General features: G+C 39.4%; 3 protein-coding genes across 3 annotated transcripts; 2 read left to right on the plus strand and 1 right to left on the minus strand.

Annotated features, from left to right (window-relative positions):
- Positions 1–41928: 41928 nt before the first annotated feature.
- LOC128737317 (gamma-aminobutyric acid receptor subunit beta) lies at positions 41929–208783 on the plus strand. The gene is made up of 10 exons (XM_053831934.1): positions 41929–42053; positions 103096–103193; positions 123250–123317; positions 136130–136356; positions 144128–144210; positions 168891–169028; positions 197298–197582; positions 206274–206489; positions 206550–206746; positions 208619–208783. Exons 1-10 carry the CDS (start codon positions 41929–41931, stop codon positions 208781–208783), a joined length of 1602 nt encoding a protein of 533 aa, XP_053687909.1.
- A 16147-nt stretch (positions 208784–224930) lies between these two features.
- LOC128733375 (uncharacterized) lies at positions 224931–226412 on the plus strand. Its single transcript, XM_053826926.1, has 3 exons — positions 224931–225264; positions 225330–225615; positions 225689–226412. Exons 1-3 carry the CDS (start codon positions 225065–225067, stop codon positions 225908–225910), a joined length of 708 nt encoding a protein of 235 aa, XP_053682901.1. The 5' UTR covers positions 224931–225064; the 3' UTR covers positions 225911–226412.
- A 100-nt stretch (positions 226413–226512) lies between these two features.
- Positions 226513–227861, minus strand: LOC128733376 (60S ribosomal protein L28). The gene is made up of 4 exons (XM_053826927.1): positions 227831–227861; positions 227437–227545; positions 227051–227173; positions 226513–226873 (listed from the first exon to the last, which is right to left on the minus strand). Exons 2-4 carry the CDS (start codon positions 227530–227532, stop codon positions 226637–226639), a joined length of 456 nt encoding a protein of 151 aa, XP_053682902.1. The 5' UTR covers positions 227533–227545; positions 227831–227861; the 3' UTR covers positions 226513–226636.
- Positions 227862–237513: the final 9652 nt, after the last annotated feature.

Raw genomic sequence — 237513 nt, forward strand, 5'->3', positions numbered from 1 at the left:
TTTCATGAAATTTAATAACTTTTCAGAAGCAAAGTGCTTTGAAATAAGTGTTTTCTAGGCATTTCCAGAATAAACGTGATAACTTTTATCTACCAATTTAAAGCTCTGGTACTGTTCTACAATTCGTTCTTTATTGTGAAACGGCAATGTTTAATAACTCTGTAACGTTTCAGATTTGACCATATACGTATAAGGAATAGGGATTTTTTCGTCTTCAGTGGTCCTCTATCATCCCCTGAATTATTTGCATTAAGCTATCTAACACCCTGTATTTATTACAAATATACGTATCTCAGGAACTAAGCATCGCAGAGTAAATAATCTTGCATGGAAATGTATGTATATTCTCTTAGCTATCCAAAAAAATATTTCCTTGAAAAATCTTTTTACAATATTTCACGCTGACGGAAAAATTACAAAATTGCTGAGAAAATTTTCTTCTATCTTCGTAAAAAAAAGTTTTGTTCTGCGACACTTGGTTCAAGAGTTATGAACGCTTGAAATAAGCAATGTCCGAAAAAAAGGAAACTTCCACTGGACTTTCGTGGGAAAATAGAAAAGCTCGATTTTTTTTAAATTTTGTTGTCATTAATAAGTTCATAAACTATGCTTATATGCAAAATTTCGTTAAATTATGAGACCCTTCCATTACGCCTAACCATTCCGAATACTTTGAAAAATCTCTAGAATTAAAAATTTCATTTGACGAAGAATATTTTGCCAAAACATATTTTTCTACAACATTATTTGAACGGGGGCCGCTTATTTAGCATCAAATCAATTGGCGCAATGCTGTTCGGCATAGATGCATTAGGACCATTTGGCGTGGCATAACGACCATTTGGCATAATTATTCAGAAATCATTTCGTAATCAAGTTGTTGGACTTTTGACGGAATCTTTTGACAAAGTGGTGCTATATAATAATGGTGAACGATAACTGAGATAATTACGCTTAAGTACTTTTTTTACACGGTTTGTTTTTTCGATTATTAAGAACGGGGCAATTTAGGGACCATAAATGCTTCTTATAGGATTAAGGATGAGACGGTCTTTTTCCTGACTAAAGGCTGGGTAGGCTGAGAGCGCACTGTAAAGGCAAATTGCACATTTTATTCCAGTTTGTTTGATACATGTATAAAATTTCGGTTTTCAATTATGGTTGGCCTTCTGCAATTGCATTGGCGAGTAGAATGTGTATGTCTGATTTATTATCTTAAAATTAGTATATGAATGACATTTTTGGAATGGTATATGGGAAGTTACTTGCTAGACAAGGCATCTTACACCGTTTTGCACTCCAAAATATTAACTTCAGGGTCAGTGGAATACATTTTCTCTATACCAGTTTTTAGCTAACCCAATTCAAAATTTTCGTAATTTGGGAGTCAAATTAATGTTAAGCAACTTCATCTCCGCCTCCCGCATACCTCCAAAACGTGTTAAACGAACAGCAATGAAACGAAAGAATACGCCTAGCGAAAGAAGCACAACTTGTGTTGTAAAAATTCTAAAAATAGCTCATCTCGCCATTGTTGGTGGAGCTTGCAATACGTCACGCGCTTATAAGGGCGTGGGGGAGACGTTAGGTTTAATCACATTACAGTTGGCTCCCATCATAGCTTGGGTCAATCCGCTGATCCCCCAATTTGGGTTAAGAGGAACGATCTACGAACCTGGTAGGCGTTGCTTCAATGACCGTCGCTTATCTCATTTTCAACTTTTTTCTTCCTTCCCATCTTGTCCCACTTTGGGTACTATCAGCACCTTGAAGTTATTACTTACTTTTACCGTTCCCTCTGTCTATTGGAAAGAATACCGGTATAAAAAAAACTAATTAATGCCTGATCTCATTATAAAGATCAAAACAAAACTTGAGGTTGGTTCATCACTTGAAATACTGAAGTCAAAAAGCAGGTAAAATCTATTAAAAACGTTACACATCGACCGGACGAGTTGGTTCGACTTGATGGTGCGTTCAGCTGCGCTGAAATTCATAAAGTCTCATAATCTCAAGCTTCTGATGACGACATTGATATTGATTTGTGCAAGATGATGACTAGCGTCATTTTTGCCAGTTCAAAATTTTTATTGAAAACGACATTTAGACATATTACGTCTTTGTCTAATTGTTTTCATGGTTAAATAGTCGACAACACTCCACGTACGGGGGTAATAGTATAGGCACAGACATAACGCTCATTGTCACATCCTGTTGCCCAGTGTCGCAGTCAGTCATTTCTAATTTAACGTTGGTTGGAAATGTGTCCGTATTCGTCAAAGTGGAGCTTTTTAAAGAAAGGAAGGAAAGGCCACTCCGAGGGATTCTCCTCTTGTAAGTTAATATTTGGGGAATGTCGATCATAAATAGTGCTAGTGTTCAGACAAAATATGTGTGACGATATTTTTTGTGGAATATTCTACAATGAGTTTTGGCTATTTGTCTGTGGTAAAGAGCCACGCTAAGGTAGAGATCTAAGAGTTCTACGTAAAAATCGTATCCTAGCACATGCCCTCTAACAATATGTAGCAGTGAATTTTGTACCAATTTCGCTGATAAAACCCAAATTTCTATTTCCCTGTGTCCCAATAATCGATGAGCAGCGGTTCTTTGAAGAACGCTGAACATCAGCTAATTATAGGAGGATTCCTGGTGGGATGAAAATACAGGCATCGTTGAAAAACATAGAAAATAGCAGTGGTCCAAGAATACTTTCTTGAGTTTCGGGTGAGCCGACGAAGTTAAACGATTCATTCTTTCGGATCGTCACAGTGAGAGAACGGTTAGTCAGGTATAGTTTAGGCCACTCAACTAACTTAAAGGAAGCGTTCAGTCGAGCAATCATCACCACCAGAATGGAATGATCGGCTCGGTCAAATGTAGCCTTAATATTTTTATAGGTGGTATAACTCCAGAATACCTGGACGGACAACTGATGAACACATCGAATTTGGCATACATGTTCGATACATGAGAGGTTGACAAAAGGAAGCTGGTCCCTAAACAGATGTACAAGTGGCTTGGTGACAAAGGGGCGTGGCTAACAAGGGGGACGGACGTCCAAATGAGGAAAAACGTTTTTATTTCTTGCATTATGGAAATATCCATAACGATAACATATAGCTTAAATGCTTTAATATCTGAACGGGAAAAAGCGGATCTATCCATGCCGAAAAACTAAAAATTTTGAGTACTTATTTATCGGACTTTAAAAAAAAGTAGTGAAAAAATTATTCCCATTTGATTTTGATGAAATCACGAACTTTTCTTCGAACACCACTTATCATATTTTGGACACACTGTAGGCCACTTTTTTCACCATCTCTTTATCTCTGGCGTATCCCGAGTCACCTCTTTTCTCCTTTTCAACTTTTGTTTGAAAAGTTACCCAATATTCCTCAATGAATGGTGGAAGTGAGGCTAGCTGGGCAAATTGATGTTCTTTTCGACGAAATCTTAATTTTTGCCCCTTTTACCAGTGCCAATTGTTTTACGGGAACATAAACGACTCAAAATTTTGAAGAAATCACAATTTTTTATTACAGATTTCAATTCTACAGATTTTTCTGCTTATTTTAATACTAATTTTGTAATAATCCAACAACGAAAAGTGGATCAAAAACGTCCTCCTTGTGATCAGCAACATAGAGCCGGGGTAGATTGTACTGTTTCAAGCAGCCGCACAGTGCGTTGAGCCATAGACAAAAATCGTTTTTCACTTTTTTTTAATCGAGTATACTAAGCATTTAGAATTGTTTATAGATGCCTTCTGCTATATAAACAAGTATTAGTTTGCTTGAGAAAGCGCCACAACTACTATTACAAGCGTTCAAACTGTCAAGTTGGAGAGTGGATTTTACTTACAAATTTTGCTTTCATTTTTGAAGGTTATTCATCACGCTCGTAAAAGTTTCATAGTTTGTGTAATCAAAATCTTTAAAATGGAGAAAAACAATCAAGGTTAGTAGAATAAATTTTGGTTATAGAAGGAATTCATTTTGACCTCACTCCTAAAAAATCGCCCCATAGAAACGACATAGATATTGTCCTTCAAAAAAACAGAACTCCAACTTTGATTACTGATTTAAAAAATGTTCCACCGACTTCCAACCTAAAATATTCACAGAATAATTGCTCAAAGTGTCCTCTACAAGATCGAACAGGTTTTAGCTGCAACTATCTGCAACTCTGCAAGATATTTCAATATTTGTAGATCAACGTCAAGCACTGATAAACCGTCAGATTTCCGTTGATTCTACTATATTATGTTATCTCTGTTAAAAAAAACCACTGTTTATGAAGCTTAGTGCTATTACTGTTCAAAATTAAACTCAAAGCGATTTTATTTCATATAGCCAGTAAATATTTCTTTAAAAAATTAATAAACTTAATACCGGCTGCAGTTTTTTCCGTTTCTCGGGTTGATAATAATGTCGAACAATCAATGATAACGGTTTTCTTGCTGATAATTCGTTTCGTGGATCTAATTAAAAGGTTTTAAAAATTGCCCAATAAAAACAGAACGTCGAGCTGCAGATTTTGTCTCAAATTATGCCACGGAAAATTATTATTTACTTTTCCGTTACGGCTTAGAATGGTAAAAAAGGCTTAAGTATTACTTAAACACTAGCTCTGTTCACAGATATAGATTTGTTAGTGCGAAAGTATATTTTGCTTAGAAATGCTTAAACGTCTTCCAATAAACATAGCTTTCATGCACTGAAGAAAAACTTTTCAATTACCGAAATTGCAGCCAAGGTTGATCTTCGAGTGCTGCTTAATCTAACACTAGATGGCATTGTTGAATTTACCATAGTATTTCTAGTACAAATACCACAAACACAAACAACTTTGGTAGTTATATAGCTGAAGGCAACCCATACAATGATGGAAAACGTTTGCGATGCTTGCGTAAAAATTTGGCGTTTGAGACATTTTTGCCTTAATGTAAATATTTAAGCAAATACAAGCTTTGATTACCACAAACTACTTTTTTCATTACACTAGCTTGATAAAATGTCTAAAACTAGCAGTTTTGATTTTTGTCCCGCAGTCCCATACGTTCAACGCACTGTGAGTCGTCTCCATTCAACTCGGACTTTGGCGCCAATTTCCCAGTAGTCTCAGAAGTCACAAATCACGTTCAACCTGGTCGGCCATCTTGTACGTTAGACCGTTCTATTCCTGGTGCAGGCGACGTTATCAAAGAAAACCGACTGCGTTGCACTGTCATCCGGCATCCTTACGACATGTCCGGCCCACCATAGCCTACCGACTTTCGCCAGATGTACGATGGAAATCCATCCAAGCAGTGCATGTAGCTCACGATTCATACGGCTCCGCCTCTCTCCGCTTTCAGTTTGTACTCCGCCAAATACCGTCCGCAGCACCTTCCGCTCGAACACGGCAAGGGCGTGTATGCCCTCCGTGAGCAGCGTCACAGCTTCAGGTGCATAAAGAACTAGCGCTCTGATAAGGGTTTGTACATTGTCAGCTTCATATGAGCCGTTCTGAATTATAGTGGTCTATTGTAGTACCACTTAGTTAATTTTACAGGAGACGCAATTGTCTAAAAAACTCTATAATAAATTCTATACAATTATTTTCACCAAACCAAGTGTTCTAAAGTGTAGTGTATAAAGTGATACAACATGAGAATACATAAAAATCCCAACTTTTGTCAAAATATGCGATTTATTCACACCAATGTACATAGACCACTATGATTTCATATATAACTTACCTGAAATTCCCAAAATTTTTCGCAACAATGTGGTCTATATCCATCGGATTTGTAAATGTCAATAAATGATACAAAATCTCCCATAAAATCGGTATTGATGAAAGAGTATGACGACTGGGTATGGAATATTGTGTTCTGGCGCCAGTTTGGAAAAGATGGCAACTTCCGGTTATCTGAAAATGACCGTATATGCGGTTTCGAACTAGAACGTTTCCAATAAGGATGCTCTCGAGTGATTCCATTAAGGCGGCCGAACGTCCTTATTGGAATCTATGTAGCATATGGGAATTAACTTAATTAGTTCCAACATGGAATAAGTCGTGATCCTGACCGTACTTCAAGGTGGTATGGAAAATAGCGTAGAATTGTCTTACTACGTGGCGCTAGTGTATATGTAATATTTTTATACAGGCTGTATCGTGCGCTACTGGCTGTCTAAAAAGTTGCGGTCTTCGAAAAGGTTATTCAAATGACTGCCAGATTTAAGGTGGTATGAAAAATAGCGCAGAATTGTCTCACTATTACAAGAATATGAGAAATAGTTAACTTTAACGCTCAATTTTTTTCTCTAGCAACCTTCACTGCCTATAAAAAGTCCATCTACCATCTATTAATACTACTTCTTAAAAGGCCAGAAAAATCTCATCAACTCACTTAATCTATTGGTCTCAGTCACGTGAGTACCAGTGCTTTCTATTTCTTTTGTCAATCAATACAATTTGATCTCAAAAATTGCAACTCCATCGTATTTCCTAGATTTTTTTTATATAAAAACTTTAACATAAAAAAATTAACAGTGTTGCTAAATTTCAAAACTAAAACTGAAAAGCTGGCAACACTGTTAAGGAAAATTTTACTATATACTGTATACATGCTTTCACAACAGGGCAAAATATTTTACATTGCATCGAGACTCACTGCTTCATGGAAAAATAATTTTGCTCTCGGTGTTACATGAGAAATTGGAGGCTTATTGTTCCAAAACCTTGTCTCTGGATCGGCAAGTAATACGCCGTGACGATAAAAGTTTCTTATGTAAAAAAATCTGTGGAATACAATGGAGTCGCAATTTTTGAGACCAAATTGTGTTCATTGAAAGAAAAATAGAACTTAAGTTTTCAAATCGAATTAAAAAATATTCGACAGCAATTTTCTTTGAAAATGTTTTTCACATTCACATTCACATCCTTCTAGATACTAAATCCTTCTACCCTTCTCCCATAGAGCGAGGAGGAGTCCAATTGGCACCAAACTTGGGATTTTTGCTTTTTGACCCAGAACGAACATTCTGACCGAATTTGGTAAAAATCCGAGAAGATCGATTACACGGGTCTCGGACACTTGGCGTAGAATGACTCAAATATATTATAAAAATTATGCTTGACCTCGTTAAAGGTCAAAGCAAAACACAAGATTGGTCATGTAAGTTGGTCATTGTCCGGCAATCACTTTAAGAATTATGAATCGAAAATGAAATTGGGGATGTTTTGAGATTTTTACGTTCAATAAAAACTATGCTGGCAAAAAATTAAATAAAATTATTTGAGCATGAAAAAGCTTTATTTTTTGAACATATTAGGAAAATGGACAAGCATCACTGCGAGGGGGACTGATTACTTTGGATACAACTTTGGAAAATTGAATGGGAGGACGAAAGGAGTAATTATATTAAATTTAATTGAAATCGGAGATGGTGTGATTACTGGAGATTTATTAGACTTTGGCTTCTCAATCCCTTACACACACTACGAATACTGTCGATTTTTACATCGTTGTTGGCTACTTTTGGTAAGTTTCAGTATTTTGGAATTGAATATGGCTTTAAAAAACAATAGTCGACTTACGCTTATTAACTACTTTCACCTAATGCCCAAATTATGGGAGTTTTATATCAATCTCTGTCACAAGCAAATCCCATGCATATAAACCACTGTGGAATATGCGGAACAGAATGGTCATTCTGCTACGGACCAAAATTTCAACAGGAAAAATGCAGGTTGGAAACCTACTATTTTGAATTTTTAGTGTTTATATAGTACAGCTATGCAAAAAGATCCGATTTATGCAAAAATCTCATTTTTGACAAAAATGGTCAATGACCACTTGACCGCAGCGTTTTGCGAAGGCTTCAGTAAGCCCGATTTATTGCTTCAATGCGCCGCTGGATCTCTTTACTAATGTTGTTGTCTGCGGTCACTAGTAATCCCAAATACACGAAGCCTTGAACCTCTTTTTTCATGTATTTGGTATACGACGCATTTATTTTTAGCCCAATCTTCCTAGACTGCACTTTCAGTATGGCATAGATTGCCTTCGTCGTTGGAAAGTTCGTGATTATGATAGCAAAGTCATCTGCAAAGCCTAGAAATTGGTTATGCTTGGTGAAAATCATGCCTCTCGTTTCAATGCCGTTGATCGAATCACTCCCTCAATAGCGGAGATGAATAGCATACAATATAAGCCGTCACCATGTCTTAACCCTCGCCGCGTCTCGAAGATACTCAAGAGTGTCCCCAAAATGCGCACGAAATACATCACTCGAATGTAGCACTGATTAGTCGTGTCAGTTTATCCGGAAAACCGTGTTGGTGCATCATCTGCCATAGCTGGTCTTGATCGACTGTATCGCTTGCTGCTTTGAAATCAATAAACATGTGATGCGTGGGCACGTTGTACGCCCGACATTTTTGCAAGATCTGTCGAATGGTGAAAATTTAGTCCGTAGTGGCGCGAAGCCCGACTGATAATTCTCTACGAAACATTGTGCTATCGGTGATAGCCGTCGTAACAGGATCTGGGAGAGACCTTGGAGCGCCGTTTACCAGCGTTATGCCGCGATAGTTCCAGCAGTCAAGCTGATCACACTTCTTATAGACCACTCCTGCAGGGATTTCCTTTTTCACCTTTCTATTTTCACCACACCATCTTGAGAAGCTCTCCACTTATTGTTGCAGGAACAGGCGTGTTCTAATTTTTTGACCTCGTGATAGCTCTTAAGATCAAGAGCAAAGCTAAGCCTGGGTTCTCGCAGCGAAAAGTATACACCGTTGAAATGTAGCACGAAGATGAGTGGACCCAAATGGCTGCCCTGTGGAATACCGGACATAGCAATAAACTCACTGGATATTCATTCTCCGATTTTAACAGCTGGATACCGATCAGCCAAGTAGCACTTCAGCCAGAGCAATAGGGTGCTGCCATGTTCCATCCAGTCGAGTTTGACATTCGTAATTTCATGATTTAAATTATCTAAAGCAGCAGAGAGGTCGGTGTAGATTGCATCTATTTAGAAATGCCTCGACAATGTATCCGAAGCATAGCTAGTAAATGGAATTCCCAGATTTGTCGGTACAATTAAGTGTTACCCACTTCCCGGAGTCAGATTGTCGTAAAATTAGTATCAAAATTAGCGGAAAAGTCTTTAGAATCGAAATCTGAAATTAAAAAAAACTGTGATTTGATTTTATTTAACAGTGACATAACAATTTTACCGACTGATTGTGATTATAAAAGTATTTTATTTTAACAATTTCCAAAGCATTAACCAACCTTCGAGCTAACTTGTTCTTGATTACGCTCCAGAGAAACCCCTAGAATCGTGTACTTACATACCATGCAGTGTTGAGAGTAACAAGCACGGATCCTAACCGAAAATAGATCGTTCCCTGTAAGTACGAGGCTCAAATCACTACCCTGGCGAAGTGCATTAATGTTGAACATGACGAGCGTTACATTTTGGTTCATGTTGTAATGATGCGTCTATTCCTTGGTACCGCAATGGCTTGAAAGCAGCCGACCTGTAAGCTGAGCTTACGTTTCGACGCGTACAGCATTCCTTAAACAGCAGCTTACTAACTACGCGACGGTGTGACAGAGTAAACTTTCACCAACATCCTTCGACCGACCAGACCAAAGAGAGTAGCAGAGTAGATACAGCTAGCAAACGATGTGAAGTATGCTTGTGGCACTGTTACGGTGGTCCTGTTCTCTGGATCACACTTTCGACTTCGAAAGTAACAGCAAAAGCGTGTGTTTGTAGAAGCCAGGTAAAGGCACCGAAATTGAATCAATGAAGGTGCTATGCTTTGTTCTACATGTAAATAACTGCTGTTTTCATTAGCATAGAGATTAGCGTCGTTGTTTGGCGTTATCGCTGCCAGTTTTCCGCTTCTCGATGCTACTACCTACTGCTACTGACTGGTGCGGTGGCGGCGTTGCTCTGCGACTGACAATTGCCGCTAGAAGTTGAAATGTAAATTTTTCGTCGCTTCGTTATAGGTGCAAATTGAAATTCATTTCCTTACTGGCGAGTGCCTATTGCTTGCGTTGGCTGGCTGGCTAGGGAAGGATGCTTGAAAATTGTGCAGGTCGATCGAAGTGACTCGCCGCCGCACAAGTCCCACGGTAAGTGTGTGTTACGCTCGAGGGTGAATAATCGTTCAGGTTGGCATGCGAGAGAGCTGTTGAGTGCTTTGCTCTATGGGGAATTCAAGTGACAAATCGTTTTGATTATCCTTATTACAGTCTTTTGAAATTTTTTCGTGGAGGCTTTTATTTGGAATCTTGAATCTTAACAGATAATATTCATGCAAATTGGTTTGTTGTTAAATGGTAATTACGTTACATATTTGGTAAAATTTACCAAATTTTTTCGAATTAATTTAACTAGTTATTTGGGCAAAAGCGTTTCTAATCAAATCTTTTTTCTGTGACCTTTTTTCTCCAAAAACAATTGACCGATCATCATTTACGCTACAGTATAAATTAAATAAAACTAGTGGAAGCTCACAATTACCACAGTCCTGGTTGAACTCAACAAAAGCTCCACCATCGTAAGGTAAACAGCCACACCGTTAAAACATTCAATTGAAAATCGATCCCCGTGATGGGCTCGTTCGAATCAGAACGGACCGCAGCACAGTATTAGTTCCACGCGGGGAACCCGTTTTTCTTTTTTTGTTTTCACTGACTACGATCGACCAAGGACTCACGAACTTCCGTAGGGTCCTATAAATCGCACCGGGAATGCTGAGTAGGGCGAAAGATAGTTTGAAATTGGAAATAAATAACTGAAAAGGAAACATAGAGATTATATCGTATCATAGACGGAAACGTGACATGAAACGCAATCTGGAAGCACCGACCGACCGACCGTAATGCATAACGTGGTTTACCTTGCCAGCAGGAACGGCAGCGCCAGTGCCCGGCCGAGATCCTGCGGTGAGCGCTGCCTCGTATCGGTGTGACTTGTTGTAAGACAGCAGAGAAGTTCATCGAGGCGAGGATATGGCACATCAAAAAGCCAGCGACATTCAAAGGCCACCTAAAGACGGTGAAACGTGTTGTTGCGGTGAAATGACACGAAATGAAGAAAATTGTGTCGGGCAAACTAGCTACCTTTTCTTAGTGTTTGCTGGTTGCCTCCTAGCAAATCCGCAATTTGATGCACACGAGGGCGTAGTGGGGTCGACATTATATGAGCACCTTTTTACGGTGCAATCGGCAGCGCAGTGTCGAACTAACGTGGCCAGGATGCTTTCAAATTGAAGAATAAGTAGCAATGAATGTTAAACGAGCCATATTGTGCTCTTTCTTGACCGTTTCAGCATTGTTGGGTTGAATAGACTTAATGAATTAGGAACATATTTGCTGTCGAAATTGGGTCCATTCCCTTCTTTATTGCCAATTTTGTCTGAAGCTTATTAATAATAATTTAATTAGAATTAGCATTGTCTTATTGGCCAAATTTATCAATTACAATTACAATAACAATCTAGTTGTGCGATCATCACACTTACAAACTGGAATACAGGGTGGTTGGAGGGAAAAAATCATTCCAGATAGGATGCACTAGAGTTACGATTTCACTTCCTATTAGAAAATTTTCATTTACTTTACATATTTCGCACTCACTGAATGAGCTTCCCAACTATTTTTTTTCCTAACATAAGATAACCACCACCAACACCGAGAGGAAGTATGTAAAACGTAAAACCATCTGGATATAAAACAACCCCTTGTTTTACATCACGCTGTTCGCAGGGATGATACGAAAGGACCGAATGGGTTAGACGGAAATGTTTTGCTTATACCTACTGCATACGCGGGCGAGCGACAGCCAGCAGCCACCTTTTCGGTACCGAAACTGTGTAGCTGTGGCTGAGTGGCCTAGACCACACAGCGAACATGAATTATGAATCATGAGCTGATATATGAATGGAAAAATTATGCCGGTAGATAAGAACATGACAGCAAAGTTTTATTATCTTATCGCTGCTGGAAAGGTGCTACGGCAAAAGAAAATGGGAAGGAATAAAACTCTTACCCGGTAGCAAAGCAGATTAGAATCAAACCGTCATTTGTTGGTTGGCTATCATCTACGATGGAACGTGACAGTTTTTTAAGTAAGTGTGATAAATCAGGACTGTGATGAGTGCAGCAAAGGGATGGGGGAAATGGGGGGAGATGGGTTAGTTCTGTTCCGCAGTCAGTAAAAATATTCGATGATGGCCATTGGTTCAAAAATTCAAGAAGTCAGGAGAAAGCAAATATTTTTCGATTTTGTGAGATGAAACGAAGTTAGATATAAGTCACGGAAATTGGAAACCAGCAAGTGTGCACATTTACAGGTTCAAAACATGGGGAAGCATTTGTTTCTCGAAACCTAATTGGAATTCAGCATTCAGTTTATTACATATTTACTTCTGACGACCATCTTGAGCGCATTGAAGTAGAAATTTTCCTTCATCTGGAAAAACACAATGCCATACACTTTTCATTATATGTGGCGCACATCATGTCTCAGATCATATTTTAAAAAAACTAGCTATCACCCCTCTTTCGCCAACCGAAGTCATAGTCAGATTTTGCAGAAATTCTTCGAATTCGTTCATTCTAACATAACTAATGGCTCATCTCGGTCTCGCAACTCAATTAATGGCTCTATTTTTAAACTTTCTATTTTCTTAATTCTATTTTCTATTCTTCAAAATACAAATAGTGAAAAATTCTGATGTTTTCCATACCTATAACTCTTTAAAAATGATAAAAATTTAGTTTTCCACAATCGGCGGAGGGGACGGTAGAAGAAAGTAATGAAACAAAGATGTTGATAGTATCCAAACAGAGCGAGACCCGATATTACTGGAGACGAACGGCTAATTGTCGTCCCGTCAGTAAAACTAGTTAGATTAAACTTCCCATTTGGTAGTTTGACTACAAGAGACGGAGGAAGAGGCACAATTTGAGTTGAAAAATAATTCATTCCGCCAGTGTCCGTGGAGTTGGAAATAAGTCGCTTACTTAATAAGGAGCTTGTGGAGTTTCTTTTTTACTCAGTTCGCTATGGTTCAAAGGTTCACCAACATCTGCGATTCACAAGGCCTGCGAGGAAAAGTGGGTTCGAAGTCGGTTATTAATGGCTTCGAGTATAGCTTGTTTAGATCCGCGGTGCCTTAGCCCTAGCCCTAGCCCTAGCCCTAGCCCTAGCCCTAGCCCTAGCCCTAGCCGTAGCCCTAGCCCTAGCCCTAGCCCTAGCCCTAGCCCTAGCCCTAGCCCTAGCCCTAGCCCTAGCCCTAGCCCTAGCCCTAGCCCTAGCCCTAGCCCTAGCCCTAGCCCTAGCCCTAGCCCTAGCCCTAGCCCTAGCCCTAGCCCTAGCCCTAGCCCTAGCCCTAGCCCTAGCCCTAGCCCTAGCCCTAGCCCTAGCCCTAGCCCTAGCCCTAGCCCTAGCCCTAGCCCTAGCCCTAGCCCTAGCCCTAGCCCTAGCCCTAGCCCTAGCCCTAGCCCTAGCCCTAGCCCTAGCCCTAGCCCTAGCCCTAGCCCTAGCCCTAGCCCTAGCCCTAGCCCTAGCCCTAGCCCTAGCCCTAGCCCTAGCCCTAGCCCTAGCCCTAGCCCTAGCCCTAGCCCTAGCCCTAGCCCTAGCCCTAGCCCTAGCCCTAGCCCTAGCCCTAGCCCTAGCCCTAGCCCTAGCCCTAGCCCTAGCCCTAGCCCTAGCCCTAGCCCTAGCCCTAGCCCTAGCCCTAGCCCTAGCCCTAGCCCTAGCCCTAGCCCTAGCCCTAGCCCTAGCCCTAGCCCTAGCCCTAGCCCTAGCCCTAGCCCTAGCCCTAGCCCTAGCCCTAGCCCTAGCCCTAGCCCTAGCCCTAGCCCTAGCCCTAGCCCTAGCCCTAGCCCTAGCCCTAGCCCTAGCCCTAGCCCTAGCCCTAGCCCTAGCCCTAGCCCTAGCCCTAGCCCTAGCCCTAGCCCTAGCCCTAGCCCTAGCCCTAGCCCTAGCCCTAGCCCTAGCCCTAGCCCTAGCCCTAGCCCTAGCCCTAGCCCTAGCCCTAGCCCTAGCCCTAGCCCTAGCCCTAGCCCTAGCCCTAGCCCTAGCCCTAGCCCTAGCCCTAGCCCTAGCCCTAGCCCTAGCCCTAGCCCTAGCCCTAGCCCTAGCCCTAGCCCTAGCCCTAGCCCTAGCCCTAGCCCTAGCCCTAGCCCTAGCCCTAGCCCTAGCCCTAGCCCTAGCCCTAGCCCTAGCCCTAGCCCTAGCCCTAGCCCTAGCCCTAGCCCTAGCCCTAGCCCTAGCCCTAGCCCTAGCCCTAGCCCTAGCCCTAGCCCTAGCCCTAGCCCTAGCCCTAGCCCTAGCCCTAGCCCTAGCCCTAGCCCTAGCCCTAGCCCTAGCCCTAGCCCTAGCCCTAGCCCTAGCCCTAGCCCTAGCCCTAGCCCTAGCCCTAGCCCTAGCCCTAGCCCTAGCCCTAGCCCTAGCCCTAGCCCTAGCCCTAGCCCTAGCCCTAGCCCTAGCCCTAGCCCTAGCCCTAGCCCTAGCCCTAGCCCTAGCCCTAGCCCTAGCCCTAGCCCTAGCCCTAGCCCTAGCCCTAGCCCTAGCCCTAGCCCTAGCCCTAGCCCTAGCCCTAGCCCTAGCCCTAGCCCTAGCCCTAGCCCTAGCCCTAGCCCTAGCCCTAGCCCTAGCCCTAGCCCTAGCCCTAGCCCTAGCCCTAGCCCTAGCCCTAGCCCTAGCCCTAGCCCTAGCCCTAGCCCTAGCCCTAGCCCTAGCCCTAGCCCTAGCCCTAGCCCTAGCCCTAGCCCTAGCCCTAGCCCTAGCCCTAGCCCTAGCCCTAGCCCTAGCCCTAGCCCTAGCCCTAGCCCTAGCCCTAGCCCTAGCCCTAGCCCTAGCCCTAGCCCTAGCCCTAGCCCTAGCCCTAGCCCTAGCCCTAGCCCTAGCCCTAGCCCTAGCCCTAGCCCTAGCCCTAGCCCTAGCCCTAGCCCTAGCCCTAGCCCTAGCCCTAGCCCTAGCCCTAGCCCTAGCCCTAGCCCTAGCCCTAGCCCTAGCCCTAGCCCTAGCCCTAGCCCTAGCCCTAGCCCTAGCCCTAGCCCTAGCCCTAGCCCTAGCCCTAGCCCTAGCCCTAGCCCTAGCCCTAGCCCTAGCCCTAGCCCTAGCCCTAGCCCTAGCCCTAGCCCTAGCCCTAGCCCTAGCCCTAGCCCTAGCCCTAGCCCTAGCCCTAGCCCTAGCCCTAGCCCTAGCCCTAGCCCTAGCCCTAGCCCTAGCCCTAGCCCTAGCCCTAGCCCTAGCCCTAGCCCTAGCCCTAGCCCTAGCCCTAGCCCTAGCCCTAGCCCTAGCCCTAGCCCTAGCCCTAGCCCTAGCCCTAGCCCTAGCCCTAGCCCTAGCCCTAGCCCTAGCCCTAGCCCTAGCCCTAGCCCTAGCCCTAGCCCTAGCCCTAGCCCTAGCCCTAGCCCTAGCCCTAGCCCTAGCCCTAGCCCTAGCCCTAGCCCTAGCCCTAGCCCTAGCCCTAGCCCTAGCCCTAGCCCTAGCCCTAGCCCTAGCCCTAGCCCTAGCCCTAGCCCTAGCCCTAGCCCTAGCCCTAGCCCTAGCCCTAGCCCTAGCCCTAGCCCTAGCCCTAGCCCTAGCCCTAGCCCTAGCCCTAGCCCTAGCCCTAGCCCTAGCCCTAGCCCTAGCCCTAGCCCTAGCCCTAGCCCTAGCCCTAGCCCTAGCCCTAGCCCTAGCCCTAGCCCTAGCCCTAGCCCTAGCCCTAGCCCTAGCCCTAGCCCTAGCCCTAGCCCTAGCCCTAGCCCTAGCCCTAGCCCTAGCCCTAGCCCTAGCCCTAGCCCTAGCCCTAGCCCTAGCCCTAGCCCTAGCCCTAGCCCTAGCCCTAGCCCTAGCCCTAGCCCTAGCCCTAGCCCTAGCCCTAGCCCTAGCCCTAGCCCTAGCCCTAGCCCTAGCCCTAGCCCTAGCCCTAGCCCTAGCCCTAGCCCTAGCCCTAGCCCTAGCCCTAGCCCTAGCCCTAGCCCTAGCCCTAGCCCTAGCCCTAGCCCTAGCCCTAGCCCTAGCCCTAGCTCTAGCCCTAGCTACAGGTGTGGTATTTTTGGCAAAATTGTATTAAATATTAATACAAATAATTTTGTTAAAGACACAATACTTGTATCTCTTCATGGAAATTATCTATTAAGCGTTATTCGAGAACAAACCCTTTAAAACAGTTTTTAAACCCTGACTTATTCTGGTCAATTTTTACGTGTTCATAGTGTGCTAGAAAGTTGTTTATCTTGCCAAAATCAACGTTTCTGTAGAACATTATTTTAAGTTATTTTCTAAAGTTTCGGAGTTTTTGAGCTTTTTTGTTGAAAAATAGTACTTTTTTCAGTTTAAATATTTCCCAAGGTGGCAAATGCTGGCAGATCAAACAACTGCTTAAAAGTACAACAAAAACCCTGTAAAAGCAAGTGTCAATTGACTGTATCTGTTTGTATCTTCAAAAGTTATAGTTGTTTTAAAAATCCATCTCAGTCATGTTTACTGAACAATTAAACTGTACTTCGGATGCAATAAACGCCATTTTGTTTACGTTGACAATCGTTTTCTAACAAAATTTCTAACAATCGGCGAAACAACAACAATTTTTCGCCTATTTCCGATTCGAAAATGAATGTAGGCTTAAAATTGACTCAAATAATAAGAGAAAAGCTTCCAAATAACTTACTTAAGTCTATTTTGATCAATTTTGCATTGCTGTCTCCTTCCGCATTTTTCCAAAACAACATTTGATGATTTGATAATGATCTCACCTACTCCTTTATTTAACATAATTAACAATATATGACGTACTGCTTACTTAGTCATTCCGAGAAAATTCGGTCTTTCATGACTCGGCCTTTTGTGACTCGGCCTTTTGTATTGTTGAAATTCGGCCATTTGAATTTCGGCCACTCGGTACCAGCCAGAGTGTGTTCTTTTGAAAAGACATCAATCAAAGGAATTCAACAAAATAGGCATAAGTAAGTTATTTGGAAGCTTTTCTCTTATTAATTGCGTAAAAATTTCAAGTCTGCATTCATTTTCAACTCGAAACTGGGACGAGTTTTTGCGAGTGTGCAGTCAGCTAACAACCACGGAAGTCGCTCTCGTTCGTCATTGCAGCCCATGCAGCTGGTATCGATCGTTCGCGCGAGCTTGCACTCTCACTCGCGTGTAGAATTGAGGGCGAAAGAAGAAAAAGAAAAGAAAAAGTAATGCAAAATGTATCCCAGTGTGCCACTAGCCCTCATGGGCAGCTAACTGCTCACAGGTTGTTTGCCTCGTGAGTGGGTCATGCAGAAAGACGCTCCGAGGCTGTGCGAACGCTAGTGTGTAGGTAACAGAATATCTGCCACACCGCACCAGCGTTTTTTTGTTGTACGCATGCGTCAGTAGCGTAAGCGTTGGATGCTATGCTTCTTAGACTCGCTCGCGAGAGAGTAGGCATCGTATGCCGTTCAACTGACTATTATTTTATGTTCCACTAAAAGTTGTACGTTTATGTTTTGAACAAGTTCCTTAAACCAACAAACGTATATCGTTTAGCAACTAATATGTAGTTCTTCAGTTGTCGAAAGTTACCTGGTGCTACAAATCACGAAAAAATCTTCAGAATGCGATATCGTCACCAATCACCAAAAGAAGTGGGTTTGTGATTTGATGGTTTAATTCTTTATGGAACTATAAATTTAGAGAAACTGATGAAAACAGACATTTGGAAAATATAACTTCGACCTCATATAACAAACATTATAAATTTACGTAACAAACGCAAACTTTTTCTACGCAAGACGCAAAAAGAGGAAACAAAGAAAAAATCATTGAGTTTATAAAAGTTTACAACACTTCCTTAAGTTTATGAAAAAAGGTGCCCCAGCAAATACCTTATATAGGGTTTATTTCTAATTCCCGTCGTAGTAAATAAAGCCATTCTAATTTTCATCATTTGTTGGATGGATTTAATGAATACTCCAAAAATTCTTTTGCTGATTTGACTAAAACACGCTTACCTTCCGATCCGTGAACTTTGAAATCACTGAAAAGCGATTATTAAAGCATGTTATTGAAATTACGCAACTGAATTTATTTCTTAAATTCGTCGTAACGTCTTAAAATCCGTCCGTCAAAATTTTTCATCGTCCGAACTAAAAATTACAACGTTTACGAACTTACGCGCATGTATTTGTGAAGGACGGCATGACAAATGTTATTCTGCAAAATTTCTGCAGGTCAGGCAAGTTTTCCTGGCTGTAGAATAACGACAATGACTTGTGTGAGTTATTTTCATTTATGAATGACGAAAATTAAAACGATTAGTCGACATTTTCTTCTTCGCCGCACGAAAAAACGTAGGAAATTTGGCTCAGCTCACTTTGATTGATCGCGTATGATAGACAACAAACTAAAATACTAGGGAATAACTAGTTTTACATTGTGTATCATAAAAATACTGATATTTTTAATAATTTGTATTGGATAGGACGGGTATAGGCAATTACGACGAAGCAGCAACATACCCTTCAAACAAAACATGTCTTGACGGCTAGACGCATCGCCAAACACAGTAGAATGATTGAAATCACACAATATTGGCTACACACGATCCGTGAAAATAGCAATTCATACCTCGCAAAGTTTCATAAATAGCTCTGGCGTACCACAAGGAAGTACTCTGGAACCATCACTATTTACGTTTTTTTTACATCCTGTTTTAAGGACCCAGCTTGATATGTTTAGCTAAGGAATGTAAGACGGGAGAGGTTTGAAGGAATGGGGGTAAACAAATACCCACCCATTCATTAATTTATACAGTGCCAAGACCTCCTCTATAGTATCTCTGCCGCTACTTCAACTGACCGTAAACTACCACGCAATTTTTGGAGTTATGTATGAAAAATTAACACTTAAATTTTTCGAACTTCTTCCTTACCAGTATCAACGCGCTTAAAATAGGTGTAAAGTCCACAGGCGTAGAATCTCTGAATTCCAAAATATGCCGAAGCATATGAAACTACAAGCTGATATTAGGAATTCTTGCAAGTAAAGCAGAAACTCTGCGTGGCGGATTTCCGAAATCCACGCATCTTGGCAATTTGGCAGTTCCAAAATAATACCAATAAATATTTTTTTAAATAATCATAGAAGCAATTCTAATGCAGTGAAATGACAGACTCCTTTCTAATCAAATCAAATGATAATAATCAATAAATTATGAGTTTTGGAATCTATTCAACAGAAGCATTAAATATATATCTTGCATTAATTTGTCCTTTTTCACAATTCCATTAGCACTTTATAACTTCAACAAATAGTTAAAGTCTGACCACACTTTCTATAGAATCATCATTTAAAAGTTACCTACATATGATGTATGTTTTTATTATCACAACATCGGACAAAAGAGCCGTCACGGCCATGTTCATAATAATAATGTCATAATCGATAATCGTAGCTAAACTTCCACACATACCGAAAAGTTTTATTGCGGAATTTTTAATATTCAAATTAATACCGTCAAGCCCGAAACTCCGGGAAAAGTTCGGCGCTTCTGCATATAATTAGAAAGTATATATTATAATGTAGCAACCCCCTCCCCAAGCCCCGATGCTCCGATGTCCCGATGGCCGACTCGAAACTTATAAATACTGGTTTAAAACTCATAACAGCGCAAAAAGCTTTCTACGGCATTCGGAAGAAAGCCAGGCGGACTCGCATTCAATTCGCACGCTCAAAGTTATCACCTCCCTAAAAACACAAACAAAGGGTGGCACCCGGTTTTATACAGGAGCCTGCTCGAAGCGGGTAATTTAATCTACCCAACGCCGAGATTTGGCTTTTCTCATTCCAGTCCAATCCAGTACACTACGTTTGCAAGGTGTAGAGTGCAAGACTCTGATTGATATAACTTTGTCAGTGAGTCTAAAATAGTTACATAAACGCTTTTTAGGTATCAAAATTTTGAACCAATTTAACTATCATCTCAGCGATTGTGTGGCTTTTCCGCGCGGAAAGCCAAAATAAAGGATCGTATTTTCCGACTTTAATGTACTTTGTATCGAATCCTAAACTTCGCCTAATGTAGGCATTTCTCGCTACTTGGAGTCGTAAAGTTTATCCGTTGTTCTCCCCCTGTTCTACACTGTGGGCGGTTCGATTTGCTCCATTTCGATCGTGTACAAAAATCCTCCGACAACGAAGACGATGGAAATGATGCCGTACGCCGTTGATGATGACGCTAACGATGATGAGTATCTTGTTCTATGCCGTGTCAGGACAAGTTTTTCAGTAGCAAACTCAAACTAGATAGCAGTCACGTACCGGGAGAAAAATCTGCGACAATGTTCGCTACCACTGACTGCTGTCCCACACAAAAGAAGTAAAAGTTTAACTTTTTCCTTACAAGAGGGATACAGAGATGAGGTGTACAACCGTATATATATATATATATGTTACGTGGTATTGCATTACAGCTTACTGTTGATCAGGAATGATCAGAGAAATAAATCCCCCACAAAAAAAAATTTATTATTAAACTTTATGTAGTCGGTTGAAATGATTACTCTATTCAGTACATTTAAATAGTACATTACGAGCGCTTCATTAATTATCATTAATCGTTGTTTATGGCAGGCAATTGACGTTGCGAAATCATGTTAAATGATTCACTTCATTTACGATGACGACTGACTGGTAAAAATAATACCATCCCGTTCCTCTTTAAATATTCGTACATCACTGGACCAGATTTGTCCCAGTCTGGCAGTTGACCAACATAACTTGCCAAACAGAGAGACTGACTGACACACATATTGCGAAAGGTAGAAACGGCTCTCACCACTCGACTCGTAAAGCGTACGACCTGAAAGGCACACAACACAGATGGTAACCACCCGCCATGAATAGGTCAACTTCTCAGCGTGTGTACGGTTCCCTAGAAGCCCAAAGCAGTTTGAAGTTAATGACGGTCGGCAAAAAGATTCCCTCTCGGGACCGGACAGGGCGCCTGCGCAGCCCTGGGAATCTTTCCCAAAAAGCTCTCGCTTCCACCATCACCACTTCATTTGTATCAGATGTGAATCTAACAGTAGAATTCGTTCACACACTGAGCTTTTCCATCGTCCATAGGACATAAATTTTCTCACTTTGAGAAAGAGAGAGATAAAGAGCCACCGTAAGCTTTCGCATATTGATTTGTTTCTCACGCGGACAATAGCAAACATGAAACAACTCCTTTCTTTCTTCGCCGTTCACCGTTAGCTACCTTTGATACTATGGTTTCGCTTTGATGTGCGTGAGCTTTTCATTTTGGTGCTGCGGACAGCCCAACCACCCAACATCCAACACTGCTGCAAACGTTAAGCTGCTGCTGCTGCTCCGCAATCACGGCTAATCTGTGTTCGAAATACGGTGTGCGGTGGGTACGACGCGTATAGATACGCGTTTTATTAAATCATCCCGCTTGAAGGCCTCGCTTCGGCCGAAGGCTCTGCCACCGTGGAGCCAGGCTGTTGTTCATATGCAGGCTTTATAAAAACGGTTGGTAGATTGAAAACTTTACTAGCTTTCTAGCTAAATTACCACTTTTAATACGTTTTGTTTGTGGAAAACAATGAAATCTTTCAAATTTATGGCAACTAAATCGAAACTTTGCAGTTTACAATATCAAAAGACTGGCACTAATAGGAGACCACATTTTTAACCTAATTTTTTCACCCGAATGATCTAAATAATTTATTCGTGTATTAGTAGCTTGAATGTAAGTATACAAGATTTTTTCCTATAGAATTCTGGTAATAAAATTTCTTCTTATGCCATACACTTATTTCAGCAGGTATTCTAAATGTAGCAATGGAAACGCATGGTGTTTTGTTTTTACCAGCAATGGATCATCTATGTCTGGTATAGTAATGAATATTGCTAGCTCCGCTTTGCCAAAAAAACAAACCCTTGGTACCATATTGCTCTTTCGGAACTTGTTTTTAATTGTCAGAATACAGGACTGGATTGTTAGACCAACATCGTACAACCTCGATGCCAACAGGGAGGCGCTACTCTTTGCCACAAATGTCCGTTTCTTTGTAAGTAAAAACAAAACACCACGCGTCTCCATTGCACTATCACAGCTTTACCTCTTTACCAGCTTTACCTTTACAGCTTTAAAAATGTATCTCAAAAAACAACACATTTCTTCACATTTCTGAATTCTTTGAAACAGGATGTGGAAAAATCTCAGCTTGCCCGAAAAAATTGTAAAACACTACTGCGGTATCTTCGCAAAAAATGAATAGTTTTAATGGCAATGCAATTCTAAAACCTTAAGCTCTAAGCTATTTTTTTCCTAAAAAATCTCATTAAAATACTCTACATTTAATTCCAAACTAATTGAAATGTATTCAGTGGTCCAAATGTTATTAATTTTAACAGACCATGATAATGCTACTTGGCTGCACCACCTCTTTTATATACTTTCTCTAAGTGCTTCTACTAGAAGGCGTAGCAATACAGTGACGTACCAATACAAAATTGATCTTATTGTGGTTGCTTGTCAAACCGCAATAGATCTAATAGTTTTATGGTGCTATTAAAACACCCTGATTGAGCAAATTTGGAGCTAAATTATAAAGAATACTAGAGTTCAATACCGAAAAAAAATTTATGCTTGACCAATTTTCTAGCATATTGCTTTTGACTGCAAATAAAAATTCATCAAAGCAAATCGTGAGTTGCAGAAAGAAAGTTATTATCAATCGGTTTGCATGTCACAGAATGCAACTGGAATGTTTTTGCTGGAAATTGAGATTGACTAAACGAATATATTTATTATGTTTAACAACAAGAGCGCAGATCATACCAATACGCACGATAAAATGTAATGCGCATATACTGCACAACTACAGAAACCGCTGAAAATTTATTGTTTATTATTTCGGATATTTTATAATGGTCACCATAAAAAAATCAATCAGGTTACTCTGCCAGTGAAGCTTTTCTTCTTAAGGTTCCGGGTATATATTTTCAGATTAGCAAAGCTGGTTGGCTGATTTAGCTTTTTATCAAAGCAAGCTTTATGCATTATAACTTTGTGAAACAGAGCAAAAAGTTTTATTAAATTATGGCGGCTGTTCTCAAATGGCTAAAAATATAATCGGTTTTATTGCTGCTTTCAGCAGAACGTATTGACACTACTTGAGCTTATAACCTTGCTTTAAAAAGGTTATTACTTACTTTACCAACCGAGAGCCGCTGCGGCTCCTGCCGTATCAAGAAATCCCCTCCATTGTACTCGATCCTGGACTACTCATCGCCAATTCGTTGCGCGCCTCGACGCATGCAAGTCGGCTTCAACCCTGGTCGAGCCATCTAGCATGTTCTATTTCTATTTCTGTTACTTTATTTCTGGTGCCGGTGGAGTTATTGAAGAGAACTGAAGATTTCGCTACACAGTTGTCCGGAATCCTTGCAATGTGGCCGGCCCACTGTAGTCTCCAAACTTTCGCCAGGTGTACGATGGGAATATCTCCGTTCAAAAGTAGCGTGTGGGACTCGTTTCATACACTTACGCCACTCTCCGGTTTCCGTTTGTACTCCGCCAAAAATAGTCCGCTACATCTTTCGTTAAAATACGGCAAGTGCACGGGTGACTGAAAAAAATGAAAGTTACTGTCTCAAGTCCGTAGAGGACAACCAGTCTAATTAGCGTTTTGTACATCGTCAGTTTTGTGCGGCGGCAAATGCTCCTTGATCGAAGCGTCTTGCGGAGGGAAAAGTAGGGTCGATTTCCAGCTTGAATGCATCGTTGAATTTCCTTACCCGTATTATTGTCGGCGGTGACCAGAGATCCCAAATACAAGAATTCATCAACCACTTCCAATTCATCGCCATCAATAGTCACTGTCCATGGGAGGCAAATGTTTCTTTGGAGCCTCTTTCTACCATATATTTGGTTTTCCACGCATTGATTTGTAACTCCATCCTCCTAGGCTCCGTTTGACGAAAGTCGTCCTTTGGATGTTCCACCGCTTTTCAAGGGTGTCCATTCCCAGCAGACGGTACAGTGCTTCGTAGGGCGGTAGCTCATCTGGGTTTCGCCATGGAGGGAATCTCAAGGCATGTTTTATGAACCGGAACTGGATCTTTTCGCTTTTAGTTGTCCAAACGCTACTAAACGGGCCCTATACAATAGCTGCTGTTTCCAAGACTGTTAGAACCAGGCTGAAGTACAAGGCATGCAAGCAGTATGGGTCACGGAACTTATTTGAGACGCGGAGAATAAAGCCAAGATTTCTTCGAGATTTAGCAATGATGTGACTGTAATGCTCCCGAAAGTCTGGCGTGGATTTCCTTCGCCGTCCCAAGGTTTCCACCCAAGTAACAATGCTGGTTTTATTACACAATTATAACGGTTGTGGTGACTAAAATTGGTCCTTAAAACCGGAATAAGAGTACAATAAAACTCAAATTTTGACTTGGGTAGTAATGATGTTCAGGTCGTCTGCGAAGACTAGGACTACTCTTGCTGAAGATTGTTCCTCTCGTTTCGATGCCCGCCCGCCGGACCTTTAATGGCGATATTGAATAACAAACAAGACAGTCCATTCCCTTGCCGCAACTCTCTGCGCGATTCGAAAGGACTAGATAGTATCCCCGAAACGCGCACGTAGCACATCACTCGCTCCTGAGTAGCTTTTATCAGCCGCGTCAGTTTGTCTGGAAAACCGTACTCGTGCGTTATCTATCATAGCTGTACGCGTTCAACTGTATCGTATGCTGCTCTGAAATCCACGAAAATATGATGCGTGGACACGTTGTACTCTCGACATTTCTGGAGGATTTGTCGGAAAGTAAAAATTTGATCCGTAGTAGCACGGTCCCCCATAAAGCTCGCCCGATACTGCCCTACGAATTCTCTTGCTATTGCTATTGGGGATAGACGACGCAACAAAATCTGAGAGAGCACTTTGCAGACGATGTTGATCAGCGTAATGCCGCGGAAGTTACAGCAATCTAACAAAACAAACTTATCTTGCGTGATGATTTGTGTGCTAGAAGGGCGCGTCAAAATCCTCTCCGACCTTATATGACTTGGGCTGGTTACCACATCCCTCTCCAGTCTTCGATTAATTCGATACCCTGATGCTCCCTCCCCTTTACTATAATGATGATAATATCATTGTAATAAAATATGTGTTATAAGAATATACATTATATGAAGATATATGGACAAAAATAGAACAATCTCACCAGCAGTCCTTCGAATGGAATAAAGTTGCATCATTTGAGTTTACATGAGTGCTTCCATTGTTAATTTAATATTTCATCTGGTATCCATGAGCATTATTTAAAATTTCTTCAGCCGGAGTTTTCACTGTACAGTAGGAGGTGCTTGCTTCATGAAACAAATAATTAAAATAACTTATGTTTAGCTTACCTACTAACAAGGTCGTGTGGCTCAGCCGTCATCCAAACCCGCAGTTTTGAGATCAGGCAGCCGGGAACCACCCATCATCGCACCTCCTAGCTTGGCTACTCAATAGAGCATTATCGGGTAGGCCACGTGGAGGCGCTAGGTAGGGACTTGGGATGGCTGGAGCAATGTTGGACGCTTCCTCATTTGCCTTTCCCATTTCATACCCAGCAAGTGAAAAAGTTTTATTGTGCTAAAACTGGTGCAATTTTTTTTTTTTGAAACGGTGGTTCTACAAGTTTGGTCTATGGTGCTAAACTATTAATAATTAGCAGGGCAGTCTTTCCAGAGAAATTTATTAAGACGGAGATTTGTGGTTTTCCTGTCGTTTCGACACTTTGTTGGTGTCTTTTTCAGGGGATAATATCATTTACGCCTTTTGCTAATGGAGCAGGTGAAATGTTGAGACTACCACTTCGTCGCACTAATTGCTCTATGAACGGCGCTCTCGGTGGCATGCAGCTGGTTTTTAATCAAGTGTCATCGTTGTTCGATTTCCATCTGTCACGCCGAATACTATGCAGAAGATTTTCAGGCTTTTCGTCGGAAGCAGTGAACCGCGAGTGATGTAGATTCATGTTTAAATTGTTTTTGTATTTTACTCACTTGACTGTAATTTTATGTAATTATTAGGGCTATATCGAGCCCGCTGATTTAATAACAATAAACAAATAAAACTGAAAACCGAAAACCAAAACCTGAAACCCGAAAACTGAAAACTGAAAATTGAAGTCTGAAAACTGAAAACTGTTTTTTGGGAAGGGATAAATATCTGATGCGAAGAATGTTTAAATAAGTGAACTGGAAAATTTCGATATAGACCAAAACTATATCGGGTTGTGTAATGCCGAGTGAGGCTAGCACTCACGATCTTTTGATTAATGCTCGACTGTTTTACTAACTAAACTAACGGCACCTGTTTTATCAGGTACTCTAATACCTAATTTTGTTATTATTTTCTCGACTATATTATCCCGCATACGCATCACATATTCCTGTGCGACGATATTATTTTTGTATGGCAGCTCTTTGTTTCTATCACTAAGAAGATAAACTACAATCTACTCTGTTAGTGCTATAGAAACTGTCAGTGACACATGCAAATTAAAATAAAGGAAAAGTGAACTGGAAAATTTCGATATAGACTACAAATATATTGGGTTGTGCAATGCCAGATGGGGTTCACACCCACGATCTTTCGATCAGTACTGGACAGTTTTGCAGTCTAACTTCTCGGCAGCAGAAACAAAGAGCAGTCATATAAAAATAATACCGTCGCAGAGGTATGTGTGATGCATATGTAGAATGATAAAAACGATAGAATAGCAACAAAACTAGGATTTCCTGATATAACGGATGCCGGTAGTTTAGTTATTAAAACTGTCGTGTGCCAATCGGAAAATTGATGGTGCGAACCCCATGTGGCATTGCTCAACCCGATATATTTTTGGTCTATATCTAAGTTTTCTAGTTCACTTATTTAATCATTCTTCCTTCCAAATATTCCTCCCTTTTCAAGTTTACGTTCATGATCGCGTATAGTGTCACATACAAGTAAATTAAAAATAAACTGAAAACTGCAATCTGCAAACAGTAAACTGAAAACAGAAAATGATCCAAAATTACAAAATCAAAATTCCAAATTTAAAATGCACAATTCACAGTTCAGAATCTAGAACTGAAAATAAAAAGTTAAAAATTGAATGAATTATTTCCAAAACTTTTGTCTAAAATTTTGTAGAGAGTACATTTTATATACCTAATGTTACTTTATATAGATTAAAAACAAATACCGTCAAATGGGGTAACTTGCAACAGTTCTCTGCTATGAGTGCAAGTAAAAACTTATCTGTAGTACAAATGAGGTCATTTAATTAATACAAAGTTATTAGGTCTAGGATAGAACCATTTCGCATATTGAGAAAAAATATGCGATCAGCATTGGCTGTTGTAGAATTTTTTAACTAATTTGTTACTAGTAACCCCTTAAACGGGGTAACTTGCAACAAGCAATATTTTTTGGAAATTGAACGAATTTAATGATTTGTATGAGTTTCTTTCGACTTGAATATGCAAATGATAATCCGTCTTGCGATTTTGTATGCTTTTGTTATGAATATACGCATAAATGCCCTATGTCAAGTTGGTGAAAATAATTTATGAACCCTGTAACGGAAATTACGAATGAAACGTTTTATATTATTCATCCAGTTGATATTCCTTGTCCGGATCCGATAGAGCTGCCTTCTTTAAGGACCATTCACATATTACGTAACGCACTTAGAGGAGCGGGAGTTATGTAACAACGCATTACACGTCGTATATCCACTATGCAAAACCGCATCACAAAGTGGGGCGGGGGAGTTAATAATCATCGATATCTTGGTTACGAATGAATGTTATATGAATATTCATTACGTTACGAGTGATCGTAATTAGACACTGTCATATTGCTGGTGAGGATGTTTTCTTTTTTGCCTCTTCTACGGCCATTTTCAGTATATCCGGAGAAAAACTGGCATATTTTCGACTTACCGAAAGTATCTTACACTCTTATTGCTTGTGCTGGTGTGCTTTAGTATTGATTGATGCAAAACTAAATGATAGCTTGGCTCGTGAAGTTAACGGAACATAGCTTTTTATATCTACCAGCTGTTGCAAGTTACCCCGTTTAAGTACTTGTTTTACGAATTATGTGGTAACAAGCAGGATAAACAAAACTAGTCATCGTAAATCAAATATTTTGTTTCCTTATTATTCATTTTACTATAAAAAATTCATGTTAGGCTTCTTTTATTTGAAATGCTTGTGGGCGACACAAACCTTTTACAGACAAAAATTGACGATGAATTTGACACCATCTTGTGGGATTTTTTAAAAATCACCAAGACAGCAGAAAATCAAATTAACAGTATCTAAGGCTTCTTTGAACTGTTAACAACAAGATTCAGTGACTGATATAGATTAAAAATTGAAGTAACAGATCAAAAAGTACAATTAATTCGATCGATATAGCGTTGTTGCATGTTATCCCGCTGTGAGATACATGTATGTGAGGTGCATGCAGGACTCTATATATAGTCACTCTACTTCCCCCTTAACGACGAAAGTGTTGGCAACGCTGTCATGTGAAGCTGTCACAGTGCGCGATTATTATTGGCAACATTGCTCGCGTATCGTCCTCCTTTTCCAGCAGACTCTTGGACAGGTAAGACGTACTTTGTTCACACAGCGCTTCTCCACGTCGAGTGATTTCTACAGTGCGATTTATAATGGCGTCTGGCATGAAACCTGTTATGCCATTGGGTATTCACACCCGCTGTTGCAAGTTACCCCATTGACGGTATACTTTTATGTTATTGACATTCATACCAGTACCAGTCTAAATAGCTGGTATATCGCATAATTGTTTTCTCGATTAAAAAATCTTTTTTTAACCCCTTTATAAAAAGTTTGTAATGACCTTAATACAGTGCATTTTACATAAATACAAACCGAAACAAAACCGAAAACCGAAACAAAATTGCAACAGAAAAAAAGCCGCGACCCCAGAATTGATCCTTGGCGGACACCAGATAAAATGGATATTTAACCAAAGACTTGGGCCACAACTCCTAACGCTTTCAATCTAGAAAATGAGATTTAAATCTCGAGAGAATAGAAAACGCTTAACCCTTTAACAGATAAGGTCGTCTGCTAAACCTCTGTAATTTGTTTTGAATTGACAATATGAAAAATATTTTCAGAACAGATTTCTTGACATTTTGATATTATTACCACAACATTTTGACCATGCATTCAAGAGTTTTTTTTTAATGGCCCACCACTACCCCCACACCAAAAAGCTCTAAGGACGAGCCCCCTGGTAATGGACTCATCTAATGAAAAAGAAAGCAAATAATGAACAAAAAAACCGAGCAGTGTAATTTATTGGTGTGTTTGGAAGTGATGTATACTGAACAAAACTAACATCAAAAAGGGATTCAGAGTGGAAGTTCATTCCTTTGAAGGGATCCCAAAAAACTAAATAAATAGATACACATATAATTAACAAGTTAACTAGACATTTATAGAGTGAATTTTACGAAAATTATCTAATTTTACGAGTTATCATCTATTAAAAAGAAAAAAATCAGAAAAATTCCGAAAAAAATTATTGCGCGAAGAGGGAATATCTTTACTTTTGAAGATAAAGGACATCTATACTAAATGATAGACCTCAAAATTTTTTTATAAGTAATTTGCATCTGGATTGAGCGTTAGACATGTGAAAAGAAAAAGAAAAATTGAATTTTTTTTTGACTGACGCTCCTCTAAATAATTATTTTTGCGTGAAAATCAAAACTAAAGCATTTTTTAAATATACTTTCATGAAAAAATAGTCAGTAGCTTAATCGCACCGTTTTTTCGATGTTGCTCGTTAGAGGGTTCATATATTGTTGATGGCTTTCTATAAATATTATGGGCATATTTCATAACTTTTGGCTTACAAACTGTTGCAACAACTTTGCTGTTACCAAATATTTTCATAAGATCTCAGTTTGTCATTCTTGTGGTAGGGCACAAAACATTTTTTTATTGTCTGCTCCTCTTTTAGGTCAAAAAGCAAACCCCGATAACATAACACAAGCATAACGAATTAACGGAAATCTGTCGTAATTAACTTTTCGAATTTCGAAAACAGTTTTTGGGCTATTTTGTATTCTATTCTTAGATATGTTTTCGTTGTTATGTGTCTAGAAACTAGAAGTTCGGCAAGGAAAATGCCAATCTGAATATAGAGAATATCTTCATGAACGCAGAATTACGGTACTGTTGTGAAACTATGGAATGGCCAAACTTAAACAAAATGTAGTTTCCTATCTGGGAACGATAGTAAAAGCCAGTAGAGGCTGATTTTACAGCTATATTTCAGACCTATTATGAACCTTATTTATTTTCCTGCTACTGATTACTAGTCTCGCAATCCTTTTCTCTGTGAGAACTTTGAAAAATTAATTAAAAAATAAATAAAAAAATCCAATTGAGCCGTTAACTATCGAAGAAGCACACAGAAAAAAAAGATATTATCGGTTCGACTCCCCAACAGCAGGACATTTTCATTCACCCCTTTCGCCAGCAAAGTGCAAACGGCAGCCTTTCGGACTTCCGAGCTGTCAAACTCGTTTCAGCAGCATAAATATTATCACATACAGAGCGGAGTTCGCCGCATTTGTCGCTGAATCGTAACCTATTCCGCTTGCCGCAGTATTTATAGTCCCGTTGAAGCGAATAAAAATAAAATATTCATTCATCAAGATTAATTTATGTAATATAATCATTTCAGCAGCAGATTGAGATATATGCGAACAGATTCCTTTCTGTACATTTCTCCTGTGTGTCTTCGGTTGGTAAGCGAGCGCGTTGGCGACGATAGCAGAATCCAAGGTAAGTTAGTTTCGAAAGCTTCACGGTTGCAAGAGTGAGCAACGGACAATACGACATTTCCTCGGTGTTCTCCTCTTCACACCTCTCTAAGATATTCTTGTAAAAATGTTAGTAGATGGCGCACTGACCGTGTTCCACGAAACTCGCGTAACTGTTCAGTGCTTCCGATGTGCCGTCTTTGTTAGTTTCCTGGTTCCAACGATAGCCATCCATGTTGTCGTGAATTAAAAAAAAGCTTCCGTTGGCACTTGGTAAAGTGTTCGATTCCGTGGGTGGAGGCGATTTCTGCACCTGCCAGCCGAAGGATCGGGCAAAGATTTGCAATTCTTGTTTGACGACGACAACGACGACGGCGACGTTTGTGTTGGTTAGGGTGAATAGTTAAGAGCTTTTTCTTTGTGCTCTTTCACAATGGATTACGATGAATGATCGCTTTTCAACACCGGTATTGTGTCAATTGACATCCATGCTTAATGATTTCAATGCTAAGCGGCTTACTGTAGCGTACCTTCGTTCGTGTGAGATTCAAGGGTGGTCCTGTCAGATCCGACATCCGAAGCTAATCAAATGATAATGAAGAGCTAGCGCTGGATGTTCGTTTAATTCCCTAGCCTCTTAAGCCGACCGATGTTGTATCAAAAAGAAAATTTCCTCCCAGCTCAGTGATAAGAAAGAGTGATACGTTTCGTAGTTATGTCGGTGCCGATATGGATTCAAACGAGTTCCATCCTACATGAAGTTTGCCTCCACCCTGCTTCCTATCTAGTACCATCCGCCTGGAAACTAGTCTCCCGGGAAGGAACTGAGAAAATGCCGGATTATTTTTCGCCTCTTCCTATCTGATGCATAGGTAGCGCATACCCGCAGCAGCGGTACGTAATGTGGTACGATCGCTTGATTAGCTACGGGACGTTGCAAAATAGAGACGTACGCTCTGGCCGTGATGAGCAGAAGAAAATTAATTTCACAAAAGTTTCTTCCGCCTTCGTCTGCGGTAGAGTGCTTCAAAGATAATGTGGGTGAAAAAGAACATTTTGGGTTTTCGGTTTCGGTTTCAAATGGAGAAAATTATTAGCTATCTATTCAATGAAATTGCTTATTCACAAAGCATTCTAATGTTCCAACCGTATGGCACTAGCCGATAATGTTATCTTATAGCATACACTTGCTTGCTTGCTTGTAGAGTTCGAAATATTGAAGATGCTATCGCTATATCTCTGGTAACTTCCACAGTTTAAATCTTGTTTCGAAAAGAAATATAAATAGGATTTATTTAATGATACATTATGACTGTATTTTATTTTCTCGTATCGATTAATCATACTTAATATCTTTTATAAAAGTGATAGCAGTGATATTGCTGAAGCATCTTAGAAAATTACTAATCATTTTTAAAATTTTATGTCCTGCATTCACCATCTGGTAATATTGAACGCTCCCAATTAGCACAGCCACTGCTAAGCTGTTCATAAACTGGATGAACCAGTCAAGCGGCAAACATAAGGTTTGGCACTTTTTTCCCAAGAACCCTGTTAATGCGCTATTAGTTGCCACACCAATGCAATGTTTCACAGTCCCCTCCCAAAGCACTGCCCAGTCACCCAGTTAGTGTATATATATTTTTTATTACTTTTCGAAAAAGCAGTCAGGACTCTGTTTTCACTATAACCCAAACAAAGACGTCCACCAGCAGCGACACGGGAGGCCCGGCTGTCCCGGTCACGGCACTTTTAATAACTTTCAAATTTTACCACCGAGTATAAATCATATTAATAATAATTTATTACTAATTATTACCCGCTCGTCGTCTTTCTTGGGAAGCACGCGAAGCTTCGTGTTTTACAACGCGTAGTTTTCAGCACGCTGGCTGCTGGGCTGTTGGTTGGCACGGGTTTCTATCATGCTGCCTGCTACCCTCTGCCGGTCGGTCGGTCGGTCGGTGTGGTGGCCTGGTGGTCACGGTGATGATTCTGTATCATCTTTTCTTTATTGCGATCCTAGAGTAGTCGGCCTGGACGCAGTAAAACCTTGTGCGACCCGACTGGGCGGTGTTAGAATACTCCGGTGAGGAACTGCCCTACCCGCGTTATCGGCATCCAGAGAGTCACGCGAACCGGGGACACTTTGCAGCTTTCCGGTGTGGTCTGGTGCATTGACCAACCGGCAGTGCGGATGATCAGCAGCAGTAGCAGTGCTTGTGGACAGTGCGGTGTGGCTTTGGCAACACAAAAGAGGATTTAGATGGTTTCCAGCTGCGAGATAATGCTGACGTTTTATTGTACAACGATTGCGGTTCGCAGTTCGGATAGGTAGGTACGAACAACTGCATCTTTCCTATCTGGGTACTGGGTAGTGTTTTCGTTGAGAAACTTTTTTTGTGTTCAAAGGAGGATCAGATTACGGCATTATGTTCAGCACATGATTGTTCTAGGTCCTGAAGCTCATTATTTAACATAAATTAATCTACTTATTGGATTAGATAGCCGCAGAATAGGCTTTATTTATTGACTATTTAGTTATCATTTAGAAGCAGGGATGGGCTGGCAAGTAGAGAATGCCCTGATTTAATCCCCCAATAGGGAAAGAAGTCTTTGTTATTCCACAGATAGTTCTACTGTTTGTTAGTAATCTTCTATGTGTTACTACATTTCAAACGAAAATAGTAGCGCAAGAATCGGTTCGGCCATCTTCCAGAAACAGACGACCAAAAACTGTGTTACATTTATCCATACACACGCGTCGCACCACGCACAGACCTTATTCAGTTTGTCAAACCTTATCGATTGGTATATCACACTTTTATATCTTTGGATCGATTTCCAAACCTTTGCTATAGATGATTTGATTTGACATGATTTGTTTGTACTGATCTAGCGTGTTTAATCGGTTTCACATTTCGTTTTCCTAATGATTAAGATAGAAATCCGATCGAAGAATGCAATATTCGCGCTTACAACTGCCAACCAAAACAAACCACCAAAACAATAACAAAGAGCAGGACGGCCAGTTCACACAGGTTTCACCATATTTCGGGTTACCAGTTGTGCAAATTAAAAAGTAACCCCGTTAGTTTGCATGAGGAATCGTTCAAATGAACGGGGGTCCACTGTACTTCATTGGACAATGATCGTATCGAATCATTTTACTTATCAATGGTCATTTACAATCATATACAGGAGTTAGACAAAATGTTTGAGATAGGCAAACTGTTGACGAAATTCAAATGGCCATTTTATCTTTAACAATTTAACACATTTAACAATATTTATATTTTACTAGCTGACAAACTTCGTATTGCCACAAATTAACCTGTGTTGTACATAAATCATGAATCTCGGATGATCTTTGTCACAATCTCGAGTTTTGCAAGTTTCTGAGGAGTTCAACCTTAGATGATTCATTTTGACAGTTACGTAACTATGAAAGCATCCCAGGTAACCAATAAGCATCACCAATGCTATTCAAATGTAGGCCAATAAGCATTTAAGTCGCCTTAAATGCTACTTAAATGCTATTTTGGCAAAATATACAGCTACTTTACTGATAACCTTCTTATAGTGCTGACAATGCTAATTTACAGCTAATTACCGACACGAAGAATTTGAATACAATTTTGGATGCCAATTTACAACACCTATGCAGTCAAAAAGCTAATATACAACAACGTGCAGTATAAAATGCCAGATACGCTGATTTGCTGCTTATGTTAATGCTTATTAGTTACCTGGAATGGGTAGTTTAATATACTAATTTGCAATTTTTCCTCACAGTAAAGTAGAAAACAACTCCCCTGTCCCCTCATTGCATAGCCAGAAAGCGGATAGTAATATTCGCCATGATTGTACAACATTTTGCCGAATATCATTTTGCGAAAAACCTTAAGCGGAATGTACCATTTCACGGAAAACTTTTTTGTGGAAAGTACCATTTCGAGATTCTCTCCTTACTCGCTATCGCTCGTTCCAGGAAACCCAGGTAGACCTAGGAAAACAAATAAACCTAGACAGTAGTGATTTCTGAGGGGAGTTGCCTCCTCACAGTGGACGGCGCTTCCGACGGTGGGTCACCGGCAACATTCGCGGCCGTCTCGTCCTGAATGATCTAGTGTTACTATAGATAGCTTTTGTGGTCTTGTTATTGACTAATGTTTTATGGAAGAGTCTCGAATTTCTCGAGTCCGATTAGTTTTTGAGTTTCGCAAAAATTTCTGTTTTATTTGTATGAGAGTTCATATCCCCCTACTACAGGGTTGAAAGGTCTCTAACTATCATAAAATAAATTCAAGACTCCAAAATCTCCCACATGCCAAATTTGGTTCCATTTGCTTGATTAGTTTTCAAGTTATAAGGAAATTCGTATTTCATTTGTATGGGAGCCCCCCCTCCCAAACAGGGGAGGGGTCTTAATTCATCATAGAAAAAATTTCTGCCCCCTAAAAGCCCCACGTGCCAAATTTGGTTCCATTTGCTTGATTAGTACTCAAATTATAAGGAAATTTGAATTTCATTTGTATGGGAGCCCCCCCCCCTCTTAAAAGGGAAAGGGGTCGTAATTCACCATAGAAAAAATTTCTGCCATCTAAAACTCCCACATGCCAAATTTGGTTCCATTTGCTTGATTAGTTCTCGAGATAAGAGGAAATTTGCATTTCGTTTGTATAGGAGCCCCCCTCCTAAAGTGGGGAAGGGTCCCAATTCATCATAGAAAAAAAATTTGTCTCCAAAAACACCCACGTGCCAAATTTGGTTTCATTTGCTTGATTAGTTCTCGAGTTATGAGGAAATTTGTATTTCATTTGTACAGGAGCCTCCCCTCTTAAAGTGGGGAGGGGTCTTAATTCACCATGGAAAATTTTCTTGCCCTCGAAAACCTTCACATGCCAAATTTTGTTCCATTTGCTTGATTAGTTCTCGAGTTATGAGGAAATTTGTATGGAAGCCCCCCCCCCCTCCCCTCTTAAAGGGGTGAGGAGTCATAATTCCCCTTCTAAAGAGGGGAGGGGTCTCAATTTACCATAGAATAAATTCTTGTCACCAAAAACACCCACATGCCAAATTTTGTTCTATTTGCTTGATTAGTTCTCGAGTTATGCAGAAATTTGTGTTTCATTTGTATGGGAGCCCCCCCTCTTAATGGTGGGAGGGGTCTCTAACCATCACTAAAACCTTTCCTGGTTCCAAAAACCTCTACATGCAAATTTTCACGCCGATCGGGTAGTTTTCGATTTTATAAGGAACATACGGACAGACAGACAGACAGAAATGCTTTTTTATAGGTATAGATTCCAAAACTAAACTACATTTTTAGTCGAATAGGGAAAAGAAAACTGAAATCTGTCGAGAAATAACCAAGTCACGGCCTTTTTCGTATATATTACGTATATTTTATATTTGTTTTATATTTTAACCTCCCAGTTGGCCTCGAGGTATGACGCTGGCCTAATAATCCAATCGTCGTATGTTCGAATCCCGACTGGGAGAGGCAATAGGATCGTAGCAACTGGCCCTACAATTGTCTTGCAATCTAACAGCTGGCTGCGAAGTCTGTCGTATAAAAACAGAAGGTCAAGTTTCGATGGCGGAATGTAGCACCTTGGCTTTGCTTTGCTTTTTTACGTATATTTTATATTTTAGTCTTAATTTGTAGATTTGTTTCAGTCACGTCAAATTTTAGCCTGTCACAAACTTTTTGTCTGTGACCTGTACTTTATGCAACAATAAACGTACCGAAACATTTCATTTGTCTATGGTCGAACCGAACCATTCAATGCTCTGTCATTCAGAACTATTTTATTTACCAATGGTACCTAAGTACCTAAGGTTAGCAGTACTGCTTTAAACGCTTCTTGTAAGCCTCTGTTGGTATGTCATTCAGGACTCGCAGCAATTCTGTTTCTGGTTGGTGAATGTCGTTGGTCAAAAACTTGGTCCAAACTGCCAGGTACAAGGTTGGATCAAAATTATGGAGTTAGTCATAGAACTTTTCGACTGAGATATTGCTGAAATATGACTTCAAAATGCACAGAAAATGAAATATGACTGCAAAATCAACAGTACGAGTCTTAGAAATAAAATTGCTAGCCACTGCAAACACTCTCTCGGAATCCGCCGATTGATGGCGAAAGGATGTCGAAAAACAGTCCTTCAATCTTTCAGTTGCGAAAAAACGAAATTTATTTCGCTGATTTTTATTTGGAATTTAGGCGCAGATAATCGAATTTGTTAAAACTGGAGCTACCTTGAGCTGCTGTATGCAATCCCTTCATCACTTTTTTCTCGTTATTTGAACGGTCATCAGAACCAGCCCTAGCTATATCACTTATGCAATATGGAATTCAAATTAACTAAATGAATAACAATGATATAAAATTTGCGTTATAAACCAAACTGCTGAATTGCGATGTTGTTGTATATTCGCTTAGAAAACTTCATTGAGGAGTACAAAACCATCAGCGATCAATATCAGTTTCATTTTTGCTGTATAAAGAATTAATTTCAGCATCAGCGTTTGGAATCGAAACTACCGGTATTCTCTCATACCAGTACCGGTATTTCAGTACTGGAAAATCGGCCAGTTGTACCGGTATTACCGGATCCGGTACTCCCGGTATCCTAACCCTAGTCTTGCCGAACCATTTTAATTGAATGCCATGCAGAATCATTTTATTCACCAGTGGTCGTGCCGACCCATTTCATGCAGCTATGGTCGTACCGAACCATATACTTCATTGATCAATTTTCGTACCGAATTATTTTACTTATCAATACTTGTATCGAACCGTTTAATTCATATATGGTTGTACCGAACCACTAATGCGCAACACCTTTCGTCCAAATACGACAAGTACACGTATGACTTCTACGAGCAAAAAGACTGCGTTAAGTTCGTAGAGGACTACCGGTCTGATTAGCGTTTTGTACATCGTAAGCTTTGTGTAGCGGCGTATGCTCCTTGATCAAAGCATCTTGGGAAGTAAAATGTAGGCTCGACTTCCAGCTTGAATGCGGCTTTGAATTTCCATACTCGAATTATTGTTGGCGGTGACCAGACCAGACCAGATCCCAAAAATACGAACTCATTACCCTCTTCCAATTCATCGCCGTCAATAGTCACTGTCGGTGGAAGGCAAATGCTATCTTCTCTAGTGCTTTTTCCTGCCATATATTTGGTTTTTGACGCATTGATTCGTAACCAATCCTCCTAGCCTCAATTTTTAGTCTGTTTAGTAGATTGCCTCCGCTTTCCCAAAGTTTCTAGTAATAATGTCAAGGTCATCTGCGAAGGCTAAGAGTAGGCAACTTTAGCTGAAGATCGTTCCTCTCGTTTCGATGCACGCCTGCCGGATTCCACTCCAAAAGGACTCGAGAATGCTGCAAGAACACGCACATGGCCGCGCCAGTTCAAGGGTTCAGAAAACTGTTCTGGTGCATCATTTGCTGCACTAAAATTTGCGAAAATATGATGCGTGAGCACGTTATATTCCGGATATTTCTGGAGAGTTTGTCGAAGAGTGAAAATTGGATTCGTACAAGCTTGGGACTCATAAAATCCACCTGATAGTGCCGTATGAAATTCCTTGTTATTAGGAATAAACGACGTAACAATATCTGGGAGGCGGGAGGCCGTTTAGGCGGTGTTGATCAACTCAACGCCGTGGTAATTACAGTAATCAAGCCGATCGCCCTTTTTGCAGATGGGACAAACCATACCTTCCATCCGCTCATCAAGTAGATCATTGAAATTATCCGGTGATGTAGACAGTCGTTAGAATACAGGACAATTACGGCGCTAGTGCAACGATCCTACTGACTCTATAGCAGCACCTCCCAGCTGGGATTCGAACATACCACGACTGGCTTATTAGGCCAGCATCGTACCCGGAAGCGAACTGGGTGGTGGCAGGGCTTACATCCTTTTATATCCTATAATAAAATGAGCGCATGTGAGCTTAGCTAACTCATTCGGGTCAGCTGACATTGGAAGAAGCAGTTCAGAATTAATTGACTCTTCAATTTGTGCTAAAATAGTGGTGAGTGCAAAACATGATGATTCAAGCTACAAACGCTTCTTCGTCACTTTCACGACAGCCTCCCAGAGACCACCAAAGTGTAGCATTTATGGCAAGTTTAGGTGCCCAGCAGTTCTCTCAGCTTCACAAATTGAAACTTTTTTTCTCGGTCTACTCACTTTTCTGCAGCAATAAAATCTATTCCATCCGTCGATGCTGAACTATGAATCGCAATCCTTTTTGATAGTTGAAACAACGATGGGTCCTTGAAAACTAAAGCTCAGCAGAAATCATTTAAACTGACGAAACAATTACGAAGAATAGCGATTCATCGAAACAATTCTGTACGTATTCGTACGAGCACTATTGTTTTTTTATTTGCATTAGCAGACAGGATTGTCAAAAAATAAACGAACAAGTGCCATTCCCCTTTTCAACGCAACCCTATTTATCATAGAAGATTCAACAATTACTACTAATAACGAAGCATACATGGGAAAAGTTATGCATTAAATTATCTAATTCGAACAACATAAGAATGAACATGTTCTTATATGCATCTTGTGAGACGGAATAAATATGTCAAATATAATATGTCTGTCTGAAACATATCCCTAAAAACCGACCTCCAAAACAACCAAGCTGTCTAATTTTGTTCGGAAAACTATATCAAAATTCCCAACCAAAACAAGTCTCAACTTTCGCCCACCTTCCATATCGCTCTGGTGCTCCTCCGCAGGAGACGGTGGATTGAACATCTTTCGCTACATCACATCACTTTCCCAGGAGATTGGCTAGCATTATTGCCAGCTTTTAGAATTGCGTTTCTGGCACTCGCCAAATACAAATAGGTACGCACACCAGCAAAGCACGAAGCACAATCGCAATCGCACCAAGAAGGGAAAGCGACGAACCACCGAGATTTTGACACGGCGCTTCATCCCGCACCATTAAGGTAGGCTCTGTCCATCCATCCATCTATCCGTCCGCCAGCAGTTGGCCGCTATCATGCGGCATGGCATTTCGCGTACAAAGGTAATCACATTCGTTCCACCTCGCCGCACCGCTTCTTCTTAGTTTCATACATCCCGAATGCTGGGTAGGTCATATGTACGTTTGGCAGTTAGTCTGAGGACTGTGGCTGTGGCTGTGGCTGTGGCTATAAGCTCAGCAAAAGTTCGCGCTCCCGTGCTGCTCTCGCAAGCACGAAGTATCGTAGGAAGCAATTGCTGCCTGGCAGGATCACCGGGCCCAGCCATGGGCTCAGTCGTACGAGAAAAGCTTCAGCGAATGGAACAAAACGCCAAATGCTGCTCCCACAGCGGACGAGGACGGTCCGGAACGTTGATCCTCGAAGGTGTCCTGAAGGCCCTGAACAAGCAGTAACAGCAGGATTCGAAGCTTTAAGCTAGCAGCAGTGAGTTTAGTTTTCTTTTGGCAAAGTGCAGTGAAATTCCACCAAAAGTTCGTTCTCGGTGGGCTTGGTCTCGAGCCAAGTGTTGACCAGTATTTAGGCGCAGCAAATCGATAGCTGAAAGTGCGTGTAGAAACCTGGACCCTGCAAAAAACGAAGTTTTTTTTTGCATTAGAGCAGTGTAGAACAACGGGTAGAGAGAATTGGACCGCTTTCGGATGGAGTGTTGCTAGCGCGCAGGTGCCATCGGAAGGAACAATTTTGCACACCGAACAAAAGCTTCCTCCCCGGCTGCCAGTGTCGAAGAGGACTGCTAATGGGAATAGCTTTTCTGCTGCTACTGCTGCTGGTACTACTGTTGACTAGGACAATTCTCTAGATATCGAAGGATTGCTTTCTGATTCTTACACTCTCATCCTTGCCGAACGAGCTTTTTACTGCGTGAGGACAGGAACTGTGAGAAAGAGCGAAAGAGAGTCAGTCGGAGGACTGGCCGAGCTTTCGGAGCAACTTTTCCAAATGTGTAGTTTTTTTGTGTGTCCCACCCAAAATATTCTAGTCTGAGATGGAAATTCAGCCTGATATGGCTGTTATTTGTGCTAGAAAAATGAAATTATATAAAATACTGAACACTCGAGCATGGCAGCAGCTGTAGCGATGGAGAAAGATTTGCTGCTGTTCTACTGTCGTTGTTTAGTGAGAAAATTTTGATTTCGCTGTTTTGAATATCTATGCGGTGAGGTAGTAAACGCGTGAAAAGTGACAGCATTCGAGTGTTCGAAAACTTTCATTTACTGCAAGGAATTGGACTGGTTTTCATAGCTAGCCAAAAATCAAAAATTGTTAAAGAGTACGGCAGGACCTAATTTGCCATGCGGTGCAGAGCTTTTAACTTGGTTTTTCTTCGTTAGTAGTTGGTTTTTATTTCATTTTCCTGTTCTTGTTTCTCCTAGGATAACACAAAATGAATTCGATACTCTGCTGTAGCGTAGGACGATTCGAAAGCATCAATTTATTAGCAATGAGAAAATTTGCTCGGTGAAATGAACAACTTACCGAAAAAATCGGGGTGACCAACAGAGTAAGCAACTTCAGTGTGTGTGTGTGGTGGAAGTGACGAAGAAGAAATAAAGTGCTTTAAATAAATGGTTGGAGATTAGCGAAACGGTTCTACTTTGCAAACGCGCGAGCAGCCACAAGCAGAAGAACCGGGGAAGGTTGCAAATTCCAGCAGATAAAAGAACAACTGCGACAAATCCCTGATCTTGTGGAAAAAATGAGACGCACCGAAAAGAGCACATAAATTAGCAACAGCAACATCCAGCTATTACCTCAATTTTCCAAAAAAAAAGAAGAATTACAAAAGCAACAACAACGCAAGCAACTGAAACAAAAGCGAGAATTGAGATCACTTTTTGCGAGAGCAAAAAGGAAACCTGCATACCATCGCGGAGCAGAGGGAACCATCCACAAGGGGAAAGAAAACGACCTCTACTCTCAGAATCCAACGCTTGAAGCGATCAACCAGGGTAAAAGAAAACCCTTCCGAAGCCAACACAGGAGCCGAACGGAACCAAACCAACGACACAGATCAAACCGGACGGGAGGAATCATGTCGCTGGATATCGAAGTGCCGCACGTCAGATGCCCCTCGTTAGGTGTCCTGATATTGACACTTAACCTGGCGCTGTTTCTGCCTCAGACTATAAATAGGACACCACCATACGTGCTCGCGGGGTAAGTCGAAAAAGCAATCGTTTGTTTTCCCCTCAAAAGGGTGTTGTTGATGTTTCCAGCTCGTATGTCAATTAGATTGTCCTCGCTAAGTTCTCATTTGATATTCAAACCCAAAAATGCCTATACAAATTCGAAGGATCCCACATGGGAGGGTGAAGTTTTGTCTTATATTAAAAATTCTGAATTAATCCTGAGGAATGAAAAGGAAAATAAGTTAATTTTATCCATCTTTTCTTTTATTCTGGCTAGAATAAAAATCTGCGAGTTTGTGAAAATGTCAATGTGTTCAAATGACTTGAACTTTAGTAAAATAATAGAACCAAAAACCAGTGACTATGGTAATTATTTCATTTCTGTTTAAACATGAACAGAATATTTTTTAATTACTATAGTTGAAATGAATGGAACATTTTCTTATTTCACTCGTAAAAATAAATCGTTAAAAAATAAAATTGATTTGTATTTCGCTAAAAGCAGACAAACGAGGCTTCACATGAAAACCTAAACATACAAAATGATAAAAATAATCAAACTTTCCACTTTCCATTGAACTTGGAAATATTACCAAAAACATTAGTTTATAGATTGTCACACATTCAAGAATTAACATGTTTATTAGGAATCTTTCCTTCTTCACAGACAGTATAAATTACAACAATTGACATGGTCGTTTGATATTATGTATACTCGATAATTAATCAATCCTATGTGAGCTGTTACGTAACACATGGGAAAAGGATTACATTCTTTAATGAAGCGAATTTATTAAATTCAACAAAAATAAAAAAAAAACTAATCCGCAACATTCGTTCCTACTATCTCAATTAAGGGAGCATTTCTAGTCAGCAATTAGGATAAATTCTTTCAAACAGTTAAATCACGCCTAGTACTAGACGAGTAACCAAGTAGAAATATACTTAGATATAATTTTAATTTATTCCAATCATTGTATCACCTGTTTAAAAACTATAACATGCGTAAAAACTATAAAATACATGATTTTAATTTATTTTTAAAGCGAACGAAACCTATTGAAACGAGATTAGGATAAAACGAGATACATATTGAACGCTGTTGTACTGTGAAACAAAACAAAATTAAGTAGAGATTCTAAAACCGCTTGGTTTTATTTGTATTTTATAAATATTTTATTTATTGCGATAATAATCTCTGTTTTTATTGTGGTATTATGCAATAGCAAGATGATATGAGTCAAAAAATACTTATAACTAGCTATAAATCCATAATAGAACAGTCAAATAAGCAAATTTGTAGAGGTTACTTATACTACCATAAAAAAACTAGTTCACTGCGCCACATCTCTTACAAAATTACTTTAAAGGGTTCTTCCCGACGGCGTAGCAGTACAATGGCGTACCAATACAAAATTGATCTTGTTAAACTTGCCAAACCGCAATAAATCTGTTAGTTTTATGTTGCTATCAAAATGGTAACATCCACATCAAACAGATTACCATTCTTCTATTATTAGTATATTATTTATTAGTATATTCTTTTATGCCAGACCATATCAGCTGCTGTAGCATTGTTATTTAGTCCGCAAAAAAAAATTCGTCAAAGCAAAATGTGAGTTGCAGAAAGTTATTTTCAATCGGTTTTCATGCCTCAGAATGCACATAGAATATGATTTGGCTAGGAACTAAAATTGGTTTTCAAAAAGTGCAAAATTGTAGCCTCCTATAATTCCAACACGCGCAATAAAATTTAATGGAAATATGCTGCAAAACAACAGAAACTGCTGAAAATTTATTATTTATTCTTTCGGATATTTATTATGCGACCAACTCGATCAGGATGATCGGACAGTAAAGCTTTAACTTTTCTACTCACGGCTATACATTTTCAACAAGTTAACAAAACTGGTTGGTTAAGTGATTTAGCTTTTCTGCGCAGCAAACTTTGTGCTGTATAACCTTGTAGAAAAAAAACGAAAAGCTTCAATGGCATTTGCTTTCAGGCAACGAAAAACATAGTCGTTTTTATTGCCACTTTCAAGAAAGCGTAATTAGAGCTTATAACCTTACTTTTAAAGAAATTATAAAAACCTTCTGATGAGTGGGACACTTGGCAGTATAATGGTTTTATAGCTGCTATCAGAAAGTTGTGGGGAAGTTTCATAAGCAGTTGGTGTTTTAAGCCATTTGAAGAGCATTATTAAGGTTAAATTGTTACTTGGTGATTGATTTCAAATTGCCAGAAACATTAACATTTACGGATCAACTGGTAAAAACTAAAACAAAACTAATACCAAATTTGCTTAGCTGGGTGTAGCATGATATTCTCATTGTGCAACTTCTACTGATTCAATACTATGAAAATTGACCAATAACGACACCGACCAAGAGACTGTACTACATGGGAAAAGCAAGAAATAATAATCCGATACTTGTTGTTGCTAGAAACCGTACCACTGCATCACCACAAGTATCACGGGTTAGGATTTGTGTTAGTAGGGGAAGATAAAGATCAGGGTTTATCTTGGTAGATGATATGATGCAACGAAACGTCAGCGAGTACATTTCATCCATTACAAAAACTTTCCGCGATCACCATTATAAACTGTCGTGTAGAATACGCGTGCGACGGATTTAGGCCTGAATTCGTTTCGATGAATATTCTGCTTTTGCTTTGGATAGTTTTTGCAACAAACGAGGCACGAAAGCAAGCGATGCTGGTGCCTTGCAATAAAATATTCAAAACCTTAACAGCTCAGCACCATTACCGAAAACTGAAAATAATAATTTGCATTAAGAGGTGTGCTTTTCGATCTCGGATATCTTACGAAAACTTTATCTGTCATTTTCGGCTGACGTTTCAAAGATCTATGTCTTCATCCTCACATCTTTTAAAAAAAATACAACGGTCTCTTGTAATTATCATAATAATTTAATATTATAAAATTAAAAACATTGACATTTACGAAAGAATTTTAAATTTTTGGCTATTTTTATGATAACGTATATAATTACACATTGACGTTGGCGAGGATGTTCTTCAGCGTTTCCAACGTGTACAGAATCTGCTTGGTATTGAAAACGGATTCGTAAATTAGAAAGTGGGAATGGAACGGGTACAGCTTCGAGGAACTTCTCCAACTCTTCCTTCGGCCAAAGCTGAACGGTTCCGTTTCTTTGCTTTTTCCGCTATCTTTACTGGTGTTGCTGCTTCGCTGCGATCCGCCTCCGAAGGCACTTCCACTGGTTGGTGTTTCCGAACTCCCAGCTGGTGCTGGTTCATCGGAACCAAGTCCAAAAATGATGCCTGCATCATTTCCAGTCACCGTCGCCGTTGACGAGCTCGAAATGAGCGAATAGTTGAGATTTCTATCCGACATTAAAGACACGAAACCTTCATCGTCCACCATTCCGCCACCTCCGGTGGAGATTAGGTAGGTTTTTCGATTCTTAAAGCGATCCCCGGATTTGCTAACGAAATCAACGATCGGTCCATCCTCGGTGTACCGCTTGATAGTTTCCGAATCGTAAAAACCTGTGGCAGTCGTGGAACGACTGTAGCTTCCTCCGCTCAGCCGACCTTTCTTTCGTTCGAAATCTCCGTCGCTGGCTTCGTCGATATCGGAAGTGGACCGGTGAAATTCTTTCTTATCGTATCCATTTGGTAGTGAACTTTCCAACACCGACGCACTCTGCTCACAATCGATCAACCCCGTCGAATTTGAACGATTTCTCATTGCACCCGGTGAGCTTTTCCCATTCAACTCCTTCTCCAGTGGGTTGATTATGACCGAAATCTTCGAATAATCTTCCCCATCTACTGCGGCTGCTCCAGCACCAGCGGCCACCTCCTTTGAGCTGTCGTTCGTGATATAGTTCGATACCTGCTGGCTGCTGGATTTGTTCGACCCGATCGAGACTCCAAAAATCTTTTTCTGAATCGTCCGGATGGGACTTCGCTTCTTACTCAGCACATTATCCATGTGATAGCGAATGCAGCCATCCTCGGAGCTCACGGCAAAGCATTCCTTATCCAGGAACGGATCTCCATCCGCCGTCAGATCTTTCTCCCACTCACTGCCCGTGTCCGGATCCTGCCTGTAGCGTTTGGTGTAAACGATGCTCATCCGTTTGGTGCTCTCATTCAGCAGGATTTTCATCAGAGGTTTCAAAATACGTCCCACATCGCCGCGGACCAGCGCTTCCTGCAGCCATTTGGAGACGAAAATCTGAATCGATAGGTTGTCCGGTAGCGTCACACAGTGGTCCGAAAGTCCAAAAAGCTGGCATAAATGTCAAAACAATCTCCTAGAGGGTAGGTGACTTCTGCAAAGTTGGTTGATATACTCAGGAGATCTATGTGATATCATTCAACTAGTGCTTAACCCTTAAATTATAGATTAACTCTTTAATACACGTTATGGTAATATAATATTATTTATTGGTTAAGCTTTTCAGTAATGGTTGAGTTGATTTGATAACTCTCAGTTATCAGCCTTGTAAGGCACTGGAAGGTTGGATACCATTACATTTTCATTTAATTGGATTGTTATCCAATAATTGCTTAAGTACTTTTTTTATTGAAAGATTTTTTCACATTTCTGCGCCTCATTCGATTTTTTCAGTACATTTGATTCAGCACTCTAATTGGTTTTATAGACAAGCTATTTATTATTAAATAAGTTTTCAAATAAAGAAATACAAATAAAGTTCAAATTCAAAACAGACACTGATGAAGGCGAAATACGTATAGGTCTGACTAATAAAACAACAGATAAAAATTAACCAGAAAAACTTTCTTGTAATTGCTTTGTTTGTGGCCTCTACTATGCCCTTGATTAATTAATATTAGACTTGTATTTTCTTCCACTCAAAAGTGTGAAATTATTTTTTTTCATATTTTATTTATTGTATTTGATATATTGATAATAGCAACGAATTTAGATACATTAATGTAATGTAACAAACAGCGAACGATGATTACAGATCCATGATTTGTTTCGATGTTGTGTCACATTTTGAATACTTTTGATTACTTTTAGAATTAAACATTAGTTTTAGACCTTGTATATCCTTATCGTAAAGAGGTCTTCAATCTAAAATGCAAGCCTAATAATAAGATGTAATGGGAGTGCTATGTCTCCTGTAAATCCTGTTGAAATGAGCCTTTGCATCAGATGTGCCTTAGAAGCGCGTCATTCTGTTTCGATATTCTCGAAACAAACTAAATTGTTGTTTTGCGCTACGAAGCTTTCTTTGAAGTATACTCCAAAATCCGTTTATTAAACTATATTAATGCTTGTCCCTTTCATTTCCACGTTATCCTGGAATAATCAATGCAGAATAATCAATGCCTACTATCATATATTGAAACCATTGCAAGGATTATTCGTTAAAATCAAATTTTCTTACATGAACTCGTACATCCTCTCTAAGGTTTGTCTTTCCTTTTTTAGTTGCAGAAAGTTGCAGCCAAATTTAGGTTTAATCGGTTCCTTACAAGTATACCTGCACACTGAAAGTAATATGGCCGCGGAACTCGACGGGTTTCATAAGTTACGACTGTCAATTCGAAAGAGTTTAGATATTCGTCCTTATTTTTGTCATAATCAAGCCAGACACGGTGAACCAATAATATTTTAAATTAATCTAACCTTCTCAATAATATTGAAATAGATGTCTTTCAACTAAATATGTCATTGTTTATGATATTTATGCAACGTTTGCTACATACCTATAAGAAACAACCATACGTGTTTTTCAAAAGATTTCACCGGCTTAAATGATATTCAACAAGTTCAGAAGGCTATAGCTTTTAGAAAACTAAGAAACGAACAACCAAAACGAGGATTTAAGCTCATATGGGTATGTAGAAGAACACCTTTGAGTTATTTGATCAATTAAAAATACTTGCAAAATGGGGTTTCTGCCAACTATTTCGATTTTCGGACCACTGTGCGTCAGCATGTCCAGCACCAGAAACAGCAGCTTTTCGAACTCTTTCCCGTGATGTGTGTCCCGACCGAGCTTCCAAAGCAGCTGAAACCGACGAAAGCCAGCCGGATCTATCTGCAGTTCTGTGCTGGAAAGTGCCGGAATGGACCAGTACATGTGCAGATTGCGACCGTCGTGCATGGTTTGATCCCGCTGTGGCACCAATATTCGGCTGATGATCACATTTTCCGTGAATCTTGTGTCCAAACAGCTGTGAACGCGGTAGAGTAGAACGCTTATGTTTCTAGCTTCGGAACGATTCGCATCCAGGTGGTTCCACAGCATGGTTGTCAGAACTTGAAACACTTTGGTTTTTCGTTCCAGAAAGACGACGTGCGATAGCTTAAGCAGGGGCATCATCATAACGAAAGTGGTTCCCGAACTGCTGGACTTTGGCTTCCGTCCATTCGTTCGCAGCAAACTGACCATGTCGATGAGTGTCTGCGCAGCAGACAGCTGCGTGTCCAAGTCCCCAATAAACGAAGCCAGGATAGTTAAAGCCTTCAACCAGCCAGGAACATCGTGACATCGTTCGGTCAGACCACAATCACTTCCGTAGCTGGGAAAGGAGGACATCTCCGTCACATTGATCTTGACAAACAGTGAATCTTTAGTATTAATTACAAAATTTTGATCTTTTAACAACACGTAGCAGTCGATTGCAATGTTAAATTCCACCTAACTGTCAGAAAAAAGGTTACTCGTGTTTTTTGTACTGATATCCACGTACTGTACACAACCGATCGTCTGTGTCTGTCATGAGGTTTGTCATAATCTGTACGAATCACGACAAAATATTTGTCGCTTACAAGTAGTGATGTCAATGAATCTGAATCTGATCGTTCTCATGTTCTTGATCGCTAAAAACGATTTTTTCCCTTCCTGCACATTACTCCTGCAATTGGCTCACAATTTCTGACAGCAAAAACCAGGAACAGTGAAACCAATGAGACATTTCTTGAAACATATAATCCCTAAGTTGATAAGCATTTCCTAAAACAAAACTAATACCAAATAAATACAAATATAAATATGTATTAATATTTCAAGTGGTAAAAACAAAGAGCAGTCATACAAATAATATCGTCGCATGGGGAATTGTGTAACGCGTATAAGGGAAGTAATAATAGCGGGAAAAACAAAATTAGGTATTAGACTACCTAATATTGCGGGCGGCGGTAGTTTAATTAGTAAAACAGACGGGTACCAACCGAAAGACCGTGGCACGCTATGTCCCAGGGCACCTATTATTTAAATTTCATGCACCTCAGATTTTTCTTCACAGATCGAAACGATTAACTTGAAAAAAGTCTTAAAATATTCTATCTTGGGTTTTTTGAAAAGTTCAATTTTTAAGTTAATATAGGGGTCATTTCTTTCCAAGTGATATCGTCCGCTGTAATCAACCACCTCCGATTTCAACCAAATTTGGTATTATTGCTCATTCCGACCTCACATTAAATTTTTCAAAGTTTTGTATGGATTGATCAATCCCCCCTGCAGTGCCACTTCTCTATTTTTCTCAGATTTTCGAAAAAACTCATTTTTCACTGCATGTCACTGCAAGGGAGATTGGTCAATCCGTACAAAACTTTGGGAAATTCAATGTGAGGTTGGAATGAGCAATTTTGCCAAATTTGGTTGAAATCGGAGGTGGTCGATTACAATTGAGAAGAAATGACCCCTATATAGATTTAAAAATTGAATTTTTCAAAAAACCCACAGAAAAACACAGAAAAAAAGCAAGAGCCCCGTAATTCTAGAGCAGATGCGCAGAATTTTCAAGTTCAGAGTTACAAAAGCGGCAGGTGTCGTCATCATCCAATGTGCTTTAAATAATTAAGAGCGGGACTGTGTCTCGTTAGAAGTCCCCAGGTTGTGCGTAGTTCACTGTTTAACTGTTTAGTCTACAAGTCGTATTTGATTCAAACCAGATGCTTTCTTAACAGCATAATCTAGGTTGGCAGCCCAGTTTAGTTTTTATTTTAAAGTATTCCGAGGAGTTTAGCTACATTACTGATAGTTAGACATCAGTATAGGGGGAGTCAATATATGTATTTTTCGCCTAGTGAAAGGTATAACGACTATTTTTGTGTGGTTTATATTAAGCCACCCTTGTAAACATCATAATATGGTGGTATTTATAGTCCTAGCTGCACTGCGACAAACTTTCCTTTGGTGGCGTTAGCAATAGTCTCAGAACCAGGTAGCGATAGCTTGTGAGCGAACGCGTCGGTCGCCGGTGACTAAAGCAAGGAACAGAGAACTACCATTTCATTTTGAAAGAGAGCCTCACATGATTACACTACACGCGTAGTAATCAAAGCGAAGAACGTGTTATCGAAAGCGCCTTCAATATCAAGGAAAGCACAAAATACCGTCTTTTTATATTTTTTAGCGTTTCTCGATTAACTTTACTACGCAGTGCAATGCGGTTTCTGGAGATTTACCGTGTTGGTATGCATGTTGATTTTCATGCAACGGAGTTTTTTAAAAACTCATTGCGGATATAGCTATACGTGATGTTCTGCATCAACTTGAGAAGCGTTGATGTCAGACTTATTGGTCTGAAAGACCTATTATCTGCCTTAGGTATGCATTTAGGTATCTGTCTACTTTCCGTCAATTCCCCGGGATATGTCCCAAAGTGAAACCGGGAGCTCAGAAATTATATCGCTGTCCATAGGCTGTAAGAAAGTGGGTAGAATACTATACGGATCCGATGATTTTATTAGTACAAAAGAGTGAAGTGCTCATTTATTCGAATACTCGAATCAGCGTGCAAGCAAAGTCGAGTCGTCTGGAAATAATGTAACGAGACTTACTGAAACAGCGAGGCCTGATTTCATCGATTTATTCTTAACACTTTACACTCTGATTTTAAATAAAAGAGGAAAAAAATAATGGTAATCATGCAAATAATTCTGAGTAGCCATTTGTGTTACACACAGCCAAGGATTGTCCACTACAATTTTTAACATTTTCTCCTGTCATCACCAACCACGAGGTCCTCCTGAAGCGCGAGGCTCTGTGCGACCGCACAGGTTTGCCGGGCTAAACGCCGGCTCTGGCAGAAAATATGGCACAAATGCAAAAATTTCTGTTTTATTTGTATGAGAGTCCTTATCCTCCTACCACAGGGGTTAGGGGTTCCAAACCATCATAAAATAAATTAATGAAACCAAAAATTCTCACATGCCAAATTTGGTCCCATTTGCTGGATTAGTACTCGAGTTATGAGGAAATTTGTATTTAATTTGAATAGGATCCCCCCTTTTTAAAGAAAGCAAAGGTCCTAATTCACCATAGAAAAATTTCCTGCCTCCAAAACCCACCACATGCCAAATTTGGTTCCATTTACTTAATTAGTTGTCGAGTTATGAGGAAATTTTTGTTTCATTTGTGTAGGAGCCCCCCTGTTAAATGACGGATGGGTCTCAGTACACCATAGAAAAAATTCTTGCCTTTTAAAAGCCCCACTTGCCAAATGATGAGGAAATTCGTATTTCATTTGTATGGGAGCGCCCCTCTTAGAAGGTAAAGGGGTCTCATTACACAATAAAAAATATAGTCTTTCCTCCAAAAACCTTCACGTGCCAAATTTGGTTCCATTTGCTTGATTAGTTCCAGAGCTATGAGGAAAGTTGTATTTCATTTGTATGGGAGACCCCCCTGTTAGAAGGGGAAGGGGTCTCAGTACACCGTAGAAAAAATTCTATCTTCTAAAACCCCAACATGCCAACTTTGGTTCCATTTGCTTGATAAGTTCTCAAATTTTGAGGAAATTTGTCATTCATTTGCATAGGAGCCCCCTCCTCTTACGCCTTTCATAAAATTGCTCTCTAATCCCCTTCATAAAATTTCTGGTCATTTTATCTATCCAACGACTTATAAATTGTTCAGTTTCATTCGGTAGTTTAGTAGTTATTGACATTTGAAATCTTTCATTCAAACGTTACTCTTCTATTTTCAACGGGCAGTCCCAGTATAGTAAACAAAGACGTAGTCCTACGTCAAAAGTATACCATATTGTGTTATTGTACTTCCCTGGGGGCGACCGGAGTCTTCCGAACATGTCCTGATATGAGCAAAGAGCAATGTTTCATGTTTCAAACTGGCCACTTGCCTGAGGGTTCCTAGGGCTCCTAGGAACATATTCAGATATGACCAACATGGCTCGAGCTGATTTAGCTTGCAGTGATCCAGTTAATGAATTCTTGTGTGATTTGCGGTTACACATGATGTGTTTCGGTTCAGGTCGAAAAAGTAGTCATACGATAACTCAATCCGGAGCATTCCCGGATAGTTCCAATACAGCTTAAAACTTCTAAGATGGTCGCCCAATGGACATATTTTGCAAAAAAAATACCAATACCGGTTGCGATTTATGTTCATTGTGGAAGTGTTATTCATGATTTTTATTTACTTTATATGAGCAATCTACCCTAACCCTTTATAAGGCAGTGGCAACTATATTGCCACCAACAAAAATTTTTTATTTTGCTTCTATAATTATATTGATGTCTTTATAGACGCAAAACAAATATTTTTCGTTGGTGGCAATTTAATTGTCACGGCCTTATAAAGGGTTAAACTAAACATTTTAAATTACGTAACTTAAAAATTTGTTCATCGAAGTTTATTTCAATTGACTCAGAGGTGTAGGATGACAATACTACTGTAGGTTTATTGTTTTTAATAACGGTTTGTAGAACACCGTGATGGCATTACAAGAAATTATGCATACTTCAATATTAGGAGACACCTATAAACTAGACCATTACTAGGCAATGTATTTGTTACTGTTTAATGTTTACTCCAATTACTTTCTTTAGCTTGTACTTACTAAAAACAGTTACAACTTACTTACACTTACTTGGTAATTTCATAAATAAAATAACTATCATAATTTAAAAGTACTCCGATTTTGTTAAAATTTTGTAAACTTTCACGTTTTCAAAACAATTTTAGACTTGTATTTATTCATTTAGCGTTAGGGTTGCCCTAACTTTAAATTACTACTTGGGATGCCTTCGAAGGACTGCATAACTTTTCCAACTTATCGAAGTAGGGTATGTTGCTGCTTCGTCGTAATTGCCTATTCCCGTCCTATCCAACACAAATTATTAAAAATATCAATATATGACATTACACACAATATATGAATATGACACACAATGTAAGACTAGTCCCTAATATTTTAGTTTGTTGTCTGTCTCATACGCGATCAATCAAAGTGAGCTGAGATCTATTTAAATGCTTTTTTCATTAAAGAAGTCCTACCAGCCAAATTTGCTACGTTTTTTAGTGCGACGAAGAAGAAAATGTCGACTAATCGTTTTAATTTCCGTCATTCATAAATGAAAATAACTCACGCAACGCATTGTCGCTATTCTACAGCCAGGAAAGCTTGCCTGACCTGCAGAAATTTTGCAGAATACCATTTGTCATGCCGTCCTAGACAAATACAAGCGCGTTAGCTTCGTAAACATTGTTGTGATTTTTAGTTCGGACAATGAAACATTTCGATGGACGGATTTTAAAACGGAACGACGAATTTAAGAAACAAAATCAGTAGCGTAATTTCAATAATAAGCTTTAATAATCGCTTTTTAGTGATTTCAAAATTCACGGATTGGAAGGTAAGTGTGTTTTAGTCAAATCAGCACAAGAATCCATCCATCCATCCATCCAACAAATGATGAAAATTAGAATGGCATTACTTACTACGACGGGAATTAGAAATAAACCCTACATGCTATTTCGCAATTTTTACCACAGCTTCCCACAGCCAGCCATTTTGTTTTATAATTCATCATCATCTGCAGCAGCATAGAGCTGGGGTGACTCGTGCTGTTTCGAGGAATCATCTCCATTCAACTCTATATTGGGCCACATGTCGCCAATTTCCCAGTCGTCTCAGAAGTAGTAAATTGTTCTCGACCTGGTCGAGCCATTTTGAATATTGAGCCTCTCTGTTCCTGGTGCCTGGAGTTGAAGAGAACTGTTATTAATTTACGCCTGATGAATTCAAACAGAATACTAAACAAAACATAATTTACACTGCCATTTTGATAAAAGCCCCAATGACAAATGCATCAATTGGATTTGCTTAAGCTGTTTGTCATAACCTAACATTTATAATTTACTAGCTGACCCGACACACCTCGTATTGCCACAAATTAAACTGTGTTGTACATAAATCGTGAATCTCGGATGACCTTTGTCACAATCTCGAGTTTTGCTAGTTTCTGAGGAGTTATACCTTAGATGATTCATTTTGGCAATTACGTAACTATGAAAGCATGATACTACCCATGTAAAAACATTTTAATTTTTCCTCACAGTAAAGTAGAAAACAACTCCCCCCATTGCTTAGCCAGATAATATAAAACGGATAACATTTCGCCGAATACCATTTTGCGGAACACCAATTCTCGGTTGAACATAACGCGGAATATAGAGTTTTGCGGAATACCATTTCGCAAAAAACCTTAGGTACACGGGATGTACATATTCACGGAAAACCGTTTCGTGAAAAGTCCCATTTCGCAGAGGTGATCCTCTCCTTACTCGTTGTCGCTCGTTCGGACCCAACTGAATGAAAGTAATAGAAGTCAGTAGACCTAGGAAAATAAATAAACCTAAACAGAGGAACTTCCGACGACGGGTCGCCATCAACACTCGCAACCTGCGGCCGTTTGCCTCTTAAAGTGGGAAGGGGTCATAATTCGCCATAAAAAAATTCTTGCCTCCTAAAACCCCATAATGCCCAATTTGGTTCCATTTGCTTGATTAGTTCTCGAGTTATGGGGAAATTTGTATTTTATTTGTGTGGGAGCCGTCCCCTCCCCATCTTAGGGGGGAAAGGTCTATAACCATCATAAGAACCTTTCTAGGCCCCAAAAACCCCTGCATATCACGCCGATCAGTTCAGTTGTTATCGATTCTTTAACATACAAAACAGACAGACTGACAGAAATCCATTTTTATATGTAAGTTTTTGTGACTATAGACGAGCTTCCAATAAGTTCCCCAAAACTAAACCGAAAAAAGTAACAACAAAATAATCAGGTATTCTTCAAAGATTGCACTGTAAATTTTTCGTATATTCTCCCAGGTACCCACGAATCAGAACAGTGTAGAAACGTAATACTTCCAGATGGCTCCAGTTGTTTTCCGCCGCTCGTACCCAACCACCCAAGCGTACCAATTGTGTCCAGGTTGTACCGAATCTCGAAGCACAATATTTCGAAGCTTCCACCACCTACCGAACCGAACCTGGATTCGCTGGAACAAGCTCAAACTTTTTTTTTTGTTTTACCGTATTTGGCACATCGCAAGTATGTATGTGTGCGTGTGCGACCACATACCAGCCGCAATGTAGCTACTACTCTAAGAATACTCTCAATATCTCCGCATACGTACTTCTCTTCGCCAGCTATCAGTTGGGTCTGTGATTTTACTCGCTCTCGCCAACATTTGGCATCCGTTTATCATCGGCGACGGTCGGCAGGATAGCAGCAGTAATGACCCCAGCAGAAGAGTGAACTCGAAACAACGAGGACTGCTTCAACTGCTGCTCCACTGACGATGATAACGTTGTTGGGCGAAGATGATGATGGTGATGATAATGATGATGACGGCGATGTGTCGGCAATACCGTACCGGGTGGCTCCATCATCGTCGTCAGCCCGTGTGCTGCGTGGCTTTCATTTTTTCTGATTCCATCCACGGACGGCAGCTGGCACGTAGCAGCAGCAAAATGCGTGTGGGTGGGTGCTTCGCAAGTGCTTGTTTGATTTTGGCCACAGCAGCAGCAGCCTATAAATTGAAAACGCAAAAAATAGTCGACAGGATGCTGAATGAAAATGGCGGCCTTCAGATGAACGTTCGACGAGCGACTGATTTTATGGGAGTTGATTTGTGATAAAAGTTGTTCGCTCAGAAATCGTAGAAAGTGGGGGCAGCACAAATATTGACATTTAATAGTTAATATCATTATCGAAAATATGCTGGCGAAACGTCCTTGAAATGTTATTGCTGTCAGTGATTTCGAACGACCATGCGAGATTATTATTTATGCATAACTACTGCTGGAAGCAGGTAAAACTCAAACTGTTCAAGGACCGTTTTAAACCATGCAAAACTGTCGAACCGTTTCGCGGCATCCGCTGCACCTGAACCAACGGATGCACCTGAAGCGCATCGTATAATTCATGTGCTAATCCATTTCACACAAACATCGATCGATTGGTTTTTGCCCATTCCGTAATAACCTGAACGTTTCGACATTCTTGTGGCATTTATGGGTGGCCCTTCACATAGAAGCACACACCAAACTCGCAACTTCAACTAATCCCGCCCGTAGGAAACCGTCTTGACAGGCAATACCAGACCGAAACGGCACCCACTGTCAAATCGATAGCTTTCACACGGTTGCCTCCGACAGAGGCGTTCGTAGGGTAACTCTAAAGTTTATTTAAAAAATATACGTAATCAAGCTAACTACTTCATTACACTACTGTCATACTGTCAGCTAACGGATACCATTTTAATAGTAATTCATTGAATCAACCGGAATAAAACCCTACCTACGCTACCGAATGCCTCTGCCACATAACGGTTTTGGCACTATGCTGCTACCCTTATGTTGTGTGCATTGTGTCCTCGTCGAGTGCCATGGTGGGGAAATGGATTTCCCATCAAGTACATCACCGACTGCGGAAGGACGGGGCGAGAGAGAGAGAGAGAGAGAGCGAATGGGAGATAGAGAGTGCGAGTCTCGGTACAAACTGAAGGCACCACAACGTAGCAAACTCGATTCACCATGGGCTCTCGGCTCTGATTGATCGAATGCCGTAACGGCACCCCACCTTCCAGTGCGAGGCACACATTGGGTGCGGCCAAGCCGAACCACCGTCTGTTTGCGGTGAAAAATGTATCAATTTTCGCCACAGGTAACCACGCGTTCCCATTATATTGAAGTTTTTGCAGCACATTTCGCTAGCTACATACCGTCGATTCGGGCGAAATTGATCAGTCGGGTGAAATTGATCAGCTTGGACTAACGAGTAAAAAACTCTTTATTCTACGTTTATACTGATTCATAAAGCTGAATATGCACCCATCCATATAAAGATTGAGTTACAGGTCAAAGTCACTTGGCTTTCAGCAAGATTGATCTTGTAAATGGCTTGATTTTTTAAAATTTACTATTTTGATCGAACCGCAATTTTCAACATGCCCGATAAAACTCCTTGCTGTTAACACAAATTTCGTTGCAGAAGGAAATTTTGATAGAACTAATTCGATTCTCTAATTATCTGGCTGTGCTTTGATAATTTCCATGAATAAAATTATGCGACAGAAATTGTTTGATTTGACCTTTTACGAAATAAAACGATTGATAACATCATGAACTGAGGCAACATAGATTTCTAGATCGCTATGGGTGCGAAATGGAGCTGCCACCTGCGAAAGTTTATTCTTTCTGTAAAGCAGAATGGAGATTTATAAAAGGGTGCAAAAGACAGACAATACTTCGCACAAATTTTACAAACGCTCCATATGGCAGTTGCATGAGAGTGCAAGAGATCGGTTTGTGCTTACATAGCGAAATGCAACTACACATTCAAAGAGACAGTCAAGCTCCCGTATATGAGGAGAATTAAATTATTTGTTTCACTAGATTGGTGAAGATTGTATACGAAAATCGTACATTTACACATATATACAGCAATGTTTAAACAAAAACAAACGATTACGATGCTAAAATTGGCTTAATATCTTTTCTATCGTTCATATTTATTTAGCAGATGCATCAACCATGCTAATGTAGAGCTGACTATTTGATTTTTGTGCTAGTTGCTGTACGCGACATTGTTGCCTACATACAGGCAATATCTCGATTACGCCAGATTTTATACAGCACGTTAGGTTATTGCTGTCAGAGCGTATGGTTTAATAGCAATATCGTCTTGATTTCTACGTGATCAATTTAACCCGTTATTTGTAAATTTTCAATTTCACGATTACATTAAGTTTTATCTAAAATAAAACTATTTATATAAGATATAGATGATACTGTCGTGTAGCCAGCACTACAGTACTTATTTTAAAATTGAATCATCTTCCTAAATATGTTTCTATTCAAAGATATTTAAAAAATACTCGAAAAAGTGATCAATTTCACCCGAATTCACGGTACACAAAACCGACGGCCACAAACTGGCCGTTCCCGTTAGAACCACCCGGTGAGAAGGTTCCCCCGACCACAGGCCAAGGTTGGCAACGACGACGACGGCGAGCTACTGCCCGCTGGCTGGTAATTGTTTTGCTGTAGAGACGACGAATGGCCAACGTGAACGAGCAGCCGTAACATTATTCTAGCATTGGTAAATTTAGTACGCTTTCCGAAATGAACAATAAAATTAATTCCTAATGAATTCATCTGCAGTTAGCGGCCCGGTATGGCGCAGAATAGATACGAATTCATGAGTGGTTCTTTTCGCGTAATTCCACTCGAACGAAGGTGAGCTGAAGTTATGTCCTCAAATTGAATAATGGACGGGTACATTCGTAACAATGAAATTTTCAAACAGGGAAAACTACGGCAACATAATTAGAATCGTGTGATAATTTTGAGAACATCTAGATTTCTTTTAAATGTGATCCTGAATTAGGTTCTGAATATGTTTCGAATGATGTTTTAGGCAAGAAAGGAATTTTTGATACAATAATCCAATAAGCACAAAAACAAATTAGTAAAACATTAAAAAATCGTGGTTTTTAGACATGTTGCTGTCTCGATCAACTAATTTGTTATAGTTGAGATGGAGATAAATTATTTAAATGTGTGTCTTGGAACCTAGTTTCGATACCCAGTTGAACAATTACGCCAAATCGCCAGTTTAGAAAAATGGGGATTAGGCTAACATTATTGTGAAAAAAAACTAATGAAATCGCCATATTTTTATCAAACCTAGCTATTAAATAGACTGCTTCCCTTGCAACTATTTTATGTTGAATGACCCGTTGGTTAAACCACTCTATAATAAACTTAACAATCAAATCATATTTTATGCGCTAAACTGGCATATCCGTACTATTTTGGATGCGATTTGCGTGATTAGAAATGATTTTAATCATTCCGACTATATAAGTATTTATATACGATAATATCCGATTAAGCGCGACTTGCTCCATGATGCTATACAATTCTGTACTCAAAATCATACGTATGTCAGTTATTATCATTATATAGAATTGAAAATCAGCTCGGGCTCACTTTACAAAGCTTTAGTTACGATTCCGAATTTGTTGGGAGATATTTACGATAATTTTCGTACATTATTAAACGACTTGGTGCTAGCTGGAGATACTTCAGAAATTAAGAAAGATCTTTAAGGTTTGATACTTGCTTCGTGGGTTATATCCAGTAAGATTCATTTGCAAAGTGGCAGAATTTTTCTCATTCTCACTTCATGGTAAAAATATAATGCCAAAAAATCAGAGAATGGTAGGAAACTCGCTTTTGGTTCCGGGAATTCTATTTTCTGCGACAACGCCTCGAATTTTATCGGCACTCATCGAATGTTGAGTGGTTGGAGCTGTGTTATTCACAATAGAATTGAAATCACAGAACACTTCAGTGCTCGAACCAGGCCACTCAGTTCGGTTGTATACCGACATGTTGGTGGACTGTGGGAAACCGTAGTACAGGCCCTGGAAACTCACCTCAACAGGACTCTAAAGATTGCATTCCGTACATATGCTGTGCCGATTCTTAGTCAAATGGAAGTTTGTTTAAATTCCTGGTCGTTTAAACAACATAGTAACGATCCCCATAACATGAATGTTCTGACACCTGACTTTTTTTAGTGTTGAGGGCTCTTCAACGGCTCTTCGTCCGTTTCTATATGAGAAAACACCTACCAAGTACTTATGTGCCCTGTTACGTAGACAGTGTGCTTGACAAGGCAGACCGATGGGTAAAACTGATCATTAGACAAAACAGAACGACGGACAAGATAGGCTAATGGACAATACAGATCGATGGACTGTCAGACCGGAGGGCAAGACAGACCGATGATCAAAACTGGTCAAACGTCAAAGGATAAGGCAGGCCGCGGAACAAAACAAACTTCAAAATTTAATGTAAAACAACATAATTTCTGAAACCCAGAAGTCCGCAATTTTTAATGTAATTTGCCACTATTTTTGCTGATCAGTAAATTGCGTAAAAATAGATCCAGTTTCAAGTCCAATTTCAAGTACAGTTATAAATTAAATTTCAAACCAGAGCCAAGGCCTAATTTCAGGTCCATATTCGACTCTAATTTCATGTTCAATTTCCACACTGATTCCACTGACCTAGTTTCAAGTCCAATTCCAAATACAATTTCAAGAGCAATTTCTATTCCTACTCTAAATTAAATTTAAAGTTCAAATTCAAGTGCAATTTTAACTTTGATTTTAACCTCATCTTCCGGCAAATTGCAAGTCCGATTTCGTGTCCAATCGTACATCCTCTCAAGTTCAAGTTCAAGTTCAACTTCAAGTTCGATTTGAAATCCAGTATAAATCCACTCTAATTTCAAGTCAATTTTGATGTTAGGTGATGGCGAAGAAAAGTCGGAAAATAATCTTCAGGTAGTTTACAAAGAATTTCTCTGGTTCCTGAACTATGGCCGAAAAACTCCAGATTTCCAGATGGGTCTAGAGTTAATCCGTCCCCTGCTGGTTCGAGAGAGAAAAAATGGAAAGGAGCACGGGAGAAAAAAGGTGTCAAAAATTGGACAAACAGGATATTAAAAAGGGAAAATGCGTTGGAGAAAAAGAAGAAAAACTAGCATAAAAAAACAAAAGGAAAATCATGAAAAAGTGCGAGGCAAAAACGGAAAAGATGAAAATAAATAAATAAATAAATATAAATAAAAGCAAATAAAAGAGATAACGGGGCAAGAAAGAGGAGTCTGAGCAGAACAATAGGAGGAACGGAAGAGAAAAGAAGATAAGATCATTAAGAAAACGAGGAAAGCAAGAAAGAAAATAACGGCATACGGGACAGAGAAGGAGAAAATACGGAACAAGAGAGCAGAAAAAACGAGAATGAGAAAGAGCAAATACGAGAGCAGGAAAAGTTAAAAAACGAGAACAAAAAAAGGAGGAAAATAGACATAAAATATGAACACGGAAAACAGACGGGCTAAAACGCAAATGAAAAATAGAATATGACAGAAAAGGAGGAAGAGCAGGACATAATAAGAGATAGAGCGGAACGAAAGAAAACGAAAAAGATAGAAAAGGAGAAACCGGAAACAAAAAACGACAAAGGAAACCAAACGGACCCAAAAATGATTTCATCATTCTACAGAAGAAAACTCACGAAAAGTAGAACAGAAGAAAGAATAATAAGAGGTCAATCAGGACTAAAAACTGTGAAAAACGAAACAGGAAAGAAAGAGAAGGAGGCAACACAAAATTTGGGAAAACGGGTAAGGAAAGACGGAAACGGAACAGAAAACAAGAGAAACCAAAAAGCAATGAAGACTAGCGAGAGAACGAAAAAAGAAAACTCATAGAGTAAAAGATGTCAAACAGGATATAAAAGGAGAAAAATGGAGCAAAACTGGTACAAAAAAGGAGAAAAAAAGAGAAAAGGAGGTAAAACGCGAGAGGAAAAACGAAAGATAGAAAACGAAAACCAGTGAGCAAAAGGAAAAACCAGACAAAAACAAAATAAACGTAACAGAAAAGAAAGAACGGGGCAACTAAAACAGAAAAAAATTAACAGGTTAAGATGGTTAAGACGACAAAGAAATAAGATGAAAAGGAAAAGGACGAAAACTGGAAACGACAGAAACAGAGAAAAGAAAGAGAGAAGATGAAAAACAAGAGGAAAAACAGGGCTGAAAATAAAAGAAAATGGGACAGAAAACAAAGAAAACCGGAACAATGAAACAGTAAACTCCGAATAGAAAGAAATCCGAGAGAGAAAGAAAAAAAACGGAAACGGAAGAAAAGTGAGAACAAACGCCATGAAAGAGATATGGAAAATAAGAAAAAACAGAACTGGAAAAGAGAAAAAGCGGAACAGTAAAGCGGTAAAACGTTTGAGAGAGTAAGACAAAAGAGATCAATTCTGATTTCAAGTAAAAATTTGTGCCCAATTTCGAGTCCAATGTCAAGTCCATGCGCATGTCCGATTGGACGTAAAGTCCAATTTCAAGTCTTATTTAATGTGAAATTTTTTGTTCAATTTTAAGTCAAATTTAAACTCTGATTTCAAATTCGTTTCTAATACAATTTGAATTTTTTAAGTCCAATTTAAAAAATATTAATTCTCCTTTAAGTCCAATAGATCCTTCCAGTCCTAATTACTCCAGAGTTAAGTCCGATTCAAGTCGAATTTCTTCTATAATTTCTAGTCCAGTTCAGACTTTTAAGATGCGACAATTGCACCTCAAGGTCCGGAGTTTTCAACCTAATCAGCAGGCATTTTTGTGCTAAGTAATAATAGATTCATCGTTCTATGCTATCTCGAATCTCCGAACCAACACAATCTTTTGAAAGTTGGGGTGCCCACCTTTTGTTTACGTCTGGCCACGCTAGTGAACAAGACAAACTGATTGGCTGGCAAATGAGTGAACATGTGCAAATATATCACCTCTGTTTTCTAACTCCTATCTCTACCTCCACGAGGTGCCGGCTGGGGTACGGTAGCCAAAGTTGCGCACCTGGTGGAACGCAACTTTGGTTGTCGTATGCAGACAGAGAAGGTGGAACACTCGCCGTGTGGTTTCCGGCTACCTAATCGTGCAGTTCGGCGCAGGATTTTCGGAGGGCGCGGCTGCGGGGTGTGAGCACACCGGGAGAGAGTTATTTTCTCAGCTGGCTTAGCACAGAGAGAGAGAGAAAGAGACTCTTAATCGGTCTGTTTTACACAATCTGCACTTACGCCCTTTGGCGGTTGGTGCCGAATTGTACGTTTGGGCAAAAATTGAGCCACGGGACCTGATCCTGCCGGGAGTCGGCAAATCAGGTGCCCCTAAGTCAAGGTCTATCTCCGTGCCGATGACTGAATGGCTGGAGGGGTGAAAACATGCCAGTCGCGAACGGAGTGCTTTGGGCATCTTGCCCCTACTGTGCCATGCGGGGCTCTGGTACGGTCGATCTTTGTTGTCCCTTGCGTTTCGTGGGAACAGCATAGTAGTCCTGCCCAATTTCCCTTATGGGTTTTACGCCAAGTGCGTTCTGGCCAACTTAATTGGCTTCGCTTACAATTTGCTGTCTGATCTGTGTTGGAGATTGTTTGTGCATATACTCCGCTAGTCAAATAGTTAGAGTCGCACAAATAAATCTTCAACACAAACGGGCAGCAAATTTGTATTTATGCGAAAAACTTTTTAATGGCTCTGTCACCATCGCATTGGTCCAGGAGCCATATTTTCGCAAGGGGTACTTTCATTCGACGGATATTGGAAACCAGAACTTTGCTGTTTTCAGCAAAACTGGTATGACAAATCCTCGTTTGATGCCCAGGGCATGCATATTGTTGCATAGGTCGATTAGTGCATGCCTTATCTCTGAGTTGACTACTCGAGATATTTGTGCAGTCACAGTAGAACTCGTCGTGGATGATGTCCATAGGCGCTATGTCTACTGTTCTGCATACTTACCACACGATGAACCGTCTCCCAGCGACGATTTCAGAAATGTGGTGAGATACTGTCAATCTAGTGGGCTTCCGCTCATTGTAGGCAGTGATGCCAATGCCCATCACATCATTTGGGGCAGCTCGGATATCAATCTGAGAGGCTCTGATTTGATGGAATATTTGAGTGGTACCAACCTTGGAATACTCAACATTGGCAATTGTCCAACTTTCATACGAGCTGGTAGAGAGGAAGTGTTAGATATAACACTCTGCTCTAACAGGATCAGTCATGAGTTGGCACAATGGCATGTTTCAAATGAGACACCAATATCTGATCATTGCTTTATATATTTTGATCATTTGGGTGTCTCCTTGAACGCTGCAACATTTCGCAATCCGAGATTTTCTGACTGGGAACTCTTTGAGGAGGAACTGGCGACGAAATTTCAAGGATTCGAACCAACGATTGAGTCATCGATCGACTTGGATGTGGCTGTAGATGTCACAACATCTTTTATTGCGGAAGCTTTTGAAGTAGCTTGCCCACTAAAAACTATTAAAACGACTAGAGGAACACCATGGTGGAACTCTCATCTCGCGGAACTAAAGAAACGATGCAGGAGAGCCTGGAATAGACGTCGGAGGGATGGCGTGGAGCCTTTCAAGCAGGCCCGGAAAGCCTATGCAAAGGCTTTACGATCTTCAGCACGCACGAGCTGGCACAGGTTCTGTAGCAACGTTTCCAGTTTCGGCGAGGCAAGTCGACTTAATAAAATACTGTCAAAATCGAAAGATTATCAGGTTAATAACATTCGAAGTTCGAACGGTGAATACTGTTCGAATGACAATGAAATCCTGGAATGTCTCTTTTATAGTCACTTTCCGGGCTGTGTGGAACCTGAAGTTCGAAACGATCCAGAAATCGTTTTAGGTGGCTTAGACTCATGGGCTTTTGCTCGGAGACTTGTCACAACTGAAGCGATTGAGTGGGCCGTGAACAGCTTCTCTCCATACAAATCTCCTGGAACAGATGGAATATACCCTATTCTACTGCAAAAAGGATTCAAGTACTTCAAACACATTCTGAGAAGGATGTTTGTGTGTAGTATTGCTATTGGGTACATCCCAACTCAATGGCGTGAAATAACCATTAAGTTTATTCCTAAAGGTGGACGCGCGACATACGAGCAAGCCAAAAGTTTTAGACCAATCAGTCTAACGTCTTTCTTGCTTAAATCACTTGAGCGGATTGTTGATCACCACATCCGCGAAACAAGCTTACTAGAAGTTCCTCTTCATTCAGCACAGCATGCTTATCAAAGTGGCAAGTCTACAACCACTTTATTACATGATGTGGTGGATAAAATTGAGGTTGCTTTTTCACAAAAGGAATCTTGCTTAGGAACTTTTTTGGATATTGAAGGCGCGTTTGATAACGTATCTTTCGCTTCCATTTTGGAGGCTGCTCGTTATCATAATGTGCCTTCAATAATCATAAAGTGGATAGAACAAATGCTTAGTAACCGATTGCTTTTTTCGTCCTTACGGCAAGCAAGCATTTGGAAGCAAAGTGTTTGTGGATGTCCACAAGGTGGCGTTCTCTCGCCTCTTTTATGGAACCTTGTGGCGGACGGCCTATTGAGGAAACTCAATGGTCTAGGCTATCCGTCATATGGTTTTGCGGATGACTATCTCATCCTAGTAGTTGGAAAGTGCATAAGCACATTATTTGACTTAATGCAGCAGGCACTACGTGTCGTAGAAACGTTTCATTGTAATTTATGTGAATCCGACTACGGTACACCATATCACGTAATTTGCAACTGTCCTGCAGTAGCACAATTGCGTCATAGGATCTTTGGATCCTACGTCTTAAATGAATCGGATTTTAGGAAACTAAAATTACGAGACATTTTGATGTTCCTTACCGAAAGCGGTATTGAGCTATAAGCTCTTATTTATCATGAGTATACCCCCCAGGGGGTGTACTTTTGATAAGTTAACTACCAAGGATTGCAGTATCCCCTCGGGGGTACAAAAATCTCTCGGTATATATATGTTTGTGTTTGTCCAAATTCCTCATCCACCCCTTCCTATTCCTCCTGTTTTCCTTCCCGTCCTCATCAGGTAAATGATGACACGGGCAAGATGGGCAAGGCACAAATCTTCCACATGATTGTGAGGAACGTGCTGCTCGAGCCAAAGATGCTGATACCTGATACCTGATACCTGATACCTGGGGTGCCCACCTTTTGTTTACGTCTGGCCACGCTAGTGAACAAGACAAACTGATGGACATGAAAGAACGAGGTACAAGGCAAACCAATGGTCGAGACAGACCAATAAACAAGGCAATCTGATTGACAAGTCAGACCGGCGAACAAGGCAAACAGATGGACAAGACAGACCGAGGAATATGAAAAACCGATGGACAAGGCAGACAGTTGGATAAGACTGATCGAAGGACTAGGCAAACCGATGAACAATATAATCTGATGGACGGGACAGACAGGTGGACGAGGCAGAGAGGTCAATAAGACAGATCTAGAGACAAGACGGACACATAAGGTAGACAGGTGGGTTAGACTGACCAAAGGACAAAAGAAACCGATGGACAAGACAATCTGAGGGGTAAGACAGATCGACGGACAAGGCAGACAGATGGATAAGACAGACCAACGGACAAGACAAACCGACGAACAAAACAGATAGAGGGACAAGACAAACCGATGGACAAGACAGATTGGTACGTAAGACAATCTGATACAAGTCAGACCGACGTACAAGGCAGACAGATGAATCATAAAACAGACCGAGGGGAAAGACAAACCAATGGACAACACTAACTGATGGACATGACAGACCAACAGACAAAACTAAGCGATAGGCATGACATGGACAAGACCGACCAGCGGACAAGACATACAGATGAATAAGACAGACCGATGGACAAGGCAGATCGTAAGACAAGAGAACCTGATGGACAAAACAATCTGATGGACAAGTGAGACCGAACGACAAGGCAGACAGACGGACAAGACAAACCGTCGGACAAGTCGGATCGATAAACAAGATGGATCGATGGAACAAAATGACATAAGGCAAGCTAATGCACAAGGCAATCCAATGGTCTAGAAAGACCAATGGACTACACAGGCATAGAGTGTGACAGACTGATAGATAAAACTTATCTACAGATAAGACAGACCGACGGACAGTATTGGTCGATAACCGAAGGACAAAACAGTCTGATGATGAATAAGGCATACCAATGGACACAATGGACACCAAAGTACCAGACAAACCGACAAACACGACACACAGACGGACAAAACTGTCTGATGGACATGAAAAAATTTTCACAGACCGATAGACAAAAGACAAAACCAACAGATGTACATGACCAGGCTTGGCACGCTTTTTTCGTTTTGATTTTGCTCTTTTAATTACTGCACCTAAGCCAAGACGGGGCATTTGTAGTGCTAATAATTATCTACAATATTACTGAAGAAAGCAAAGTTTTATCTTTTGAATTTACAGCGCAATAGGCCTGCAATGCCGTTGGTAGTAAAAAGAGCACTCTTTTTGCTACCAACTAGGTAGCAGCCTCATAGTGTCATAAGTACAAAAGATATAGTATTGCTTACTTCAACAATATTACAGATAGTAACTAATTCTACAAAGTCCCTATACACCACTTTCTCAAATTCTGCTTGGCTGAGGTACAGTAATCATAAGAAAGGAATCGTAGTGAAAAGAGCGTGCCAAGCCTGAAGATGCCTTTTAGTTTATTTTACTTGTTTGCTGTGCACGACTTTTGATTATTTGTCTCTTTCTTTCTGATTTTTGTTTTACTATTCTTGCGACAATTCTGTTGCTATCGACAAGCATTAACTTATTGTTGCAAAAAATAAACACTATCGCAAAGTTATATAAACGAAATTTTCAATTGCATAAAAGCTTCGGCAATTTACTTCAAGGATGACTATAAAAGAATAGTATTTTTGCAGTAGAATTGGCAACGTGACCCGCTTCCTAGTGTGAAAGAGTACACCCCCAGTGGGATCAAATTGCTATTTAATCGCAATCATCTCGTGCAGATTCGTTTTCCATGTTCCTTCCATCAAAGGCTTGCACCTAACTGTGTCGATATACACATATTCAACCACCGTTCCAACGAACAGCCAATTCTAGCACCAATTTGGCGACGTTCTCGTCGGTGATCCGAATCACCCCATTCACTGCTGCTCGGTTGCATGGCGTGTGTTTGATCAATTAGGCGATTTAACTGACTGAGAACTAACCAAAACGAGCCGTATCAGCAGCCAACAAGAAATGGATTGCACCCGCTGCCGGCTGCCGGTTCCCGGCTGCCACCAACTTCAGCCCTAATTGAGTTTCTCACCAGTAACTAAATATCAACCTACCTCTATACAGTCTACATCACTACCCAAGCAACGGTAGTGACATGGCGGCGACCGTCTGTCTTTCTGTGCACGGGGTTAGCAGAGGGAAAATATGTCATCCGGTCATCACCAGACCCCGAGAAGCCTCGAACGACCGTGCTCAGCAATGAATGAAGGAAAAAATCGTTAATACTAATTTTAATGTGCTCGCGGTTAAGCGGCGGTTGGCTGCATAAATATCGTGACATTCCACTTCACCTGCCATCGTAGGCGTTTGGAAGTCGACAAAATACGACAGCAATTCACCTGGCCACCACCCGCCCCGGGGTTGGTTGCCTGGCTGCTAGTGGTAAACCAGAATCCTTATGTGGTTTGCTCGCTTCCAATTCCATAATTAAAATCGCGTGGTTTAGCTTTCGTTATTTTCGTAAGCGGCTTAGTTTGGCGAGCAAAAAGCGAAAGTTAAAACACAATCGTCGTATGAAACTTAAGCATGTGAGTAGTGCTATTTCGAAAGCGTAATTATGTTCGCCAATAACTAACTTAAGGTTGCCAATTCAACGCCCAGGAACAATTTCAGATCACTCACACTTTTAAATGTATTTAGTACTCCGCATGAAAGCGGTAAACGAAAATTAAAATCAAGCTATCGTGCGATGAATTTCGATTCGTATCGTGAAACATTCAATTTGCATAGCTGACTGGCCGAGTGCGTGCAAAGTGTGACCCACTCTGGGCCACGGTATTGCTCAGGCCAATTACTGAAACATGCACGATAGCTGCGAGCTGGAAAATGTGTGTATGCATTCTAAATACACCGCACCAATCGTGTGGCCTTGCCTCATACAACGACCTCCATTTAGCATAGATGTAGTGTAGTGACTGGTACTGGTGCTTGCTACTGCTGCGGTGAGAACGTGACAAATTTCCACTCTTCCACAATGACCTATTTCCACCCGGGGTTTGGCCTTTTCCGTACTACCCACATCGGGTGGCCGCATGCCATGCATAGAGAGAAAAAAATCACCAAGCAAGGGGAGGCCGATATGGCGAAAAAAAAATCGCAACTTGGCAATGACGTCACCCGCTCAGACTCGTTTTTCGGTCGGTACACTCTCGTGTCGTGTAATTTGGCTTCAAGTGCTAGAATAAATTGGAAGGGGAATTCGGGACACTTGTTCTCAAAACCCGTGAGGTTCGGTCGGTGTCGTCCCTATCAGCATGCTCTAGATCTGCTAAGAAAAAGACGCGTTGCTTTGCTGTCCAATTGCGTGCGTGGCATCGGAATAGCAGCTTAATCAGCACCGACGACGATAGGTTTCGTTTCGTTGGGTAACTGCCTATAGGGATATTTACGATAACGTCCATCTCGAGAGTGAGCCCAATCTTGATTCACCGGAGCCAGGCTGCTATCCTGTGCTGGAAGTTTCCTGCTGAGTACGGAATTTTAGTCATTATTTGAACCGTTACAATTCAGTAGTGTTCACGGAAAAATGGCTAGTGCTAATTTTGTATCTAATTTATAATTCTAGTTTGCGTTTTACATATTACTATTAATAACATACATAATTTAGTTAAGCAAAATTAAGAACTTATTAACTTGAACTAAACACCCAAGACTCAAGCAGTATTTCTACAGCTTCCGTTGTATCGACAAGCGAAAGTTTGAAATATCTTTAACACCGTAATTTAATAGTATGAAATTTGATCAAATTTACAGTACTCAATTAAGAAAATCGAATCCGTTCTGTTTCGAGATATTCAACACATATTATAACATTATTCTCCGTTTGATTGCGCTATCCAAATAATCCAATAAAGCAATGTAGTAGTCGCTATTGATCGTCTGATCCTTCATAGGTAGATAGATGATGAGCAATATTCCATATGTGTTCCAAAATACAGAGGTAACGGCATGCTTGCCAATTGTTACCCGGAGCTGCCCGGAGCTGCCCCGGGCTGCTCATCAGCTTCAATACTGACTATTTTCCAATGATTTTGGATACTTTATGGGACTCTCTTTTCAAAAATTACTATGAAATTCACAGCCTTAACATGTTTCAGCAAGTATGCTTTCTTCGTTGCCCCAAAAGTCTCGAACAGGGTATTTAGGAACAATCGTCATCTTTGGTACGAACTCGATTTCATTTGATTGGTACCGGTTTTTTTGTGTATGCTAGGGTATTGGGTTAAAAGGCCACTGCGAGAGTCTTAATGATCGTCTTTTGTGGCAGGTCCCGATATACTAGGGTTTGTACGAGTGTGTCCTTTGCGTAATGCACTGAGGCCAAATCAATAATGGGACTTCGGATCACGAGCAACAGGTTCCGCTCCAAATATTTCCGAATGTAAACATCAGCTTCCATTGCGTTAGTACACGATTTGTACAAAGCTGAAACTAATACATGTGTACAAAACTCTTTTGCTGTGAGCTCTGAAAAAAGTTGGTGCTATAAACATAATAACATTCCTGACAAAACGATTTACAGATGTCAGTGCCCTGGTTAAAACCTTAGCGCGGAGTATGCGAGGACTCAAGGCAGTTATACCAGATTGTAGCAAAGACAAGCAGCACACGCGTAGTTGGATCTGGCAGTTGCAGATGTAGACTAGGCGCTTAGGTCTTACATTCCTGTTATCTTCGTTATAGTAAATCTAGTTTATCATTGCAAAAGGGTGTTTTTTCGTCAAAGTTATAGAAAATTTTGTTGAATACCATAGATTCACTCCCAATTAAAGGCGAGATGACGCACGCGGGTCTACTGCTAGTATTCAATATGGACCCTAAATATTTCAAATTATATATTCATGCGCACATCATTGAATCACGCCTTATTTAAAATAAATTGTACAAACCATCGATATTTTTCAACAGAAATAACACAGAAACATTACAAAGATGAGGAATGATACCAGAATGATACAAAAATGACACTAAAAATAACAAAAACAAAACAAAAATATGCAAAAGTTACACAGAAATGCTGCATAAAAAAAACTTTTCGTAACAAATACCATTTCGCAGGGGTGATCCTCTTCTTATTCGCTGTCGCTCGTTCGGACCCAACTGAAGGAAAGTAATAGAGGTCAGTAGACCTAGAAAAATAAATTAACCTAGATAGAGATGATCTCTACTGGAAGTCTTCCCCCCGCAGTGACCAGCGCTTCCGACGGCGGGTCGCCCGCAACACTCGCGGCCTGCATCCGTCTCGCCCTGAATCATCTAGTGTTACTATTGATAGTTTTTGGTGGTCTTGTTATTGACTAATGTTTAATGTTTGTCTTGCCTCCAAAAACTTTTACATGCCAAATTTCGTTCCATTTGCTTGATTAGTTCTCGAGTTACGAGGAAATTTGTATAGGAACCCCCCCTCTTAAAAGGGGGAGGGGCCATACCCAGCTAGCATTTTGATATGTATAAAAAAGATAAAAACCAGCATTAGGTACAAATATACATGCTAAATAAATCATATTTCATGCGCAAAATTGTTATATCTGTACTATTTTGGAGGCGATATACGTATAAGTATTTATATACGATAATATCCTATTAAGCGCGAGTCGCTCCGTACTCTACGATTTTGTGCTGAAAATCGTATGTATGTCAGGCATTATCATTATATACGACAGAAAATTAACTTGATGCTACTTTATCCAGCTTTAGTTACGATTTCAAGTTTGTTAGGAGATATTTACGATAGTTTTCATACATTGATATACGAGTTGGTGCAAGCTGGGAAATTCACCATAGAAAAAATTTCTGCCCTCTGCCAAATGCCAAATTGGGTTCCATTTTCCTGCTTAGTTCTCGAGATAAGAGAACATTTGTAATTCATTTGTATGGAAGCCCCCCCTCTCTTAAAGCGAAGGTCATAATTCCCTTTCTAAAGAGGGGAGGGGTCTCAATTCACCATAGAAAAATTCATGCCTCTAAAAACACCCACATGCCAAATTTGGTTCCAATCGCTTGATTAGTTCTCTAGTTATACAGAAATTTGTGTTTCATTTGTATGGGAGCCCCCCCCCCTCTTAGCAGGAGCTCTCTAACTATCATAAGAACCTTCCAAGGCCCCAAAAACCCCCACATGCAAATTTTCACGCCGATCGGTTTAGTAGTTTTCGATTCTATAAGGAATATACCGACCGACAGGCAAATAGAAATCCATTTTTATAGGTATAGACTAGCTGACCCGACAAACACCAGCAACACTCCCGGTCTGTGATCGTCTCGCGCTGAATTATCTTATGTTACTATTGATAGTTTTTGGTGTTCTTGTTATTGACTAATGTTTTATGAAAGAGTCATCAAATTTCTCAAGTTCGATTAGTTTTTGAGTTACGCAAAAATTTCTGTTTTATTTGTATGAGAGTCCTTATCCCACTACCACAGGGCTGAGGGGTCTCAAACCATCATTAAAAAAATTCCTGCCTCCAAAACCCCCCACATGCTAAATTTGGTTCCACTTGCTTGATTACTTCTCGAGTTATGAAGAAATTTGTATTTCATTTGTATGGGAGCCCCCCCTCCTAAAAAGGGAGAGGGGTCCTAATTCATCATAGAAAAAATTCATGCCTCCGAAAACACCCACATGTAAAATATGGTTCCATTTGAGTAATTAGTTCTCGTGTTATGAGGAAATTTGTATTTCATTTGTATGGAAGCCCCCCCTCTTAAAAGGGAGAGGGGTCCTTGTTCCCCTCCTAAAGAGGGGAGGGGTCTCAATTCACCATAGAAAAAAAATTGCCTACAAAAACACCCACATGCTAAATTTGGTTCCATTTGCTTGATTAGTTCTGGAGTTATGAAGAAATTTGTATTTCATTTGTATAGGAGCCCCCCTCCTAAAGTGGGGAGAGATTTCAATTCACCATAGAAAAAATTCTTGTCTCCAAAAACACCCACATGTCAAATTTTGTTCCATTTGCTTGATTAGTTCTCGAGTTATGAAGAAATTTGTATTTCATTTGTATGGAAGCCCCCCCCCCCCCTCTTAAAAGGGAGAGGGGTCATTATTCCCCTCCTAGAGAGAAAAAATGTCATGCCTCCAAAAACACATGCCAAATATGGTTCCATTTGATTAATTAATTTTCGAGTTATGAGGAAATTTGCATTTCATTTTTATGGGAGCCCCCCTCCTAAAAAGGTAAGGGTCTCAATTCATCTTAGAAAGATTCATGCCTCCAAAAACACCCACATGTAAAATTTTGTTCCGTTTGCTTGATTAGTTCTCGAGTTATGCAGAAATTTGTGTTTCTAACCATCATAAACCATTTGAGTTTCTAACTGGCCCCATATAGGGGTTATGCAAATTTTCACGCCGATCGATTCAGTAGTTTTCGATTCTATAAGGAAAATTCAGGCAGGCATACAGAGATCCATTTTTATAGGTATAGATTACACTAATGGTATACAAACGGGAAGCTACATATCTGTAACTATTATGACAACTAATTTCCATCTTTTATACTAAGCATTATCAAAAGCAACTACACAATGAATGAAAAACATAGTTTACACTACTTAAAAATTTCATGCAACGAAGAATATTTATTTCGCAGAAATTGTTTTTCTACAAAATAATTTGATCCGGTCCTTCGAGAAGTTTCACAAAATAAGCTATTATTGTTAGGAGATTTTCTCTTCTTTAACGCGTAAGCAGTTCTTTGGAGAACTTCAGCAAAAAATGTCTAGTTAGGTATCCCGGGGTAATATGTACCGTTTAAGGAAATCGTGGTTTTTTTCTTTTTATATATCAGGAAATTTTCCTTTCTTTTAAAGATCAGCAACTAAGCTCAGTGACGTAGATTAAATGTAATGACTCCAACAACCCAAGGTTCCTAGGGGTGTTCCCGATGGGGCATATGAAAGTTAGGTACAACAGACGGTAGGCATAATGGATGTTTGGCATTATGGACGGTAGGCATAATTGACAATAGGTATAATGTGCGAAAGGCATAATGTGTGGTAGGCATAATAGATGTTAGGCAATCTACCATCAGCTTGCAAGAGGTACAATGGACTCAGTTTAAAGAAGCATTGTCTTATAGGGTAGGGTAAGTCGAATACAAAGCCGAATCACGAATGGCCGAGACTCAAATGAACGAAATAACAAATGGCATAGTAGATCTAATGGCCTAATCTCAAATAGAACGAACGGAAACACGTATGTCCGAATCACGAATGGCCGAATGTCATCGAAAAAGGATAAAAATTAATGGTCGGTAAAGCAGAGTTCAGCACAGAGTGAGGGTGTGTATGTATGTGTTCCTTGCTACTTATGCATTACTAATCTCGTTCCTAGAACCAGGAAGCAGAACAAGCTATAATTTGCCCTTGAACAAGAGGTTTCATTCGCACCAAGTACCACTCTTATAACTTGCCCTGGCAAGAGGCTTTCATTGTTAGTAAATGCAGTGATGTGGAGGGGCCTTAGAGTAAACCCATGCTAAAGTCACTTAACATCGAATGGCCTGATTCTACTAAGATTCGAACTCACGACCACTCGCCTGTCAAGGCAGACTCGGTAACCTTGCGGCAACAGGGCTCCCCTATTTCTTGTGTTAATTGGCTTTGTATTAATTTATTTATTTATTTTCTCTGCATCATCTAACAACATGGTGTATGTGACATAAAATACTAAAACACTAACAAATTAAAATGATCTACGATTACGTAAACGACACTTGAACATTTCACAACTAATATTAAAATCAAACAAGTAAAACACAAAGCTACAAATTGCACTCATAGCGGTAACAGGTTCGTTTTGAGCACATGCTGTATGATGAACCGGAATTCTGCGAAAACCAGTTGAGCGAAGGACTCTCGAAGGGGCGTTCATATTAATCTTTGCTAGAATCCAAGAGGCATCAATTGATCCACATAATAACTTTACAACAAATACGGTACGCATCTCGTCCCTTCTCTGTTCCAATGTGTCCATGTTCAGCAGCTTACACCTGTGTTCGTATGGAGGAAGTTCGACTGGATCCGTCCAGAGCAAATCCCAAAGCATGTACCTGATGAAGATTTTTTGCATAGATTCTTTCCGTGCAGTCCAAAGGCCAGTGTAAGGGCTCCATACAACAGCTGCGCGTATATAGTGCTGAGCGTACAAGTGCGTAATACGAAGCTTTCATTATGAATCCCAGGTTCTTGCTTGCTTTTGAAATGATATTACTGTAGTGGTCCTGAAATGTAATTTCGGTATCAAATAGAACACCAAGATCCTTGACGGTCGTTACGTGTTCAATATTCTGGCTGTTTATGGAATAACTGTATAGGATTGGTGCCTTCTTTTGGCAGTAACTGATTACAGAGCACTTGGTAATGCTGGAAGTAACATGCAGATACCGTTATAATACAATTAAAATAGCAAGGGTCCGACGTTACTGCCCTGAGGCACACCTGAGGTACTCCAGAAGTCGCAAGACTCAGTGCTCCCTAGTTTTACAGAAAGACAACGGTTTTCAAGGAAGAATTTGAACCACCGGACAAAAGCAGCTGAAGCAAAGAGATGCTTTATTTTGACTAGGAGTATGATGTGGTCAACATGATCGAACGCAGCTTTGATATCGGTCAACTTGTACTCCACCTTCCATATATGAATAGATAAATGAAATGAACTCTACCAGATTTGTTCTAATCGAGCGACCAGAAAGTTTTGTTCTGTTGATCAATTGCACCCCAAAATAATGAACCCATACCCAGGTAACCAATAGGCATTACAAATATGATGCATCTGGCTGTATATGTGCATTGTCAGCAGCCTGAAAAGCTAATAAGCATTCATTTTAAATGCTATTTTAAAGCTGTACTGCACTACTAACCCTTTCAAAGCGTTGACAATGCTTATTTGCAAGTGATTACCGGCAAGAAGAACTCGAATGCCAATTGGCCAACTGCTACTCAGTCAAACAGCTAACGTTCTGCAAGCGTGCAGTTTGAACTACCAATAAGAGGTTGATTTACTATGAATATTAATGCTTATTTATTACCGAGGTAGTTTCTGATACCTGGTGCCTGCATTTATAGTCACTTCGAATAAATTTTATGACTCCATTTTCCACTCAGCTGACTTCCGTTCGCCATAGCCGGAGGCTCCTAATAACGTTAGATCGTTCCGACCGATTTCAACCGTTTCTGATATTCTTATGGAAAAATTTATTGGTTCTAATTTAAAGCAATTTAATCAAACAGAATCCGATTTAAGGCAAAGTAAGCTAATGTTTTCAAAAGTCACTATAGGAAAACATCACCAGCAGCAAGCAAAAATAATTTCTATCCTAGTGTCATTATAAATATGTATTTTATGGAAAACGATAATCCCTCGTGGTTTTTTGTTAGAAAAATTTCGGAATAGAAAAATAGGTAATTTTCATAACTATCCCATAAAACAAAAGTTGGACAATGCTTGTGTGGGAATTGGGGTAGAACTGTATTGTGCACTTCGGCTGCTGTTCTATCATTTTACGACACTCATCAATTGCCATTTCCACGAAAACGACAATACACCACCAGGGCAGGGCAGGACGACGTCTAGCCAGGAGACGTATCACTAGTTATGGGCACATTAAAACGCCAGCCCTTGTTGTTTCACCATTCGAAACTAGCCCACCACCAGCCAACCAACGAAGGAACGAGCGAACGAACAAGGGTGGTACAGTTGATTGGATCGACTGAACAAGTCATGGAACAGGCAAACCCTTCCATGTTACAAAATCTCTGTCCGTTTTTTTTTTCACCCCCTGTTTTATCATCAGTCTTGTGCTTGCCAGGCACAGCCAGCGCACCAGCCAGGAACAGTGGCAACAGGAAGTGATCCGCACTAAAAGCACCCTCCTGCCCGGAAGAATGGTTTTTTGAAGTATGGAAACACTAGGATTTTAATGACTGCGTAAAGAGCCTTGCTCGTCATATAATGGTTTTAATGGTGGCGTAAATATGTAGGTTTCGCATGAACGAGGCCAGAAGTAACATTATAGATTTTCGAATGAATGTTTCAACGAACAAACGTCAACTGGGTAGGTGGAAATTTTTGAGTGGAAATTACCAATAAGGCAACAGCAAGAACAACAACAAGCAAATGTTTTGGGTGAATTATCCCCTACGGTTCACTGACAGCTCGAAAAGTCCCTAGCATATACCTAGCTAAGTGCGAATGATAATATTGTAATTCGAACAACCATAAGCTCAACGCAGCACGGCAGAGTAAAGCAGATAGTGCACTTTTCCTGTGCTATTTTTGGTATGCATATGTCAGTAGTAGGGTGGTCCAAATTTTATTTCGTTTTCTCCTAATAACTTAAGATAAAAGAGTTTTGCCAAATCTGTTGCACAACAGGTGCATGATTTTAACCTGTGTGAAACGATAATCAATAAACGGAAGATAAGAGCGTTGAAAATTACAAAATTAAGCTCACACCCTCCAGCCAGCGCACCGTACAGCACATATGCTCTCGGTGAATGTTTTACGACTTCTCCATCACGTCGTCGTCGCACGGATGCAGCGTAGCTACGAATAAAACCCTCGGCTCCGGGGGTGGATTTCTGTGATCAGCAACAGCGTATGCCGGGGACTTAACCCAGCAACAGATATTTATGCATAGATAATCGAGTGTATTCTATCGGAAAATAATACCAGGCTATCAAGAGCTCATACTGGAAAGCAGCAAAAAAAAATAACACGGCGTGGAACGCGTGGAGTGAGGTCATGCCGCAGGCTTTTATCTTCACGTACCCATCCATGATGCACTTTTTTTTTGCACTCGACGTTAATGTTATGCTGGGAGGCTAACCGGACGACGACGACGACGACGACGGCGATAGGCAGAGAGTCAATAGGTTTGGCATCGCCGGTTCGAATAGGTGGAAGGTGGAAAAGGCTTTCATAAAACGTGTTTGTCAATATCTTGAAAGTTTTCGTTTGCATAAACAGACTCCCGCATCCACCCAGCAGCGAGCGGCTAGTGTTTGTGTCTCCTGCTACTGGCCCATTGTTCGGGCTTGCCGAGTGATGTCAGGAACCCCGATGAGAGGGTGTCCTTATTACGCGAGCTCTTTACTTTCAAGTGCAATACCGTCTGAGAGGTTTGTTGTGGATGGATGGAAAAATAATATTTATTTTGCTGTGATTTCGAAAGGGAACCGGCGAATCGACTATCGGGATAATCGATACGAAGTTGGAAAAATTCAATCTCAGATGGAATTATTCTCGAAATTGTGGAATTCCTGCAAATCAAAATGAAAAGGACATAAAGCAGCTTTAAAGCAAACAAAATTTCCTATTCCAATCTAGCAACGACAAAGAGCACACATACGTGTGTCTCATCTTATCGCCCGAGCATTTTTGTAAAATAAATACGTGCTCTCCCCGGGTAACTTTTCCTCTATCGATGTTTGTCCTGGGTTCGCATTTACCTTCTCCTAGAGAAAGCACTCCATTACAACGTCAGCCATGGGGAAATCAGCAAAGAAAATAATCCATAAGCGCTAGTGCGGCATGTTGACACTTTCGAGCGTGTTTTCGTTCCACTCATTGCATTTGGCACAGAAAATGACTGTTGCGGCATTGCGGCACTGTTACTCATAGTGGATTTGCAACTATTCTATTTGCTGCCGCCCGTTTTCGCTCCGGAATAATAATTTCCCACCGCATATTGAGTCCTACGTTATTTGAATATCAAACTTTCGAAGAAATTAAAAGACATAATCCAACGTTCCAGTTGCCGTCAGCTTCCGCCGTTCATGGGCCTGTCACTTATCCCAAGATCAACGAGAGCACGGAGAATTAGCAAGAAACAAAAACGATTCACTCGTTTGAAAGACAATTTCCCCTAACCTTGCCATTGCCGGCGCAAGCAGCAAAATTCACGACTGCTCATTTAAATCCAAATTGAAAAGGCATTTCGAAATTGCCTCCACTCATTGTGCCGAGACTTGCAGTTCTGCCGTGCAGGAGCCGTAAATTAAAACATCTCCCAACCGAGTCCCGAGGGAATATCTTTTCCCTGCTCACCGGAACGGGGAGGAATGAGAAGAAGAAAAAAACCATTCGAAGAATGCCTGCCGTCGCTTTTCCCCTCGACAGAATGATATTGCTCTAATTATCTGCTAGCTTCACTTCACTGCCGCCGGACCTCCGTTCTCGACTGTCGTAAGATTGACCCGGAAAACTTTTGCATCTCTGAAAGGCCGACCACCCTCTCAACTGCAGCTCAAGCTCGTAGTAGGACGGCATAAAAGTGCAAAGCGATTTCTCCGCCTGTGAACTGCCTGCCGTTGAAGTTTTGTTTCGGTCAGATGGGAAAATATATATTCAATGCAAAACCAGGCGGCCAGGCTGTGTGAGCTGGTGGCTTCAAGGTTGAACTGTTTGGGCACAAATAGGCACTTCTCAAGTGTCCTTCAGCATCTGACACCAACATATTGTGACATTGTAAATCATAATCGCAGAGAAAAAAAAGTCCGGTTTATTATAAAAGGGATTATGCTCGAATGAACGATTTTTACGTCGCGAACAGAGACCCACTAGGGAATCTGATGAGAAAGTAAATTTACTTCCTAATTGCAAACTAGTTTCGTACTGGACAATTTTAAAATGTTCGTTTTAGTGGTTTAATGCCTAGAGAATAATAGGCCACCAGGCCTATCTTGATCTCTCTCTGCTCAATATAAGTCATTCTTTACCATTTACTATTAAATAATAAAAAAGAAGTCCAATTCAAACGAACACTGGATACCAAATCCCTAGACAGATTACTTGACTTTCTAGCAACGTTGAACGTTGTACTAACAGAACAAATTACCAGGCGGTCCCACTGCAACAGTTCGCAATGGAGGCGCACGGTCAATCATCTTCGTAGCCCATAGCTTTGAAGTAATTATGGTGTGCAATTTTGTAAGGCAAGTAACCGCAAACCCGGCGGGGAATAGCAACGGGAACGGCAGGCGGTAGCCGCACTCAGCAGGACGGAAAGTGCATAATTTAATGAAAATTATTCGCTTCGATGAGTACAAAAATTATTCACACAACAGAGAACTCTCCTGCTATTCGTTCGTTCATTCGTTCATTGACTGTTGCCCGAAGGTGGCTCTAAGCATATTATCGCATTTACGCTCTCGCGCGCTTCCGTCTTGGCCAGCTGGAAAACGGGCAATTCAAACACGTCACCTTCTGCTTCTTCCAACCAGGTCTGGCCTGGCCGAGCAGCTGACGTCCGCCGCGAAAGAGATGGGCTTTATTCTGAACAAAGACCTTTTCCCTATCCTTTTCCCGGTACCCGTCGGGAGGATGTTACCAGTAGGAAAAATATATATAGAAAAAAAACCTTCCCCGTCGCTCATTCGCTTTGACCACAGCAGCAGTGCCTGGCACAGCACCACGCTGACTCTCCGGTTTGCCCCCTGCTATGCTACCCCACCCAAAGGCGAACGGTGCTATTTATAGAAACATCCTGACGTTCACGTTCATCCCACTCCAGTGTGCTTCCCACCACACCGCCCACCAATGTGCAACCGTTGATTGTTGCAGGTTAACCCGTATTTTCGCAGCAGCCCTTTCCAGGTCAATAAATTCGAAAACACTTATCGTAGGCGCCAACTTTACCGATAACGGGCTTATTCACAGTACACTGACTGCTCGATCAGCGCCGTCAGCGAGTGGCTAGTCGAAGTCGATGATTTAATGGCTGAACAATACCACAATCATCAAAACATAAATTACGATAATATTCGATTTTATATTGGAAAAGTTTCGTTGGAAGCCAATCGGGGGAATTTTTCAACCTTTTGATTGAAAAAGCTGAACAACCTACCGCCGCACCAGACTCGTTTTCCCCCCACCAAAAAGGTAACACACATATCAGATTATCTATTCCACTTTCTGACACCACAACAGCAGCCGGATTTTGTATTTGAACGATCCGATGTGATATAAATATTTTTATTTGCATTCACCTACGTTTCTTTTTCTTTTTTTTTTCTATTTTCATTTTCCATTCTTCAATGCTATGAACCGTCTCCTCCGTATGGAAGCAACGAATCGCAAAACCGCTCAACAGACAGCCGAAGCGTGTCATGTCACGCAACATTTACATTGCGCCATGCCCACACATTTCATTTAAAGTTTCTGTGTTTTTTTTTCACTTTCCATCCACACTCAAACCAGCCAGCCAGACCAGAACCCAGAGCCAGAAGAAGAGGGTGAAGCCATACTTTTTCGGATTAACAATAAAATATTGAATTTCCAATACCATTTCGAACCTCGTTTGCTCGATTGCCAATGAATCAATCCGTCCCTTCATCCGGAGGATATATTGAGTTGTGACCAATTTGTTGCAATGGTTGCTGCCCGAACGGAACGAGCTTGCTTACTGATGCTATTGGTATTGATTATGCTCGGACTTCGGTTCCCGGGGTGCGTTGCGTTGTAACATTGTGTAACATCCTACGTGACGGCTGCGCTGGCTGGCTGGCTGGCCGGCTGGCCGGCTGGTCGGTCACTACTTTACGAGGTGTTAAAAATTTTAGAATCGCAAGTATGCGCCATCAACACAAACACTTTTACGTTCTGTTCCGGCGGTGCATCGCGTAAAATTTTATCTTCTGCCGTAAAGCTCAAACTATTGCCGCCGCGCTGCTGTTCCGCCGGCGACCACTTACCGCCGCCGCTGGGGACCAATATCTTACGGAGTTTTGCAAGATAACGAAAGTCCACTGCTATGGCTGGCGCGCGCACACACACAGGATTAATGGAGCTAGTAGCTAGTTTGCAACTGTAATTAAAACTGTGAAATCGTGCTGTAAAACTTCCAAGTAAAGTAGTAAACACAGTTGCCGCCGCCGCTGCTGCTGCTGCGGGATAAATATTTTGACGAGAGAAAAGTGTATCTGTATCGTTTAGTGAAGTTTTTCCTTCGTCTGATAAACTTGGACTTGGAAAAACTTAATTTCAAATTCAAAGCGGACATCAAAATGCCTGGTTAGTGGAGGGTGTAAACTGTTTTATCGTTTTAATGTTAATTGGAATAAAGTCACAGAGCAGAAAGACGGTATTCAATCGTCATTTTATGATTTGCAGCTTGGAAGTAAAATTTCTGCTCGATTTAAAATAAGAATGATCATTTCCAAAAAAAGCAAAGAAAGCAACAAATTATGATATCTACACGCAACATTGTTTATGAAGGTTTATGGTAGAAAAATCTGCTTTCAAATAGCTAAATTTAAAACTTTCAACTAGGACCAATCAACACTCAACTAGAACAATAAACTTGGAACACAAAAATTATGAATACAAATTTGACACCAAAACTATCGCAAATAAAAGAAAGCAAAACTTCTGGTTTTTCTCTGCCAAAAAAATATCATTTTCAATAATATCAAAACACTACTCATCTCCATTGTGTTGTAGCAACTTTACTGTTTTTAAAAATTTTATCTCAATAACACAAGCCTGTACCATTTATAACTTTAAATATGTCACCTAAAACAATTTCAACTTTCTAGAAAAATTTGCATAAATTTTAATTTTGAGTGTATTTAGAGTAAAGTATATCCATAACATTGATTTTAAAGTAGTCCAATTCAAATCTTTTTCGCTTTAATTACCATGCGATATCCTGAAGCATTTCATCCCATTTTGCGAACGCTGCTTGCAAGTATCTACAGCCGTTTGGTGCGCCATGCATAGAAGTCGTGAAGATTCAAATCAGGCGAAGAAGTAGGCCATTCTTTCGAAGAAACAAAATCCGGAAAATTGTCCTCACACCAAGCTTGTGATAGCTTTCGCCTGGTGAGACGGTGCAGAATCTTGTTAGACACAGTATGTTGCATTTTTGTAGTGTTATTTAACGATTGGAAGTAAATAACTCTTCAAAACATTATCGTTGTAATATTTAGTGTTGATTTTAGCGCCAATGGTCAATGAACAGCAACGGAATCATCAAATTTGTCCGAATTTGATCCAAAAATCCCTGACAGTTATTACTACTCACTCTGTAATTGCCAACAATTGTTCCAGTTTCAAATTCAATTCCACTTGTAAATTAAATTTCAACCTTAGTTTCATTCCTAGTCTAAGCTCAGTTTCAAAATCAAATTCAATTCTAATTTCACACCAATTTCAAGTCCAATTTTGGGCCTAGTTTCTAATCGAATTTAAAACCAATTAATTTTCGTTTTAAGTTCAATTTTAAGCTTAGTGATGGATGGTGGAAAATTCCAAAGAAAAAGCGATAATTAGGTTTTGTCACTTGGATTTTTTATGCTTTTAATGTTAAAGCAATAAAATATTCTTCTAAACATTTTTGTTATTCCTGAGTTATGACTGAAAAACTCGATTTTCCTGAATTTTTGCCTAATTCAAAAATTCAATTCTTAACTACATAAGGTAGAGCAAACAATTTCTTATGGAAATATTGGTATTCTTAGGTCATTACAAATATTTTATAAAGTTTTTGTCCTTCCGGTGTTGAGCCATTGAAGGTGGGGAGGGCGAAAAAAAAACAAAGAGATTTTTATAATCGAGCAAAAAAATATTGATTTGAGGCATTTTTACTTAAAGTTTAAATGTGAAAACCAAATCTATTCTTGCTTTTAATATACACGTTATTATTTTCCATGCTAAAATTTACGGAAAAAGACAAAAACGAAAGAAAAAATTTTCGGCCGATTTTCGGAAATTCCGTTGTTCGAATTTTCATTTCTGTTTCGTGCTAGAGGCACTAACTCAACTCGTACACTCATTTTTCGAGTTTTTCAGGCTGTAGAACCCACAGACAATTGATTTTATGAAAAAAATTAACTTATGTCCTACAAATTATTTTTTTGCCCCCCGATTTTTCAAGCCAATTTCCAAGGAAGGGGTGACAAAAACTTTTGAAAGTTTTTGCAATGGCATAACTAGGTTTTGTCACATGAATTTTTTATGTTTTTAATGTTACAATGAATGAAATATTCTAGTTAACATTTTTTGTTACTCCTGAGTTATGACTGAAAAACTGCTGGCTGATTCAAAAATTCACATTTTATGAACTACACAAGGTAAAGCAAACAGTTTCTTAGCAATATTAAAAAATATTAGTATTTTTATTAGTAAAAATCTTTATTAATAAAATATTGGCAGATGCATAAACGATGGATCTCGAGGTACTCCGTCTCCTGCTGTTCTCTAGAGAGAAAAAAGTAAAAATGAAGCCGAAGGAGACACAAGGGAGAAACTTGAAAAGAGCACGAAGAAAAACGTAACAAAAAGTTGAGAAACTGGTTAGAAAAAGAGGGAAAACGCGAGAGAGAAAAGAATAAAAACAAGGTTAAAAAAGAAAAACAAAACGAGACATAAAAAGAAAAAAATGGCAATGAAAAAAACGGAAGTAAAAGCAGAGAAAACGAGGCAAAAAACAAGGAGACTGGACAGAAAAAGATGAAGAACAAAAGATAATAGAAGAAATATGTGAGAAAAGAAGGAAGAACATTCAGGAAAACGGAGAAAATGGCCAAAAAACTGATAAAAATAGAAAAATGGAGAAAACAAGGGATAAAAAAAGAAAAAAAGAAAAGGTGAGAGGTGAAAACTTGGGAGAAGGAGAAAGGAGAGGGAGAAACGAGAACAGAAAAACGGACCGAAAATAAAATAAAATGGGAAACAAACATGAAAAAGAAAGACTAGAAGGTTAAAATGGAAAGGAAAAACAGGCAGAAAAGAAGAAAAGGCAGGACATAACATAAGGAAGAACGGAACAGACGAACGAATCAAAAGCAAGAAGACAGAAACCGGGACCGAAAAAAAAGAAAATTCGAGACGAGGTAGATCACAAAATACGAAACAGGAAACGGGTCTGAAAACGGGAGAAAAAGGAGGAAAAAAGACGAAAAACGGAACAGCGAGAAGTCAGGACTCAGAAAGAGGATGAAAAATGTGACAAGAAAAGAGGAAACAGCAGGCAAACAATATGGAAGAACGAAAGAAAACGAGACAAGAAAATAAATACGGAACAGAAAATAAGAGAAACCAAAGGGGAAAAGACGAATAACGAGAGACAAAAAAGAATACCGATAATGGAATAAGAAAATGGGTCAAAAAATACAACGAAGAAAAACAGGAACTAAATGTAAAATGGAAGCGGAAAAAAACGAAAACGGGAGATAACAAATACCCGGAGAATCCGGAGGAAATCCGGAGTGTAAAAGGAGCTAAAAGAAACCGAATCAAAATAAAATGACCTAAATGACGGAAAAAATAGAGCATCAAAAAGAGAAAAACGGCATAGGTGAAGACCAAATTCAAGATACAAAGAAGACAAATAGGAAAAATACGAAAACTGGACACGGAAAAGAGAGAAAAAGAGAAGAGAAAAGACTGAAAACGAGAAAAACAATAGGAAAAACGAGTGAAAAACATGAGGAAAAATGGGACTGAATGTAAAAAAATATTAAACAGGAAACAAAGAAAAACAGAAACAATGTAACAGGAAACACGGAACAGAAAAACAATGAAAAGGAACAGAGGAAAAGGAAACAGCTGGCAGAAAAAAAGGAAAAAAGGAAAAAGGAGAGAAAATGAGACAAGGAAAGAGACAAGAGAAACCAAAAGGGAAAAAAGAATAATGAGAAAGAAAAATAAAATCGATGATAGAGGAAACGATTAAACCAGGAGAGAGAAGTAAAACGGGATATAAAAAATAAGCAAACGGGGACACATAAAAAGAGAAAAGAAAAAATAGACTGAAAGTAAAACGGAAGAGATGAAGGCGAAAAAATAAAAGGTCTTTCTGCCACAAAAGACGATAATTAACACTGGCGCAGTGGCCTTTTAACGTAATGCCCTTCTGGCGTACAAAAAAGGCGAAAAACGGAGTTGAAAAAAGCAAAATCGGAGAGGAAAAGGGATTAACCAAAAGAGAACCGAAAACAGGATAAAAAGACAGAAAAAACGGAAAAATGGGACATCCAAAAGAAAAAAACGGCACAAACAGAGACGAAGTATGAGAAGGAAAGGTGAGAAAAAGCGTTAGAAAAATACGAAAACTGGAAGCGAAGAAAAAGGAAAAAGGAAATGAGAAAGACTACAAATCGGGATAGAAAATAGCGAAAATCGAGTGAAAGTATGACTGAAAAATGTACGTGGAAACAAAGAAAAACGAACCTACAGAAAATACGGGACAGAAAAAACGGAAAACGAGTGAAAATGACGAAGAACGCAAGGAAAGTGAGAGCAAAAACCACGGTACAGAAAAAGAGAAAAAATGGTACATAAAATAGAAAAACGGGACGGAAAACAGAAAAAGTCGAACAGAAAGGAGGTAAAACGTGTTAGAGAATAAGGCGAAAAATATCAGTTTTAATATCAAGTTTCGATTAAACCAAATGTTTGATTTTAAATGTTCTGAGGCAGAACAAAGAAACGACAACAGGCAGAAAAAAGTAAAATGGAGAGGGAGACAGAGAGAGAGAAGAGGGAAACGAGAAGGAATACGGAAGAGTAGACAAGAGAAACTAACAGGAAAATGAAGAATAACAAGAGAGAGAAAAAAATTCGAAGAAGAAAACGAGAAAAACGGGAAAAAGAGGTCAAACGGAATATAAAAAGAGAAATATGAGAAAATGGGATAAAAGAAATTAAAGAAAAAAAGAAAGCCGAAATAAAAGACTATAGGTAAAATCGAAGCGAAAAAGAAGAAAAACGGGAGATAAAAAAGGAAAAACGCAAAATAAAAGGAGGTACAAGGAGCCAAAAACAGAATAAAAGACCGAAAAGACGTAAAAACGGGGCATCAAAAAGAGAAAACCGGCAAAAACGAAGACGAAAAACTAGAAGGAAAGGAGACAAAAAGAATTATACCAAAACCAATACCAAAACTGGGGAATAAATTAAGGAGAAAAGTAAAGGGAAAAGGTGAAGAGAAAAGACTGTAAATAAAAAAGAAAAGAACAAAAAACGAATAAACAGCATGAGGACAAACGAGACTAAAAATAAGTAAAAACTGGATCTTTAAACGAATAAAAACGAAGCAATGAAACAGGAAACATGGGACAGACCAAATGGACAATGAGTGGACATGGGGAAAAACGGATGGAGAGCAAAACCCAAGAAAAAGGTAAAGGAAAGGAGAAAAAACGAAACAAAAAGTGGAAAAACGGGACTAGAAAACAGAAAGAGTAGAGCAGAAGGAGGAAAAACGTGTTAAAAATGAGACAAAAAATGTCAACATCAATTTCAAATTTCAATTAGCCAAAATTGAAGTCTAATTTAATGTCCAATATCAAATTCTATTTATAATTGCATGTCCGGTTCAAAGCTCAACTTCAAGTGTAAATCAAATACTGCTTGCTCTTAATATATTACCTGTAAACCCCTGAATAGATTTCACTAATTTTAGTGCTAAACGATAGCGAATTTTAGGATTTTTTTCTGGTCAGTTTGGATTAAACTTTACACACGTGTTTGATAAAAGAAGCACCTTTCACAGATATTAGCATCATTTTCACACAAGACATAAGAGATGTTACCAGTAAGCGGGGAGTGTAGCCTACAACCATGCATCAAGCTAAAAAAAGAACCGAACCGTCGACTTATAATGAGTTAGTAACTCTCAATCGTGACGATAAACAAATCAAAACGGCTAAAACACTATCCCGGAAGCGGTACATGACGTTAAGGACTAAGTTCGACTGCGTGGTGATCGACGACAAAACGTACGTCCAAGCAAACTTTAAACACTTTCCTGGGCAGAAATATGCGAACTGTTGGCAGACATTTTCAACCATATGAAACTGTCGAACAACGTTCGGAATATTTGAATTGGCAAGCTGCTTCTACCTATGCCTTGAGAGGCAAATATGTCTATCAACCAAGAATTTTTGGAGAACGAGTGTCTGGAAAAACGTCTGTTACTTTTTTTGTAGCACACGATGCTGTTACTGCAAGGCTATTTCCAGCAAAGCAAAATTAAAATATCCATTTTTTTTCCATTAATATTAAATTACAATACTGTCTCAAAAGAGGTTTCCGTATGCCAAAACGCCACTTCAAACAAAAAGCTGTATGGTACAAATGCCTGAAGAGAAGAGTTCAGACATTGCTTTTTGTTCTTATAAATTTCAAATTTACAAAAGACAAGAAATAGTACGGAACGGACACACCCCGAATAAAAGCATCGTTCAAAACTGATAAAAAAAATACGCGATTACACAACTCCCAATCAACACATTTCGGATGCTGCACACCAATCCACGTGCTTTCATTATCCATTCGCCCGCACAGGCACGTCTTCTACAGTCGAGCTATTTGTGCCTGAAACAGCATGGTCACTAGCATTTTGTGGTTGTATTTTAAGCATTCAAATAAGTAATCATGTGTATTAGTTTACAACAAGTCCTGTGCAGTAATCTACCAAACTAACTCAAAATATCGTTTTCCGTGGTCTCCAGGACATAAAATGCGATCTTTAGATAGCCAACCGCACACTGCTATGAGCATTGATTCCCTGCTAGCCCATTAAATATGTACCACCTGCCGTCTGTTTTTTCGCAGTTCGGCTTTTTTCTTACATTGAACCTACCCGTATTATGCCTGGAGTGGAGTGGCAGGTTAGAGCTATCGGCTAGGCTGTGCTCGGTTTGGCCGAAACCGAAAAGAGGGTCGCCCGATAAAGAATCATCGTTTTGCATACGTCATTCATATTTCTAGGAAAAGTAAATGCGATTCTCTCACCAACACCTCGGCACATTATTTGTGTCTGTGAATCGGTAGTCGTGAAGTTGTTTCTCACATGTGTAGGCATTAAAACGGTTCCGCTCTAAAAGCTTTCCGCACGTTTCGCTCTCATCCTGGGCTCTGCGAACTCAAAGAGTACGAGGCTAGGATCTCTTACTCTCGGTCTCTTTTTTGCATCGAACAAAAATCAGCCGTTCGGAAAGCTTTTCAAACTGCCTCAACATCGAATCAAATGGTATTGGTAAGGATCAAGTTTTCACCCTCCGCTACTTCATCAAACCTATACAATCGAAACAAAAACGTTCTTGTTTTTCTACTACCACTATCGTAAAGTCAGAAATGGGTGCGGTGCAGCGAGCAGATTTTCTTCGGTGCGTTTTTCCTTCGCCACAGTTTCATGTTTTCGAACAAAGTACCAAAGTCTTCCAGCAATCGACCTGAGCCGCTGGAAACCCAACTCCTTAACATACGCTGCCACTAACCGACGGTTAGTGGTACTATTGCGGCCAGGCTACATGCGTATGATTAATGACGAGATGCAAATTAGCAGAAAGTTCATTACCATCGTCTGGAATAGTATTCCATTGACTATCACTTGGAAATTTCAATGTTTGTTTGGCTATCGGTTGTAATTTATCTTGGAAAACCTTTGTTCTCCATGCTCGAGCCGGATACACGATACAGCCAATTAATTTGATCAAACCGATGTCAGAAGACTTACCAACGTTCGAAATGATATGAACATTTACTGGATCGCTCGCAGCTCCGGACGCCATCAGGCAAACATTTGAATCCGCACATTTTGACAGCGTAAAACGGATGGTTCACCATTAATCAAAAGCAAAGCCGTACCAGGACCCATGTGATTGTTTTATTATCTCCAATATGTTTGTTTTTCCCGCACACACACACGTGTCGAAACCGTGAACGGTCTGGATATCTTCGACGCCGAAACGAAATATTCCAAGCTGCTAGCTTGTTTGAATAGTATTGGCCCGAAAACGCGCAGCGAGACGATTGTGCAGAGCGACAAAAAAAAACAACAGAATAAACGACGGATGCGTAAATCATACCCAATCTAATAAGCCGCTACCGAATTCCCGAACCTTCTGGGAATATATGACCCGAATAAAAAGCGAGCCCCCTCCCGTCGTCTTCCAATAATGTACGTTTCACTTGACCCATTTGGTGACATTTTAGTGACCCTGCAGCTTTATGACGCCCACATTTTTCCGGATGAATGAAATCTTTTGTATTACTCGATTCATAAAATGTACGTGCAATCAAATGTGGCAAATTGTCGGCAAACTAGCTATGCACTGTATCTATTGGCAATCATCCATCATCTACATCATCATCATCATTACGCAGGAATTTGCTTCGCTAAGGAGACGCGTGGTACTTTTACCCAGCCGGCCGTACAATGAACGAACGGCAGCGAAGCGAGCTGCCGCACAGTAAAACAACAATCAGCATTCCAGTTTGTTTCTAAGATAATAATTGGAGGAAGTAAAACGTGAAATCAACTGCTAATTACCGTAACTATTTCAATTATCACAAAAGGGATTTCTCTTTCCTATATTTACACAAGCACAAATGAGCTTTCCTTGTGCTGCACACGTAGGCCTCACTGCGAGTAAACTTTTCTCGTTGCAGTTTTTTTTATTTCATTGCTGTTAATAAAACCAAAAATTAACAACCCTTGTGTGTGAGCGATGCCATTTCGTCCATACTCTACTAATGACTGCATTGAAGCCCTTTCATCGTGACCAATTGAGCGCGGTTTTATTGCGGTCGTAAAAACTTAATATGCAAACTAGTTAAGAAACAGAAATTTTCCAATCAAATTATGACGAGCGTGTGCTATTATAATTCTAGGAGGTAAATTCTCACAGTAACTCTCATTGGCTCATAGCAAAAGCGGATAGTTTCTAATTAGTTGAAAGTAGCCGATCTAAAACGATCCCGTATCCTTCCACATTTTTAATGCAAAATTTAAAAAAAAAATCTTACAACACCGGCAAAGAATAGGTTTTGTGCTAAAAATGTATTCGTTTCATTTGTACTTGGTCGGCAGGTCGCACGAATTTAAACAAAACTAAATAAATTACACGAATTTTTTTATTTGTAACACTTAAACTTTGAGGCAGAAATAGGTCGATTAGATCTTTTTGCAATGTTTCTTTCTTTCTTTTAGTCAAGATTCAAGCATACAATGACTAACTTGTTAGACCAGTTCCGTATCTCGAGGGAAACCCGAAGGCTTGGACTTGACCGATATATGAACCCGAATCTCATGGATTTTAGGTCAACCACATTTCACACATGGAAAAATCATGAAACATAAAACATAAAACATAAAACATAAAACATAAAACATAAAACATAAAACATAAAACATAAAACATAAAACATAAAACATAAAACATAAAACATAAAACATAAAACATAAAACATAAAACATAAAACATAAAACATAAAACATAAAACATAAAACATAAAACATAAAACATAAAACATAAAACATAAAAGATAAAACATAAAACATAAAACATAAAACATAAAACATAAAACATAAAACATAAAACATAAAACATAAAACATAAAACATAAAACATAAAACATAAAACATAAAACATAAAACATAAAACATAAAACATAAAACATAAAACATAAAACATAAAACATAAAACATAAAACATAAAACATAAAACATAAAACATAAAACATAAAACATAAAACATAAAACATAAAACATAAAACATAAAACATAAAACATAAAACATAAAACATAAAACATAAAACATAAAATTGCACAACTCGGCGCATTTCAAGCCGAATGGCTCAGTTCATACTTATGCAATAGAGTTTTATACAATAGAGTTTTACGTATGCATCTTGACTTCGGCAACTCTTCTCAACTTGACTAATCTCTCGAGCGTTTCTCAAGGCAGCAACGTCGGACCTCTCCTGATTGTGTTGTTTTTCAACAGTTACACTCATATGGGGACATCAAAAAAACCATTGAACTCATGACTGTCCTCTACCTGATACCATAAAGCTTCCTTTTTGATGATCACGACGCAGAAGCAGAGAGCAGAAGGACCTTTCAAATAACACCTGCCGATGCTTCAAACCATCTTACGTTACAAATGAGCTATCATTCATTTCACTTTACTGAATCGTACGCTGCCTGGAAATCAGGTTCGGCACGGCCTTCTTGTTTCGATTTTGCTACGCTTCAGCAAAACAGAATTTGGGAAAGGTATTTATGGGACACTTGTAGAGTTAATTATTATCTACAATATTACTGAAACAAATGTAGTTTTAATTTTTGTAATTATGGCGCTGGAGCACTACAATGCCGTTGGGAGCAAAAGGAGTGCTCTTTTGCTATCAACCGGGCAGCAGCCTTATAATAATATTAATAGAATAGATATAACTATGCCTACCTCAGCAATATTGTTGGTCAACTAAGACTTCAAATGCCACATACATCACTTTTTCGAATCCTGTTTTGACTAAGGCGGTGTAGGCAAAAAGCAAAATCGAAACAAAAAGGGTGCGCCGAGCCTGCTTGAAATCGACAAAAAAGATTGTGGATCTCTGCGAGTTAAATTCACGATTTTTTTTCATGGCAAAACTGGTTCTGAAACGTTCCACTCGAAAGCCCTCATTGGAATTCACCAACATCAGGATTCCCGTAAAGGCCTCAGTCTGTGGAACAAGATGTACGAAGGAATTTTGAATACCAAGTTCCGAATCCATGTCTATGTCCAAGTCCAAGTCCAAGTCCAAGCCCAAGTCCAAGTCCAAGTCCAAGTCCAAGTCCAAGTCTAAGTCCAAGTCCAAGTCCAAGTCCAAGTCCAAGTCCAAGTCCAAGTCCAAGTCCAAGTCCAAGTCCAAGTCCAAGTCCAAGTCCAAGTCCAAGTCCAAGTCCAAGTCCAAGTCCAAGTCCAAGTCCATCCATGTCTATGTCCAAGTCCAAGTCCAAGTCCAAGTCCAGGTCCAAGTCCAAGTCCAAGCCCAAGTCCAAGTCCAAGTCCAAGTCCAAGTCCAAGTCTAAGTCCAAGTCCAAGTCCAAGTCCAAGTCCAAGTCCAAGTCCAAGTCCAAGTCCAAGTCCAAGTCCAAGTCCAAGTCCAAGTCCAAGTCCAAGTCCAAGTCCAAGTCCAAGTCCAAGTCCAAGTCCAAGTCCAAGTCCAAGTCCAAGTCCAAGTCCAAGTCCAAGTCCAAGTCCAAGTCCAAGTCCAAGTCCAAGTCCAAGTCCAAGTCCAAGTCCAAGTCCAAGTCCAAGTCCAAGTCCAAGTCCAAGTCCAAGTCCAAGTCCAAGTCCAAGTCCAAGTCCAAGTCCAAGTCCAAGTCCAAGTCCAAGTCCAAGTCCAAGTCCAAGTCCAAGTCCAAGTCCAAGTCCAAGTCCAAGTCCAAGTCCAAGCCCAGTCCAAGTCCAAGTCCAAGTCCAAATCCAAGTCCAAGTCCAAGCCCAAGTCCAAGTCGCTGAATCAATGGTTCACTTATATTTTTCTAAACATGAAGGTGACCACCATGTTACTGTTAATTGAGGCGCGCCGTAGTTGTCAACGATTACGGTGTTTCTTTTTTTGTTAAAAGTAGTGTTAATCGCCTCACAGAACACGAGAAACGACGAGTTTATTGAGTAATTATTCTCTCGTTTAGAATCTGAAAATTTCCTTGGCACAGCACCGATGATCTTCACGAGCTCAGTAATATGGAGACAATAGATCAATATTGCAGTAGAATTAGTTCAAATTATTATCAGAGATGTGCTTGCTCTACCTTTCCAATTTTACGTGATTTATGTTTGTGAATGTGTTAGTTTTAAGTCTTGCGTGTATATTTGTTCTTATTAAATATCGAGGTTTTTTTCAATTTTTTTTTTCCTTGAACTACAAAATTACGAGTACAAAAAGAAGCATAAATTAATGTTGAAAGGCGAATACCGATCCCATTGTAAATAGCATAAGAAACTACTTGTATTATTACGTGACATTAAATAAATGAGTTTAGTATTATTAATTTATTATTTGAATCTGAAAATTGACTTTTTCTAAAAGGTGATTTGACCACTAGATTACTTCTTTTGGGCTTACTAAAAGTCAATCGTCTATACAGATAAACCAGCAATAATTGGCGAAATGCTCGAAAAAGTGGTACAAAATTGGAACATTGTTGTGGTCCAAACTGGGATAGTTTCTTTTTGGTATAATAAGCTAAAACGGATCACAAAGCTTTGAATGTATCAAGAATTTTCCTTGGCAAAGTCCTACGATAACATTAACAATATCGGCACGTCATTCTACCAAAATGTTGCCATAATGCTGTAAGCCTACAATATTCAAATATTATAAAACACGTCCTTCACGCTCCATTAATTATTCAAAATAGTTTCAAAGTTTGCTTCCAATAACAGCTCAACTATTTTGTCGCACCAGGGCAGAAAAAAATCCAAAACTACACATCAAATAATGATGATATATGAGTCAGTGTCAGATGCTAATGAAAATAATATAATTTCACTAGCAATTTGGCAGCGGTGTCGGGGCCGGCCGCTCGGTGGAGACGGAAAAGTTGCCTCCGGGGTTACGTGTGCACACACAGCTCATATCTTGCCAAACTCCACTGCCAGCCCTGCTGGCTATCACACATATTCGCACAAAACGTCGCCGCTGAATGTGAATGTTTGAAACAACGATCCACAACGTTTTAGTTTTCGTGCGCTCGGAGCAGAAACTTTTGCTAACCAGTTCCATAGAAAATTTATGATTATACAGCCTTGGACCGCTTGCCGCTCTGCCTGCCTGCCTGGATTGTCCTTTGCTTTCCGTTGCCATATGCAAACATAGAAGCGAGCGAGACACAGAGACATGAACCATTCAAGACTCCACCCGCCGAGTCCCAGAATGAGGCCGAATTCTGACCGTGTTTCACTTCTGGCCAGTATTAAATGAGATAATTTCTTCTGAAAGCTTGGCCACATCACACCCGTCCACCCGCGCAGCTTCTCGTGCTGTAATGGATGCTATTGTAGGACGTCCTGGTATGTACTGGGATTAGAATGACCGAAATTGATTCGTATATGAACAGGATTATGCTCACTGCTACTGAAAGTCTTTTCGTTGCTAAGTTAGTAATCTGCTCTTGCTCTATACTAGAGACTGGTACTAATTCCACCCCTGCGAAGGTCACTCTAACGTGACTCCATATGTTCATACATTTTATCGGCTCTGCTGAAGTATGCACATATGCAGAGTGGCAGCTGTGTGAAGGGAGCCGGAAAGTGCATTCATGAAGCAGCAGCCTAGCACTCACCTTGTATGAAATCGCTTCTTGGTTTCTGTTTCCCGCGGGGCAACGCGACGCGTGGGTCGACGACGGTGACAGATGATAAATTCCATGCTGGCGACCGAGCTGCTGCTTGCTATTGGCCACCGTTTGTACATGACAAGTATTTATAGATTAAATAGATTAAATTGTGGGTCCACGAGATCAAGCGAACAAACATGGCGGAAGCGAGTGCCTGCCATGCCTGCCTGACGTAGGCATTCAGTGCGCTGCTTGCTTGCCACTGTGTTCCAGGCAGCACATATAATCTCAACCTGCACCCGCCCGTTCGTGCCACACAACTACCGGATCCGCTTGCCTTCGAAACGGCCACCCGAATCCGATACAATCAGTCGGAGTAGTCTTCTATAATGGGACAATGATTCACTTCCGGCTCCGAAAACGACCAACCAACACGATCCGGCACGACTCCAGCTGTGATTATCCTAATTTAGTCATCGCGGGGTGGATCAAAGTGATTGAAGCTACGGTGCGGCGCTCCGCGCCTTACCCGTGCGGTGATGATTAAGAGCGATTGCTGGCAGTCAAAATATGAGAAATGTTGAACGATTTATGTGCGTTAGTAGAGTTTTTGGGCATTATGTTTCTGCACAACGGCTAATATAGTCTGATTGATACGTACGCATGACGGATGGTTTAGGATGTTCCTCCGCAACGTTGTATAAAAGAATTAGATCAAACTCATACAATTTCAGTTAGATTCTATTACAATTAACATAAGGAGGTTAAGTATTTAGTCTAGTTTGGTCTAGACCACTCTAACTTTTGATTTTTTTTTTTTAAATTAACCGTATTCAATATCAGCAAAATCTCGATTCTACCATTAATTTCCTTGGAGCAATGCTCGAATAGCAAGAAACAATGATATATCAGTTACAAGTGTGCTCAGACTACCCAAATAACAATTTGGGTTTTATTACATTCTTATGATGGCTTTCATGACCAAAATTGGCCATGAAAACTGTAATATGAGCACAATAAAACTCCCATTGCTGCTTGGGTAATAAAAGGTGTGGCCCAAAACTTTTGCAACACAGTTGGGTATAGCTGCAATGCAACTTTAATTGAGTTATTTCTATCAATTATTGTTATTGTCAAATTAATCAAAATTTAGTCACAGTGATCGAACCAGCCCTGCCCTTCTTGCCTCCTAATCACTGTTATCAATAGTTATGACGGAACATACAAATTTACATTCACATTTCATATATTTAGATTGTACCTATCTCTTTTATTTTAAGTTTTAGTCATTTTTGTATCATTTTGCTATCATATTCTTATTTTTATATCATGTAGCTTTCCTTTCTTATATATTTTTGTTATTTCTTTTCTCTTTTGTTTTATTTTTCCATTATTTTTGTCATATGCCTTGAAACTACGATTTTTAGATCATCGTCGTCGAATTGTATACGACGGATTTCATGCCAACTCGATCCAAGCTAAGCACGACCCTCTCAGAATTCAATGAAACTGTGTGTGTGTAGAGAGATCATGTACATAAGCAACTTTGCATACATGTTTTGTACTGTGACATACTTACTTACTTAGGTGGCTTGCCGTCCTAAGACAAAGCCTGTTGAACAAAATTTCTCCATGTAACTCGGTTGAGGGCTACCGCTCTCCAATTCCTCGGACACCGAGTACTCTCCGCCAGATCTCGCTCCACCTGGTCTAACCATCTTGCTCGCTGCGCTCCTGGTCGTCTTGTTCCTACCGGATTTGAGGCGAACACCATCTTTGCAGGGTAGTTGTCCGGCATTCTTGCAACATGCCCTGCCCATCGCATCCGTCCAGCTTTAGCCACCTTCTGGATACTGGGTTCGCCATAGAGCTGTGCGAGTTCATGGTTCATCCTCCGCCTCCATACTCCGTTCTCCTGTACGCCGCCGAAGATCGTTCTTAGCACTCGTCGTTCGAAAACTCCGAGCACTCGCAGGTCCTCCTCGAGCATTGTCCATGTTTCATGCCCGTAGAGAACAACCGGTCTAATAAGCGTCTTGTACAGGGTGCACTTTGTACGGGGACTTAGTCTGCTCGACCGCAATTGCTTGTGGAGCCCATAGTAAGCACGACTTCCGCTGATAATACGCCTCCGAATCTCACGGCTGGTATCATTGTCCGCCGTTACCAGTGAGCCAAGGTAGACAAATTCATCGACTACCTCAAACTCATCGCCGTCGATCAATATACTACTGCCCAAGCGGTGTCGTTCGGCCTCGGTTCCGCTGGCCAGCATGTACTTTGTTTTAGACGTATTTACCTTTAACCCAATCTTTTATGCTTCGCGCTTTAGTCTGGTGTACTGTTCAGCCACCGCCACAGATGTTCTGCCGATAATATCCATGTCATCGGCAAAGCAGACGAATTGACTAGATTTGTTGAATATCGTGCCCCGCGTGTTGATACCCGCTCGGTTCATTACACCTTGTAGCGCTATGTTGAACAGCAGGCATGAAAGACCATCACCTTGACGAAGCCCTCTGTGTGATTCGAATGAACTTGACAATCCACCCGAAATCCGAACACAGCACTGCGTACCATCCATCGTAGATTTAATCAGTTTGATGAGCTTCCTGGGGAAGCTGTTCTCGTCCATGATTTTCCATAGCTCTTTCCGGTCGATGGTATCATATGCGGCTTTGAAGTCAACGAATAAATGATGCGTGGGAACTCTGTATTCACGGCCCTTTTGGAGGATTTGCCGCAGTGTAAATATTTGATCCGTTGTAGACCGACCTTCGACGAAGCCGGCTTGATAAGTTCCCACAAATCTATTCGCAATTGGTGATAGACGGCGGAAAATGATTTGGGACAGCACTTTATAAGCGGCATTGAGAACGGTGATCGCTCGATAGTTCTCACAGTCCAACTTGTCGCCCTTTTTATAGATCGGGCAGATAACCCCATCTTTCCACTCCTCCGGTAGCTGTTCCGTATCCCAAATTCTAACAATTAGTCGGTGTAGACAAACGGCCAGCTTTTCTGGTCCCATTTTAATAAGCTCCGCTCCGATGCCATCTTTTCCAGCTGACTTGTTGTTCCTTAGCTGCATGATGGCCTCCTTAACTTCGCCTATCGTTGGGGTTGGCACCTCTTCCCCGTTTGTTGCACCGTCGAAATCGCTTTCCCCGCCGCCATGGTTTTCCACCTGGGCGCCATTCAGGTGTTCGTCGAAGTGCTGCTTCCACCTATCCGTCACCTCACGATCGTCCGTCAGAATACTGCCAGTCTTATCCCGACACATTTCGGCTCGCGGTACAAAGCCTTTGCGGGATCCGTTCAGTTTCTGGTAAAACTTCCGCGTTTCCTGAGAACGATGCAGCCGCTCCAACTCTGCATATTCCTGCTCTTCCAGGTTGCGCTTTTTCTCCCGAAAGATTTGGTTTCGCTGCATCTTCTTCTGTTTGTGTCTTTCCACGTTCTGACGTGTGGCACTGCGCATCTTGGCCGCCCGCGCAGCGTTCTCCTCATCCATCACCCTCCTACATTCATCGTCAAACCAATCGTTCCGCTGATTCCGGGCCACATGCCCGATGGAGCTCTCCGCTACACTGCTGATGGCTGTTTTGATAGTGTTCCAACAGTCCTCGAGAGGGGCTTCGTCCAGCTCGTCCTCTTCCGGCAGTGCAGCTTCGAGTGAATGCGCGTAGTTTGCGGCGACGTCTGGCTGCTTCAGCCGCGCGAGATCTAACCGAGGCTGGCGTCGGTACCGAATGTTGTTCACAACGGAGAGTCTTGGGCGCATCTTAACCATCACTAGGTAGTGGTCCGAGTCAACGTTAGCGCTTCGATAGGATCTGACGTCGATAATGTCTGAGAAGTGCCGACTGTCGATCAAAACGTGGTCGATCTGTGATTCTGTCTGATTTGGTGACCTCCAGGTGTACTTATGGTGGATTCTGTGCTGGAAAAAGGTACTACGTACGGCCATATTCTTGGAGGCGGCAAAGTCGATAAGTCTTAGGCCCATTTCATTGGTTCGCTGGTGTGCACTGAACCTTCCAATCACCGGTTTGTATTCCTCCTCCTGGCCGACCTGAGCATTGAAATCCCCGATGACGATCTTGATATCATGTTTTGGGCAGCGGTCGTATTCACTCTCCAACTGCGCGTAGAATTCATCCTTGTCGTCATCGGTACTTCTGAGGTGAGGGCTGTGCACGTTGATGATGCTTATGTTGAAGAATCGGCCCTTGATTCTCAACCTGCACATTCGAGGATTGATTGGCCACCACCCAATCACCCGTTTCCGCATCTCGCCCATCACTATGAAAGCTGTACCCAGCTCGTGTGTGTTGCCGCAGCTCTGGTAGATGGTATGTCCATCTCTGAACGTACGTACCGTTGAGCTCTTCCAGCACACCTCCTGCAGCGCTACGATGTCGAACTTGCGGCTCTTCAATACGTCAGAGAGCACTCGAGTGCTCCCTTGGAAGTTGAGAGATCGGCAGTTCCACGTCCCGAGTTTCCAATCCATAGTCCTTTTTCGTCGCGTGGGTCTATTCCGATTGTTCCAGTAAGAATATATTTGTTCTTCGTTCCATGCTTTAGTATTTTTCGTGGTGACGGCTTGCAAAGCCTGCTACACCAACCCCCTGTTTCGCCGGAGGGTCAACGAAGCTCGAAAGAGCCCTCCTTTCCTGTCAGCATACGACCTTGGCTTCCACCGGGGTTGGTTACCCGATCTCCACCAAAGTTGCTCGTATCCCGGCTGGTACCACGAGGCGGTAGGAATAGGAGTTGCTGAATAAGAGGCTATGAACCACTGTAGGGTCTATTTTATGCCTACACGTGCACAAGGCACCGACGGTACGCATTATTCAGCCGTTTATCAGCCTGTACTGTGACATTGTTTTCCTAAATCCTAAAATTGGTCTAGACTAACTTTTGGAAAGGGCCTAATTTTTTTTAACTGTGCAATTTTTAGGTCCCACTTGCCCCGGGGTACCTTATTTCATTCGGGGTACATTATTTGCTGTGTCAATTCGCATCATTTTGTTGTCATTTTTATAGTGTTTTTGAATGATTTTGTGTTGTTGTTGAACAATATTAGTATCTTTTTGTATCATTTTTGTGTTAATTCTATAAATCATTTATTATTCTTCTTTCCCTTTTGTGTGTGATCATGTTGTTATCATTTTTGTTTCATTTTTGAATAATTTTTGGGTAGTTTTAGAATCTCTCTTTTCATTTTTCGCGTCATTTTGTTTACTTTATTTATTGTTTTAGTGTCATTTGTGTGTCATTATTTATATGTATCACTTTAATATTATTTCTGTGTCAGTTTTAGTGTTCTAAAGATCACAAATGCTGGTTTGTGCTTTGTGGTTCGTGTTTTATGGCTCATTTTTGTTTCATCATTTTTCGTTATATCTCTGTGATATTTCTTAAATATTTCTAATTTAGGCATATTTGTATCAAATTTCAAATTTTATATCACTTTTGCAGACAGACAACATTTACTTCTGTTTGTATCAATTTGGATGAGTTTAGTTTCATGCAAAATTTTAGTACCTTTTCTGTATCATGGTCATGAAATTACGATTTTTATATCATTCCTTGAAGAAAATAATGCACTTATAAATTTGAAACCAGAATTTCTCGTAGGCTTTGTGTCATTCCTGTTATGTCTTTGTTCTTTTCTGGGGTTTACTTATTTGTTACGCTTTTGTGTTATTTGTTCAATTTCCTACGTGATTTCGTGCCATTTTTGGCAATTTTTATTATTTATGAATCGTTTTTGTGTCAATTTTGGAAATTATTTATCATTTCTCAACCTCGTTTGCTTAATTCATCTCTTTATTTTTTCCATAATTTTCGTTATTTCTGTGAGTTTTTTTTGTTTTTTTTTTGTGTTTCTTAGTAACGTTTGCTGTTTTGGTTGTTTTGGTTGATTTCCTTTTCAGTTTAGCATAATTATTATTTATATTTGATTCGTTTATTAACATTCAAACGTTTTTTGTATCTTTGTGATGTATTTTATAACAATTTCCGAGTTTTTGAATCATTTTTAAATCACCACTTATATCTGTTTGTATTATTTTTATATCGTTTTGGGACCAACTTATGAGGTACCATTTTTGTGTAACTTTTGTGTTAGTTTTTATCTTAACTTTAGGATTTTTTCTTTGTATTTTTGTGGCTTTTACCATATGTATTGAGACAACGGTTTTTATTTTTTTAACAAGGTGCAATTCAAAATGGCGCACTTATAACATGAAAAATATATTTTTATAGTACGTGTATTTGTGTTATTTCTGTAGTAGTTTTTGTTCCTCTTTGGGGCTCTTTCCGTATCGGTTCGTTTATTTATTATTTTTGGCATTGCATTTTTTTTTGTTTGATTATAGTCACTTTAACAGCTTGGGTCATTCGTGACTTTTGCGGGGCTGGGACTTGAACCCGGGTCCACCGCATGAGAGGTGTGAATGCTAACCATTACACCGGGATAGATCTCCATTTTTTAATTATTTTCTGTGTAATTTTGTGTCATTTTTCTATTATTTTTTCAGCACTTTTGTCACAGACAAACAGACGAGACACTCGCGTTAGTTCCATCGTCCAATCAAAAACCACTCATTTTTCAAAAAAGCATGTTTCGTAACATGGCTACACCGCAGCGCGCGAGTGTTACTTCGAGTTTTCAGTATAAAAACATACAAATGTAAAAACTCTACAGCATACAATCATGCAAATGCAAGCTACTCCGCAACATGCATAACAGGTGTTAGGACGATGGCTTTTAACCTTCCGTTACCCGCACTGTTATATTTTGCACAACGCCTGTAAACCGTGAACTTTATCTCGGTATATCTCGGGATTCCAGCAATAAGGAAAAATACTGTTTTCAGCAAAGTTGATCGTGAACCAAGATCTTTCAAACGATGGAATAAGTTTCATAGGTTTTTTTACCAAGTGACATTAGTATTCGAATGAATTTTGTTAGGTTTTAGCATGCCTATAAATCGAAGATGGCGCGAGTAACGAAAGGTTAAAGGATTTTCTTCTATGTGTCATGTCAGTTCATCAGTGCTTTTGTGTTATTATTGCAATATGTGATTTTTCTGTTTCTTTTTTTTTTGTTAGTTTAGTAAAGTATTTATCATTTTTCTATCTTTTTTTATGTTTTTGTGTTATTTTTAGTTTAGTTTTTTGTATGGTTTTTTATTGTTATTATGTCATTTATATATTATTAATATTTATATCTCTACATTTAAGCGCACTTTTTCTGTTTTGTGTTTTATAGCTCATTCTTGTAGGATTTTTATTAAGTGTTTGATTTGTTTATTTTTTATTTCATCGGTTTATCTATATATTATTTCATATACCAATTTTGTCATTTTTGTTATTGTATTCGTTTCATTTTTCCAGAACATTTATAACTGGTTTTATAGCATCATCCATAAAGTTAGAAACGTTTCAGTGTCATTTTTGTCATAAATCTGAGCTGTAACTGAGATCTCGTACAGCCTTCCAATTTTCATTACGTATGACATCAAAGTTTAATCAGAAGGTGGGACACGTAACTTATTATGACCTATCCTAGGCACGCCAGTGTCAATACAGCTTAAGATTTCTGTTTATGTATTGAAAATCGCAAATCGTGTGAATTAAAAGTTATTGTCCAATTTCATTCAGAACTTATGCGTCAAATAAAGATTTACAAATCCGAAAACGAACAAGTGCACAAAATTTGAACACGTCGGATTCGGAAATTTCATGGAATTTCACTTTTTTCGTGGAATTGTCTAAAAATAGAAACCAAAAGAAAACTTCTTTATTATTGCTTCAAGTTTTTTAGTTAAGCCCAGTCGTATTACCACAGCAAGAAAACAGAAAGTGTCCAAATTCCAAAGCGTCTAATTTCCCGTTTCCATTGAAGGCAATCCAACTAATGATTTTCTTTCGTTTTCGTTTCTTTCTTCCCCCAGGACCGGCGGTGGCAGTATGCTAGGAGATGTAAATATTTCGGCAATTCTGGATTCGTTTAGCGTTGGCTACGACAAAAGAGTAAGACCAAACTACGGAGGTAGGTATCCGATTTCAAAATACTTCCCATACACACGATCTCGCGCTTCCTCTCTCTGTCTCTCTCACACACACGAAACTATCTATTGTAAAATACCTAACTGCGACGACCATTCAGCGACCATGACCGAATCCGTCGCATCGCCTTTAGGCTTTTATAACCAGCGTAACTAGCAATAGAAGTAGGAAAAAGCTAAAACCGACTAAACAAAACTATGAAGTTACACGCGTAAAATGACAATAGATTAACTAATAAGATATACAGGACGTTCAGTGAAGAATAACAATCAGCGATGCGTAGATAAGAGAAAGTTTTCACGAAAAAAAATCTGCCAAATTAAGTAGGTTAAGTTGATCCGAATACGTCCTTCTCGATATAGCAAGTCAGCAATTTGTTCGAATTGCGAAACGAAACTACCATCGAAACCAAATCGACCGAAAAGAAAAATTGCTGCCTACCAACCAACAACGTTCTGTACTACAATACCCATGTCAGTAAAAATTTACGATTACATCGAGTTTTTTGTTTTGGTTTTGCTATCAACGTCGGCTGTGCGGAGTGAATTTAATTAAGTGACAATGTTTTCCCGGAGAAACATCCAGCATGGTTCAGTACTTTTATCAAACAACTCCGAAAACAACGACTACGACTGTCTTTTCTAGGGTGGCTCTGAAAATCGTTCGCAAAAAAAAACTTTCGCCGAAACTACAAAAACAGTGATTTTTACCCATTTGTACTTAATCGAATCCACAAAAGTTTGTCCACACACACGTACACTCGCACAGACACACAGTAAGAGAACAAATTTGAGATGCCCTGCAACCGACACTAAACACACGTGCTACTTGCTATTGCTCCGGGTAAAAGTTGTGTGCACATATGTGTATGCACATACCTACGTATGTTAAACACTAAGCGAAACATGCTGCCATTTGTGCAACAGAACCGAAAAAAAACACACCCCAGCAAGTAGGTAGTGCGGTTCGCTCTTCGAGCGAAGAATAAAAACAACATTCTCAAGTTGAAAAGTTTTCATATGAGTTTCGGTTTCGAACCGCCATGCCAGCCAGTCAGCCAGCAATGCGAACGGTCACAAGCAGCGCACACGGTTTGGTTTAATTAAATTTCTTGACTTTTTTCACGTTTTCTATTTCGACTCCGGGAAAATGATGTGTAACCGACATGGTCATTTCTATTCATTAGCAATTGTAACTAGAAGCTGCAAATATGGGATACAACCGAGGCAAAATGAGCTCAGGTTCCTGTATAATAATATGTATGTCTCGGCTGAATGTACATCCGATAGCTATCGGTTCGATGCAACCAAAACAGTGCACAAGCGAAACGAAGCGAACTAGAGCAAATCTCGTGTGCGTGTTTAAGTGTATACTCACTCAGCGCTGGCTGTATTTATGTAGGTACCCTATAGCTTGGGAATAGAGGCATCCTTCAGCGCAAACCACCCACCCACAGCCAGTCAGGCAGCGTCCCTCGCGAGACTGTGCGGTGCTGCTCAACAGCAGCAAGTTATTTCCGTTAGGTTTTCTATTTTTCTTTTCTGTTTTTGCGTCTGTTGATTCGGTTACGTACGTTTCCTTCCTCCCCAGAAGAAAGAAAGAGCCAGCCGGATGGGATGTTTTTTCATCCACGGGGTATATTTTTCTTGTGTGTGCATACCTACTTGTCTTCCAGCCGGAGATCAACAGTTTTGTTTTTCACTATCCCCCCATCTTGTTATTCGGTTGTTAGATCATAGCTCATGTGCAGTGCCTGACATCTTGGTAATCTTCTTCAAGTGAGAAACTAACAGGTTAAGCGAGGTTATGTATTCAATGTAATGCTGTATATTCTAAGTGTTCCTCAGCCTTAGGCGAGTCTATGTACAAGAAAAGCTATTGTAATTATGTGTGTAACAGAATTCATTTAAACGTAGACAATAAAAGTTATCACTATAATTATAACAGTAAAATTACAAAGTTGTAAACCACAAAAGCTATTATACCTAAAACAATAATCTGACACAACCAAAATAACCAAGCATTTCTTGAAAAATACAGTCCCTAGGTTGATAAGCATTTCCCCTAATCAACGCAAATATACTAATATTCAGCGCCCCTGATGCTTACTTTGCCTCAGATGCAGCTTTTTGTGCATTCCTCCCATAAATTCATCTGAAATTTCGTGTATAAATTAATTACCCTTTGAAGGTAGAGCAGCGTGTTATAAACTTGCATGCTGTACCACAAGGAAGTATTCTCGGATCGATTCTAATTCAAAAACACTAAGTTTATCAATGCTGGCAATTTGAAATAGCTTATTGCTACGCGTTCCATAATAAATTATATCTAACTTTGATGTATTAAATTGCTTTTAATATGTAATCTTCATAAATTCCTCCAATATCTGTCATATGTTCTTCTTTGTCTTCTTCTTCTTCTTCTTCTTCTTCTTCTTTTTTTTCTTCTTCTTCTTCTTCTTAAGCGGCTTAGCTTAGAGCCGAAGTGGTTTGTATAGCATCAAGAGTTCGAACTCCACTCCAGTCGGTTCCTGGTTGCTCGAAACTCGCAAGTCAGCTTCGACATTACGCCCCTCTTTTCCTGCAAGTGGCTTCTAGAATACGACAGATTTCGCTGCACTGTCGACCAGTATCCTCGCGTGCATACTCCGACAAAAAAAACTCCTCAATACTTTACATTTGAATACAGTAAGTTCAGCATTTTTTCAGCCTCCAAGGAAATAAGCACTCAAATAGTCTCGCTGTCGGACTAATATCTTTCCCAATGTACTTTTGGTCGTCTTATTTTTATCGAATACCCGGCACACATGGGGTGTACCTTGTTTACTGTGTCCGTCCAACTTTAACCACCCTTTGCATACAGCAGTCTCTCGAATAAGGCCGTGGGTGCTGCTACACACCCACTACATTTTCTCAGTTTCCTTTCATTCAATTTAGTTGATTTTTTGGTAATTACCAACAGCTGAGAAATCGATGTGAGCGCCACCCATTGCCTTATTCGGGGGATTCCTGTACTGAGTTTCACTTAGAGCTAGTTCATAAGTCATCCTCCGCCTCCATACCTCGTTAACCGTTGTACGTGAGCTTAGTTTATTCGACTGCAATTGCTTGTGAAACCCATAGTAACGCACAACGACTACGCCTCCGAATCTCTTAACTGGTGTCATTATCAGTTAACATTTTAGCACTTAGCCTTATGTACTCTTCAAGTGGCGCCGCAGATGTTCTGCCGACAATGTCCATGTTGTTGGCTTATCTAACGAATTGTCTAGATTTGTTGAAGATCGTTCCCCGCGGGTTGATATCCGGTCCGGAAACCAAGTAGTGCTATTTTAAGCAGCAGGCAAGACAAGCTTTGATTATATTGACGAAGTCTTCTAAGGGTTTGGAATGACCTCGACAATCAGTCCGTAATTCGCCCACAGCACTGCATACCATCTTTCGTAAATTTAGTCAGCCTGATCAGCTGCCGGGAAAACAGTTCTCGTCCTAGATTTTCCATCCCTCTTTTTGGTCAATGGTATCATGTGCAGCTTTGAAGTCACCAAACAAACGGTGCATGGAAACTCTGTATTTACGGCGTTTTTGGAGTATCAGCCGCAGCTCCATCATTGACCGTCCTTTAACCTGGTGTCGTTGATAACTTTTCACAAATTTGTTCGTAATTGGCAAGAGTCGGTAGAAGATGTTTTAAACACCACTGATCGCATGATACTTCATGCAGTGCTGCTCCTGTCCTTCTTATAGGTCGGGCAGATATACTCTCAGCCCTCCGATAGCTATTAAGTATCCCTAATTCTTACAATCAGCCGGTGCAGAGAAATGGTCAGCTTTCTCGTGCCTATCCTAATAATCTCCGCTTACATGCCGATTTTTCAGCTAATTTATGGCCACCAGAACTTCGCCTATAGTTTCCACGCCTTGATCGTCGTCTGCTTGAGCGCCGTTCAAGTATTGGTCAAAGTGCTGCTGTCACCTTTCTGTCGCGATCTTCCGTCAAGATGCTTCGCGCTTTAAACTGGTGTACTGTTCAGCTAGCACCGCAAAACTTCTACCGACAATGTCCATGTGTTCGGCTTAGCAAACGAATTGACCAGATTTGCTGCAGATCGTGCTCTGCGGGTTGATGTCCGGTCCGGAAACCCTGAAATTCTATGTTAAACAGCAGGAAAGACAGATAATCAGCTTCAAGAAATCTCCATTTGGGTTCAAATGAACTCGACACTACGCCCGAAATCAGTACACTGCATCGTAACCTTGATCAATTCAACCAGTTTTACGAAAAAGCCGTTCTTCCATAGACCTCTGTGGTCAATAGTATCATATGCAGCTTTAAAGTCGATGGACGGGTGGTGCGTGAGAGCTCTGTATTCACGAACCTTTTGGAAGGATAATCTGCTCCAGTAAAAATTTATGAAAGTTCGTCGACCGTCCTTCAACGAAACCGGCTTTATAAATCCCCACAAATTTGTTCGCAATTGATGAGAGTCGACGCATGATTCGGAAGATCACTTTGTAGGCGGCATTGAGAACGGTGATCACACGATAATTCTCGCAATCCAACTTATCGCCTGTCTTGTAGATTGGGCAGACATCATACCGCTCCTTCAATAGCTGTTCCGTATCCCTAATTCTTACAATCAGCCGGTGCAGAGAAAAGGCCAGCCTTCGACTATCGTTTACTCGCCTTCATGGTCCAGGTATTCGTCTAAGTACTGCTGCCATCTTTTTATCATCTCATGATCTCATGATCTCATGTTCTCATGATCATGAGATGACATCACTCATCTTGCAAAGAGAATGCACAACTATTTATAAGCAGAGCTCTAATTTTCTCTTCGCCCACTGAAAACTTGAGACCCTTTTCTCCGTATACCAAAGAGAACATCGGACCTCGAGCAGACAATTATATGGACTGAAACGATTTGCTCCGTGACCTTGAGAGCATGCATTCGGTTGTACTCCGGCAGAAAGAGAAAGAGAAAGATGAAACAAAACTGACACTCATTCGGGGGTAGAGCAAAGTAGCAAAGCACTACAAAAGCAGAGAAAAAAATACTCGTTTCTGGTCGGAGAAAGTAACATTCGACTGAAACAGAGCAAATCGATTTGTCATCTGCGCTTTGCCAGCTGATCAAGAACGCCGGAACGTTAAGAATTGAAGTTATTTTCAGAGCATGGCATAAGTCTGAATGGAGCAAAACACTCCTTTCATCCACCTAACCGGTAGTTTCTCCTGCTTTGAAATCCTGAAAATTGTCCAATGAAGTACTATTACTAGCGGTTCCTTCCCGAGGCTGACGGGTCTCGGTCCTTTCTAGCGGTTCTAGTAGCCTTGCTCAGCTCGATTTCTCTTTTCGAGATCATGAGCCAGGGTTTTTCCTAGTTAACTTCTATTCTTTCTATCCGAAGTTCACTGCACAATGAGCACCAAGCTCATTGAAGAGCTGCTTTCACTTGTCGACCATCTCCGTCTTGTGATCAGGTTTCTCTACTCATTCCTATGGATCCTACAAATGGATGTAGGATTTTTTTACCTTCTCATAAAACTTGGATATGTCATTAGCATGGAAAACTTGGTCAAATTTTTTACGATCTCTATCCTCCTTCTAGTACTTCTTGCTCCTCAGGAACGTGGCCAACTGGCTCTTTAACCGTCCGTATATGGACTACTTCTTCCTAGTGGTTACCAGATATCCGCTTCAGGGATAGTTCAAGTGCAGAGAAACAATAGGCTCTCGGGTTACACAGTTGTTGTTTTACCAATCAATCCGTAAATTATTCACAGCAATCGAAGCTTGCCTTAACTGACTTACTTTAGTGGTGACAGTCTGTTATCAATCCTACACCGAACGAACTTCGTCCCGTAGTACTGTCGGTCCTGGGATGTCATTCTTCAATCCCCTCGAACACCAGCTGAACGCGCATCGTCCTTGCCAGTGTAAATCCATCATGTACGTGGTCTGCCCCGAAATCTACGGCCTCTTCCTGGTTCTTTGCCGTAAATAGTCTTGACTACTCTTTCGTCTGGCATTCCGGCCACGTGCCCAGCTCACCGCAGCCTGCCACATTGTGTTGCAGCTCTTGGTTCATGCGCGTCTGAGCCACACTCAATTTTCCCACCAAGTATCGATCGCAGAATTTTACGCTCAAAAACCCCAAGCTTTCATCAATTAGGTTCCTTTAGCATCAAGTTATGTCATCATGCGTCATGATTCATGTCCAAAAAGGGCCATCGGGAGGATTATTTAGTGTTCTGCAGAGCGCCAGTTTGATACGAATTTGCAAACTACGAAACTTTAGCTGACTATGCAATCCGTAGGAAGCCCGATTTGTGGTTGCAATTCGTTGTTTTACTTCGCGACTTACATTGCACAGTGGCCCAGAAACGAAAACTAAGTGGAAATTTACTTTTGCGGCTAAGCGATTCATAATAGCTCCCTGCAATGTTCAGCAAATTTCTTCAACTTTAAAAGGCAATTAATGTGAAATTAACGGCTAAGTTCCAGTTTGGCTTGTAAGCAAATAACACATAATAACTTTTTATTGAAAAGAGATAAAAGGATAATTTTTTCGACAAAGTTGTAGCTAAAGATTATATAAGTAACTTTGCTAAAGACATAGTAGGCGTATTTTTAATAGTTTCTATCTCATAGGACGTTTTAAATAAAGACCTCTCAAAAATCACTTTTTCGCTGATTATTTCAAATTTAATGGTTTTATTGCATCATAATGTTCTACAAAGTCGTTTCTCTTATCAAAAGACATATTTTTGTCGAATATTGTATGTTGAAAACTCATATGTATAACGAGTTCTAAAGTTTTTCCTGTGTTTTTTAGTCTTTTTCAGAATAAAATATCTCAAAAAGGGGCAAACGGAAAAAATCAAACTTGGCCGTTTCTGAAAGCTTACAATTTTATTTCAAACATATGTGAAAATAAAAAACTGGTTTTTGCTCTAACTCGAGTAATTTCAGTTTAATTATTCCATGTTTGGCCATTTTCCACAATGCCGCATTTTCTAATATCTTCTTGAAGACGATTAGGGCCAAGTCATTAGTACAAAAGAAAATTGTCGTACAATGACATAATTTCTGCTGATTGTAACGTAAAATAGTTTTCGAATTTCGGATATAACAGCAGTTTTCTATCTGCACCAGCTGTTTTGGATAAAAATCAATCTTTCAATTTTCATTCCTTTGCAAATGTTACTTATATAATCCTTAGCTACAACTGTGTCGAAGAAATTTTCCTTCTATCTCTTTTCAACAAAAAGTTATTATGTGTTATGTGTTTACAAGCCAAACTGGAACTTAGTCATTGATTTCACATTAAGTGCCATTTAGAGTTGAACAACTTTGCTGAACATTGTAGGGAGCTATTTCGAACCACAAAAACCTTTCACTTAATTTTCGCTGCTGGACCACTGTGCATTGTTGTCATATGACACGAGCGTACCAAGGTATATGAATTCCTCCACTACTTCATATCGTTCCCCATCCAGCTCCATTTCGGCACCAACACCATTTAGAGTCCGCAACCATATACTTTGTATGACACATTTAAAAAGCCTAAAGGCCTTTTCCACTGCTCTACACACTTAAAAAACTCAGCAAATTTTGCCGAGATTTGGACAGCCGAGCGTTCGGTGAAAATTTTAGATTTGCAAATCGACGTTTTCGGATCTTTACTAACGTTTGGCATCATAAAAATCTTACCGAACGCTCGGCTGTCCAAATCTCGGCAAAATTTTGCTGACTTCGGCACTTTTTTTTAAGTGTGTACGGTAGATTTCGATGATATCAATGTCCATGATAACAGTCCATTCCTTTCCACATATGCTCTTCGTATTACACCTACCAAGGCAATATTAAATAGCAGGTTAGAGAGTGCATCCCCTTGCTACAGTCCATTCAAAGTAACGAAAACGGTTGAGGTCTTACCCGCTATTCTAACGCATCATTTTGTCTAACTTTAAATAAAAAGAAATTGAAATTTATTTTTAGGTTTCGAATTCCACTACGACGCTCCAAAAACTTCAGGCATCATTTTGACCCATCCAGCGTCGCTCGAATCTGCCTAATTAGTTTCGTCGGAAAACCTATCATTATCTGCCACAGTTCATTTCGTTTGACTGAATCGTACGTCGCCTTAAAGTCCACAAACAGATGACGAGTCTGCGAGTTATACTCCCGGAACTTGTCTAGTAACTGACGTAGTATAAACATCCTTCGTATCTCTTATAAGCTTATTGAATTACGGCTCACGATGACAGATAATAGAGAGACAAGAATAGCCAACCTATTTTAGACCCCAAGTGCCGATGTACACAATTTAGACACTTCCATTTGATTTCTACAGTATGTACACAGGTTCCAAACCATAAGCACTAAAGAGATAGTTAGAGGGAACCCTCGTAATTTTTCATAATTCCTAATGGATTTTAAGAATATACCAAGCCTAATGGGGAAATCGAAATAAAAAGGAAAACTAAGTTATCGAATTGTAAGGAAAATTTTGCATTTTATTGTAAATGGTCCAAAAAACTGCATATCAAATTTTACACCTTCACCGAAAAGTTTCACCTCAAGAAAAGGATTACCAATTTGTTGACTGCTGTATCAAAAAATCAACTTCTAAACTGACAACAGTTCAAGTTACGTTAGTTCTAATATTCGATTGTATGCCTTTCTGAAGAAAAATCAGCATAAATTTCGGATGAATAAATAAAAATTGTATGTTATTTTTTCACTATAGTTTTTGACTTTTTTTCGTTTTTCAAATATTGTCCTCCTGATTTTATGCGTATGTATAAAGCTATACAAACAACACCAGTTTAAAACAAGAATCGATACAAACAGAGCTGACGAAAAACAAAAAAAAAACTATAAATAAGGTTCTCGCCTCTAGTGATGTGTTAGAATTTAAGATGCGACATTATTAGATTATACTGCTTACTAGCAGTAGGTAATAAATACTTTTCAAGAAAAAAAGACAACAAACAAAAGAGAGAATTTCAAACAGAGTGAAGGACGTTAAGTGCTAAACAAACAATCGTATATGTATTACTTCATCCCATTTTCTACACATATAATTATAACATTCTACTCAATGCCTGCCAACAACTATAATATGACGTGTATGTTTTGCCACGTTATCCGTGTTTCAGGACCGCCGGTTGAAGTGGGAGTCACCATGTATGTGCTGTCTATCAGTTCGCTGTCTGAAGTTAAAATGGTACAACTATTATGACTACGTACCTGTTTTCTATCTACTATTTATTGATAACTACATTTTCTGTTCGTTTCACTAAACCGAGTATTATGCTTCATTATTTTACTTCACTAGGTTCTTAGTAAGCTTACTTTAGTTTGTAATTGTATTTTTTGTAAGATTTATAACAGCTAACGAAAAATAGTGATAACAATTGTAATCTTCACAACCAAACGAGGACAAAAATAAACTAACCCGCGCGAATCTTAGTACTGAAATCCACCCACGAATTGGAGAACCTGTTGAATATTAGTGAAAGTTTTGTTTTCTGTATCATTTGCATCATTGTCACGGATAAATAGTTAAAAAATAAGTATGTTGTTACTAGCCGCCACCCCACGTATTGGATGTTTAGTTGAAAGGAACATACTGTTCCAGACCTTATAAAGTTAGCCATACATATGTCTTCCAACGATTTAGTTTTCGTGTGTGTATACGTTTCAACCAAATAAGTCTGGTATTTCGTAAACTTCCAAACGTTTTCATGTTATATCCAGTATAGAGCTAATCAATGACTAAATGAGCACATTTCATTTCCATATCACCCTGTATCGTTGTCCGCTAAAATAAATCAAAAATCATCCTTCTGACATTTGTCGTATGTCCTTTACGTAAAGCAACCATCTACTCCTATCGATCCCTCCAAGCAGATTCTTTTCCACCACTCTTTTTTGCTTACATCACAAGTACACATAAGAAACAAAAACCAAAAAAACTTTTTACACCTTTCTGAATAGCCTTCTCACTAAACACACTCTCGTTTCCAATACACTTGATTCAACTAGATTTGGCACTCTATAGTAAAAGTTTCGCCACAAAGCCAAATACTGCTACATATTCTACACTATAACTATTTGTCACCCTTAGTGTTTTTCAATCGTAACTGCTCTGCTGCCAAATAACGATGCATTAACGTCGTTTACTATATTCCCAACAAGAAATTAAAAAACTCATCATCCTGATTCATAATATACATATATCGACGTTAAATTGCTGCCCGACAAAACTCGTGCCATAAAAATTGTTCTCCAAACAGTGATCATAAATATATGTAACTTTGGTCTCCCCACTCCCTGTTATGGATGCTAATCCAAGCTAAAATCCCCCACCCCCACAGTGCCAGTGATATGCGGTTCAGTTAATTCTAAAAATAATCCTCAGCGGCAGCTTGGCAAAACACTCTTTTCGATGCAGCAAAACAAAAATCCAAAACGAGAAAGGAAACAAACATCTCAATCCAATCAGTATCGGTTCCCCTTCAGATGAAAGCCGAGCAATAGACACGCTCACACGTTTCCAATAACCGGAACGGGAACGAAAAAATGTACACAACACACCCTCCTCATCCGCCAACACACTGCCTCTCCAACCAGGATCCCCTCTTACTCTCGTACACTGGACACGACCCCCGCATACTCCATGCATGCAACCCTTTTCTGCTATTTCCGCCTATTTCCTCAGCTGTGCTCCGTCGTGTCTCCGGTAGGGTGACGACTTAAAAGGTGCAACGGATAGCTCTTTCCAAAACGACAACCGCAGGGGAGAGGGTGGGAAAAATGAAAAAAAAACAGTCCCAAGCGCAATCATTCTCACTGCTTCTCGACGCACTTCTCTCCAGTAGTGGCAAAAGCTCTGCATGTACCCCGCCAAGCCCTTTCCCATTAGCTGTGTGGGCTGGCGGGAGCAGACAGAGCGCTGGAAAGGACACCGAACAGGGAGCTTCGGAAATGAAATGATATGATTGAAAATGAAATGTGAAACATGACACGAAACACACACCATCTCCATCCTTGTGCCTCAGTCGACTCAGCAACGACTGACGATGGGCGTGGGTTGGCCCAACGAACCATAAAAAACATATCTCTCTCTCTAGATGCTATGCGCTTGGAAAGAAAATTCAACTTTTCTCAACTATTAATGACAGCGACGGGGACGATGATTTGCCTGTTTCTGGCTTTCGGACTTAAAGCCAGGTAACAAATGGAAAGCATCGTCACCATCGTTGTGTCATCTTCATAAACTTTTGCCATCTTCTGCGTCAGGTGGGACGACGACAGACAAATCCAAATAGTTTTAAATCGAATCAACTTTCCGACGGTATTGGCTAGCGGCGCCACTGTTGGACTCTCCTGGGTTGCATTCCTGACACCTGTACCTGTACTGATGTTACTAATGGTGATGCTATTGATGATGCTGATGATGATGATGATCACAATGTTGTTGGCATGGTGCACTTTAACTCTAACAGCCGCACTATAAATCCGTAGAGAAAGAGAGCGAAAGGACGAGAAAGTGCACAGCACAGTGCAGTGACAGAGAAACCTGCATCCGGACGACGAAAGTAGCGAAGTGTTAATAGCAGCGAAGACAGTTTTAGCGTTCTGTTTTGTGGCCTGAAACGTGTCAAACTGTCATTTGCGAAATTGTGCTACTGCCGGCGCTACTTCTAGGAACCACCGGAACCACCGCAGAACGGCAATTCCGTTCACTAACGGTCCCACGGAAAACGTTCTGCGCACCACAAAACAGGCGATGTTAGCAATAATGAAAATAAATTACTTTAGGTAATAGTGCTTCCTTCTTCTGGAAAGCATTTAGAAAGGTGAAATTACGTTTTCGTGTGGAACTTTTCCGCACTGGATGCGTTGGATTACTCCAACTAACGAATCTTTGATTGTTTGTTTTAGATTTCTAATGGCACTGGTGCAGAACTGCTTGCTAGACTCTTCATTAAGCAAATGAGAAATTGCCATTCAGTGCTCCATTTGAAAAATTGTGCTAAAATAAAATCGATTTTGACTCCACGTTTTCCGAACTCAATGAAACTTGTATTTAACCCGAAAATACTTTTCTTATGCTCATATGGTAATTTTATTTCAAAATTGGTTGTTTAAAAGAACACGTTCATCTTATCATATGTTTGCAAAAGTTTCTAACCACTTGTACTTTTCCATGAACTACAAATCTTTCACTCGATTGTGTGGAATATGCTGCTCGAGCCACAGATGGTGAAGAGCTTTTCCGTGCACTCGGTGTTATTTTTTGAAGAATTATGTTTGCTAAATTTAATTTCTAACCTCTATTTTCAATTGCTGATTCCGTTCTTCTTCTTCAAATTCTATTTTAATTACAGTTAAAATACATAAGTTGAAAATTTTGATTTTCAGTACTAAATCCTAATCATTTTTCGTTTTTGTTGCTCAATTTTGCAGTTTTCTCATTTGATTTTTTTTATGTATTTCCGGTTTTATCTCTCTTCTAATTTGTTTTTCCAATTTTTTTTAATTTTCCTTTATGATTTTCCCCTAATATTGTTCCTTTTTTCTTTTCAAATTTTGCTACTGTTTCAACAAACTGTATTCTTTTTTAATAATTCCTACCCATTGTCGGTACTTCTTTGCCCTTAACTATTTCGATTTTGCAAATTCTTTTTTCAGTCAGCCTTATCATATTTTTTCGCATTTCCTCATTTCTCAATCCTCAAACTGGTATATATTTCTGTAACTTTTGGTTTTTCTTCGTTTTCGTTTTTATTATTGGATTATGCAGATTTTAGAAACGATATGTTTCTGATTTCATTTCCAATACTTCTTTCCTATTTCTTATTCTTTTTCGAATTATACAAGGTAGCTTAGTGCAAACATCTCAGGAGGTGATAGAGGACCACGTTTGATGAAAAAATCCTGCGTATATGATCAAATCTCATTCGTTACAGAATTATTAAATATTTTTGGTTTTCGGCTCTGTTCCAATTAAATTACCTCTTGTACAGTAAGTATGCTAGCTTGCTCAATTTTGTTGCTTTCATTCGACAGCTAAGAAACGTAACGCGTTGAGTGTTGAATTAGTATCTGTAAACTGTACGAATTCGTACATCACGCATAGCACACTAGATCACCGCGTGCGACGGACACGGTTTGGCACGTGTGAAAAACAATAACAGTAACAACCATGTTTTCCATGAATTGAGGGTTCGCCTCCACTTTCCACTAACATACATCTACAAAACGTAAGCCGCTTAGGTTCATCCGTAGGCAGCAGTTCTTGAATGTATGGTGTGGAAAGGATGCATTTTTACCCGATTCAGCACGCTCCATATCCGGTGTGACACGAAACTTGCTTTGTGTGTCTTTTGACTGTCCATAAGTTCTTCTGGGAAATACATGTTGATGCTGCAATTGTTTTCTGAAACGTCCCAAAGTAACCCGAGAAGTCTGCTCGTTGCTATATTCCATACGCGTCACATAGCGTTAGTCGCACGCGGTGATCTAGTGTGCTTTGCGTGATGTATGTATGAATTCGCGCTGTTTTCAGATACTAATTCAACACACAGCACTCAACACATTGCGTTTGAACCTAAATTGCAACGAAACTAAAAGAGAGACGTTTTACGTCAAAAAATTAATTATACAACGAGACCAGAGCTTCAAATTGGTAGATAATAACAATCAACTTTATCACGTTTGTTTAGGAGAAAAACCTGTTGTCGCTTCTGAATAGTTTCTAAATTTTAAGAAATAGGAGGTTTAAGGACAATTTTCTCAGCTTTCGAAGAAACCGAATTGAGCTAGAGCTAGCGTAATAGAAACAGAACCGAAAAAATGTTTAATAGCTTTGTAACAATTGCTATTTGACTATGGGCGTAGAAGTATTGTTTTCGTCAAATGTGGTCTTCTATCAACCCATGAAATATTTGCACTAAGCTACCTTACACTCTGTACATTTTGCTTCCTCGCGGCTCGGTTTCCTTTCCATCTTTATTTGATGTTTTAAATCGGCGGGAGTAAAATTTAATGTTTTACATTCCCTTTTTCCTTCCTCTTTTTCTTTCGACTTACTCAGTTTCTTTCAGTTGCTCCAATTTTCTTCTGTAATATCAACTCAAATTTCGTTTATAGAATGCGTTTTACTAGTTATTTTCCTCATTACCGGTTTTTTTAATTCATTTATGCCGTTTTGTTTCCCATTTTCGGCTACTTTTGCATTATGATTATATTTCATCATTAAGGATTTTTTTCTTGCCCTTACTTTTTCCATGCCTCTATGAATTTGATTTATCAATTTGTTCTAATTTAAAAATATTTTTTCATGCCGCTTTCTCTCTTGCAATACTGTTTTTTAATCTTGTTACTCCTCCTACTCCATGTTACTCAATTGTACATTTGTTTGACTATTTTTTCCAGTTCATTTTCTTGTCTACCTTATCATTTATTTATTCATATCCACTTTAACTTTTCTACCTCTTCTTCCTATTCTTTTGTCCACTATTTTTTCGTTTTCTTCATATTTTTCCAATATCAGAACTTTTTTTCTTGAGCAATCCCCTTTTTTTAATTACTCTCTTTCACATTGAACAGTTTTAATTCCTGCTTCACTTTCATATATTTCATTTTTCCAATTTCGATTGCTTTCCGTATTTATTTCCTATGTTTTATCAATTTTACTGTACCTACCTTATCTTTTGATTTCTCAGATTATCTATTTCTTTCCCATTTCGATGTATTTTTTACATTTTGAACTACACCTAATTTTTTTCCGCGCAAACCTGATTTTCCCAATTCTTTCAATTGTTTTACAATTTGTGCTTTTCGTATATACATCCCCCATTATAGTTCCATTTCCTTTTTTTCCATTTAGATTAGTCCTTTATTGTCCATTTATAGTTTGTGGTTCTAATTCTTTTTTTTTTTTAATTTTTATCACTTTTTTTGTTCGATTATAGTCACTTTAACAGCTTGGGTCATTCGTGACTTCAGCGGGGTTGGGATTTGACCCCGGTCCTCAGCATGGGAGGCGAGAATGCTAACCACTACTCCGGAACTGACCCTACTTTTATCACTTATTTTCTTATATTTCCTCTCTCTCATTGATTATTTTTCCTAGTAACTTTAAGATTTATATTTCACTACCTTGATTCAACGTTACTTCTCTAATATTTCTTTCCCGTTTCCTACCTGATCTCTCTTTTAAACTAACTCTACATTTCTTTACTCTTACTGTTTCTTATTTCCCATTCTTATAAAAGAAGTGTATCCAGAGTCTACGGCAATTTGACATCCTGTTATTCACTATCTTTGGGTTTGGCCCTTTTTATCTTTGTTAGTTTTTTCTGCCATGTTTTCGTCATTTGTTGTTTCACTTTATCAGTTTGCTTGCTTATTTTTTGTCACTTTATATGTAATTTTTCGAATTTTTCCTTTCCGTTTTCAATTTCTTCATGATTCATATGATTCATATTCATGTTTTAACTCAATTAATCTATATATTGTGTCTATATTTTCTCACTTGCGCTATTTTTTAATTTTCAATCATTTTTTGTACTCATTCGTTCATTTTCCTATTACATTTCTAATATCTGTTTTTTTTCTTTTAGTATCTATTTTTTATTTTAAATATTTAAATATTTAATTTCGGATGTTTTGTACAGAAAATTACTAAGTAATCGTAGGATAGCGGATCTTTTTTACGTAATTAATTAATTTATTGCAAAAATTCCACTCAATTAGGTCACCAACTCCAAAGTTCGGTGTTCCACTGTTAGAACCTTTTTAAGTTAATTTTATACAGAAGACGGGATGTGTGTTCCAGTCTAGGCCAACCTGTGAAATTTGAATTGGATTTGAGATCGAACTTAACATTGAACTTTAAAGTAGATATTAGATTATGATTTGGATTTGGTTTCGGACTGAATTGGAAGTTGCAATATGACTTTCAGTCAAATATAAATTGGAATTAAATTAGCTCAACATGTACTCAAAGTGGGTTTGAAATTGAACTTGAAAACAGACTTGAGTTCAGAATGGAATTTGACTTCAAATTGAACAGGACATAGGATATAAAATTGGGTTTGAAATTTAAATCGATTTAAATTGACTTTAAATCGGAGCTGAAATTGCAATTAAATTCGACTTGGGATTGGGTTTGGCTAAAATGGGACATTAAACTGGGCTTGAAACTGGACCACAATTAAACTTCAAGTTGTACTCAAAATTGGGCTTAAAATTGCACTTCAAATGAGTCTGGGTATTGGACATTAAATCAGAGTTGTAGTTGGATTTAAATTACACATGAAATGGGGCTTTAAATCGGACATTACATTGGACTTAAAATTAGACTCAAATAAAACTTGAAATCGGAGGCGAAATTGGAATTAAATGAGGCTCGGAATTAAACTTAAAATTAATTATTTGACATGAAATTAAACTTAAATTGGACTTTAAAATTGCACTTAAATTTTAATTTTCAAATAAGGTTTGCAATTAGACATGGAACTGGACCACAATGTAACTTGAAAATGCATTTGAAATTGAACTTGAAATCGGTGGTGAAATATAAATACTTAAACAGACTAGAAATTAGCTTCAAAATGGGACACTGAAATTAGACCTCAATTGAATTTCAAATTGTAGTTTAAATTAGAATTGTATTTGGCCTTAAAATCGGACATTAAATTGTACTTGAAATTGGACCTGAAATCGGAGATAAAATTGGAACTAAACTAGATTCGGAATTGGACTTAAAATGGGACATTAAATTGGACATGAAATCAGACTTAAATTGCTATATGAAATTGAATTTGAAATTTGATATAAAATTAGGCTGGAAATTGGACATAAATTAGACTACAAAATGGTCTTGAAATGGGACATTTAAATTGGACTTGATATTGACTATGTTGGACATGAAAATTGACTTGAATTTAAACTCCAAATCGTACTTGAAAACTGACTTAAATTGTACATAAAATTAAGGGTAAGATTGGACTTGAAGCAGAATCTATTTTAACGCAATTAATTTTCTTTCCAAGCTATTGAATCGACAACTCCGGACTTCTCGGTTGCTTATTGAGAAATTTTTTGATTATACATTAAAATTGTTAGAGAAGGTGGGGCACGTGCCCCAGAATGCCCCAGCCTGGGTACGCCAATGGCAGTGTATACTTAGCATTACATTCCTTGATGTTATAATTGTAGTTTCCTTTTCCAGTTTTCTCTTAATTTACCTTTTCATGTGTGTTCTTATTTTGTCTACCATCTACCATTCATACCTTCTTGTCTTCCTATTTCCATTAAATTCTTATTCTTTTCCAATTTTATTTCTCGTTTCCAAATCAATCCAAATACTTTTTTGATATTTTTTACCCACATTGTGTCTCTTTTACCCTTCGGCATTAAACTGTTCAGTTTTTTTTTTTCATAGGGGAAGGGCGGTAAAGACGGACACTGCGGGAAAGACGGACACTTGTCATATTTCATAAACAATAATTTTTTGAAGCAAAACAATGATGGGAAATGTTTCTATAGACTGAATTAATACTTTTGAATTAAACTGCCGATTTTTTGCAGCGCAGCTGTCAAATTTATAAACAAAACAAAGAAAAAATGCGAATATACACTAACCGATGTAATTTTGTGTGTGAAGAAAATAGCTGGTAAATCGTTAAAAAACAACATATTCATGCTAAACCGACGACATTGCGTTAGTTTGATCCTTCACTGAATATCCATTGGAAACCTGGTGAATTTTTGAATATTCAGTAAAAAGTTATTGAAGTTTGAAAAAATGGTATCCAAGTCGGGAAAGACGGACACCCAACGGTAAGGAAAGACGGACACACAGATTTTGAATCCATTTTGCCCAACAACGATTTAACATTGCAAATACTTACATATTGTATATGTAACCAGTAACCAGAAGTCATATAACAGTTGGAATAGGCCTTTTAGAACTTTTAGAAACGATTAATTCGTCACCAATTAAAATATTGAAGGGAACCATTTTATTTTCTCGCTCAAAGGGGGGATCGGGAAGGGGGGTTTCCCAAACCAATTCTTTCCTAAATACATGATGAACTATGTTAATCTTTCTTAATACTGATAATTCGAAGACGCGTGACACTTTTTCGCGAGTGTCCGTCTTTCCCATATCAAGTGTCCGTCTTTCCCGCCCATGCGTAGAAATGCTGATTTATACATGATGTTTTTAATATTAAAAAAGCATAAATTTTGGAAGAAATTTTCCAGCACACGTTGTAACTTTATTACACAGAGACCTAAAGGTTCAGTTTGTACGAAAATTGCGATCAACACAGTCATATTTGAGTAGATATTGAGTCTTTACCTTAAGGTGTCCGTCTTTACCGCCCTTCCCCTACTTCTTTTCCATTTCGTTTCTGTCTTACAATGTTTCGTGTTCGGTTCTCGTTTACCTATTACAATTGGTTATTGCCGCTTATTGCTTACCTTTTCCAATTTTATTTCCTAGTTTTTGTCACATTCCCTTCATCTGTTTCCTGATTTTAGTTTCTCATATCAGTCTTAATTTTTTTTTAAACATCTTTTATCAATTCTCGGATTTTTTCACGGCTTAATCAGTCTCAAAAATGTCAAAAACGAGTTTGGTCTCTACATCCGACAGTTTCGATGATTTATTTCATCTTAGAGCAATCTACAAATTTTCAAATTATAATTTTTACAAAAATGAAAGTGTTGATACGTCCTAATCACTTACAAAATTAGTAAACTACGGAAGCGAATAGTATTTTCTTAAGTTACCATTGAATTCGGAGAGCGTTGGATTGACAAACGATGACTTGCTTAAAAAGCCAACAACCGTGACTTATCAGCTTCGTTTAATACAAAACCACATAGTTAAAGCACCCAGGATGATCCTTCGCCAGCGTTTGCTTAATTTATTCATTCACCCTGTCGTAGGTTTACCGACTTTGCGCTTCAACCAGTACCTAAATGAAAAAGTTATTGTATAGAAATTCCACCAACCCAAGCTAAAAAGTGGGTTTAAACTAAACTGTACAGGTCTTCTTTATAAATACGAAGTTTTTGCTTCTTTCACTAAACTTCAGTTGATTAATTTCGTTTAACGTGTAACTACGCAATCTTCTGTTTTCATCACATTATCCTGGTTCGTTTCTTTTCCGTTTGCCTAGACCGGATGGTTTTGGTACAATTTTTTGAAACTGTTTTGCATTTTGTACTTTCATCTATTCTCTCTTCACACACAATTCGATTGATTTCCTAATTCTATTATAATTATATGTCATATAGTTAGAAAAATTGTAATTGAATCAAACGCAGGCGATGGGGGCACATTAAACGCTTGTAAAAACGAACAATTTCTCACCACCTTAGGAACGCTGTATTACCAATATATCTATCCTATAGATTTACAGTTAATCGGTATAATGTAAAAAGCTAACCTAGACAGCTGATTTTGACAATTTAGTTGTTTTTATCGGTTTTATTTGGGTTCCAAAAAGATATTCAACCAATCTAGGATTTAAATAAATCTAAAGCAATAATCATGTACTACAGTAAGGTTTTACGTAAATTGCACTAGAACAATATATCTTATTGTCATCGAAAGTTTTTTAGGCTTAAGCTTTACTATCCATTTCCAAAAATAGCAGAAATTAATAAACTAATTGATTTGGTTTTCATAGAAGGATAAACATCAAGAGAACCTAGTAACTTACATAATAATCATTTTCCACTTTTTATTTCCATCAATAAAATAAAACTCAATTCTTCAAAAAAAACTAGTATCAACTTAATAACGATCAAATTATTCTTTTAAGAAATACTATAAACACATCAACGTTCTCCGCGTTATCGACGACCGCAAAGACAAAAAGACAGATATCCTTTCCGCTTATTTAAATAAAATCTACGAACACTAAAAAAAGAAAACAACCGACTGAGCCAAGTAAATGAACAACTATTCATATCGAATTGCACACTCTGATTCCAGGTCCCCCGGTGGAAGTTGGTGTTACAATGTATGTGCTGAGTATCAGTTCGGTGTCGGAAGTTCTAATGGTACTTAACAGCCTTCAAATTACTAGTTACTAATCCACAAATCGAATGTAGCTCCCCGCCACGAGGGAAACCAATTTTCTAATGACTATGCTTACCAGCATGGGCAGCTGTGGGTTGCGGGTCTCGCCTTTGCGAATGGACTTGTTGAACTTCCGCGCTCGAATGAAAGTTCCCCCTAGAATGTTCCGGCCGAGGGCCGTTTCGGAAAACAGAGTACAAAATCCGAACGCCACCACCGCCGCCGCTGTTGCTCCCCGCAATGGAAGGAAGCAAAAGTCCACACGCAAATGCTGAAACCCACACAACTCTTAACATAGTACCTTCTCTGTCTGTTGTTTATGTCAAGTGTGTATGGTACTCGGAAAATAACTGCATAATGCGATATGCTATTTTCATACTGTATTTGACTTATGCATAATCGAACGTGTAAACGCTTTGTATATTAGTTTATGTTCTTACTCAACCTTCAGTTGAAATCGATGAATCGACAAAAGCCATTCTGAGTTAAGTTCATCACGTCCTAACTGTTGAATGTTGTTCTGAGAACGTTTTTAACCACTCGACCGAAACGGAGCAAAAGCTATGTACCACCAAATGTTGAACTGCGAGCTTAAAACTAACTTTTCCGTCAAACGTTGACAACGCCACGTTCAACTTGTTCGACCAACCAACCAAGCTATCAAAACTAAACTCTAGCATCGTTTCGATCAGATCGGATGAAAACGCGTTTCATTCTTTTTTCTGTTATTTTCGTTGTTATCTCACCTTGATTTGCGTCTCACAACCCTGAATACTCTGGTTGTGTGCATGCACGGCAGTACATATATCGTCATATACATTGTAGGAATGTTTTCATTACTTTCCCCGTTTTCCCAATTCGAAAGTTCGGTTCTGCCTTTTTTCCAATTAATTGTTATCTAAATGTGGCAGTATCGTGTAATCTACGGGTCGCTTTCCCATCCCTTGGACTGCTGCAGCTCTCTCCGAATCGAGTACAGCAAATCCAAAGGGTGACCCAAAAGAGGAAAAACAAACAGTTTATCCGATAATAATTTTTTCGTTCAAATTACATTTCTTTTCTAAAGGTTTGTTTAATTGAATCAAAACGATTTGAATGGAGAATGGAAGTGTGAAACCAGCATAAGCAAAGAAGCTATAAAATATATAGATACTTTTTTTCCTAGAAGTAGGCTTTGTGTGGACATACTACCCGTAAATAAAAATCATTTTTTCTGCTTACTGTGACTCAAAACAGGCAAACAAGTCTAATAACCTCAGCAGCAGCCTGTAGTTCTGCTTGCCTGCGCTTTCGAAGTTGACGCTGGAAAGAGCACAGCCAAAATCAAATAGTAAAAATAATCCCAATAGCTAAACAACCAACACAAAGTGCAAATATTTTTGTCCTACCCTGCTGCAGTACAAGTATATACATGCTCATCGTATAACAGTAGTTTTTTAACCCGTAAGATGTGTGCCGCATCTGAAACTATATGCTGCTATGTAAAATGTTTGATGACATGTTTTGGTTTTGTAAAAAAAAACAGTTTTATTTTTTTTCCTTTCGAAACACGTTTGCTGTTAGTGTAATACATATTATAACGGTATAGTTTTCATCACGCTCAAATCCAAGAAAGATACCGAAACGTTCACCAGGTGGATTCATTTCGAAAACCGGAACGATGGAGAGTTGCAATTTCCGGTTCAACGTAAGTTATGTCATCTCCAAGCTGCTACTGTGAAAGCTGTGTGGAATGGAAGGAGGATTGAACCTGTCTGTGACATGTGCGCGACAAAAAAACAAATTTCAGCAATTAAATGTGCACTGAAGCTTTGCTTTTGAATGGAGAATTTCGTGCAGTTATGAAGAAAGCTGTAATCCTATGTTGAAAATATTGGCTTCGTGAAGATCCAATCTAATTTTGGCACTGAGTCTTACTGAAATGAATTAGAATGTCAAATAATTTTTTTCTGTAACGTGAACAGCTTAGAAATTAATTAGAACTCATTTTGGTCGACATATTGATTCTACTAAAAGAGAGAGCATGTGGCGTATTTCTTTTTCGTTTTCGTTCTACGAGTTTTTCATTTTCATACCCGATGAGCGCCTTTGCAGGCTGTTATCAAACAACCATGTTTAACAAATTTTGATCATAAATAGTTTTTGAACAGTTTTTGAAAAGCTTCTGGCCGGTTAGCGTTACGAAGCCCGCTCTCGTGTGATCTAATTTTTACACATGCGCGCTCTCATTCTAACAACCACAATTGCAAGAGCATTTGCTTTTGGACTCATTTTCTTAGTGTTTCCATGCACTGCGACGAATTTTTGCAAATGGATATATAGCGGGGCTACCCTGTATGGTATAAAGTCATTTGGCCATCTCACCCTGAATCGTCTAGGAAAACGATTATTTGGTCATAAAATGATGTTTATGCCTAACGGGTTATCGATCGCTCGTCATTGCAACGCAACAGTCGATACCACATCGCTCGCGACGGCCCGCACTCTTACCCGCGTGTGTAAGCGAGGACGTAAAATGAAAAAGAAAAATAGAAATAAAACATGATCTGTATCCATACAACCTAGTATGCCGCTCGAGCTCACGAGTTGTTGTCGTTGGCTTGCCTTGTAAGCGGATTGCTACAGCAAGACACTACGAGGCTGTGCGCTGGCGAGTGTGTAGGTAGCGGAATGTATGCATACACAGCACCAGCAGATGTTTATCGTACACGTTCATCAGTGGAGTAAAGACCCAGAACCTTCAAATAAACGGCTCCTCAAAAAGAACCACGGTTCTTCAAAGTTACCCGAAGGTGACACGAAGTTGGGTTCGTGAATCGTAATGTACCAAACAGCTTGGCGGATATTTGAACCGTGAACCGCTCAATCGCTTTGAATCGGTTCGCAGCAGCAAAAGAACGATTCGGAGCCGCTCACACAAAAGATCTATTTTGCCCAGCTCTAGTTACAACAAACGTTTCTGCTCTTCTCTTATGGGCCGACAACAAATCCTGCCCCAGATGAAAAAATGTCAATGAGGTGTTCGCACCAGCTGTAATTTAAGTGGCGCATGCTTTAGTTTCAGCTTTGTAAATACAGAGTGTGTATGGAGTAAACTGTAGTTCTCACAAGAGAAATATGGCGTCTTGACAGAGACCTGGTTTTCGTTACAGACGAAATAACGCGCTTATAGTATTGGATGCTTCTAAAATGCAAAGCAAAGCCTAGGCGCTTCATTCCGTTATCGAAACTTGACCTTCTATTCTTATACGACAGATTTCGCTATTGGTATGGCTCAATTAACACTAACAGCTTCTACTAGTCGGGATTCTAACAGACAACGACTGGCTTATTAGATCAGCATCGTACCTCTGGACCAGTTGGCCTTTCAGTTTCCTCTCAATTGAAAGGATGCTTCTATGACGCTCAAAAATAACATTTCTGGTAATTTGTACCTAAAGATGCGTCCAGAAAATAGATTGTTTCGTGTGCGGAAATATCTGCTTCGTGTTATGTTAGAGCTGTTGAGAGAACAAAAGATTTCATTGAAAATTTTAAGTCCTCGGGCAGTATTGAGACTGATAAAACTGACATAACGGTTTCATTGATGTGCCCTGCACACCGCTAAACGAAGCTCTATTTCTACTTGAAGACTTCATGTATAAGCATTTGTGGCTCGAGAAGCACGTTCGTCACAATCGTGTGAAAGAAGGCTTGCTCCATCACCATCATAACGATTGCAATTGGAAATTCAAAATTACATTAAACTAATTCGACTTTGCATAGGTGATTTTTTTATTTCTGGTCAACTCTATGAACAAACCAAAGAAGTACCAATGGGAAATCTGCTTGTCTCAATTATTATTGCGAGAAACATAGAAACATAGAAAAATAAAAAATACAGTGACATATCCTGCATTTTAGGCTGAGCGGTCCATTTTAAGCGTTTCCAGTCACTCCTTACAAGGAGATTTCGTTCGCCTTACACTCAAGTACTTTTTTACACGGTTTGTTTTTTCGAATATTAAGAATGGTGCAACTTGGGGACCATTCATTTATTCCTCAATACATTTGGGAGAGACCCGACATTCGTCACGTGTTTTGTAAATGGTCTCTAAGTTGCACAATTCTTGAGTAGTCGAAAAACACAAACCGTGTAAAAAAGACCGATTTTTGAAGATAGATTAGTCTACCAAAAATAATAGTTTAAATAATATAGCACTTGAAAATAAAACTGTGTAGTTAATGGTTGTCTAAAACTATAGTTGTAAAATTAGCAACTGAAAACTACATGACTCCGCACCTTTTAGTTTGGTTACTCAATTATACAAATTATACAAATTGAAGTATTTCCAGGTATGGCCGGCAGGCGGTAGGTAGAGGCTTAGGATGGCTAGAGAAATGTTGGGTGCTTTTTCCTAGTTGCCTTCCCCATTTCATATCCTCATTTAACAAAAAATATCTGAGGAAACAAAAAATTTTATGACGATTTTTCTATTTTACGATTATACGATTCAATTTCTATGTTTATTATAAAACGCTAACAGAAGCTATAACGAAGTTTCCCATGGGCACTTCTTTGGTTTGCTCATAAAATCTACTTTTCAGAGAGATTTTTTTTTAAATTATCAAAATTCAAAATTAGTGGTTTGAGACGAAGAATGTCATGAAATTTTACATACGCGCATAGTTAATGGACTTATTTATGAAATTTTTGTCACTGTAGTGAATGATGAAAAAAATCTGTTCTAAGGCGCTTGGTTAAAAAGTTCTGAACTTTTAAAATAATACCCAAGAAATTTAAAAAATCCGCTTTGATTTTTCCATCCACGTGGCCTCTCAAGAGAATCCAACAGTCGTTTTCTCTCTTTGCGTTCATATTGTAGAGTGTAAACTGTAAACTGACTGGGAGCATAAGGTGACGTATATTTTCGTTTATCTTTTTGTTTCCAAAACGAGTTGATCGGAGTTGATCCGACGCAAGCAAAATGTTCGTTTGTGACCGACTTCTTCCATGCACAAGTAGTGGTTGTTTTTTGCTAGTATTGAATCATACGATAGGTTGCTTTTCGTTAATTTGGTGATTGTCAGTCGATTGACTGTTTTGCAGTCATTTGCGGCTCTAAACGGTAAAGGAAGCTTAATCGAAACGAAAATGTAAAAAAAAAAAGATCAAAACGCATTCGTTCTGCTGTACAATCAGAGGTATGATCGAACGAAGGGTGACGTGTACTGTGCATAGCGTTCGAAATCCAGCAAAAAACAGACGCAACAGAAATTGATGAACAGTGGGACTGCAGTAGAATGAAAGGGTCGGTAAAAGCCCTCGTCTTAAGTACCAATTCTAAATATTATTAATTTCACCAGGATTTCCTGATAACCGCTATAAAACTGCCTTCCAATCAAGGGGCCTACTCTTCAGAATGTTTTTAAAATCTTTTTAAGAATCAGGTTATAAGTAATCGTATCACGCTGTGCAGAAAGTAGCAATAAAACCGATTGTGCTTTTCGTTGCTTGATCACTGCCGCCATAATTTAACAAAGCTTTTCGCTACAAAGTAATAAAGCATACAGCTTGTTGTGGTAAAAAGCTAAGTCAGTCAATCAGATTTGTTAACTTTTAAATACATCTATGAGTTAAAGTTTTACTGTCAGATCATCCTGATCGATTTGTTTTATAGCGATAGTGATAAATTTTCAGCAGCCTCTGTAGTTGTGCAGCATACGCGCATTAAATTTTATCGTATCATATTGGTATGATGATAAAATCCACGCGCCCTCGAAATTTTTGCGGTTTTTGATAAGGCCATTACAAATAGTTAAAAAAGTTTTTGTCCCTCCGGTGTTGGGAGTCTGAATGGGGGGGGGCGAAAAAAAAAACAAAGAGAATTTTTTAATCGAGCAAAAAAATATAGATTTTAGGCATTTTTATTTAAAGTTTAAACGTGAAAACCAATCTTATTCTTGCTTTTAATAAATACGTCAAAAATCTACAAACAAAAAGACAAAAACAAAAGAAAATTTTTTTGGCCGAGTTTCGGAAATTCCACTGTTTGAACTTCCATTTCTATTTCGTGCTAGAAGTGTTGACTGTGAAGTGAGTGAACGAGTTACTCATTTTTTGAGTTTTCAGGCTGTAGAGCCCAGATAATTGATTTTATATAAAAAAATTAACTCATATCCTACAAATTATTTTTTTGCCCCCCGATTTTTCAAGCCAATTTTGGTGTTGGGGGGAACAAAAACTTTGAAAATGATTTGCAATGGCCTAACTGGTTGTTTGACAAAATAAATATTTTCCAGCTGACTCATTTTAGTTGCTTCCTGCGACATGAAAATCGATTGATAATATTATCTTTCTGCTACACAGTTTGCTATGATGAAGTTTTGTTTGTGAGCTAAAAATAATATACCTACGAATATTGCTATATGGCCTCGCATGAAAAATTGATTTCAATGTTGAACTGAAATATTCTTCATAATAGCAGCAATAAATCTGTTTGGTCACGGTGTTACCGTTTTAAAAGCTCTGTGAAACAACATTTATTGCAATTATAAAACAACATTTCACAGATAGTAAAATCAATTGGGATTGGTGCGTCATATTGTATTGCTACGCCCCATTGCTACGTATAGTAAGTTTATAAGAGACGTGGTGCAACCAATTAGTTTTATCGTGGTAATATAAGGAACCACAATAAATTTGCTTTATTAACAGTTTTATTATATGATTTTATAGCTGGTTATAAGTGTGTTTTGATGCATATCCTCTTGGTATTGCGTAATAAAACCAGAAGTAGTAATTATTACCGCTAAAAACCTTTATAAAATTCAAGTAAAACTGAGTGGCTTTAGAATTGATACTTGGGCAGCTACGTGGCCGTTGCGGAAAATATTGTGACAACCTTTATTCAACTGATATTTTCTTGGATAATTGAGAAAATTTTATTGCATCCTTATTGAAAAATTAGCTTTACGACGCATGATTCAAGAGTTATAACCTTTTGAAGTCAGCGATGTCCGAAATTTTCTGGGAAATCAGGAGCCTTCGATTTATTTTTAAATATTGTTTTCAATAATAAGTCCACTATGTTCGTATGCAAAATTTCATTAAAAATGAGACCTTGAGCTTAAACCTACGCGATAGTTATAAAAAATACGTACTTTGCAGCAGTTTTTCTCAACAAACCTAAGAAGCACCCATGGGAAACTCCCTCCTGGCTTCCATTAGCGTTTTAAGAATAATTAGCTTTCGTTTGTAATGGATTTTGAGCTCGAAATTTTCAAAAATCCCCCAATTGCAAGACCGAACCGAAATTTAATTTCGAAATTGTTAGACTAATAATCTACCGTTACTCACATAACAGTTCCATTTTCTATGGAGTTTCCTATATCCAGCCTGTCAGGCACCGCTGCTCTATTGATAGGTAGAATCATACTCGAAACCGGTTTGCGAAAAAGGTAGATATACTTGCTTCTAAAAACTAGAAGTGTTGTGTCTACTTTATTCCGATATAACACGATAATTGAACAAATTGAAACTCCACTTAAATTGGTATTTATTCAGAAAAATGCTGATATTTAACTGATATTAAAATTTACAAATTCCAGTTTTAATCCAAATTTAAGAAGAATCATGATTCGACAATTCAATAAGTTGACATTCACCCGACAAAAAGGGCCATTATTTTTTATCCCTAAATAATAACTTATACTGGCTTGAACTACTTAGTTTTTAGTTTAAAGTCCACTTCAGCAGGTTTCAATGAGTGGAAATGAATTACATATTTACAGAAATTGAAAGAAATTCATAACAGATGACCATGCGCCTCCATTGGTTAACAATGAATGCAGTCGCCCTTTACTTTGATACAATTGAGCAGCATAATCTTAGAAATAAAATCTGGGCTTGATGAATGGTACGTTTAGCAAATGAATTGCTATTTTTATTACTCAATGGACATCTATTTGTTAGGCTGTGAAACATGAGAAAAATGTCACAACAAAGCTTTGAATGTTTTTGTATTCACAGTTCCTCACAAATCTACACGAAACCTTATATTTGCTAGATCGATTTTCTGTTACATTCACCTCGAATGAATATTACTGTTATTGTCGCACTGATAATACGAGTGTCATGCAAAAAAAATCTATCAAGTAGAAAATAAATAAAGATTGAAGCAATTACAGTTCAGCAACCTGCTCACTTAGCACGCATGATTTTTAAACTGTGCTTGTGTAGCTTTTCGATAACAACAGCATCGCCTGACTTTCGAGCTTTTTAGCAGCTAAATATAGTCCAGCATCAAACCCGCAGACAATTGCCGTAATTCCGTTATATTGCAGCACTCGAGTACAAATTGTTCCGCATAAAAACAAACTATTATTGAGCTTCCGAGGCCGGTGGAATCTCAAACATAAACTTCAAGACCATCAGCGTGTCTTCAAGAAATCAAATCAACATGCACCCGTCCCGGGGACCGCGCATCGAGACTCTCCCAGGCCGCAACTGGCGAACGCTTCGGTATCTTTCTTCGTTACCCTGTAAATCACCATCATTATCATTAGTGGAAACCAAATCAAAATATTATTGATATATCTATATATACATATTGTATTGAGTTTGTGTTGGAAAGCAAAGCAATATAACTAATAATATCGACCAAACAAAGTCTCGTCTAGAATCAACTGCCCGGAGTAATCTCCACACATATTATTTACAATCGAAGATATGCAAATTGCCGAGAGCAAAACCAACAGCAACAGAAACAATGCTGAAAAACAAACGAACAATGTATGCGTACAATAAAACAATTATAAATACTGTCACTACAGGACGTGACCCATTGCCCGCCTGCAAAATTTGATTTGTAACATTTTCGTTCTTGTTTTCTTCATTCCTTTTTACCTTCATAAGTAAAGCTGTTGTGTTTGTACATTTTTTCATTTTAGCATATTATATCTTTCATTCCGATCGCTGCGTTTTGTGGTATTTTCATATTTATGTGTGTGTTCTTTCTATTAATTTCGTATGAACTAAAGTCGTTCCTAGATTTACACGTTTGCTCTAGGAAACGTTTCAACTCTGTCTGAAAAACTTGATTGAAATCAGGACAGCTATGAAGCAGCCTGCGGCCTTGCTACTTCCGTTCCTACTACTACTACTACTACTCAACTAATCGAAGCTGAAAAACCAATCACTGTTTTGTATGTCTTTACTGTCCCTGTAACTATCTCTATCAACTCTGTTTCTATTAATAACTTAGACTCTCTATCTCTGCCGACTACCTAGATAGTATAATTTGAATGAGTTTCTTTCCATTCTTTTTGGGCCGCTACTAACTATCTCAAACTATCTATCTCGAAGCAATTTTCCACGTACATATGTGTCGTCGTTCTTTGCGAAAGCGTGCGAACTTTTACAGAACTGTGCCCGAGCGTTAAAGAAAAACATTTCCAACTGTCGTGTCACGGTACTGTTCGGTTCAGTGCAACTGCTGGCTCTATCGAGAGCAGCTTTACGTTTTGGTGTGACAATCAAAACTTTCCCACGTCAATATTGATAAGCCAAAAAAGAAAATATGAACACGATTGTGATGCCATCACTGAGAATCGTTCGCAAGAATTCCGGTTTAAAATGTTCGTACGGTTGAAATGACACTGCGATAAGTGTTTCGACATTCCTTCTTTTAAAACGAATCGAATCTTTGCTGAAACCGCTTAAAGTGTGCTCTAGATATTGGATTTAGTATTTTGATTTCCCAAGCTCCCTAACAACTGCTTCGATGTTTCACTTACTCTAACTTATCGTTTTTATTTTACGACTACTTTTTTTGCGTTTACTCAAGTTTCTTCAAAAGTGTTCGCATGAAGCTCTGCAAGACCGAATCAACCCAGCAAAACCGGTTGAATTACTTACGAGAACGGCAGAACCAATTGTGAACCAATTCGTGACAGACGGTCCGATCCTCCGATCATGTTTGGTGTACATATCACTTGAATTGTGTTTCCGTATTTCTGTATCATGCTCAAATTCCCTGCGTCAGTCAGAACCGGAAGGACTGCAGCACTGCAGTCAGTACGCAAACAGAACAAGCAACTTTGGGAAAAACACTGCTACTGCTAGCTAAATAGTACAGACTGCGCTGCATTGCTTTTACTCTAAACTCTCTAAACGCCAAGCAAGAATGTGTTTGATTGCCAGGAATGGCCCATTGTCAATGTTCAATTATCTTCTTAGCAGTTTGAATCATATTTCGAGACAGAGAGAAAGAAGGGAGAGAGCGTAATGTTGGCAGCTGGACACGGAGGATGCAACTTTTGTCATCCCGTTCGATCACTCAACCCTTCTCCGTTCAAAGGTAGAACGGAACATGATGTGCCGTGGAGCAGTGGAACTGGGACAATCGGGCAAAGTTTTAATTACAGTTAAACACTAATAGAAAAAACGGAGAATGAGTTTTTAAATATTTTATAGAACAGATAAATCAACAAAGTTTTACTTGTTTAGAAATGACGTTTAAATCGTTCAGTAATTCAAGGAAAAATATCAAAACCACTCAATTTAGAATGTATTGAAACTACTGTTTATGAGTCATATTTAGAGCGTCCTTTGAGTCCATGCATTTCTAGACTTACTTAGGAAAATTAAATTGAATAATCCGATAAATAAAATTGAATGGGTTTCAAAACGATTTTAATGCTTTTGAAGCAATGAACCTAAACCAAAATATTTTTTCACAAATTCTTGTTAAGGTTAGGAAAATGTAATCTTTTATTTCTGCTAATTTAAATTACTCTTACTATGTCTCTCAAAATAGATGCCATACTAGCTAAATTAAGGATGGAGCAGAAATAGTTCTGTGCATTGCGGCAAAACCATCAGAAAGGTGATTTTGGTCGCAAATCTACCGTCACATTCGTACCTATCACATTCCTTCTGCACAGAACCACTACCTATAGTGACGGAGAAATCTCCATCCAAAGGAATCTGACTCTGCCAGCAAAATGTAATTCCGTTTCAAGCCATTTCCAACGACTCGAACGCTATTCCATTGCTCCACATCCAGTGCACATCATGTGCTCTCCGATTTCAACAAAAAAAAACTTTGTTCTGCTGCCAACTTCATCCGACAGACAATACAAAGGATATTGCGCTCTTTGCTACTGCCAAATCACACACATAAAAAAACGTGTATGTATAAATACTTCACTGCGACAGAAGCAAGGCCCGGAAAAGAAGCTCTCCAAGCTACCCACAAACATAATATAAATACTTGCGCTTATCTACGAACTCCCCTGGTTGAGCAACCACCACCAAAAAGTGCCACCCAGCCAGAAGAGAGAAAAAAACCTCCACACTAATCATCATCATTCACCTCCCTCTCCCGCCAGTCTCCCAGGTTCATCCCCTAATTGAATAGGACAAAAGCCTCCGATGATCACCCCATTTTGCATGCCATCCTCATTCTGTACTAGTCTCGCACATATCCGGGCAACAACATAACTAACTAGAGTGTCTGTGTTTAGTTCGTTTCCACTTGCGACCACACTTTTCACACTTGGCAACCTATTTAGTGCAACCGCCATCATCACAAAAAATAACCGTTAGCAGCGACAGCAACAATCACAGTAACAACTAAAAACCAATAAAACCAACATATATCCGCTCACTCTCCATTGCTTATTATCGTTTGTCTTATACTGGTTTCTAAGTTCTGATAGCATCATTATCATTTCCTTTGAAGATTAAAAAAAATAATATATAATCATAAATCCAAACAGATATAATATCAGTCCACAATTCTCTGAAGGATGTACAATTTTCGTTTCGTTTTTTTGTCGTGTTAAAACCTAGTGTAGTTTGCCTTCTGACGAAAGCATCCGTTTTGCGCTACTTTTCTCGTTTGTGTGTGCGTCTACATATATATATCTATATATCCTATGACCGAACCGACTTACCGGACGTCAAAGTCATACTTATCCTAGAGCAGAGAAAAAAAACCCGCGCTGTATGGCGCGCAATAGAAGATGTTCTCTATAATTAAAATTAAACTCGGAAGAACTTTTTTATCTGCGAAGCCAGCATCCCTGGCAATCGAACGGTAATGAGTTAAGATCCTTTGATTTACCCGTTCTCGCGCGCGCACAGGACCGGCTGTGTGCAATGACGAAAAAAAACTAAAGCATAAAAGCATTCTCTAACGAGGTTTGCGTTCGAATGACGTTGACAAATGAATGAAAGCTCTTCGTTTTAATTTTAATTATGGACCATTCTCTCTCACTCCCTCGGGGCGCTCGTTTGTGTTGTTATCGGATTTTCCGTTTGTATCCAATGTTTTTCCTCTTCTGTTTGCTTATAGGAATTTGTATTCATATTGGTGTGCAATTTTTTCGTTATCAGTATGTTTGTCCCACAAGCCAAATTAAGCAATAATGAAATGCAATTATTATAACCAAATTGGACCTTACGCAGTTAAAAATTGAAAGTTCCCGCAAATGTAACCGTTGGTTTTTTCTTCTCTCTTCTTCTCTTTTATTCCCCTGCCAAAATCAATCGAAACGAAAACAAAAACATTACGAAAATCCGCAAACACAAATGTCGTCAAACATCGGTCTCGTCGTCGGCGTCATCATCCGTCGGAAACCGCAACGGCTCATCCCGGGCTCGCAAACTGTCCCCTCCGACGAACGAATCAAACCGTCTAAAACGTCTAACCCCCTAAACACAACCGATTCAAAACAAAAATCAACAACAAAAACTTTGTAATTAAAAAAAATCACAAATCACGGAAAATTTTCTCAAACCAAATAGGATTTCACATTGGATTTTTACTTTCGACAATTTTGGACTGATCCACGTTTAGCTTACAGAAAAAGGCCGGGTGTAGAAACACTGTCAGTTGGATCTGAGTTCATTAAGAATATTTGGGTACCCGACACGTTTTTTGTAAACGAGAAACAATCATACTTTCATATAGCGACTACTAGTAATGAATTTATAAGAATACATCATTCTGGATCTATAACTAGAAGTATTCGGTAAGATATTGTATTCTCTCTCTCACACTCACACCTACACACAAACTGTGAATCCCTCACCACCTTTCAACCTAGCCACTCCCCTACACACGGTGTTATAGAATGTTTAGTTAAAGCTGTTCAACACACTTTCCCAAACTATCCTATCTCACGATGATTGTTACTACCGACCCCTAAAACAGACTCCAACCCAACTATTGTAACTTATGCTAACTATCTTTCTACAAAAAAAACAGAGCAAGCAAAATAAGAGGTTGAATCAAATTAAGAATATCGCAGGAAGCTAGCTTCGGAACTATCAAACTTTTTTGTGACGAACCACTGTAATCCTTAACGATAATTAAAATCTTTTTACGAATAGAGACAGACAGCAGTGCTATGGGTAAATTATGCCTACGTACAAGCAATTTCTTAGCGGGTTTTACAACCAGGAAGAAAAAAAAACAAACGAGGCATAAAGAATCAATCGCAATCAACCGGCGAATTGGCTTTGATCTTGATTGGGAAAATTGAATCCGAAAAAAAAGCCAGCACACGCCAGCAGCGCAAAATGGAACCACAATAACTATCCCCTAGGGTGAATGGGGGGAAGGACGAAGGAGAGGAGCAATTTGATTGAACTCGAAGTGCGGATTGAAACAGATTATGACTCTGCGTGTGGGAATTTTGACAGAAAAAAACATGTTGCCAATATCCCGGTCGAACACATTCTAATAATTCAGCAGTTTTTAAAAATTTCAGCAGGTTTTGTTCAAAACTTGTACACTTTTTCCCTGCGGAAAGTGTTTTGATCGGTATCATTTATTTGATGCCTAGGCTACTTTCCTGTACTAAGTTAAGGTCTCAAAAATCATCATTTTTGTCTCTATTTGCCTTTATACCCTCTTTCGAATCTCATAGCTTTTGAACCACTAAATCGATTTAATGACTTTAGTACTAAAGTAAAAGTATTTTAATGCAATTTGGTAAAAATATTTGATGGAAGCTCAGCTTAGTCTTTATATAAGGACTAAAGGTTGCGCTTCGTTAGGCATAAATAGATTAGACATAATGGGTGTAAGAATGAACGATAGGAATAACGAACGTTAGGCATAATCTACAATATTTCGTTTTCCCAAAAAATGCGCACTTGAGTCAATCATGGCTCGGTGAGAATATAGTGTGAACGGGGCCGACCATTTAGCATAAAGTCATTTGGCATAATGCCATTTCAGGGTGGTTCAGGGCAAGCGACCGCAAGGTGGCCTAAAGTTATTCATTTTCCTAGTTCTATCGACATTAGTTAATTTCTTCTAGACCTCGCAACAACTCTCTGTATATGCAAAACTGACTCACCCTGTCTTTTTCAACTGAGTCTATTTGGTCTCTTGCAAGTTGATGGCATATAGCTTGTTCAGACCATGCCTATCGACCATTATGCCTATCGTCCATTATGCCTAATGTTCATTATGCCTAATGTCCATTATGCCTAACATCTGTATGCGTATCGTCCCAAATGCAATGGAGGTAAATTCAAATCAAAGAGACAACTGTTTTTTGAAGAGCTTGTATTTTTCTGCAAATGTTTAAAATTCCACAAGCTATAAATTTTCGATTTTGAAACGAAGTTTTTTTTAAATTCAGTTTCGATAATTCAACGAAGGCGCATGGTATTTTATTTTCACCACTCGGAATCTGATAATTCTAGCAAGTATATTCACGTTTATGGTTTATATTTGCCAGAAATATCCGTTTTCATGTAACTGGAAGAAAAACATACTATCTGTCTCCATTGCGTTATCGGGACATATTTTTTTAAGAAGTTGTATCTTAAGAATCAAAAATATACATCTCCGAATTTTTTATATTCCTAAAAACATTCATACCTTTTGGACCACAGAACCGATTTTCTTGATTTTGGTGGCAAATAAAAGGTATTTTGGTGAGCTTTTCCGTAAAAATTTTGGGTTACAGCTCGCAAAATTTATAATAACAAAGCTTCAAAATAAGAGAGGGTTCTGTAGCCGCATGGTTACCGAGTCTGTTTTGACAAGCGAATGATCGTGGGTTCGAATCTGAGTAGAATCAGGCCATTCGATGTCAAATGAACTTCAGGATAGGTCTATTCTCAGATCCCTCATTACCCTTCCTTTGTGCTGAATTCCTGAATTCTGTATTAGCCCAAAGAAGACTCTCGACAGCGCAAAAAGTCAGTCTTATACTTAAACGCGGTCAAAAAAATGGCTGTCGATAAAAAAGGGTCAAGTCTTAGAAAGACGTTTATGCTCAAGGCTTTGCTTTGCTCGAAAAAATTGACAACCCTGCTTGAAGGCGTATATGAAACGCATTCAGTGCATACAGTTTCATCCCTGGTAGTATTCATTCATCTGTCAGCCAATGTACACGACTACTGAGCTGCTGACAGCGTTTGTCTTTCTCAGTTTCCTTTCCTTCAAAACAATTCATTCATGAATTGCAGTGCTGAATCATTGCTCGTCTTTTTTCTTGATCTTGACTGACCTTTTACCCAGCAAACATTTTCGTACGTATATCAAAGTGACAAATATGATATATGTACCGATATATATCTAGAAAAATCGCATTCGATGCACGAAACCAGCATATGCGTACTGTTTTGGAGGCGATATACGTACTGCAAATTATATGAAAACAATTCACATTCATAAGTATTTGTGTACGATGAAATCCGAATCAACATGGTCAGTTCCGTAATGCTATACAATTCTGTGACAAAAATCGTATGTGAATCACTTTTACTATCATTTTATACGAATAAATATAAACTAGGATGCACCTTATTAAGCTTTATATACGATTTCGAGCTCGATTAGCGATATTTAAGATGATTTTCGCACATTATTATACGATTTGTGGTTTGCAGGGTAGTTTTTCAGTTTTAAAACATGTATAGTATATTGGGATTTTTTGGTTTTCAAACTATGAAACCACGTAGAAACGAATACTTTTTATGATTCGATTCGAAATTGATTTTGTGGTTCAAAAATTATGAATTAAATTAAAAATTAAAGAAATTTAAAAGTGAAATGATGATTATTTGGACCAATTTAAAAGTGGGAACATAAACGCTGAATAAAGAAAAGCATCTAAAATTTTCTGAAGGAAACCACGCACACAATTATATTGGGCAAAACCTACGCACTTTTAACAGATTTGTTATAAACGCCGTCCGGTGCGACACGGCTGCCACCCGTCCAGATAGGCACCACAACGGGTACTTTTGATAATAGAACGCACTGGCGTTGCTACATATTGGCACGCTCCCCGAAAATGCAAAAACCCGATCAAAGTGCTTTGTCTTCGGTTAAGCACCAGTGAGCACCGTACCAACGACGGCTTGCATTATTTCGTTCCTTGCTTTCTTTCTTATTCGTTCATATTTGGTGTAGGTGACTGAGTTGTCAGGACGTGCGGACTCCGTTCTCTAGCCGTGCTCTAGCAGGTGCCGGCTGGTGTAAGCTGGCACGGTTTCGCTCGCAAACCAAAAGAACCTATGTAACTGCTTGGTGCGGTACGGTAAAAACTTATGAACGGTAGCGGGTGCCTTCCACAATGCCGTGTTTGTGTCATATCAGCTGCTGCTGCTCAGCAAAAATTATCGAATTTTTGGCCCGAAGCAGCCCAAAGGGCACCTAACACGCATAATACTGTACCGAACTGAAAAAATCGGCACTGAGGTGCGGTATCACATTAGTTCGAACGAGAGCAGGCGAAATACACCGAAACCGGGAGCGTGTGACCTATGAACGGAGGGGAATGTTTTAGCACGGTTACCGGAGCGGTGCGTGCTTTCTCAAGTCTGCCACTTAGAGCGATACGGTTGTTACTGATTCATGTATGCACCGCACCAGCTACATTTGATAATTGAACGCAATGTCGGTGCTATGTACTGGCTCGCTACCTAAGAAAAAAAGAACCCGAGTGCGGTGCTTTGGGCTTCGACTTGGCACCAATGGACACGGTGTCAGTGAACCTGATTTCATTTACATTTTCTTATTTTGTATACGTGTGTAATATATTCTGGGCTCCGTACTCTAACTCGATATGACCCGGTAAATTGGCACGGTGTTAAGGGTCAAACAGAATGCTGCGTCATTGCGTCCGACAGTGTTATTCTAACTGTTTTCCCAAGGGTTTACTGTCAAATTGGCGCTGACGGATGCGCTAACTCAGAGCATTCTGTTTGGCCCTTTACTCATAAGTTTGGTGCTCGGTGCGATACGGTAGCAACCTAAATATTTATGAACGGCAGTGCGTATTGGTATTGGAATTAAATTGAGAGCGGTTTTAAACGTTGGAGTTCATTTGCCACTCAACGGCAGTGCGTGCCTTTGACAAATGAAGGCGAATGAATAAATTGATCGGCAGCCGTCCTCTGGGACGGTGCCGCACAGTGCACTAGGAACGCTTATAGCACCGCACCACACAAAAGAAATTAGCTCCAATGTGTAGTGTCAGTCGTTTCAGCAGCAAGTCAGCAAAATGCTCCGAAACTAAGGGTGTGTTAGTTTATTGGTCCTAAAATGACATATAACTCACGGAGAGAATTGACAGGCCAGTGACTGATTGCGTGACCAAAACAAAACAAATGCCCTTGTTATTTGCTAGCAGTTGAGTAACCTGCTTTTCAGCAGTCGACGCAGTCGAGTTACTCGACAAAATCGTGTCGTACAATTCCAACTGTAGACCGGTCGAGCAAAGTGACACTCGACGTGACTTACATAATAAGACCTAATGAACGGAGTTGAACATTTCAACTTGGCTTGCAATGCGACGCGTGCTTTCACAAGTCCGCAATTTAATTTCGACAGCACTGTTTGTTCCTAAGTGCTGTAAAATAAAGTAGAGTAATTTGCTTAACATTGGACGCCTATCATTTCTAAGATTGGAGAGTGCCCAGACTCTAGAACCAATTTAGGATTAATACCAGTGAAAGTGATAGATAATAACTCTTGAGCACATGGTCAGAACTGAAATGGATGAAATATTCCTCAATTTTACAAACTTTCACAGCTGTTTCAATTTTATAATCACAGTCAGTTTGCCATTATGATTCAAATAAGGCCTTGACTTGACTAAAAAATTTTAAATTTTCAAGCACAGACGTCAGAAAGATGCAAACCTTGGTAGTAAATATAAAACTGATAGTGTGAAATCTTGCCCGAAAATATATCTGGAAAAACTGGAAACACAACGACATGACACATAAAATAAAGGTTTTACTGAAGTCTATAAATAAAGAATATTTTTTTATAGAAATACTACACAACTAAATAGTCTTTCCAATAGACGAAGAAAGTAACTTAAAATAACAAAATGAGTTATGTTACACTCTTATAACAGTCCTGGTGACCAAAATTCTCCATAAAAACCACCATAAGAGCACAGTAAAACTTAAATTGTTACTTGAGATCAATCACAGATGTTTTATGGTATCCCCAAAGCGGGACGAGACGCGATGCGGAAGGAGCAAAAATTAGGTAAAGCAAGGGTCATTCAAGCAGTACTCATTAGTTTCGTATGCCATGTCATTTAATCAAACTAGTCGAACCAAGCTGTAATGGAATCCAACTATAATCGGATTCGAACCCAACTTTTCTTCTAAGCCCTCTGTGATTCACCGATATTGCGTAACCCTAGAACCATCGAGGGGACTGACTTAGATTAGATAAATGGTGTAATTAGGCATGAATTTAGCTTAGTCGGAAGACAATACTTTATCATTTTTATTTGAATATAATTTCCAATAAAAGGCTACCTCCGCTGATTCGCAAGAAGTCCAACTTTCGATCACTTTTAATACCAATGGTGGCCATTGGTTCATTATCATTAATATACATTAATGATAACTTGATTGGGATAACGAATGTTGTCTTACAAGGCACCAATCGTCTACGACTTATCGGCGTAGACTAAAAATGATGCACCCAATCTTGGAAGCCAGTTCACGGCTCTATTACACGAAATTACTCATTTGCTGAAAGTTCCTTTTCTTGCAATAAACCAATTGCGGCACACGCGGTGCGGCATATTGCACCGTCTTGAGGAAACTATAGCATATCCACAAAAGGGCGTCCAATTTTGGTATAAAAATCCGATTATCATGGCTCTGTAGCGGTCACTGAGATACGCTCTGGACGGCATCCTTTTCAAGAAAAATCAGTGAGGTTATGTACAAGACTCGACTACATGGTTGACGTAGGACAACGTCTGGTTTGGTTGGTGGTTGTATAACGATTTTGAATATCTAAATGTTTCTTTCGAGATAATTTAGAGGCAAAATAACCCCGTTTGTCCGTTTTGTAGCTTGTAGAGTCTGCCATGACATGGTCATAGATTCGAATCTCAATAGAATCTGGCTATTCGATGTTAAATGACTAGCATGAATTTATTCTCAGGCTCCTCCATATCATTCCTTTATACTAAATTCTGCATTTACCAACAATGAAACCTCTTATAAGAATGGTAACGACGCAAGATGCGAATGAAGCCTTTTGTCCATGAGCAATTGCAGAAACAGGTTCTAGTAACGAGATTGGTTATGCAAAATACTCAGAAAAAAATATAATATACATTCATACCCTCCCTCAGCGCTTAACTCTGCTTTACCGACCGTGAAGCCCATAAATCCTTGGTTATAATAATAAGTTATAAAAATGGTATTGGGTCGAGGTGTGAATGAAACCTCTTGTCCAAGGGCAAATTATAATTAGTCTCCGTACTTTCTAGCCTCTATAGATCAAGGCTGGGTAAAAAGTAGTAAATAGCATAAAAGGAAAAAAGGGCGAAAACACCGACACTTCAGCGAATAATAAGCAGTTCTGTCACTCTATAGTGGTACTGCGAAAAGAACGAAGTGCGGTATACAGGAAAAACACTTGGATGATATCACAATAGATTAAAATACTGGTCACAGCAAAAATGTCCATGCAAGAAAGAAAAATCTCGTTTGCGGGAAGAATTTTTAATTGTTCGGCTGAAATTCTGAAATGTGTTCAACAAACTGTAATGCTCAGCTGTATGTAATTTCTCTGTCATAGTTGGGTTATTGTTATCAATGATCAAGAAGGAAATTATAACGCCTTTTGAAGTCCGGTCAAGACTCTTAATATAGTATTCTGAAGTTAGCATCCTGCGAATGAATCTGTACCGTAAATATAAAAGCTCACGAGACACAACTTTGATTTTTAAACAACCTTTCCTGTACAACCTCAAATATCCCTCTATAAGTCCCATCCTTCAATGTTTGTAGACAAATATTAAAACAAATGTGTCATCGTGGCAGAGCATAGTTTTTCCGGTACACACCACCCGACTGCGAAGTCCACCCCAAAGCTTTGCCGGTGTGTGTGCGTACCCCAAAAACTAACACGAAATAGTGTGGTCTGATCTATTTTGATGTGATCTTATCTATTCTAAAGAATACTCCACTCAAAAAAGCAAAGCAACCTCTCGCTCAGAAATTACAAAAAGCATCATTTCCACCTATTGTAATCCATTGTTGTTAAACCAGTACATGCACCACCAACTGTCAGATCAACAATACCCACCAACACTACCTAGCTTGTACCCCGTAATCCAAACTGTCACCCGAGAATCAACTAATCAAATAAGAAGCCATTATTTGCTTTTGCTACACACTCTAAATGCAAATAAGCAAGGCAACAGCGAAAAACTAAACCAAAAAAAAAAGACAAAGCATTGGATTCTATTGTAAGTACACGTTGTCTCATTATGCTTATTACTATTACAGATTAACAATCACAGCATCATGTCCAATGAATTTACAATATTTTCCAATGGATAGACAATTATGTCATATAGAGATAGAAAGCTGTAAGTATCTACCGGAATTGCCACTTTCCTAACAAATCAGAAAAGTGTCACTGAAAGAGGTGCAATTCCACTCCTATTCTCTCGATTTTAACGATATTATAATTAACGTTTAAAACAAATAAAAAAAATCACAACCGGCGAATCGTAATTACGAAGCAAACAAAAAAAAACAAGTACACAACCGATCGCCGCCGACGTGGAAGGTTCGCTTACAAAACAAATGAACACACCGCGAAAAGAAAGTACTTACTGAAGAAGCAGAAGAAGACTGCGATGGAACAAAATATGACATGTTTCACAGAAGTTTTCCTCCATCCACCGAACCACACCAGACCGAACAAGATTCAGCTTGCGCCGTTCGTTTATCAGAAAACAGCGACAGAACGACACGCTGTTGTTTTCCGATTTTTCTCGCTATCGAGTGCCACACACTTTGCGTTTTGTTGCGCCTTTTTCCATCCATTCAATTCTGTCTGTCTGTCTGTCTTTGGTTTCCATATCAGTTTCAGACTTTTCTTTTCCGTTTTCTTTGGGTATGATTTTCCGTTTTCAGTGAGGTACTGAGGAACGAACCGACTTTGGCACACGGTAGCTTTCTGGAGATGATGTTTTCATTGACAATGCTACCGTGGAGTTTCGAGCCAAGTTTGGCTCGAATCTGGTTCCGACGAAGCCTCTTTTTTATTTGTCTGTTGTTATTCTTATTACACCCCCCGCTCGTGGGACGTAAATTGGTTTACTGTCTGTTTTAAGCTTTTTTTCTGTTTACTTTGGTGCTTTTTCCTTGTACAATTTGTCGCAAAATTGTTGTCACTTTGCCAGCTCAAGCGTCGCAGAACGCTGCTTTATTCAAAGCTAGGCAGGAAGATGAATCGCTTTTATTTGTGCCATCTGCACACCCACAAACACACACACACACCCAGACGCACATTTACATTCATTCATTTACTCTGCCACAATAACTCACAGTATTTTTGTTGTCACGGAATAAACACACGTTCCAGCTGTAAACACCACCCACCGCCTCCACCCACGGACGGTTGGTTGTTGGCATGGAAATTGGAAAAATCCAAATTCGCATCCCGTCCCATCGCAACACCACGGACGGCAGCCGCAAATGCCAAAACGGATGGATCCACCCCCCACCCACCGACGGAGAAGACGTCGTCTTTCGTCGTCGTCGTCGTCGTCGTCTTCGTTCGACGGTCGGATGGGAGCCAATTATTATTCCGTTTCAACACAATACCGTCACATTACAGCCACACACGCGGGGGGTATACTTTTATTTCTCATCCTTCGTTTGTGGAAATTCCATTCGGAACACACATCCCTTTACCTCCGCTGGCATCATGATGGGTACGGGATCGTGAAGGAGGACCATTTTACATACTCACATCTCACACTCAGCAAATCGCTTCGCTTTCAATTTATTTGTGCTTTGCATTTTTTCATTCTTTTTCACAACTTTTCCGTATATTTTAGTGGTAAAAATCGCGATAATAAACTGTTATGATATCGAGTTTTAAGCGAGAGAAGAAAATTCAGCGGAAACAACCTGAATGTTTTAACTTTCCGATTAAACTGAGTTTTCTTCTCGAGTTTTTCGACGGATCTGATAATAAAACCGCTAGCTGTGCGTTCAACCGATGGATGTTGAAGATGAAAAGCCAATGGCCAATGTCCGGCTGTCCTGGCTGAAAGCTTGTGTGCTAAAACATTTCGTATTTTGCGCCACGCCACACAGGGCAATTTTCGCTGTTGAACAAAAAAAAACTGTGTAAAACATCCCGACATCTCACTATCCTTTCTTTAGACAGCTAGCAGTAAATGTGTATGTAGCAAAGTTACAACAAATCGATAACCGATGTTAGCATTTAGTAAAGCGCAAGAATCAGAAACAAAATAGTAGCAAAAGCTCATTTATCTTCGTACCACATTCAAAGCTATGTTTTTCGAATGAACGATTTGGCCTTAACTCAATGTGTGTGTATAAACAAAAACAAAAGCAAAAACAGAACTGTACATGTTTGTCAGATGATTTTATTTTGAAGAGGTACGATCACAAATATGCTTCCGTACGAACAGTGAATGTTAACAATGAAGGTCTGAAAATCCGGAAAGGGCAACCATTTAGCGCGGCTTATGCACCCCAAAGACGCGGGGATCCACAGAAAAACATTAGACTGTCGAGCGCCAGCTAAACTGGTTGCCCGCTTCAGACCTTCGTTGCATCTAGCCTCCAATGTTAAAGCTCACAAAAGAGCAACACGTTAATCATCGTTCAATGTGTAATCCCCTACAAATTACAGCGGAATGCATACAAGAAAATGTCTGTGAAAAGCTACGAGTTACAAGCGACTAGCAGAAAACTCTTGAACATCGAAACGAAAACGAAACACCGCCCTGTAAAGCAGGAAAATGTAACTCAAATCTATGAATTGTTCAGCTTTTACGTTCGGTTTTTCCGTTGTGTTGTTCAGTTAGAAACTTCTGTCCGATCTTCTTGTGTTTTTGTGTTGTGCCTTCGTTATTTGTGAGTGTGTGACGAGTTAACTTACCCCCCCAAGTGCAAGGAAAAACGATCCACAAATAGCTGAGAACCATGAGCCCAGAAACAAAAAAAAACAAAAAAAAACTGCTACCACGCCAACAAATTGCCTTTTGTACGACAACTTCGAGCTGAGAGCAAATTTAGCTGCTTTTGTTTCCTGCTTTTTTCGGTTACTACTTTGTTACTTTCGTTTCGACATCAGTTTTACGGAAAAACAGTGAATAAAAAAACAAATCCTTGTCGGGCCCGTTTTGTGCCAAACGAGCCACCAACTGGAAATATTTAATTAACTTGCCCCTGTTTGTTATATGTTAGCCAGTGACCACCGAACACAACTGTTGTTTTCATTTTTTCGGTTTGGTCTTTTTGTATTTTTATCTCCATTATCGGCGAGTAAGAAAATTACAGGAAAAAACAAAGCAAAAAAACATTCACCTCCCCCAGGATTTTTACGTTCTTTCGTTCGATCCAGAAATCAACTTCAATTTGTTGTAATCCTATCATGCTTTTAAGTTAGTACCTAAGTTTTTCATATATATATGATATAATGGTTAATTATCGGTCGCCTTCTCTACTACAGCAACCGCAGAAGGTTGACTACGGCTAGTCTCAATGTCACCCATGGGTGGAATACTATCGCACAAAACGTGTTATTATTTCTAATATACTCTAGAGGAAACCAACAAAAAAAAAGAATGAACGCCCAGTTAATCAGTGCCGACTAACAACAACAACTAACAACTAACAACAACAACCACCCACCAACAAACCACCCAGCAGCGCAGCAGCTGTGTCCGAATCGTGTAGTGCGAAAACAACCAATCACACAACTCTTTTCGCCAGACTGAAAAAAAAACGGAGCGCAGTGTGTGCGAGAATGCGTAAGCCACAATCAACACGACTAAACATTTGAAACTCAGTCCTTTTTTCTCCACATCGCCACCTAATTTTTTCTTCCGGATCAAACACCTTACTTTAATTTCGTTCAGCAACTACCTACCTGCCAAATATCTATTTCAAATCATTCAACCAGCTTCTGCGTAATTTGCATTTATTTATTCTCCATTTTCCTAGGCCTCTTAGGATCTCCAATCGTCGCACTAAAACAAAACTAAAAGAAAAAGTAAACCCTTAAAAAGCAGACTATATACGACAATCCTGTTCACTGTTAGATATCGTGTGTGTACGATTGTTCCGAACGTCTCCGACGATCCGAGACAGAAATTGCATAACCGGTCCTGCAGTCGTGCACATTGGTTTTATGAAGCTTCCAGTCCAGTCTCCGTTTTCGGCCGGAACTATAATGGCTCGATCAGCCGGGCCCGGGCATGGTAAATAGTTCGACCATTTCGTCCAGTCCAGCTGACGCATTTTACAGACAAACACTCATTCGAAGACAATTTCCGAATTTCAGCCCGGTATTCCTATAGTGTGTTCGCTCTTCGCTGAGCAGAAGGAAAACTTTTCTTCCCAATTTCTGCTTTGGGAATGCATTTCTTTTTTATGTGTTTGCAGCACAAAACCTTGTCCGAATTTGGTAAACTGGTCTGCATGCATTCATTTCAGTTTCGACGACCAGTTCAAAACATTGGGCAGAGTTGGGTAACCACATAATTAAACACACTAACGACACGTTGATACCAAACTGTCCGACCAGAAAACCAATTGTTCTTCTGATGCTGGTCATCAAGTTGTGTGCACACAAGATTTAACAATGACGTAATAAGTTTTTTTTTGCAAGGCGAATTTTCTGTTTTTAAATCGACCGTTGTTGATGTGAATTGGGGGCTCCGATTTCTGCTTTTATTAGTTTCCGATTTCGTCGCTCAATATTATCATAAAAAACCGACAATAAATCGTCGGGAGGGAGGCAATGAAAAAGAATTACAGACGAAAGCTTACCGATCAAAGAAGGAATAAGATGAGTTTCGGTTTGCCCGGTGTCATCTATAGGTAACAACAACGTCGTTAAAACATCGCAATCGGATCTGCTGCTGAACACGAAAACTTTATTTCGTCATAAAATTAATGGTATCCTTATGGCCATAAACCTATTTTTTTCTCTCATTCTTCTAAGAAATTGAACGTGAAAGATGTGGAAAACGGATTTCGTTTTTTATTATCACTCAATACGAGCTACAGGTATGTAATGTTTTCTTTAAGGAATTTTATCCAGCTGACGTGATTGGTTTTACATACGAAACAAGAAAAGTTTATATGCAAAACTAAAACAGCAACTTTTAAGCACAGACAAACAGACATAACACTCGTTTTTCATTCTTCGTACCGATTAAACCGTCATTTCAAATTTGGGCTTAGTTGGGAATGTCTCCGTTTTGGTCAAAGGGGCGCTTTTTGACGAAAGAAGGGGAATTCCTCATAAAAAATACTTGCTACTTCGAGGAATACCCATGTTGCTATTTGATATTTGGGAATGTCGATCATAGATGGTGCTAGTGCTCAGGCTAAATATGAGGTATGATAATTTTTGTTGATTTTTCTTCCAAGAGTTATGTCTGTTTGTCTGTGTTTTAAGCTTAGCTTTTGCAGTCAACTTAACAGCAATTATTGTAAAAAGCAAACAAATTGAACTCGATTTCAATAATTAAAAAGACAGTTTTGATTGACACAAACAAATCGAATGTAACAAAAATTGTTCAGAATATCCCAAATTTAAAGCAAACTATACTGATTGCAGCAACAATGCAGTGATGCAGTGATGCAGTGTAGAGTGGATGTAACATTTCACTTTTTTAGCAACACCCTATCGGATAACTTTTCATTCTGTGGGGGCGGTCTACCTGCCTTTTATCCCTGGATTTGGGCTCAGCAGTTTTAAAGTGGAAACAGGGTATAGCACTTTCAAAAAACTTAAATTTAACAAGCTCAACAGTGTTGTCTAAGTGTCACAGGAGCGGGGAATTAAAAATGAGAAAATTTGAGATGGTTTGGCCATAACAAAGTGGAAAATTCGGCTGATGTCAAAAGAGCAAATTTGTAAACCTTTTTCTACACAAATTTGACGTTTTTGACTACAGCTTCCCACATTCCACCGAAATGTGGCCCATTTAAAGGAGAGGTTTGGACTCTATTCCTTTATTTTGGCATATCTAGAAGATTTTGAAAGTTTAGTGGCACGTGTTTAAGCATTAAGTTGCCTTAATTATGCCTTAATAGCATTAAAATATGTTCCATTCTCTAAAGTATCTCTTCTGGAAACAAACCATTGCTTTCAAAAATGCTACATGGGGTACGAGAGTGTATTCCCAGCACGCTACTAATTTCGACATACATAACCTTTTTTGGCTACACTTTCCCAAATAAAAACTTTGCCGCTATATAACAACACTGAAACGAATGTAGCACTCATAGGCTTTAATGTATTATAACTATTTTCATAAAAATGTAAGTAATTTGCTAAATTTTATTCAATAAACATCAAAACCACTGTTTTTCCACTAGCACGTAACCAGGCTGAAAAAACCAGCATCAACCGCTTACGCGTATCCGCTATTGATGAATATGCTATCACAGAACAATTCCACTTCTTTTTATCACGGAAGAACACAAAAATTCCCCTCTGATATGAAAATAAAAGTCAATTTTCACTCACTAGCCATTAGCAGCATTTTGTTTTTAATTCCAGCATATGGTGCGTTATTTGCACTACTACCAATATGTGAGGCCTGAAACGCCTGAAACGCTTCTATCGTGTTGACATAGCTAGTATTTGAGTGACAACCACTTGCTTCTGGTGCTAATGTATATAAACGATTCAATGATACACTAGCGCCAGCAGCAAGCTGTTGTCACTGCAAAACTAATTATCTTCAATGAACCCGGAATGTAGGCCACGTTATCCATTGGTGTTTTTTTATCTGTTTTTGCAAAGCATCTAATCCCTGTGCAGGCTATTTCGGCCGGTCGGATTTAAAAAACACAGACACCACTATAGAAAATTGGCCGAATTAAACCGCAGCGACTTAATCATTTCTCGCGACTATAACTCAAATTCAGTAGCGTTTCATTAAGACCAAAATACACGCCGATATTCAGTAAATAATATTCTACCAACTGGTATAAAAATCTTGTCTCGAATAAATATAGTTTGCACGTAATTCCTGAATATTGTTCAGGCTACCGCTTGATGGCCTGGAAATACCCTCCAGTACCCTACTTCCAAATGATCTTGATTATTAGCAAAGTCAATACCAAATCGCTGGAAAGTGGATGCAGCATTTAGTCAGTAAGGGTCAGTGAGGGTGATAAATCTCCTATTTACTGATTTACTTAAGATGGGTATGATCGGAAATCTCCGCCTATTTTTAGCAGCTTAGAGCCGAGACGGCTCTTACCATATCAAGAACTCATTTCCATTACACTCGTTCCTGGGTTACTTATTGTCAATCCGTCAATTACATGTCGGTCGACCCTGTCAAGTCATCTAGCATCTAGCTGGGACCCTCTATTCCTGATGCCGGTGGGGCACTTGATGAGAGCGGATTTTACTACACAGTCGTCCAGCATCCTGGTGACGTGGCTGGCCCACCGTATTCTCCTTACCGTCAATAGTCACTGTCCATGGAAGACGAATGTGGTTTTCTCTAGAGCCTCGTGGAGTCTGTTGTTAATTGCCTCTGCCGTCCCAAGGTCACCTGCAACGGCAAGACGTTGGCTTACTTACGTCTTCTTACATCTAACTAGCAGAATAGAGTCCGGGGTGGTTCCTGGTGGATCCAGAATTTTTCCCTACCGTCCTCGGTCCTGGGATACACGTCTCCAATGCGTCTCGCCACACACAGGTCGGCTTCAACCTGATGCTCGAGGGGTTCTTGAAGGAAACAGATTTCACTGCATAGCCGTCCGGCATCCTTGAGTGACCGCCCACCCTAGCCTCCCGACTTTAACCAGGTGCACGATGGGAATCTCTCCAAGTAATACCTGCAGCTCGTGGCTCATGCGTCTCTACCGTTCCCCGCTTACTGTTTGTACTCCGCCAAAAACAGTCCGCAACACCTTTCGTTCAAAAGTCCACGTATGTCTTCCGCACGTAAGGTTACGCAGTGCAGTGACGTATACTCCTTGATTGAAGCGTCTTGCGGAGAAAAAAGTAGGCTTGACTTCCAGCTTAAATGCGTCGTTGAGTCTCCTTACTCGAATTGTGTTCAGCGACGACCAGAAATCCCAACTATATGAACTCATCAATCACTTCCAGTTCATCGCCTCAATAATCATTGTTCCCAGGAGTCGAAATTTGTTTTCTCTGGATCCTCGTCCTACCATATATTTGGGTTTCGACGCATTGATTTTTCGCCCAATTCACTTGACCTCCGTTTTCAACTTGGCGTAGATTGCCTCCACTATCCCAAAGTTTCCAGTAATGATATCAATGTCGACTTCAAAAGCTTGGAGTTAGCTACTTTTACAGAAGATCATTCCTCTCGTATCAAAGCCCGCTTACCGGATCATACCTGCAATACAGGGCAGTCTATCCCCTTGCCGCAACCTTCTCCGCGATTCGAAAAGACTCAAGAGTGCCCCCAAAACACGCACGTAACACAACAATCGTTCCAGGAAAGCTTTGATCAGTCTCATCAGTTTGTCCGGAAATCTGTTCCCGTGCATCGGCATAGCTTTTCATGCTCGACTGTATCGTACGCTGCCCTGAAATCAACGATAATACGATACCTGAGCACGTTGTACTACCAACATTTCAAGAGAATTTATCGGAGTGTGGAAATTTAACCTTAGTAGCGCGGACCTGCCTGATATTTTCCTGCAAAATCTCTTGTTGTTGAAGATAGACGTTGTAACAAGATCTTAGAGAGTGCCTTGTAGTCGACGTAGAGTAGCATAATGCCGCGATGATTACAGCAATAGAGCCGATCACCTTTTTCATCACATCTTCCAGTAGTTTTTCCTCCTTCCAAATCTTGAAGTATTGCTAGGAATTAACACTTTTCGGCTGCTTTTTAGTCTTCAATTGTTAAATTTTATGCAGGATCTTCTCGAAACTGGGAGCGGGGACGTTACTAGCGTTTGTGAGTACTCCAAGGTTAACTTCCGTTCCATCTCCTTTTATTATATCGTCACTGATATACTCACCGAAAAACTACTTCCTCCTGTCGACCACCGCACGCTTGTTTATGACCAGGTTTTCTTTCTCGTCTCAATACATGTCAGTTTTCGGATTGTAATCATTGGCTCGCTTTCTCAAAGAACTTATGTGTGTTATTAGTCCGGAATAGCTATTCTAATTCTTTACGATCTTTGTCCTCCTTCTGGTGCGTTTGCCACCTTAGTATTGCGGTCTACTCGTTACGCGCTCGTCAATATTTACCCAGCTAGCATTTTTAAATGTATATAAAGGTAAAAATCAGCATTACGTACAGATATATATGCTAAATATATCGTATTTCATGCGCAAAATTGGCATATTCGTACTATTTTGGAGGCGATATACGTGATTACGAATAATTTTGAGCATTACGACAATATAAGTATTACTATACGATAATACCCGATTAAGCGCGAGTCGCTCCATACTACTCTACGATTTTGTGCCGAAAATTGTATGTATGTCAGTCATTATCATTATATACGACAGAAAATTAACTTGATCCCACTTTATCCAGCTTTAGTTACGATTTCGAGTTTGTTAGGAGATATTTACGATAGTTTTCGTACATTGAAATACGAGTTGGTGCTAGCTGGGTAGCCAGTCCCTCCCTCGTGGCAATACTTAGATAGTTTTTCCATGCTCTGTTTTTCTCTTTTTTATCCGCGCTACGTGCGAAGCGTAAAAGCCTATGTTCGTGATGTTAGGTAAAAACCGGCGCTCTATACGAACCTGACCCAATTTGGTTCATTGTGCGGCAGTCAGGTGACCTCCAGGTGGCTAAACTATTCGCGTTGACGACATTAAACGATCTCTTGCACACTCACAGCAATTCCCATATGTGAGTGTGGGTGAAAATCTGCCAAAATGTTTCGATCTCTTGCGCTCTTTAACAAATTCCTATTCTGCTTCACCCCTACAGTACAACTTTTGAAGATGGCAGCAAATTACCTTCGTCAACGCGAATGGGACCCTATTTCCGATCTAGACACCGCTTCTCTACCGAGCTGAGCGTTCATATATCCAATATTCAAAGATGTTGATGTCTCGTGGCGAACAGCTATCATACGTTGTCTCCAATTACTTTCTTCTCGATGCCGCTTCGAGCATCGAGCTTGTTGACGAAATTTTGATTAAAGAAACGACCTTTTTCCTTATCAGACACATCTCGTCTCGTTGATCGCCATTTACCCAACATTTTCCCAATTCGCTGGAAGTATCGGCATTCTAGTAAAACAGGGTTTTTCCATCACAGATTTTTCATACCTTCCCCCGCTTGGGACTGATTTTCTGCCATGCTACGATGCCGAATCTACGGAGTTCAAATACCCTATTTATGCTATTTATGAATTGGCGTTTGACATACCGAGTTTTCATTCGTCGTATTTCTTCCGTCCTGCCTAGGATGATGCCGATATTCCAATCTGAATGTACTTGAATATTGTTTTTTTGTACTTGAATATTCGTAGTTTAATTAGGCTATTTTGCTCCACTGAGCCGGGCTATTCTTGGCATCGGTGATTGAGACAACACGTTCCTTGTGTTCTGCGCCCGGTTCGGGTTAGACGCTGTTGTTAGCTGCTCCTACCATGGAGTGCTGACTCTCACCATGTGCCGCCTTACAAGGAAATTCACCGTCAAGAGTCACCCCTACCATCAAGACAGGCGCTCAAGGCTGGCAAGTCCACTCCTGGTGCCAACACTCAGTAATTTTTGTCTCATCACACCGCTTCGGTTTCCATCGGTGTTAGTTACCTGCACTAAGAAGCTTGTACCAGGAGGATGTAAGGATGAAAGTTACTGTAACCTAAGCGTATGTACAGAGAAGGTATTTGAGTTACACAATTACAGCTTTCCTCAAGTGCAATGATTGCTAGTGCTACACGCTGGGCAATTGTTAAGCGAAAGCTGAAAAAGGGTAGCCAAGTGACTCGGATGCGAGATTCTAGAGCGATGATCAGATAGAGGAATAAAATGGTCACTCAGGTTGACCAATGGCGTGTCCAGCAAACGATGGCATTGATTAATTTGACTCTATCAAAACCAAAGTGGAATAAATTGCTTGATATTCTTAACTGTTGTGTCAAACCATACCTGAGATAGAGCTGATTTTGTGCGTCCAGATATAAACTAAATCGAGCTTTAGGCTAGACGCTAGGGTATCACACAATGTTGTCGATATAAGTCCTGAAGGAGTTTATTTCAAATTTTCTACAACACTTGTACCTGTCTTCCGTTCATTCCGCCTTTCCGCGCGGGGACCTTTTCGTGGCAAGTTCAGTAGAAGAAAGTAGATTGTTGGTTTTTATGGTTGGTTGGGTCACTAAGTACGACTTTTCTGAAGATTAAGGCGGAGGTGCGTTTGGAGTGCCTCTTGCTTCTCCGGGGACACGGTGCACGTTAATACGGAGTCTCTCCACAATACATACCCTTTTCAGTATCTCTTGTAACATGGGTTTCATCGGAACCTTTTCGAAAGTTCGAGTAGGATTAGGCAGAGAAATAAACTGGGAATCATTAGATAGTTCTGTACCGAAAAGATCTATTTGATCTATATTAAACGCAACAAAAGCGCAACGGCATTAAATATTTCTATCACAAATAGTAAAAATTAACTTAACTTAAACACTCGCTAGAATGTGCTTTATCCAGTCCTTCTCCGGGAGCAACACCAAATTGAAAGTCTAGGCCACAGCAAATAGAATACCAGATTCGCATTTACAGCGGCATTAAACATAGGGTAAAGGTAACTTCTTCTAACATAGCAAACGCAAGCACTAGGCACATGATGAAGCGAGGACCTTGAATGCGAATTGAAGCTGATACGACCGATGCATTCATCAGATGGTGGTGCTTCCATTATCAATCCGTTGTTGGCGAAGATTTCACTCGGGATGTCATTTGAAGTTAGACCATTTTTTCAAAACTTTTTGCTATAGTATTATCAACCTTTGCGATAAAATTTTATAATTAAATTATACACAACTACTTTATTTTTAACAATTTAGTTCGGCGCTGCAAAAAAAATAGCCTTTCCTCTGATTTTGTGGGACCAAAATGCTCATTTAGACATTTTTTCCAATTACCAACTTTAAAGTAAAGATTTGATTCAGAAATTGTTCAATATACTGCAAGAACAGCTTGCTGTTTACAACCCCATTATTCTTGGAAATATTCCACTAACGAAAAATGATAAATAAAATAGACAAACTCTCGAATTTCCATTAGTTTCGGCCTCGAAAAAATGCTGATACTCATAAACACCAGCGAAAAATTCCTTTCAAAGTCGAACCAAACTTAGCGCGTCCTTGCGCTGCTACCGTTAAACCTGCGTATCTTATTAAATCCTAGTTCGGGGTCAACCGTCGTTACCTTCATCGCCTCGGCTTATCCTTCACTGTGCACTGCCAGCCAGTAGGTTAGGTACCACCTACGGATGCCGTTTAATCAAGTGACAACCGGCCGACCCGGTGTACACAGCAGCTTTTCTATACATTCCAATAAATATTTACTTTCCATTAGTGTGCTGTGCCAGCGCATGTGTTTTGCATCCTATTAGTTGCGATCTAAAGGTTGCGACGACGAAAGGAAAGGAAAGCCCTTCCCTCTGACGGCGACGACGACGACGACGGAGGAGCTTCCGAAATAACAAATTGGATCCTCTCGTGCCACGGGACGGTCCTCCCGTCCGCGCCGTCCGACCATTCTGTTTCGGGACAATTTATCACTGGCGCGCAGAGTATGTACGTAAGGCATGCAACTCGCCCCACGGTCCAGGTCCTCTTTGGGAACCGGTCTCAATCGGTGCGGAGGGAAAAAGTTGCGCCCAGCAAAATGATGGAATGTCTTATTAAAGGTTTATTTCAGCGCGACCATTTCTCGGAAGTGGATCCCTTTTTGGATGAAAGTGGGCGGCAGATAACGATGGCAAAGAAAAGTTTAAATTACTGCAAATAACAAACATTCTCTTCCGGCGAGGCTCCCCGCCCGGGACGGGAAGTGAGCAGCAGATAAACTCTACACACCCGTATGCCAGCCAACGGATGAGCACAAATTCAGTGATCAATGGTAGATAGGAATTCCGGATTAGGAAAAAATCTAACCATTCCGCAACGAATTGATACCGTAAAATTTTTTCTACAAATGCGCTCCAATTAGTTTTGGATTTTTGGCGCAAAAAAACGTTCTATTCTACGCTGTACGTCTGCTAATATTTGCCGCTTTCAGTGGATTAAAGTAAATCATTGAATTGAGCACCGTTCAATTCAAACGAATCCCAAACGCGCTACCCAAATTCGAGCGAACAGACTCGCCGGAGCCCCGGTCTGTAGGGATTCGTGTAGCTGATGGGGTGATCTCGATAAAGCACAGGAAGGAAGCTGTAATGCTTCTGTGTGTGCCGTTCAGCTCACAGCCACTGTTTACCTTGGGAATAAATTGAAACTCATCCTCCCTCTTCCTCAAGTGGCGCACCCACACCCAGCAGACACACGCAGATGGAGCGAACGTTCAATCTTTTCCGGGCGAACCACTTTTTCTTCTCGCTTCTGTTGGAGATAGCACATGTCAAAAAGGTATTCACAATGATTCCTGGAGGCTTATTTGTGCCTAAACAATCCAATAAGCTAAATTTGCCAACAGTCGCAGATAATATGGATGAATATATCCCATTGCGAGGATCTTTTTAAAGACAATTGTGCCGATACCGTTTATGTTAAAGCACCAGGGGAAATGTGACGCTAACAAAAGAACGTGTCGCAGAAATTACTCTGCTGATATGAAGTACAATAAAAATTTTACATTATGATGCATTTTACCTCTACCTGTATTTTCTCTCTTTATCGCGCATCCTCTCAACTAGAAAATGGCTTTATGATTTATACTGTCGGAAGCACGTAAGCGAAAGAGGCTGCACTCTTGGCCTAGCCAAAGATATTGGGGAGAATTTTTTTCGGCTCTGTCTTTCGATGTTCGTATACTAACTAGTTGCAGGCTAGCTAGCTACCTACCTACTAGGTATCTACCACCGCCAGTGAAGAAGCATATGGGAGGGATTACTGTTTGCCGCAGTACTTTGAGGTGGGTTTCCCCGTGCTTCTGTATGTGTCGTCGCACTTACCTTTTACCAGCCATAAAAGTGTCGGGCGAACGGTAAAACTGAAAACCCTTTTGCAGATAAACGAAGCAGTGTGAAAATTTACGATTAGTGCAAGAAGATTTCATCGCAGGTTGGGGCTCAGCGAGTGGTGGAGCGAGCGTTTTTCCACTAAACGAAAAAGGGTTGGGTGGGGAGGGGTGCAAATGTGACGAGGATGGGACAAGGTGGGCGAGGGATCGCGTTGCAGGTATCAACTTTACGATGTGGAAAACTAACACCCGAACGTGCGGTGAGGATTACGACGGGGTGGCTGGAAATTTGAGCAAGTGCTTCGGAAAGTGTGTCCACGTGTTCGGTTCGGATCGAACTGTGTTACTGATGAAGGTTTCAAATTAAATGCTCTCGAAACCACAATCAGGCAGGGTCTGGTCCTGGTAAATGGTGTATGAAGTAGATATCGTTCGTTTACGGTTCGCAAACAACCATTTGATAAATGGACCGATCTTGGTGGGCAAAGTTTCGAGGTAAACTGTCTGAGTCACTACTATATACTACTAACACGACACGGCCACCAAGGGTGTGAGAGCTGTTCAAGTCGATAAAAACATCATGTATGGGTGCACTGGATTAGAAAAAGGTTAATTCTAGAGTTGAACAGTATGAAAGTGAAGATATTTTTCGTACATATGTTCAAAGAAGATCTAAAACTTACCATCTGCGCAATTTATTCTGCTTGTTAGAATAACATGTTAATTAGAATTTAGGAAAATGTTTCTAAGAATGTTTGCTTGTTGTAAAACATCCTAGAAAACGTTTCAGCTAAAGCACACAAAATTTGATGAGCTTGATAATTAAGCAGATAATCTTCCTAAAGGACAAAATAGAGGACATAAATTAAATTTCTTTTTTAAATGCAACAACTTCAAACCAAATCCAGGTAACTTTAGGAACCGTATTTGTAATATTGTTTGCTCCATTGGGTATTATAAAAACTAAAAAAAATCGATATGAGTTTTCAGAGTATTTTTTTCTGTTTATCTAAAAGGAATGTGTTTATAAAATTCCATCTACTAAAACTATGTTAATCGTCGATTGAATCGCCGAAAACCATAGACTCACGGACGATAGGCATAATGGATTGTAGACATAATGGACGACAGGCAAAATTTTCAAAATTTCGCTGTCCCACACATTGTATTGATCCCATCAACGGTCCCTCACAGTACTATGAGAACAGGGGCCACTCACCCAACATCAAATCTTTTGGTATAACGCCGTTTGGCATAAAACATTGGCGTAATCATAAGCGACCATTTAGCATTACGACCATTTGCTATAATTCCTGAAAAAATCATTTTTCGTAATTTCATAGATAATCCAGGGCGCCGATCACTGCGGAGGCAGAGCCGCTCTCTTCCTTTTCAACTGAGTCAATTGGCAAAATATGCCTAACGTTCGTTATGCCTATCGTCCATTATGCCTAACATCCGTATGTCTAAAGGGGTACACTCCTTTATGACACACAACTCGAAGTATTTCAGTGGATTAGGACCAGGAGCATGCTCCGACAAAAAAGAAAGAAATTTTTTTTTTGCCGCTTTTCGGAACTTCCTTTGCACTGTGAGTAAAACCGACCGAAAAAACGGAACTTTTTGTTGCCGCTGTTTTTAAAAGATAAAAAGTAACTTTTTTATGTAAAAAATCACGAGAAATCGATTTGTGATGGTCTCAACGCGCGGAAATGACGAAAAGTAACCTATTTTGCCCCATTCACCCCTAGTTTTTAATAGTTTTGAAAAAATCGTGTACAAACTCTCTTTAATTTGAGATTCAATGGCAAGGAAAAGAAGCAGAATATAAGGTAAAAGGTATATGAACAATTTTATTTTAATGCAACATAACCTAGAAGTCCGTTTGGCCCCATTTTACTTACGGTTTTTGTACTACAGGTGAAATGCCAATTCGATACTTTTACCAGAGATTTTCAAGAAGGCATGCCTATTGGGAAGGTTGAAAAACTCAAAAGATCGAACGACGATCAAGCTTTTCACAAAAATGTCGTGTAAGGGAATGTTTTACCTTGTTTTACCCTACAACTTGTACTAAAATCTGAGAAAGTATTGATAGAAAAGCCTAGGACAGGACGTGCCAAATGGCTCATTACTCTTCTTCTTATTATTACCACCATCCCGGTTGAATATTCTTTGTTACACTCTGCACCACTGTTGCCTGCACATATTATTTTAAGAATAACTTCGTTTGCCAAACAACAGCTCCCGAATACGCCACAGTTTATGCGACCAAAATCATGTTTTGCATTTCATTTTGAAAATTAAAATTCGTGTACAAACAAAACTAATGTAGAACCAAGCATAGAACTACAGAATACAAAAGAAATCAAAATTCGGAAGTAATAACTTATTGTCGTATTCCCACTAATGAGTTTCAGCAACACTGAAAGCGATACCGCGTTATATTTTCCAGTCGACGGTTGCTCGTCGCTTTCAGCCAATCAGAAATTGGGTCAATTTTGGGTCAACGTCGCGGTTGACACTTGGCACGTCCTGTCCTAGAGAAAAACGAGCAACTATAAAAGTGCTTCGATTTCGTTCACATTTGGTGTTTGTTCCTAGTCGAAAAATCTTAGACCCGCACTTGTTTACTGGACGCATAGGGTGCCACTTTCTGAGCTAGGGTGATCACAAAAATCGTCATATTTTCAAATCGTCACATTTTTGTGAAAAGCTTGATCGTCGTTCGACCTTTTCCAACCTTCCCAACAGGCATGCCTTCTTGAAAATCTCTGGTAAAAGTATCGAATTGGCATTTCACCTGTAGTACAAAAACATTGAGTAAAATGGGGCAAAACGAACGTCTAGATTATGTTGTATTAAAATAAAATTGTTCATATACGTTTTTCCAAACATTCTTCTTCTTTTCATTACCATAGAATCTCAAATGAGCGAAGGTTTATACATGATTTTTTCAAAACTATTAAAAACTGAATGGGGCAAAATAGGCTACTTCCCGTCATTTCCACGCGCTAAGACTATTACCAATGGAATTCTCGTGATTTTTTTCATAAGAAAAGTTACTTTTTACCCCTTAAAAACAGCTGCAACAAAAAGTTCCGTTTTTTCAGTCGGTTCTGCCCACTGTGCATTGTTTGAATTTCCATTTCTGTTCCGTGTTAGAAGCGTTAACTCTACTCGTACACTCATTTTTCGAGTTCTATAGAGCCTACAGTCAATTGATTTCATAAAAAATGTTTAACTTATATCCTGCATATTATTTTTTTGCCAACCCCCCCCCCCCCCCACCCCCCCCAGAGTTTTCAAACCAACTTCGAAGGGGGAGTGACAAGGACTTTAAAAATAATTTGCAACGGCCTTATTTCAAACAATTAATGGGCCATGCGGATAGATTCATGAATTCCTGCCAAAAAGTACCGTCGATTCGGACGAAATTGATCAGTCGGGTTAAACTGATCCCCGCGACTAACGACCAAAAATTCATTATTCTAAAGATCAAAGTCACTTGGCTTTCAACAAGATTGATCTTGTAAAAGGCTTGTTTTTTTAAAATTTACTATTTTGATCGAATTGTAATTTTCAACATGCCCGATACAACTCCTTTCCATTAACACAAATTTCATTGCAGAAAGAAGTTTTAATAGAACTAATTCGGTTCTCTAATTGTCTGGCTGTGCTTTGATAGTTTTCATGAATAAAATAATGCAACAGAATTTGTTCAATTTGACCTTTTACAAAATAAAACTATTGATAACTGAAACAACATTGATTTCTAGGTCGCTATGGGTGCAAAATGGAGCTGCCAACTGCGAAAGTTTGTTCTATTTGTGAAGCAGAATAAAGATTTATAAAAGAGTGCAAAATACAGACAATACTAAATTTTACAAACACTTCATGTGGCATTTGTGCTTACATGGAGAAATGCAACTACACATTCAATTCGTACTAGATGCAGCTTATGATTTCGGCATTAGAGGTTCGATGGCAAACTGGTTAAGCTACATGCAGAACGCAGTATGTGAAAATTCACGGTGAAATTTCACAGCCATTCACCGTGAACTCAGGTGTGCCACAAGGAAGTCATCTAGGCCTCTTACTTTTCGTACTAGTGATGAACAGTATCCCCACCTTCATCGACAGAGCAAACATTCCGGTATACGCTAATGATGTCAAACTGTTATTACCAGTAAAGACCGTCAAAGAATGTATTGTCCTGCAACAAGATTTAGTGAACTTCGGGAGATTCTGTGCTGACTGTGGGTTGTCAGTAAATCCTGGAAAATGTTCTGTCTTGACGTTTACTAGGAGATCAGCATCAATTATATTCAATTATAGCTACGAAGTACGGGACTTAGGAATTGTATTCGATGAAAAACTCTCGTTCAACTGCCATACCAAAAATTTAGTCACGGAATATTTGCAGATGTTTGCACTAGTGTGCCGATTTGGCTGTGAACTTAACGATCCGCATGAACTACTCGCTATATTTTCTGGCTTAGTTCGATCCAAACTGGACTTTGCGAGTACCGTCTGGAGGCCGCAGTATACCTATCAAATTAATCGGCTGGAAGGCATTCAGAAAAAATTCGCAAGATTGGCTTTGAGAAACTTGGTACGGAACAACGAACAACTCCTTCCATATGAGCAGCTTTGTATGCTTGTCGATCTGGACACTGTGACTGCCAAACATGAAATAACGGATGTTATCCTCTTCGTCAATGTCTGGTCGAGTAAGAAGCCATGTGTTAAGCCACCAATTGAGTCTGAACAGGAGCCCATCAGCTGTCCTTCGTCGGCGCAGAACTTTTGAACCTCCTTTACGAAGCAGAAATTTATCGCAGCATGAAGCGACATGCAGATTCATGAACGAGTTTAACTGGCTTCAAAATATATTAGCAATGTTCTTATAACTGTAGTCTAATTAGTGCTGAAGGGCCAAAGCCTACAAAACCAGAACAAATACAAATCTATAAAGAGACAATCAAGCTCCCGTATATGACGAGAATTGAATTATCAGTTTCACTAGATAAGTGAAGATTGTTTACGTAAATCGTACATTTTCACTTATAAACAGCTATGTTTAAACAAAAAAACGCAATTACGATGCTAAAATTTACTTAATATTCTTTTTATCGTTCATGCTTATTCAGCAGACGTATCGAACATGCTAATGTAGGGCTGACTGCCACATTTTTCTACAAGTTGTTATATACGACATTGTTGCCTACATGCAGGATGTTATGTTTCCTATCTCGATTACGCCAGTTTGTATACTGCACGCTAGTTTATTGCTGTCAAAGCATATGGTTTGATAGCAATGTCGTCTTGATTTCCACGTGATCAATTTCACGATTTCACCCGTGATTTGCGATTTTTCAATTTCACGATGACATTAAGTTGTATCTAAAATAAAACTATTTATATAAGATATACATGACACTGTCGTGTAGCCAGCACTACAGTACTTATTTTAAAATTGAATCATTTTCCTAAACATGTTTCTGTATAAAGACATTTAAAAAATACTCGAAAAGGTGATCAATTTCACCTGAATTTACGGTACGTTTCGAAACCACTAGTTCGTAAGCGTATTTACAAAAGCGCGACTATCTTTTATTAGACAATGTTATTTTAACAAAGGTTATTTTAATTCTAAATTTGATGAAGTCTCATGCGTCTAAAAATTTACAAATAGTTGGAAAGTACAAATACTTAAGGCACAATATATAATGTCATTTTATTGAAAATGACATAAAATTAAGGCACCAACTATCGCCATTCCTCTGCTCCAGCTATATAAAACCTTTACCTATTTAAAATTGAAAAGAAGAAAACTTATCCAATTTAATTCTACTATGTATATTTATTCACGACAGATACGTATTTCGCCTACGACTTGCAGGCTTCCTCAGTGTCTATTTTCTAACTTTACCTACTTACCATTTTTTTAAATTTAATATTTTGGTACCGTATAATATAAACAATCAATACTGGTCCATTATTTGCACAAATGTGAGATATATGGTGGCTCGGAAACCAACTCAAATTCATTACACCCTAAAATAAAAAAAAATTGTCCCTAAGTTGACAACCATTTCCTCTTACCAACACTCATACGCAATGATATAACGCCCTGCAAGCTTATTATCAAATAATATGTTCTTGTAAAATGCAACCAACGAAAGTTAAGTATGAAAAACTAATTTTTAAAGAATTTTTTAAGCAAATGCTCTATAGTTCTGCACTGGATAGAGATAGAAATGTAATTTCTACATAAAATTTTATAGTTTTTACATTAACCAAATCTAATACCAACTTTTTTTTTTGCATTTATCATAGTAAGCCATGACTAACTTTTAACACTCAGATAATGAGGGGTACGAACAAAAGTGCTGAAGATCCGAAATGCTAAAATGAAAACAAAAGACGCTAAGAAAAAAGTTCCACCTTTCGTCCTTTTCGTCCACTGCAGTGTCGTACCTGGGGAAACAACTGGATGGTATTAAATCTAATATGAGTGCAATAAAACTCAAATTGTTATTTAGGAATATTAATTCCTAAATTCCTGACCGTAAAATTATTCGTTATGACAAAATTAAAGAAAACCGAATCAGGTAATCCATAATCTAAAACAAATACTTGACGTCTGAGAATAATAGTGTAATATTTTGTTTCTGGGTGGTAAAAATTACCACTCGTTTTCTTTTTCGTTGGATATAGGCGAACACTTTGCTATAATTGTAGAAACTATCATGAAGACACCAACAACAAAAAATCCCTTTCTACACGCATATAACAGCCTCATAAAGAATAAAAATAAAAATTTTTGAACTTATTTTACTTATCATTAGATAGTACCCGACTGTTTTACTAGCCAAACTACCGCCGCCCGCTATATTAGGTAGTTTAATACTAATAGCGGGTGGTGGTAGTTTAGCTAGTAAAATATTCGGGTACCAACCGAAAGATCGTGGTTGCGAACCCCACCTGCTATCACCTCGATATATTTTTGGTCTATATCGAAAATTTCCAAGTTCATCCAATTAACCCCTGCAAATTCTACATCATTTTTAGCACCCGTAAATCTACTAAAATGGCCCTGACTTCTTTATCTTTCAATATTTTTTCACCAAATTTGGCCATCAAATTTTCCCAAGAATATTTTCTATTTTCATAATATCTATGAATTATGGCCATACGTCACATGGTATCGGATTTATTCCCGTGTTCTGTAAAGGACCGCGACGTAGCTTATAAGACAATGTTGCTAAATATTTGAAATTTGTTTGAAACATGTTGATTTCCTATAACAAATCATCGACTGTGATCAGATTGGTTACTTTGCTGTAGTTATAAGTCATGGTAAGCGCCCCAACCGGATCCAGGGGATACTATAAATCCGGAACAGCTCCCATAGAGGGACATTTCAGCATCAGTAAAATAGACTAATCTCATGTTTTTAGTCTTGACCTTGAAATGCGGTCAGGCATTTATATTCATATTTTTTGAAGCGGTGGTTCTACAATTGATGAAGGGCGGTAGGGGAAAGAAATGAAAACTTTTAGTGAAGAAACGGAAAGATCGGAAAGGTGAGGAGGGGGGGGTATTGGTAGCTACTTGATTCTGACTCCTACCTTTTGTCCGATGCTGGAAGGTGCATGAGTCGAACCAAGCTATAATCTGACATTATAACCGGATTCGAACCCACAACACCCGCCATGGCATGTGGTTCGCTGGTACTTGTACCTATTGTACCTAGGTAAAGGAACCATAGAGGTGCTGAACAAAAGGAGACTGCAAAACCCACTTATCAAGAAAGCGATGCGTATGGTTGGGTTTTAAACACAAATTGTGCCTCTTCCTCCGTCTATTGTAGATAACTACCGACCGAGAAGTTTTAAATCTAACTTGTTTTTACTGGCAGGACGACGACACCTTGCAGGCCCTTACGACTTGCAAGGTACTACAAGTGACGTTGTTCGCCTGTCAGCGTGTTAGTCGCGGTTCTCAGCGCGGATTTTCGGCGAAATGCCCCGTTCCTATGAAATAGACTAATCTCATGTCTTTAGTCTTGACCTTGAAATGCGGTCATACATACATTTTGAAACGGTTTCTACAATTGATGAAGGGACGGTAGGTAAAATCAGTAAAATATGTCTTGTCGCATATCAAAAAAACCAGCATTTGACAAAATAGCGATTGGCGACCATCTCATATTTATCACTGAGAATAATGTGGGAATTCTCGTTTGAAGAGGATAGTCTTCAAGCTTGGGCGAACACTAGGTGCCAAGCTTAAGTAATAATATTGATGCGAAATTGGAAACTAAATAAATATGTACGAAGCTCATGTTCAATATAAAAATTCTAAAATCCTTAGAAGCGGTTTTATTCATTTAAAATTAAAAAGTTTTACTAACAACAACACACCAAACTGATCAGTTTTCCACTCATGACAACCGCATCAGCGCCATTTCCACAGTCTGAACTAACTTTAATTCCGCTTTATTTTCAACGAATCCAAGTAATAATTCTTTCTCTTTTTCGTTGTGTTCCAATAAGCTGGTATTTTGTGTCTTGCGCACGGCTTTTATACTTATTGATTCTATCTCCTTTGTATTATACATTCCAACAAATTCTCGAAAATCTTTCATAGAACTGCCAACCTAGCCTCGTTCTAATTTCATCAAAATCATACCTCACCTTACAATTTAATGACGGAGAAAAATAAAACGCAGCACGGAACGAGCGATGATCGCAAACCAGCTACCGATCGATGGGGCCCCCGGAAGCTACTTCTCCAACAACAGAGCAAACATAAAATCAAAAACAGGTCCTCATTTCATTATCAGATCCGTAAACCGTCAAACACACACACGTTCGCTCGCATATGCTGCCATCTTTTCCGTTCCATCTGCATGCCATTTTTGTGTGACTTTTTTCCACTCAAACATTTACTTTCATTCTCTTGTTCTTATTCGATTAGGTACAAACATATATGCAGCCGACAAAGCCTGCGGCTTTTATAGGTATAAGCCGGAAACTCGAAATCATAGGGTCTCACCGAAACCGAAACATCGCCGCGCCATCCGCCATCATCAATTTCATTTTTATCCAACCACCACCACCACAAGAAAGAAGGAACCAAACTCGACCAGCATGAAAATTTGCATGTCTCTGAGAACCAAAAAAAAATAACGAGAATGTCTCCCGTTACTGAAAGAAAATCATTTATCCTTTCCGCTAACATACCTACCCTAACTCCTTCAGCATCGAGAACTGTGTTGTATTAGATTTTTATTGTTAGTTTTGTGTTGTTTTCCCCCCCTACGGTGCTGCGAGTGAAATGATTAGCTGTCCGTTTTGTTTTCTTTTTTGCTGCCCCCGTTTGTGATCCATCGATTTTTTTGTTATTTGTTATTAACTTATTTGAAGTCAAAATTTCCTACTTGTGTACTTGCAGCAAAGGGATTTGTTTTGTTTTTGCAAGCAATTGGAGTTTTCCGTTTTCGATTTATATTTGTGTTTGCTCGTACCGAAGTTGTCACATTTTTGGTTTGTTTGTTGGTTTAGAGGAATATTACAATACTTTATTTTTCGTTTTCCACATGAATATCAAACAGGAGCGCTTTAATTAAATATCTTTCATAAGAGAATATTAGCAGACGTTCGGCTACCTACCGAAAGCAGCTGTTTCGAAGAATGTTTTTAACTTTTTCGTTGAAGAGTACAATCATTTATTCCTAACCGTTTTGATTTTTGGTTGAGAGTGAATTGCTGACATCATACTGAATTCTGCATGGTTTTCTACAATATTCGCTTTCCTTCCGTTTTAGTTTTTGTCTTTTCAAATTAGTTTTTCCAGTATTTTTTTGTTTTAGATCGCAAAAAAAGAAAAACCATTAGCTAGAAACTATTGCCATTTATTCTCTTTGGACATACAGGAGCTCTCACGACACATTCGTTTTTATTATTGCTGAACTGTCTTATATCTTTGGTTAATGTTTCTTGCATCACTTCAAGATATCGACTATCAAAATCTTGCGTAATGACTCTTCGCCGAAGAAACTAGCAATGTTGGCTATTGCATATGTGGAAGGAATTTACTCCTTTCGACTCTTTTGTTCAATTTTTCTAGTTTCGAAATTCAGCTTAGGTGAAATGTATGTTCACTAATAAATTTATCTTTCTTTGTAATTTCTTTTCCTAGTTTCTCCTCTCAATCTGGTCAAATTTTGTTTTCCGTAATGTGTGTTTTTCCTATCTTAACTTAGAAATTTCTTGGAGTAATTTTTATCAAACAAAAAAAAATGGAATCGAGTAATTTCTTACAAAGGCAAACACTAAGAACGAGCTTTGACAACCTTCTTACTACACCAAGCATCCAAATTTGTATTTTTAGAGAAAAATACCCTGCATAACAAACCAAATACTCAAAATGAATGTATGCCAAGCTTATTCTCTTCCGAATAGTTCAGTTCACAGTGTTACGAAATAGTGTGACTATTCTTTGCATAGGAAACTACGCCAGTATAACCATTTGAATCTTTTTAATTTTTTTGTTTTTTTTTCGTTTTCTCTCATTTCTTCACAAATTTCATTGAATCAAACCACACATTGACGATATGTCGAAAATCTGTAATATTAAAACAACAGCGAATATCGTGGTACTTTTGCGAAACAAAAAAAAACAAATAATCAAACGGCCAAATTTAACCATCGCGAAACATACACGATATCTAATCCAAAACGAAAACGAAAAACCCAAATCTTCGGAACAACCAACAAACTCGAATCGGATCCAATAATCAAAATTCCAATTCAATAATCCAAATATTTGCCATCAATACTGAAAATTAATCAATTTTTGCAAACCCTGGAGTCGGTTACACTATGCGAGATATCCGGTACTTCTGGAAAGACGGCCTAAGTAGTGTCGGAATGAGCAGCGAAGTAGAACTACCACAATTTAGAGTACTGGGTCACAGGCAGAGGGCGACCGAAATTAACCTTACCACAGGTACCCCATCATGAGCAAAACTTTTAAAAATCCAAACTACATTTCTTTCTCTTCTCAAATTCTTTCCCTCATTCTGTCTCTTTCTTCGCCATCTCCTTCGCCATTGTTCTTCATGATTCTTTGTTTTCGTTTCAGTTTTGAGTTTCGACTTTCATCTCGTTTTCTGTTTTCTTCAACTAACCCAAAATCTTTCTGCCATTAACAGTGAGATATAAAAACCAGTACGATAATTATTCTCTCTTTGTTGCCTTCTCTCTTTACACTCCGTTTAACACCCACACTATTTTCTCATTTTATTCGTTTGCTGTCAAACTGTGTTACCTTTTCTGGAAAGAAAACAAAACTATTCCCATTTTTTCTCACACCTCCACTGATAAATGATCGTAACACTCACCACCCGGATTTGTCACGTCACCCGCCGAACCGGACTCGTGAGTTCCGAGGAGGCGAATAATTTTGTTTTTGTTTTTTTACCAACGAAGAAAATCACCATACTTTTGCAAAACAAAAAACTAAAACAGCACAACTTATTGGTGCAGAACTTGAGCCCAACACATTGCCACTTTTCACACAAAAACACTTTCACACTTTTATGTTTACTTATCTACTACTCAGTGTTAAATTAAAATCAAGTGCCTTCAATGCCTAAAGAGGCACACACTCATGGTTGTTTTTCTTTAAAGCTAACTGATCAAATGTTCAGTTTTGTCCTTTCCAAAAAATAATTATAAAATATGTACGCAATCTAACCGTTTAAAAACACTAATGCACATCAGTTTATTTTAATACTTTATGTTGTTTGTTTATTTCTTTTTTCGTTTTACTTTGATTCATTGTTTGAAAATCAATGGAACGAGGAAAGCAATTCCTCCCGAAGTGAAGAAAAACTCAGCTAGAAAGTAAAAGTAAAACCTACCCTACGACGGCTAGCGCTAAATTAGCAAACTCCTGCGTCTATCAATTGTGTGCAAATTCAGCTATCAAGAAACTCATTTCAGGGTGGTAATTAATCGGACTATTATTAGTTTTGCAAGCAAACACCGAGCATTCCATTTTGATAATAATTAATACCACCGAATAATACTACTCCCACAGTTAATCGTCACAGCCTTTATAGCCCTTTCAGTTTTATCACTTCGTTTGTGACCTTTTCAGTTTGTGTTCTCCGTCACATACAACAATAAGTCTAGTTCCTAATCTCCCACCCACCCACAAACACAAGAGTATAAGTCTTGTTTTATTCTGAAAATCAGCTTCTGCCTATAATATTCCCTCAGTTACATCTTCCCACTTAGTACATATAAGCAAACTAGCTAAGAAATTTTGCGCACATTTCGACAATGCGACAAAATTCTCTACCGATAGGGCGACACCTATCGGGCCAGCTCCGTGCTACAAACCACCAACTAAATAGAGGGCTCCCACCCTGTTCATGATGGTTTTGTTTTTTTGTTCTCAACTTCAGTTTCAATGCAGTTTTAATTTCCATTCCGATATTTAAAAATCGTTTTTACAGTATCAATTGTTTTGTGGTTTTGACATGTGTATATATTATTCTTTAGAACGTAATCGAGAGTAAAACAGTAACCCTGCTAGCGACCGGATTAGACAGTGACAGTTGGGGTACTTTCAGACCATCGAAGCCCAATTGACACCGCTCGCTCGTACCAGTCACCAGTTTAATCAGTAGGTAATAATAGTCCTTTTAATTTCTCGTCCAAACTAAAGTAATTGCCAGAGAAACCAGAACTAAGCTAGGGTCCAACAACGTTAGTTTGGCCAACCAAAAAAAAAACACATTTCCAGATTGACAGGTAAACACGCCAACCATTTTATCAGTAGTAGTAATGCTCGAACCTAAAACTAAACAGCTAATTAGATGCAAGGAAGAAATCGTGAGAAACCTACAGTCAAGCGACAAACGCAAACCAAGTTGTCAGTGATAAAAGCGGATCTTGTACCTTAATTAAGTGCTTAACCTATGTCGTTATGTTTGATGTCTAATTTTTGCCTTTTAACCCGTTCTGTAACGCACATATCAAAACAAATTGTCGTAAAACTCTATTCCTCTCGCTACTCTAGTCGGATACACGATGCGAGATATCCGATATAAATGGAATGAAGGCCCCAATTCAGTCGGAGTCTCGAGTGAAGTATCTTTGCCTCAGTTTAAGGTTTTGGGACACCGTCAGCGTGCTATGGAAATCAGTCTCACAACAGGTACCTGTAGACGGTCACCGATTTTTAATTTCTGCTCATTTCTTATTCCTTTCTCCCCCTCAAAAAAAAACAAAATCAAATCAAATGATCCACACCCTCCCCAAATTGTTTCGTTATTATCTCATTCTGTAAAACCATATCAACATTCCTTACAGAAAAAAAATCAATTTATCAATCAATCGACGATTTTCAATCTTTCAGTTTCCATACTCTTCCTCCTGTACTTTCCTGTATCGAGAATCCAACGAAAAATCCAAGTTACGCTCTTCCTTGTGAACTTCAGTATACATTCATAGCGCTGAGAATCTCTATCCACATCTCACTCTCATCCAGTATTTTCACCCTCATAGGCCAACAACACATTCGCCGCTCGGCATTCAAATGAACTCATCAACTTTCGACATATCTCCTGGCTACCGCCATTCCGCGCTTCCGATCCGGGTTTGGGATACAGAACAGCAACAAAAAAAAACCATTCGGTTTCTTCCGTTTCGGATTCAACGGTGCCAATAATCATTACATTTAATATCCTTGATAAGCGCGTGCGAGAGATATCACTATACAACACCATTTTCCTGCTCGCGTACGCCGACGTACGAACGGACCACTTCACCGAATTGGTCGATTTCAGATTTGAACTTTGAAGCAAAACGTTGCAACCAAAAAAAAAAGATAGAAAAAAGAAACACTCAACCAAAAATTCTCCTATTTTAACAAACCCCCAGAATAGAAATGGGAAACGGACAAAAGCAAACGTTCACCGTTCAGTTTATTGCATAATCCCGAAACATGGAATTCGTTCGTTCCCATCAACCGTAACCGACTCATCCCCAAACCGCCAATTTGAAGCAAATTTTTATTTATTTTTCCCTCCAAATTCGCCTAACATATCAACATGCACAGCAGCAGCAGCAGCAACCCCGTAACCGAAACTAGCTCTGCTTTTAATCAGAAGCATTCTACCGTGCAACAAATTGGCCTCCCACACCCCGATGGTGGTCGTATCACGGTGTGGTTTCCTGCATTCATTTGTGTCCATTTGCATTCCACTACAGCAGCAGTCCCATGTGTGTGGGTGGATGGGTGGTGATCCTCGGCGTGCTACAACAATGCTGTCGATTTTTGGCACCCGTCGTTAAATATTATCACCGAACTGGCATCGAACGAGAGAGGCGGTGGCTTGCCCAATCGATCCTACTGCCAAACTTTAGGCCTTCATGGACAAACGGACTTTTCCAACTTCCTGTTTACGGGGAAAATAGTTTGTAACGCTTCGAGTGTGAACGTCCAAACGAATACGTTAAAAATTGATATCGAATTACTGGTGAAATTCGTGACAATAAGGAAATTGTACAAGTAAAATATACCTTCTAATTCAATTCTTAACAGCGTACGAACCGCTCTTGAAAAAAAAACGAGTCAAAGAGGATGTGAAAAAGCAGCGAGTTTGTCAGAACAGACTCAGGAATGAGACGAACGCTAACAATACGAATCGGAGTGAACGTGGTTCGCAATCGCTCGTTGATCATTCTGATGTGACTTATTGCCATTCACACTACTTGTACTTTTAAGATGTATTGTATTAATTCTTCATATATTTCAAACAATCGATATTTGTACGTTCTGGAGAGATCACTTAACTGATGATTGCATTGATCGATCGTTACACTACTGCCGGCGGTCATGAGTCATCGCCATCGATCGTTACGTTACTGCCCAAGCGGAGTCGGTTGTCCTTGGTTCCGCCAGCCAGCATTTGCTTTCTTTTAATTCATAGGTAAAGCAGATCAATTGACTGCATTTGTTGAAGATCGTGCCCCGTGTGTTCCTATCCGCTTGGTTCATAACACTTTGTAGTGCTATGTTGAACAGCAGGCATGAGAGACCACAACACAACAGTGTGTACCATCCATCGTAGATTGAATCAGTCTAATGAGCTTCCTGGGGAAGCAGTTCTCGTCCATAAATTTCCATAGCTATCTTCGGTCGATAATATCATATGCGGCTTTGAAGTCTGTATTCAAGACCCTTTGGAGGATCTGCCGCAGTGTTAATATTTGATCTGTTGTAGACCGTCCTTCAACGAATCCGGCTTGATAATTTCCCACAAATCTGTTCGCAATTGGTGATATACGGTGGATAATTATTTGGGACAGCACTTTGTAGGCGGCGGTGAGAACGGCGATTGCTCTATAGTTCTCACAGTCCAACTTGTCGCCCTTCTTGTACATCGGGCAGTTAACACCATCTTTCCATTCCTCCAATTAACCAGTGCGGACAAGTGGCCTGCTTTTTTGATCCCGTTCTAAAAACCTCCGCTCCGATGTCATTCTTCCTAGCCGATTTAAAGTTCTTTAGCTGCATGATGGTCTCCTTAACTTCGCTTATCGTTAGGGCTGGTACTTACTTACTTACTTATCCTCTGAAGAGCTGCGCCAGCCAGTGATTCTTCCTTCTCCTGCATACACCGTTCTTGCATACACTGCTAAAGATGGTCCTAGCCACACGACGATCAAAAACGGCCAGTGCTTTCAAGTCTCCGTTGAACATTGTCAACGTTTCGTTCCCGTAGAGGACTACCGGTCTTATCATGGTACATTTGGTAAGCACGACTTCCGACAAGAATACGTCTGCGTATTTCTCTGCTGCTACGATCCGAGCTATACAAATTTGTCCACTCGTCCCCGTCGACTACCACACTATTACCTATGCGAGCTCGATCGCACTCGATTCCTCCCGCTAACAGGTTATTTTTTTGTATGCCAGAAGGGCATTGGGTTAAAAGGCCACTGCGACAGTCTTAATGATCGTCTTTTGTGGCAGGCCCCGATTGCTGTACATAGTTTACGGATCGCTCATATCCATTGATGGAGTTGAGCGGAATAGTTGTAATCCTGTGCCCCAATTCGGTACTACATGGTTTATAAAGCCAATGACCGTTTTGGGATTTAGGCTCCATACCTGATATGGAGTAAGAAGCAAACTTCCTAAGAAGTGGTGCCTTGATAATGCAAAAGCAAAACAGATGCATTGAACTTTCAGGTTCAGAGTTACAAAAGCGGCAGGTGTCGGATGATACCTTGCCGATATTTTTAAAATGAAAAAGAGCGGGGCTAACAGGTACTTGGTTTTAAACGTATTCACTACTAATCCAACCTTTACCGCTTCATGTTTCTGTTTGGTATACTCCTCGGCAACCGCCTGGAACAACCTTCCGACAATGGCCACGTCGTCAGCGAAACAAATAAATTGGCTAGGTATATTGAAGATCGTGCCCCGCATATTAAAACCCGTACGTTTCATAATACCTTTTAGCGCGATGTTGAACAGGAGACAGGAAATACCATTACCTTGTTGCCGTGATAACGCACCGGTTATTGTCACACAACACTGTATACCATGCATCGTGGCCTTTATCAGTCTTGTCAGCTTACCGGAAAAGCCGTTTTCGTCCATAATTTTCCATAGCTCTTCACGGTCAATAGTATCGTAGGCTTCCTTGAAATCTATGTATAGATGATTCGTAGGGACTTGGTGTTCGCGACACTTTTGGAGGATCTGTCCCAACACAAAGATTTGCTCCCTTGTCGATCACCCGTCTACATAACCGGCTTGAGAACTTCCCACGAATCTACTTGCTTGCGGCGATAGACGACAAAAGATGATCTGAGAAAGGCATTACGGGCGGCGTTAAGAATGGTGATGGTCCTTCCTTCCACGCCTCCGGTAGTTGTTCTGCTTCTTAGATCGTGACTATCAGCCGGTGCAGACAGGTAGCCCACCTTGATAAGCTCCGCTGTGATGCCATCTTTGCCAGCTGCCTTGTTGTTCTTGAGCTGCTTGATGGCTTGGATCACTTCACCTATTGTGGGGGTCGGCACACCACCATCATCATTCTCCTTGCTCTCTTGGTATAAGCCGTCTCCGCGACATTCAGATGCTCATGGTAGTGCTGCTACCACCTTCCGATCTTGTTGTTGTTAATCAGCTCCAGGCCGTGGTTTCCTCTGCTGTACGAAGAAGTCGTCTCCATTCCACTCGGTCCATGGCCGTAATTCGCCAGCCACGTAGTCTACGTAGGGTCCGCAGGTCGCCTTCCACTTGATCGATCCATCTTGCTAGCTGCGCGCCCCGCCGTCTCGTTCCAGTCGGATCGTTATTGAGAACTTTTTTAACTGACATGCTCACGACATGCCCAGCCCATCGCAGGCGACCGATTATTGCGGTGTGAGCGATGGGTGGTTCCCTAAGCAGCTGATGCAATTCATGGTTCATTCGCCTCCTCCACGCTCCGTCTGCCATCTGCACTCCGCCGTAGATGGTGCACAACACCTTCCGTTCGAAAATACTAAGGGCGCGTTGGTCCTCCACGAGCATAGTCCATGTTTCATGGCCGTAAAGGACTACCGGTCTAATAAGCGTCTTGTAGATTGTTAACTTCGTGCGGTGGCGAATTTTGTTCGATCGCAGCGTCCTACGGAGTCCAAAGTAGGCACGATTTCCTGCCATAATGCGTCTTTGTATTTCTCTGCTGGTGTCGTTATCTGCGGTAACAAGTGAGCCCAGATACACGAACTCTTCTACCACCTCGATTTCATCACCGTCTAAATCAGTGGTGCCCAGGCATAAGCCTGGTGCGGGCCAAATCAGGTCGCCCCATGAGTCCACGGGCCGCAATGACCTCTGGCCATTTTTGCGCATACCAAAATATAAAATAGACGGCAGTAAAGCCGATTTTTAGGAATCACTACAAGATTTAAACCGAAAAGTAACCAGATCTACAATATGCACGTTTACTACGACTGAACTGAGTGACCCCTGTGTCATCAAAAAAATTATTCATAAGTCTACCATCTCTCAAATCAGTCCGCGGGCCGCACGAATCTTCACGAAGTCACTGGTCTAAATGAATCCGGGGAAGAGGTCAGCATTCACTTCTCTAAAACCTTCCGATCACCTCTCGTTTATCCGACAAGATCCCTCCGTCTTTATCTCGAGTCTTTGCGGGATACATTCAGTTTCTTGTAGAATTTACGTTTTTCCTGAGAACGATACAGCTGTTCCATGCCTTCAAACTTTATTTCTTCCAGACGGCGCTTCTTTTCCTGAAAAAACTGGGTTTGCTATCTTCGTTTTTGTCTATATCGTTCCACGTTTTGACGGGTCCCCAGCTGCAGCAACGACATCCTCTGGCATTCTTCGTCGTACCACTAGTTACGTGGACTCCTCTTAACAAACCTAATGCCACCTTCCGCTGCGCCGTTGATGCCAGCTTTAACGCTATCCCACGCAGTCCTCAAGACGGGCTTCGGTTGGTTCTCCCTCAGCCGACAGCGCAGCCTCAAGGCATTGCGTACCGTGTGGTAGGCGACGGTACGTTGGCGCACTTTAACCATCAAAAGGTAGTGGTCAGAATCGATTTTTGCGCCACAATAGGTTCTAACGTCGATGACATCCGAGAAGTGCCTTCCATCAAACAAAACGTGGTCAATTTGCGAATCCGTCTGTTGTGGTGATCTCCAGGTGTACCGATATGGGAGGCTGTGCCGGAAGTAGGTAATTCGTATGGCCATATTTCTGAAGGCGGCGAAGTCAATGAGTCGGTGGCCGCTTTCGTTCGTAAGCAGGTATGCGCTGAATTTTCCAGTAACCGATCTGAACTCCTACTCTTGGCTAACCATGGTGTTGAGGTTTCCGATGACAATTTGGACGTCATGTCTTGGGCAGTTGGTCGTATTCATGTTGAACCACAGTTGGTATTACGAAGAGGTAGGGACAGCAGCTGCTGGATAAGAGACTGAGAACCACTACTGACTTGTTTTACGCATTTTTCAGCTATCTATTAACCGTGATCTGGTTAATAGCGCCAGATCTGCCAATGCACCCCTGGTCTGATCCGTGTGGCTATATCCGTCTTGGTACCATCATCGAGCGTTATCTGGCTACCAAGATATTGAAAGGTGTCCACCTTCTCAACTTGTTTTTATATTTACGATCCTGAATTTATTAAAAGTCAATAACGATAATTTTCGTACATTGATATACGAGTTGGAGTTTGTTGGGCACGTCCTGACATGTGGCATCTATATCGCCCGTGCAGCGTCATCTGCATCCATCAGCCTCCTACATCGTCAGACCACCACACTATGGGCCAGAAATTGAAATTTCGGGACAAATATATTTGCGGTTAAACGGCGTGTCTCAGCTCAATGTAGTCTTCGGCAACTTTTTGAATGAAAAAATGATGCATCTTTTGAAGGGGTCGTCCAATATTTAAGCGTTACTTAAACAACAATTTAGGTAATAACTTTTTGAGTAAACTTTTTTTTACCTTTTTGGTTTCAAAATATTAAAGATAAATAAATTTGAAGTAATTTTTCTGAAGATATCAAACTTCTATCTTTTACCCATTTTCAGCAATAGACCTTTGTTTATAAACGACCCCTCAAATCACATTTATGCTTGTAACATGTTTATTTCAACAGATAGCTCAATGTGATGTTCTAGACAACATTTTGCACATTAAAGAGGAATATTTTTGCTGAAGACGGTTTCGCTTTTCCTGCATTAATTAATAAGATATAACTGTTTTTTGGCTAAAAACCGTTTGATGAAAAATGTCTATTTTTTCAAGGGTGGAGTCTTCGGAGAAGTAAAATAATAAAATATAGCGCATCTTCGTGCACTATTAGGGTGACCATGAATTCACCTATTAGGGTGATACGAACTTTTGTTTTCTTAAATAATTAAAAAAAAAGTTTTTTTCTCCAAAAGTTGCAGAAAATACTAAAATAAGCAACTTTCCTGAATAAAGTACCTATCTATCTCTTACCGGTTACGAAATATAAGGATGTGTTAAAAAAGAGCATTTAAAAATCAATTACACTCAATAACTTTGCACACGATCATTTTATTGCTTACAAATGTTCTACAAAGTTATTTAGTATGTTGAAATATATATTTTCTGTGAAGACTGTTTGATGCTAGGACGCATATTTATTAAGTTATAAAATGTATGAAAAAAATCCGCACTATTCCCAGGTATTCCCAGGTATGGTATTCCCGGGTATTCTCTGAAATACACATTTGGGCAGATAGCTTTAATAATTCCCTACAAATTGGTATGCAAACTAATTGCAGATACTTGCAGATGGCTAAGATATTCGGATTTTTCATCAGACGGTTTTTAACCTAAAATCAGTTATATCTTATTAATTAATGCATATAAAGCTAAACAGTCTTCAGCAAAAATATTCCTCTTTTATGTGCAAAATATTTTCTAGAACATCACATTGAGCTATCTGTTGAAATAAACATGTTACAAGAAGAAATGTGATTTGAGGGGTCGTTTATAAACAAAGGTCTATTGCTGAAAATGGGTAAAAGGTAGAAGTTTGATATCTTCAGAAAAATTACTTCAAATTTGTTTATTTTTAATATTTTGAAACCAAAAAGGTAAAAAAAAGTTTACTCAAAAAGTTATTACCTAAATTGTTGTTTAAGTAACGCTTAAATGTTGGACGACCCCTTCAAAATATGCATCATTTTTTTATTCAAAAAGCTGCCGAAGACCACATTGAGCTGAGACATGCTTTTTAACCGCAAATATTTTTGTCCCGAAATTTTAATTTCTGGCCCATAGTGCACCAGTCCGGCGATTCAGTGCTACATACCCGATGGAGCTCTGCTGCACTGCTAATTGTTGTTCTGATGGTGTTTCAATAATCCTCGAGCGAGGCTTCGTACAACCCGTCCTCTTATGGCAGCGCTGCTTCGAGTGAATGCACGTAGTTTACGGCGATTTCTGGCTGCTTCAGGCACGCGAGATTTAACCGAGGCTGTTGTCGGTACCGAATGTTATTTACAACGAAGAATTTTGGGTACATCTTAACCATCACTAGGTATGTAGTGGTCCGAGTCAACGTTAGCGCTTTGATAGGGTCTGACGTCGGTAAAGTCTAAGAAGAGCCGACAGTCGATCAAAACGTGTTCAATCTGCTGTTCTGTCTGATTTGTTGACTTCCGGGTGTTTTTGGGTAGGAATCTGTGCTGGAAGAAGGTACTACGTACGGCTAAGTTCTTCGAGGCGGCAAAGTCGATAAGTCTTTGGCCCATTTCATTGATCCGCTAGTCCCTCCAATCTCCGGTTTGTGTTCCTCCTCCTGACCTGAACATTGAAACACCCGATGACGATCTTGATGTCATGTTTTGGATAGCGGTCGTATTCGCTCTCCAACTGCGCGTAGAATCCATCCTTGTCGTCATCGGTACTTCTGAGGTGACGGCTGCGTAGGTTGATGATGCTTATGTTGAAAAACCGACCCTTGATTCTCAAGCTGCGTATTCGAGGATTGATTGGCCATCACCCAATCACCCGTTTCCGTAACTCGCACATTACTATGAAAGCTGTATCCATCCAGCACAAGTGTGTTGCCGTAACTCTGGAAGATGGTATGCCCATCTCTGAACGTATGTACCGTTGAGCTCTTCTAGCACACCCAAAAGTGCGTAATTTTTCAAGGCTGATGTCTTCAGAGAAGTTTAATAATAAAACATAGCGCATCTTCCTGCACTATTAGGGTGACCGTGAATTCACCTATTAGGGTGATACGAACTTTTGTTTTTTTAAATAACTTCAAAAAAATTTATCTATAACAAAAATATTTCCATCAGGAGCACTCCAAAGGAATCTCAGAAAAAACAATTGAAAAATGTGTTATTTGTTGATAACTCACTAAATATGCATCTTCGTGAGAAACAGTCTTCAGAGAAAATATGTATTTTAGTATACTGAAAAACTTTGTAGAACAATTGAAAGCGATAAAAAAATGGTGTGCAAAGTAATTGAGCATAACTGTTTTTAAAGTGCTCCTTTTTGGCACATCATTATATTTCGCAACCGGTAAGAGATAGATAATTACTATATTCAGCAAAATTGCTTATTTTAGTATGCTTTGCAACTTTTTGAAGAAAATTTTTTTTTTGAAATTTAAAAAAAAAACAAAAGTTCGTATCACCCTAAGGTGAATTCACGGTTACCCTGATAGTGCAAAAAATGCACTATATTTTATTATTATACTTCTCCAAAGACACTATGCCTCAAAAATAACTCATTTGTGCGTTATAGCAAACTATTGTGATTCTGGGGGTTTCATTAGGGTGATACAAATTTTCGTTCATTAAAATGCGTTCAAAAAGGTATGGTGTCTTCAGCAAAGTTGTAGAACACATAAAAATAAGCAACTTTGTTAGATACAGTAACTCTCTATCTCTTTTCCCCAACGAGCTATAATAAATTCTATTAAAAAATAACACTTTTTTCAATTATTTTTTTATGAGATTCCTTCAGAGTGCTCCTAATGGAAATATTTTTTTATAAATAAAATATAGTACTTTCCTCTAATGAATGTCTGGTTTGTGCAAAGCTGCCCGAAATTGTCAAAAAAAAAATTGAATGCCGCAAATTTTTTTTTATTTTTTTATAACTTATTAAATATGCGTTCTAGCAACAAACAGTCTTCAGTGAAAATGTGTATTTTAGTATACTGAATAACTTTGTAGAACACTCAAAAGCAGTAAAAAATCGTGTGCAAAGTTATTGAGCATAATTGATTTTTAAGCACACCTTTTTAACACATCATTATATTTCGCAACCGGTAAGAGATAGATAGTTACTAGATTCAGCAAAATTGCTTATTTTAGTATGTTCTGCAACTTTTTGAAGAATTTTTTTTTTTTAATTATTTAAAAAAACAATAGTTCGTATTACCCTAGGTGAATTCACGGTCATCCTAATAGTGTAGAAAGATGCGCTATATTTCATTATTAAACTTCTCTGAAGACACCACCCTTGAAAAATTACGCATTTTTTACCCCATTGCTAATGTCCGCGTTTTTTTAAAATTTGACCACTGTGCATTGGTTAGAGCCATAAATACAACTGATAAAACTATACTATTTTCTACAATATTATAGATAATAATTAACTCTGCAATTGCCCCTTACCCTACTTTTTCGAATTCTGCTTCACTGAGGCGCTGCTATATATGAGCAGTGTTCTGTGTTCCATCGATATTTCTGATATTAAAAACAAAAATTTCCACACCGAAGGCTTGTCCACAATAGGTCTTAGTTCAGAATAGGAAAACACTCTCAATAGTCTGCATGTCTGCGGAACGAACTACTGAGACTATTATACACTAATGTGTGTTCATTAGTTGCTGAATGCACGCAAACAACAACATAATGCGAATGATGATTTCATTTAGCAGACACACAGTTTCGTTTGGGACAATTTTCCACCAGCTAGGCTAGCACAATAGCACGAGCTTTCACGTTTGTCAAAAGAGTGTACATGCTGACTGGCTGACACTCGTGCTGCTATTGTTGTTTTGATGTGGTGCTTAGTCAACAGTTATAGACATTTAGCATGCTATTTTCTTCCCAAGCTGTTGTCAAATTATTGATAATTTTCAAGGTTTTGAACTTATGAATTTTTACCAATATTCATTTTAAATGCTTCCTATCATCAAATCAGTACTAATAGGGTTTTTTTTGTAGAGAATAAAATTTAAAATAGAAATGATGCTTATTGCCGTAAATTGAGCTTTATTGGAAAAATAATTTTTAGCCATTCTCATTTGAATATGACTTCCGACATATTGCTACCACGACTGGCCCGGTGGAAATCCAATTGAGAAGTCCAATTTCGACCACTTTTTGCAACAATCGAAACCACATATCTGTGATAACGTGGCGAATGTTGTCTTCCGAGAGCGCCAATTGGTTCAACAGTGGTAAATCGTATGATCTTAGGGCCAATCCGCTGGTCCGTTAGGGGAAATTAATCGTTCACTGAAAATTCCTTTCGACAATTTGGCATGTAGCGCCGTCCTGTTGAAACCACAACTTATATCAAGAGCACTATATCTTTCTCAACAAGCAATGGAGTTTCAACAAATCTTCCATAAAGTAGATCGATACAGCTCCAATTCTTGAGCACAATGCCGAGTGAACCCATTTAGATTTCCCTACGCACAGTACGACGTCTCTGACGATGCAAGCTATCTTGTAGAGTAAAAATAGCAATCCATCGCCGCTCGAAATATTTACTCAGATGAATAGCCCAAAGTAATACAATTTTTAAACTTTGTTACATATTAAAATGAAATAAATAAAACGTCTGTATTGCATACCGCAATCTTCATAAAACATTTAGTAAATGCAAATTATTTGTAAGCATCTCAAGTGATTCTGAATATAAGTTACAAACAAAAAGGCATCAAAAGAAAAATACTTACCCACATTTGTAAGTATTGCGCATTAACCTATAAATTTGCAATTTTTACTTGTTATGATAAAAATAATAAAAATAAATATGTACGTTTGATGATAGTTATCCAATTTCCACAAATCAAAATCGCAGATGCTATTTGCCATTCAGCGAGAAAAGAAATTGGCCCTATAGAACATAACTCCGGTTGACATTTCATACCACAAATTATTCGAATAAACAAATATAAACAGCAGTATTTGCAATATTTGTGATGGCGAAAGAAATGGTTACGTCATTCCTTCGCAGTAAAACCCATCGCAAGCAAAGCCTTCCGATATAAACGATTATGTTGTGCCAGGTTTCCAATTTCTCATTCTCAACAGCCCCCGAAAGGCACACAAAGGATTAATACGAAAATCTGGCAGTTCTTACCCCGGGGCGTGCAGAACACCACCGAAATTGAGAACATAATCTATAACGGCACGAAATAAACGACTTTATCCCGTCCATTCGCCGAAGTTGATTACCGAAAGTTACGCCGCGCACGAATGCTGGTGGCGCAATTTCTTTACTCCCCGCCAAAAAGTAACTCGATTTCGGCAGCGCGGCTTGGACGAAGACAGCTCGGAATATTTCCACTGTAATACTGTTATACGGTTATGTCTTGAGATTTCAATTTGTCACAATAACAGCAAGACCGAAACCGAGGTCTGATTCTGGAGCCGAGCCGTTTTACTGCCGGGCCATGCATTGCAACCAAACAAACGTGCGCATTGGTTGCTTCACACGTACTCAACCGGCAATAACGGCGACAGCAAGACCAAATTGATTCAAATCTCCCCCTCTTTTCAGTCAACCAACAAATGGGCCAAACCGAAAAAAGAGTGCTAATAAAACGAGATTAGTATGTGGCCTCACGCCAACCGCCGCGCTGAATGTGAATCAGCAATCACACATCGATTCCGTTGTGCAGGCAAATGCTATTAGAGCCTTCTTGATGGACAAACAAAAACCACTGCCAAGTTAGTCGATGGCCAGTAATTCTTAGGGTGAATTTTAATTGCTCACACTGGCGTGCAAACCAACGATACAAAGAATGCAGAGAAACTACTATTTACGGCTCCAATCCCTACAAACCATTCATCAAAACCCAACTCATTCCTAATTATTCCTCGACGCTCAACCAAACAACCAAAGTGTATTTGCAAGAACCGCAGTGACACTGAAATCCCTAATTAGCTCTCCGTTTCTGTAATTATACCGCACTCATATCCTTGAACCAACGGACGCTCCATCCAACCAACAATCGCAACTAACCTCCTCGCCCTGCGCCATTACCATCAACCATCCGCCATCAACAAAACCCTTGGCTTAAGCCCTAATTCGATAGTTAAGGTACCTCCCCGCAAGGCGCCCATTTTGCGCAAATCTCAAGTCGCACCCCGAGCCTCACCCGGTACCGCACCCGCCGATCGAGTCCCGGTGTTTCGTGCCGACTACCAGAGCGAGAGAGAGCGCGCGCGCCGGAGTACCGCCCCAAAAACCCCCATCGCATTCTCATCGGCATTCGTCTCGTAGCCTAAAATGTGTGCCTGTGTGATCACAGGGCGCTTTCTGTGAAGGGGTGTTTCCCAATTTCTCAGATTTGACGTATCGGTTGGATTTCAGTTATTCGGTTTTGTTCGGCGACTCGTTTGTTTGGACCAGATTTTCTCACCGTGCCACCCACCACCACAATCACAGTTGTTCGATTTGCAAAACTGTCTCGAACTACGACGACGACCGGGCAAAAGCAAAATGAAGTGACTATGATAAATCACCCTGTTTGACTTTTTACCTTGTTTACATACTCTCCGATGAAACTCGTATGCAAAAAACGGGAGGGGGGTGAATAACCATGCAGAGGTATTTTGATCGTGGAAAAGCAAAATGCGGTTTGGTTCAACCCATGCCAAACCTGTTCCAATTAATCTTTAAATAATATGTTCGTCTTCAGCTCTCTTTCGATTGGCTATTCGGTTAAATGACAGACTGATTTTTGTTTTTTATAACAGCAAAAATAATGCTTAATTGCGTTATAAAAATATCATATTCTCTAGTAGCTTGTAAGATTATCATCATTTAGTAAATAAGACTTTTTTTCGGTCAAACAGTCAACCAATGAATTGTGCGATATCCGTCAATGGAGGCGCATGTTATTTTGCTTCCATTCTTTCTTTTTTTCATCCTCCCACTGTTGTTTTTCAGAGCTTAAAAATACCAATTAATGCCTACGATTTGAGATTTCGATCATTAATTAAATCCTTTCGTTACCAATCAATGAAAATTACTTCAAATTTGTCACTTGAAAAATATCAAGACAAACTATTGTGTGAATTTATTTTTTGTTCTGACTAGTAATATAAGAAACGACACTACAGTAAGTCTAATTCAGTAAGTTTACCAGTGTATACCACTTAGAATTAATTTATCTTTTAACAATTAAGTTAACAGTTTGTTTATTATCAGTAAAAACGAAAAAGTTTTAAGTCACCAAGCAATAAACAACCAAAAGTTTATAGTTCAAACCAAATCGGAGAAGGTATTACAATAGATGTTTAATTATTATTACAACAACCAAGAAAAACAAGGACAGTATGACTGAAGACTCAAATAAAAGCAAGAAGAATAATTATAAAATCTATTTTTGGTATAAAATACCATGCGTCTCCACTGACAGTCAATATCAAACAATTGCGACGCACTAAACGAATTCACTCATTGCTAGGTATATCAGAATTACAATCGGATGTCAGTGTTTCCGAGACGAACCAGCAATTCAGGCTTGGTTAGATCATAAGAGCAAAAAATTACCTAAAACCAACTAAAACACTTTAACCGAAGGGTTTAAACCGTACCATATACCTCATACAGAACACACCCGAATTGGCAAACCCACGTGTAGACTAACATATATAGCAGAGATCAATCCAAACAAGCTCCAACGATATGGCAAATCTAACCAATTGAGATACACCCTAGTGTCCCGGGTGCAAAACAAAGTAAGAGAAACCAAAAGCTACATCGCAAGTACGACTCCGGGCTCCACCACCACCGGTCCGATCCGTTCCGAACGGTGTTCCGCAGGGATGCCGGCCGCAGCCCACCCAAAATCCAATCGAAGTTCGGGCTTGGAACGCGCGGCTAGTCGAACTATCATTACCAGAACATTGTTATTAGCCGTTGTTGGTGGAAAGTTTGCTAGCAAACACTGACTGGTAGGATGAACGACACGCGTCAAGCGAAAAAAAAAAGTTTCCCGGTAGGGCTTACACGTCTCAAGCACTTTATGAATACACTCGCAAAAAAAATCTCTTCTCACTACTTCAGCAATAGGCAAAAGTTTTGCGAAGCGAACCGCCTGGGACTGCATGAATTAAACATGAACTGAATGGTGATATGTTTCGTTCACTTCGCAGAAACAAAGAAACTATCCAAACTGAAAATGCTTCGACATTGTAATAGTTTTATCAAACACTAGGCCAGTCGAGAGAGCGTGTAGCCGAACAAAAGCAGGCACGAAGGATATTGTTATAGGTTTTCCTCGGTCACGCATTACTAAGCACACTCCTTGAAGATTATTTGTTGCGTCGTCGAAAACACAATCCAATGGTTGCAGCTTTATTTAGACCTCGGGAAGGTAGATCTATTAGCGAAAAGGCAATGTTTTTATCGTAGTGAAATAATTTATGAAACCAAACTTTGTATTTATTCCCTTCCCCCCCACTGCGGCTCTCCCTAGGAGGGGAGCCCCTTTTAGACACTCACAATCCTCTAGAATCAGGTAAAAGTACTAAACGTGACAAAGGTTAATCGCTCAACTTATGCAAAGCTAGTTTATTGTCACACTTTTTTCCCCATAATCGACAATTAAAAAGTTTGCTAGGTAGAGTGTGTTTATGTAGGTAGAAAGCGACCCCCTAACCTTTCCAGACCTGGAAGGGTTGGACAGCTATCTTGTTCGGCTACACGAACGCTGCTGCTGCAATGGTAGGCACGGTATTTAATGCAGCCAAGCAAGGGTGAAATTTACTCGCTCACGTGACCATGCAGAAACGACCTTCACCTTTTTCCCCTGGTATTGTCGAATACGAAATAATACCGAGGTCTTGTGTTTGAATAAAAGTTCCATTACTCACTACAATCTAACCAACCAGGTAAGTGACTTTTATTTCTTTCTTTTACCATATTATCAATTTAACTCAAAAGCTGACCAATCCAGTAGGGAGGATAGCTCAATGAAATTTAGCCGAAAACAGCCACAGGATTGTGTTGATAAAAGAGTGCAAACATTGTCTTTCTTTATGGTACTAGTGTATTCTGAGTGAAAAAACACCTCTACATAGTATTCCGGAAGTTTTTGAACTTCGGAAAGTCAAACCCCCCTGCGGGGGAGAATCGCCCAAGTCCTAGTTCACTCACCACATAGCTTATAGCTCGGTCGAAAGGGAAGAAATACCGATCGTACACTATCCCATATGAATTTACCCGATATGTATCATGTATCATCATTTATCATTCATAAGTTCCAACAGAAAAAAAAAACAAACTTTTTAGTAGCAATAGGGATCAGTAGCAAAACGCCATACGCCATCATATCTTCAGACACGCATAATAACCGTTGCAATTAAACCATAATCCGACGACGAGCAGACGAAGAAACGGTGCTCTTCGTTGACTTGAAAAAATACTTGTCCACGCAACAGTTCTTCCGGTTCGGATTCGTGTTCACAGTAGTTGTTAAGCGATAGATAACTAAGAATCTTAAACGAGGTCATCTTACCCAGCAAATAACGTATCACTTCGTTTATCTTATAGTCCAATTTAAACTTTAAACGCGCCAAACCAGGGGCAAATATTTAATACCAATCGTATCGTCGTTAAACATAACATTCGATCCTTTTTCTTGCTTCTAGCCAAGGCGGGTCATCTGACATGCTGCAGTAGCGTATGCGTTTAATGTCAAAACCATCGATATTGAGCAAAAACTCCTTTTTGAAAGTTAACGACCACTTGAAACCCATGTGGAGTTACAGTTGACACTAAATATAACTTTTATGACACAGTTTAACCGCTAAGTTTCAATTTCTTTATGATGTGAACCAATGTCAAGAAATTTTCCTTTTTAATTTCAGTTTTTGTTTCATTTTCATTTCAATTAGTATTTCAATTTTTTTCGCAATTTTTCTTTCAAGTGTACTTTTATTTTTACTTCCATTTTTTCAAGCCAATTTTCTTTTATATTTTCCCTTTCTTGACTTATTTTCTATTTTCTAGTTTCTATTTCCTTTCTCAGTTTTAATTTTATGCTATCCTTTCATGTGTTTCAATGTATTCTTCTCAGAATATAGAAAATCGGAAACAAAAATGGAAGAATAAATAATGGTGAAAGTGAAAAAAATGGAGAAGGAGAATGTTTAAAAAAAATATGAAAAAATGTTTATTTCTCAACTGATCAACCGGGTACACCTGTATCTATTTAATATTTTCTGATTTCGGTGTGTTTTGACTCCAGACCCTCGTTATTTATACAAACTTGGACTTAAAACTTGCGGATTTCAAATGTACAGGAAAGGAGCAAAAACAGAAAATTTGAACAAAAACGGAGCACTTCTTATGATGGAATAATTAAGTGAGTACACTTGTACCCAGTTAATCAGATTGCTTAGAATATTTGGATGATCAATTGACTAAAAATGGTACACAAACGGAAAAGAAACTGATGAAAGAAAGAGAACTCAGAAACTTAAAAATCTGGAAAAAAATCTAATGAATGAAAAGAGAAATGGGAATGAAGAAAATTAAGAATTTCGAGAGAAAAAAAATAAAAATAAGAAACAAAAATTAAAAAAAGAGCACAAGAGAAAGTGCAGTAAACAGCACCAGAAAGATAAGAATAACAATATTGAAGAGAAAAAAGGGAGTGATGAAAAATGAAAAATAAATAGAAACAGAATAGAAAATGTGAAAATGACGGACAGAATTGAGCAATAAAAACGTAAATGAGTAAATGCGGGGCCAATAAATATAAGAAATAAAATAAACGAGAAGGAAATGATAACCAAGGGAAAGTAAAGCCGAAAGTATAACACACACGGAGATGGAAAAAAGATGAGGATAATATGAAGGAGGAACTTAAACCGAATATAATAAACAATGTGATTCATTAGGAATACGAGAAACGCGCAGCGTATGAAAACAGAAACAGAAATGCGAAAGATAATTAGAACAGAAATTAAAAAGTAAATTACAAATAATATGGGAAAGAACAATGTAAAGCAGATATCCAAATTAACGATACATCCAGAAACTTAAGAAAAAAAGAACAAACGAAAGGAAAATGAAATATAAAAAATTTAACGAAAAATGGTATGAAAAAAATTCAAAATGATGAGAAGCTGCGAAAGTTGAATTTTTGAATTTGAAATTTTTGAAAACTAACGATAATAAAATAAATAATATATTAGTACAGAAATGAATGAGATCTATGTGAATGGAAAAAGTAGAAAGCATAAAGAGACTTGAAAACTAAACCTGCAAATAAGAATACAGGAGCGATAAATTTAAAAAAGTAAATGAAATCTTATCATAGGAAAGGTAATAATTACTTTTCTGAGAAAATAAATATCATGAAGGGAAGTGTATCAAAAAGATACGAATAAAAAATGAGCTACAAACCCAAAATAATAATAGGACAGAGAAATGGGAAAAATTTCATTTTTTTACCACTGTTCAAAGTAAAGCTGCGCAAGATCTCACGAAATTCCGTGTTTACCGAAATTTAGCGCAGTCGCACGAAATTTACCTTTGGTTTTAAAGTAGATCCCCTTGAAACTACAGTTAAATCTATCATATATTACGCTTGACTTTGTTAAATTTCGGCAAAAATAAAAGCGATAACGCGGAAGAGTTACTAATAAAAGTAAATAAGAGATGCATGAGAAGCAGAGATTAAAACTGAATCACGCAAAAACAGAAAAAACAAGCCCAAAATAAGAAAGCAATATCGAAAAAATGAGAAATAAATAATATAAGAATCAAAAGACATAATGGAATTGAGAAATTTAAGAACGAAACAAAAGTTGAAATAAAAATTAAAAAAATTAATATGAGATAAAATACTCAAATAGGGACAATAAAACGAATAAAATTAAACGAATAACGGAAAAAATAAAGAAAAAATAGACAAGAAAAGTAAAATATACTCAGGGAGAAAAAAGATGACGTCAAAATTTAAGAGAAAAATAAACCCAAAGTAATAGACTGCAGGAAAGAAAATGGGTGCACATTTTCTGAAGAATTCCAAAAAAATATCAACGAAGGAAAACAGAAAGGGAAATCAGAAAGGTAATGGTAAGAGAAATTTTGAAAAGTAAATAAAAATGAAAGAGGAAAGAGCATTACAAACCAGCGTACAACATTAGCAATATGCCCTAAAGCTTATGAGAACATGAAAGAAGTAAAGTCAGGCCATTACAAATATTTTATAAAGTTTTTGTCCTTCGGGTGTTGGGCAACTGAAGGAGGGGAGCGAAAAAAAATAAAGAGCTTCTATTATTCGACCAAATAAAATATGCGTTTTAAGCATTTTTACTTAAATGTTTAAATGTGAAAATCAAATCTATTCTTGCTTTTCATATAGACGTTATTATTTTCCTTGCAAAAACCTACGAAAAGACAGACAAAAATGAAAGATTTTTTTTTCATTGTTTGAATTTCCATTTCTGTTTTGTGTTAGAAGCGTACACTCGTACACACATTTTTCGAGTGTTTTAGGCTGTAGAGCCCACAGGTAATTGATTTTATAAAGAAAAATTAACGTATAATTAGTTTTTTGCCCCTCGATTTTTCAAAAACTTTGACAAAAACTTTAAAAATAATTTACAATGGCCTAACCGGAAAAGCAACATGACAAACAGATATGGAAGGGGGCAAATAAAATTAAATACACGGCTATAAAATTTAAAAAAAATGAAACACAGTAAAAGAAAATAATAATGTGACAAAAATTGAAAAAGAAAAACAAAAAAAGAAAAGGCTACTTTTAAAATGAAATGGTAAAAGATAATAAAAACAATAAGAAATTACAGTTGGAAAAAGAAAAAAAGTAACGGTAACAAATAATTATTTAGAACAGAAATGGACGACAATAATCAGAATGGAAAATACAGAAAGACTAGAGAAATGAAAGTGTAAATAGCAAATACAATGAATCGGAAAAGTAAATGAAAAATTTTTTTTTTGACAGCAATTTTTTTACAATCAGCGTAGGAGACGGTAAAAGAAACAAAGATATTGATAGGATCCAAACAGAATGGAGCAAAGCGTGAAGGGAAAGAGCAGAAAATTAGGTAAGGGAGGGTCATTGAAACAAAGCTTAAGAAGTTGTGTACCGTTTCTCTTCGTCCAAGCTGGGGGATCCGCTAGCCAAACCAAGCTATAATTGGAGCCATTTATAACCAGTCCGCTGTAATTCCAAGGTTCACCAATATCTGCGAACCACAAGGCCTAGAAGGAGAAGTTGAGTTCGAATCCGGTTATGATTGGCTCCAATTATAGCTTGGTTCGATCAGCTTGGGTAAAGAAGGACGGTACACTTCTACTTAAGCGTTGGTACAATGACAATTCCTTTCCAAATTTTGCGCTCTTTTCCCTTCGCCACTTGTCCCATTCTATTCGGACATCATCAACACTTTTGTTTTATTACTTTTTTCTACCCTTCGCCCACGCTGATTATAGAAAACTACTGTTATATAAAATTAGTTTTTTGCGATTTCGAAATTAAATCTAGATTCCGAAATTTTAACGTTAAACTTAAAAAGGTCATTGAATAATCTTTTATTTGATATCAAAATCATTGAAATAGACTCAGTAGGTCGAAAGTTATGATTTTTTTAAAAGGGCCAAAAGGCACAAAATAATGGTTGTTGGGATCACCTTTACTCAAATGAAAGTACCCTAAACGCCAAATAAATAAAAATATGCAAGGAAAATGGAAGAAGTAACACCAGTAGACAGTGTTGAGAAATTCATAGCAGCTCAATGCGATTTCAAGCACATGAAATTTCAACCTCAATCACAAGCGCCTAACTCACACATGAATTTCTCTCGCTATTATACGCGATGTCTCTGTTGCTATGCGATGTGAACCAAATTCAGCTGTGAACATTTTGCTTAATTTAATACAACGAACCAGAGAGCGAAAGAGAATCTACCGTCAGAGAAAATATCAGCAGCGAAAAATGCCTCACACATTCATCCCAAGTAACAATTTGGGTTTTATTACACTCTTATGATGGCATTTAAGACCAAAATTGGTCTTGAAGATCACGATAAGAGTACAATAAAACTCACATTGTTGCTTGGGATGAATTAAGATGGCAAACATATTGGTGGAATTTACATTTTTCCTTCGCGGGAATTGACATTTTCTTAACTAGAAAGTGAAAATAAGAATTAGATAAACATGAAATTGACACATTCCAGCGTTACGGGACACAACTCGCAACCATTGGTATTGTGTAAATTGGTTACTATTTTATCAAATTTATGACAAATCTCTTGCAAAATAGGTGACAGAAGGGAAAGTTATTTTCAAGTTGTGTACCAGGAATTTGGTGAAATGGGAACTGATATGCGTAGTATGCATGGTGTCCCGTAACGCTGGAATGTGTGTTGTGTGTTTTAGTTTAACTTTGCGAATTATTTAGTGATTCTTTCAGTCACGCTCACTCACAGCTACGTATCGCATGAGAGAATGCCTAAGCTGTTCAACAACGAATTTGTATGTATATGTGCATAGCTCCGAGTAGCAGTTGAAGCAAATCAGAATGTGATCAAGCGGGAAGAAATATGTGTGAGTTTTGTGCTTTTTGTTAAGAAAACAAAAAAACATGAGTTTTTCTATATAGGATCCAGTTAACATGATTAACAGTTGATTTTGATTTTTGAAGCTTTGAGATTTTGAATTTTTACCATCACTGCCAGTAGATCACGAAACAGAAAATAAATCTCAAAACTAAACGGAAAAGGGAATTAAGGAAACTAAGAAAAAATAAATAAAAGTAGTGGTAAAACAGAAATAGAAAATATATTTGAAAAAGGCGACAACATATCGCAAAAATTAAGCTAAATAATATATGTGAAATAGAAAATATACCTTCTTTATATATGGAGGATAAGGATATGGAATTCAGTTAAGAATCGATAAAAATTAGAATTGAAAACAACAGTATGAGCACAGGAGAGACTTTTTCACTCAAATTTACTGCTACATAGTAGTATAATGAAATGAGAATATCTATATTTTCGCTTTACATTTGATTCGACTACTACCTAACAGCAAAATCAATTGAAAAAATCTCAGCTTTGCTCATATGTGAGTTTTTACTAAAATACGCAAAACTCTAGATTGTTTGGAAAACTAGAATATTGTAGCACGAAATAGAAATGAAAATATTAAAGAAAAAACGATAGCTAAAAGGAAGTAGTAAAAAAGAATACGGAGAAATGAAATCGAAAATATAGGATGAAGTGGAAAATAAAATTGAAAAAGTAAATCTAATCCGAAATGGAAGGAGCAAATGAACAAGAAGAATGATTAATTAGCCAGCAGAAAGGAGTAAAAAATGGCAAAACAATTAAGATGCAAACTTGCAGATATAGATGGAGAGGGAAATAGGAAATAAAGATGGCATAACGATTTGGGAGATGAATAAAAAAAATCAGAAAGTTGATGGAAAAGAAAATAATGCAATGCAATCGCTAAAAACGAGAGGAAAATTGTAAAAGGGAAACATCCGTGGAAAGGGAATCAAAGAACTGAACATGGAATTTTGAATTAAAAAAATGAAAATAAAATGAAAAATGCATATGCCATATGAGGAGTTGCAAAAGGAAAGGTGAATTGAAAATAAATAACAAAAAGTAAACGAAATAATCTTTTAAAAATATGAAGAAGATTGAAAAGCAAAATTGAAAAGAAAGTGGAGGAAATCAATAAAAAAAGAAAACAGAAAACTGAAATGTAAACTATATTAGAAAACGAGACATGGAATATAACATAGCAAATCTGAAGAAAAGAGATAAACAAAAAGATAAAAAGAAAATAAAATAAGATACAGCCGAAAATGAGCAAACAGGAGAGGAAAGAAAATTGGTTGGAGGTAATAGAAAAAAAGGACATGCCATATAAAGAATAATGAACAATCGAGAAAGTAAATCAGAAAAGCATAAAGTATATGCCAAACAGGAAAGTAATTTCAACATTTAAACCACAAAAAAGAGGGAAAAATGGGAAAAAGCAGTTAGATAAAGAAATAGGAAAACATCTAAAAGATAAAAAAGAGTTTTACATTAATTTTGGAGTTTTGTTTAATGAACAAAAAGATAGCACCATTCATTTACACGAATTAATACTATATTTAGTGTCAAATGTGAATTTTAATACTGAATATTTAATGAAATGTTATTTTTTCGACATACATTCCCTATTCTGTGTATGTATGCCGCTCCTAATGTCTAATATTAAAGAAGAGCATTTAATTCTAAGAGGTTCGAACCTATATTCAAAGCTCCTCAATATCCTATATAGCTACACCTACGAGAGAGTACAAACCAGCAATATTTTTCCACTGTTCCACGATAGCCGCGACGAATGATCTCAATGCCTGGGTGTGTATCGATGAGAATAACCCAAAAGTTTTATACCATACATTAATTATACACAACCAAAAAACCCACAAGAAACCAATAATGCGAAAAACTTCCATCTATTTAGGTTTAAAATTATGAAAACCCATCAGCAAGCAACCACATAATTTAATAATAATCTATATAACATGTAAAAACATCATCATCCTTCTGTTTCCTATTTCGATACGGCAAAATCGACTAAAAACGAATTCCCTCCCCGATGAAAAAAAGGATACAATTTGAATGGATCTGAAGATTTCCACTTATGTTCGCACCCACTCGGACATCAGAGGCTCATTCAAGCCATCTCGACGACACGCCACGGTCGGTCCCCAAACTGTATCCTTTCATCCTTCTTGGGTTTGTTATGAACGAAAAAAAAAATAAACGAAGGCTAGAAATCCAAATCATCCCTAATCATTCTGCTATTTCCGAATTGGCAATCGAAAACTTATCAAAGCAAATTTCCTTCTGCTACGTACGTTTTGAACGGCTCGGCAACCGTCGCGTGACTGGTGGCCGTCAAGATTCTTTTCTTTTTTATTCACTTCTCCTGTGTCGTTTCATATCGTACCGGGATATATCATCAGGCTTTCACAGCAATGTTTCGGATTGGGAAGCATCATTCATCGTTCTCGAAAATGAAGCAGAAATAAGATCTTTTTGATTTAGTCACCCTTCCTTTCCAACTCACTCGCACTCAATCGCTCATCATTTTGCAATCCCACTCAGTTTTCCTTCTCGCATTAAACTAAAAGATATGCGGACTCTTAGTCACAGCCGGTCAGCTCGGAAGAAAAAGGTACCATCATCCAAGCAAAACACCTAATCCGGAATTAAATTGGCCTAACAGAAGGGACTAAGTATGCAGGAATGCTGCCGCTTTCCGTTCCGCCTGTCTGTCTCATATTCTAATCTGTTTTTTTTTTCTGCTGGCTTATTACGGTTTGTCCGGGGACTAGCAAGGACAGGCTTTACTTTACAGAATACAGAAGTCCTACCAACAGTAATCGAAATTAAAGGCCAAAATTAGGCATTGTGGTTCGCGGAAACACGTACCCCCCTCAAGTGTACCGTAAACTAGAGGATACAAATAATTTCCGATCCTGCCGTTTTCATCAAAAACCGATTCGTCATAAATCCGTCATCATCCGCCGCCAGCTCAGCTCGTTCTCATCATGTAACAGGCGATTTCATCCATCCATCCATCCATCCATCAATCCACCCACCTCACCACTCACTCTCTCTCTTTCTCTCAGTGTTACCGTTGTATACTTTTTTCCTTAATAGATTTTCTCTCTCGCTCATAAATTACCGTTAATTTTCCGTGCTCGACGCGATACATACCAAGTGTAGAGGAAAGCAAGCAAATTATGCTAAACAGATTTTAATTGGATTTTCTATACCATTTACCGATAGAGCTCTTTTAGACTGCGAACGCTTTTTTTTACTCTTCCTTAGTTTTCTAGTGAGCTAATTTCCCTCCCTGTTTTACCGTTTTTTGTAGATATATTCTACCGGTTGATTGACAAGAAAAAAAATTTTTTTTTTGTTTTTTTTTTTTCAAACAATTCCGATAGAGTAGGATGAAACACTCCCTTAAATTCTAGCTTTTACCATTATACCTTTATTTTCGAAAAAGTTAGCCCATCCACTGATACGAGCTGCTTTAGTTTTGTGCTAGGCTAATGACTATGCATGATTTTTTTCCAAACTGGATCAACCGATTAAAATGAAAACAAAAAAATATGGAGCAAACCCATCAAAGTGCTAGAGAGCCTGTTATGGTTTTAATTCTAAAGCCTGATGCCTCAATCTTTCTTTCCTGTATGCGCCTTTCTTTTTTTCCAACAGTATACTAATTAGATTGACCGCTTTTTCAGTTTTATTTAGAAATAAAAAACTTTAGATCCTGCTAAAGCAATTTCTTACATTCAAAAGAATCGCTATAAGAGAGTGTGAATTTATTTTTTGTTTTTCGAAACCACAAAAAAAAGTCAAACAAACAAACAAATACACATTATTGGACCGTCATATCTGGATTACCTTACTGTTCGAGATTCCGAAAACAAAAGAAAAATAAAATCAAGAATTATATTTACTTATGCATGATCGAATCAAATCTATTTGCATACAAATTAGCTGAAAGAGATTTTTTACTAATACAAGAAATGATTTTTAAACAATTTTTCCTTCATCATTGTTATTATATCTTTAAACGTTATTATTTACGTTTTCCGACTTTATTTACACATCACATCGATTCCGTTTCGTATCGATTTGCACCATCAATCGTACTCTCTCACCGAAGTGATGCCTACTTCTCGAAAGAGATCGACAACGTATCACTTTACAACGTTTTTTCGCTTCTGTTTTTTAATAAGCACCTTTTAAATTACTTCTTTTTTCACTTGTTCAATTAAATTTTTACCAATAAAGAAAAAGAAAACACAATTGCGTGCGCTTATTTCGATTTTCTTTCCACTTTCGGTTGGACGAAGGTTGACTTTTGTGATTCAATCCAAACGGTTTGAGCTGGCTGATTGAGCTGTCAGAAAATTGCGAAAAGCTCACTCATAAACGTCACCCTTCGTGCTACGATTAAGAAATGTGCATTTTCCTGTTAGTTCAAAATTTTAATTAAGATAAAAAAAATCACCTTCACAACGCCACCCAGCTCACAGAATACCTATCCTACCTGAAGGAAAAAAACTCATCATTTTCACTCATCATAAAATAATAATGCAACCTGCTTCACTTCATACCTATCTCTTACATTATACGGTTAAAAAATAAGTCATTCTCCCGTTCCAAAATAAAAACGGTATTACCCTGTTCCCTTTTAATCTGTCATTTTTTCGATTTGTTTTTCTGTTTTGAACCCTTTTCCCTACTAACCAATTACTCTATCTATTATTATTATTATTATTATTATTATTACAAACCTTTATATAATACTTGTTCTCATTCTCAAATAATCAACCGATAACCAAACTAACTGAAACATTGTCTGTAATAAAACCCCTTTTCTGTTCTTATAGGAAATTATTCACGTTTAGCATGTGAAATACAGTTTGTACGTTCGATGGGTTATTATCTCATTCAGATTTACATACCATCCGGATTAATTGTAATCATATCGTGGGTATCATTTTGGCTAAATAGAAATGCTACACCAGCACGTGTTGCATTAGGTGTAACCACAGTCTTGACAATGACAACACTGATGTCGTCAACGAATGCTGCCTTACCGAAAATATCTTATGTAAAATCGATTGACGTATATTTAGGCACATGCTTCGTCATGGTATTTGCCAGTCTGCTGGGTATATAACAATTTTCTTACTTATATATACATATTTTTATATCTATATATATTCACTATTTGCTACTGTACAAATAACCAGTCTCTTTCGTGTTTGTGTTAATCCATGTACTTAGAAGTTTGTTGAGGCACGGCGAATTTTCATCCCACACTGTCATGCAATGCCTTCGTTGGCCATCAGGGTTCTAACCTCGGGGGCCGTAGAAAGCTGTTCCAAAAATTAGTCTTGCATGATTTAATTTTTGAACAGCTTTTGCTTAACCATTTGTTGCTTTTCCGCCAAGTGTTAGAGCCCTGTTCGCGAAGGCTCATCCCTTAACTGGCCTGAGAATGAATTTCCCTGAACGCTAATTTAAAGCAAAAAAAAAATAATGTAAAAAAAACAGTGTAGGATGAAAACTCCCAAATTAATCGAAGTCTGAACGATACGAAAAAACAACCGGAAGACCCAAGCTTTTTCAAAGTCAGACGAAACTCGTGCATTGTGAAGTGCTCCAAGACAATACTCACAAATCATCCTCATAGAGAAGGAGTTGAGATATTAGCGCTTAATTCGAGACAAACAAAAGTCAGTTAAATTTTTTGAAAAAAAAATCCATTTACTCACCCTATGCAAATTAAAGCAACTTACATTCGAGCTCAGCACTGGCACTTCACGCATTGTTGCATACTAACTGGCGATAACTAGTCGATCTATTGCTATTTGAAATCAAAAACAGAAACAGAACCTTACGACCACATAGCAACTTAGTCCGAACACCATGCGAGCAACCTGAACCTAGACTCGGATTTGCTCGAACTGGGTCTCACCTTCGACTGAGAATGCCCCGCGCGTAACTTGCAAACCGCCCAAAAATCAGGCAGCTAACGACCTACCTGCTAGAGCAATAATCGAAACGTTGTGTTCCGATATCGTATATCAATATATGCTACACCTCACGTTTCAATCGCCTCACCCCTCTTTCTATATCAGAGTAATAAAAAAAAATAATACAAGCAAGCAAACCGAAACCCAATATACAGCCAGAAACAAATTCGATAAATTCATCTATGCTCAGCCAAATCGCTATATTTCGCTTGTTTCCGATGAAAACCGTTTTTCTTTCCGTCTTGCGTTTCCCTTCCCGCAAGCAGTTGCAATAAAACCTTTGTTTTTTTCATTCTCTCTCTCTTTTTCTCGTTCTCTTACAAATTACGTTTCCTATATATCTACTACCGTTTATTATTATTCGTTTGTTGTTTTATTTTTTTGTCAGCGAACTTTTGACACTGTCGAAAACAAATAGATGATGCAAAAAAAAATTAATAAATAAATAAGCTTGAACAAAAAAAAACGCAAGCCCCGCAAAAGAACTTACGCGTAGTACTCGAACTCGCACTCGATTCTGTTGTATCTCTCTTTTTTGGTTTTGTTTTGCAGCACGCCGGGAAATGCCTTTTCCGTGGAGCCGTCGCCGCCGGCCGGGTGGATCTCGTTTGTTGTGGGTTGAAGTGGGTGGCAATAAAAAAATACCCAGCGATGGATGGGTTCCCAGTTTAAGGTGGTTGATCCGAACGTTGACTGAACTGAAGTGGTTGTCTAAAAAAATCGTAAAAAAAATACTTACAAATCAAATTATTTTTGTTATGAAATTTAGTATTAGTGAAAAAATAATACGCTAAACTTTCGGTTGACTGAATTGCTAGGCATTTCGTTTAACTCCTGCCTTCAGGTTGTAACTCTTGTTGAGTAATACCAGGATGCCAAAAAAGCAAATCCTTGGGCTTATACCGTCTAACCTTTCTTTATCGACAGACTTCGCAGCCGGTTGTACAGTAAATACAGGACAGTAGTACAGGAAGATAACGGGGCCAGTGCAACGATCCTACTGACTATCTAGCAAGCACCGCCTGTCCAAGATTCTAACATACGACGACTGGCTTGTTAGACCAGCATTGTACCTCGAAGCTAACTGGGCGGTTAACCAAGATGCCAAATCCGGCCAAAACAGCACGGAAAAATTGTGATGCTTCAAAATAGGCATAGAATTTTCCAGATGCTCGACCACGTACATTTCCTAATCGACAGTTTTAGTTGCAATGAAAATGCTACATTTTAAGCCTCGGATAGCTTGTCACTTTAAATATTTCTTAGCAAACTTCAACGGTTTCATATGCTTGAAAATGTCTGCCCGTCCAGTTGCGTTGGAAAAATTTGATAAAGAAACTGTTTGAAATCATTATTTCGTTGTCAGTCGAATACGCTGTTCACCACAACGCATTTAAACTTGGTCAGCATGGTCGTGTACAGCTTCCGGGATCGTGTTTAGGCCGTCTTATTTTGTTTATTATCGCAATTTGGAGTCACCACCGTGCATCGAACCAAACACGGTTACATACGATACCCCTAACTTGTTTGTAATATCTCAGAAGAAAAGGTTGGGGTTCCGCTTGAAAGCGCTGGTCACGGCTTATGCTGTGTCTGCGGTATACAATTTTTGATCTGCCCTCATTCGAGGCTTCCTGGCTTTCGACGCACATTCCTCGAATATTTTTACTACGCTGATGACAGTTGACTTGGCAACTTTTATGATTTCGCTATCTCAACGTGCCAGTAATTATAGGATTGTCGCGATGCACTAGCAAAATTTTGATGCATTGCTCCTCTTGTTTGGACGCCATCTCGCTAAATCAAACCCGTATAAAAGCAAAACTTTGGGCTAAACGTCTTTCTAAGACTTGATCATTCTATATTGACAGACTTCACAGCCGACTATCAGAGTATAAGACAATTATGGGCAACAATTAAACATCATTCCCAAGTAATAATTTAATGTTTTGTTACGTTCCTCTAGTGGTTTTCATGACCCATTTCATAAAACCGCTGATAAAACTATAAAGCCCACCAGAATTTTCTGATGACCGCTATAAAACTGCCGACCAAGTGGCCCACTCTTCAGAAGGCTACTATAACCTCTTCAAGAATCAGGGTAGTCTTATCACGCAGTGCTGAAAGCAGCAGCAAAACCGATTACGCTTTTCGCTGCTTGATAACCGCCGCCAAAATTTAATGAAACTTGTTGCATCAAAGCTATAAAGCATACAGCTTGCTCTGGTAAAAAACTAAATTAGTCCGTCAGCTAACATTAAATACATTCGTGAGTAGAAAAGTTAAAGTTTTACTGTCAGATCATTCAGTTCGATTTAATAATAAATTTCCAGAAATTTCCATAGTTGTGCAGCATATGCCCATTAAATTTTATCGTGCATATTGATATGATGGTAGATCAATGCGTTTAACAAAATTTTGCAAATGAATAAAAGAGTTAGAGCAAACTCTCCCATAAGGTTTACACGGGAAAAGCAAAGTAAACTGTTTTATTCATGCGGCCTAATATCTCATTTTAAATTCAATTTCAGGATAAATTTAATTCCAATTTTACCTTCGATCTCAAGTCCAATTTGATGTCACCATTTTAAACCCTACTTAATTCATCTCCGATTTGAAGTGCAATTTCAAGTCCAATTTAGGTCCAATTTGAAGTATAAGTCTAGTTTTAAGTTTAAGTTTTAATTCTTATTTCTCACCGAAAAAGTTAACAAGAATAACATATATAATTTCATGTTCGTTTTCAGGACAAATTTCAAAAGTAATTTAAAGTCCGATTTAATGCTCAATTTCAGGTCTAATTTCAAGTCCAATTTGAAGTGTTCCAATTTTAATGTCCCATTTTAAAGCCAATTTCAAGCGTAATTGGATTCCAATTTGGCCTCCGAACTCAAGTCAATTTTAATGCCTTGTTCGGTCCCATTTCAAGCCTAATTTGATTACAATTTTATCTTCGAGTTTAAGAGCAATTTCAAGGTCAATCCCGGCGTAGTGGTTGGCATTCACGCCTCTCACGCCTAGGACCCGAGTTCAAATCCCTACCCCGCAGAAGTCACGCACCCAAGCTGACAAAGTGACTATAATCTAACGAAAAAAAAGTCTAATTGATGTCCAATTTCAAGTACAGTGTCATATCCAACTCCAAGTCCAATTTTATGGCAATTAATTACAATCCTAAGCAGCAAATTAAGTTTTTTTAGAAAAAAGGAAAGAAGAAGGAAGGGTAAAGCCCAAAATACACACAAGCACGCATGAAATTACTAACAAGCATATCGCTGACTCATTAGCAATATTGTAAAAAGAAATGCAGTGCAGGTTACAGCAAGCACTCGGGCAGCGATGAGTCCATATAAGGAAAAAAGTTAGCCCACTCTTCAGAAGGTTTTCATGACCTCTAAGAGTCAGGTAACAAACTCAATTTGGTTTATCACGCTCCAATGAAGGCAGCAATAAAACCGATTATATTTTTCGCTTTTGATTATAATATATTATATTCGATTATATTTTGATCATAACCGCCATAAGTTAAGGAAGCTTTTTGCTTTGTTCGATAAAGCTATAAACCATAAAGCTTCCTATGATAAAAAAATATAAATCAGTCTGCAAGTTTTATTAGCTTGAAAATACATCCGTAAACAGAAAAGTTTAAGTTTTACTGTCAGATCATTCTGGTCGATTCGGTTATTTTCAACGGTTTCTGTAATTGTGCAGCATATGCGCATTAAATTTTATCGTGCATTATCGATCTGATAGGTGGATAAAATCAGCGGGCCACTGAAATTTTGCAGTTTTTGAAAACTGGTTGTTTTAACAAAATAAATATTCGATTAGTCAATTAAATTAGTGCATCTTGTGACATAAAAAGGAATTGATAGTAAAAACCTTTCTTTTTGCAGCTCAAACTTTACTTTGATGATTTATTGTTTGCGGGTTAAAAACTACTAGAATACGACAATATGGTCTCGCATAAAAAAATTGCATTTTCGGTGTTGAAATTGAATATTCCTCCAAATAGCGGCGATAAATATGTTTGTTCAGGGTGCTACCATATTAATAGCCCCATAAAACTAACCGATTTATTGCGGTTTGACAAGTAACCGCATATTGTATTGCTGCGCCACATTTATCGGAAGTTTTATAAGAGATGTGCCGTAGTCAACTAATTTTATTGTGGTAATCTGGTAATATAAGCAACCACTATAATTTTGCTTGATTAACAGTTTTATTATAGTTTTATAGCTAGCTTCAAGTGTATTTTACCTCGTATTATCTTATTATTGCGTAATACCATGATAAAACCAGAGGTAATGATTAATACCGCAATAAAACCATTTTAAAATTCACGTAAAACCAAGTGGTTTTGGAATTGTTGCTTGGGTTAAGTGGACATTGATTGCGAAAAAAAGACCCGCAATACAAACAAACTGAGGAAAGAAACATATTACAGATAAATAAAATCAAGACGCTTTTTTTGCTACCAAAAGGGAAGAGGCATTATAGCGCCTTAAGTACAAAAAATATAGCAATGCTTATTTCAACAATATTGCAGATAATAACTAACTCTATAAATGGCCCATACAATTTTTTTTAAGTTTCTGCTTGGCTGAGGTGCAACAATCAAAAGAGCAAAATCGAAGCAAAAAGAGCAGGTCAAACCTGAACATGACAGTTGCTAAACCTCGATAGGTCAGCTCTATCAACCAGTTTTAGTAACTGATATTGCTTAAAAGTTGAAGTTATAAAACATAAAATGCAATAAATTCGACCAATATGGTATTTCTGCAAGTTACACCGTTTACCGGTACCAATTTAAAATTTAAAATCATGTCATATAGTTCAAAAAAACAACAAAAGTTAACATATGATATTCATTTAATAGTATACTAGCCCTTTTCAGTCTGTAACGAAAACAACAGCTCCACAGTGGCAACTAGTAATTGAACTTTAGTTTTAGCGATTCGTCGGCATGTGAAATTTAATTTTGCGCAATTTTCGTTCAGATTCTTCAATGAAATCGATCTATCAAGGCTTGTAAGATATATCTACTACAGAAAGCACTCTTATAAAATGCCTTCCACGCCACAAAATGAGAAAAGAATTTTGACTGAATTTCATTATATTTGATTTTCGATGGGAACTGTCAGAGCTTAATGCAATGGCATAACAAAAAATTCACCCACAAGTGGATTTGAATTGAAATCAAGCCCCACATAAACTGTCGACGAACGCGTCTTAAATAATTTGAAGTCAGACGCAGGATGTTTCGACAATCATTTGCAAGTCCAATCCAAATTATCAAGTGTGGAACAAACATAACCAAAAATACATACTCGTGTGTATAAGCGTTGAAGAATGTATGTATGTATGTTGAATGTATTTTTTTAAATCAATGAATTAATAATTGCTAAACCGTTATGTGATTCGGTATGTAATTTTTTGTACAACGTCCGCTGCATAAACTTATTTGAGAAATTTTTATTCAGCACATGTAAAGCATCTAATAAGTTATTAGCACTAAATTTCAATTTCTCTCGAATATTTCGTTATGTTGCAAACTAAAAGTTCATAGGATAAATCGTATCGTCTAGAGATTTTTATTGCATAAAATGAATTAGACTTCTGAATAATTTCATAAAATGTTATTTAGATTATTGGCATTATTGATTGCTTTAGCCGGCATTTGCCAAGAGTTTGCTTGTAAATTCGGTCCAATTCGCAGCTTTGAGCCAGTCTGTTTTGCTTATTTAGTTTTGCTTATTAGGCATTGATTTTATTAACTCTTATTACACACTTGCACTTAGCAGTGCTGCAAATACTCTCCTAAAATGCAATTAAGCAACGACAGTTGAAAAAATTCAAAAGTCTAAATCTGGTGTTTGATGCAAAGCAATATAACGTTGAGATTGTCGAGTTTGAAGTATTTAGCTCTTTTAAACGGTATATCGCAGATAACCAACATGGTTCTATGCCAAAATGCTCCAGGACTCTTGAGTCTCAGATTATATGCATCGGAAGCCCGTTGTCCATTCATATCATACCTATCCGATCGTCACCGAAAAAGAATATCGGCACCCTTCTTACAGGATTTTTGACTGCTCATTTTGATATCCCACAAGGCAGTCATTTCGGTCCTTTGATATTCCTCATCTACTTTAACAAAGTTAACTTTGATACTTTGATAGGTCCACGACTTCAAGACACGATTGTTAAAAAACAGATTTCCAAAACCTAACATAACCTATAAATCTTACTTTAGAAAACTCATTTAGCTACCGCAAAATGTATAAAATAATTCCTGTACGAGTGTTCAAAACTCAAAAATCAAATACATAACGATTTTCATTCACATTGCTGTATAGAGCAGATCCACAAACGTACTCGTTCAGAAAAAAAATACTAAGAGAAGGTATTTTGCCTCTCTTAACAATACCTTAAACACCAGCTTCAAAGTGACCACCAATTATAAAAACCACCAGCACTTTCACTCCAGCAGTGGCTCCACCCAAGGCATTCTCCGGCGTGCGGCTTATTCTCGATCTGATGAATTTATTGAATGACATCTTGAAAGAAACAAGCAAAATCCAATACCAAGAAAACATTCCAAATCAGCACAGTCGAAACATAATTATCTCTCTCCTGCCTATATCTCTCTTACACCAACTTTAAAACTAAACTACTACAGTAGGTAGAGCTTTTAACGCACCCATGAGAGCAAAAACCATAATCGTCTCGAATCGGTCGAACGGTGGGTGGTGCCCAGCATCTTCCGAGCCAGAACTACCCATCCGTCTCCGGTTCGAAACGATACGCACACGCCAAAATAAGTAGGACAGAAGAACGATTGCAGAAGAATACATTCAATATAGTCATCATTGCTAACGAAAACCAGAAAATCAATTCAGTTTCAAAAGGAAATTCCAAAAAGCCAACAACAGTCAATCAATCAACCCACGATGAATGCAACCGGACAGCTGACCAGGGAAGGTTCAAAAAGCGGTCAGCTAGTGCAATTGTAAATTAGCAAAAGAAAATACGGCACGTGGTGGTGAACAATAGCGTTACTTTTAGTTGATTTGATGAATTTATCGAATTTCTCATCTCTCATCCACCTCAAGACAACCATACACATTCAGCATATACCTACACATTCCGAGTTTCGAGTTCAGCTCATCTGCATCCATTTTCCAATCACCTAGTCGTGCGTAGGTCGTCGTGTGAACGCTTCCAGAGGGCGGTCAGTTTTCCGGAATTTCACCATCAGCTGCCACAATCATTCAGTTCACTCATTCAAAGCGGACCGGAAACTTGTGAACCCCCCACTAGGACGGGGGATCTTAAAGGTTGCGGGTCTTGATTTTGGATGAGTTTGGAAATTGCGGAAAACTGGCCGAACACTCGCCATGTTGTTAATCACTTTGCTACCACGTTCTGTCTGTCCGTTCTGTCTTTTTGACTGGTCACGGCAACTGTCATACATCATACATCATAGTGATATCGCATCAATCATCCAGTAGTAGATCTAGTTGTATGGAACAGAAGCTAGGCTGAACCAGTGCTAAATACCAACAAAACAAAAAACCGCTCATCCATCGCTCGAATTCTCTATCTCTCATGAATCAATTCTGGATGTAAACGTAATTTGTGTGTACGTGTGCTTTCGACTAGGTGTTTGTTTGAACCACAATTCTCGTTTTGATACTGTTTGTTGTTGAATCCACTGAAGGATAATTTTCCACGATACTGATCCATTCTTTTCTTTTATTCCACTACATACTGCAATTTTTGCACTAAATAATTTTTCCGAACCGAAACACGAAATCACAGAATACGCCACCGTCGGTTATATGGCGAAACGGATACAGATGCGCAAGCAGCGCTTCATGGCGATCCAGAAAATCGCTGAGCAGAAAAAGCAACAGGCGGCGGACGCCAACCATCCGCCTCCACCGCCACCGACCAGCGATCACAGCCACGGCCATGGCCACGGGCACAGCCACGGCCATCAGCACACGCCGAAACAGCAGATGGGCAGCCGTAGCGGTACGATGTCCAATGTGCCCCCCCATAATATCGCGGGATCACGAGGTTGTTCTATTGTAGGTCCACTATTCCAAGAGGTGCGCTTTAAGGTGCATGACCCGAAGGCGCACTCGAAAGGCGGCACGCTGGAGAACACGATCAACGGCGGACGGGGCGGCGGGGGACCGCCGGGCGGTGGGGGTGGCCCACCGGGCGGCGGCGGAGGCGGACCGGACGAGGAATCGGGTGCACCGCAGCATCTGATACACCCGGGCAAGGTGAGTGGAAATAGGTTTTTCTAACCCGATATTGCAGTCCCAGGTTTAGTTTAATAACTGAAGTATTTAAACTTGACAGGAGAAGTTCTAGGTCTTTCCTAATTCCGCATACAAAATTCAATCCCGCATCCGGTTCCAAAGTTTAGGTCTAGGATATTGCAGACCAATGAACGCGTGTCTTTATCTACAGTGCACACCCACCGGCTGCCCCGAAATCAACGACCACTTCCTGCTTGTTTACTGAAAATATCTTTGACTGATCTTCCGTCGGGCATTTTCGCCATGTGTCCAGCCCACTGCAGCTGGCAACCTTCATTAGCTCAGCCTGTTTATATACTGCGTAAAACATGTTATAGACTCGTCTGGGCCACATTCTTCATCTTCCAATCTCGAAGTAGAACGAAAAAGGTTCTCATGATGTTTCTGGGGCTCCTCGTCTTTCTACCATGTGCGTTGTCCTTGTCTGTGAGGAATTCCACAGAAAATTCGTACAGAATACGTTGAAACCATGGATGCATGGAATATTACGGAATCAGCATGCTTGTATTGTCTCACACTGAAAAACTCCAAGTAATCGTCGACTAGTTTGGACCAAGTTTGTGAGCGACAGAACTCCAGGTGGCTACTTAATGTGCCTAAAGCTCTTTTCGCAGCTGCAACATGTCGATTTATTTCGCGACTTACATTGTTTCCACATGTCATGAACGTACCAAAATATATAAATTCCTCCACTACTTCATACCGTTCCAGCTCCACCTTGCACCAACACCACTAGGACTCCCACGTTCCCTGACAGCAACAATGTACTTGATTTTGGTAGTGTTAATAGATTGTTACAGTCTCAATGCTTCCCATTTAAAAGGCCTAAAGACCACTTCTACTGCTCTACGGTTGAATCCGATGATATCGACATCATCCGCAATCCAAGAAGCATGTAAGATTCTAGATCAAAGAGTGCATCTCCTTGCTTCAGTCTATCCAACGTCACGAAAGTGGTCTAGGTCCCATTCGCTATTCTGAAGTATGATTTTGTCCCATCCAGTGTCGCATAAATCTGCTTAAATAGTTTCATTGGGATTGGGATTGGGATTGGGATTGGGATTGGGATTGGGATTGGAATTGGAATTGGGATTGGGATTGCGATTGGGATTGGGATTGGGATTGGGATTGGGATTGGGATTGGGATTGGGATTGGGATTGGGATTGGGATTGGGATTGGGATTGGGATTGGGATTGGGATTGGGATTGGGATTGGGATTGGGATTGGGATTGGGATTGGGATTGGGATTGGGATTGGGATTGGGATTGGGATTGGGATTGGGATTGGGATTGGGATTGGGATTGGGATTGGGATTGGGATTGGGATTGGGATTGGGATTGGGATTGGGATTGGGATTGGGATTGGGATTGGGATTGGGATTGGGATTGGGATTGGGATTGGGATTGGGATTGGGATTGGGATTGGGATTGGGATTGGGATTGGGATTGGGATTGGGATTGGGATTGGGATTGGGATTGGGATTGGGATTGGGATTGGGATTGGGATTGGGATTGGGATTGGGATTGGGATTGGGATTGGGATTGGGATTGGGATTGGGATTGGGATTGGGATTGGGATTGGGATTGGGATTGGGATTGGGATTGGGATTGGGATTGGGATTGGGATTGGGATTGGGATTGGGATTGGGATTGGGATTGGGATTGGGATTGGGATTGGGATTGGGATTGGGGCTATATAGACGCTCAGTTATAGAAGCAGTTCAACCATTTAACATAAAACCATAAATCGTTTACATAGATAAGAAACTTTGTTCGTATCTCGAATATTTTGTATTGAAATCATTCTAAATTTATGTTTTCTCCATCTTTCAGGACATCAACAAACTATTAGGAATTACGCCCTCAGACATCGACAAGTACTCCCGTATCGTTTTCCCGGTCTGCTTCGTGTGCTTCAATCTGATGTACTGGATCATCTATCTGCACGTGAGCGACGTCGTTGCGGATGATCTGGTACTACTCGGCGAAGAGAAGTAGGTGCAGATAAAACGGCGACGATGGCGACGACGACGACGACAACATGCAAATGCGATAGTACACCGCGAAGAACGCAAACTAGATGATAAATGAAAAACTACAGAACAAACGCTAGGGTCTAACAGGAGCTAGGATCGAACCCGAAACACTAAAAATTATGACATTCACACAGCACACACTTGTATCGAACATGACAAACAAAAAAAAAACACGGAAGGTAAGAGAAATGAGGATAAAATATAACAACAAAAGTATAAGAAATTTTTAGGGTTTATTTTTACCTATTTACAGTTTCGGTTCTTTTTTATACGTATACAAGAGACAAAAAAGGAAACACTAGATTTTACCGTTATTGATGATTAACATAGAAAAGTAACGAGAAATATTCCTAATTCATAAACCAACACTTAGAAACACGTACACGTGTGAAAACGCAAGAACTAAAACAAAGCAGAACCAGGCGGAAATCATGACTAGGTCATAAGCAGCTAGCAGCTAACCAAGAAGCTATAGTTAATGAAATGCAAAGCTAAAACTACAAAAAGTATCTTCACAGTAAACATCAAGACAAAGCAAAAAAATGGCGAATTGAATGAGTCTAGGAGCGAAAAACATTTTCCAAACTACAAACCTTATAACAAAACAAATAACACACACTCACGCAAATTCACTGCATTCAAGTTATTACTAAAAACAACGTAGAAAATCAAAACAAACAAGTTTTCGAAATTCGATTAAAGTGTTAGGATCTCTTCAGGTTCCGAGAATAAGCAGCTCAGGCAGGACCACTGCTAGTACTACTCGGATAGCTTGAAAAAAAACGAAAAAAAACCTGTTAACTGAAATTTCCAATATGTAAACCGCGTAGAGTTTTGGTTGTTACGTTAAAATAAAAAAAACAAGCAAACTATGTACGAACTAAGCAAACGACCGTAGAACAACTCTCGGACTAGGACTGAGCGGACTGGGGTAAGAAATCGGTTTCGGTTCAGGTTTTCAACGAACGACAGCACGAACGCAACGGGTGTAAACGAGCGGACTCCATTTATGCGGCGTCAATCACTCCTGCCTGCACTAGATTGGATTTGGCTCCTGGGAGCTCTGTGCTTGATAAGACACCGGAGCAGAAGGATTCACCACCCGCAACCCGAAAGGAAGGGACAGGGAGTTGTTTTAATCAGCAGGCGGAACAAAAAACCACTCTATCTGAAGCGACGACGTTCGGATGTTTGGGAGGGTTTATGTGTACGAAAGAAGCCCCTATTATGTGCATCCACCAGGGGAAGCTTGAGGAGGCGTCGTTCGTCGTCGCACCAAGGCAAGGCAAGGGTGTGTAATAAACTTTGCCTTTCCCAGTATATATCTCCCCGTAGAGCAGCCACTGCCATAGAAGAGCCGTCGATTAAATTTTCTCGTAAATTTCCCCGCAGATCAGCGTCGGAGAAACATGAGTGTTGGAGTCGAACGTGTGCGAGATCGAAGACAAGAGATGGGCTTACTGACTGGGCTGATAAGCGAAAACCGGAATCGGAACTGTGCAAGGAAGAGGCTGAAAAAGTTAATGTGAAATTAATTATTAATTATTATATTAAAATTGATTCTCTGAATGCTTCCAATATATTTGCCAAAAACCACAAACAGTAAATATCTATACATACACGGATCGATTAAATGTGCGAAGGACGCGAGTGCAGATAATTATTTTTGTATCGTTCGGTGCTCTGATTTTAAATAGGTTTCATTTCAATAGCGAAGCTTCACACCGGTTGAAGTGATTAAAATGTGTCATACAGGATTGTTTGAATGTAAATCGTATGCAGGCACAGATTCACCCAGAAACCAGAACAAACGCTAGAATGGACGTCTTGCAAACTACTCTTTATATAGGTTAAAACCATTTTAACTATTTGCACACTCCAAGCTCCCCCACGTTCCCCCCAACTACAAACCCCCATTCGTGTAGCCTACTTTCTCATTCGCTCCGGTCCGACAAACGAGAACAAACGACATCCTTCGTAGTAAAACGTTTCTATCTTCGAACGGGAGCAGTAATAATCCAGTAAATAATTCTGAACAAGCAGCGTTATATTACACACGTATCCCAATGGTGATATTTTTATACTAATGAAATTAACCGTAAACAGTACACACAGATAGAGAGCCGGCCACAAGCCGTTACAATCGCGTTTCGCTCGGATTCGTAGAGACAAAATGAAACCCAATTTATTCGAGTTCACCTAAGTCTAGTTAAAAAGAAAAAGAAAATGCAGAAGATATTAAAACATCACAGCAGTTAAAGCCATAGAGAAAAAAAAACAAAACGAAAATCCACACTGAAAAAGCTCTTTTTCAGCGCAACCATATGATAAAGAAAAGAAGAAAAAAAACAAACCAAATATAGGAATAATGTTACACACACAAGAAAAAAAAACAAGACTCGAACAGAAATTCGGAAAGTTTGACTCATAAAATCAATCACACGAACCGAGAGTAGGTCTCTAAAAGTAGGAACAGCGGATAAGCTGGCTGAGTTTGGAACCAAAAACGAACACAATTCAGTGAAATTGGTTCTTGATTTTCCAACTACGGTTAGCGTTCATTTCAAAATCTTATCCATTCGCTCTCTTCATTATAAATGAACTCTATCGCGGTCAATCGAAGGTAATTAAAAAAAAGCAAAGCTTTGGATTGGGTTATAGACATCTTTAGGAATTGGCCCTTCTTTATCGGCAGACTTCGCAGTCGGTTATTAGAGTACAGGACAATTACGAGCCTAGTGGAACGATGCTACTGACTCGACGGTCCTTCGGGAACTTGATGCGGTAGATATATTTTATGTCATCGCTTACCTCCATGGCGAGGAACATAAAGTACCAGGTCTCGTACTAATTGTTTCCGTCCAGCGTCACATAGGTCTTGTCATCCATTATGACCAGAACGTCGCACTTCGCTGGAAAGATGTTTTTCACGAACGCCTTCAACCGCTCCTTTTGGATGATTTTCTGCTGCTGGCCTCGACTGATGCTACCGCTAAAAATGTTCATTTTGCAGAGGTACTTCTTTTGGCGGTTGGGCCGGTTGCTCGAACTTTCCCCGAAACGATGAGGCCACCTTGTTTGTTGTCTTCATTTTTAGCATCTGTTGCACTTTACGGTCGGAGCATCGTCGTGTGGATGGAACCAAACTTTCGTTCGACGGTCTCGCCTTTCTCTAGAAGGTAGAGAATATTGTAAATGTAGCAAATCCTCCTGCTTGGGTTGACTATTAAGGAACACTGCTAACTACTTTTTTGAACTTTATTTCGACTTTCAATTCAACTTTTTTCACTTCAACTTTCAACTTTCAATTTTCTAAATCTACTCTTGGTCTTGCATATTTTTGTTTCTGTCATTTCTCTGTGACTTTGATATTCTGCACCTGCAACGCTGCGCTCGTTCAATGAGCGTTAGTAACATGGTGATGAAATAGTGCTCGGTTGGTGACTTTCTATACCGCGGTGCGGACAACGTCAACGGGTTCCGGTGATGTTTTGACCGGATGAACATGACATTTTACCCTAATTGACTTGATGTAAGAGTCAATATTTGTGGATTTCGAGGGCTAGATTAATCTAGTACTTCAAAAGAAAATTTCCGATCGTTTATTTCTTGTAGTTTTAGCCGAATAAACGTTACTTCAGCGGATGTAAATCGAAAAAATTACGGTAAAATTACTTCTCTACCATCAGATTCTACATGAATATAGCATTCATTTTAGGAAACGGTAGATTTCATTACAGCTGTAATTCAAAGATATTGATTCATGCCGAAAATGAAACAGCGGAGTTCCCAAAATATGACCAAAACTTTCAAAAATAAACGCCTGCCGTGAACAAATACCGTAAAAATTCGGAAGTAACACTTGGTAACTTTTTGACAATTTCCCACATTCGGCCACGTTTATCCGATTGTTCCAGAAAAAAACACAACCACGTTTCAGCGGATCTCACATTCTACCACTACCACGCCAAGACACTATAAACAAAGACGCTAGCACGCAAACTCAAACGCCCGCGTTCTTAAAATATCGTTATCGTAGAAGATCATTAAAACTATAGCGTGCATAGCGACAAGCAACTCAGCCTGTAAATATTAACCACTAAAGTAACAAACAAAAAAAAGAAAGTCATGAGCTAAAATGCAAATTGTCAAACAGCTCAGACTTGCTAGGAAGCCAGTTATCTAAGCAAACAAACCCAACCCAATAAACAACAGCGTTCGAACGTTACAGATTTTACTAGATCACACATACACACACATTTTCCACACAGAATTATAAGACTCACACAGAGAGCAACGGTATAGCACCATCACATACACAGACAAAACCGATTCTAGCACCGTAAAAACCCAAAAGGAAATATATTCTAAATTGCTAAGTTTCTGGTTGTTTTCTATTTGATCGTCAGACTTTCTTGTCCTTCTGCCTACGTTTCGATTTGGCACAGTAGGCTATCTTAAGGGTAATTTAAAACACTGTCGTCCGTATACATAGACAAACACACACCTACGGTTTATAACCAGTCCAAGCACACCGATTTAACAGTTTGGGAGCCAATTGATATGAAGTTGGTAGGATGGCATTTGGTAGTTCACCCAACAAAAGCGGAGAAACAAATTCTAAAATCGAAGCAGGGCTTCAGCAAGCAACTTGAGTATTTCTGATCATTTTTGATCACTGGAACCATTACAAGTTTGTAGTGGAACCCAAATTGTTACTTGGAAGCTCCGTCATCCAACAAAAAAGCGTTTCAAAGCTTGCTTGGTTTGCTGCGTATTCAATTGGTGTCTCTAATACTCGTGCAACATTCCCAACACTGTTGAATACTATCGGAACGGTCATTTTCACGACGCATGTATCAAGACCTAGCTTAATCTAATTTTAGGTCCGGTACATTCAAACTAAATTATGTACCGTACTGGTTGGGTGTGTACCAAAATGGTGTACTACTGCTTGTATTAAGTACAACGCAACCACAATGACAACACACTAAATGAACTTTGCTTTCTCTATCACACACGTTCATCACGATGAACATCGGTGTGCGTAGGAGAGCATCACAGCCACAATACATCACATAAAATGCCCGACCAGACCAGACGACGGTACCAGGAATGCTTCCAACGCCATGTTTAGTCGAGAAAAAAAACACGTTCCAACGCTTCTGTTCAATCGGCATATTGTTGAATCAAAATTTTATAGTCGCAAAACAAAACAAAGAAAAAAAACAAGCAGTGGTAGCGAAACAAATTCAAAAAAAAAATTAAATAAATAAATAATAAACAGAACTAGTTAAGATGAAGAGAGAAACCCTAGCGAAATAACAAGTAAGAACGTAAGTATAAGATATTTACTCGTCAAATATCTGTAGATTATGTGTCTTTTCACTCGTTTCAATTGAAATTTATTTTTCAATTGAAACAGACAAAAAAAACAGAACTGCTCAATTATTTTTCATGAAGTAATGGGATGAAAAGCCGTGTGAATAAGTGAATTTTTAATAATGAACAATGCGTATTTATACTTTTAATTTATAGTCTATGAGGTAAACCAAAACAACTAGCATGTTGCGAGTTAAGATTAATAAATTCATGCAAACCGAAAAAAGGTGTTTATAAAACATAGAAAATATTACAAACCTGAAGCAAAGGATGCAATATTGTAAAGTTATTACCTAACTGTAAATTGAAAGAATGCAAAAACTCGAGATCTAGAACGTAAATGAATATCACACGCCCAGAACCAGCAAACAAGTGGATATGTTAAAGTTTAAATTAAACAGAACAAGCCAACTCTCAACCTTTATGATATGAAGAGCAAGGATAAATAAGCAAATGAATCACGTTTAAAGAGTAGTTGTTCACCGAATTAATACAGGCGAAAGTTCGTATTTCAACATAGGGTAATCGAAGCGGATGTGAAACGAATCACTCAAAAAAAAAAACCACACTATTATTCAACCTGTCGCACTTTTATTTGCGTACTACTGTCCAATCACCGTAATTTTAACTCAATTGCACCTAAACAGACACGTTTCCGGTTGATTTAGATCAGTTGTCAATCCCGTTGTGACACACTCAAAATTCTTCTGGTCAAGCATTCGAGTGACTTCACCTGGAAACAACTATTAATTCAACGATTGGTCATATTTACGTTCAACAAAAATTATCGATGTCAGTAATGGCGGCTGATTGACAACTGATTGTTTACATTATACGATAGCACTCAAAAATTATTAATGTTTTACTCACCAGACTCTTCCAAACCACTTTTTCCGTTTCAATCATCGAAGCTAGTAGATCCTAAATGTAGCACTGAATAAAAAAAATTAAAATTACACCTCTTGATAAATAAATATCTACGGTAGTGTTACGAATTATTGGTCCGGAGCAAATATTTTGTACTGGTTCCCCTTTCGCTTCAGTAGTTAAGCTCTTCCAATAGGCGTACCTCTTTACTTAATGCAATGAAGTAGATCGATTCTATAATTACATTTCCATTAGGCCTCATTTTATCCACTAGATCAGAGGAAAAAAACCCATGCTCTTTAGAAGACGAATATGGAAAAAATGTTCAATTCATTCGCACTAATTCGAAGTTCTCTTACGTTGGGGTAACTTCTACACCGCAAGTAAATTCAAGCAAAAAACAAGCAAACATACTCACCTACGCGCATTATTTCTGTAAATATATCCGATAGGTAAAAGTGACTGTCAGTAGAGCAAAAACAAAAAAAAAACCTTACTTCAGGACAGAGCAAAAGCCAGGGCAGCTGGAATTCGAACAACTTGAGCCGACACGTTAACTCACACTACCACACTACTACTACTACTATTACTACTACTACTGGAATCCACTGCAAAAAAGAAACGAACACGAACACATACAAACACTTTCAGCCTCAAACATCGGAACGCAAAAACTCTAAAATCAAAACGAAGTGTGTAGAAAGCATGTGATTGATTTTACTGTAAAGAGAAATGAGCAAGTGAAAAACGAGCAACCAAAAACAGTAGTGAAAAATTCAAAAAGCAGATGTATAAGTAAGTGTTAAATACTCACTGTACTTACCTATAAGAAATTATGCGATAAAAAAAAGAAAAAAATACAAAAAGGAGTAAAAGTGAATAAAATATATACACAATATATAAATATATGAGGAAAAAGTATATATATCGCAACACAAGAAAATTCTAAATAAATATAAATTTTTTATATAGGAATGTAACATGCAACAAAAATTCAATAAAGAATACAAAAATATCGTTCATATTATATTTGTAAATATTTTAGTTCGACAAATGGATCACCCTAATGTACATTCAACTTCAATGCACAAAAAAAGGAAAAAAATACAGATTAGCGTAAAAGAGTTGCAAAAAAATTAAACTCAGCAAAGCAAGAAACATAAACAAAAAAATGATATTCCAGACAGTGACAAAGAACTCGCAAGATTCTTTTCCGTACTCAAAATCTATTCAAACCAAAATGTACACACACACTCTCACACTAGCAGTGAGAATCTTCTCCTGGCACCTTTCGATGGTATATGCAGCAGAGCAGAAAAAACACATTTTTGCCAATAACTAAAGCTAATTCAACCGGAACTCAGCAAAAGTACAGACATACATACATACACACATACATTCTTTTCCAAATCCATCCATATGCAACAATATCGTGTACCAATAGCACACACAGTTTAAGTTTCACTGCACAATTTGGCAAAAAAAACAAGAAGCCCATCAAAGGCATTAGCAGTGGCCAGGAGGCACAGCCATTAGTTCAATATTCAAAACGTAACCGGACAACAACAGCAACAACAACAAATACTAGCGAAAATATAACAGACAAAGTTTATTAATAGTAATAGACTTGATAACGCGCGCGACACTAAAACGCGTCCGTTCTGTTTGAAGAAATGATGAGAAGAAGAAAAAAAGAAAAAATAAAAGAACAGAACAATGCAACAGGCAAAACTTGTAAACCAAAAAAAAAATACAAGAATGAATAGTCAAAGCAAACGTACTAGAATATTTATTGTTATAATACCAGAATGCAGAATATAATTTGTTTTGTTTAGGTGAAACCAAACCAATATATACGTTTTCATTTATTGTTATGTTTGGTATTTTTAAAATGAAACCGACAAAACGAGAACGAGAAAAATAGCGGATAGCGGAAGAAGAAAGCACGAGGAAACGAGACAGAACACACACTGCTAATCGGTAGGAGCGAGCAAAAAACAGTAAAACAACCAAAAAAAAAAACACAGTGGATAACAACCATGTAACGTTTCGACAAAAAAAAATGATAAGAAAAAATGAAAAATAAACAATTTAAATAATAAAATATATCTGTTGTTTCACTTACTGGTCCATTCATCCAGTTGTAAAACATGATGCCAACGTTTTGCCTCTTATACATACCAGCGGACAATCAAAACTAAGCTCTGCTTGAGAACCAGTGTAGCATCTGAGATGTGTAATATCTTCTAGTGATACACTTGTTTAGTTATTTGTGGCCCAAAAACTGGTAGAAACGATTCTGCATCCTTTTAAAGTATATAAACGGCGATTATGAGTAGTTTTAAGTCAAAATAGAACAAATTTTCTACCTAAAATCTGATTTTGTTAACCTAATAAAGATTCTGAGTAGTTTCAAGTTTTGGGGATATTGACAGGATGGATGCAGTAAATATGTGTAGACCATACAAACCCCGCCCAATGACCAAAAAATGAGCATTGTTTAGCGGAAGAACCCGCTATTACTTACTTAGTTACTTACTTACTTAAATGGCTTGTCTTGCTAAGACAAAGCCTGTTGAACAAAGTTTCTCCATGTTCTCCGGTTGAGGGCTACCGCTCTCCAATTCCTCGGACACCGAGTACTCTCCGCGAGATCTCGCTCCATCTGATCTAACCATCTTGCTCGCCGGTCGTCTGGTTCCTACCGGATTTGAGGCGAACACCATCTTTGCAGAGTAGTTGTCCGGCATTCTTGCAACATACTGCTCGCCATAGAACTGTGTGAGTTCATGCTTCATCATCCGCCTCCATACTCCGTTCTCCTGTACGCCGCCGAAGATCGTTCTTAGTACTCGTCGTTCGAAAACTCCGCACACTCGCAGGTCCTCCTCGAGCATTGTCCATGTTTCATACCCGTAGAGAACAACCGGTCTAATAAGCGTCTTGTATAGGGTGGACTTTGTACGGGGACTTAATCTCACGGCTGGTATCATTGTCCGCCGTTACCAGTGAGCCAGAGTAGACAAATTCGTCGACTACCTCAAACTCATCGCCGTCGATCAATATACTACTGCCCAAGCGGCGTCGTTTGGCCTTTAACCCAATCCTTTACCTTTAACCCAATCTTTTCTGCTTCGCGCTTTAGTCTGGTGTACTGTTCAGCCACCGCCACAGATGTTCTGCCGATAATATCCATGTCATCGGCAAAGCAGACGAATTGACTAGATTTGTTAAATATCGTGCCCCGCGTGCTAATATCCGCTCGGTTCATAACACCTTGTAGCGCTATGTTGAACAGCAGGCATGAAAGACTGTGTGATTCGAATGAACTTGACAATCCCCCCGAAATCCGAACACAGTACTGTGTACCTTCCATCGTAGATTTAATCAGTTTGATGAGCTTCCTGGTGAAGCTGTTCTCGTCCATGATTTTCCATAACTCTTTCCGGTCGATGGTATCATATGCGGTTTTGAAGTCAAATGATGCGTGGGTATTCTGTATTCACGGCCCTTTTGGAGGATTTGCCGCAGTGTAAATATTTGATCCGTTGTAGACCGACCTTCGATGAAGGTTTGATAAGTTTCCAGAAATCTGTTCTCAATTGGTGATAGTCGGCGGAAAATGACTTGGGACAGCACTTTATAGGCGGCATTGAGAACGGTGATCGCTCGATAGTTCTCACAGTCCAACTTGTCGCCCTTTTTATAGATCGGGCAGATAAGCCCATCTTTCCACTCCTCCGGTAGCTGTTCCGTATCCCAAATTCTAACAATTAGTCGGTGTAGACAAACGGCCAGCTTTTCTGGTCCCATTTTAATAAGCTCCGCTCCGATGCCATCTTTCCCAGGTGACTTGTTGATCTTTAGCTGCATGATGGCCTCCTTAACTTCGCCTATCGACGGGGCTGGCACCACTTCCCCGTTTGTTGCACCGTTTCCCCGCCGCTATGGTTCTCCGCCTGGGCGTCATTCAGGTGTTCGTCGAAGTGCTGCTTCCACCTATCGATCACCTCACGATCATTCGTCAAAATACTGCCAGTCTTATCCTGACACATTTCGGCTCGCGGCACAAAGCCTTTGCGGGATCCGTTCAGTTTCCGGTAGAACTTTCGCGTTTCCTGAGAACAATGCAGCCGCTCCAACTCTCCATATTCCTGCTATTCCAGGTAGCGCCTTTTCTCCCGAAAGATTTGGTTTCGCTGCATCTTCTTCTGTTTGTGTCTTTCCACGTTCTGACGTGTGGCACTGCGCTTCTTGGCCGCTCGCGCAGCGTTCTCTTCATCCATCACCCTCCTACATTCAGGAGCTCTTCGCTACACTGCTGATGACTGTTTTGATAGTGTTCCAACAGTCCCCGAGAGGGGCTTCGTCCAGCTTGTCCTCTTCCGGCAGTACAGCTTCGAGTAAATGCGCGTAGTTTGCGGCGACGTCTGGCTGCTTCAGCCGCGCAGGATTTAACCGAGGCTGGCGTCGGTACCGAATGTTATTCACAACGGAGAGTCTTGGGTGCATCTTAACTATCACTAGGTAGTGACCCGAGTCAACGTTAGCGTTTCGATAGGATCTGACATCGATAATGTCTGAGAAGTGCCGACAGTTGATCAAAACGTGGTCGATCTGTGATTCTGTCTGATTTAGTGACCTCCTGGTGTACTTGGTATGGATTCTGGGCTGGAAAAAGGTACTTCGTACGGACATATTCTTGGAGACGGCAAAGTCGATAAGTCTTAGGCCCATTTCATTAGTCCGCTGGTGTGCGCTGAACCTTCCAATCACCGGTTTATATTCCTCCTCCTGGCCGACCTGAGGGTTGAAATCCCCGATGACGATCTTGATATCATGTTTTGGTCAGCGGTCGTATTCACTCTCCTGTTGCGCGTAGAATTCATCCTTGTCGTCTTCGGTACTTCTGAGGTGAGGGCTGTGCAGGTTGATGGCGCTTATATTGAAGAATCGGCCCTTGATTCTCAACCTGCACATTTGAGGATTAATTGGCCACCACCCAATCACCGGTTTCCGCATCTCGCCCATCACTATGAAAGCTGTACCCAGCTCGTGTGTGTTGCCGTAGCTCTGGTAGATGGTATATCCATCTCTGAACGTCCGTACCGTTGAGCTCTTCCAGCACACCTTCTGCAGCGCTACGTCGAACTTGCGGCTCTTCATTACGTCGGTGAGCTTTTTGAGTGCTTCCTCGGAAGTTGAGAGATCGGCAGTTCCACGTCCTGAGTTTCCAATCCATAGTTCTTTTTTGTCGCGTGGGTCTATTCCGATTGTTCCAGTAAGTATTTACTTGTTCTTCGAGCCGTGCTTTAGTATTTTTCGTGGTGACGGCTTGCAAAGTCTGCTACACCAACCCCCTGTTTCGCCGGAGGGCCGACGAAACTCGAAAAAGCCCTCCTTTCCTGTCGGCATACGGCCTTGGCTTCCACCGGGGTTGGTTACCCGATCTCCACCAAAGTTGTTCGTATCCCGACTGGTACCATGAGGAGGTAGGAATAGGAGTTACTGAATAAGAGGCTTTGAACCACTGTAGGGTCTATTTCATGCCTACACGTGCACAAGACACCGACGGTACGCATTATTCAGCCGTTTACCAGCAAACCAGAACCCGCTGTTACGCTTGTTTATTAACTTTAGGGCGAAGAGGTGATTTGAAGAAATTAAAGTACCTTAAACACCACTTGGTTAAGCATCATTTAAGTGCTTACTTTATGCAATTGAAATTTGAAGCTTTGTACGAGAAATGCACTGCAAACTGCAACCTAATTACTGAAGTCGTCTGCAAAAGGTCGAGTAATTCTGAAAAAATACCAAAATACTAACAATCCATTCCTATCCAGATCTGACAAAAAACAACAATTACATACGCAGATCGTAATGGGTGAATTAAAAAAAGGTTCACGAAATGTTCTCATTGAAATTAGAACAGAAAGCATGCAAGTTGTTGGAACTATTTCCTAGCGAGCCACTGTTATGTAGGTATTAAATTTATAATCAAAGATTTTGAAATTTACAGTATGACTTTTCTATCTGACAGGAAGTTTGATATCATTCTCCGTGGAGCTCTGATAACTTTTGCCCAAAGGATCAAAATAAGACAACAAGCGAACGAAGACATGTGTCATTTATCACATATTGATAGACATTATAGACGATAATTCGATTCCACAAGTAGCATCTGAGACTAAAGTGTATTTACCGATAGCTTTCTTAACAAATTTTCTACTTGCAGAGTACCAATTGGATTAAAAGTTGGATGATACATAATCAGGACGGGTGGGCAGAGAGTAGAATCAATATATAAGAATGCCAGTGTCGCTGCAGTGCACGTGGTAAACATCACACATTTGAAAATTATTTACACTGTATGCGCATATGTGTGAGTGATCGATTCGAAACGGGAATCTGATTATGTCAAACTAAAAAGGCAACCCAATAAAAAATCCTTCTGCTTTTCCGTAAATCACGTAGGATAAATCACCCGATTTGGTCGTTTTGGGGTATTTCGTCGGCAGGAAAATTTTCTATTGGGCAATTTGACAATGTAGTTCCCGTATCCAAGACACGAACCAGCAACATGTTTGCCACCAAAATATCCATGAAACACCAGCGACACTGGCATTCTATAAACAGTGGACCCCCGTTCGTTTGAACGATTCCTCATGCAAACTAACGGGGTTACTTTTTAATTTGAACAACTGGTAACCCGAAATAGGCTGAAACCTGTGTGAACTGGCCGCCCTGATCTTTGTTATTGTTTTGGTGGTTTGTTTTAGTTGGCAGTTGCAAGTGCGAATATTGCATTTTCCGATCGGATTTCTCTCTTAATCGTTAGGAAAACGAAATGTGAAACCGATTAAACACGCTAGGTCAGTACAAACGAATCGAACAAATATATGTCGAACAAATGTCATGTTGAGAATGACATTTGAACCATTTTTAATTTGCACGTCGTGCAAACTAACGGGGTTCAAATTAAAAAGCGTTCAGATTAAAAATGGTCAAACGAACGGGGGTCCACGGTATATTGATTATACTGGGCAGAGCTGAGCAATAAATAGAAACAAAATACACGACATGTAGTAGACCTCTAATAATGTTCCGCGATAGACTCTATTCATGATATAAATTCCGTGGCGACAGCGAACGCCACTACTATTACATAACATACACAAAAATGCTACTTCAATGTGCAAAGCCTCAACGATGCGCTCGTACAACACACTTTAGCTAAACCAAGTTGATGTCCTGAAAGTAAATTCCTTTGAAAAAGTATAAAACTATCTTTTTCTTTCGATCGATTTTGTCATTTAAACTTTTTAGTATTTTTAATTGAGATCAGGTAATCAACCCCGGTGAAAACTAAGGTAGTATACCGACTGGGAAGGAAGCACGAAGGAAGGAACGCTGAACGTAGCAACAAGGAATAGCCTTATCAGCCTGGAGCGTTTGTCAGGGGCGGCTCTTGGTGGCTTAACGATTCCTCAATCAAGTGCGCGATTGTACTCCAGGTTAGGAGCGACAGCGTCTAATCCGGAGCGAGCGGCTGAAATAAGAAATATGTTGTCTCGGTACTACACCTAAGATGGCAACCCCGTTGCCCTTGTAAGGCAACCTAGCTAAATCTTTCCACTACGTACAATCAAAGAAAATCGATTTGGAATATTCGGCATGAACAAGTTGATAGCAATGAACTGGAAACGGGCTTTGTAGTGTTGGGAAAAATGCAGGATCGCGTGATACATATTGAAGATAAAGGGCCGTTTCTTCGATCACAGCATTATCAACGTGCACTGCCCGCACGAAGGTAGACCCGACAATGAAAAAGATGTGTTCTACGTGAAACTGGAAGCAACGTACAACAGCTGCTCGTCACGGGATATCAAGATCGTCATTGGGGATATGACCAGGTCCAGGTCAGTATGAATGAAATGTATAGACCGGTGACAGCCCCATAGCCTGCACACCGGCACGAACGATAACGGCCAAAGATGTATAAACCTCGCTACCTCGTACGCTTAAAACTGTCAACCGTATACCGGACACGTCATAGCCGTCCTCATCACCTTGTTCCGAGGAGTTACTTCAAACCTCAAAGATGGTTGAAGCAGAATACGCTCGGCCATCGGAGAGGCTTGAAAGCATTCCACTAGGGAGAATTTGGCCAAATACCGACGAGCAAGGAACGACGATCCAGAGGAGTGAAAAGCGCCAAAAAGAAACAGAGCTCGTGAAGAACAGCTATTCCGAGCTAATGACACTAGGAGCGAGAGAGGGAATCTAATCACAAACGAACGCGAGGTGGTCGGCAGGTGGAAGTAGTTCTTCGATGAACACCTCAATTTCGAAATTGCAGATAGAGCCGGAACGAAAGTTAACCTAGGAGTGCCCATGGAAGATAGTAATGTCTGAGCACTTGATGTCTAAGAAGTCAAACGAGAAATTGGGTTGCTGAACACCAACAAAGTCGCTGGTAAGGACGGCTACCGACAGAGCTTTAGAAACATGACCGAGAAATGCTGGCAACAGCCCTACATTGGGTTATTTTCAAGATTTGGGAGGAGGATGTCGTGAACATCCTTTCGGTCCGAAAGTGCATTCAGCAGAAAGTCCGAACAGCAGAGTATACTGCTCCGCCGGTGTGGTTCCACTCCCTTCGGCTGTGGCAGTGTCTTGCCTCAAAGAGCCACTGCCTTCGCAGCCTGCTGCTGCTGCTGCTCCATGGTCCAGTCCAGTTAGATGCTGCTCTGCACGCGAACGGTGGCGTCCGTTTATATATGTAGAATCGCTCAGCAGCTGCCATATAAGAATTATAATACTTTCCAGTTGGCGCGCTGTTGCCGTATTGGACTATCACCCCTATTCTGTATTTCGAACGAATCTTCATTTCGTTCGACTTGTTTCGAACGAGATGTTTTGCTCATTTGATTTTGCTGGCGGAAATTTCGTTCGAAACAACTTTCGTTCGAAATACCAATCCGTTCAAAACATAGAATAGCGGTGAATATTTTGCATTGACAGTGTTATCAGAGCAGACCAGTGTGAAACGTTTGATTATTTTTTTTATACGGACCAGGTTTTTACCATCAGACGGATCTTGCAGAAATGTCGGGAGTACAACGTGCTCACGCAACACATCTTTTTTGCTTTCAAAGCAGCATACGATACAGTCTATCACTGTATCGTATGCTGCTTTGAAGCTATGGCACGGTTCTGCGGATAAACTAAGGCGACTGATCAGAGCTACATTGAATCGAGTGATGTGTTTCTTGCGCATCTCGGGGACACTCTCTAGTACCTTCGAGACGCGCCGAGGTTTGAGACAAGGTGACGACTTATCCTGCATGCTGTTCAACATTGCTCTTGAGGGGGTGGTCCGATTCCCATCGTTCAGCAGTCGAAATTCGGTAGGCTACGGTGGGCCGGACACGTCGTAGGAATGCCGGACGATAGTGTGGCGAAAACAGGTCTCTTCAACAATCCACCGGCACCAGGAAGATGGCTCGACTAGGTCGAAACTGATTGGTATTGGCGAGTCGTGTTGAATGGGGACGACTGCTTGAGACAGCCACCGGCTCTAGGCTGTTCACGACGACGCTCAAAACTAATCAGATATTGGATTTAAAAAAAAAAGATTTTTTAAGTAATATAATTATCTTTTCCAACTATGCCATTTGTTCCTGCATGAGAGATGCTTTAAATTCAAGTTTTTATTATCTAATCATGTTCTTTCCATTTTATACACCTTCATACACATTGTTTCAGGCGCATGCGCATTACCAGAAGTAATGTACTTACATATTATACATGTTTACGATAACAATTTTCGCCGCTCGCTAAGTACATCAGCTGTCGGTGATGATTGTAGTACCAAATCTGTCATCTCTTACCTATAGTTGGTAATCGGGTTATCTAAGAAAACATCAACAAAACCGCAATTAGATAAAATAACATCAATGGATAGCGAAATAAAAATTACCACACCACGAAAATGGCATTCTTTCGGACAAGAATGATTCGATTCTCGCTGTACAAGCTTACGATTTTGATTTTTCTGCTAGTTGCCTTTTTCTATATTGCTCGCTGGCAGATCACTCTGCACTATGGAAATGAGGCCCAAATGCAGCGCTTCATGCACACCTGCAATGTGACCGATGCATACCGGGCCGAACTGGAACAGCTCTTCGAAAAGTTAGTGTTTCCCTCAAGCACACATTGGAACTAGAGCTTCAATCTAACGCTCCACCTACTTTCAGAATACACCAAATCCTGGACCGACAAGGCTTAACACATATACTATGCTACGGCACACTTTGGGGTCAAATTCGGATGGCCAAAATGCTACCCTGGCGAAGGAAGGCCGAATTTTGCGTGTTCAACGAAGAACTGATGGCACGGGAAGAAGCTCGCTTCCTACGGTACTTTTACGCCAGCAATCTCAAAATCTACTACATTCACTCGGAAGGAGTCTATCGTATTTTCACCGATAATCCGGAAAAATCACCCTTCGTAGAGCTGATTGTTTTTCAGCGCGATAAAGCGGTATGGAAGACCGTCGCCAGCAAGATATGTACCATCGGTCAGTGTGACCTAATAGTTTCTTATATATTTTTAGCAAGCAATGTACAAAAGGGTCGGATGGAAGCGACGGTTGCTGCCTCCGCACTGCGAGTGGACTCCATCGCTTGACTGTTTCCCAATCCACCTATTGGAAGCATCGCTTCCACGAAGAAAACTCGGAAAATACTTCTACAGCGTTCCGATGGGTGGCATCGAACTGCAAAAGTACCACTACAGCCAAAATTGGTGGAAAGATGTTCGCGTGTTTAATTGTTAAAATTGGGGCAGAATAGCCAGATAAGTTGTAATTAGTTGGATCTGTTAGTATACCGAAAGATGTTCTAGAAAGTTAGGAAAATAGCACTGAATCCTGGGGTGACATTGCGCATCTCGTTTCGAGTGATTTTCGTTCGAGACGCCCATTTGTTTAATGTGGTCGAAACGAATCAAAATCACTCGAAACGAGATGCGCAATGCACCCCTGTATTTCGATTAGAATTGAGCCTTGCGATAGGTTGATGAAAACCTAAATCTAAATAAGTTTTTTAATCAATCGGTTAGAAGTTTACCAATTTTTAGTATGAGCTTTCTCAAGAATGAGGGGGTTCTGAACTCAAATCATGCTTTCAGCAAATTTGCATATAACAAATAAGTGACACTTTTTTATAAATTGTTCTAGCGTAGAACCCGTTTCTTGTGTAGAATATCTAATTTTAGCAAGACTAAAATTACATAACTTGAAAAATCCAGCAATATTCAAATAAACAAACACCGTCAGCGCGAAGGAGGAAAGTTTTCTTTTGATACCGATCTGGAACAATCTTAAACGGTCTTTAGTCGAAAAATCTCTAGCGGAACAGATTTCATAACACGTTTCGTACAGTTTCATCAAACTTATATTTTTTCATCGTCACCTACTCACAGAATATATGACAAAGTTCACTTATCGTATTCCACCGCCCGTCCGCAGTCCAAACCCCATCAATTCGGCCCGATTATTTGCTTATTCGGCCTTTTTCGGGGCAGCAGCGGTCGTGCTTCCGGAAGCAGCGGCACCAGCTTTGGCCTTCTTCGTCGTGGCCGGTCGCTGAGATCGCAGAATGGCGCTGGCGCGACGCAGAGCAGCCTGGCGCAGATCCCGCCGGTAGCGGTTGCCATTGATGATGTTCTTGATCTTCTTCAGAGTGCGACGTGGACGATGCTTCAGCGTTACCTTCACGGTAGACTTGGCCGGCTTGTTCTGCAATCGGTAAACACAAAAGCCATTAGGAAAATGTCGTAAAACAAGTATGCTGGAAAGGGCTACGATTACTGCATCAGTTTTGGGTAGTGGACGTAGTCGAATCATGACTTTCAGTAAGCCGTTTTCCTCACGGAAAAAATTAAATCAAACAAATATATAATTAAAGAAACTCACGTGCTGCTTTGGCCGCTTGTAGACGAGACTGATTCCCTTATCGGCGGGAACAACACTCAGTGTCTTCTTGTGGACCAATCCGCTGTAACGGTACGAGCTCAGGTTGGTCAGGTTGTTTGGCTCCTACAAAGAAGTGGTGTGTTCTATGAGAATGAGGAAAAACTGTTATCCGACTGTTTCTCATAGAACAAAAAATTGCCATTCAGAATCACTCTTGAGCATCAGCAGGAGCATGCCAAACACATCAGAAGTAGCAAATGGTATCTACAGAACCGTTCGTTTAGAACGTTCAGCGATCTTGGTGGAAAATGTATCATCATGGTAAGACAATCTCCCAGATGCCAGGACAGATTCTGAAACGGCAGAAGGCTCGGCTTGTTTCTTACCGTGCTGAATGGTTTCCTGATGTTGCGCTGCTTCAACAGGAATGCATTGTGATCACGGATGATCAACCAATTCAGGTGAGACGAAGTATCCGCCATTGTTTGAAAATATCTGGAAATAGAGAAATAAAATTTTGATTTAATTTTAATCGAGTCACTGATTAACAACCAAATGAAGCACATCACATCACTAAAAGATGGCGAAGAAAACACGTTTCTAGGAACACGCAAATAATCTTTCGAAAAACAGACAACTACTCACTCTCCAAACACACAATTTGTGCAAAATATAACAGGAAAGCTATCGAAAGCATTATTGCCACCTTTTATATCGTGAATGATTACACTTTTAACTACAAAATCATATTTTCTGATCGGACACCAAATCACAACTCACCTATTCCCGACGACTGACAAGATGGAAAAGACTCACCGCCTTGTTGACAGCGGTCGATTGATTTCATGGAAACGGAAGTAGAACGTTAAGGAAACTAGCCGCATAAAATTACTGATGAGACCAAAATTTCAAGCTAGCAAATCGTCGTGCGATGAAATTGGATATTTTTTTAATGTTAAGGCGCATTCGCATATTACGTAATCAAGTCGTAGGCTTATCCAGCTTTTTACGAGCCGTAATGGCGGACGTATCCAGCTTTTTACGAGCCATAATGGACGTGTTCGTAATATTTTAACAGCATTTTTGACATTTCCCTAATACATCGCACGTTTTCTTTCCGCGCGTTCACGGTAAAACTCAAGGGGTTTCCAACAGCAGTGATAACTACGCACCTATGAAAAAAGTTACTTTTGATTACTTTACTGATTACCTCTGATTACCAGTAATCAATCTCTTGTGATTACTATAAATTAATCATGATTACTTAAGATTATCATTGATTACTATGCTGATTACCATTGGATTATCTAATTAATTCGTAAATGATTACAAACGTAATCTCTGATTACTACGCACTTATGCGCCTTACTGGAAACCCCTTGGTAAAACTAAAGTAATGTACGGAAAGAGCCATGTGAAGTAGTAGAGGTGTGGAAACGTACCGTTTGTTAGTGTTAGCAGCGCAAATAATGTAAACAGCAAGGGTGAAGTCAATCTCGCCCTTTTCTTCTACGGGCATAAAAAAGCATAAACATTGTGCCGTACAACGATGACACTAACACACCTATCCAGCTTTTTACAAGCCATAATGGCGGACGTGTTCGTAATATTTGAACAGCATTTTTGACATTTCCCGAATACATCGCACGTTTTCTTTTCGTACATTCCTTTAGTTTTACCTAGAGTGACTATATACAGAGTGGCGACAATGTCAAAATTGGAATGATAATTATCTGTCAGTGTCATTCCAATCGAGCAGACGACCTATCCTATCCAACGCGCATGCAGGAAAGAGAGAGACAAGGGTAAGTCGCTGAGAACATTTCGTTCACCTCATTCATGAAAATTTTGTTCAGTCTGTGTCTTACTGTGCCGCCGAGGTTCTGATCGTGTGAAACTCTCAAACTCACCTGCACTCAGCCTGACTTTTTTATCGTTTTGACAATAACAAACATTGACAGGGCTGCCAATTTCTAACATTTCAAGATTTAAAGTTTCAAGTTGGGCCTCAGTGTGCAACAAACTGTGAAATGAATGTACCGCAATTGAAATCAGTGAGATAAGCTGTTCCCTAAATTGAGCCTGCTACAATGTTCTAAGCGACTGACCCTTGGAGAGAGAAAAACCTTGGAAAACCCGCATTGCATACATTTTGGATGACTTGTCGCCACTCTGTATATAGTCACTCTATAGTTTTACCGTGAACACGCGGAAAGAAAACGTGCGATGTATTAGGGAAATGTCAAAAATGCTGTTCAAATATTACGAACCCGCCCGCCATTATGGCTCGTAAAAAGCTGGATACTTTTTAGCATATTACGAACACAAACATGCCGCGTTTGCCGTACCTAAGTAATAGTGTACATAGCGGAAAAAGAACGTGCGATGTATTAGGGAAATGTCAAAAATGCTGTTCAAATATTACAAGCACGTCCGCCATTATGGCTCGTAAAAAGCTGGATACTAGAAAAACTCGAAAAAATTTGAAGCCAATTTGTCCCACTGGAAAAATGGACGCGTATTTGTCTCGCTGCATATACTTTTTCATATAAAATGGTTTCAAGTTGTATACAAAATTTAGTGAAGTTTTTCAACATTATCTCAAAGAGGGATGAATAATAACATAAAAACTAAGTAATTTTAGAAAAATCAGATTTTCAACTTTGAGTGCGATTTTCTCATTTTCGTGTTTTGTAACAGTATAATCAATATATATCCAGCTTTTTACGAGCCATAATGGCGGACGTGTTCGTAATATTTGAACAGCCTTTTTGATGTTTTCCTAATACATCGCACGCTTTCTTTCCGCACATTCCTTTAGTTTTGCCGTGAACGCGCGGAAAGAAAACGTGCGATGTATTAGGGAAATGTCAAGAATGCCGTTCAAATATTACGAGCACGTCCGCCATTATGGCACGTAAAAAGCTGGATAGAATGCCAGTGTCGCTGCAGTGCGCGTGGTAAACATCACACATGTTCAGATAATGTATTTACATTATATATGCAAATGTGTGTGCCTGAGATTCATCAAAAGGGGAATCTCATTGTCAAACTTTGACAACCAGTTTAAAATTTCAAATATGGCTGCCAAGTAATGTGATTAAAAAGCTTCGCTTGCTTCAATTTTCTGAAAAAATCGGTGCAAAAAGGCGCAGTTGTGGGATTCTATTCATCCGGACGAAAAGAAAAAGAACGTTTAAAACCATTTCACTGGCATAAAAACACAGCGGAGAATGCACTGATGACAGCACCAACCAGCGCACAGATAAAGAACAGATATATAACAATGAGCAACTTTGACAATGAAGTTCCCGATTCACAGACTTGATACAGATTGTTAGCATCATGTTTACCACAATGAGTCCTATCCAGCTTTTTACGAGCCATAATGGCGGACGTGTTCGTAATATTTGAACAGCATTTTTGACATTTCCCTAATACATCGCACGTTTTCTTTCCGTACATTCCTTTAGTTTTACCGTGAACACGCGGAAAGAAAACAAGTGACGTAGGGAAATGTCAAAAATGCTGTTCAAATATTACGAACACGTCCGCCATTATGGCTCGTAAAAAGCTGGATAGAAAAACAGCGACACTGGCATTCTATATATATTGATTCTACCTTTGTAACATGGGACAGATATGCTTCCGGCGGCAGTACACACCATGTAAACATAAAAAATGAATGTTTTCAATGTTTTTGCGATAATAAAAAAAGGTTTGGGATTTAGTCCAATATTTTTTTTTGAAAAGCTCATTAAAATACTTTTCATTTGGTATTAACATCATTGAAATCGATTCAATGGATCAAAAGTTATGAATTTTCAAAGAAAAAAAGGGGGAAAAACGGTAACTTTTGGGACCACACTGACTCAGAAAAGTGATCCCTAAGTACCAAATAAAAATACGGATCTCAAATTTACTGCAAAAGAATAAGTACACAAAATTTGAATAAAATCGGAGCAATTTTGAATTTCGATGTCTTTTTTCATAATACTGCTGAGTTGACATGCATTATGGCTAATGGTTGATATGTATAAAATGAGCCCTATGTGTAAAATTACGCTAAAATAATACATAATTGAAGAAAATGATCAATATTAACAATATTTTTGTTCATTTAAATTATTTTGGAGTAATTTATTTTCCCCAAATTTGTCTACTTTCCAAATATATCTACCAAAAATTTTCGGATGGGTAGATAAAATCGGCAAACCACTGTATTTATCACATATTGAATATTTATGCAGAAAGTGATTTACCCCGTGTACAAGACTGATATTTTGTTGAACCACAAACCAGAAAACCTAAATTTTAATTTTGCGGTTGTATCGCGGTTATCTCCTGAGCGCGATACCCAAGTAACGATTTCAGGCTGATCAAACGCTTTTATAGCTGATTTTATTCAACCTGTGGCTGATCTATGGTTTAGGTTTAGAAATAAAAACCTTTTTTCAGCTCTTAAACATCTAAATCTGGTGATTTTATCAAGCTTCAAGTTAATTAGTAGCTTCTTTCGAAGCTGCAATGAAGCTTAATAGAAACTTTTTTGCGCTTTTAAATAGCCAATTTGCGCAATGCTGTCAATTCTATTTTTAAAACGAAAAATAGTTTTGCAATCTGCTTTCCCAATCGCTTAACCAACGCTTCGTCAACCTTTATGCAGCCAAAAAAAAAATCTATTTTTAAATTTAAAAAAATGGAACGTGGCCTTTTTTATTTTGCTACTGTGTTACCTGACTCACTGCGAAATGCGTTGTATTCGCGGGATCGTGTTGGTTCGAAAGGTTTCGAAAAATATCGCCCTTGTATCGAAAATATCGTTAATTTTGATCACTAAAAATAACGTACTTAAACATTATATTTCATGTGCCAGTAGTACGCAATAATTGTATTGTGAAACTGAATTGTTATTTATGCAACTTTTTACAAATTAAATGCAGTAACAAAAGCACAACTTATAAAAAATCGTTTGTAATCGATATTAACTGAATATGCGTTATAAACGAATAAAACGTATGGTTACGTTTTATTTCAATAATACGCATATTCGCAGTGAGTCAGGTAAAACAGTAGGAACATGTTTCGAACGCGATATTTTTATTTTCGAATAACTTTGATTCGAATAATTAGGCTAGCTAATTAAAAATGCATGTCTTTTCCGGGAATGGAACCCGTCATCTTTTGATCCATAAGCACTCATCGTATGATCTGCCCCATTTGCATCTGCAGTCGCGTCAGGAGAATATCTTTACTCCTGAAGCCTAGCCCGCCTAGTGTGAAGCAGTCGATAATGTCGATAACTGACAAACTTTTGCTGTCAGCCAAATTGCGAAATTGTATGATCTGACAGTATGTCTGCTGTGAGCCGAAAGAAAACTTGGTAGAAGTAGTGATGTCCGATTTTTTCAGTTAATCGATTAGTTAACAATCGATTACTTTTTAGGCGGCCAATAATCGACATCGATTAATCGGCGCTGCATAATCGATTATTCGAAATAATCGATTGGTTATAACCTTTACGTCCTGTAACGGGGCGGGATGGGTTTTGGGGCAGGGAGCAGTGACAACCTTTACTTAAGCGCCAGGCAAGGATTAACTTGCCGTGAAGGAGCGTATTTAGCGATACAATCCAGGTCCGGCTAGAATACCTCTGGGCAGGTCCATCAAACGCTCAACTATAAACTTACGAACGAAATGCCGACTAACCTAACATCGGTTGAATCCGTTCGGCCGGCTCAAGAGGGGGACAAGAGCAACCATCGGGTAGTGCAGTGTCCCCTAGGCATCCTACACTAACCTACCGGAGGCTAACTCGCGAACCGATCTGGGAGGGGGGCACATTCGGGGACTCACACTTTCCGCGGACACATATCGTAGCAAACACCATTTCGAGGGTTAACAGATCTTCATTTACACGTTTCGCTTAATCTAGCGGTTAGTTTTCTTCAGTTTTTCTTACGACCTGCTGCTTCTTGTCGACGAAGGGTCTCTGATGTTCCGATGAACAGGTGACTGTGCTTGACTAGCGGTTTCGTAGACCGCTTACAGATAGCCCGTACCAAATACGTGGTGGGTGACAAATGGTGAATCGAATGTTTGTGAAGCCGGTACGAACGGTGATGAATCCACGGACAGTAACAATTGGTTATGTGGTGGGTATAGCATACGGTTGGCTCTTCGGCGATCGGTTCCTACGATCGATGGTGTATAGGGCCACGGATGGTAGCAGCCTGCTCGCTCGGTGTGTTGCTCGGAGAATCGGATCACCCACTCATGGTCGACACGTGTTGAGGCCGACTGACGACAGTCGCGCTCTCAAAATCTAAGGGAAGACCTCCGTTTGAAGGAGGGTGCTGGTGGTCTTTCGCTTCGTTCGACTAGGTAATCTAACCTCGCTTTAGCGCCTATATTTTCTACCCGTGTTTTTTCCACTTTACTTCTACTTTACTTATTCTACTTATCTTTTCCGAATACTAATTTACCTCGCTTTTCGTCTTCTCATGTATCACTTTGCGTCTTCTAACTTCTAGCCCTTTCCAATCTTGCGTGTCGTCTCTTAAGTGGTTATCTTTAAAATCGCTCATTCCCCAGACTGATTTACCTGTCCTGTCAAGCACAGGACTTTACGACGGGACCGACGATTCCGCTTCGGCTAGTTTCGCCAGGTTCCATCCGGTGGGCATTAGCAGGGTTTGTTTACTGTCGCGGTACCCTAACCTTTTTTCGGGGATAACGGCAGGTAACGCGAACAGGCTTTTAGTGACGGTTGTGTGTGGGATTGGACAATAGGGTTTGTTACCTTATTTATTTTGTAACCTAGTTACAATCCCCGACACCAAAAAATAGTTTTGCGTCCCGTAGTACTGTCCACGAGTGTTTTGGAATGCGCAGTCAGACTTGGGCTAGTTACATAGAAATCGAGGAGACCGCATTTTTTGGTTTTTGTATAGAAAAAGACGAAGGGTATTACCTAGTTTTCTAAAAATTCGTGTCTGACAAACTGACAAATTTCCGAATTATCTTTTGACGGGGGCACAGTTAGTATCTACATAAAGTTTAGTTTGGTTTTTAGGCTTCAGCGTGGTATTTAAACCGGCCTACTGCGTGCAAACTGGATGATTAAAAGCAAAGCTTTGGGGTTAAACACCCTTCCTAAGATTTGACCCATCTTTATCGATAGACTTCACAGCCAGATATTACAGTACAAAACAGTTACGGGGCTATTGCAACAATCCTACTGACTCTATCTAGGAGCACTGCCTAGCTGAGATTTGAACATAAGACTACTGGTTTCTTAGATCAGCATCGTATCTCGAAACCAACGAACTGGCTGATTGCGTGTGGTTAATTTAGAAGGTAAGCGCCTGCCACTGTAATAATTAAATTTGTTAGAAATTGTCAAAGAATAAAATTTTAAATAATCCGGCATAATCGATCGGTCAGGTAATCGATTATCTAATAATCGGAACATAAAGCAATCGATTAAAAATTAATCGATTATTTTAGCGGATTATCGATTAGTTCGATTAATCGAGAAGTAATCGGACATCACTAGGTAGAAGTTTGTAAAGCCACTTTAACACCTTTAAGCAGCCTTAAAGTAGTTTGAAAACTGTGAGCCTAATGAAAGCTTCCACTCTACACTTTAACACCTTTAAGCAGCCGTAAAACGGTTTGGTGTTTATGGCCGTTTATAAACAGATTTTTTAGTACAAAACTCCGCTATTAAGCTTGTTTATCAGCTTTTGAGGGAGAACTGGTTTGAAAAACGTAAAGTAGCTTAAACATCGCTTATTTAAACACCATTTAAGAGCTTACTTTATGCAGCTTTGATCGCCTTAAACCACCCCATAGGCAGGCAACCATGTTTTCGCTGCCAACATCTCGTGTATGCGAAAATGAGATAGCATGTCAGCACTGCGTTTCACTCAACTGCCAGCAGTCTGATTTGGGCCCGCTGGCAAATTTTGAGCCCAGGACATGCTGACGCTAACGTTCACTGCAGCTCGTTATAGAGATGTCAATGGGGTGCCTTAAACCAACCCGTAAACAGCCATTGCTCTTGCAATTCAGCTACCGTTGTTACTTGGGTACCACCGCAGCAGCAGGAGGATTTATTATAAGCGCCGCAATAACAAATTCAGGGACCCCGGCGCTTACGAAAAAGTCGGATGCCTGGCAGAAGTCGAAGAGAACCTTAGGCTTAGGCGCATCCGGCAGAAATCGAACAAAAATCTGGCAGCGAAAAACTTTTTCTGCCAGACATTCTGCCGGATTTCTGGCCGCCGTCACCCGTTAAAACTAGCCGAAATGCAACATCCGATTCGGGCAGAAATTTTGCCTTACGGGTTTTCTGCCGGATTTCTGCCAGAGGTTTCGAATAAAAACCGGTTTTGTACCGATTCAGCTTTCCCTGCTTTCTTGGATGCTACCCTCCATGCAGCGGACTGTAGCAGCAAGAAGCGTGCAATAAACAGGCTAACAATTGAATTATACCTGCTTTGTCATGTTTCATATTATTCTCTTACCTTTTGCCCGAAACTGCAAAACTGATGAACCACTTTTCTCCTGCCTTAAAGTGTCACATTTGACATAAAGAGAATCGAGCGAAAAATGAAGATTGGTTCTGATCGATTTCTGCCAGGCATCCGACTTTGTCGTAAGCGGGGACGTGAGGATGAACCCAGCGGGGTGGTGTGGCTGTCAAACTACATACATTGTACATGTCCCAGTCACAGAGAACAGACATTCATCTTGAACTCGCCACGTGTGTAAAAGCTCAGCCGCCATTTTGCAAGTAAGTGGTAATGCTCCCACTACGTGGCGCTCACATCACTGACAGAATGAGCTTTGGTTGTTAATGTCTGTCAACGCGTATCAAAGCTTTCGTCATATTTTCACCAAAGCATTCAACAGTTGCTACAGTAACTAACGCGATGTTTACCGCTTAAAATAAAAGAAAACAATTATGAAAAATAGCAACGACTAAATAATTTCTTTTTAATTCGTCCGAGAAACCGTGTTTCTGTTTCGAAAAGCGAACCTACCAGATGAATGTAGCTGAATGACCCATAACTTTGGCCAATTGAAATTAAAATAAAGTTCATGGCGACAAAGGTGATTTCGATTACGAATTCAGTATTTTGAACCGTACAGACAAACAGAGCATACATACCGAGAATAGGCTGTGATTTTAGAGGCTGCCGCCTTCGAGGTCGATGCAACAGCGCCAAACGCTGAACCAACGGTGGATTTCGATGAAGTAGTACAGGTTTTCCGGTACCGTACCACCGCACTTTATGTAAAACGATCCGATGTGATAAAACTCTAAATAAGATGCCTATTTGTCACATTTAAAAAATCAAAGAAAAATTTGAAATGCTGTTCGGTTTCTGTTTTCCATGTTTAGCCGTGTTCAACAAATAACATAAACACAATCGAGCCGTTGCTACATCCGTTGCTACAGAAACTGATAATAGAGTTGCTAGTATTTCGAATATGTTGTTTATGACAAGAATATGTAATAAATTTGGCAACTTGGAATTTGGACAACTGGTGCAGCGTAAGAGAGATGTCGCTAGCGTCTTGTTTAAAAGTTTACACACCATTTGCATGAAATTTTATATGAACATAATTGTCTGTTCTCTGTGTCCCAGTCATTGGTTTTGGTACTTTTGGTTCTAGTGCCTACTTGAAGACTGCTGAAACTAATTAGAAAGCAGTTAAACACAGACTTTTAGCTATAATTTAACTAATTTTAGCTGTTATTTTCGGTATACTGGCTGGTTCCAAGTTGTCGCCGTCCATGGATGTTTAGTCCGCTAAAGCGGGGTACGCTGTTGAAAAGTAATGGGTAAAAAGATAGGACAAGAAATGCTCAAGAAATCGATTTCGTTTACGATTTCTTAAGCAGTACGCACTTCATAAGAAATATTATTTCACGTTCAGATGGCGCAGTTTTACATGCAGGTGAATTAAAACGTCACTTTTCCGAACGGAATAATATCCGGCGCAATTATTACCACAAGAAAAAATGACAGGTGGTTGCTTGCATTGGAGTTGTCAAAATTTCTTCGGTAAATAGCAAGATTTTTTCTTGAGCTGTTTTCTTTTCAGCAGCGTACCCCGCTTAAATTTTGACAATTTCACACCCCTGGATGAACCGCGAGGAACCGCCTGTCTTCAGCCTAGTATCGACCTGAAAAGAAATGGGCAAAAAGATAGGCCAAGAAATGCCAAAGAAAAGATTTTCCATTTGCGATTTCTTTAGCAGTATGCACCTCACAAGAAATATTATTTCACTTTCAGATGGCGTAGTTTTACATGCAAGTGAATTGAAACGTCACTTTTTCGTACGGAATAATATCCGGCGCAATTATTACCACAAGAAAAACTGACAGATAAATGCATGCCTTGCAGTTGTCAAATTTTCTTCGGTAAATAACAGGATTTTTTCTTGA

Source organism: Sabethes cyaneus, chromosome 2 (genome assembly GCF_943734655.1).
Source record: "Sabethes cyaneus chromosome 2, idSabCyanKW18_F2, whole genome shotgun sequence".
Lineage (NCBI taxonomy): Eukaryota > Metazoa > Arthropoda > Insecta > Diptera > Culicidae > Sabethes > Sabethes cyaneus.

Coding starts and splice junctions, on each gene's coding strand:
- LOC128733375 (XM_053826926.1), top strand. CDS start 225,065: ATGGCATTCTTTCGGACAAGAATGATTCGATTCTCGCTGTACAAGCTT. Junction 225,265..225,329: donor CTGGAACAGCTCTTCGAAAA/GTTAGTGTTTCC, acceptor ACCTACTTTCAG/AATACACCAAATCCTGGACC. Junction 225,616..225,688: donor TTTTTCAGCGCGATAAAGCG/GTATGGAAGACC, acceptor ATATATTTTTAG/CAAGCAATGTACAAAAGGGT.
- LOC128737317 (XM_053831934.1), top strand. CDS start 41,929: ATGTCGCTGGATATCGAAGTGCCGCACGTCAGATGCCCCTCGTTAGGT. Junction 136,357..144,127: donor TCTATAACTAGAAGTATTCG/GTAAGATATTGT, acceptor TTACTATTACAG/ATTAACAATCACAGCATCAT. Junction 197,583..206,273: donor GGTATTTGCCAGTCTGCTGG/GTATATAACAAT, acceptor ACGAAATCACAG/AATACGCCACCGTCGGTTAT.
- LOC128733376 (XM_053826927.1), bottom strand. CDS start 227,532: ATGGCGGATACTTCGTCTCACCTGAATTGGTTGATCATCCGTGATCAC. Junction 227,174..227,436: donor TCAGGAAACCATTCAGCACG/GTAAGAAACAAG, acceptor ACTTCTTTGTAG/GAGCCAAACAACCTGACCAA. Junction 226,874..227,050: donor ACAAGCGGCCAAAGCAGCAC/GTGAGTTTCTTT, acceptor TACCGATTGCAG/AACAAGCCGGCCAAGTCTAC.